This window comes from Camelus dromedarius, chromosome 5, assembly GCF_036321535.1.
Source record: "Camelus dromedarius isolate mCamDro1 chromosome 5, mCamDro1.pat, whole genome shotgun sequence".
Classification (NCBI taxonomy): domain Eukaryota; kingdom Metazoa; phylum Chordata; class Mammalia; order Artiodactyla; family Camelidae; genus Camelus; species Camelus dromedarius.
The window spans coordinates 21940377-22228734 of NC_087440.1; the positions used below are offsets into that span (position 1 = coordinate 21940377).

Genomic DNA, 288358 nt, shown 5'->3' on the forward strand with positions numbered 1-288358 from the left:
AGGTGCTCTTAACCACTGTCACCAATTTGCTTCCTCTCCCTGGTCCTGTAGACAAGCAACTACAGCCTGTTTACCCAAAGCAATCAGGGACCAGCACACTGGAAATAATTTTAGTGTGAAACAAGTGGAGGGGAAGATTGTAAACGTGGTCAAGACAGGACAGGAAGGTAGAAGATCAGCAGCCAGAGCAGGGCTAGGGAGGGGAGTTTTCTAATGCGTCTCCAGCACTGCGGGAGAGAGGGACCTTGAGCAGCTAGCATGCCGTGTCCGTCACCCTGGTTGTACTCTCCTGGGAGCCCAAAAGGGGTGACACTCCAGACTTCTGCAGTTTGGAGAAAATATCACTCAACAGCCTCCAAATCTGTCTGCTCTGAAGCCCCTGTTCTCTAAGCAGCTCCCTAATGTAAAAAAGACTTTTTTCTCCTGGGAAGAGGGTACGTTGCCTGGCTGACAAACATACTTTACATTGTAAATTGTTGGTCAATCTTATAAATCATTCTCTCCGTCTTTGGTTAATAGAGACTGGTTCACCAGAGCCTGAGCACTTTTCAGTAATGAACTGAGCAGCCAGACTTCAAGGATAGAGGGGAGATGGTAGCTTGGGACTCTAAGCTCAATGTACCTCTCAGCCTAACACCATGCTTTTCCTGCGTGGCCCTTCCTCTTTCTCCCTCTTTCTCCCACTTCTTTACCTTGGGCTGGATGACTCTCTCTTTCAGCTAAGTCATGACCTAATGCCCCACTATATAAATGCAATCATACGTTCCTTCTTACTCTCATGTACTTCTGTGTTTCCTAGTATTACTACTAGAAGGTGGTGTGGTAAAACTTCTTTGCTGCATTCTGCTATTTCTCTTTTTATGAAGAGGGAGAAGGAGAAGAAGAAGAAGAGGGGGAAAAAAGGAGGAAGAGATGAGATCAAAAGGAAAGAAAAAAAGGCCAACTCCTGCTGTGTTGAGGGCAGAGCTTAAAACCAAGGTATCTTTCAGTGTCTCCTCTAGGCTCTTTATTCATTCAACAGATGTTTTTGTGACACCAACAAGTGCCACACGTTTCTAGATTCTTCCTTTGAATAAAGTGTAATTTAGCGAGTTGGGGAGGGAAATATGGGGCATGTTTCCGTCACTCTTTCCCAGTTGTTTTGCATTTATTTTTTGAATGCAAAGTTAATATATGCCCGTTATAAATAAGAAATCCAACAACCTAAGCATATATAGTAAAAAGGTAACCCTTATCCTCCTTCCCCTTCTCTCCTTATCTCATTCCCTAAGAATAACTCTTATGACCAGTTTGGTGTGTTTTTTTTCCAGACCTTTTGGGGAAAACATGCAAACACACCCCAAAACAGGATCATGAAACATGTATTATCTTGTAATGTAACCTCTGCCAGCGGTGTTAGACTGGCTTGACTGCCAGGCCAAGGGGGCACGAGGGACTCTGAGCAAACTACGTATAACTACAAAGAAATGTCTGCTACCATACACCTGCGCTCCACGGCTCAGTTGTACATGCTGTGCATGTTGAAGTCTTACTCAGTGGGAAACCTGGGCTTCCTTGTGTTCCTTCCTGGTGAGTGAGAACTGATCTGAAGATGTTGTAAGGTCAGCCCTCTCTTTGGCCTCGCTCATTATAGCTCCATGGTTTATAACTTTTTGTTCCTACCTCAGCACAGATAACTGATGCTGTCTATATCTGATATACACATACCCTGAAATGTCCTCTGTACTCAAAAATAGAAGGAAAAAAAAAAGACTCAAAAAAAGCATGTCAGAATGCTAGGGAGTGAAAGGGATGTTGCCATAGGGATACCATTATATCTTTAAAATTGTTTTTATAAATTGATGATTTGCCAACTTTGTTTTTTAGTATGATTAATTACTCTTTACCTGAGACCTATTATCACAACTGATGTAACACACTTGGAACCACTAAGTATAAGTAAATCCCATAACTTAAATTATTTATCAGCAGCCAAACTTGCAGCTTACTTAGCAGTACAGGATTCCCTGATTTACACATTCATGTGTCAGACATTTAACTGAGCACCTGCTCTGTTGCAGGCACTGAACTAGGTGCTGAGGAAACACAGGTGAAAAAGACAAAATCACTGTTTCCAGTCTAGTACAGTGGTTCTTGAACTTACTGAGAAGCACCTAGGAGCTTGCTCATTAAAATGCAGAGTCTGATTCAGTAGGTGAGGCCAAGGGATTTGCATTTTCAACAGATACCCATGGTGATTTCCTCTAGGGTGTGAGATGGTCTCGTTTTGAAAAACACTGGTCTGGACACTGAGAAGCCCCAAAATCACATTAGGGATTCAGGATCAGGGACTCTTTCCGATCCTTGATGTTTTCTGAAGTAAGTAGCACATGCATATTATCACATGTTGAAGTTAGAGTGACCAGGTTCAAAATCCAGAAGAATTCAGACTTCTGTAAAGAAGTTGTTTGTCAATATGTAAAAGTTTTCAGAAGATTCCAAATCATTAACCTACTCACTTGACAAATAGTAATTGAGTACCTACTTTGTTTCAGGTACTGGTGGGTGCTCCCTTCTGTCTAAAGCTCCTCCTGTGTCCTATTTTCTGCTACTCCTATTTCTCAGAAGCATTATTCTGTTGATTATTGCTTTTTACTGTGTCTTCACTCTCTTTTCCTGCTAGATCCTTCTTTTTAAGACATCTCTTTGTCTGAAAAGTAAAAATTCTTTGACCTTGTGTCTCCTCTTGCTATAATTGTGTTCTTTTTTCTTCCTCACAACCCTATCAGTTAGGATGCTTTTGGCTGCAAGTGACAGAAAACTCAGTACACATTGGCTTAAACAAAAGCATCTATTGGCTCATGTGACTGAAAAGTCCAGAAGCATGACCTTTAGACAAGGCTTGGTGCAGCAGCTCCAATGATGTCAGAAGGAGCCTCTGTGTTCTTGGCTCTGCTTTAATCCTTGGTGTCCTACCCAACTCTTCCCTGGCAGCTTTATGTTCCTTCCTCATGCTTGCAAAATGGCCATATTACCCAGGGAGAAATAGAGGATCTCACTCAGGAACTTCCAAAGAAGAGAGAGAAAGTTGTTTCTTTCTAGAAGGCCCCAGTGCTCCTTGGTACTGACTGGGTTAGTTGTCAATCTCTGAACTGATCCCTGGGCCAAGGAATGGGCTGTGCTGATTGGATTAAGCCAGTTAGAGCAACCCTTGGAACCGGATTTGGAGTTGATCCTACCCAAATCATGTGGCTGAGAATGGGGGAGGAATGGTTTTCCAAACAATTCTGGGGGATCAGCACTGGAAGGAGAGGAAAGGCTGCTTAGCAGTGAATAACAGAGACTCACTGTAAGAGCCATGCTTCTGAAAGCCATGGTCGTGGTTGAACTCCCTCATCTTCCATTTATTCTTTGGCCCTAATCCTGGGACAAAAATTGCTCCCAATCCCTTCATCAGTAATTACTACCAAATCCATTGTTCCTTCTCAGTTCTTACCTTGTTTGACTTCTCTGGAGCATTGGACACTATTGACTACTCCTCTCTCTTGACTTCCTTAGCTTATGATCTGATGCCCCAGGATTGACTCTATGTGTGAATTTAGTCAGTGGAAATGGTCCTCTTTCTGCCGAGCAGAACTCTTGTCTCCAGATACATGATCTCTTTTCAAAAAAATTTTTTAATTAAAATTTTTTTTATCAAAGTACTGTCAATTACAATGTATCAGTCTCTGGTGTACAGCACAATGTCCCAGTCATGCATATACATACATATATTTGTTTTCATATTTTTTCCATTAAAATTATTCTTATTACAATATATTGAACATAGTTCCCTGTGCTATACAAAAGAAACTTTAAAAAAAATCTATTTTTATATATAGTGGCTAATATTTGTAAATCTCAAACTCCCAAATTTATCCTTCCCACCCCCTTTCCCCAGTAACTGTGAGATTGTTTACTAAGTCTGCGAGTCTGTTTCTGTTTTGTAGATGAGTTCACAGTGTCTTTGTTTTTTTTTAGATTCCACATATTAGTGATATCATATGATATTTTTCTTTCTCTTTTTGGCTTACTTCACTTAGAATGATATTTCCAGTTCCATTCACGTTGCTGCAAATGGCATTATTTTATTCTTTTTCATTTCTGAGTAGTATTCCATTGCATATGTACCACAACTTCTTTATCCAGTCATCTATTTATGGACATTTAGGTTGCTTCCATGTTTTGGCTATTGTATATAGTGCTGCTATGAACATTGGGGTTCATGTGTCTTTTTGCATTAGAGTTCCCTCTGGATATATGCCCAGGAGTGGAATTGCTGGATCATATCTTAAGTCTGTTTTTTATGTGATCTCTTTTATAACTCCATTCATTGGGGCATTCATGCTGCCTCGCCTGGTTTGCCTTTTCCCTTCTCATCTGTCTGTTAAATGCTTTATCTTTCAGTACTCAGCTTGTGTCCTTCCTCTTGGAACTACTCCCTGTCTCAGATGAGCAGATATGAAATGGCAGTGGATAATGAGCATGTGTCCTGGAGATAGCTGATAGACATAGTTTAAATCCCAGCTCTACCACTTCACCAGCTGTGACAAACCTGTGACTAGCAAGTTACTTCACACCTCTAAGATTCAGGTTCCTCACCTGTGAGATAAGCATAATATTAGTACCTACTTCATAGGATGTTGTGAGGGTTAAAAGAGGAAATGCGTCAAATGTGTTAAGTTCAATGCCGAGCCCCTAAGTGCTCATCACACCCTTCCTTGGGCCACCCGGTACCTAGTACCTCCCTCTACTATAGCTCTTCTCACACTGTGCTGCCATTGTTATTTTGATGCCATGCTCTGCAGTAGACTGTGTGCTTATTGGGCACTTTCCCTGAGTTCAACAGTGAAAGCTAGCTTTTCTTGAACACTTGGAAAAAATTCTGAGAATTATGCTTATGCTTTACATATATTATCCCATTTAATATTAATTGAAAACTACATCAAAGTTATGCTACCTACTAAGTTTGGCCAGGGCTGGACAACACCTCTGCCTCTTTTCTCTCTGCATCACAGGGGACTGCAAGGCTCTTCTCTTGCATGTACGATGCAGTGTCTTCAGTGTCCTCTGGGCCCAGGCTTCCAAATGATGCTTTCAGTATTCATTTCATTTTGAGCAAGGGGGCCTCTCTTTGCAGTGGCCTGCTCTTGATCTGCCTCTTTTTGTTCTTTTTATCATATTATAATTTCAGGACGTTTGACTGCCCAATGTCTACAAGTAGGTAGACTGTCTCCATTTCTAATTTGGGTAGGTTTCAGTTTTGTTATGAACATAGATACAATTAAGTTCTGGTGAAGCCCACTACCTGGGATCTCCTGGGGGGGGGGGCATGGGAAAAGATAACATAGAACTGGCTGTTTTACCTAAAAAATCATTTTCCCCAATGCTTCGTCTTTATTTCCCCCTCATAATGCTTCTGCCCACTCTTCTGCCTCCCGTTTTCATGTCTTTCCTTCTTGTTTGAACAATTTCCCTCCCTTCAGCTTCCCGTTCCCAATGCTAATAAATACACATGAGGTTTCCTATACTTAAAAAAATCAAACAACTGATAAATAGGAAAATGCAAATCAAAACCACAATGAGATACCACTTGACATACATTAGGATGGATATTCTAAAAAAAAAAAAGCAGAAAATAGTAAATGTTGATAGGAATATGGAGAAATTAAAACCCTTGTACATTGCTAGTGGGAATGTAAAATGGTGTAGCCACTATAGAAGATGGCATGGTGATTCATCAAAGTATTAAAATTAGAATTACCATATGACCTAGCCAGTCCACTTTTGGGTGTATACCCAAAATAAGTAAAAGCAGAGACTTGAGCAGGGATTTGTACACACATGTTCGTAGTAGCATCTATTCACATTACCCAAAAGGTGAGAACAACCCAACTATCCATAAATAATGAATGGATGAACAAAATCTGGTGTATATATTCAACAGACTATTATTCAGCCTTAAAAAGGGAGGAAATTCTAACATGTGCTACAATGTGGATGAACTTTGAAGATACTACGCTAAGTAAAATAAGTCAGAAACAAAAGAACAAATATTGTATGGTTCCACTTAAGTACCTAGAGTGGTTAAATTCATAGAGACAGAAAGCAGAATGCTGGTTGCCAGGGGGCTAGGTAGAGCAGGGAATGGGAAGTTAGTGTTTATTGGGTACAGAGTTTCACTTTGGACAGATGAAAAATTTCTGGAAATGGATGGTGGTGATGGGTACAGAACAAGGTGAATGTACTTAGTGCCACTGAACCAACTGTATGCTTAAAAAGGGTTAAAATGATCAGCTTTATGTTATATATGTTTTATCACAATAAAAAAGCAAGCCAACAAACATTGGTATAACCTGATCACTAATCTCCTTTTGAATAGTATAATTTTATGATTTTCTGACTTCTCACTTCTCCCCTTCCAGTTTCAGTCAGTTCTATTTCTGGAGCTTTTCTGGGCCTCAGTTTCCTCATCTATACTGCCTCATGGGCTTGTTTTGGACATTAAATGTGTTAACACATGTGCAACACTGAGAAAAGTGTCTGGTACGTAGTACTGCTCAATACATGTTAACTGATATTATCATCTCTCTCTGAATAAAAATTCAATTTTCTGTCTAGATTTGCATTTCTTTTAATTCCCCTATTTGCTTCTACTTCTCTAAAAGATTCTGTGCAAGCTGCTTAAATTGTTCTCATGTAAAGACTATGGCCAACATCAATGTATGACCACATTTAGCCTTTTTAACGTTATGATCCTTGGAAATCATTGTGCTGTATTTTCTCTTGTTTTTCCTTATTCATTCATTAGGTGCATGAGGGGATATCTAATAAGGATGTCGTTGGGTATTGGCACTGTGGGAAATACTAGATTCTCCTGGAGGCCTTTGTCTGTGCAGGGTCTTTTTGTCTTTTTTTTTTTTTTTCTTGCCTGGGGAACTAGAGTTCTACCCCAGAGCCCTCCTCTGTCACTCAGGGCTCTGCTCTGTGGGGTGGAATACGTTCTCATGTTCTAATAGTACCCCTATTCTGATGAGGGAAATTTGCATTCTCACTCCAAGTCCTGTGGTCTGGGTGACCTTCGTCATAAAGTGATCCTCAGTGTACTTGCGCTACTTGGGAATGATCCCCTCCAGGCACTTCTACACAGGCACTTGCACCCAGAAAGTCACCTCTTAAGACATCTCTTTGAACCAAATAATGGGACACTAGAAAGGATACTGGTTGTAGAGTTAAGAGATTTGATTTTAGAAATTTGGTTCCACATTTTGCTAATGTGACCTTCAGCAGATTGTTTAACATCCAAGAGTGTCCTCTATAATATGGGGTAATTGCTACATGTAATGATGTGTATATGAAATTTCCAAACTGTATAGGATATATATAAAAATTACTATTATTGCTTTAACATATACTGTTATTAATTGCTGAATTGTGCAGTAACAACAGCAAAGAAATATGAAGATAAGTATAAATCCAGTAATAGTAATTAATATCTAACCTTTATTGAATTCCTGCTCTTTGCTAAGCATTATATGAAGGGTTTTACATGCGTTATCTCATTTGGTGGTGTTATACTCTCCATTTTACTGATGAAGAAAATAAAGTTTTGAGAAGCCACATTAAAAAAAAAAGTCACCTCTTACATACATTAGGAGACAGGTGTGGCTAAAACAGGTGGCTTTATTTCAAAATGAAGTAGTAATCCTGCGTGTGAACACAAAGCAGACTGAATGCTTAATGAGGTTACAGTGAAGTAGTAGAGGTGGATAAAACCTCAAAGGGGGAGAAGAGCTTAAGTACTAAATCTTAAGGAAACCCACATTTAGGGCATGAAGGAGAGAAAATACAGAATAATGCCCTACTGTCTAAAACTACCCAAGCCAATATTACTTGACTCTTCTGAAAGTTCAATCTGTGGCAAAATTTATACTTACCGTATTTCCCATATCATGTTAATTAATCTCTGGCTTTCACATGCTGACTGATTTGGGAGTAATTCAGATTCTCACTCCATTATTTAGGATGACACTGTCCAATTTGGTAGCCACTAGTCACACATGGTTTTTGAAACTTAAATTAATTTAAATAAATAAAACAAAAAATTCAATTCCTCATTTCAAATGCTTAATAGCCACATGTGGCTAATGACTACTGTATTGGACACATTGATAGAGCTGATTTCCATAATCACAAAAGCTCAATGGATTTAGGAGATCTCTGTTTGTCTTTCCCATTGGGTCTATCTGGATGTGCTATTTTTACTAAAAGAGAAACTTACTCAAAGTGGGTCAAGCTGTACACTTACAGAGAGTGGTACAAAGTGGGATATATTATTTAGAATTAGAGTCACCTGTAGGTGATAAACCCTAATTAGCAGTGTTAAATAGGAAAACAATTTTATTTTTTGGGGTGAGGGTATAGCTCAAGTGGTAGAGTGCTTAGCATGCACAAGGTCCTAGGTTATTCAATCCCCAGTATCTCCTCTAAAAATAAATAAATAAACCTAATCCCCCCAAATAATAAAATAAATAAATTAAAAAATATCAACTATACTTCAATTTAAAAATTTATTTTTCACATTAACATCCGGATATAGGCAATCCAGGGCTATTTTGGCTGCTCTGATTCATAAAGTCCTCAAGGTCCCAAGCTCCTTCTGGCTTTCTGCTACTTCTGCAGGGGGTTGCCCTCATCCTCATGGTCCAAGATGGAGTTCTAATTGTCATTTCCAAGTTCTAAGCAGTAATGTGAAAGAAAAGGGGAAGTAGGGAGAAGAAATGTATCAACTGTTTTTTAAGGAAAGCTCCCAGCAGCTATCACATAACATTTCTATTTCTATTGGTAGCTGCAAAGGAGGCTGGGGAATGTAAAAATTTTATTTATGTGCCCAGCTAACTATTCTATTGTAATGAATCAAAGGAAGAACACATATTAAGAAACAATGAGTAGTTTCCCCCTCAGGGCTCAACTCCTGAAAACAAGGACCAGTTAGGAAATGCCAGTCAGAAATTGAAGCTATTAAGTCTGTCCAAGTCTTGCACCCTGGCAAGTGAAAAATAAACTTTCCCCCTAACTTTAGCCAAAAGCAGTTCAGGCTGAGGAGATTTGTAATGGTGTGGCAGACACGGCAGGTCCTTCCCAGATCCAAGTCAGGAAGGGGCTGTAATAGAGCCACATGGATTGCAATTATAATTGTAAAGGAGGATAAAATCACCTCAGTCTGAAGGGATTGTCACTGCTCATATATTGGTGGGTGTTGGATTTGGGTTTACCTACCTGGAGTCAACTAAGACAAGAACCACAGAAAAAGAATATGTCTGTTTCAGATATTTATTAAAGTGGCCTCTGCACTGCAGATAGAAATATCCTCAAAAGAAGAACAGACAATATATGTTGTTTAATGAAAAATCTGCTTGAGAACTGCCAGCTCTTCAATTATGTGACCCTTCTCATCAGTTATCAGGGATTAATTAAGCCCTGTAATGAACAGGATTGGATAGTCATGTGAGTGAAGCAGAGCCTGGTCCAACAGGGGATATACAGAGAGCAAGAGAACAGCCATCTTGAATGGCTTGACCATACAGATGAGAAATTGAGGATATGTATGAGTAGTAAGATGGAGTAGGAGATTATGGAGGGCTTGGAATTGATGCAGTGGCATGTCTGGAGGCCAAAGGAATTTTTCTGCTTATTTCTGGGTGCCGTATTTTAAAATGGAAATAGACAAACTATTTTGTCCCGAGTAGGGCAGTCAGCAGATTGAATGTAAGTTGCACAGAGCAATAACTATTGGGGTTTCACTGAATTTGGGGTGAAAAATCAAAGACAACAACAAAACAAACAGGACTTAGGGTCGGTGAGAAGAGGTTTTAAGGAGAGAAGCCAAGGATTTTCAGCTTAGAAAGATGTGGGCATTTATAAAAACAAGGAAGATAAGAAGAGGAATTAATATGGGTAAATGTGATACATTTAGACAAAACAAATTTGAGATGCTAGTGGAAATTGTAAATGAATGGCCTATAATGAAAAAGACTATGCAAGGTAATATATATATGCTGTACACCAGAAATTAACACAACATTGTAAATCGACTGTACGTCAGTAAAAACAAAAGATACTGGAAATGCATGCTGGTCTTTAGGGAAAAAGATTATCAGATTGTCTACAGATAACTCATATCTGAAACTAGAAAAGGGGAAGATAAGGCTGACCATTGGAGACAACCTGCATTTGAAGTTGTGGAAGTAGAAAGTTAATAAAGGAGGCAGTTAGAAAAAGTTCAAGGAGGCAGGAGATCCAGGGAAGTGTAGAGTCTAGAAAAGTCAAAGCAGAATTTCAAGAAGGAAGAGGTGGTGGCGTGGAAAACAGTGATGGAGGAAACTTGGAAAGGCAATTGCGTTTGGGGAGATCTTGGAACCCTGGAGAACGGTGTTAAAAGCCAGCGGTTACAATTCATTCAAATTCATGCTGAGCACTTAATTCCTGCTCGCTATGCTAGGTGCCGGGGACCGGAAGAAGAGCACATTCTGGGCCCAAGAAGTTCACAGCCTGAACAGAGGTGCGCACAAGATAAAATCAAAACCCTGTGGAGTGGGCGACCCCACGGGGCCAGACTGGGGAAGAGCGGGTAAGACGGTTTGCTGTCCAAGTTTATGGTAGGTCTCCAAAGATTTCGCGGGGGCAATTCTAGCAGAACCAGTCCTTTGAGGCCGAGGACAGCTCTTGGGCGGCTGCGGAGGAATAGGGCACGAGTGGACCCTTGCTCCTTGGAGGTGAAGGGTGTTAGGAATATCTGAATCCTATTTGAAAGATGCGGGATGGAGTTTGCAACCTGAAGGCGGGATGCAGGAAGGAGAGGCGGAAAGCTCTTAATTCTCCCCACTTTCTCACATAGGGCAAAAAAGATAGGGTCGAGGGGAGCGGGCCTTTTTGGAAGCTAATCGACTCCAAATCTCAGTTAGCGGAGCTTCGGGATTGTTATTACTCTACTCCGGTCTCCTCACTTGGCCGGAACTCCAGTGTCATGAGGCCTAGTTTCCCACGGGACTGGAAAAGCAGATGGACCTGCTAGGGGAAAGTGGAGTACCCGGTCGAGAAAAGCCGGGGACCGGGGCGGAAGTCGCTCTGGGGTGGTGTCAGGGGAGGCAAATGAGTACCAGCCGGTGGTTGGAGCGTCTGGGGTTTGTGAGGGCGTCATAGCCCTAGCAGGTGAGGGGTTAGAGGGTGCCTCGCTGCGGCAGGGTTCGGGCCGCTCTCTGACTCGGATCCGGAGCTAAACACTGGGGCTCTAGGGTTAGTTTTGCCACTTACTAGTTGTATGACCTTGGGTAATTTAATCTTGGAACCTCCGTTTTCTCCACTGTGATAAGAATAATAATAGTACTTCTTTCACGGTTGTTATGAGAAGTTAGTGAAAATATACCTAGAAATATACCTAGAACAGTTTCTAGCACATGGTAAACTCTGAATATACAGCCTTTACTAAGGCTGCTCGCTTTTGGCTGCGTGGGTTACTTTGCCATGAAAACTCACCAACTTCTGTTCAGGATCATCCAGTTAATGAGTCTGATTCTATGTTTACTGATAAAAATGTGAAACAAAACATTTATAATTGAAGTTATATTATTAGAGTTGTAATAACACTACTGAAAGTTTGGGAAATAGGGTGAATAATCTTACTCATAATCCCATCATCCCACACACGACTCTAAGCCTTTTTCTTTCTTTTTTTAGCCTCCAAATCTTTTTTGTACATTTTTATGCTTATAATGTTAATGTAAATGCAATTTTGACTCCTCCTTATTTACCACTCAGTAGTGTAGCCTGTGTGCAGTGTCAAAAGAATCATTTTTATGATTGTACAAGTTCCATTTTATGGGCTTATCATTTATTACCCAAATTCCTGTATACATAGCAGTAAAGTCATTTAAACAGATCAGTGGGGGAAATTTAAATATTACCTGTGATTCCAGGAGCTGAGTTCCAACTTATTTTTACTGATTCCTTTCTGTTTTTAGTATGAAAACATACTGTTTACATGATTTTCATTTATTTCAGCAAACACTGAGCATCAGTTATGTTCAAGCCATAGTCCCTAAGATTAAGGAGGTCAGGCTAGTTAGAAGGACAGATAAAAGTAAGATTCTGATATTATGTAAGGGCTGTGAGAGGAATGCACATGTTCTCATGACAATATAGAGGAAGAGCAGCGTCAGTGCCCTCCAGTCAGAGGCCACTAGGAACATGCCTTTAGTTGAGAAAGTTGGGTTTATTACTCTTGTAGTGAGAGAGAACATACACCATGGGAGACATGGAGCATCTCGACAAGAGGGTGTTAGAAGGGATTTATTGTTGGATTATTGTGTTCATAGTAGGCCCTGCATAAATGTTTATAGAATTAGAAAGTAAGCTCATGAATTTCACATGACCCATGTTGATTTTGAAATTATGATGTATTCATTGCTACACTGGTAATTCTTCAATTTTTTGTTTGTTTGTTTGTTTGTTTTTTAGGTTGAATTGGGCTGTTTGCTGAAGGTTCTTTCTCTGGCAGCCTAAAAAGAAATTTATATTTTGACTTTTTATTACCATGGCTTTGGTTCACAAATTGCTGAATAGCACTTGTATTCTCAGGAAATGCCCGAGGCCAAGTGTTACCTCGTGTCCATTTTTGGGTACTCGCTTTGCAGCCTATTGTTCCAGTAGTCTTCAGAAACCAGTGGCTGCTTCTGGCAAAGCCTCTTCCCAGAGGAAGCCTGAAGGGAATCTGCAAGGACATCACCAGAAAGAAGATGCTTTGGATATAACTTCTCCTGAGGACAAGCCTGAAGTTAATTTTGATAAAGCAATTAAAGAGGAAATAAATGACCATTTTAGGTATTTGAAGGGTGAGATTGTGAATTATTGGTTAGGGCCTGAAGGCCGCCCCCTGCATGAAGTCTTGCTGGAACAAGCCAAGGTTGTGTGGCAGTTCCGTGGCAAAGAAGATTTAGATAAGTGGACGGTGACTTCTGATAAGACGATTGGTGGCAGAAGTGAAGTGTTCCTGAAAATGGGCAAGAATAACCAAAGTGCACTGCTGTATGGCACTCTGAGCTCTGAAGCACCTCAGGATGGGGAGAGTGGCCGAAGTGGGTACTGTGCAATGATATCCAAGATTCCAAGGGTATGTGAGACTCAGGAGCGACAGTTTTCTAGTAATCTGCTAAACTTCATTGTAGCATGAACTATAGCAGAAAGCTTTTGTTTTTGTAAATGAAAACACTTGGCATCTCATCGTGTGTATGGTGTTAACTAACTACTGGGCACATATGTAAAGCAGAAGCACGAGGGGGAAGTGGTTCCTGAAGAAGGGCTGCTTGTTTCTGGGCATCACTTTGGGCCTGGCTAGGACATTCTTATGTTGGAGGAGCCCTGAGAGGTTAGACATTCAAATGACGTTTAGGGGAGATCTGCATTTCCTCTGACATAGACCGCAGACCCTTTCATGGCCGGGGGTTCCTTAGAATGGAAGTAGGGTCAGCCTGTGGATTCTTTTTTTTTTTTTAAGTAAGCTTTAAGTTTTAGAATATTTTTGGTTTTTCAGAAAAACTGCAAAAAATAGTATAGAGAGTTCCTGTAATGCCCTTCACCCAGCTTCTCCAGTTGTTACCATCTTACATCACTGTAGTACATTTGTCACAATTGAGAAACCAACACTGGTACATTACTATTAACTAATTCCAGACTCTATTTGGATTTCACTAATTTTTCCATAACACTTTTTTTTTTATCCTGTTTCAGGACCCCATCCAGGACACCACATTACATCTAGTTGTCACATCTCCTTAGTCTGTGACAGTTTCTTAGTCTCCTAATTTTTCATGAGGATTTGAGGAATACTGGTCAAGTATTTTGTAGAATGGTCCTCAATTTGGGATTTTCTGATGTTTTTTTCTACTGGTTAGACTGGGGTTCTGGGTTTTTAGGAAGAATGTCACAGAGTTGAAGTACCTTTATCATCATATCATATCAGGGGTACATGCTGAAGGCACGACTCATTGCTGCTGTGTTAACCTTGATCACCTGGTCAAGGTAGTGTTTGCCAGGTTCCTCTTTCCATACTTTGTTCTTTGGAAATAAGTCACTAAATGCACCCTACATTCAAGGCCTGCAGTAGGGTGTGGGATTAAGTTCTGTCTCCTGGAGTGGGTAGTATTTACATAAATTGTTTGGGATTCTTCAGAAAGGAAGATTTCTTTCTCCCACATTTACTTATTCAGTCATTTAGTATGGACTCACACTTTGGGATATAATCCAGTGCTGTGTTCTTTACTTTGTTGCTCATATTGGTCTAGCTTTGGCCTCTGGGAGCTCTTTTGGGTTGTCTCTTGTGCCTTTGACATGCCCCCATCCTTTTGTTTTGGGGTTTTTTTGAAAGCTGTTTTGAGGGTAGTGAAGTAATTAGGTCTGTTTGTTTATCTGTTTATTTATTTAGGTGGAGATACTGGGGATTGAACCCAGGACCTCATGCATGCTAAGTATGCAATCTACCACTGAGCTATAGCCACCCTACCCCCTTTTGTTTTTTGAGCGCTTTTTGGCACTATAAGATGCTGTCAGCTCGTCTTGTATTTCGCCTGTCCCAAACCTAGAATTAGCCATTTCTCAAAGGAGTCCTGGTTTTTTGTTTTGTTTTTTTTGAGAATGTTGTTAGAAACCAAGATCTGGGTGCTGAGTATGCTTATTGCTACTGGATTGACACTATTCCTATGACCCCACAGTGGACACAGCTAGGAAATATATGTATACATACCAACTCATGGAAACACATGTCTGTAATTCTTTCTTTTTTTTTTTTTTAATTTTTTTTCTCTTGCTGGGAGAGGTAATTAGGTTTATTTATTTATTTTTTAATGGAGGCACTGGGGATTGAACCCACAACCTTGAGTATGCTAAGCATGCATCCTACCACTAAACTATACCCTCCCCTTGCTGTAATTCCTTCTATGTCCATATAAAGCTAAATGTGAGTTCATACTGATGCCTTGACTCTAATTCAGTACCACATGGTTTATTCTAGCCTTTGCCCTCTTGCTTATTGCTAACTTTCTTCTGTAGCAGAAACCTCCCACCATTTATCATCCATTTACTTAATAATTCAACCCCAGAGTACATGTAAAGCAGTTTCAGAATTTCTGATCCATAACCCTGTGAGAAACAACTTTACCAACTAGACTACATTGTTTATGTATAGTTTCTTTTGTCTTTAGCCTTGTGGATTTCAGTCAGAACACTTTTCCAAAGCTACATAAGTCAGCTTCTTTGTTTTGCCCCCAGTCTGTTGCTTTTTGTAAATTTGCTGGTCAGTGTTATTTCAGGGCTGCTCTGGACAGACTCCCATGCCTGACCATGAGCCTAGCCCCTGGCTGTTTGCTTGTTTATGCTGCTTTAAGGAGAAAAGCAAATGGTAGGAATAGTATTAGGCTGCCTCTCTCCAGATAATGATGAAAAAGAAAAGTATGTGTTCTTTCAGAGGCAACAAACTATGCATACAAGATTTTTTTCAGGCCCTGAAAATCCACAGAGTGGATTCGGTAAGTCCACAGTAGGAAATAATTCTATATCTAGATATGTAGCATGGAGTAATGAAAATAGTTGATAATATTTATTAAGTGTACCCTGCCAGTCCCTGTGCTAATTGCTTTGTACACTTTTTTTTTTTTACATTATTCCTTTTGTTCCCCACAACAATCCTATAAGGTATAACCATCCCAGTTTTACAGATGAGGAAATTGAGGCTTGTGGAGATTTAGTAACTTGTCCAAAATTATGTGGCTAGTAAATAATGGTTCATACCTGAGCACTGGTATTGTTGAAATCAAATTATCTCTAAGGTTGCTGAAAACAAACACCTTTGGAAATTAACAGTACAGTCTACTTTGAAAGAGAGAGACAGTTTAGATAGTTGTAAGAACACAGATTTGAGTTAAGCAGCACTGGACCTACCACTCATTAGTAGAGTGCTCAGTTTCTTTATAAAATGGAGGACAATGATTGTACCTATCTCGTAGGGCTGCTGTGAGGATTAAATTATGCATGCAAAGTGCTTGATGTATGTTTTCAATGGATGGTAGCTGGTTTTATGAAATATCAGTTTTGAAGCTTGAGTTTGAGCTCCTCCATATGTTCTGATTTATGGGAATGGCCCACTTAAAAGCTGTAGCTCCACAGGCCCAGGGAAAGGAAGCATATATAGCATTTTATTTCCGTTCAGGAACACAAGTGAGTGCCTAATCCGTGTAAACACTGTCCTGGGCCAATCATGTCTTGAACATTACCTTAGAAACATGTATCTATGTCAGTATTTGATACTAAAATAAGAATCACCAGATTTGTCTGTCTCGTTAGTGTTAGAAAGCAGAGAAAGGCAGAACATGGCTTGTAGCGGGGGAGGGTATAGCCCAGTGGTAGAGCACATGGTTAGCATGCGTGAGGTCCAATCCCCAGCACCTCCATTCAAAAGAAAAAAAAAAAAGAAAAACTAAATTGCATTACAGAATCTTTTGCCCCCAAAGTCTAATAAAATAAAAACAAAAACTTTAAAAAAAATGGCTTGTAGATCCATTGCCAAAAGGTGACAACTCACATTTTGCTAATAATGGAAAAATGAGGTGAAATTAACTTTCCTTTCTGTACCTTAGGGCCCTTTTGAGAGAAAGAAGTCTTATGATTGGTCCCAGTTCAACACTCTGTACCTCCGTGTCCGTGGAGATGGACGGCCTTGGATGGTGAATATCAGGGAGGACACCGATATAATCCAGAGGAAGAGTCAGATGTACAGTTACTTCATGTTCACCCGTGGGGGGCCCTACTGGCAGGAGGTCAAGGTAGCTGCACAAGTCTTTGCTGTGTATGAAAATGAGGTCTTTTGAGATTGTGGTTACATTGTAGTTTCTTTTTCTTATTCATTCCTCTTGGAAGGTGTAGGAAAGGAAAGAAGAGGACCTAAGGGCAAGAGTTACATAATCAACTTTTTCTTTCATTAATATAAATGTTAGCTTACTACCCAGTAAGTATTTTTTATAAGGATACGGCCAAGCTGTGCTGAGTCATGAGTACACCTCTGCCCTGTGCCCAAGTACTGTAGATGTTTCCTTTTTAGTTCCTGCCGTATCACCTCTTCCAGGCAACTGCACTAAGTTCATGTCCCTAGCTTAGCAGAAAGGCTCCATTAAGAGGAATAAACACTTGACATTTGACAATTATCAAAATTTTTATTTATTTCTTGGTGACATAGTCCTACTTTTCAGGGAGAAGAAACTTTTAGAAGGTAAAAAATGTTAACCAGGAAGAAAATAAGTGGAAATTCAGGGAGTGAGGGCAAAACCAAGTGCCCATTTCTTTCTTTTGCCTATTGAAGATTTTTAATCCATAAATTCAAAAGAAAGTCCCCATTTTGCTAATACTTAAACCTCAGGGTCATCCTGGATTCCTTTCTCCCTCACCCCACATCCAGTGTATTAGCGAATGCTCTCACCTCTCCTTTCAAAACATGTAGAATCTGACCATTTCTGCCATCTCTTCCGCTCTCACCCTAGTCCAGGCCTTTGGATTACTGCAGCAGCCTCTTTATTGATTTCCCTCATTGTCCTCTTGCCCCCAAGGTCCACTCTGCACACAGCAGATTATTCTAAAGCGTAGTTCAGATTACATCACTCACATGCTCAAAACCCTCCAGTGGTCTCCCCTTGTCGTTAGAACTCAGTCCAAACTCCTTAATGTGGCCTCCCAGGCCTACAGTATCAGACCCTCCCTCCGTCCCTCCTCTATTCTAGCCCCTTTTCTGTGTGTCAGACTCAACCAACTCACTTCCGTCTCGGAGCCTTTGTATTTCGTGCTGTATCTGCTGGAGTGCTCTTCTCCCACATCTTCACCTGCTTCCTCTTTCCTGTCATTCACCTTTCAGTTCAAAAGTCGCCTCGGAGAGGCCTTTCCTGATTCCTCTAGCTAGAGTTGCACCTTCCAGCCCAGCACTTTCAATAACATCCTGTTTAATTTTTGCATTGAACTTGTCACAAAGTAAAATTATTTTGTTCATTCAGTTGTCTCTTTGTTTATTGTCACTCTCTCCCTGGAACAGAAGTTCTGTAAATTCTGAGAGCAGGGACTTTGTCCATTTTATTCATAGCTGTTTCCCCTGTTCCTGGAACAGTGCCTGGCTTATAATAGGCGCTAGATACATACTTATACACTAATATAGATATATAACCAAAAATTATTGCATGTGTAACACTTGTATATCAGTAATACATACAACTATTAAACAAAACAAGTATTTTATTATAGAAAATTAAGAAAATGCAGAGAAGGAAAAAAATCTTGTGCTACCACTACCCCGAGGTAAAATATTATTTTTATTTTAGTGTGTACCTTCAGACTTTGCTGTTTACATTTTTTTACAAAAATAGTACTTATGCCAGTGGTATTTTATAACATATATTGTTCACTGGAATTTTATATACAACTTTCTGTTGAAATATATTTCTACATCATTTTTAATATCTGCATATTTTATTATATAAGTAGAGCACAGTTTATGTAATCCATCCTCCACTGTTGTACATTTAGATTGTTTTCACTTTTTCACTCTTGTACCAAACTCTGAAGTAAACATCCTTAATTATTTTCTTAGGATATAACCTAGAAACAAAATTCCTACAATAAATGATACATACATTTTTAAGGCCTTTGATGCTCCTTGCCAAATTATTCTTCAGTATCATTACCATCTAATCATTAGCAATTACTTTCTTTCCTGAAAATACATGTAGTCCTAATCTTTGGCTGGAAATAATAGTTGTTTTCCACACCTCTCTTTAAAGTATTAAGGGGAGTATTGGGGAAGAGATTCTAAAAAATTAAGTGTTATTGCTGTTCACTTCTTTATGAATAATTCTCATTTGGTAGATAGAAGTGAGATGCTCAAATGTTTACTCTGATTATAGAAAGAAAACAGAAGAAAATGATGGAAAAATGATGTATATTCGTTTTCTGCCACTTGTAGAGAAAACAACTGTTTATCCTTTTCTTTTTATGCAAGCTGTACAGATTTAATGCTCCCTTTTAGCTTCATTTGCTTCCAGGCTAAAAAATTCCCTTGGTGCGGACTGTGATCTTAGCGAAATACATGCTAAAAAGACAAAAGACCAGTGAGGTGGGTGACATGTGCTCCTTGAATGGCAAGCAGGTAGCATTGATTCCATTTCCAAAATATGCTTTCAAATAATAAGGTAGATGAAGTCCCAAACCAGGATGCAGAATGAGAAACTGGCCCAGAGTCGGGGGTAGGGGTGGGAGTCCCTTCCAGGTTTGTTTAATAGAAATGAGTCCTTTCCCAGTGAAATGAGGATGACTGCTTTTGGTTTTGCTTGTGCAGTGGTGATTTATTAAGTGAGCTTTGAATTGAATTTGTTTTTATGTCGACAAGTGTTTTTGGTGATAATCAAAACAGTACATTTAATTTTTAAAATTCATTTTTATTTTTTGGTTCAAAACCCAAAATAACGTAAAAAGATTACAAAGATTCACTCCCACTGATCTCTATCCACCTTTTTCCTGCCCAATGCCTGTACGTAACCACTTTTATTAGTTTCTTGTGTAGCTTTACAGTTTTCTTATGCAAATGTAAACAAATATGTATATATGTATATACTTATTTTCTCCCCTTTTTTACTCAAAAATAAAAATAGCATACTTTATATATCTTCCATGCCAGTTTATATTTTTAAAATTTAGATCCTGGAGAGCTTCCATATCACTATATGTAATTATTTTTCATTCTTTGTTATTTTGTTTGGTATTTCTGTGATATGGATATCCCATAGTTGATTGAACTAGTCCTTTATTGATAGACACTTGGATTGTTCCCAGTTGCTATAGTGAATTTTTTTTACAGTTTATTTGGAGGCATTTAAAAATTTGTTTTCAAAAATATAAATGACATTTATGTTGTAGATTCTGTCTTTATCTTCCTTTTTCACTAATAATATATTGTGCAGGTCTTCCCACAGCATGATGTGTAGATCTACTTCATTTTAAAAAATAGTTATATAGCATTCAGTTGTATGGATGCACCATAATTTATTTAACTATTCTCCTACTTTTCCTTTTTTTTCAAAGTAACGTTAGAATTTTAACTATATCCACAGCATTATGCTGTATCTGAGCATCAAATAACACATAACTTGTGTTCTGTTTCTCTTAGATGTACTGTCAAAATGATCTTAAAGTGCTAGTTCTTTTATATTAGACTATCTGGTATGTGTTTAGAGCTTCTTCTTTTTTTTTTTTTTTTCCTAAAAGCTATGTCAGAGTTTATCTGTAATATAAATTCCTAGAAGTGAAGTTGGCAGGTCAAAGTTACAGCATTTCAAATTTTGCTAGGTATTGCTTTTGTTTCCTGTTGCCACATAAAAAATCATCACAAACTTCGCAGCTTCAAACAACACGTTTATTAGCTCACAGTTCAGTAGGTCATAGGTTGGGGAACAGTATGGCCAGGTACAGTGCTCAGGGCCTTCTAAGCCTGAGATCAAGGTGTCAGCTGGGCTGTATTTCTTTCTGGAGGCTCTGGAGAGGAATCCACTTCAAACTCATTCTGCTTATTGACCAAATTCAGTTCCTGTGGCTGTAATGACATCCTTGTTTCTATACTGGTTGTCAGCTCGGAGCCACTCTCAGGGCCTAGAAACTGCCCACGTTCCTTGCCATTTGCTCCCACCATCTTCAAAGCCAGCAGTGGAGAATCTCCCTGAGCTCCCCCTTTGAATCCCTCTCACTCTTCTGACCCCTTTCACCAGCAGTCCCCTTTATGGGCTCAAGTGATTAAGTCAGGCCCGCAGAGGATAATCTGCCCTTCACAGCAGCACCGAGATTAGTGTTTGAACACCTAGAAGAAGGTGTGTGTGCACCAGAAGGTGGAAATCGTGGGTGTCATCTTAGAATCCTGCCTACCACAATTGCCAGCTGCTCTCTCTTAAAAGAGTTGGACTAATTTGTACTCCTACTCTCAATATACAAGTGTGCCTATTTCTCCCCATCCCCATTTTTCTGTTGGGTTGTTTAATCTTTTTCTTAGTTATTTGTAAAAGTTTTGTCTTTAGGATACTAGTTTTTGCCATTAGAAAGTTATAATTGTACTCTGTTATTTTTCCCTTTGGGACTTCTGGCTTAGAAAAGTTTTCAGCTGTTTTCTTCTAGTACTTAAGTTATTTCATTAAAAAAGTTTATATCCGTGATCCAAATGACTAGCCACTTGTTATAACCTCGTATATTTAGATAGTTTTAGAATTAAATTAAAACTGTTACTCTTTTATCATTGCGATTCCATACAGATGTCTCAGTTGCTTACATTTCAGCTATGAAGTAAATGGTTTCTTCTTTCAGATTCCTTTCTCCAAATTTTTCTTCTCTAATCAAGGAAGAATTCGGGATGCCCAGTACCAGCTTCTTCTTGACAAGGTAACATTTTCCAGTACTTTCACTAAGAACTATATTTTCTTTAGTGAAACAGAACTCCTGAGAGGATGAATTCAGTCCATTTTTGAAGGTTGGCAAATGAAAGATGAAAATTCTATTTAAGTGTACCCTTATAATACCCAGACAGATGCTGACTCAGACCTATCCTGTGAGCCAAACCCCCATCCTGAAGGAATATCACTATGGCCATCTTCTCAGTGTGACTACATTTTATTTTAGCTTTAAAATAAAAACAGTTTCAGAGTTCAGGAGAGCTTCAAGGAACCTCCATTAGACATCCATGTTGTACTTAGTAGTCTTAACTAGTACTAGTTTAAAGAGAGAGGAGGTAGAATGTGGAAAGAAAAGCAGCCGTACTTCCTCTTATCATTTGCTACAGCATATGAGAACTATGGTATACTTGTTAAAGGCTAATAGTGTACTTAGTATTAAAAATTTTTTTTTAAATGGATGTACTGGGAATTGAACCCATGACCTTGTGCATGCTAAACACACACTATACCACTGAGCTATATACCCAACCCCTAAGGCTGAAAGTATAAAGACCCAGCTATAGTAATTACCTCATGGGATTTTAAAACTCCAGGAACAACATCAGTGTATGAGATTTTGATCAATTTCTGTTTTAAATGTAGATCTCTTCTATTGGATTCACCTTGGCTGACAAAGTGGATGGTCCATTCTTCCTAGAAATAGATTTTATTGGAGTGTTTACTGATCCAACCCACACAGAAGAATTTGCCTATGAAAATTCTCCAGAGCTGAATCCAAGACTTTTTAAATAGAGATCATGTGGAATTTCTGTATTACTAAATTAAGGGAAGTAAAATCCATGACAACACAAAAATAAAGTATTTCTTTAATGGCATCCAACCAGTGGCTGGTATGTATTCCCTAAGATATAGCTAAATGCTGTTGCTAAGAGGGACCAGGATGTAAGCTGTACCTGAAAGAATGCAAGTACCTATGCACAGGTCCTATGTGAATAACCGTTTTGGTTAGAATGATTCCTATTAGGCACAATTCCTACTTTAGTTTCTGAAGCAGGGAGTCTGGGATGACTGTTGATGGCCTTCTACCATTCTGTTCCTGATAGTTTTCTTCTGTTTTCTAATCTATGAGGAGAGGAGAATGATGAAGAATATTAAGATAAAGGTGCTATAGAAGTCACTGGGAAAAAGATACCTGCTGTCTTAGTCTGCTTAGTCTGCTTAACAAATTACTAGGCTGGGTGGGTGGCTTAAACAAAACATGTATTTGTTTCTCACAGTTCTGGGGGATGGGAAGTCCAAGATCAAGGTACCTGGATATCTTGTCTGGTGAGTATCTGCTTCTTGGCTTATAGATCACTGCCTTCTTACTGTGTCCTCACAGGTAGAGAACACATTCTAGTCTCTTTCTCTTCTTATAGTAGCACTAATCCCATCATCAGAGCTCCACCCTCATGACCTGATTACCTCCCAAAGACCCACACCTCCAAGTACCAAGTCACACTGGGAATTAGGATTTCATCATTTGAGTTTTGGGGGGACACAAGCTTGCAGTCCATGACGCCTACTTAGAGAGGTGGTCCTCCAAAGATGCGTGATCTTACCAATTTTTACTTTAGAGACTAATGTCCCCAAGGCTTCCTCAGTCATTTTAAGTATTAGAGATTGCATATTCCAAAAATTAGACCCTGATTAACAGTTTAAATTGATCAGTTTAACCAGAGTATCCTACAAGAGCCAATTTTAAAGTAAGTAAGAGAATATACAAAGGCGGATAGCTTTTCCATCATCTTGGCTTAAAATATCTATTTTGTATATTTTCATGTGATTATCTTTATCAGCTTTATTGAGGTATAATTTACATAACATGAAGTTCATCTGTTTTAGGTATACAATTCAGTGATTTTTCGTTTATTTACAGAATTGTGCAATCTCTACACAAGCTAATTTTAGAAAATTTCCGTCAGCCTAAAAAGACACCTCAGTGCCCCTTTGCAGTCACCCTTCTTCCCCACTCTCAGCCTCATAATTACTAATCTACTCTCCCTATAGGTTTATCTTCTCTGGATGTCTCATGTAAATAGAATCATATATGATCTTTTGTGTCTGGCTTTTCACTTAGCATAATGTCCTTGAGGTTCATCCACGTTGTAGCATGTTGTATGTCATTCCCTTTTAGTGAATAATATTCTTTGTTAATCCATTCATCCATTGATGGACAGCTGGATTTTCTTCCACTTTTTGGCTACTACGAGTAATACTGCTGTAATGCTGCTTTAATATTTGCATGCGTTAGGGTGGACGTGTTTTCATTTCTTAGGAGAACTGCTGGGTCATATGGTAGATGTACATTTATCTTTTTAAAGAAACTACCAAACTGTTTTTTAAAATGGTTATATCATTTTACCTTCCTAGTAGCAGTGTATTTGATGGTTACTCAGGTTTCTTGATTGATCTGATTTCTGCCTCTTGATAGTAAAATCTGAGTTAAGTACCCAGGAGTATGCTATGTTCTGTGGGCTCATATGTGTATAACAACAGTAAGTAGAATCTGACAGGTGCTGTGAAAATACAGGATACAGTCATTTCTTCTTGGAGTGGGAGGTCAAGAAAGGATGCACAGAGTACATCTTGTCTGGTCAACTAAATTGCGGAAGCCAACTGTATTTACAAAGAATGAATCTACCACCATGAGAAAAATTTTTATTTATGAAAATCTTAAGCAGTACAAAACGCATAAGGCTCCACTCAGGTGCAACAAACATGGATATGATGCTAAGTAACTCTAGTCTTCTCCATAACTTGAGTAAGATATAAGTTTGACAGAGCACAACAATCCTTAAAGCAGAAATCCTCAGATTTGAATATGGCCCTGTATATTTTTAAACAAGCAAGGCTAGAATGAGCTATAGAGTTTTTCTTAAGAATATACTGAGTGACAGGTGACAGGTACATGAAGTGATCTGAACAAAGGTAAATAGAAGCTGAAACAAAACATTTAACATAGGTAAAATATTGATGTCATACCAACCCATGCAGCCCATCGTTCCACTGGAACTATCAGATTAGAGAATAAAGAGGTGGCCTTTCCCTATTCATAACCTTATTGTTCAATTTCTCCTGAAGCTTGAGGTATAATTAGCTACCATCAGTTAAATGCTTTTGCCTAGAAGACTGAAGTTCTGCTAGTATTAGAGCTAGCAGAGGGAATTTGACATTAAAAATCTAAGTCAAGAATCTATAGGGTGAGTCTCTTTAGAAAACTGAGTTAGTTGTACAGGGGCTTAGGTAAAAACTATTTCAAAGAGAGTTTGTGAGTTTTAAAGATAATAATGTCTTTTCAGGGATATAGCATGTGAAGAAGCCACTGACACTACATGTATATGAACAAAGTTAAGAGCAGAAAATGGTCTTTTGACTAAAGTGAGAGGACAGTACAAAAATATTTACAAAAAAAGGGTCAGAGTAAAGGAATATTTACAAGATGTTAAATTATGAATGTTCAGCCATAATGAGGCCTCTTCGAACTCCCAAAACCTTGGCTTTCTTCTCCTTTCGTTCTTGCTCATGCTTCTTCCGTTGCTCCTCCCTAAGAGGGACAGGCGTACATTAGGCTCCAGTGAAGCGCCACAACAGACCACTTTAAAGCACCTGTTGTTAAACTACTGTCCTAACTTAAAATGACATCCAGCACACTGGTGTAAAACACTTACAGGACACTGCGCTCTGTCCAGTGGTGTGAGATGGAAGCCATGCCCATAAGTCTTTGTTGTGTTAAAAGGCTAGAAGTTGGTATTTTCTTTTTTGTGTTAAGGCAGCATTATAAAATCAAGCACAGAATTGGAAATAGAAGGCACTCTGGAAATTGAATCTAACCCCAGTAGTTTTTTAGTTTGTATAAGAATAAGAAATCTCTACATGTGGAAGTCAAAGGTCAAGCTCAAAATCACACTGTCTAATGAAAATGCTGGAACTAGAACCAGGGTCTACTGACTTAAAGCACTATGTTTTGGGGAGAAGGATTTAGGAGGAGAAAAAAAGCTCAGAATCATGTTAATGACCTTAGTAACAAATAGTGAGGACTTGATGGTAGCCGGCAGGTCAAATGATAGGTAACCAACTCTGTATCAGGAGGGCTTCCTGCAGAGAACTGACCAAACCAGGACCAGCTGTAGCCTAGGACAAGCTCTGGCATTGGTTTTTGTGCAGAGAGAAGCCTCGAAGGGTCATCCTGGGGTTTTCCCTGTGTGGAACCTTGAGGTTTAGTAAGCCTGGTTTCCCTGGGAGTGGGCAATTTACATCTCTCTGCATAGCCAGGTGCCCTGCGCCCTTGGATTGGTGTCTGGAGGGATATCCAGGTACGTTGTTTGGGTACCTAGGTCATGTAAGAGCAGTGCTCTGAGTCCGGCTCCTCTTCTAAATCACCTCTAGAGCTTTGGAAACAATGCAGATGCTTGGGCCCATCTCAAACTTATTGAATTAGAATCCATGGTGTATTGCCTAGGCACTTGTGCTTTTAGAAAGTTCTGTGTATGATTTTACCTCTACCTGCTTCTTAAACACCACTATTACTGCAACTCTCTATCCCTCAGAGACTCTGCTTATATTGTATGTGTGTGTGTATGTATGTGTGTGTGTGTGTGTGTGTGAACTTTGAAAATTTAAAGAATTATAAACTGGACAATTATGTACTTACCTGATCTGGAGACGAGGAGGTTGTTTATAAGTTTTCTTGTGGAAGCTAACTCTGTTTACACGCTCATTCAGACAACTGTTTTCTTTAGATTGTCCCCATGGTTTCAGTTTTCCTAGTTTAGGACAAAGATAGATTTAAGAAGATTCTATTTATACCTGCTTGCTATCAACATTATACTTTGTTTTTAAAGGTACTTGCCAGTATGATGCTATTAATTTCAGTTTAATATTCCACAGACAGAAATTACATTTTTTTCCCTAAAAATAAGTGTTTTCTACTTTTTAATCCTTGGAAAGTCACAGAAAAAGCCTTAATACAAAAAAAACCCCAAAACCTTAATGCTGAATCCAATTATATAGCATTAAACGAGGACATAACAACCAAGTAGTTTATCCCAAGGTTGCATAGATATTATATTTAATATTAAAGTAGTATTTCATCTGTGCAGTTTATTACTGTTACCTATTAAAATATATTGGGAACAGAACAAGTGGGAATATTTTGTTGGCTTTATTTAGAACTGGGAGCAAATTTCCAGATGTTTCTGTATTACTTTATTTGTATAGTTTGACCTGCTTCTGAGTACCAGTGATAATCATTTGCAGTGTTTCCCATTTTTAAAAAGGACTTTCACAACCATCACATCATTTGATCCTTTCAATAACCACTGAAGCAGTACTTATTTTTATTTTCCTTTCCATAAAGGGAAAAATGTGACTTGTCTAGGACATAAAATTACAAACAGATTAAGCTCTAAACCGGGGCGGGGGGTGTTTCCTTACCATCATTACAAGTTAGCGGTGGTCAGAGTCATTCCCATAACAAATACTTTTTGAGAACTTAGTATCTGCCAAGGACTATTCTGGGTGCTAGGGACATAGCAGTGAACCAAGCAGTCAAAAATTCTTGTTCTTTTGGGTGTACGTTCCAGTGGTAAAGGTAGATAACAGTCAAGTAAGGTAACATCAGTGGTGCTGTGTGCTCTGAAGAAATGTGAAAAGGTAAGGAGTGAAGAGTGTGGAGGCGCAGGGGTGGGGGTAGGGGGGAATGGCCTTTCTACGTTGGTGACGGTTGAGTGGACGCCCCATTAAAACAAGGGAGCAAGCTGTGCAGAGGTCAGTGGGAATAGTATTCCAGGTGGAGCAGAGGGATAAACAAGTTCAAAGACCTGGAGGAGGAAATGAGCTCAGTGTGTCTGAAGAGATGAAATACCAGTGTGGCTGGCTTAGCATCAAGGAAGGAAGTGATGAAATGAGGAAGGGAGAGAGATAGGAAACCTTAGGAGGTTCTGAGCAAGGCCATGATGTGCTCTGATTTGTTTTTAAGGTGGCAGTGGGGCAGAGAAGCTATTCTAGAAGCCCAGGTAAGAGATGACGATGACTTAGACCAAAGGGAGTTGCAGTGGAGGAGTGAAAAGTGGTCAAATTAAAGATCTGTTTCAGAGGGGGAGTTGAAAGGACTAGCTGCTGGATGGGATATGGGGTCTGAGGGAGAGTGAGGAGCTAAGATGAGCCTAGGCTTCTGCCCTGACACTCAGTAGAGAGGTGTGTTGCCACAGATGGGAAAACTTGGGGAGAAAAAATGCGGTAAGAGAAGTAGAATTTTTTTTAACCAGTTTAGTTGACTCTTACTTCTAATTAAGACTTACTTTTTTCATTACATGAGTTTTATTAAAATCAGTAATTTAAAGATAAACAGTGTTACATAGATGTGATTCTTTTTCTCCCCCAAACAAAACCACTCCGATGGCCTTCTCTCCCTCTTACTATCCCAAAGGAAGAGGACTATCATAAATGTGATTCTTATGGGAAGTTTGTTTTAAAGTAATTGCAGAAGCACTGACAGATCACATTAAGTCTTGATGTTTTAAATGGATGTAAAGATACCTTAACACATGCTCAAGTGTGGCATCTGGCTAATAAACGTCCCAGGTTGTTGGACCGGTGGTTCCCAACCTGGGATCCTTTGAAAACTGTAAAGAAAACACTCATTTACCCACAGGCTAACTTGATTTTCTTGATTTTACCTGAAGTTTTAGTAACATTGACTAGAGGTTGTATTTGGTTAACAAAAATGTAAGATAATTATTTAGTATTTGTTTAATGGATAGTTTTTAAAATCATGTGTCATGTGGATACAGGGTAGAGGCAGGAATTCTAGGTCAGGTATGGCTTCCACTGAGTCACTAGAATTTTTCACATCAGATGCATAATTGTTCAATCTTAAGTCTTATACTTGAAGACATTTCCACATACCTTTGTGTGGCTCATAGTTGAGGGGACGAGACAAACTTGCTTTGAGATCAAACACTGGTTTTCTATGGGAGATCGGAGTCTGCGCTGCCTCCGCTGTCAACTTGAATGGGGTAATAACTTAAAACACCAAAAACAAAACCCAAGGGCTTAATTAGAAAAAAAGACATATTAATAGTTTTTTAAATTAATGTATCACTTCTCAGTCTTAAAAATAGAATCTATGTGAACTGTCTGAAACAGATGGAGGGTTAAGAAGGAGGAGAAAAGAATAACTAAGAAAACTTAACCCTGAGATTTATTCCTGTTAGAGTCTGAAAGAGCTCCTGAAAGAGTCTAAACAGTTCTTAAGACCAGCTGGCAGTTTAGAACCCTGTTCTAAGGAGATTAACTGGGTAATTTTTCAGGCTATTTCCCTGGTACTGTTATTAATAGTAACATTTTCATTAACACAACCACATATAAAGCCTGCAAAGAACCTAATCAGGTAGAGATGAAAAGATTCATGGCTTTGGTTGTTACTAATGGAGGCTGTTACTGAAGAATGTGAATTTTTGTAATATAGTTAAAAATATACCAGTATGGTATAATTTGGTAAGCCACATTTTTTGCTATAGTTGGGCAGCATGCATCTGGCACATTTTATAATCCTTTCCCCTTACAGGTTGCAGTCAGGCCATTGTCAAATGTTAGCACTCGCCCGTATATGTGCATGGGCAGCCAGGACAGAGGACCACCTAGTGAAACAACACAGAAAAGCACAAAACTTCTGTGCTGAAGCCATCCCGCTGTGTTGCTATCAAGTGCTGGCAGGGAGGGAACAATGGGGCTCTCACACACTGCTGAGGAGAGTGTAAATTGGTACAATCCAACCAGTAACATAAGTGTCTGTGCGCCCCACTATCCAGCAGCCCCACTCCTAGTCTAGAGAAACTCTTGCACATGTACCGGAGATGTTCTAAGATGGTCATAGCTACACTGTATATAATAACAAAAGTTGGAAACACCCACAGGCCCATGAGCAGTAAAATGGATAAATTGAAATATATTCATGCAATTGAAAAACACAGTGAAAATGAACGAACTTTAGCTCATTTATCAATACGGATGATTCCTGAAACATTATGCCAAGTGAATAAAGTAAATTACAAGAAAAAAAATCAGTTTGATTTCATTTACATCAAATTCATATTTGGTAACTGGGGAAGAAAGCTAGCCTATTCCACTGGGCACACCCCTGAGTTAGAGGAGAAAGCTCAGCCTGTGGCAGACATTGAATTTCTGCCTCATGTCCTTGTCTGTGGGCCTTTGTGAGTCCTTTCTCATGACTGGGTAGGCGGCTGCTGCTCAGTGAGCTCTGCTCCACATAAAATGACACAGTCACATCTTAGGCAAGTCACTCTTCTTTAGCCCTGCTCTCTGCCCAACCCTCCTTTTCCCCTTATTACAGGATGATTTAGTATGTTAATGTGGAATGCTTGCTGGTATAAATAAGATTAGGGCTTAGTGGGAATGAGAGGTCATTCAGAGGATGAATTATTTAAATTTACTAATCTCACCTCTTTACTCTCTTGAAATTTAGCTGCCATTCTCACTGTTCAATCTTTAATTTGGGTGTTACAGGCATGAAAAAGTCCTCAGCGTCTCCACACTGGTATTACCAACAATGATACTCTCAAGGCTGAACTCCTGCTGGATGCCTCTAGTCTCAGAGAATCTGGCAGTCCTTCCTGTGTAATCAAAGCCTTGACTGACATCCAGTAGGACTCTCAAGAGAATTTTGATATACTCAGTTCTAATACAGGCCTCAGCCTGGTGGTGATATTGTTTTGAACCTTCACACTGCTCTTGTAGTATTCTTTTGAAGACCTCCTAGTTTGTGTAGGTGATGATTAAGTAGACAGTGTGTGGAAGAGTATCTATACGGCTTATTCTGGCTCACACAATTCTTAGTCAGTGTGTGGCATTTATTCTAGGAACTTTGAGATCAGAGTCTTGTTAGACTAGTTAGTAAGTTTCAGAGTCTTGCAGAACCGTTCAGAGGCTGATGAATACTGTGATCCTCCTAATGCCTGAGTCTGAGAAGGGGCTGAATGTTCATCAGGGAGGGCCACAGTCTTAGGACTCCTCTTGGACAGGATGGTGTCGGTTTTTTGTTTGGGTCTCTGGCTTCGGTCCCTTGCTAGTATAAAATAAAAATTTGCCATGGAGAAATTTTTGCTTTTGATTCTATAGTATGGAGAGGCTTTAAGGAAACAGATAGACTTAATCATTTCAGAAAGTGGTATGGCTTAAAGATAAACCACAAGTTTTTAAAAAATTTTACCAGCAGCAGAATCACCCCTTGTGGTCTTTAACTTGTGTGTCCCAAGCCCAGTCTGGCCTTTTGGGGTACTCCCAGATGTGATCCCATGTGGAGACTTTCTGGCTGGAGTCTTGGTCAGTGAACGCTTATGCTCATTATCTTTGGTAGCGGTTGAAAACCTGTAAGGACAGGGGAGTATAAGACATGAGTACTTGTATCAGGAGTTACTTATGTCAAGCTTCTAAAACAAAGCCACCTACCCATCACCAAGCAGTGAGAGGGCCTCAATAAATACTTGTCACACAAATGAATCTCTTAAAGAATAGACATGTTCTTAAAATAATGCTAGAGCAAATCATTTTCAATTTCTGTTACTTGTAAAATATGGTTTTGTATTCTCTGCTCTCTCTTCTTTGGCTAATGATAGTACAAGGCAGAGCTCGAAGAAGATGTCTGTGGGCTTCAAGTTAGAGTTTAGGAAGTATTTGAAGAAGATCCCCTCTTTCTCCTCCTCCTGGTGAGGGCAAGTCAGGGACCGAGAGACTGCTAGGCCAAAAGGGTGATGGGAACATTTCCAGAAGAATGTCATTCATTTGAGTGGTACATAAGCCCATTCTCTACTCAGAGCAGATTGCCATAAATGCTTCTCATTGATTCTCTGATGCACAGTTTTTCTACATTTTAACATCTCTGAAACTGAGATGTGTTTTACAGTTGCTAACACATCATAGTTAGTTGGCAGTGATTTTTCTTACTGGTTCATAAAATAATTCTGAGTCTTTGGCTGATGGTGTCTGAGATTCAGTGAAAATCCAGTAATGACAGATATAAATATACATAGGGTTGTTGGTGGTGGGTTAACAGAAGGCAATTTCTGCACTTACAACTAAAGTTTTGATGGTGATCCTGAATCAACACCGATAATTACTGCCAAAGACTCTACAACAGAGTTAAGAAAATTAGATGTATTAGGAGAGGTGCTACAAAGCCCAGGCTGCTCTGTACACCACAGTGAAGCAAGGGCTAGTCCCTGACCATGATGTTCTTAAATAGTAAAAAATACAGTCAGAACTGCTAAGTACAGGTACCTCCTTTTCCAAGCTAACTCAATAAACAGAATTCCAAACTCAAGGGCATTTTTCAGCTTTAAAAACTATGTTAGATAAACTGTATCTGCTGAGGAGGTGTTACCATGCACTAGTTCTGTTAGATCCTGCAAATGCCCTTACAAAGTGGAGAATCAAATTTTTGTGTTAAAAGAAAGGAGCCTGCAGATCTTCATCTGTGGAGACAGTCATAGTTGAGGTCTACCCTGATGTCAGGAAGGGCACAAGCAAAGAAAACAGGGATCAACAGGGCATGAGGGGTTACAATGTAGTGCCCAGTGGGTTACAGCGTTCACACTTCAGGATGAGTCAGTTCTTTAGTTCACTGCACTGACAGATTTTTTTTTTTGGTAGGAATTTAGCTTCAACTTTAAGTTAGTGGAAAAATTTCTCTTTACACATCTTTGCAGACATACACTAAACTAATAAAATACCCATATATATCTTATTTTCTGTCTTTACTTATGAATCAAATGTGAAGCTTGGGGAAGCTGGATAAAACAAGAAAACCAAACACAAATTTAAAATAAAAAAAGATTAAAACTTATAAAAACCGTTTGCTGATCTTTCTCTCTGCTCCAATCCCCTTTCTCCTTCTTTTTCAACATTAAACCATATTTGATGTAGTCCACCTGAAATGTATTAGAAACAGTAAAGCTTTGAGAGCTCATCCCCAACTCCATTTTGGAGCTCTGTTACCTGACATTCATTTTAGTTGCTGAGAGAGCGGAGCGCTTGGCCGAGCCCTTCCCACACAGGGTGCTCCGACCCGCGTGAGGCCGGCCTTGAGAGTGCCGCTGGCTGGCGGGGGTACAGGCCACAGAGGGCTTTCCTGGGAGAGGAAGTGGAGTTGCCACCACTTCCTTAGTGACGGGCTGCTTCTGAAGAAAGGGAAACGCACCACATTAAAGCTTGGCCTCTTAGACAGTACAGTCTCCTAGGCAGAGTGCAGAAGAGCACACATCTGTCCCCTTGTTTCATCCCCACTTTTAACCCTGCCATCCTTTCTTCTCCACTACCTCACCCCATCCTACGTGCCTGGCAGGTGGGGCAGTTCCCTGCACCTGTGTTACTATGGTGACTCTGATTTAAGAGTAACCTCTGGTTGTGCTGACTAATGTGTTAGAGAAAGCCTTTCCCAGCTGCCATGGGCCCAGGTATTTTCTAACTAGAGAAAGCAGGTGGCTAAACTGTCCCCTGTGGCCAGGGAGGGAGGATAAATTGGTTCTCTTGGAAATATGCTTCCTTTGAGAGCATGATATGCAAGAGGGATTGAATGTTTTACTATCATTATTTTAAGCTCTGTTGCAAGCAGAAGAAATCTGTCTTCATTAACTGACAGAGGTAGGACTATTGAAATTGACAACATAAAGCCAAAAGACAAAAATTCTGATTATAGCCTATGAAATAATATAAGAAACTAGAGAATTATGTTAACTTCTCATTTCAGCACACAAGCCAAAGAGATTCTCATGATGTGAGACAAATTTAAAACCAAGATATTGAGTAAATACTTATCTTTACCGTAGCTGAGAACTCAGGTTGGATGTATTAAGTATATTGTTGTATTTAGTCACACCTTTTATGCTTTTTTCTATCTTTTCCCTAAAATTCCCACTTTCCACACTGTCTCTTTGCAGTCACTTGGTGCCACGACCATCAACTCTACATCTTTGTTTGAGCAATTTGTAATGTTTAAATGATTTTACTTGTCCCAAGTATCAAGAATTCTGACTTTTCATGTACAATATTATGCCTCTGACTCAAGTAGCACCAATTAATTTTGTTAGCAATGCATCAATTCCTCCATTTCTTTTAGCAAAAGAAATCCTGCTCTAATAAAGCAAAGAGCTCAGTCATACCATACATAAAAATAAAAACTTGGGGTAAGAATTAAACACAGAAAAAAATAAAAGCAGTAAAAATAAATATTAGCATATTTTTATGATCTTGGGACAGGCAGGGCAAGACAAAACTCAGTTTTAAAAGGAAAAGTTGGATAGCTGGATAAAACATACAAGGTAAAAGACATCATGAATATAGTTAAAAGATGAACTGGGAAAGTACTTGGAACATATATTACATCATTAATATAGATAAATAGTCATAAACTGGTAAAAATCAAGAAAAAGCAAATTCACAGAAAAACCACCAATTATATAAAGATTTATAGCAAACATGTAACATGTAATGATCAAAGAAATGCCAATTCAATTGGGATTTTTTTCCATGTATTAACAAAGATAAAAAAATTTGATCATTCCCACTGTTAGCAAAATAAACAGGCATCTCAGGGCACAAGCTGTCTGATCATTATAGAGGGCCGTTTGGCAAAGAACTCAAACAGGTTTCCCATCACTAATCATGAAAGGAGAGATTGGTCATGGCCAGGGTGATTCTCTCTAGGACTTCTGATCATTTCTTATTGCCCATCATTATCCAAATGACCAATCCCCAAATAGGTCAACTGTCAAGAAAGACTTCGTATCAGCTACAGTGAAGTCACTGCAATTGTTTTTTACTCTCCAGTTTTCAAATAGATCATATCAAATAACCTCTCTGATTGGCTAATTCCTTAAACAGTAGGGGCCGGGTGGGGTTTCAGAACTAAACTTCAGATGGGATGATCAACTAAAAAACAAGATAAGCCCATGATTTATTCCACATATTCAAGGCTACACTCAAGTTTATGATCAAGGCAGTTGTTCTGCTCTTAACTTTTACCTGGAAAATTAACTCACCCATATTATATAGTATAGAAAGCTTGACTTTCTGTATAGTACCTAAGCGGACTCAGTTTCATGATAAGGAAGATGAGTGACCCTCCTGTGTCTACTTTCTGTAAAGCATCAGCGCAGCCCATCCCCTTTCCCCCGACCCTGCCCTGCGGCATGTGCCTCTTGTCCCAGTATTCAACTATGAATGTTGCGCTACCTAGCCCTTGCTAATATTTAAAAGCCTTCTTATGGATGCACTGACTATCTCTTCTCTGGATTGTCCAACCCAAGTTGTTAGATCAGTATGAAGGAATGTCGAGATGTTTAATGCCATGACTTAGGTATGTATGTCACTGTTTGCTAGAACGTTGATAAGCAGTGTCTTCAGCTGTGGTAATAGTGGTTTTATCAATACTGTTCAAATGAACATCTATTATCCAAGATTAAGCTTCTCACTAAGAACTATATTTTTTAAAAATTATTTAAAAAAAAGAAAAAAAATTATTTAGAGCTTATCACCCAGTGCATTTCCCCGTTGGCAATGGTATCAGAAAACTCAAAACTCAACTGAGTAACTGATATAATAGATATTGTACTTGCTAACAGTGCTCATTTTCTCCCACTTTTAAATGAACTTTATATGGTTTTGTGTTGCATGTAATTCCACAAACTGCCTCAAATTCTTTTTAGAAACAGGCAGGTTGTTACGTATTATTTGATTCAGAAATGTTTCCCAGCCACCTGTGTGTACCCCTTTGACACCAGATACCACGTAAGATAGTAACATCAACTTCCTAAGATGTTATCAGCCCACAGCTCTGCTAACTCAACTCCGGGGTTGACGTCACCTTTTCTTACTCAAAAGGGCCTTGAGTCCAGAAGGAACTGGACTGAAGAACCCACAGGGAACTCGGTTATGACAGGAAGCCTTCAAGTGAGCTACTGCTAGTCACACCTTTTTCATTTAGGTCAGAGACAGGGAAAGAAGATGGCTTCAGCCATAAATCAGCCCTTTCCCAACAAAAGTGATAGGTATAATGTCTGAATGTGGAAACCGGAATAACTTATTGCCAATTTAGAATTCTTTCTTTTTTTAGCTGTTGACTTTTTCTTTAATTTAATTTTTTTTTTTTAATTTTTAATGGGGGGAGGGTATAGCTCAAGTGGTAGAATGTGTGCTTAGCATGCATGAGGTCCTGGGTTCAATCCCCAGTACCTCCTCTAAAAATCAATAAACCTAGTTACCTACCCCCCAAAATAAAAAATAAGTAATACAATAATAAATAAAATATTAAAAAAGTTTTTAATGTTTTACTTTATTTTTAAATTTTTATTTTTTTTGAATTTTTTTTCTAGTGAGGAGTCACTACTTTATTTGGAGCGTTTTGAAAATTCTCAAAAACAAATTTAAAATAAAGATACATTAAACTCAAACAAATCCATTCCCCTGGTAGAGAAATACAAAGATGGTTGTATTAACCTGGTGTATGCACAGTAGCACCATTAAAATCAAATAGTTTGGTGCCATTAAGAACATAATTTTATCAGCGTACCTTCAGTTCATTAAATGAATTGTGTTCTTCAAAATGTTTCTTTTTTCTCTCAATATATTGATCGATGGACTCCATTTCCTTAAAACGAGCCTCATGAAGCTTCCTAAAGTCTAAAATAGTCCCCAAATATGAAAATTAATAACAAGACAAAATCCATTTATTCACCCTCCTATGGTTTTTAGTTAACACTCATTCTCATCTCAGCATCCCTGACATTCATCAGCATCATTTTTGCTAAAATTTTAATTTCAAAACATTTAGCTTTTGAAAACTCAGGGGCAAAGCATATTCATCTTATAAACTACCCAACATTTGCCATCTCTCCACTGTCCATTTCACTGCTAAATGATATCTTGATTTAGTCCAGAGAATAAGAAAAGATTAATAGGTTTGTCCTCTCACCTCACCAATTAATTAATGGTCTTTACTTAATCATAAATTTGACATTTTGTAATGCTGAGAATGCTCTATGCCAAGGATTGGCAAAGGGGCAGACAGTAAATATTTTAGGCTTGGTGGCCACATATGATACGGTCTCTGTCTTACATTTTTCTTTCTTTTATACAACCGTTTAAAACTGCAGAAACCATTCTTAGCTCAAGAGCTATAAGACAGGCCAAGGTGAGTAGTAGTTTGCTGACCCCTCTGTGCTATTCTAATTAATTATATTCTTAGTAAGTATAATTAAGTAATAGAATTTCTGATATATTCCAAGCAGCACTTTAAGTACTATAAATATACAGTACCCAGTCAACATTCTGTGTGCCAAGCAATAGAGAACAAGAATTACATGTCCAGAATTGGAGCCCCTTAGACTTAGTACTAAAAAAAAAAAAAAAAAATTTATTACAAAGTGGACATGGTGCCAAGTACTTTATACACATTGATTCCCAGGTATTTATTGAATACTTGATATATACTGGTTGCTCTGTTAGGTAATCAGAACTGGAAAACAGTCTCAATCCATCTATTAGCCTGACGAAAAAGATAGTTTAATTATTCCTACTTTAAACTGAGGGAGTGGGGTTACTAAGGGTAAGCAAGCTGCCCAAGGTCTCACAGGCAGGACGTGAGGGAACGAGGACACAGCCCCAGTTCCAGTGTCTGAGCTTTTGGCTGTTGCATGCACTGCCTCCCCAGCGTCAGCCTGAGGCTGGCCAACCATTATTTTATATTTCCTGGTGTGCAAAACTTACTTGGAGTAGTGCTGGTAGTTCTTTTATTTTTTCCAGATTTGGAAAACCCATCTGTATAAAGAGACTTCTTTCTTTCTGAAGGTACTTTTGAATCTTCATGACCTGAATCCAAAGATACAGAACTAATGAAAGATTTCAAAAAAAATTATTCCATTAAGAAATGTAAGTTAACATGGAGCATCTTCATGTGACAGGCCTCTGCCAAGGGAGTGGGAGAAATGGCACATAGGAAACACACAGAATTCATTATAGCATCACCACAGCTTTAGCTCATATGCTTCAAGTAGAAAATTTTATGCTTCCTGTATAGAAATTTTACAGATATACCAGAAACGTAAAAACACTTTCCCAGAACTTTTGCTATGAACACATCTAGTTGTTTTAACTACAGTGATAAAAATCACACAATTCCACCAGCCTAAGAAGCACCATTAATGTTTTGGCACATTTTCACAGGCCCTCTGCTTCAATACTTGTTTTGTCTTTATCCTTTAAATCCAGTCGAAACCATGATGTATATAAGGTTTGCTATTCTCCGCCACCTATTTTCCACATACTGCTATCTTTTTCAGTTGGAGGCAACCTACTAAGAAAATAACGCAAGTGGGTTTTCAGGAAATGCTACTTATACAGTCACTCATCCTTAAGGTTTCCCAATGCATCCATAAAACAAAGCAAAAGAATTATTTGATAGAGCAGAAGGGGCTGCTTTTGCTTGGCCCTTGGCCCTGAAAGTTCATGGGAAACAGGACATTTACAGAGTCAGAGCCACTTCCCATGAGATACTTATTACAAATGGAAATATAGTAACTGTATTACAAAGGAACAATCTAGCAGACATCACGATAACCAGGTGATGGAAGTTAACATGACCTGTCATAGAACAAACCAACATCTGAGCCCTCCCTCTGGGGTGTTGACTGAGGACACAGCCCCACTTTGCGGGATTCCTGCCAATATTGCATAATCTGAATCTAACCGTCAGCAACATGAGACAAACCAAGTCAGAGGACCTGAAAAACTGGTGAGTATAAAAAAAAAAAGATCAATGTCCTAGAAGACAAGAGAAGGCTGAGGAACTGTTCCAGATTTAAGTAGCTTAAAGAGATGTGACAATGAAATGCAAAGGATGAGCCAAGACTTACCTTTGCTTTAAGGGACATTTCTAGGATGACTGATGAAATCCAAATAAGGTCTGTCTACAGGTTAGTTAGTGGGTCTCAAAATTTCTAGTCTCAGGATCCCTTTAATACTTTCAAAAATTATTGAGGACTCCAAAGAATTTTTGTTCATGTGTATCAGATATTAAAATTAAGACATTTAAAAATATTTGATTCACTGAATATAATATACCCATTACACATTAATATAAATAATTTACTAAAAAAGGCTAAATTTCTAAATCAAAACTAGTGAGTAGAGTGGGGTTTTTTGTTTTTGTTTTTACAATTTCTTTAACATCTGACAGTAAAATGTAGCTGGATTCTCCTATCTGCTTCTGCATACAGTATGTTGTGATAAGTTGTTCTGGTTGAAGTATACATGAAAACAAACTTTGCCACCTAGAGCTATGAGGGTAAAGGGAAGAAGATTTTAATAGCCTTTTCAGGTAACTGTGGATATTCTTCGTCGGTACTATACTGACACTTGACAAGTGGTTGTTTCTTAGAGGTTAGTTATAATGCGGATACGAAGCCCTAGCAATGAAATTTTTGTATTCTGTACATTTGTGAGAGAAAGTCCTTGTATTTTAAGAAACACACAGAGAAATATTTAGAGGTAAAGGGGTACGTATCTGCAACTTACTCTCAAACAATTAAGGAAAAAGCTGTATACAACACATATATGTGTGTATAGATGTATATACGCATGTATATGCATATATAAGTATAAATAGGAGGATAAAGCAAATGTAGTAAAATATTAACATTCGGGAAATATAGGTGAAAGATACATAGGAACTCTTGGTACTACTCTTACAACTTCAAGTCTGACATTATGTCAAACAGTTTAAAAAATTCCTCTGCACAATACTGTAAATCAATTATACTTCAATTAAAAAAAAAAATCCCTCTGACCAGAAACTGCATGATCAGGTTTTTGTCATCCAAAAAGCCCGTGCTTCACTGGATGAACGTGACTTCATGGATCCACCCAACTTTCCCCCATGCCATCAAAACTGGGTATGTCTTCTTGACAAAATGATTGTGGAGCCGTAGACATTTGTAATTCCACCCCTACTTCCAAATCTCTCACTTTCCTTTACATCCCCCTCACCCCATGATTTTAAAATGGGCTTATGAGGCATATGCATCAAAATTAGCTGGGGTGCTTATTAAAAACTACAGAACTTGGAGACTCTACTTCCTCTAACTTTCTAGGTTTCGTAAGACATTCAAAATTCTGGGGACAACGGGAAGGCTCACATTAAAAATTCTGCATTTAAGTGCTTGGTGGACCTGCAGTGGGTCATCTTCCATCCTCAGTCCCCTCAGGCAAGACTCAGGTGCCCAGACAGATTTGCTGGGGTGAAACTAACACTGAAACACTGCTGCAACTTGCAGGCTTCCTGGACTGAAATCAGAAAGCAGCAAGTCCTGTTAGGTATAGGGGAACTAAAGTTTTCTGGCTTTATTGAAACAAACTTTTAGTTGACAAAGTTTAGGGAAGAGGTTTTTAGGAGGTTAGAGACTAAGTAAAATATACATTTATCATAATAAAAATGGCCACACCACTGGGAAGGTAGACTTTGCAGATCCCTTTTAACTGTCCTACTTGAATAGGTTAACATGTCTTTAAACCTGTCTCTGGCATAGGCCAGGAGGAACTAACTAGTAAAATGTGGGCTCTCCTCACCATCAGGTCGAGGTCAACTTCCTTAAATTTTTTAGCTACCTCTCTTATATGGGTTTCTACACAGTTATTAAAGATGACCTGATGGCCTACTGTATTTGGTTCTAACTTCCACTTTAATAGCAGAACCCTCAGAAGTTCTACATAATGAAGAGATATGCTGAAGTCTCAACCGCTAGTTAACCGTGATCTGACCTTCTTTGGAAAGCGTCTTTGTAGATGTAATGCAACTTAAGATGACGTCATTAGGGTGGACCTAATCCAATGTAATGGGCGTCCTTTTAAGAAGACATGTAAAGAAAGAGACACAGGGAAGATGACGTGTGACGAAGAGGCAGAGATTTAGGGTGATGCGGTTGCAAGCCAAGGGTCCAGAGCCACCACCAAAGGTAGAAAGAGGCCAGGAAGGATTCTGCCCAGAGTCTTAGAAAAGGATGGCCCTACTGACACCCTAATTTCAGACTCCATTTTCCAGAACTGAGAGAGAATAAACTGTTGTTTTAAGCTGCCCAGGCCATGGCACTTGGTTACAGCAGTCTTAGGAAACTTATGTGTGTGGATGCCCTAGTCATCTTGGATTTTTTTTTTTTTAAAGTTACTTGGCATACCATTTATTTCACTTTTTCCTGAGGACACTGCATTTTCATCTCTTTGACTTTCATCTGTTGGAGAAGGAACTTCTACAGCAGTGCTGAGAGCCTGGTTTTCCTGCTTTTCTTGATTCTGGAATTCAGTCAGGTCACATATTTTCATCTCTGAATGATCCTGCAACAAATTTTAAAAGGAAATAAATGATTTAAATGATAAATATTAAGTAATCATTTTTGAAAATTGCAAAGAGCATACCTTAAAAGTTCTCATCACAACAAAAAAATGTAACTATGTGAGGTGATGGATGTTAACTAGACTAGTATGGTAATCATTTTATAACATATACGAATACCCAATCATTACATTGTACGCCTGAAACTAATATGATCTTGTGTGTCAATGATACCTCAATATAAAAAATATATCATTAAAAAATTGCTTATAGTCAGACATTAAAAAAAGAAAGAAAAAGGAAGTATTCACTGCCTTCCAAAGATAGGTACCAAAGGGGGAAAAGGAGTTAAAAGAAGAAAAGCAGATTAAGATTTTTTTTGAAGGTGGCGGGGGTAGGTAATTAGGCTTATTTATTTATTATTTTTTTAATGGAGGCACTGGGGATTGAATCCAGGACCTTGTGCATACTAAGCATGTGCTTACCACTGAGCTATAACCCCCCCCACCCAGGAGACTAAGATTTCTGAGTGGCAGATTTGGTTTTCTGCCTCAACAAATGTCATGAGAACATGCATTTGGGAAGAGGAGCTACTAGGGACCACTGGAAGGCATAAATGGCAAGATCAGCTCTCCTAAGGGAAAGAAACTAACACTGAGAGACCCAGACAGGCTAATGACTAAGGGACTGTACAAAGCTAGAAAACAAAACTTAGGACCACCTTGAAAAAGTTACAGTTGAGATAAAAGGATAATAAAATCAGAATCCTCTCAAAGCAAGTAAGGGAAGCTCCTGGAATCACAAGACCACACTGTGGAAAGACTAAGCAAAGCATGATCACCAGGCCTGGGACAAGTTAGGAAAGAGGAAAAAAAAAAAAATCATATTTGGGAGGGGAGTGGGCAGGGATAAACTGGGAGTTAGATTTGCAGATACTAACTGATAAGCATTGAATAGATAAACAAGTTCATGCTGTATAGCTCAGGGAACTATATTTGATATTTATAGTAACTTATGGTGAAACAGAATATGAAAATGAATATATGTATGACTGAAGTATTGTGCTGTACACCAGAAATTGATACACTGTAAACTGACTAAACTTCAATAAAAATATATATTAAAAAAAAGTCGTATTTGATGTTGCTGTCTCTTTCCTTCTGATTTACTATGCCTCACTTAAGTCAACACTTAATAAACATTCATATTTATTCAACAAGAACTTAATTTGTGCTTAATACTTAATAAGTGCTTCCTGAGCACCAGCACCTGGGTGTTATGATGAGGCCAGACCTGGGTCTGTGCTTTCATGGAGCTTATAGCAGTGTTCACAGCCAGCCGCCTGATAGCATAAGGGAATTAAGAGAAAGTTCCCTAGTTATACTCCAATTTTGGCACGGGTGGTGGCTTATTTTCAGTTTGCACACTCCCATTCACCTGGGAGCCAGGGTTCCTGAGGGCCGTCCTGCGCCTTCTCCTCATTTTGGTGACGTGGCCTGTCACCTCCCTCTCAGCTTGTTCCTGGCTGCCGATCTGTATCTCAGTCTTGTCACAAGAGGATGCAGAAAGTGGAATTTCATCCTGAGAAAGAGAGACATTCATCTGCCGTGTCCTGTGTATAGAGCTAAAATGCTCAGAAAGAATCAGAATTTAAACTGAATAAAAAAGGTATATTACATGTGCAAAAGATAATTTTAAAACTCCCTAGCATTAATTTATAGACAAAGAGAAGAATTACAGAGTATTCAAAAAAATCACATTTAACAATCCAAGCTAAGAAACTAGACTAGGAAAGCATTCAAAGGTATCTTTGTGTGAGTAAATAAGCAAATTAGTAAAGTGCATTAATTTATTGAATATCCACTATGTGGTAGGAAGTATGCTATTCTTAATAACAGTTACAGCTAATATTACATCAATATCAACACTGAGCTAAGTATTCATATGGATTATCTCATTTACTCCTCAAAGCCTGTGAGACAGGTACCAATCTCACCTGCAATTCAGTCAGGGAAATTTGAGGCTTAGAAAGCCCAAAGTGATTTGTTCAAGGTTAACATAAGGGAGTAAGGTACGAATAGCACTTGGACTATCATAAACTGAAAGTACAGAGCTCCATTATCAAAACAGTGTAGCACAGGTTCCAGAACATCTTCAACTCAGCTGCTTACGGAGAAATCATCGTATGATAATGGCACTTCCATTAAAAAATAATAATGAATAAATAAGTAAACCTAATTACCCTCTAAAAAAGCAAAAACAAAACAAAAAAAAGGAAAAAAAAAAAAAGAAATTCTCATTACAAAAAAAAAAAAAAAAAAATCACAGGAATAAATGAAGAGGGGAGCAAGAGCAGTAAGGGACATCCAGGTGGACTTTGCAGTCACCCAAAGTAAGGTCAGGATATGAGATGATGAAGAAGACAACAAGACAGTGAACACGGGAAAGCAGCCGGGACGTCAAGAGTTGAGAGACGAGAACTGGTCAGCATGGGTTCAAAGGAGCAGGGATATTTACATGACAGCAGAAAGATGTGATCTGGATCCCAGTTCCCAACTGTCTGGATAGACATCAAGAAGAAAGGAAAAAGAAAAAGGACAAACTGTCTTCACTATAGAAGTGGTACCCTCAGGTTACACATCCTGCTGGAATACAGAGACACTTTTAAAGTACTTATTCCCCTCTCACACCCATTAACACAGTACAGAACAAATCCTGTAACTGGTTTAGAAGCCTGTTAGTGTGACTCCTAGAGACGTCTTGTTTTAACCCCACACATCTGAACCACGGTATGTCAGTCTGGGAGGCCAACAATGACAAGGGAGGATGTGTTCACTCCTGAACACACCATGATGTACCTGTAACAGACTTGTATAAACCCAAGGCTGAAGAGGCACACCTGGTTCCAACAGGAGTCCTCAGCACACAGCCAGACTAACCTACATACAGAGCTGCTCCAACTCACGTAGTTAAGGCTGATCTATAGCAGGAGAATAAGGCACCCAGAAGGTCCAGCGTCACACCCACTTAGATGGGATCCACACCTGTGCACTCCCCAGGCGATGACAGGAGGTCCAGAAGCTTCCCCATCTGCCTGTTCTTGGTAACATTAGTGATCTCTTCGCCATGTATTTGGACTGTGCTGACTCCTTTCTGTAGCTTTAGATAAATAAACTTTGTCTATGTCAAGTCTTTAAGCTCACTACTGATAGATTTACCACTTAGGAATTCTATATCTGGCAGAATTTTGACTACAATTCTGCTCTTGTGAAATTTTTTCAAAATGGAATGGCCTTGGGGATGTTGAATTTGAAACATGACAGACCAGTTTTAATTTAGTCAATCAATTACCACCCAAAGTAAAATCTTGATTTCAGATGGCACCACAAGCATATATCCTTAACCATTTAAAAAACTTTTTTGGAATCAAAAGAATTTTGAATATTGAACATTTTTAAGAGTTAATAACCTGGAAGACAGAGAGCTACAGAGACTACAAAGACAAAGAGAAGAATTTAGATTTTCAGTACATGTTTATATTTACCTTTGTTCCCAGTTATGCTCTCCAAGGCCCAGTTCATTAAGGCCTTTGAACATTTTCCTGTATTCAAGGCAAGAGTCTGGCCCTAGTGAAGCACTCATCGATCCATTTAGGTGTCATGCCTTGTCAAACATCTCTGATGCGGGTCTGAAGCAGCCATCAGCAGTGGTTTACAGTTTACCACAAGTCACCTTCACAGTCCCTACTTCGTTTGATTCCCACTCAATTCAGGAGAGCAGACGTTATTTCCATTTTAAAGAGCAGAAAACTAAGAACCAAGGAGTTTGAGTTTTCCGAGGTCACATACACAGACAAGATGGAGCTGCTCCTTAACTGTGTTTTTCTGACTTCAGATCCAGTTCTTTCCCTACTTTTGCCATCTGGCATACATTTGACAACTAGTAATTAACCTTTGCATTTGTATGAGAACACCTTATTCAACAGAGTACTTGCCACAAGGCAGTTTTGTCCTTTATAATAATTATTATAAAAGGATTTACGATTAGCAATAACAATCTCTTTGGTAATAAACATGTCTTACATCATCACTAAGTATGTTTATCATTCATTAACTAAATGATTGTTTTGCTATTTAATAGGTGATGAAAATGTTACTTACCTGATTCTCATTTTCTTTTCTTGCTTCATTTTTAAGGTGGGCTTTTAAGGCTCTTAACAACTTGTCTGCCTGCAGAGAAGTTAAAGACTATCAGTAGAACCAAAATCAAATAAGCAAGAAACGTACATTGAACATTTTCTCCTGTTCTCACATTCATCAGATGTCCTCTGGGCAGTCTCGGGGACTAGGATGACCAAGATAGAATTGGTCCCTGTCGGCACAGATTTCACAGACAGGAAAGTGGCAATTACAACACAGTAGGGTCTGTGCCAAAGTGAGGATGCTCAGGTGTTATGCGAGGACACAGGAAGGCTGGGCCACCAGAGCCTGGACCGCTCAAGTAGACTTCAGCAGGTACCTGGACACACAGATCTAAGATAAAGACGTGAGGTCTCTAGCTGCTGAGGGCTGAAGGACAAAAAGGACAGAGTGGATATAGGGAAAAGGGTAAAGAAACAGCACAAGGAGGCAAGAATGAGTGGAGTTTGGAGAACTAAAGTTCCGTGTGGGCTGAAGCAGGGAGCTGTTGGAGGTGATGGTGAGAGAGAATGCTGAGAAGTGGGCCTGAAGCTGCCAGGCCTGGTAAGACTTCAGAGTATGAACGTTACCCTCAGGGCAAAGGCATTCTGAAGAGTTTGCAGGAGGGCAGTAGGTGACCAATTGTGTATTACTCAGAATGACAATGTGCACGATGGTCTGATGAGAGTAGGTGGAAGATAGGGAAATGAGTAGGACGCTATTGTAGGAAACCAAAGATGACTGTGGCTTGAGCTAGAACAGGGCTGAGGCCATACGGATGGCTTCCAAACTTTCCTAGGAAGCAAAATCAATGTGAACATAGGGGTTCAGGAGAAAATTAAATGTCAAAGAAGTCCAGGAAAGAAAGTGGTTTGAGCAGAAGGGAGTGTTCAATTATGCCAAATGCTACTGATGGGCAGGTGAAGAGAGATGGACCATGAGCTTTGTAAGATGCAGGCCGCATAAGATCAATTTCAGTAGAAAAGAACAGAGAAATTGGGTAGGAGATGAAGGACATAGGGTCAGGAGAGGGGTTTTGTTTTTCTTTTTAAAGATAGGTATCATCAAGACTCAATTGTGATAAAAAATGTTAAAAAAGAAAAAAAGAAAAGAAAGAAAAAAAATTGACACAACATTGTAAAATGATTATAAATCAATTAAAAAATGTTAAAAAAGGGGGGTGGAGGGTGGGAAGGGATAGACTGGGATTTCAAAATTGTAGAATAGATAAACAAGATTACACTGTATAGCACAGGGAAATATACACAAAATGTTACGATAACTCACAGAGAAAAAAATGTGACAATGAATGTGTATATGTCCATGAATGACTGAAAAATTGTGCTGAACACTGGAATTTGACACAACATTGTAAAATGATTATAAATCAATAAAAAATGTTAAAAAAACACATCTAGGAAAACATAGTTTAAATACTGTATATAAGATAATGAAAGTTAGTAATGCTCATTATTTAATAAAGTTTGTAAAGTACAAAGTAAAAAAAAAATGTTAAAAAAAAAAAAGAAAAGAAAAAAAGAAAAGAAAAGAAAAGGAAAAAAAAGACTCAATTGTGAGCGTTGTGGAAGTGAGCCAGCAGAGCAGGAGAGACTGATGCGGCAGGAAGGAATAATGACAGGATTGCAGCCCCAGAGCGGCAAAGGGGATCTTAGGCACAAATGGCAAGGCTGCCCTCAGGCATAGCCTTTTCTCGTAACATATAACAGGTGGAAGGCAGAGTATACAGGGACAGGTGCAGGCTGGCTGGAGGGTTTGGTGATGAAAAGATGAGGTAATTCTCAGATGATTCCATCTATTTTCCATGACCTTTGAGGAAAAGACATCAAGTGATAGAAGGGAGCCAATCTGCGGTGAGAAGATATGAAATAATTGTCCTCAATAATGGGAAAATTAACGACTATAAGGATGTGTCGGACAATCAAATAAATCATAAATTTATGGTCCCAAATGTAAACTAAGGAAGTTAGGTGATTTTCTCCAGCCAGGGTCAGCTGGTTAGGTACAGGCAAGGATTAAGCACACGGCTGGGTTTAATCAGATGTGGAGTTTTGCCAGATGAGGGAGGACAGCCGCAAGAAAGTGGAAGTAGCACCAGTCTTTATAGCCTAAGGCTGCAAGAATGAGAAGAGAAAAGGACCAGTGGCCATGTAATAAATCTTAGTAACTGATGCCTTCATTTTGCCTTACCATTAAGAGTAGTGTCTCAAAAGAAAGAATATCTTCTCTTCTAAATTTATTTTGAATGTTATCATACTGGTGAAATTTATTTAAATCTCATTCTGTTAAGTTTAGAAAATAATCAAATCTTGATAAGAGGTATGTACTTGGAATTTTAAAAAAGCAATTGATTTAATAAGCTCCTAAGCTGTACCAACTGTAGATAATTTAAAACATTTTAATTTTGGAAGATTTTAAATGCATACAGAAATAGAGAATAGTGCAGTGAACCCCCATGTATCAACTAGTTTCAACAGGTTACCAACATCGTGCTGTTCTTACTTCATCTAGCCCTCCCCTTTTTTTTTCCTGGAGTATTTTATAGCAAATCCCAGGTATCATAACAGTTTACCTGAAACTATTTGGTATGTATTTTCTTTCTTTCTTCTTTTTTATTAAACATTTTTTTTCTAGGTATGTATTACTAAGAGGCAAGGACTTAAAAAAAAAACATAACCACAATCACACACAATAAAATGAATAATACTCTTGTATACATCTATCAAAATTCATCAAATTGTACATCTGAAATGTGTAGTTTATTGTACAGGAATTATACCACAATAAAGGTATTAAAAATAAAATAATACCTTAATATAATTTAATACCTAGTCCAGGTTTAATTTCCTCCAATCACCTCAAAAGTGTCTTTTTATAGTTGGTTATAATAAAGCCTTGTATAGTTAAATTTGTCTAGGAAATAGTACCTCTCAACAAATATTTATTGACACCTACTATGAGCCAGATATCGTATGCTAGGCAGGCAATGGGGTCTGCAGTGACAAGAAATATTGTACTACTCCATTTCTATAAAAACACGTGATTAAATGGCTACCCCAGATCAGGTCCCTCAAGAGACCATGATAGGTGGGATTTTCAGAAAAAGATCTAACTTGCAGTAGTGCTTCAGAGATCCAAATGGCTGAGCCTTAAGGTTGGCCAGAACTCTGAACTCATGTAGGAAACCTCCACCATTAACTCTTGACAAAGGAACGACCCTCTGGTACATTATTCTAGCACTGCCAGCAAGCGCTTGTAAATAGTTGTTCTGAATAAATTATTCAGGACGTTCCCAAATAAAATGTATTGCACTTAAGGCTGTAAGGCGTTCCAAGGTGGATGAATGAGATCCCTGTTCAAGGAATTTAACTTTTAGTAGAGAAGAGAACATACCTACACAAATAACCAGAGGGCAAGGGGGAAGCCTGCAAATGCTCAGAGATTACTTGAAATTATACCTCCTTAAAGGCGCAGAGTATTCCTGGGATTACTGGGGTGGCAGACTTCTGGTCAAGGAAATGAAGAGGAGGGGACGAAGTGCCAAGGCAGAGATGACCTTTCAGTTGGATTACTAAGAGTTATAATATATAATATATTATGTATTATATAATATTTGATTCCAATATATAATAATTGGAACTTATTCATGCAGACAAAGAAGAGGGAGAGAAAAGGGATGTGAGGCCAAAGGATCAAAATTAGCAAAGGCAGAAAGATGGGCAAAGAGGCCAAGTGTTCAGGGACCGGTACAGTTTGGATGCTGCCTTGGATAAAAGATTCCAGCCAGCCTGCAAAAAACTTAGGGGATTTAAGCTAAAGAATTAAGGCTTTGTTAATGAAATATTGAAGAGCCATTAAATACTATAGCTCAGAAATATCTCCAAAGATAGTCCTTTATCATTCAGCCCCAACTGGTGACTGGGCACTGATTGTTTTGTATAAACCAATTAAAAACATTCGTGAGGACTGATTTAGGCATTCATTCAGTAAATACTACAGCCTGCAGAACACATCTCCAGAGTGTACATTAGTATTACTGGGAAAACTCCACTAGAACATATAGAGCTCCTTCCCCTCCAAAATCCCCACATTTTCCTCCAAACGTTTTGCAGTCTCGGAGTAAAAGACTTTACCAGTTTCGAAAAGAACACTACCACTACAGCGATCAATAGAGGAACAATCATACTAGATCAGGGCTGAGTTATAAAAGTTTATCCACGGGGGGAGGGGCCCCCTAAAAGTCATCCTTTCTTCCAGGACCCCCAATAAAGCAGCAAAATATTTTGGTCTCTATTACAATTTATAGAAATGTTGGCCGTTTGGAGTTTCCAGAAGCCAAGGCAATTATTTCCGCGACTGCCTAACAATTAATCGTCATTAGACACAACATCCTTTTAGCTTTGTGCGCCTGTGTTTCCTAATTGACACCCTGGTAAGTTTTATATAGAGAACCTCCAATAAAACAAAATCAAACAAACCCTTTTGGAGCCGGGGCCTTTGCGAGCCCCCAGAAAAGTCAGCCTTAATATAAGGTGAAAACTATAGCTCCCTTTCAGTTCTGCAGAGTTAGTGGCGCTCTTGAGTGAGCCCAATCTACCGTCCCAAGGCCGGGACAGCCGCCTCAGGCCTCCGGGGTTCCCGCTCGGTCCCCTCCCACCGCGTCTCGTAGAGGCCGCTCGCTCATCCTACCCGACCCGCCACCGGCCTGCGCCACCGGCCCCGTACCCTCAGGTTAGCTCGGAGGCCCAGACTCTTGGCCAAGTTCTGCAGGTCACTGTACTTGAAGGAGTCCAACTCCTCCAAGGAGGGGACGGTCATGGCGAGCTGCAGTCCAGGTGACCGCGCAGAGGAAGCGCCGTCCAATCCCAGAAGCGCCGTCCAATCCCAAAAGCGCCGTTCAAAACTCTGGCGCCACTCTAAGCGTTGACCAAACCGGTTTTTATAGAGAGTTTAAATTAAGAATGCTGCACTTCCATTGGTTAAAAATGCTTCAAGGGCGGGGCCTCCTGGTGTTGACCAATAGAAAGGCTGATTTCCCCTCCATCAGACGCACATTCTTCCCCACGCCTCACCAACAGCGAGGCGCCAAAGGGCGTATCCAGGCAACGAGTGCGCAGCAGAGCACCCCCGCTCACGTTGTCCAATGAGGGCGCAGGAACCGAGCTTGGGGCGGGGCCTGGTGCGTCTTTGAAACGGAGGCGCGGGCTGCAAAAAGATGGCGGCTCGGCCGCGGAGGCACCGTTCCCGCTATGCGCAGCTACCGCGGGGTGACTTTTGTGATGGCGCTAAGAAGACGGTTGACGAACCTTCTTTTACGACTTCCATGGAGTGGGACACACAGGTGGTGAAGGGGTCTTCGCCGCTCGGCCCCGCAGGGCTGGGGCCGGAGGAGCCGCCATCTGGCCCGCGGCTGCCGTCGTGGCTGCAGCCCGAGAGGTGCGCCATGTTCCAGTGCGCGCAGTGCCACGCCGTGCTCGCTGACACTGTGCACCTCGCCTGGGACCTGTCGCAGTCCCTCGGGGCCGTGGTCTTCTCCAGTGAGTGGGCGCGGCGTCTGGGGAATGCGTAGCGGGCGGAGGAGGTGTTGCCAACTTTCTCACGTGGTGACCGGCTGGGGATGAAAACGGGATGAAAATTGGAAGGAAATAAACTCCTTTGCCAGGAGTGGAGGCGACTTTTCATGATTTTTGTGGCCCTGATGAGTCTCTCTGGAGGGGAGAGGTTTTCTCTTTCAGTGCCTCACAGGTAGCCATTCTGACCCGTGTTTGTCTTCCTAGGAGTCACAAATAACGTAGTTTTGGAAGCTCCCTTCCTAGTTGGCATTGAAGGTTCTCTCAAAGGCAGGTACGTACTGAGAATTCCCGATCAGGTCTTTATAGTCATTTTCTGACTTAGATTGAGGGGCGTGGAACCGAATTGCATGAGGAGAAAATTTCTTCCAATCTTGCACTAGAAGAAAAGTTTATTCCGTCTATAAAGTGTATTTGAAGGATGCTCCTTTTATCTGATTGAGTCTTGTACAAACTTGATGTACTAATGAAATGGAGAAGTTGTATTTGCTTGTAGGTTTTAAGGTCTTTGTGAGAGCCACATCTCCCTAGTGGCTAGTGCAGGTGAAGTGAGTCTAAGAAAGATGTATCTAGCAGGAGAAAAAGGAGAAAATTACCTTTAGGTGTATAATGAGAATCACTTAATATAAACTACAATCTTTTGACATAACTAGGACTTTTAATTTTGCATTTAACCTGGAATTTGTAATAAGTTACGGCAGGACTCATTCTACTATAGCCCTGGGAACCTGGGGATAAACAAATGTTGAATGTTATGTACTTGAATACTGCCTGGTAAACGTTCTATCTTGCCTGTAATATAATTTACAAGTGACAACAAAGTGCTCAGTGAATTCAGTAGTACAAAGCTCTTTGATATTCAGTGTTGGTTTTAACAGCAGGACAAATCATTCTGACTATGGTTTGGTTCAGTTTTAGGGTTAGAGTACATATAGGAATTCTTAGTTGCTTTACTCAGTAACCAGGAAGAGTTCTGCAGTTCCTCTTTCCCACCTGAAATATACCCCCTACCCTTGCAGGAATGTCCTCTTCCCACCCGAAGGAAACAGAGAGGGAAGGGAGTGGTGGCCTGCCTGGTATTGGTTTATCTGGGGCCAGAGGCAGAAGCTCTCCGAATATCTTCTTAGGAAGGAGGATAATGTATCCTGAGCCCAGCTGTCCCATACTGCAACCACTAGCCACATGGTAGCTATTGAGCACTTAGAATATAGCCATTCTGTTTGTTTTGTTTTGTTTCATTTTTTGGAGGGGTGGTTATTAGGTTTATTCATTTTAACGGAGGTACTGGGAATTGAACCCAGGACCTCGTGCATGCTAAGCCGGCACTCTACTGCTGAGCTATACCCTCCCCTGTAGCCATTCTGAATTGAAATATTCTGAGTGCAAAATATACACCAGATTTTGAAAACTTGGTCCAAAAAACTAAATGTTAAAAATGTTGATTACATGTTGAAATGATATTTTTGCATATTGGGTAGCATAAAATATATAAAAACTAATTTCACCAGTTTCTTTTAACTTTTTTTAGCAAGACTAATAGAAATTGTAAAATTATGTGGCTCACATTCTTAATAGACAGTACAGATCTATGTGGTTTAAGAAACACTGGAGGGAAAGTCCCATGTGTTTGTATATTTTTGGAATAAGGAAAGCCGTGGAACTCAGCAGGAAGAGATTTATTATCAGGAATTGGCTCACTTGATTATGGGGGGTGAGAAGCATCTATACCTGGCAGGCTGGAGACACAGGAGAGCCAAGGGTTTAGCTCTAGTCCAAGTCCACAGACCCATGAGAGCCAAAGGTGTAAATTCCAGTCCAAAAGCCAGTAGGCTTGAGACCCAAGAAGAGCTGACCTTTCAAGTCCAAAGGCAAGAAAAACAGACCAATGTCTCAGCTCAAGGCAGTCAGGCAAGAGGAGTTGCCCTTTATTCATGAGAGGTCAGCCTTTTTGTTCTATTCAAGTCTTCAACTGAGTAGTTGAGGGCTACCCACAATAAGGAGGGCAGTCTGCTTTACTCAGTCTATGGATTCAGCTGTTAATCTCATTCAAAAACACCCTCATAAACACATTCAGAATAATGTTTGACCAAATAACTGGAAACTCTTTGGCTCAGTCAGCTGATGCATAAATTTAATCATCACTTGTTAACTTAGCATCCACATGCATCTCATAAAACTATCCTTAGTCTACAAATAAAGACAGTAACAGGGTCATAATCCTTGCTAACATGGACAACTGTCCTGCTTACAACTGAAAATGCACTAATCCCTCCTCCAGAAAAGAAGGTAAAGTCCTTAAGTGATACTTTTCTCCTTGATATCTCATAACTTAAATACTATGATATACAGTTACCAATACTTCAATATGATGATAAAAAGTCATTACATATTATGTTATACGATAAAGGAAAAGAGAGGGAATAAAACTGATGAACACACACATATATGAACATATTCATAACAAATAAAAGATATTCATAAGTTACATTCCTTGTTTCTGTAACTGCTCACATGGTCATAGCTGGTATTTAAAACTCTTCTTCCACTGTCCATTCTGTGTTCCTTTTGTCTTCAGCAAGCACTCAGCTGGTCATATTTCTTTACCTGGTGTGATGATGCAAAACTTCATTCCTGGGTCATTAGCAGACTAATATTCATGAAAATATTTGTTTTGTATTACATGCTAAGTATAATTTTGGGATTTCTGTACATTTTGCTCTGTGCCATATATTAGTTTCTGTGAGACATTTGTCTGTAGGTACTGTGCTTTGTCTGATATAATTTAATTCCTGCATAGGAATTAATTCAGATTAATGCAACTTTATTTCATTGCTTGATTTTTGGTTACTATATTCACAGAAAAACAATATGCATGTGTGGTGTGGGACTTTATTTACCAATAAATTGAGTATATTTTGTTGCTTGGTTTTCTTTAGTATCCATTGATACAAATCTGGGGTTTTGTTCTTTTTTTTTTTTTTTTTTTAATTGAAGTATAGTTGATTTACAGTGTTGTGTTAGTTTCTGGTGTATAGCATAGTGATTCAGTTATACGTATATTCTTTTTTGTATTCTTTTGCATTATAGGTTATTATAAGCTATTGAATATAGTTCCCTGTGCTATACAGTAGGACCTTGTTTATCTGTTTTATGTATAGTGGTCTGTATCTGCTATTCCCAAACTCCTAATTTATCCCTCCTCCCCAGCCCCTTTCCCCTTTGGTAATCATAAGTTTGTTTTCTATGTCTGTGAGTCTGTTTCTGTTTTGTAAGTAAGTTCATTTGCATCATTTTTTTAGACTCCACACATAAGTGATATCATGGTGTTTGTCTTTCTCTATTTAACGTACTTCACTTAGTATGATAATCTCTAACTCCATCCATGTTGTTGCAAATTGCATTATTTTACTTTTTTATGGGTGAGTAGTATTCCATTGTGTGTATCACATCTTCTTTATCCAGTCATCTGTCCATGGACATTTAGTTTGCTTCCATGTCTTGGCTATTGTAAATAGTGCTGCTAGGAACATTGGGGTGAATGTATCTTTTTGAATTGGAGTTTTCTCCAGATATATGCCCAGGAGTGGGATTGCTGGATCATATATGGTAACTCTACTTTTAGTTTTTTAAGGAATCTCCATATTGTTTTCCATAGTCGCTGCACCAAATTACATTCTCACCAACAGTGTAGGAGGGTTCCCTTTTCTCCATACTCTTTCCAGCATTTATCATTCATGCTTTTTAATGATAGCCATTCTGATGGTGTATGGTGATAACCTCATTGTAATTTTGATCTGCATTTCTCTGATAATTAATACTGAGCATCTTTTCATATGTCTGTTGTCCATCTTTATGTCTTTATTGGATAAATGTCTGTTTAGGTCTTCTGCCTGAATCTGTTTATTTTTAGCCATGCAATTATTATACTTCATTAGTACTTTTTTGCTGCACAGTATATTATGTTTATACAAATAATTCTTCCCTTTACCAACCTACTTTAAATTGCTTTCAATTGCATGCATGATGAAACAGTTAATTTTTTTCTTAAAACATTTCTTTGTAATATTTGGATTTGTCTTATATCCCAGCATATAAGGTTAAGTGACTTACCCAATTGGTACAGTCAGAACTAAAATCAACATTTCCTGATTCTTCATCCAGAAATCCTTCAGACGATAAAGGAAAAGTAAATAGGTGGTTTGCTAGGATAATACAGTTTCTTTTCTTTCTTTTGCATTTTTAGGTAATTTTTGCATTGTAGGTAATTTTTTAAGTTAATTTTTTGTTATATCTGCAAGAGAAAAATCTTGAGTTCCATTAATAAATTGCTTAGTAAGCCCTAATCAATTTGATTATTTTACTTCAACTGGAAATTGGTTTAATGGTAGCTAATTTATATGGTCATGTGTAGTTTTATATGTTTAATGTTAATCTGATTAGTTAGCCCTTTTTCTGCTTTTCTCATATAAATTGCTGTAGTGAAGTGACAGTTGTACATCCATGACTGCTTTTATGGCCAGAATCCACAGGGTATCTGTAATCTAGGGTGTAATTATATTAAAATCTGAGTTAACCTTTTTTTAATGTGACATTTCTTCAGTCTCATTCCTATATAGCCTAGTTTTTAGGAATGATTCCAGAGACTGGTTATTTTGTATTTGTTCTCTGCTTTTCTTTCTTACCCATATTCTGTTTTCTTCCTCCAGCACTTACAACCTTTTATTCTGTGGTTCGTGTGAGATTCCCATTGGTTTCCATCTGTATTCTACCCATGCTGCCCTGGCTGCCTTGAGAGGTCACTTCTGCCTTTCCAGTGACAAAATGGTGTGGTGAGTAGACTTAGATAGTCTTAGATTTCAAATAAATTTTAAAAGATCTTCCAGAAAAGGCAGAATGTTTGTACAAAAGAAGATGCTAAAGCCAGGCACTGTCTCTTACAAAAAAGATGGCAGTGGGATGAAAATATAGTCTCATAACATTATAATCATTTTAGATGTTCTATAATCATACCATGTGTTAATGATCATACCATGGAATAATTGAGAGGTTATTCCTTCACTACAGGAACTTTTGGAAGGTACGTTTTTGTAAAATAACATTGTAGTAGACACTTTTTAGGTTTGTGCCCAGCCCATCTTCCTTCCATAGTGTGGGACCTTATGGCCATATGTGTGACCTGTGTGACATCACTCCCAGGTGATGGATGGGATCAAGAATGGGGACCTGAGCCAATCACGCTTTCTACCCTAAGACTTTGAAATAAGGACCCAGAGATATTGGTCATTTGTAAATGGTACTGGTGCTGAAGCTGGGAAGTGAAAGTTCCAGGTTTAGAGTGGATATTTTCTAAGTTATACACGTAGATGCAGAGAAATTTTGTCTGCAGAAAAAGAATGAAGCAGATACACAATGAAAAGTAAAATATTGACCATGTGGCCTCATGAAGTAAGAAAAAGTTCCTTATTGGCTGTTCTTTCTTGTGGATTACTTTGATTCTTATATCCCTAAATATAAATTCTACCATTTACTTAAGCTTTTTTTTATTATAACAAACTGAAATATCCTTCAAAGTCTTTTCTTGATCATTAAAAACAAAAAAACAAAAACAGCCATTGATGATATAATTTGTGCCAGTTTGTACCACCATGCTTACCTCACTGAGTTCTTAATATAAGAAAGTGGGGGCTTGGAGACATGGAGGAGCTGAGATTTGAATCCATGTCTTAATTCCAAAGCTCATTTTCCATTCATAAAACAGAAAGCTTCCTTTTTCTCATTTAATGTGCTTAGATAGGTGTTTCTAGCTGAGTTACAAATGACTGAGCAATAAAACTTATAAATAAAGCCCACCCTTTACCGTGGGGTTGTTCAGTGTGCATCAGGTATACCATTTGTTCTTCAACTTAGATTTCAACAGGAAATATGTACTTGAGGTGGATTGATATTTTTCTTCCAATTTCTAGTTTCTTCTTAAATAATTTCTATTTAGAATTAGGTTTAGAGAGATTGGGAAAAGTATTTCTGAATGTGTGCTATTTAGTAACCTCAAATCTTTTTAAAAACAGTTTAAGTAAGTATTTAACCAAACTGTAATTGAGTTTTTGCTTAGGGAAGTAAGGTTTTAGTAACAAAAAATTTTAATATAAAGTTGAAAGGCATTATTGGATTTTAAGTCATTTCTTAATCTTTAAAATGAGGAGTTGGACTCAGGTTGGTATATTCCTTTTGGTTAAGTAGATATGAGGAAAGTATAGCTAGCATGAGGCTGGGAATATGATAAATCTATGTCTGTGAGTAGCAGTTAGGATGAATTTGGTAGCTAGTAACAGAAAACTGAAGTGTGGCTTTACCAAGTACAGGGTGGGGCAGTTGGCCACTCCAGGAATGTTCCAGTGGCTCAACCACGACAAGGTTCTGGGTCAGCATCTCCAGTTCTCTTGTCCCTTTCCTGTTGGATCAATGGCTGCTGTAGGTATAAGCATTACATCCACAGATAGTAGCATCCAAAACTGGAAGGAAGAGGATACATGAGAAGTCTGGGAACACAGGGATTGGTCTCCTTTTATCAGCAAAAATTCCCTTATCATTGGCAGAACTGTCACATGATTGCCTCAAGCTGGGAAAGCAAATATGTGACTTGCCACCGTTGGCCTAGATCAGTTACTATTAATCTTTTAGGACTGGGCACTCTGTTGCCCTCAACAAAGTCTGGGTTCTGTTAGCAGGAAAGATCTGAGGAATGGCTATGGGGTAGGACCAACAGTATTTGTCACAATGTGATTATTTTTCTTCTGTGCTACATGATCTACTGGTGGAGTGTGACACTTATACTCATCACAATTATTCATATGATCCTGGTTTTTTTGTCTTTAGTTTGTCCCAGCATAATTTTGGCTCATGTATGCCTGGCTGACAGGGGGTGAGATGAGGTACAGAGTCTCTTTGATGACTTGCTAATTGAGAATGCTTTTCCTACAAAATACATTATGAATCTTGAAATGGAAATCAGTAAGAAGGCAGTCTTAGTTTGACAGATAACTGCACGTTTGGCTCCTTGATAATCTTAACTGTTGTATTGTACTAATATTTTCTCTATTTTTTATCTAGCTACCTCTTAAAAACAAAAGCCATAGTAAATGCATCTGAGATGGATATTCACAACGTACCTCTACCAGAAAAGGTTGCAGAGGTAAAATTTTATGCTGGTTTTGTGTTTCCTTTAATATAGACAACTCCTGATAATCTGTACCTGTAAACTTGGGGGCACTGAAATGGTGGGTACTCCAACAATCCTTTATGCTTGCTTTGACATTCTGTATTGAATGTGACACAAAGCAAAATATTAAAGCCTTATTGTCAGGTCTGGTTCAGGAGGAGGTGGAGAGCTGCTGAGCTGTGCATTCCTATACCCTCCTCTCTGTGCTGGGAATAGACACCAACATCCTTCATAGGTCTGTCCTATTTGCAAGCACCTTATGCTTAGATGTCTCAGAGAAGAGTGGTGAAACCATCATTACGAATTCTTATTTAAATGAATTTTACTAGGGTGTGATGGTTTTGAGGTGAAGAAAGCAACCTTGTTTTGGTAGCTTGCTGACTCATTTTGAGTGGAAATTTGGCTATAACTTTACTACCCTCAGAAGAACAACCTTAGAATTTACTGTTGGTTTTGTTATTAGCACTGTTCATAGTTTATTCTTTGCTAATTACCCATTTAGTAATCAGGGCATTTATTTGCATCATTAACTAAGCTCATGAAACCATGTTTTAAGCCAGGAATTGGCAAATGTTCTGTAAAGGACTGGATGACAGATATATAAAGCTTGACCATTCAGTCTCTACTACTCAACTCTGGCACCATAGAGCAAAAGCAGCCATAGCCAATATATAAACAAATGGATATAGCTTTGTTGCAATGAAACTTTATTAAAACAAATGGGCAGCAGGCTATCATAGTTTGCCAACCCTTGCTCGAAGCAACTAAGTTGATGAGGAGGGTAAATAAATACTGTGATTAGAAATAATTTGTATGGGAGATGAGTTCCAGAATGGTGGCCTGATGAGCTCCATGGACCCATCCCCAACAAATCAGCTATACCTGAAGAAAATTATAGAGAAAACAGCATCTTAAGTCTGTGGAAACTTTCCCCAAGGAATAAAGCAAACAAAGAGACATTTATTCAAGAAAATCTACTAAACTTGGTAAGAGCAGTGAGTCTGTGGCATTTGAGCCACAAACTGCCTCCTCCCTCCCTTCCCTGCCCCTCCAGCTTAGAGGGAGGCAGGCTCCATCTGGGCAGATGTGGCCAAGAACACAGAGATCCTTATTCCCTAGCTCCCAGCTGAGGGCTGTGGTATCTTCCCAGGAGGGGAAGGTTACCAGCGTTTCTCATCAGAGGGTTTATATTCCAGGCAAGAACAGCAATGTGTAGTGTGCAAGTTCTGCCACAGACACAGTAGGCTGAGTTCTGGAAACCCATTCATCCTTGCCCCACCTTGCTTGTAGGCTAGACATTTCATGCTGGCAGAGGCAAGCTGAGAAGGCCAGAAGCTACTGCCTCTGCCCAGCACCCTGCTTGTCAAGCAGCGGTGTTATTTTGAGAGACATTACCCCCACCCCAGTTTGGAAGCCTAGATTTAGACAGATTGTTTTAAAAAAAAATTAACTAAAAAAGCTCTGAAGCTCTCCCAAGGGAACTAACTTTATTTAAAACAGAGTGTGGGGATGTTCACGTCTAGGGGTGCTGCCCAAAACAGTGGAGATTTTGGTGGTGAGCAATTAAGAGGAAGCTGGTAGTCCGTGTGAGCAACAAGCTAAACCACAGACAAGTTAGAAGTTTATGAGAGAGAATCAGAGAAACTGCTAAGAAAAGCCCTCCTGGGGTTAGAACAACAACAAAAAAAAGAACGGCCTTAAAGACTACCCTTACAAAAAAAAAAACCAAACTTCTCTTAAAATGGTCCTGATTTTAATTGGATTAGACTATGGAGCAATTTATGTCCCAGGGCACCGTTAAAATAGAGCAGTGAAGGCTGATAGCTGGGTGTGATATCAACAAAGGCAGCCAGTTTATACAGAGATCAGGGAAAGAAACAGTCAAAGAAGGCTCTGCTAAAACCACTGTTACCCCAGAGTGACTGCACAGGCCCAAAGCTGTGTCCTCTGAGGAGTGCCATCAGAGGCTGCACACTGTGAGGGAAATAGGTATCAATAAAATAGTCTAGCCAACTACCAAACAGATAAGCAAAAAACAACCACTACAAGCCAGGAGGTGAATGGGGGGTGTTTAGTATCTGGAGTTGCTACAATATATTACTTAAAATACCTGGTTTTCAATAAAAAATTAGGAGACACACAAAGAAAGTCTGACCCATACACAGGATAAAATGTAGGCATCAGAAACTGCATTTGAAAAGGCCCAGATGTTGGGACTTTGCAGACAAAGCCTTCAAAGCAGCAATTAATAATATGTACAGAAAACTAAAGGAAACCATGCTTAAAGAAGTAAAGGAAGGTATGATGACAATGTCTTATTATAGAGGATATCCCTTAGGAAATAGAAATTATTTATTTTTTTAATGGAAATCTCGGAGTTGGAAAGTACAGTAACTGAAATGAAAAATTCCCTAGAGGGGCTCAACAACAGACTTGAATTGGCCAAAAAATCAGCAAACTTGGAGATAGACTGATGAGATTTGCAGTCTGAAGAGATTTGCAATCTGAAGAAGAGAAAAAAAGAAGAAAAATAAACAGCCTAAGAGAACTACTGGACCATCAAGTATACCTCTGTTTTTGTAATGGGAGTACAAAAGGGAGAGGAGAAAGTAGAAAAAATGTTCAAGGAAATAATGGTTGAACACTTCCTGAATTTGATGAAAAACAATCTGTAAGTTAAAACCTAAGCAAGCCCAGGTAGGATAAATGCAGAGAGATCTATACCCCAACATGTAGTAAAAACGCTGAAACATAAAGACTGAAAAAATCTTGAAAGCAACAAAAATGATTCATCATGTCCAAGGGCACCCAAATAAAATGAATGGGCTCTAGAGTGACCTGTTTAAGCAAAATTTCCTGGTGAATTCTGGGTATTCACAATTGTACCTTGGATCATAAAAAGTAGACTTAGTGTGCTATGCAGATTATGTCAGAAGTAAGATTTGTTTTACTTCAACAGAAGACTTACCCATGACTGAGTTGAGTACATGTTGTCTGCTGAGTAACACCACTAAGTTTGGTTCTGGGTATAGGTATTCTAAGCTGAAAGAACTATTGAAAATTAGTTACAACAAACATCTGTTCTAAACCCAACAACCAGAGCTACTTCGGAAGACCATTAGCACAATAGTAAAGAAACACATTTTTTACTGTGAACAGAGGGAAAAAAGTTAGATTCTCATCACTGGAATAAAAGGGAAAGACTGGTTAATGCTTCTATCTCTGCAGGCTTTCTTATCCCATTCTTCCCTTCTCCAAGTTCTGGAGTTTAAATTTGTTGTTAAGGGCTAGGAAAGAGGGAGACCAAGAAGCAGTGATGCTCAGCAGTGGCTGGTCTTTTTCCACATGAAACTTTATCTGTCACCTTATTGTGCTCTAGGTTTGTTGAGTAAAGTTCTTTCAGAAATAGAAGAAATGTACTAATGAAATGTGTTGCAATATTGCCAGCTCGCAACCACTAGCTTAAATGTGAAGTGGCTTCTAGAAACTGCAGATTGAGGGTTAATATTAAGATGCCCTGGTATCTATTTATTTCTCTTCCCAGCTGAAAGAGAAGATAATGTTAATGCACACTCGCTTAAATTCACTGATGGAGATTCTGAAGGAAGTGACTCCTGACCAGTCCAAGCTAGCAAACTGATCCAGAGTCAAAGCTTGAATATCCATGTCAGGCCTTATGGCTGTCTTCAACAACAGGTGCTGTTTGTTCACTTCTCAAGAAAGATCAACTTAAGGAATGGATGGGAAATATATTTTATTATGTTCACCTCTAAGCTGATTTTCCATGACTTGTGAAGCTATTTCTAGAGGATGAGAAACTAAGGAGACTTCTGTCTAGGTTTCATAGCTATTTGTCTTAAGAACTTATTTTAGCTTATCAGCTTCATAATACTTACTTCTGAAAACATCTTTGACTACAAATTTAGTTAAGAGGCAATGTCCCATGAATGCTCTGATCTAAAGATGCATAGTTGGCCTGGAAATAGAGTTGTATTTATGTTGACTACTCTTCCTACACAGAGCAATTGTTAAATAAATACTGAGAAAATCATTTTTTTCTTATGTAAAATACAGGTACATACATATTCTGTTGGTAATGTTAACTGGATAATATATACTTGTCTTTCTCGTTTCAGTTATAAACTGAGCTTAACAGGGTAATAATGAAAGGAATGATAAAAACATCATTCACTGAAATGTTTTTTCTCATATTTTGCTTTATATAGCATTGTGGCTCAATAGCTTATATTATTCATTTAATAAATATTTATAAAGTATTATGCTAACCACTGGGAATAAAAAATAGCAAAACCAGCCACTCTCTATCCTGCATTTATAATCTAGTCAGAGATGGATATTCAGATAACCACATGAAGATATATGTAAAATCACAACTGTAGGAAGGGCTTTGAAGAAAAGGGACATACAGATAAAAACACACATAGCAGGTAACTGACCTGGTCTGGGGGGTCAGGGAAGGCCTCTCTGAGGAAGTGATGATGTTTCAGCAGTGGTCTGAAAGATGCGTAGGAATTAACAAGGTAATGGAGGGACCAGCCTGTACAAAGGCCCTGTGAGGCCCTTACAAGAAGGCCTATAGAGTTGCAAGTGTCCAGAAACCAGAAGGTACAAGCCTCACTGGCCTCCTGAAGGATGTTTTTTTTTTTTTCCCCAAAATAATGGGACGCCCTTAAAGAATTTTAAAGGCCTTTGTCAGGATCCGTTTTTTTAGAACCTTATCATGGTTGTCCTGTGGAGAATGGGTAGGAGGGCGTGCCAAGCATACCACTAAGGAGGGGCTGCTACTAGCATAATCACGAGATGATATAGTTAAGGTGGTTCAGATGTAGCTAATTTTTTAAAATAGCAGATTCTTTCCATTTTAGACTGCATAAAGGATTATTTTCCTTTAAAAATATTTTAAACTGGAGAAAATGCTGACTTGCTTTATGCTTGTGAGTTGCAAAACTTGGTTTAAGGGTGAAGCCTCTGGCAACAACCAGTACTAGAAAAGCTCTTGTTTTCTACTCCTAAGGAATGAAAGCTACTAATACTATATTGAATACTATGTTGAATATATTGGGGTTTTTATTGTGTGTAGGTATGTCTGCCTCAACATATTTCATTTATCTAAATTAAAAAGCTATTTTCCTTAACTTCTGGATTTGCTGTTCTGGTAGACTTTCAATAGAAAATTAAATGCTTGAACTTGGCATCAAATTAAGCTGGCTGGTTTAAATAGATTTTTCCCCCCAAGTACATTTTACATGTTTACTCTAGAAAAAAATTCAGATATAGATGTGTGACAAAATAACAAGTAAAAGTACACTCCCCCTTACATTTCTGAGAGGCACAATATAGCATGCTGGGAAGTGAGCAGCCTTTGGGGCCAGATGATTTGGATTCAGATTGTGACTTCGGTACTTATTAGCCATGAACTTGAACAGTTTACTTAATGTCTACTTGTAAATATGGATTAAAAACCAACTAGGGCTATAGTGAGGATTAAATGAATTAATACACCTAAAGCTTAGCACAGAGTAAGTCCTCGATAAATGTTGTTATAACCTTCATGCATGCGGACATATATAGACATAAAACAAAGGCAATTATGTTTTTCACATTATTCTGCAACCTGCTTCTCGCACAATGTATGTCACGGACAGCTTTCTATACCAGGCCACACAAATTATTTAACATTTACACATGAGTCAATCATGTATCAGAATTTAACCATTCTTGTATTGGATCCTTGTACGTATCTTTACATATTTGTCCTGGTATTTCTAGGGGGGTGATCCCAAAAGTGGGACACAGTCAAAGGGCATGTACATTTACTGTTTTGATATTATGCCTTCTATAAATGTTATACTAATTGATACTCTCACAGATGGTTGACTTTTTTTTTTCAACAAGCTTTAGTGGTATAAGAGCTCCTCTGGAAGTCTAACATCAATAGTAAGGACTTTGATATTAACAGATTCCAAAGCTACTCTACTGTAGTTTGATACCATTTAGCACTGTATATATGTTGAATAAAAGTGTTCTCAAAATTCCATGTACTTATAAGAACAAAAAAATTACGTATTGAAAGTCCCTGAGTTGTACACTTTTGAGCTCCTTAATGGCAGAGAACATCTCAATTTTTGTAATGCCAACATCTAGCACAGTACCTGGGACTGGCGTATGTCTGTAAGTGTATGTTAAATTAATAGTCTCCTAAATCAAAGGAGTGATTACATTAGTTGTCACACCACAAAAACCACATAACTTTTGTTCCTCTCCATTTGACATTGGCCAATCCCAAGGAAGTTTGTAACATCTTTCTCATTTTAAACCTGAAAAAATTCCTTTCCCCTCACTCAAAAAGGATCTCTTCTTAATGTTAAAAACCTCTTTAGTTAACTTACCCAATATTTAAATACTAAATATAAAGCCTTCTTTTACATTTACTTTATAAATTTCAGATAGGAAGGATTCTCTGCAAGTTGTATCATTATCAAACTTAGCTCTATTTCCTTAGCAGAAACTAAACATTTGCTCATAGACCTAGCATAAGGTTGGTCCTAAAGGTAAAATAGGAATGGTGTAAGGGTATAAGTTTAAATGGGGTTCCTCTTTGTTCCCTTGGACTATACCAGAAACTGCCACATCTTGGTATCAAGAAACCCAAGCCCTTTTGTCTTTTCTTCTTTTCATTTGAAGCCTACTTCAGCACATGTCTGCGGAGAGGCTCCTTCCTCCATCTCCGTAACTTACTGCATTAATAGAATTACCCATTCCAAGTAACACCACAGTGAAATTTCAGTGCATTCTCAGCCCATGCTGCTTTATTGCCAAAATATATTTACACAGGTGCAGAGTTCCCAACTCTTACAGCAGTTCCTTTTTACAGCAAAGAATAAAATTTCTTCTAAAATCCCAAAGATGCATAGATTAGGAAGCAAGCTGCCTTTTGTAAAAAAACTTCAAACATTCAATGAAATTGTCTTAACATCTCATACCAGTGATGCAATGCAGAAGATGCTGAACAGCCAGTAAAAATAGCAACAATTACTTTAATGAAACTATGTGAAGGTTACTCTAATATGAATATTTTCAATTACAAATGATGGGTGGTTTTAAGGTAAGCGCCAAGACTATTACTGCTATTTAAGCACTGATGATAATGTATTGCCAGAATACTTTTCTTATCCCTGGGAGAAAGACATTTTATAGCATGGCATACCATGAACAACACAGACAAACCTTTTGAAATTTGTCAGTAACCTTAACTTATCTACTCTGACTTTAAAGAAAATTTAGGAGTATGCATTCCTAGAGAAATCTGTGATGTCTGGGTTTCTAATATTAACTATTTTAATATGCCTTACCAGAAAAATAGGAACAGAGTTTAGAGAAACTATCCTTTAATCTTTACTGGTTTCACTGGTCAGCAGACATGTTATCAGTACGTACCAAAGAGAAACTTTAAATATGGGATATGACATCTCACTTCCTATACTGAGTGAAATGATTAACTCAATTCTGAACTACTGCAAAGTTACCATTCCACTTAAACATTCCTAAAGGTATTTGAGTGAAATTCCACAGCAAAGATTAAAATGAGGTTTGAAATCATTTTGGAAAAATTATCTTTCAATCATAGAACATGAAACCTGGAAGGCGCCTAGTGAAAATCATCTAATCTGAATCTCTGCTATTTAGGCTCCTTTTTCAGATATAACGAATTCCATTTGTGTATTATTTGTCATGTCACTTGTACTTATAAAGGATTATCTCAAAGTCAGGAATAACTTCAAAAAATTTTAAGCTACCACCATAAACTGATCTATTTTATCAAACAAGAAAATAAATGGCAAGGTTTTTCTTTTCTTTCTTTCTGTTTTTAATAAGAAAACTTGCCCCTGTTTACCTGGCATCAAAAGCTTAAGCAACAAATTATGCAGTCCAACCAAAACATCAAGGATAAAACTCTGGCTATAAACAATTAAAAAATTTTTTAAAATATAATCCAGTAACATGAGAGAAACCAAAACACAGGTATGTCGATATTTTCAGGACTATTTCCACAAAATGGAATGGTCTCCTTTGCTGGAAGGGCCCTTTATGGCTGGTTAATACCAGTACCATCAAAAAAGTTGCCTAGTTATCTGAATATCCTGGAACATGTGAAGTAAGTGCATATTGCCTCTATTCACTTCCAAGATTCTAGTCTTAAGAGATCCAAACTTAAGCCACATAAACATCAGACAAACACCATCTCTAGTTATTTTACATACTCCACACTGGTATTCCCTATCCTTTCTGAAACTCTGCACCTTTCTGATTATTATAGCCATAGCATCTTTCTATTCAACATGCTTAGTCTGTGCCTTTTATTTTTAAACATGCTTGGGAACTAATGGAACCAGGCAAGAGGTTAGAGGGTGAGCACAGTTATGCTCTATTCCTGACAGTTTGAATGTCTTGTGGTTGCCCCTGTTTATCTTCTAGCTCCCATTTCAATGGAAGTAAGATAATCTTTAATTAGAAAATGAAAACTAAGAATCCAAACAATTCAAGCTATTGGTTTAAGTCTCTATTGCTTCATTATTAATAAATGCATATATATAATTACTGCTAACCACATAACACTGGACATTTTCAATCATGCATTAGAATATTAGTACTCTAAAATAAGAACTATGGGCCTGCCACTATAGCTTATACTTTCATCCAGACCCAGTTTTAATAAACATGCAGAGTAAATAAACCCTTTGACTCAGAGGAATTAGGGGGAATAACAAGAACACATGCAAAGTTTCAACCAAAAATGTGGGTTAATAAAATGATTGCTTAGAAATGCAGGCAGGTGCTCCACATCTCTCACAACGCTGCTTCGCAATAAGGATACAAAAGTCACACACAAAAAGGTTAAAATTAGGACCACTATTCAGTTATAAAAGGCTTAATTGCAAATTCTGGTCCTTGTGGGTAGAGAATGATGTAAAAACTTGGGAGAAGAAAAACAACTGAGAGATGTACAGTCTTCTGGATCAGTAAGTTTTCTTGGCCATTTGAAAGCGACAGCATAGAAGAGCATAGGTGGTATAGAGATAGTGAAGATGCTCTTAGGCAGAATTGTTTCTTTTCTGATTCACATTAACGAGCATTACCTGCACAGCTCCCTGGGGAAAAGGAGTTTATGAACAGCAGAGCTAATACAATGTAAACTCAAAATCAATGCCCTGAAGTTTAGCATAGCCCTCTGCTTTTGAAAACTGTTGGCCAAGGAACCCTTCCAAATATTATATAATTAACAGCCAAGCAATGTTCTAAATAAACTAGAAGCAATTTGCTTGCACCAGCAGCACCATGAGAATGTAAACTCCTGGAGGCCCAGGGTCTCTTCATATTTTGCATATCACAGGTACACAAAGAGTAAACATGAGACCACAACAATATTGAAAAATAATCAACCACATACTCTGAGACTACAAAAACTTGTAGCACATTTGAGCATTTACAACTATTAACGTGGCTGTTAAGTGTAATCTAATTGTTCTAAGTAACTAAACTGTTGACATCACTGTAATATGCAGCGGTGTCCTCATGATCGTGCAGATGTCTGAATATTGCTTGGTTATTCCAGTGTCTCTAACACCAACTAATGGCATAGGACATTTAAAGAGGAGCTATAATCAATTTAATATAGCCTTCTCCCTATCCTTTGGAGTTGCCATCTAAGAATTAAATATTCAAGAGGCACTATTTTCCTAAATCCACTCATTTTCCAGTTTTTTTCCACTGGGAAAACACGGGACAACAGACCCAATCTTTTGAAGGATCTTCCAAGGTACTAAATGGCCAAGATGAACGTGAGGTAAAAGCGAGAAGTCACCCTCGTTCTATTACTATATCCTGATGTGAGAGCTGTGTGATTACCCAGATCAAGGTACTAGCTTACTGGGTTCTTAATAAAATAAGCAGTCACAGGCCATAGGCCTTGACACACCTACATTAGACAAGGTTTAAAATGCCAACATACTCTCTTTGGCTGTTCCCGTCAATCCTTTTAATTTATACCCTTAACTCCTAACTCCTCTACAGTAACAGGCATGAGGAAAAGCCAACTATCCAAATTCTTGTTGTTTTTTTTTTTTAACCCTAAATATACACACACAACAAACTTTTCCTTTTAAAAAAAAATGCACCCAGGAAACAAGCTGAGAAAGGTAAGGTGACAAAGCAAAAAGTATGCCATTTTATCAATGCCTGATGCTAAAAGAAACATCATAAGCAAAATCCCCACACAATGGGCTTCAGTGGGGCTACATCAGTAGTACATTTGTTTCCAGACAAGCGCTAGAAGTTTCATTCAATGGCTCTAATCCTCCACTCTAGGAAACAAACAGGGTCTTTAACCTTTAACTTACACAAAAGTTGCTATTTCTCACACAATGATATATTCATATACATTCATAGTTTTAAAAGAAAGAAAGTACCTTTTATATACTCTTTACCTAGAACATCGTTTTCCTTTTGTGCAACTCTGTTGATCACAGAGCCTCACAAACTCAAGTAGTATTCTACTGTACAACCTTACTAAAGCAACTTACTATACATGCAAAACTGTTATTGCTACTAAAATTCTACCTCTTGAAAATTAATAATTCATCTTATGGCTTTTTTTTTTTTTTTTTTGCAACAGGAAATATCCTTTCCTATAGACTGTGCTATTTTGCATTCATTACCTTTTCAGAGGTTTTTTTTTTTTTTTTTTTTTAATGTTTAAATGCTTTTCAGAAATGGATTCTCCCAGGCACTAACCTACTTGAACCAAGAGTACAACTACTTTAATTAAGTACACTATAAGACTCTAAACCTGGGTTCCTGGAGTTCTGCTGCCCAAGAGTCAATGTGCTGTAAGTTGCTTCTGTACATGAGACACATCATATTAAAAAAAGATACTAACTGTAAAATCTGTGTCAGTAAATTCTGGACTCTCCTAATACTGTGATTTAGAAATCACCCCAGAAAACTGCCATTTCCAAGTTCTCAAGGCAGCTTTTCGAGGTAGGAATTTCTTTTCTACAGAAAGCTATGCTTTCAAAACAAAACTTTTATTTCTACAAGTAAAGTAGAAAAAAGTGAACGCTGTCTGAGGCAACTTACTTTAACTAAGCAGAATTAGTTAATACATGGCAACCTAGGTAGGTTCCATTTAGCTACATTTCCAATTCTCATGTAAAGGTCTGAAATCCCATCAATACACATTTCAGCAGATTTAGAAACAGGAAAAGCCCATGACAAATTAATGTCGAGTACCCAACTACTGACCAGTGTTCTGTTAATACATAGCATACTGCAGACAGGGAACATAAATGGTCTGCAGATTAAAAAAGCACTCACTTGAGCAATTAACATAGCATCTCAGTAAGACATGCAAAATATAAAATAATTTGATGCAAAGGGAGAGGGAAAACAAACTTAGAAGACATACAATGTGAAAACAGTGTGAAATCTTACCTCAAACTATAAGAGCAAAAGCACAATCATGTAATGGGGCCTCATTTTGACTTAAGATTTCATAAGACTCAAAGGCAGCTGCCTTCCAGCTTCCCACATGGAAAGCTTGAATATCCTCAAAGATAGTATTTCACATTGTGACCCCACATTTCTATTCATAAATGAGTCTCTTGGCCTTAATCTCTTTTCCCCAGGGAGAATATCATGGATTCAGATATTAGGAAAAAAGAAAAGGTCTAGAATTTCCATTCTTTTTACACTATTAGTTATTATCAATAACTCATCCTGAAGTTTAAATTATTACTAGGCTCATGCACTAACCCCTAACATGGCACTACAATACGCTACCAAGCACTAATGCTTACAAAACTATACACATCTCAAAATGGAAGACATTGGTGATTTTGTTGTTCTTAAACAACTTGTAACATTTGTCCACAAGTATTAAAATATACATATATATATATGTATTTCTATTGCACATATCCCATTTTTGTTCAGTTTTTTAAAGGAAAAACTGCCAGCTAACATGGATAAGCAAAGGAAAGGAAGCAGGCATAGCAAAGTCATAGTCCTGACTAAAATTACAGCTTTTGCCATCAAGAAGGGGACCAAAATAGACCAGGAAAAACAATGTAGATAGTATTAAGTAAACACTGGGTAAATACAAATGGAATATATCCATTTTGTTAAAAACCATCAGGTGAAAGCCATGAAAGATGCAGAAACAACTTGAAAGAGAGCATTAAATAGTGATTCTCTTAGCTATGAAATGAAAATATATAAAGCAACCAGAGAAGCTGGGTCTGATACATATACATAATTCAAACAAGCAGGCCAGAGATGGTTTCACTGGTGCTGATAGCACAAAGTCCCTATCCCCTGCCAAATGATTCTACTCAGAAAGTTGCCAAAAAGACATGGGGAAGATGGATAACAGACAACTGAAGATACAAATTCTCCATGAATTTGAGAGAATGATAGTCTCAACATACCAATGACACTCACATATAAAGGTTCCATTCTGTCTTTAAAAATTCCAAAATACTATAAGAAAACAGGAAGTGGCTGGGAAGTTACGTAGAGAAAAATTTAAGTTACCTTTATCCAAAGTTACTTATACTATGATTTACCAGTCTATAATTGCCCTCAATTAAAGGAAAGTATATTTTATCTACATTATATAATTATTTTATTAAAAAGCTTTCTTATGCCATTTCAAATTGGTTGACCAGTGTAATTAATTATTAAAAGTGCTCAACATTTCCCATTTTTGGCTATTTCTATCACTCTCAAATTCTGGTAAAATCTGCCCTAAGATTTAAGCAATACAGCACGTATGGCCCTAGGCAAACATTCCCTGTATCACAGAGATGATCTAAGATGATTTGTTCTTAATTTCATCTAAGCAGCTTTAAATCCTTTCTCTATTTACAAACTGTTATAAATAAAGGTTTCATTCTTCTTATGTAAAAACGTGACAATTCATACAATGGTCCTCTGTTGATTTGGAAACAAGGACATCTTTACACTGTAGTCTGTTCACAGACAGCATTAAGACATAACAGAAACAAAGGAAGATCCATTACTTCTTTTCGGAACTATCTTTCTTGACTTTTTTTTTTCCTTCTTTTTTTCAGATCCTGAATTTCTTCTAAATCTACACTAATCTAAATACGTTTGGGAACATTTCTTCTGAGGCCCATTCTCTGATGAGAAAGTTTAGTTTCAATTGAACAAAGTTACCTGAGACCCAGTCTTTTCAGCCTAATATTACACCCATTGCCTAAAAAATAAATCAAACATCCAAGAACCAATCTCGGGTCAAAGGAAAAAAGTTATTTATGCTTTTACAAAAAACAGAGCTACAGAATGTAAAACACCATGAAGTCAGATGGAGCTGCATAATGCATTTTCACTTCTTTTTCCTAGGAGAAAGGAGTTAAATGGAAACTTTCCTCATTTTTTTCTTCACTACTCTTGTCCAAAGCTGAAGTCAAGTCATACTGTAGGGTCCACCACATCTTCTGAACCGAAAAACCACTTATGCCACTTTTCTTCCAGCCTTAGCAGCATGTAAAACCAAGTCTCAAGTGCTATATAAGACTCCACAAAAAAGAATGAAGTAATTTGTAATATAGAAGTCTCTTGTCTAGGGAGGTGAAGAGGGTTCCATTACTGGACTCAAAACTGTTTTGCTTCCTTTTATCAACTTTTCACTAAACCCAAGTATGCATTCACAGGGTTAGCATCTGTACAAAGTGGTCCCTCCTTAGAAGAATGAAAAACCATTAAAAAATACCAAATGTCCAAAGATTTCTGAGAAAGTCAACCACAGCTTCCTTCTCTAGGAGAAAAATTCCTCTTATCATCCAAGAATGTGGACTTAACACATGTGAAAATGTGCATTTATAGAGACTGTGATGGTTTATTCACATATGAAATTAATCTTGTGATATTCTATCTTTATGCTTCTTTATCACATCAAAGGTTTTATTGCAAAACTGAACCTTTGTTCTTATCCAGTAAATCTATGTCAGAGGATGAGCCAGGATTTAGATACGTATGTAATTTTTTTTAAGCATCTCTTTCATTTCAAATTAGAACATATGTTTGGAATTTACTGCTGCAGTTTCAACTGTGCTTATCATGATTGTGGCCAAAACTGGAAGACATTAAAAAAAAAAAACCCTGATGTCATCCATACTGGCTATTTTTTCAGTCTTCTTGCTTTGAACAAAAGGTAAAGAATTCACAAATACCACCATCTAAGCACCTATTTCAAATCAGATCAGCCTTTAACTTGTAAGCTTTCTTTATGATTAAGCAAATAGCAGCTGCAGACACATGTCAGTAGCTTCTTTCTTCCTGGAGAAGTTGGTAGGATGACTGCATTCCCGCAGCTTCTCTGTGTTGAATCTGAGAGGTGGAACAAAAAGAAAAGCAGTCTTCCTCAATGCAAATCACAAAGGTAAAGTGTAGAGAAGAGATATCCACAGTTGAAGAATAGGGAAATTGGCCCGACAGGAGAAGCAGAACTACCTCAGTCCAAGAGACAACACAGAAATATCTGGAAATACAAAATAAATTAAAAAGAGGAAGATTAAGATAGGTACTTCTACATGAGCTTACTTTTAAATATTTAAAAACACTTAGAAAAAAATATTTTGGATTGCGTATTGTTTAAAATAAAATGTCCAACCACGCCTCCAAATTCAGTATTATCATCAGAAAAGCAGAAGCAGTAGCCAGAAAAAATACATTAATATGATACAAAAAGCCAGATTTATATAAAAACTTGTATTATGTAAAATGATATATACACATCAATTTCCTCTTAATGCAAATGGAGCCAAGTTTTTAGAGATATAAAATTATTCTATATAAAACATTCATGTTTAAAAGCAGTACTGTACTCCAAAGTTGATGTCTAAATACTTAACACTCAAAACCATATGCATCATCTTACTCTGAATTATCTTCAACTACACAAGACCAATAGTGAACAATAAAAATTTGATAAACTATAACCATAAGTAAAACAATATGTACTATATACCATGATGACCAAAGGCAAGCATGTAAAAAACATTAGCAGTTCACTGCTGTTAAACATAACTTATTATATTGCAAATATCTGTAAAAGTAAATCAAACAAAGGATGAATACTGTATAATTCCACTTACATGTGGTATCTAGACTAGACAAATTCATAGACAGAAAGCAGAATAGAGGTTACTAGGAACTGGGAGTTGGGGTGGGGGCAGGGAGTGGGGAGTTACTAATTAATACTGAGTTTCTGTTTGGGATGATGAATAAGTTTTGGAATAGATAGTGGTAATGGTTGCAGAACAATGTGAATACACTTAATGCCAATGAATCGTACATTTAAATATAGTTAAAATGATAAATTTTATGTTATGTATATTTCACAAATTAAAGAAAATAAATAAATCACAGATGCATATCAAAAGCTGAAATAAATTACTTAAGCTTATAAAAATGGCCAACAGTGACTGGCTAATTAGTCTTCCTAGTCCTCCCCTTTTTAGTATATCACATAGATAAAAAAATACCTCAATTCCAAATTGAACTTGAATAACCTCTTCTGGTTGAAGACAAGGCAGTTCTGATTCAAAAACCTACAAAAGGCAAATGTAAATTAATTCAGAATCAAATCAGAAGAAAGACTATGGAATTTGCATTTATTGCAAAGCAGCAGAGGAAGTGAGAGGAAAAATTGAGAAGATCCACAGATGGGCCTTTAGATCCCTATAGGGAGCAGAGCTGTTTCATTATATTAGCTTACTCAGGCTAATTCAAAGTTTGCATCAGCCACTAGACTATTCTGCAGTTCAATTCTAATGACCAGATAACTGGCAGTAATGTTGAGGGGGAAAGAGGATGCAAACTAGTTCTTTCCACAAATAAAGTATGCTGAATGAATTCTATATAAATCAAGTAAGCACCAAAGAAGCCTTTTTAAAAAACACTTTTCTTCTTTTAAAAACAAATTCCTCCAGCAATACCAACAAGTAAAAATGATATTCATCATATATATAAACCTCACCCCCCAAATCTGTATCTTAATATTAAGCAATAATGCTAGAATTATCATAAACTTGTATTCTCTTCATAATATCTAATTTCACATCTCAGATATGACTTCAATTTTATATAGTCTATCACAAACTGTAGGACTCATGTGAAAACTGAATGAATAGGAGCTTAGTAAAAAGCCAGAGTTTTGACCATTATCCATAATTCCCCATAAACTCTCCACCGTATCTCTTCCGACCCCAACTCCATCTCCTTCTCCATCATGGGCTCCAGCCATACTGACTCCTTGCTCTTTCTGCGATGTCAGACATGCTCCTACCTTACACCCCATGTACTAGCTGTTCTCTTTGTGAGAAGACTCTTCCCCCAGATACTTGCAAAGCTCATCCTCTCACCTTAAAGTCTTTATTCAGACTTTATTTTCTCAGAGGGTGCCTACTTTGAGCCCCAATTTAAGATTATATTGTCCCATCCTCTCCAGACATACCCCCACCGTTCCCCTTTACCTTGCTCTACTTTTCTTTTTATTCATTCATGAAACACTACATAAGGTACTTATTATGTTTCTCATGTACTGTCTTGTCTAAAATGTAAGCTCCACCAGGAAGGAACCCGTTTTGTTCACTGAAAATAGTGTGTGACCCGTGGTAAGCACTTAAGAAAACTTTGTTGAATAAATCAAAGAACAGCAGGATTCTTAAATACACTCAACCAACATGAGCTAAAATTTAAATAGACATGGGTTCTAGAGTTACGTGAAGAAACTACGACTATACACTCTGATCTACAAAACTTACAAATATATCCCCTGTAAAGCTGGTGCCTTATCAGGCATTTCTGGGTCTCTAAAGTCACTTCTGGGTCTCTAAAGTCACTTGTTTAGTGCTGTTGATTATGCAAAGTAATTCATATTAGAAAATCTGACTTATTGGGAGGATGAAAAGGGGAAACAGGAATTTTCAATGTAGCACTTGGGCTAGCCTGTTCTGACTCATCTGAGTATTCAAATTCTAAGATGGTCCCCTGTTATTGCTGCATCCTGGTATTCACACCCTTTAATAGTTCCTTCTGACAATGAATCAGGGTTGATCTGTGTGACTACTTTATAATAAAAAAGTTGACTGGCCTTTGTCCCTAGAGGGAAACTATAAATCCTTGGAATTTATAGTAAATGAACCAATGAAAATTAAAAAACACATTCTTAAACAACCAATGGCTCAAGAAGAAATCACAAGGGAAATTAGAAACCATCTTGAGACAAATGAAAACAAAAACAAAACATATCAAAACTTATGGGATGCAGCAAAAGCAGTGCTAAGAGGGAAATTTACAGCTGTAAATGCTTAAATAAAAAAAGAAAAAAAGATCTCAAATCAACAACCTAACTTTATACCTTAAGAAACTAAAAAAAGAATAAACTATACCTAAAGCTAGCAAGAAGGAAGGAAAAAGACTAATATTAGAGCACAAATAGAGAAATAGAAATACAACAGAGAAAATCAATGACACCAAACGTTGGTCCCATCAGGGTCATCATGGGAACCCCTGAATTTGCAGCCAGTTAGTCGGAAGTGCAGGTGGCCTAGGGATACTCCAAAGTGTGCTGGCATCTAAAGTGAGGGCAGTCTTGTTAGTGATCATGCTCTTTGACTTGTGGGGTCTGCATTAATTCTAGATGGTTAGTGTCAGAACTGTACTGCAGTATACTAGTTGGTGTCAAAACAGTGACCAAGAGAAGAGGAGGAAGTGACAGTGTGTGACTTCTGAGTCAAGATCATATACGGGACTGTGGTTTTGCCTTGTTCTCCTGGATTGCTTTTTCTGGGAGAAGATAGCTGCTGGATCATGAGGACACTCAAGCAGCCCTAGAAGAGGCTGACAATGGAAGGAAATGAGACTTTCTACCACCAGTATGAATTTGCTAGCCATGTGAATGAGCCACCATGGAATAAGATCAGATGACTGCCACTCCAGCTTGACTGCAACCTTATAAGAGATCCTAAGCCAGAAACCTCCATCCAAGTTGCTCCCTAACTCCTGATCCACATGAACTGTGAGAGATAATAAATGTTTACTGTTGTTTTAATCCACTAAGATTTGGGTCATTTGTTGTGCATCGATAAACAGCTCATACACTTTGCTTCCTCTAAGGACGGGAAGAATAATATATCATGGGAGTTAAATACTTTCTTACTTTGTAGTAAATTCTGAATACATTTCATGAAACACAATGGATTATCACTGTTATTCAAATTAAGTTTTTAAGTATCTTATTAAAAACAAGTGCTGGGTTTATTGGACAGTTTCTGCCCCCAGATATGGACAGACTAAACTAATATAAAATCACTGCCTGAGCAAAAATTTAACTTTCAGTCATTTATCAAATATTTATTGAGTGCTTCCTTTCTTTGAAATTTTTTAATTATTTACTTGAATAGGTAACAAATGCACATGATAGGAAAAGGTAAAACAGGATATACAATGTTTCTATATCCTTTTAGAGATAGTCTATGGCTACACAGCAACTGTTTAAGTAGATCTATTTCCTCCCACAAGTAAAAGCACACTATACATCTTGTTCTCCACCTTGCTTTTCCCTTTAATGCATATTAGAGTTCGTTCTATTTTTAATTTTTTTTTTAATGGAGGTACTGGGGATTGAATCCAGGACCTCGTGTTTGCTAAGCATGCACTCTCACTGAGTGATTTCCCTCCTCTCTATCAGATGTCATTCTGTATCAGAATTTAAAGCTACTTTGTAAGTATAGAAGCATTTATTTACATCAGTTCCCTATGGATGGATATTTAGATTGCTATCAATATTGTGCTACACCAATGTCAAATTTCTATTACTGTTGTTAAAAAGAGACAACAGGCCCAAAACAAAATCACTTGTGCTAAACCCACATCACCAATCCAAGACTTAATACATAAACTAAAGGCAGTTTCAACCTCTTCCAGGAATGTTAACCTTTAACCAGTCAATCTGGTTAGCAGAACCCTTCTGTTCCCCTTAGGAGGATGACCTTCCCTGAAACAATGCAATCTTTGCTAATAATTTCTTTTTTCTGCCACCTTCCCATGTTTAAAACTTTCCCTTTTCTACATCTCAGTGGAGCTCCTTTCTGTTTGCTAGATAGGATGCTGTCCAACTCATGAATCATTTAATGAAGCCAATCTGATCTTTAAATTTACTCAGCTGAATTTCTGTTATTTAATACAGTCTACCTGGACTTAATTAAGGTTCTAAATCCAAGTAACAAAGTTTTCACTCTAAAGGCTTATGATAAAAACTCTTATCACCCAAAGGGCATTTATTTCTTTCCCTTCCTTTTTACTCCTTAATATGAAGTATAAATATAGTTGGAGGTTTTCATTTACCTTTTTCCATTTTTTTTTAAATTGTAAAATACATGTAACATACAATTTATCATCTTAACCCTTTTAAAGTGTTCAGTTCAGTGCAACCATTTACCACTATCCATCTCCAGGACTCTTTTCATGTTACAAAACTGAAACTCTGTGCCAATTAAGTAGTAAGTCCCCATTTCCTCTCCCTGCAGCCCTTCGTAACTACCATTCTACTGTCTAGCTCTACAATTTTGACTACTCTAAGTACCTTATACAAGGGATATACAAGATTTTAATCCTTAAAACAGTTGTACATTGAATGTTTTTCATGTAACATAATCAAGGTGTATCACACTAGATATTACCAGTTGAACTGTGTCCTCTCCAAATTCGTATGTTGTTGTACAAGTACCTCAAAAAGTGACTTTATTTGAAAAGAGAGTCACGGCAGATGTAATTCATTAAGATGAGGTCATACTGGAGCCAAGTGGGCCGCTAATCTGATTGGTGTCCTTAAAAAAGGGAGAACTTAGGACACAGACACACCTAGGGAGAATGCCTTGCAAAGACTGGAGTTATGCTGACGAGCCAACTACCAAAAGCTAGAAGAAAGGCCTGGAAAAAGTCCTTCCCTAGTACCTTCAGGGAGAGCATGGCCCTGCTGACACCATGATTTTGGATGTCTGATCTTCAAGTCACCCACTCTGTAGTACTTTGCTGCAGCAGGCCCCCGGAGATTAATACAGTAGGTATGAATCCTAATTTGCCCATATGGTTATCATCAATTATGAAGGCACTATCTCCTCTTTCTCTTTGAGCAACAGAATGCACTTTACTTTTGTGGTAAATTCAGAAGAAGACTCATATTTAGCAGTATTAAAAGTGTACTGAAAAGATTTTAGAAATTAAAGATTAAAATATCAATATTTGCCTCTAAGTAAAACTTAAGTGAATGTATTCTAAAATTTGCCAAGTAACAATTATATTTTATCAGTTGATCTCCTTCAATCTAATTAAATCTGTATCTTTTTTCTCTATCCAATAAAAATTACAGGTTTGGGCAAATGATCAAGTTTTTCTTTTCTCTTTTTATACTTAATACCTTGCTTTCATTGAGAATAAAAGATTTAGCTTAAATGTCAATAATTTTTGTCACTTTTGAAGTTCATCTATTGAAGCTAATGATTTATTGTTCCACTTCTCACTAGCTATTCTCCATCTGCTTAAACAGTATTTGGAAGCATTAGCCACTATTACTTGCCAAATCCTGAATTCAGAATGTTTTCTTTTCGAGATGAATATAAAAAGCACCTGAAAGTCAAGAAAAATGTTCTTCCTGTGGTAACGAAAAATAAAAATAACATTACACTCTTGGAATGTCAAAAACAAAAACAAAAACACCATTACAGTAAGGATACAGCCCTCACTTGTGCCATACGCATTCATGTGAAGATTTATTCAAAAGAACCACACTATTCTAAAAAAATCACTATTAAAAACTACTCAGAAGGAACAATCAGAAAAGAGGTTACACTCTACCTGCACTGGCATTAATTTTATGAAGGTGTCAGAACTCTTGGAGCAATGGTTCTCAAGGTTTTACACAACACTGCCACCTTTGAGAATCTGATGGTGCTATGGTCCCTTTTCTCCCACAAAAGACCTTTGCTTTAGTGTAGGTGACCATTCCCCTGTTTGTAAGGTAGGAAGAATACTCTGGTCCTTTCCTCTGGCCCGTCTTATTTCCTCTCCTAGATAAAATGAAGAAAGATACTCCTGACAAAAACAACAGAAAGGTCTTAAAGGTATACCAGAAACATTCATTTGTATTATAATGTCATTCAAACGGGACCCAACAAACGTGTCAGTTTTAACAAGGCTTCACCAACTCAGAAACCTAACAACAGGAATCTTTCCTAGAATTTAACTAAAGGAATGAGGTTTGTAACAACTAGAATTACAAAAAGAGCTATCCCATAAAGTTAAACAAGAACCAAATACACATACTTGATGGTATTATACTCTGCAACCTCATCACATTACACAAGTTACTTTCTAGTAATTTCCCAAAATTTCTCATTCACTCTGTAAAAAATAAATTAAAATTGTACACTAACTCCTTTAGTTCTGGAAAACAATGGTGAATTCTACCTAGAGTCAGCCGAGATTAATACGCCATTAGGCAACTATCAGGTCACACAAGGACAAAGCTGTTTACTCAGATCTTAAAAGTTTTAAAGGTGGGAGTGGGAACGAATGGATACAGTAAAGATAAGCAAGATAACAAGCACGATACACAGACTCAAATTAAAATCCCGGGGGGGAACTGGTTACACCAAATCTCAAGGTCAACGGGCCAGGGACACAAAATACTCAGGTCTGCAAAAGGCCTTGACTGATAACCGGAGTCTCAAGCAAAACAGTAGGCACGAAGCCGTGAGGAGAGGAGAATAAATAAATCAGTAAAACAAAGATATTCTTCAAAAGATAAACTGATGGCCGACGCAGCGAAAGCCAGATATACACCTACCTTGGGTGAAGTCACCTGGAACAAGCTGAAAGCACAAAGGCAGCCAAAGGCAAGGCACTGAACAGGTCACTGCGGGTCGAGGACGCAGTGGTGGTGCAACACACCCCCGAAGGCGCGGGCGGCCGCTCTGGGGCAGCTCGGAAGGAAACCCGCGACCGGCCGAGGCCTGCGCTGGATGAGGGCAGGGCCCGTGCGCTCCGTCCCTCAGACGGGACAGGTTCGGCCGCGCCACCTCCTGTTCGTACCCTCGTCGCTGGCCTCAGCTTACCTCACACGGGACAGCAGAAGAGCGGGAGCGCTCGGGGGCTCCCGCGCCCCCGGCCCACGGGCCAGCTAGCCGCGACTCGCCTCACTCCGCCATCTTTGCTCCTTCTCAAGTCCTCCAACCCTGCGGCCGCCGTTTCCACAAGCCCCGCCTCTGCTTCTGCCGCTGAGCACGAATTGGATAAGTACTTGCGCAGGCGCACTCTTCTCCCGTTGTACGTTGGTTGGAATGTACGTCAATCAATAGCGCTAGCCCCAGCCTTTCGTTTCCTTTTTTCGCGTGATTGGGTCTCAGGGTTGATGTAATAAGGAAGACTGCTTTCATAATTGTTTTGTTAGGAATGTAGGATTATTTCCGCGTAGAACCTGTGGTGAGGTCGTCTGGCTAGGCAGCGTGACTATTTTAAGCCACCGTGGTTAAACTATGCTACTGGTAAGTCCATTCTCAGGCCCAGAAGTTTTTAATACTGGGCATAGCACGACACCTAGGCAAACAATTTAATAGAGCCAATTTGTCTCTTTGACCCATCTGGACTCTTAAAGAGCCCAAACGTCAGACTGCTATTTACGGCTCTGGTCATTACACGAGAGCAGCTTCGTCACTTTTTTTTGAGGGCCTTTCTGCCGAATGTCAGACTGTTACAACTGACAATTTTGTTGCTTTCTACACTGTAGCACTCTTGAGATACTTTCTTCAGTGATTCTTCCAGGAGAGGCAGGGAGTCTTAAGTGAGAGCTCCTCTCGCGGCGTGCGACAAGCGTCCCCGGGTGGGAGGTATAATCCTCAAACACCACCAAGGCTATCATCTGGCCCGCTTCCTAAAATACGGATTCCTACGGCTGCAGCTCCCCGAGATTCAGTTTAGTAAGTAAAATTTTGAAATTAGCAAGTGTGATTCCTGTTTTGTCCCTCTTTTTCAAGGCCGTTGACACTGATCTTTTAGATTCTTGGTGTATGATTATTAAACTACCGTCTTCAAATACATCAACTATAATCCAACCCAATTTTCTCCATTTTAACCATATGAATACTATGGGATACCCAGCCACGCACTTTGCTGCAAACGACACTCTGCCTTTCTCATTGATCTGACATACAAATTTAATAAGGCTTTGAAATAAATGAGAGAAATAAGTTGGCATACTTATATCTTTGCCAAAAACATCAGCATCCTGGTTATCATTAAATTCTTTTCTATGCGTTCACAACCATGTAATGAATTATTCTAAAATTCTGCTGGAGAATAATGTTAAACAAATGAGTGAATCATTTCTGAAATCTGCTCTTTTCTTTTTTTTGCAAACTTTGCTAGTTTCTGCCTCTTTCCATTCTCTAACCATCTCCCAATACCTATGATATTTCTGTGATTACAAAGCTACCAGAATTGCCTCTGATTTCATGGCTACAAATGAGGAGCTCATAGAATGCATCTTTTACACACACATTGTGTGCTACCCCAGGTTTGTGATTCCAGCTCCACATCTGCCAGGAAGAGGTAGGAGGCAGCATAAAATCTTTTAAAATACAGCACATGCATACTGCTAAAGTTGAAAGGTTTTATTCAGAGATTGAGGCAGTTCTGAGAAAATGTTTCATAAAATAATGAACGTCTCCATGGCAGCCTTCTCCCCGCAGACATCTTGCAGAGGATATTTTAATAACAGCTAGAAATTTGCTGTTCCCAGGTTGGCAGAGAAAAAAATTAACTCTTACCTCCAAGAAATACAGCATTATGGAGAATAATGCTTTTTTACTACACAGTCCATAAGGTTGTTTGCAGATATGTCTCTAAGCCATGCCACCATTTGATGTCACCATCAAACATTTCTTTTTCCAAAATGATAAGGAAAAAGATGTGGAAAAGGAAAAACCAGGCAGGAATCACTGAGCTCAACCAGGACAAATAGTATCAAGTTACACAGGTCTAGGTGCATCCTGAATTATATGCAATAATATTTAATTTTTTTTTTTTTTTAGTATTATCAGGGATGTTTCACCTAAGTAGATTTCCATTCTACTGAAACTTAAACCTATAAACACCAGCACAATTTAGATCTTTTCTTGATGACTTGAGGTATTTTGTATAAACTCATGTTGTTGAAATGCCATCAGGTTTAATGAACTGCTTAGGATTATCTGGTCTACACAGTAATATCTACTGAGTTATTTGGTTTTTCATATGGTTTCCTCCTTTGTCAGCTGCTCTTCTTGATTGTCAGCGTACCAATTTCTAGTAGTGCCTGTTAATTTAACTACTTCCAATTTATTATGGGCTGGATGACTGAATCACCAAGTTTATTAGAATTTACCAGAATTGTTTCTAAAGAAATAATGTCTATGTTTGTGTGTGTTTGCTTTAGGGAATAAGAGATTTTCTTGTAAAAAAAAAAAACACACACTGAAATTCTGGTTATGGTGCTGGATATTTATTGTAGTAGCCCAGTGACCTTTGAACAATTTCTTATATCTCCAGCTACATTCAGGTACTAGGTATAACAATTCACTCACCTACTCCAGTTCTTTTTTTTTTAAAGACATTTATTCAGTGTCATGATCAGACCCTATTACATTTAGCAATCAACAGGATGAGTGCAAAAAAAAAAATCTACATTAAAACCCTTGGTTGGAATGCTTTACACTTTCCACAGAACAGAAACTAAAATAACCTGTTATACAATTAGTCACAAATACAGTGCCCAAGTTTTTTTGCCCATACACATAAATATTGTCTAAAGTTGTCATCTTTGTAGCAGCTAGGCCCTGCCACCACTATGCTTGGCTGAGTTCACAAATCTCTTGTAAACTGCAGCTTCCCTGTCACTTCTCTGGCTCTCCTCTCCTGCTAAGCATTGTTTCCTGGCAGTAATTAAAACCTTCTGTCACTGCCATAGCTGCTGCTGCTGCTGCTGGAACCACCATAGTCCCCTTGGTTTTTTGGTTTGGCAAAGTATTGGCCACGACCACCACAGGGGCCAGAACTTCTGCCTCCAAAGTTTCCTCCTTTCATAAGTCCCAAATTTGAAGATTGATTGTTGTAACTGCCAAAATCATTGTGGCTTCCACCACCTCCAAAATTGCTACCACTATCACCACCAGAGCCACCACTGCCTCATCTGTTATAGCTGTCATAGCTGCCACTCCCACCATAGCCACTGCCCTGGTTTCTGTAATCCTGTCCACCACTTCCATAGCCTCTGCTTCCTCCATAACCACCATCATTACTAAATCCATTGTGGCCATCCCCACTGCCACCATATCCACCACCACCACGACTGCCACCAAAGCCACCTCGGCCACTAAAGTTTCCTCCACGAACAAAATTGTCATTCCCACTAAAACCACCTCTGCGACCACCACCAAAGTTTCCAGAACCACTCTGACCTCTCTGGCTGGATGAAGCACTAGCCTTCTCTTGCTTAGACAGGGCTTCCCTTACTTCACAGTTGTGGCCATTCACAGTATGGTACTTCTGAGTGACAGTCTTTTCTACGGAGTCATGGTTGTCAAAGGTTACAAAAGCAAAGCCTCTCTTCTTGCGACTGCCCTGGTCAGTCATGATTTCAGTCACTTCAGTTTTCCCATACTGTTCAAAATAATCTCTTGGATGATGTTCCTCAGTGTCTTCTTTAATGCCACCAAGGAAAGTCGTTTTCAGAGTTAAGTGGGCACCAGGTCTTTGAGAATCTTCTCTTTGGTCCTACAACTCTTCCATCCACCTTGTGTGGCCTTGCATTCATGGCTACATCCCCCTCCTCCACAGTGGCATATGTGACAAACCCGAAGCCTCTGGAGCCTCATTACCACACAGTCTGAGCATCCTCCATTGCTCAAAGTGGCTCCTCTGACTCATTGGTTGTTTCGAAGCTCAAACCTCTGATGAAGAGCTTCTGCAGCTGTTTGGGCTCTTTGGGAGACTCTGACTTAGACCTGACAGCGGGGATGGGAGGTTTTAATGATGCTTACTCAGCGGCATCCACGGGCAGAAAGGATACTTCAGGTCTTGAATAGACTGCACAGGGTAGTGGGCGGTGTCAGGACCACCTCCAAATAAACAGCCTTACTAGTTTTGATGAGAGATCAGAAGAATCTAGTGCTTAGAAGACTGACGAATTTAGAGAAGAAAACTGAGTCTTGGCATCTCAAGGCTAAGTACTTGATCAGCTCATCCCTCAGATAAAGATGTAAGGCCAGTTACTTACTCCATCTTAAAAGACATGAGACACTTCATTGCTGTCTGCCCCCTACTGGAGCTGTGAGGAAACAGCCTGCAGTACCACACAAACTTACTGGGTAAATCTCCCATCACTGCTTGATGTAGAGGAAAAGAAAAAGAAAACCTCTAAATTGCAGTTTCTATTAAACTAGATGTTAAACAGATCTGTACTGGCAAATACCAGCCATCTTCAGTCTGAATCACTTGTTGATTCAAGGCTTAGCCAAAGTAGCATAAATTTAGGGAATTTTAGTCCAGTAATGATGACTTCCTTCCAAGCAATTCTGACTTAAGTGTTTGGGTAACAGGATAAATACCTGGTTTTTAGCATAAGAAACCTAGTTTGTAAAGACTGTCCTTCCTGAGTCATCTCTACAGTACTTGCTCTAAATCCCAATCAAGGTGATCTATTCTAATAATATTTTAAATACAAAACTTGGCAACATGATTCTGTAATGAATTTGAAAAACTAGGTAACCACAAATAGTCTAAAAAGAACACTGAAAGTAAGGGAGATTAATTCGATTGCTTGCGGCATTGTGGCATTCATTTCTCTTGAAATCCATCTAGTAATCCCACTCCTGTAAAATTTTTTCAAAGAAAAAAAGTTATATGCAGAAAGGCATTCACTGTTTCATTATTTTGTAACATATAATTGGAAACAATAAGCAAATGGTTAAATAAATATTACATCGAGTTGGTAAAATATTATGTAACCATTAATATAACCTAGGAGGAACAGTTAACATGGGGAACTATTACAATCTGTTAATTTCTAAAAGGTGATGTAATCTCATGTTATGTTCCGTATATGTTAAAAATATGTAATGCAATGGACAGACCAGGAGGGAGCAAAGGAATTAAAATTGGTTAAAGAGACTTTCTTTAAACTATATTTAATATTGTAATGCTTATAGTTTTCTTTTTTTTTTACAGTTACCAATTTTGTTTTCAGTCACAGATGGTATAGCTGTGGCCATGGTCAGTAACATTAAGATTCCTCCAAAACTGACTGCATGGTCACTCCATCTATTTCTCACTTTCTCCAAATCCTATATTTACACTCAAAGCAAAGCAAAGCTGAAACAGTGCAAGTCATTTTGAATGGATTGAAGGTACTTTTAAGGCAGAGGGATGAGAATAGAAGAGAGCACTGTTTTAGACTTTTTAGGACTGACTCCAGCTATTACTGCTTTGAGTCATATGGCATTACCCTAAACCTTAAAATAAGAGATACTTGAACCCTACACAGATGTAGCAGACTGAAGCTTTAAGATGTGAAAAGCCATGTAATAACAGCTTGGTACAATACGTCATTGAGATTGTACACACGAGGGAGTGGATACCTTAATAACAAGCAATAGACAGATACCCCATTTTTAGGTCTTTCCTACATTTAAGGAGCCAGGGAGTCAAGAACAGAAACAGAATCCTACCTGGAGCAAGTGGAAAGTGGCCGAGGCTGACAAAGCCATGTCCAGAGGCACACAGTGCCAGCCCCCAGGGGAACGACCCCATTTCATTATGTCCAGGCAGCAGCAGATATAAAAGCTGATATAATCTCATGTCATATTCCATTTACGTTCAAATAAATGCCATTTGACAGCACAGACATAAACCTGAGTGAGGGAGACTGTGATTTCAAACTTGAAGGGGACTGAGTTATGCAAAATTCCTGGAAAATACAGGGACAAAATCGACCAAGTTATTTTGTTTTAACCACAAGTATTTATTGATGGGTCGAAGAATACAATTTTAATGGAACAATAAGGCACAACTGTGGATTAAAACAGTTTGCTATACAGCCAAAAGGAGGAGAAAGCCATAATCTTAGGAACTTTAAATATGCAGGTCAAAGAGCCTCTGAAGTACCTCTCTAACAGACCAGTGTCAGACAGTTCTTCCCTTTTGTACAATTCCTATAATACATTGCTTGATCATGAAGTCAGACTGAAACTTCACCAAGAATTCCTCAGTCGTTTATACTTGATTCATCCAACCTGGTCACTCTTTCTTCCCCACTCTTCCTAATCCCTTTACAGTTTTTTTTTTTTTTTAAAGCAATTCCCTTCCTAAAGTATTGTGTATGCATCTTGGGTAGCCTTCCAAAGCAAGGAAACAAGCAAGCAAGCAATGAGTCAAGAAAATCAGCCAAGGACAGATACACAAATGAAGAGACTCACAAAGACAGATGTTAGGATGCCAACAGCCTGATTCAATGTCTGTGCTAAGCTGACTTAGGCAGAGAAGTTGCTCTGGTTCATGCAAAGGCCTATAAAGCCACCTCAGGTTGTGCCACTGGTGCCAGACCCCTTGTTTCTAAGGGATCAGCAGTGGTCTAAGAGAGGAGCTAGGAAGTCAGTGTAACCCGGCAGCTAATGATGTAATACATTCAATGCTTTGGACCTGTATTAGGAGCTGACTATGGCTTCCAGCATGAACATTTGTCAGGTGTAAAATTCAGAGAATTCTGTGCAAAACTTCAAGACACTGAGGACAATCTTTAAAACTCGTGGACTGGGATGAGTTAGGCACTTCTGTAACACTAATCTTTCTATTTGGAAATGTGAAGTGAAAAGCATTCCAGGGCACGTAACACTGAGGCATAAACCACGCTGCAGCGGTGGGAACACACCAGACTTTTAGGGTGCCCAGCCTCATTGTTCAAAAAGCCTTTGAGGAAGTCCCCAAGCGTATTGTCAGAGCAGCCCTTCTGGTGGTGACAGCATCCCCAAACTAAGCAAGCCTGCAGGCATATGGCTAATTTCTGGAAAGCCAACACTGTACCGACAGGAGCAGCCACATAGGGATGAATGTTGAGAATCAGAGGCCAGAGGTAGAGAGACCTGGGCAAGCCACCTACAAGACTTGGCTCTACACCTCTCACTGAGGCCACCACCTTTCCAGAACATCTCCAAACAGCACTCTGATGACACAGCAGAGTGCAGGGGACCAAGAGATGGTCACATTTTTCAGAGAGAAGTGTTAGTTACTGAAAAGCTCCTGGAGAGGCAACATCCCAGAGACCCATTTAAGAGTAAAGGTAGATTTAAAACTGCGAGACCACTGAACTATACTGCCAAGTCAGAAATACATTTAACAGGCATAGCTTGGAGTGCCAAGTAGAACAGAGAGGACTGAAGCTTAATAAAAAGCAGGGAGACTGAGAGACTAAGTGAATGGTATGTTGGGTGAAAGAGAAGCAGGAAGCAAAGGACGTATAAAAAATGATGAAGGAGCATGCCAAGCCTAGTTGGAGGAAAGGCAGCATGGCTACAGTCCATATCCAGTGAACGAGCTTTGCTGGCTGGTTCTTGGCATGATTCCCTCTCACTTTGTCAGACTGCATGCATGTGTGGCATTCAGCAGAACAGAGGGAGATGATATTTAGAAATGGAGATAACTGGCGAATGATACTGAGCAAAAATAGGTTGGGTGTACCATTCTGTAATGCCCTTTTTATACACCAAAGGCAGGTTTGTGTTGACGGGACATTTTGGGGGTAGTCATGCAACAGCAGTAGTACTTTGGGAGAAGGGGATTGATGGGGTGGAGGTGGGGCTGGTGGATAGGACTTTCAAGTTCCAGTTCTTAAATACTAGAAAGCAAGGAACAGTTTGGTCTCAGTCCTTTAGTGAAGAAATCGAATGCTCATTTTCTGTTCTACGTCCACCTTCTCCAAAACCTGGAAAAAAAAAAACCAATTATAGTTACGAAGGTCACAACAGGAGAAACTGCCCCAAGCTCTTATCTGAATGTTTCTTCCCTCCCTTCTGTACAGTAGGTTTTAACTCTTTCAAACCAAGAGGTTAAGTGACTGACCTTAACAAATTCTGTGAAAGATATGGCACTGTCCCCATCCTGATCGGCTTCCTGGATGGTCCTGTCTGCAATGCTGCCCAGCTGCTCATCTGAAATATTCACTCCGACCATCATGCGTAGCACCTGCAGGACCAAAAGCCAGGAATTATAGGCGACTTGCGTCAGGGGAAATCTTTTACTAAGATTAAAGTTATGCCCACCCTCTTTTCGTTTGATGTGATCAAATATAACAGCCAGACAGCTGAAACCCTTATCTTTCATCTAGGCCATTCTAGACAAGGACATGAACAGAATTCTCTAGCAAGGTCATTGACTAGGAAGGCAAAGCCTCACTTTGGGAGAGTCCTTTACATTTTGCTCCTCCCTATTCTTCCTGCCTGGAATGTAGATATGATGCCTAGTGGTACAGCAGCCATTCTGCGACCATAAGGTCACAGTCAAATGTGCTATGGATGCCAAAGCAAGAAGAAGACTGGTTCCTGGACATCATTTAGGTACTGTACCAACCTGGACAACCTATCCCCAGGCTTCTTGTTGCATGAGGCAAACTAATCCCTTATTGCTTTATGTCAGTTTGGTAGGGCTTTCAGGAATCCCACCCAAATGCAGTCCTCTTTGAGGCAGTGCATTAGCCCAGTTATCCCTAAAGTATGGCCAAGAAACATAAAGATCCTTGAAAGGTTAAAAACTAAATCCCGCTTTTTAGAAAAATAACAAGCACATTTAAAGGGCCATAAGCACTGTGGTAAAGAAAATTAAACACTGTTTCACCAAATATGTTCTCAAACTTGGTAACAAAGAAACCCCCTTGTCTCCTTATTACTCTGCTAACATCTTTATATGTGAATATGTATTGAAAATTGCTACCTTAAGCAAAACAAGCAACTCTAATGGCATGACTTGTAGACAATATGAAATGGAGGACAGGGTGCATTTATGATGCCTCACATGGCTGTAGTCAGCTACCTCTGTCTTCAACAGGTAAGAGCTTAGCTTTCCCACCAGAAAGAAAGGACTTCTAGCCCTGCTGTTCACAGGCCTCCCTTTCCCCTACTCCTCTACATCCTTCCCCAATCTCATGAAACAGATTTTTAAAAAATAAATGACAGGATATTCTGAAGAGAAAAAAACAGCTGAAATATTAGTTTGTATCAACACTGTTTCCCTCCCCACCTACAAATCAATTCTTGAACACTGGAAGTTGTACATTTGTATAGAAATGTACACAAATTGAAGGATTAATAAAAAGAGGCAATACGAGCAAAAATAGTAAATGGCCAACTCATTTGCCATCTTCCCTGTATGTGGCCAAATAGACAAATCCATCCTCTAGCAGCAGCTTTGTCAGGTCTCAGTCCAGTTATTCTCTGAAGTGTTTCATTTTTAGAATTACAGAAATGAATTGTGCATGTGGGCTGTGTGTGTACAGAGGGGTGGCCACAAGAGTGATGGTGTCTTAAAAATCACTCATCCAGTCTGCCAGTAAGGACACAAAGGTCCAGAAGTGGCTGGATACAGGTCCCAGCAGCCAGTGGCCGAGCTGCCCACCCAGGCCTCCACGCCCAGCTCGTGCTCTTTCTACCTTTTGGTTCCAGTCAGAAGTTTATTAGCAAATGGAACCTCTATTACTATTTTTAAACACGTGGTGAGGTTTTTTTGTATATATCCTTTATCAGTTTAAGAAAGCTCCCTTCTCTCTCTGTTTCTCTAAGACTTTTTAAAAAAATCATGAATGGATGATTAATTTTATCAAAATTCAATGGAAAAGACCATTTGATTTTTCTTCAGTCTGTTAAGGTGGAGAAATATTATTGATTGGTTTTCTAATTTTAAACCAACTTTGAATTCCTGGTATAAACCCATCTTGGCTGTAATACAGTATTTTTTTTTAATATATTGCTAAATTGGATGTGTTAATATTTTGTTTAGGATTTTTACATCTATGGGAATGAAAGAGATTGCACTGTAATTTTCTTAGACAGTCTTTACAAAGTTTTCTTGTCCAAGTTACACCAGCCTCATAAAATGAGTACAGCAAATATCTTTACTGAAGTTATATTTGATATACAATAAACTGTACACATTTAAAATCTATAATCTGCTAAGTGTTAACATATGTACACACTTTTAAAACTGTCGTCCCAATCAAGATAATAAAGATATCCATCACCCCCAGAAGTTCAACCAGAACTTTTTACAAAAATCATACTAGGAATATATGACCACTCAACCTTTCCTTTAAGAGGGATAAACTTAGCACAAACTTCTTAATAACCACTGGATCGCTAAGAACTGCATATTACCAAATATTTTAGAAATGGCAGTGTCTAGAAAGGTAAACTTTGTACTTTTCTCATTTTGATAAATGTTCAAATGTTCTTCTTGCTGGGATAAAATCAGTTCTCTGACACCTCAACCATCAATGAACACATTTCATTTTGGGCCTGAGGAACACTCTAGTCACAGACAGGCACTCTGGCCATATGATCTCCTCCTCACTCTCTCTGTAGGCTTTTTTATCCTAATAACAGAAAATAAATTAACCTTCCACTCAAAACAAAACAAACAAAAAAAAAAACCAAACAACTTTCTGGCAGCTAGATCTGGGCCAGAGGATAAACATGCAACTCCAACTATAGAGTGACTGCCTCTATTTTTTCTTTTCAGAGGTCAGAAACCTACATGTAGCAATTTTAAAGTGAATAATTCTTACTGAAGAAAGATGTCACCAACTGAACGGCAAAGGATACTAACATTGACCTGCAGAAGGTTTTGGTTTTTATTCAGACACAGAAATGTAGAAACACCCTGGGTTGGTCCTTATTCTCAACTCAGAAGACTTTTGAAGACAATGAGTCACACTTACTTCAGGGTGAGTGGAAACCACTTTACTTTTTAGGTTTATCTTGAAATAAGGAAATCTCCCCATGGAAATTCCTGAATGTGTTAGCCTCCTAGGGTCCTCCAGCTTCATAAATAATAAAAAAACAAAAAAGGAGAATTTTCTCCTCCTAAACTTGTATGTAGGGAAGAGGGGGAGGGAGGGAAGAGAAAGGCAATGCTAATAGGATGGAACGCCGGTAACTACTATTAGGACAGGGAGTTGTCTACAGGGAGCAACAAAAGACAGTGAGCATTGGCTCAGTGTACACCGTCCCAGCAGTTCCTGGACTCTTGCATCAAGCCCACGGACAGATGAAACAGCAGCATTTATGTAAGTGTCATCAGAATTACCAATAAGCCAATTTGACAATAACTGAACTATCTGATCTAAACCATCTCCCATATTTGAGCTCTGCCAGTCAGCACCTAAAAGATATTTAGTTAGCTTTCAAATAGTGGAGACATCTGTGGGAACTCAATGAGCCATTTCAAATTTTCCCCAGGTCAACTGCTCTGCTTTATATCTAGGACAGGACTCTGCAATACAGCAGGTGTGAAATAAATGCTTACTGAAGGAAAGAGCAAGAAGAAGCCAGCAGGGCCCAAAAACAAGTCATCCACGTGTATGGGAGCTCCCCACATACCTGTAACAGCTCGTCACGGGAGATCTTGTCATCTTTATCCAAGTCGTACAGTCGAAAAGCAACTGGTAGGAAAAAACAAGAAGTCAGTAGAAATTCAGTAGTGTTTTGCCCCTTCTCAAGGAACTAAATATATAAAGGACACCAGACAGAAAACTGACAATGAATGAATAGTTTTTCCAAGAGCGACTGCCATTAGTTGTAGAGCTTTTGAAAACACTGTAACATTTAAGAAACTGAGATGCATCTTAGCTTCGATGAAATATGGCCCTTCATCAGACAAATCAGAAAACTTAATAAAAAGTCCAATGTCCTCTTTAACTTAGAATGTTAAAAAACAAAACAAAACAAAAAACCCATTAAATGGTTCTGTCCACTAGGCCATCTCACACAGCCCATCCAGTCTACTGTGCACCACACTTGAGGGAAGCTGACGGTGGGAGCCATACAGGTTCTACACAAAGTATGGACTGAACAGTTGATACACAAAGTATCGCTTTGGAAAATGACTACTTCAGCAAATTCAGGTCAAGTTTCAGATAACCCTCTAGCATTTGGGAGTCCTGAAGGTAAAGAACTTCAGTTTCAAATAAAAATGCCAAGAATGTGATGGTGTCCTGGCCTTATCATGTTTCTCTCTCTCTAACAACAAAGAAGTCTTTTAGAAACTAGGATATCTAAGATAGAAAATCACTCAGTGCCATGTTGCTGAAGGGCTACCAACTGAATAGTGTGATAACATGTTATAAACACTGTGAGAAATCATACTGAGGAAGTGACTGCCCTGTAATTACAGCTCAATTTGGTGTAGTTTTGAAGCTCTGAATGACTTCAAGTACACCACTAAGATTTTTGGTTTCAGTAAGGTGCTGCCAGTACTGAAAGGCCCAAATCCACTGCTCCAGAGTTATTAAGAGACACAGATTTAGATCTGGTCCTGGGACCTTGGAACTCACAATCTAGTAGAGAGCAACACACAGTACACATTTTAATTCATTCTAAGTGCTATCATACTTATGAAATGCTGGGGAACAAAGTGTATGGCTGATGTGCCTTTCTGGTTCAAGTACTATCTGAACAAGGTCTTGAAAGACAAACAGAAATCTGATGAAAAGTGGCATTCCAGGCTATATGGTCAGGACACTTAAGATGGCTGTCCTCTTGCTCTCAGTACATCCCCTGCTCAACCAGTGCCTGCCTCACCTAACCTACTCACATGACTGACCTTCCTATACACTTGCCCCAAACTCCAGCTAGTGGCTGTTCTTATCAAAGGAAGAGGCGTTTGAGGGGTGTGCCCCCCTGCTGGTTTCCCTGGTAACCAATGAGCCAATCTGACATCAATTCCCCCTATAACTGCTAACCTCCCCTTCCCCTGGGAGCAAAGACTGCGCTGTGTCTCGCCCACCATCCACTGCATATGGCTGAGAGTCGTTCCAGGACCTGGCTTTAGACATGTAAGCTCCCCCATACATTAAACCACTGATGTCTCAATGCTGGAGAGGCTGTGGAGAAAAGGGATCCCTTCTACACTGCTGGTGGGAATGCAGTTTGGTGCAGCCACTGTGGAAAACAGGATGGAGATTCCTCAAAAGACTAGGAATAGACTTACCATATGACCCAGGAATCCCGCTCCTGGGCATATATCCAGAAGGAACCCGACTTCAAAAAGACACCTGCACCCCAATGTTCAGAGCAGCCCTATTTACAATAGCCAAGACATGGAAACAGCCTAAATGTTCATCAACAGATGACTGGATAAAGAAGATGTGGTATATTTATACAATGGAATACTATTCAGCCATAAAACCTGACAACATAACACCATTTGCAGCAACATGGATGTTCATGGAGAATGTCATTCTAAGTGAAGTAAGCCAGAAAGAGAAAGAAAAATAGCTCATATGTGGAATCAAAAAGAAAAAAAAAAAAGAACATAAATACAAAACAGAAGCAGACTCAAAGACATAGAATACAGACTTGTGGTTGCCAAGGGGGCGGGGGTGGGAAGGGACAGACTGTGATTTCAAAATGTAGACTAGATAAACAAGATTATACTGTATAGCAGAGGGAAATATATACAAGAACTTGTGGTAGCTCACAGCGAAAAAAAAATGTGACAATGAATATTATGTATGTTCATGTATAACTGAAAAATTGTGCTCTACACTGGAATTTGACACAACATTGTAAAATGACTATAACTCAGTAAAAAAAAAGTTTAAAAAACCCCCCAAAACCCAGCACTGATGGTTCTAACTTCAAGACCAACTCTAAATCCACTCCTTTATTTGGGACCCCACTTGTCCTGAATGGCAGTGAGATAATTTTCCAAGCTTGTTGGAAACATACTGTCAATAAAAATGTCACTAGCAGGAGGGAAAAAAAAAAGAAAAGAAAAAAAAAAAACCCACTGATGTCTTTGTCACTGACCCCAGGCTCTTCAGTCTTGGAGCTGGGCGAGTATAGTCCTCACAGGCCTGCAGGGTGCAGCCCAACACAGGCAGAGCTAATTCTGGGTACAAAGGCATGAGAACATGGGTGAATATCTAAAAGTGTAAACATTACCCCTTGTATCCACCAAAAGATAAAAGAAGGCAGGGGGCCAGAATCCACTAAAAGTCCAAGTGAAAATTTTAGAAAATCTAATTTACTCTTTGTAAGATACATATTAACATTCTGGAAGGGGGAGTAACTAGGAGAGACTTTCTCTGATATTTGTTTTCTTTAATTTGGTTAGTTGAGTAACTATCTTTACCAAATTTGAGGTTTTATATGCTTAGGAGGTTTGGATTCCAAGGGAAAGGAGACAAGTATCATAACTGTTCCAAAAGAAATATGTGTTTGATATTCTCCAAACCACACACACACACACACACACACACACACACACACACACACACACACACACACACACACACACACTTCTGCAAATGCTGTCATCTTTCTAAAGTATCATAAAATGTGTTATCCACTAAGGAATCTTTAGGATGATTTCAGGATGGAAATCTGTTTGCTATATAACCCATAATTATCTGTCTCCGAATTTCTTAATTGGGTAACTGGAATAAACACATCCCTTTCTGCCAAAGTATTTACAAAAGCCTGAAATGCTAATTTCTGAAACCCAGCTGCCATGGACTGAAATTTTGTGTCTCCCTCCAAGTTCCTATGTTGGAACCATAAACCCCAATGTGATGCTATTAGGAGGTGTTATCTACCTGCCCTCACCTCCCTGCCCTCCTCTCCTCCCACTCACTTCTTTCTTGATAATGCTTCTTTGTTCTCTAAACACACCAAGTACTCGTTTCTATCCAAGGACCTTTACACCAGTTGTCCCCTCTGCCAAGACCTCTCTTCTCCTAGTTTTGGCATAGTTGGCTCATTCTTAGCTAGAGTTTCAACTCCTCAGAGAGGTTTCACCGACCACTCATTCTAAACATCTCATCTTATTTATCTCCTTCACAAAACTCACCAGGATCACAAATCCTGTTTAATCTTTTGTCTTTTTCCACATAGTCTGTCTCCTTTATTTGATCATAAGCTCTATGAGAGCAAAGACCTTTATCTGAGTTATGCATCATTGTATCTGGGTCCTAAAATAGTGCCTGGCATACAGGAGTTGCTCAAACATTTGCTTAATGAAAGACCAAATGAATGATCTCAGTCAAACCTTTATCTTTTAATCACTGTTACTTCTTCTTAAAAAAAAAACCGTGGTAGAATAAACATAAAATCGACCTTTTTTGACACTTTTTAATTAGTGTGCAGGTGAATACTTTCACATTGTTCTATAACCATCACTACCATCCATCTCCAGAACTTTTTCATCTTCCCCAACTGAAATTTTGACTCATTAAACAATAACTCTGCATTTCCCTCTGCCCCTAGTCCCTGGCAACTTCCTATGAATTTGACTACTCTAGGAACCTCATATAAAAGGAATCAAACAATATTTATCCTTTTGTGTCTGGCTTATTTTTATTTAGGATAAGTAGATTTATCCATGTTGTAGTATGTGACAGAATTTCCTTTTCTAAGGTTAAATAATATTTCACTGTAAAATATATACCACATTTTGTATATCCATTCATCTGCTGAAGGACACCTGGGATGCTTCCACCTTTTGGCTACTGTGATAATGCTGCTCAGTTTCTACAATGATCAGTATATAGAAGTCAAATTTTAAAAATGCACAGTATACTGTATATATGTATTTACATGCAATATAATGTGTATGTGCAGTCGAACTGTAATAATTCTACCAAATAAAACTGAAAAAGGAACAAAAAATAATGCCACTCAGTTTCTTCTTGGCTACTCTCCCAAACTCCACTTCACCAATACTCCTCATCATCCACATAAAATATCTTCATGTAGACTCATTTCCCACATGACTCATTATGTGTTATAGAAAACTTAAACCATTTAAGAGGACAATTAGGACATCAAATGGGAAATTTATAAACCTCTCCCTTACTTACCATGCCCTGGAGCATTCTAAGATGGGTTGTACCTTTCACATAAGACATTATAACACACACAAGACATTATAACCTCTCTGATTGGAAGAGGAGAATAAGGAACCATTCCTGGAAGCCAATCAGAGCAGTGGTACTATGTGTGCTTGGGCCTGTGCCTACATAGGTACAGTTCAGCCTTGCTGATTGACCTTGACATTCTTTCACTGCAGCATAAAAAATAAATAGGACAAATCATGCTCTCTGAGTTCCTAAGAGACTATTCTATGAAGATGAGCTATAAACAAATTTGCCTGAGCGGCAAATGTGTTGCTAGGTGTACGATGTTCAATTGTTCTCCGTCTACAACAAGAGGCGCCTCCTTGCTGCTTCCAAAGCTCTGTGGGAAATTCAGAGAAAAACAATACATAGACAGACCAGCAGACATCCAGGGTTCCTCCTGTAGCTTTGGTTTCACTGCTCTACTTACATGAATGTGATCCTAATAAATAGAATGCAACAGAATTCTAATTCATTTTCAGCTTCCTGTATAAGTTGATTTGAAAGCCAAGACTAAAGTAATGGTAAACACCATGCATAGCATGCACAGCACTTTGCTATTATTCTATTTCACCCTAGGCTTCCTGTTTCTGTGGCATTCAGGCTTTTTTCCTTCCTAACAGAAGCTTATCCACAACTTCAGGAGGGAATTCTGTCTTTCTCTCTCTCCACTGTCAGACACGATGAGGGGAAAACACAGACCAACTGCCACTGAAAACTATCATGTGACCATGAGGAGCCATGCCTTTGGATGAAGCAGATCCTAAGGAGGCAGAGCAGAGCAGTAGGAAACACCGGGTCCTTGACAACATGATCAACCCTGATGCTTGCCCCACTTGACTTGTAAAGTGAGACAATATATTTCCTTACCGTTGAAGTCACCGAAGTCAGCTGAAGGCATCCTAACTGATAAACTAATTACCAAATCCACTAATGCTATGTGGAATATTTTCTTTAGGGTCAGTGTGAATCAATGAATTTGCTTATCCATTCATTCATTGATGGACACGAGTTGCTTTCTTGTTTCAACAATTGTGGCTAATGCCACCGTGAATGGGGGTGTACAAATATCTCCTTGAGATCTTGCATATATGCTTTACCCCAGACCCCCTGATGGTAATATCTTGCATACCTAAAATATACCATCAAAAGCAGGAAACTGACAGTGCTACAATCCACAAAGTTTAATCATATTTCACCATGTGTGTATGCACCTGTGTGTGCAGTTCTATGCAATTTTATCACCTATGTAGTTTCGTGTAACCACCAACACATTCAAGATACAGAGTTGTTCCATAGCCACAGGGCCCTAATGTTACATCCTATTATTTGATGTATAATAAAGAAGCACCTCTATTACTGTATCACAAAGTTGCTTTTAACACTTTGTTAATTATATTTCAATATAATTGGTTTCCTTCATAGTCCTATGTACTTTATTTCATGCATTCAAAAACCTCTGAGATGAGGTCAGTAGGATTTCACCAGACTCCTTAGGGAATTCATGACCTGAAAAAAGTAAAGCCCACACTGTAGAGGGAATTCAGATAACAGGTCTGTGTTACCCCTTTAAAGCCTCCTCTAATCCCAAATTAGGAAAGCAAGCATAGTTTTGTAAAGCACAGAATGTCTCTTAACTGCCTTCTCTTTAACTAAATTACTGGATTCATGGATGCCCTCCCTCCCCTAGGCAAATCATTCCAGCTGATGTGGCAGCACACTGTATACCTGTAGCTAATAGGCAACTCTTGAGTGTCTACTCCACCTTGTGAGTTGGATGCTTACCAAGAATCAGTGTGTCAATAGTCCTAAAACCGTGATATTTGTAATTTTCATAAAACCAAATAATTTAATACAAAATGAGATGTATGTGAAAAGAGTTTTTATTTCAATGAAAATCAGATTGACTGCCTTTGAAAGACTCAAAATTAAGTCACTAATAAAAACAAAAAAACAAATTGTTGCTAAAGTGTGTCAGGACAACTGTAAAAGATTGAAGAAAAAATGTAAACACCGGGATTCTATTCTCAGAATGCTTTGCAAGTACCTGTAAGTTCTCTTTCCACTAAAAAGAAATTGCAGCCAGAAACCTTAGCCAGTACATTACAGATGTGTTCTATGCAAAAAGGTCACACAATTCCCATCAGCAGACCTTTACTAAAACAAACAAACCAAAAAAACAACTCTTGGTCCAACATCCAAAGACTGGCCAGTGAATCTGTTTTTAAATATTTCAAGGAAAATTATAATGTTAAACCATGTATCCTCTATGATTCTATGCTATAGCTGAGTTTTTCAATTGTTGATCAACTCCTGGTGTGACATTGAATAAGAAAATTTCTACTGTACTAAAGCCAGCATTAGGCAAATATGTACTAAATATATGCTAAAATTCATAAAACATTAAGACATGACGCTTTGTCTCAGACAGTATCTAGTCTTGAAAGAAGGAAGGGGAATCTGCTAATAAAAGAGCCAATATATTTGCGAACAATTCATTAGAATTCTATTTTCTTCTATATTCTGTTTTGTTTGTACTTAAGTTTTCTGTTCTTCATTAAGGTATACGATCTTGTGGTAAAGAAGAACAGTATTTTATTATTTTGGTTCAAAAATCTATGTATATGCATGGCTGGGATATTGTGCTGTACACCAGAGATAGACATATTGCAACTGACTGTACTTCAATTAAAAAAAAATACAGACAAAAATCTTCCCTGTCTTATATAACAACACTTATTTCAGAGCTTCTTAAAACTCTTCACCTGAAATATCAACAGAGGAGTGAACTCATACTCCTATAGACAAGGAGACCTGGGGCTATGACCCAAGGGCCACAAACTAAAAGTTTAGGTCTCATGTACCATCTTACAAATATATCCAAATTTGGCTTTATATTCTACAATTTATCTATATTTGTTCCAACATTAAAAAGACTTTTAATTTTTTAAAAAATCACCTAGTAAAAACTTGACGGGCCCAAATCACTGTGGTTTCACAGACTTCACTGTATACCACTCTGCACCCTAGTAAGAGAAGCTTGGGCTCAACCAATTCAATACAATTTCAATTTCAACTTGTGTTGAACAAAAAGAAATTTAATTTTTATTTCTTGGAGAAGTATTGTAAAGGATAAGGCAATATACACGAATCAACAAGGGCAGAGGGAAATCTTACAAGTATCCAAGGAAAGGAGGCATAAGGACAAAAATTTAATCTTGCACTAACCCAGCTGTTCATCCCTACTAAAGTCACCAGTATCTATCAAACTCTAAGGTGGGCAGGGTCTTTTTCATTGTTGTCACTCTGGCTCTTACCACAGTGTGTAGCACACAGTCGACATTCTATAAATTTTAAGGATTTTTTTGGGGGGTTAGGTAATTAGGTTTATTATTATTTTTTTAATGGAGGTACTGGGGATTGAACCCAGGACCTTGTACATGCTAAGCACACGCTCTACCACTGAGCTATACCCTCCCCTAATTATAAGGATATTATTAGCAGCAACTCTTATTGCCAGACACTATTTGAAGTACTTGATATATATTAACTCATCAAATCCTCATAAGCTTCCCATGTAACATCCTTTAATACCCCATTTTACAGAAGAGGAAACTGAGGTCCAGAGACTTTAAGTAACTTGCCCAAAGTCACATGACAAAAAGGAACAGAGCTGGGATTCAAACCCAGCCAGTTTAGCTCCAGGGTCTGAGCTCTTAACTACTATGTTTGAGTAAATGCTTGTTCAGTGAATGAATGAATGCTTGTTCAAGTAAATGATTTGTAAGAAATGAAAAGCAAATATCATAAGCCAGAAGATTTTATCTCCTTACAGTGCAGTTTGTTGCTTCGGCTGTTGAGTGGTTCTGGTCCATTCACATCTTTGCTCTTTTCATTATCCTCAATGGGTCGGAAATGAGCCAAAGTTCTCATGAATCCACGGAAGTTTACCTGGTCCTCTCTGATTGGGAAATATAACAAACAGAACATCATGTCAATCAAGGTGATTATTTCTTATGAATTCAATGCACTGGCAACTGGTTTAGCTAAAGTGGCCTGAAAGTCCATTTAATGAGGTCTCTTTCCCTATGCATGGTACTTTAGGGCTCATAAAATATCTTTATTTAAGTCTTGCCCCAACCTTGTGTAGTAGGTATTACTATTCCCACTTTACAAATGATTTATCCAGACTTAAGAGAGGTAACAGGACTTACTAGGGACAATCACCTATTGAATTTACTTATATCTCTTTTCCCAAAGAGGATTTTGAGTAGGCACCAAGGCTGTGCTATCAGGCAAGCTGGAACTTGAACTCACTGCTTCAGACTCTGTAGTGAACAGCAAGTTAGTCACTTTAACCCAATGACTCCCCAGCCAGCTCTCATGTCTCCCCTACAGCCACGTATAACTAGCGATATTTTAAGGTTAAGGCATATTATGGAAAAGCTGCTTTGGAAATAAAGTTTATTTAGTTATAGAATAAATACATTTGTGGAAGTTTGGTAAAAAGAAAAGTAGAAAGAAAAATACCACTCCTAGTTCTCCCAATCAATTACAATCGTTAATATATTTTCTCCCAATAATTTTTCTATGCTTTTTAGATAATTGTGAACATACTGCATATATAATTTTGTATCCTGCTATTTCTAAACTTTTAAACATGTATCCAATCAATATAAATACTTTGAAACATTTTAAACATCTGCATAGTAATTGTGTGGCTGTATCATGATTTTATTATTCTCTCATAATTGGATAGATATTTTCCCCATAATGTTTTGAAAGACTTCTTTGTGTATAAAGCTTTTTGGGTACTGAAGATGAGAGAAAATTACCACACTACAAGCTAATCGGTAACCCTATAAGAAATAATTCTAAAACTTGAATGAATAAAGAATGCTTTTTAATATTAAAAAATAATGTCCTATGTGACACAGTTATTTACCTAAGGCAGTCATGGAAAGAACAGGTTGTCTGGTTCCTGTGGCTACCTAAAAATAAATCCTTGTCTTTGTGTGCCCCATTGAATAGATGTGGTATGTAGAGTCTCATAAGTGCCAGGCAGACGGACAGATCAGAGACCTTCTAAAGGTAGATAAGAGTTCAAAGGCGAACTTGTGAGCCCCTTGTACTCAAAAGAATGACCCTTCATTCTTTAAGGTAGCTATACTGCTAATGGAGCAGTACCTCTCAAAAAAGTGAGTAAGAGCTGAGGAATGAAGTAATGTATAGTAAGATTTGAGTCACATGCCGGAATAAACAGGTAAATGAGTACATAGATAACTGGCATAATGTCTCTGAGTAAATGGGAATGAAATATCAATGTCCTACTTTCAAATCTCATTCTTTCAAAACAAACTGAACCTGCGTAAGACTTAAGAAACAAAAAGCCCAGAAGCCAAATATTTATATCTGATTAGAGTAAGAAGCAGAGTGCAGCTTGCTAAGTGCCCAGCCGTACAGCCAAAGTGGTCCTCCGCTTCCTCACATGCACAAGTACAACAGCACACACTGTGTCCTTAACAAAAGATCAGTGGATAGGATGACAGGCAACACTGGAGTCACAACAAAGATGAAGGTAGTCTGGCCTTTATAAAACAGCTTTCCACAAGCTGCTTCTTCAAATAATCGATGGTGACTCTAGGGAACACTGAAAAAAAAAGTTGGCAAAATGACTCTATAGGGTTTACTTTTCATTGTAAAAGGTTTGGATACCAAGCATAGTAGTGAAAGTTACCTCTGGACAGGGTTCAATTCTCTCCATAGGCTAAAAATAAGGAAGTGAAAAAAGGGAAGGGCACGGCACTAAAACCACACCTGAAACAAACAGGGCCCTTCAGGGAGAGAAACAGTGTAAAATGAGGAAGTGTATGTGATTACTCCTGGTCAGCATGAACCTGGAAAGGGCAGGTCTCAGTCTGATGAGTCCTGTCTTCCTGTGAACTGGCTGCTAGTCTTCTCCTCTGACGGTCACTCAAATTCACTGAGCGACCAACTTCTCAACTTGCAAATTCCTTAGCTCTCAGTTCAGAGTTCTAAAATTTCCTCTCCAGGTATTTTACCAACCATGTTCTTACTGACAGTCTCATTATTAAGAACTGGCAACCATAAAAACTTTAAAGTCCTCTGGGTCACATAAACAAATCACAAGGAACCAGGAAGCGATTGCTAAAGAGACTACTTACAACAAGATTATACTTTATTCAGGAAAAGGTTCCTAATCAAATCAGTAAATATTGACTCAGTACTTTGAGATCAGTGTATTAGGCAGTGAAGCATAGCAAAAGCCTAGTGTTACATTACACAAACCTAAATCTGCTTGAGAAAGTGTGTGTGTGGTGGGGGAAGTATATCCTTAGTCAATGTCATACAAGAAAAGACGGCTGTGGTAAGTTCCAGATCAAAGGAGGCCAAAAAGATACGATATCTGAGCCAGACTGGATCCTACAATGGAGGGAAGAACATGCTAAAAAGGCAATTACTGGATAAAGTGATAAAATTGGAATATCAATAACATATTAGGATAAAATAGATAACGGGGGAAATGGATGAAAGTGGTCAAAGGGTACAAACTTCCAGTTATAAGACGAATATGAGAGGGGAGGGTATAGTGGTAGAGTGCACGCCTAACATGCACAAAATCCTGGGTTCAATCCCCAGTACTGCCATTAAAAAAATAATAAATAAATAAATAAACCTAATTGCCTCCTCCCACATCCAAAAAAAAAAAAAACAAAACCACCACAAGGATAAAAAAGATGAAAATGTTCTGGGGATGAAATGTACAGCATTGAGACCACAGCTAACAACATTGAATTGTATCTTTGAAAATTGCTGAGACAAATCTTCAAAGTTTTCATCACAAGAAAAAAGTAACTATGTGTGAGGTGATGAAAGTGGTATTAATCTTACTGCGGTTATCATTTTTCAATATATAAATATGTAAAATCACTATGCTATACACCTTAAATTTATATAATGTGTGTCAGTCACATCCCAATAAAGCTGGGAAAAAAAGAAAATACATAATATTTTACATTGAATATTATTATAGCACTTGATAGGCATAGTGAGTGTAAATTATGCACTAAATTCAGACTTAATATGAAAATATAATAATTTTAAAATATTGATTACATATTGAATGATAATATTTTGGATATATTGAGTTAAATAAAATATACCTTGCCAAAGTTAATTTAATTTGTCTTTTTAAAATTTTTTAAATGAGGCTATGAGAAAATTTGTAGTAATTATGTATGTGGCTTGAATGATGTTTTTATCAGCTACGACTGAGAGAGACAGAGAGCACACACAAATGAGGCGAAATGTTAAGTGACAATAGATGCATCTGGGTAAATGATATACAAGTGTTCTTCTGTACTATTTGCAAATTTTGCAATTTTTCTGTAAATTTGAAATTATTCCAGATTAGCCTCGGAAAGGAAGCCCAACAACTGCAGGGACTCACCCCTCTGGAAAGAAGGCATTGATGATTCGGTCCCCCAATGGGTTGATGGCAAGCTCTGGAATCCGCTGGAAGTCTTCCCGGCTGCCAAGAGAATCACCATGAGTTAGAGACCATTGGCCCTTAGCATGAATTCCTTCAGTCATGCAAGAATACAACCTCTCAAGAATATTACCTCCTGGAATTTACTTCCGTGGCAAATTATACCAAATAACTGCAAAGAATAGCACTTTAATAGCTGCCAAGTGTTTCTTGCACCAACTCAGGAGTAGAAGCCAGCTTTGACTATGCCACATTCCAGTGAATTCAGCACACAAGGTCCATCAATAAACCAACTGACAAGCAAGTACTAAGCTGTCCCTGTAAATGATTCCTTGAACACTACCATTTTCTACTTAGGTATTAAGTTTGGAGAATGAACAGCAACAGCAAAGTACCAAATACTGTAGAGCGTGAATATGGGAGGAAAAATTCAGAATGGCCTCCGTATCCTTGGTAAGAAGACACATAGCACCTTTATACCCAAGGAGAGAAAAAAAATGTGACGACTGATTCCATACTTCCTTACTCCAACTGTCTTTTCCTCCCTCACCTTCCATAGACCAGAGCTAGAGAAGTATTTATCCCTGGAACATGGCAAGAGCAGCCATCCTCTCGCAACTTGGAAGTCTGCGGAAGTGAATATTGTTAGTTACCTTTCACTGTATACGCATCATGTGCCCCACTAACTCCACCTATATACTTTATCTCATTTCTTCATGTCAACATTTCATCTATAATATCCTTTTAGAGCTGAGGAAATTGAGAGTCAGTGAGATAAAGTAACTTGTCCAGTGCTACAAAATGGCAGAACTGCGATTTATTTATTTGTCTGTTTTTGTTTTTTAAATTGAGGTATAGTCAGTTTACAATGTTGTGTTAACTTCTGGTGTACAGCATAGTGATTCAGTTATACATACATACATTCCTTTTCATATTATTTTTCATTATAGGCTATTACAAGGTACTGAATATAGTTCCCTGTGCTGTACAGTAGGACTTTGTTGTTTAAAACTGCAATTTAAATTGAAATCTGTAAGTCAAAGCGCATGTTCTTTTATCTAAAAAAAAAAACAAAACACATATTAAAAAAACTTTTTGAAAGAAAGGTGCTCTCCCAAAAAATGTTTAATAAGTATATTTTTAAAAAATATACTTTGGTTGATATTCTGTGCCAAGAACATAAAGCTGTCTATAATATAGACAATATATCTACAAAATATCAGTGTCATAAGAAGAGAGAAAGGCAGAGAATTGTAGAATTGTTCTAGATTAAAGGGGACTAAAGAGACACAACTGAACTCAATCATAATCCTAAACTAGTAAAAGAAACAGCTATGAAGGACAGTACTGAGCCAATAGGTAAAAATGGACTATGGACCATATAGAATATGAAATACTACATAATAGTACTATGCCAAAATGCTAATTTCTTTTTTTTTTAACTTTTTTTTTAGTGAGTTAGTCATTTTACAATGTCGTGTCAAATTCCAGTGTAGAGTACAATTTTTCAGTTATATATGAACATACATATATTCAGTGTCACTTTTTTTTATGCTATGAGCTACCACAAGATCTTGTATATATTTCCCTGTGCTACACAGTATAATCTTGTTCATCTATTCCACATACGCCTGTCAGTACAAATTTTGAAATCCCAGTCTATCCCTTCCCACCCCCCACCCCTTGGCAACCACAAGTTTGTATTCTATGTCTATGAGTCTGTTTCTGTTTTGTATTTATGTTCTTCTTTTTTGAGATTCCACATATGAGCGATCTTATATGGTATTTTTCTTTCTCTTTCTGGCTTACTTCACTTAGAATGACATTCTCCAGGAACATCCATGTTGCTGCAAATGGGGTTATGTTGTCGGGTTTTATGGCTGAGTAGTATTTCATTGTATAAATATACCACATCTTCTTTATCCAGTCATCTGTTGATGGACATTTAGGCTGTTTCTATGTCTTGGCTATTGTAAATAGTGCTGCTATGAACACCAAAACGCTAAATTTCTTGATTTTGATATCAGAATGTCCTCGTTATAGGAAATGCAACATATTAAAGAACGTGGCAAAACGTGAGCAATTAGTAAGTCTGGGTGTCAGGTATATGAAAGGCCTTTGTATTATTTTTTTAACTTTTCTGTAAGTTTGAAATTATTTCCAGATAAAAAGGGGGAAAAAAGGAATATAAACTCAAAATCTGATTTCTGCCTTCAAGATGTTTACTAACAGAAGAGATAAAACTTATTCCTCTAACCTCTTTGTACTAAATGCTAATGAAATGTTCCTGTTCTACCAGGGAGCCTTCAACTCTCTGGCTTTCCTGTGGTTTAACATTTACAGGGTGCTTCATTAATTCAACAAGCTCGTCTCCACCACATCTGGGGGTGACACAGGTAGAAACTGACTTAGGGGACTGAGCATAAAGCTCTGGTACAGTAACTCTGGATTCTAATCTTTCCTTGATCACTTAGGGGAATTGTTTTTATATTAATTCATGAACCAGAAGAAGCCATCTGTAAGATAAATGGGTTGCTTAAAATGATACAAGATAAACAAAATTACTGAGGTCCTGATTATTTAATTCAACAAACATGTACTAAGCTCTTATTACATAATGTGTTCTAGAATACAAAGTCCACATTATCACCTAAATATAGCTCCTCTTGTTTGACAGAGGTTAAGAAACAATAACTACACCTTTTAAATTAAGATTAAGGCTGATTTGAATTGCAAGGTCACATACCTGAGTTTAATGTCTAACAAGCTTAAGTGATTTTAGCTGTGAAAAGTTTAAATACCAGGTCTTGTATCAGGTAGTGGTTCCAAGACCTAGTCTGAACTCTTTCAGTCTCAATGAGTCTTGGACTTCCAATGTCAGTTAAGAACCTTAACCCTGTCTTTTGACACTTTTTAACTCTACTCTTATATTTTAGATTGTATATACAATGGGGTCTATAAAACCGAGGGGAATACTGTTGAAAGTATCAACATAAAAATGAAAGAATATTAAAAAAAAATTAGTTTGTAAGCTGTTAAACAATACAGTTTATTATTGTTGATTATTCTATAGTGGAATGGAGATCATCTGGACAGTTTCTCTATAACTTAGCTTCTCAAATTTGTCCACTGACACAAATCTAATGAGGAAAAATAAATACTTCAAGCGGCCTACACACAAGTGTTATAATTCATTCAAAATGCAGATTTGTGTGTGCTTTTAAAAAATATACCAATATTATATTCAACCTCATAGTATAACTAGGGAAATCCTCCTTGAATATTATTTAAGAAAGACATTATTACTGATAGTAGGCAAATCTAAGAGCAGAACCATGTATAACGGCATTCTTTATGGTAAAAAAAAATGAAGAATGGTTTTTCAGACATTCACAGGCACAGGGATGCTCTGAGAAATCAGAGTTTGAGAGATCTTTAGTAATCAGAAGTGCCATTCTCCTACACTGATCTTCACTGGGCAAGTTCCTTCTCTTAGGTGGAGGTGCAGCCTAACAGTTAACTGCTTATATTTCAAGGACCCAGGGTCCATGCTTAGATGACTTATACATAATGAGGACATTAAAATATGTTAATTGGACATATCTGTGAGAGGTTGTCGCCCAGGAACACAGTTCAATTAAGAAAATAGTTTTCCATATTTAAATAGTATATTAGAGATAAATCATTTATTATTTATATGTATTATATAATTATTTATGTTTCTTAACATTGAAATGATAATAATTTCCATTATCTAAAACATGTAATTAATATTTTAAATTAAATTGATAAAATAATCTTGTTGGTTTTGTTTTGATAATAGAATCTTTTTCATATAAAGTGCCAGTAACTGCTGAATCCAGTCTTTGCTACTTATTTTAGTATTCTGGGGCCAGTCACTTATTTGCAAGGCTGCATCTGACTTTTGGTTGAGGATAGTGGCTGCATACACATTTACCTCCTCTCTTTCTCTAACTGAAGGACATGTCAGTACACTTGGGAATATACCCATGACATAAACAACCAGGGTGGGAGGTGTGTACTAGCAGACAAGGGATTCTGACAAATTCTGGAAGTCAGATGCAAATGTAGCAACCAGTAAGTCAGAGTAGCAGGTCATGAAACTCTGCAGCAGAGTTGAGAGCCATTCTGTCCTGCAGTCTTAGCGAGGTACCACGCTCAGAGTTGCCAGGTAAGGGAAGCAGCATTCAGGGAAATTAGTAAGAGGAACTTTTAAAGAATGGGCCAGCTGCCCACTGCTGCCAGTGCCCATCACGAGAATATAAAACCATCTGTCCTCAGGATAAAAGTGGAGAACTGCAATTGAAAGAAACTGAAATATCTACCTGGGCAGGGTTTCAGCCAAATGTGGGAGGTTGTCCCCCAGGAACACAGTCCTTTTATTTGGGGAAGAGAGTTGCAAATCTGTCCTCTTGCTCCCTGACCAAATACCCTAAAGTGGTTGGCCAAATTATTGGCCATGCTCAGAGTACAAGGGGCTTAGACTCAGCCCTTTCATCCAGGGAAAGACCTGCAGAGAAACCAGCCGCAAACAAGCCCATGTCAGTTTTCTACAGTAATCCACCCAAGCTTTTTCATAAACATGATTACACTACCACCAGTGCTCACCAGATACTTTTGGAAAATTGATAGCATAAAAGAGTAGGATCGAGATCAATTGAAAAAATGATATTTCAGGGGACAAAGAGAGTTCTGAAAGATTCTAATAAGTAACCCAATAGTCATTTGATAAGTTTTGCACCTGTAAAACAAAAATAAACTACCACGATAGAGCAGAGGTCAGAGAACAAGAAAGTTTCTCGGAAATTAAAAGTACGATTGTGTGAACAAGTTCATCAAAAGGTCTACAAAATAAATTCAAGGATATCTTCCAGGAAATAAAGCAGAAAAAATCAAACAGTCAAAACATATGAGAGAAAACTGAGTCACAGTGGCCATGCAATAGAAATGCCATAAAAATTAATAAAGAAAGAAGAAGGGGAGGAAATAAAGAAATAACAGAAGAAAACTTTTCAGCTAAAGGACATATTTTTAGAGAAAGTTCACCTGATACTGAGAAACGAACAATGAAAAATAACCCTCAAAAAGGTACAACTTTGTGAAACTTCAGAACATCAAGAGGGGATATTTGAAGCATTTGGAGAGGAAAAAAAGATTATCTACTAAAAGAATGAGAATTAGATTGGCATCTAATTGGTTCTCAACTGTGAAACTCCATTCTGGAATGATTGACACCACCATGTACAAAGTAAGTGTTTATCCAGGATACTGAAATCATCTGTCCTCTAGATAAAATCAAACAAGAAAATGAATCTCAAAAGCACTTAGGATTTAAGCAGATAAATGGCTATCATTCAGGACATAACCTCTTAAAATTTACAGGTAATCTTTATTTAAGTGATATATAACAACACAGCCAACTAGTAATTTCAGTAATAACTTCCTTTCCTTTTACTGGTCTGCCCCCTGTAGTCAATTTAACCTGCATGATTTAATATCAAGGAATATTTTTCATCATAGTATTATTTGAGAAAAATTACCTGACAAAGATCCAATATTAAAATTGCTCAATGTACAGGATATTTTTTAAGTAAACTTTTAATGAAATATAACATACATATAGGAAAGAGCACAGATCACAAGCATTCAGCATGGTGAATTTTCACCAAGATTAAGCCAGCACCCAAATCATGAAATTGATTATCTTCAATATCCAGACACCTCCTTCATGCTTCCTTTGTCTCTATCTGCTCCTCTTCCCAAAGGACAGTCATTATCCTGATATCTAACACCACAGATTAGATCAGCATGGTAGATATTTAAGCCAAAGAAACCTTCTTTGTGTTCAGATAATGACCAGGCTCTCATCCTGACTTGACCTAAAAAGGACCATTTCAGGGTATCTTACAGGACCCAGCTGCCTTTTCAAAGACCAACATCAATGGCAGTAGCAGAAATATTTCATCCAAAATAATGCCACCTATACTGATGAGGGATGTTGCGGGTAGGCGAGTATATATGTGTGGGTGGGGAAGGCTATGTGCAAACTCTCTGTATTTTCTGCTCAATTCTGCTGTGAATCTGAAGCTGCTCTAAAAAAATAAAGTCTATTAATAAAAAATTTTTTTAAAAGGTAGAAGTTTTAAAAATGGGACCTGAAGAGACTAAGATTTGTGAGGCAATACTATATATTTATATTCTATGAAATACCAATCTGAAGATTATTACTTGTTTTAACTCAACACCTACTGGTGTGCCAAGGAACTAAGTTCTACAAAACATACTTTGGGTCAAATATCTGAAAACACTTTGTAGGAGCTCCATTTCTAACCAAAGCCTTTCAGAGTTTCTGCTTTATGTTCCCCGAGACTGACATTTTAAAAAAAGGAATACAGAATGCCTTGAATGGTACATTATAGTCTCTCACTCTGCAGAATTTGGCTTCAGGCCCCAGACATAGAGCATCTTGAGAAGAGGAAAGTGAAGAAAATGTAAAGAAAAATATTTCTCCTAATAATCTTCTTAGGAAAGTGGATTCTGTTACAGGTAACAAGAGACGGGAGGTAACCTGTATGTTTGGCTGAGCACCTTGATGGGTTCTAGAGAGATCAAGATAAGCCTTGAGCTGAGTTTGGTAGTACACGCTGGAGAGAGCTAAATCACTCTGTAATATAGAAGAATTTTGAGTTTAGCAGGTTATCCCAAAGGCTGGAGGGAGCAGAAGAGATGATGGGGTTGGTGGGGAGAGGAACACAATTTAACAAGACAGACGAGAGTCTGAGATGGTCCTTGTCCGAAGGCACAGCCAGTGTGAAATCCCTGATAGTGAGTGGATCCAACAAAATGACTTATACATGCAGCTGATCCTTGAACAATAAGGGTTTGAACTGTGCAGGTCCATTTATGTGCAGATTTTTCTCAATAGTAAATATTATAGTACTACAGGATCCACCACTGGTTGAATCTGCAGATGCAGGTATGAGGGAGCTGGGTATACCAAGTGCAGGCTGTAAGCTATCCTGGGATTTGAGGGTGCAGTGGGCCACCACCCCTAACCTCTGTGTTATTCAAGGGTCAACTGTAATATTCTAGTTGTTTACTATGTAGTACAATGGAGTAATTTCTTCTTGTACTCAAGGTGGCTTGGGGCTTTTCTCATATTATAATTTACGCTAAGATGGAGATCAAAGAACAGATTTAAGGCCAAGTGCTTTGTAAAGCTGAATATAAAAAAATCAGCTAGATCCAGGTAACCATGAAATCAAAAGTTACCCCATCACTTGCTACCACCTCCTTTGCACAAAAAATTTGTATAAATCAGAACTGAAAACAGCGCCTAGTGTGTCATAGGTATTCAATAAATACCTATCAAATGAGTGAAGTTAGTTCACTGGCTTTCCGTAGTGTGAAATAATGTTTTAGAGCCCAAGCAAATTTTATCTAGATTTTAAGGAGCAGATAACATTACCTGACACCAAGAAAGTTTTCACCTTTTCTGAGGATAAACAGCTCCTTTTACAAAAGCTTTTCCATTGTTTTCCAGCAAATAGTGAAAGTGATTAAAACACACATTTACAAATCACCCACTTACTATGAAGAATAAAAGAACTCAGAACTAATGTGAATTCGTTATCTTCACTTAGTGGTTAAAATCTGAATTTATGAGGAAGATGTAATCCCAAACTCAAGTAAATTATTTAAGTATTTGGACTGAAGGGAAAAACAGAGATTTCTAATCTGTTTTTTTTCAAGTACAAATTTATATAGTCTCTTCAACAAATGGTGCTGGGACAGCTAGATATCCACATGCAAAAAAAAAAAAGTTCGACTCTTACATATCTATCTGTCGCTACACACAAATTTTGTATATACAAACCACAAAATTTTGTGTGTGTATATACTTATACACACAAAAAATAACTTCAAATGAATCAACCTAAATATAAGAGCTAAAACTATAAAACTTTTAGAAGAAAATATAGGGATAAATCTTCATGACCTTGAATTTGGCAACAGTTTCTTAGATGATACCAAAAATACATGCACCAAAAGAAAAATTAGATAAACTGGACTTCATTAAAATTTAAAACTTTTGTGTCTCAAAGAATACCACAAAGAGTGAAAAGACAATCCACAGAGTAAGAGAAAATATTTGCAAATCATATATCTGATAAGGGTCTAGTATCTAGACCATAAAAAAAAACTCAACAACAAAAAGAAAGATTTACAAATGGTCAACCAGTACGAAAAAAATACGCTTAACATCATTAGCCATGAGAGAAATGCAAATCAAAACAATGATCTACCACTTACATCCAGTAGGATAGCTAGAATCAAGAGATAAGTAAGTGTTGGCGAGGATGTGGAGAAATATGTACCTCATCACATTGCTGGGGGGAATGTAAAACAGCACAGTGCTGTGGAAAACAGTTTGGTGGGTCTTCAATAAATTAAACATAAAATTACCATATGACCTACAATTCTAATCCTAGGTATATGCCCAAGAGAACTAAAATATAAGTCCACATAAAAATGTTCATAATAGACAAAAGGTGTAAACAACCCAAATGTCCACCAACTAATGAAGGGATAAACAAAATGTGGTATATGCACACAATGGAATATTATTCAGCTATAAAAAGGAATGAAGTATTGATACATGCTACAACATGGAAGAACCTCGAAAGTATCACGTTAAATGAAAGAGCTAGTCACAAAAGTATGATACCATTTGTACGAAATGTCCAGAGAGGAATGGGAAGTGACTGCTCAATGGGTATGGGGTTTCCAACCAAGATGATGAAAATGTCCAGGAACTACACTGCGGTAATATGTAGATGTAGTTATACAATGTAGTTACACAATGTTGTAAATGTACTTAATGCCACTAAATTGTACACTCTGAAATGGTAAATTTTATGTTATATGTATTTTGCCTCAATTAAAAAAAAAAAAGACTAAGAAAAAAGGACCTACTGTGGTCTTTGTACATGATAGGTGTTCCATAGTCGTTGACTCTAGTGACTGTGCAGCATGGTTTTGGTCAATTTCTGCTTCCAGTGATGCCTGATTTTTCCCTAAACAAACATGGCCCTGTGGATTTACCAGTATTCTCTAGCTCTTCTGATTAGGATTATGCACAAAGGCTTAGCAATTATATTCCTTCCCTCTTTATGCTACAGACCACACCTATGCTAGACGACTTCCAAAGAAGTCCTAAACTGTTTCTTGCCAGCCACCAGAAAGGAAAACAGCTTCATTCTATACCAATCAAAGCTGAGGAAAAATAGTAACAAAATGCTGCTACTGAGGGTTAGGCTGGGAGGTAGTGATATTTCATTTGACTATGAGAAGACAATTACAAACATAGAATGATACAGCATTATATTACTCTGAAATCATATAGTGGGGAAAGGGTATAGCTCAGTGGTAGAGCACATGCTGAGCATGCATGACGTCCTAGGTTCAATCCCTAGAACCTCCATTAAAAAAAAACTTGAAATTTTTACTTACTCTAGACCAGTTTCTCAACTCTAGCACTACTGACACTTGTGGGAGTTGTCCAGTGCATTGTAGGATGGTTAGCAGCATTCCTTGACATCAGTAGCATTCCCCAGTTATCAAAAATGTCTCCAGATATCTGGCCATTGGGGCAAGGGAAATAGCCCTCATTTGAGATCCACTGCTCTAGACTAAAATACTAAACTTCTTATCTATCATTAATACATATAAATTGATGCACCCAAGGGTTACAGGTTGGTCTGGGAAATGAGAGGAGAGAGGACAAAACAACCATACCATCTTGGATTGCTATGGCTGAGCCTCCTAAAAGTTACTGTGTTTGGGAAAGGGCTGTAGGAAAACTCAAGCAGAGAGAGCTGAAATTCTCAAAGGTATGTTCATAGGACCAGAACAACAGCCACCCAAATTAAGGGGAGTTGCAATAATGCAGCAAACATCTGGTGACAAACATAAATCCATTGTTCTGTTTATTTACGTCCCTTGTGGATCAGTGATGCTAAAGATGAGTGAAGAAATGGTCCCTGCCCTCTGAATGCCAAAAGCCTATTGTGTCTGCTCTTGGATAAAGGCAGCTATTCAGACATTGCCAGAAAATAAAGAAAGGAACTGCCTACCTGAGAGTCCCATTCTCTCCTTTGTCCAGGCTGGTGAACCGGCTGTAGAGACGGGTGATCTGACTGTGGGAAACTAAAGAACACAAAATTAGTCCCAGATGGAGAAGTCACCCTCCACTCAAACTGAACCTGAGTATGGCTCTTCAGAAGCCAGTTGTCTTTCTAGTCCCAGCCCACCGTGAAATGCATTAAAGTCAGTAAAGTAGGGTGATGTCTCCACTCTACCTCTAGGGTGTCAAAGCACAAAATTTTAAAGCTAAAGAATGAAAGGAGTTAGAAAATTAACTAAATCACAAGTAAAAGTTGATTCTCAGTAATGAAGTCTAGGCTTAATTAAGACTCCTGTGTTAAATGTCAGATGGTTAAGATTTAACAAAACAAAGCCAAATTTACTTTAAAAGGAAATTATGAAACTTTCAGCTTTCAGTGCCCTGACTTAGAGGCCATGAAAATGCATGCCTTGATTAAAAACACATTCCTATTAATCAGTTTGATGTTTCAGGCTGGCACAGCTGAATAGGTAACACGAACTGAATAAAAGATGGGGATATGTCAAACAGATTGTATTTTAAAAATCTGGTTTACTCCTGCACCAAGCATTAATAGCTTTATCTTTTCACTCAGGACAGATCTTTGGGTAAAACATCACCACAGCCCTGGGTCAGCTTCTTCTCTGTGATTGCAAGGGCTCCATTGAGTTCCCAGTATAAGAATGGACTCTAAGAAAGCAAATCAGGCAATTTGTAAAACAGTCGTGTTATCATCAGATGACATCTACAAGGAAGCTATTTTGCTCCTCATTTTGTATTAACTCAGGCACAAGCTGACAACTGATAGGAGATGATAACTACATGTACAATAAAATTTTGAAGATGCAAGAAGGAATTTCTGGTAAATGGTTTAGTCTTCTGGCAGATTGGAGGTAGGAGGGAAAAAAAAGTTATCAAAGGAGAAAAGACAACAGCCAAAAAGGGTGTGGCAAGTGTGGACTTTGTCCCAGGCGTACCTTCAGGGATAAAGGGGTGGCTGAGGTTGTTCTAACAGTTGTCCTCCTCCCTCAGCTCATGAAACAAAAATCCACTTGCAGTTTTAGGAACAATGGGAGCAAACAGATGGGCACGCACAAAGAAACAGGAAGTGAGTGGCCCAGAGCTAGGATGAGAGGACACACTGGGCGCAGCTGAGAATTCTTCAGCATCAGGTTTCACCCAGCTGGGCTCTGTTCTGGACTAGCTCTCAAAGCAGCACAAAGAGCAGAGAAGGAGGCAGAACCATCCCCAGACAGGGCAGAGCCAGCAGGGGTCCAGGCACTGAGGAAGCAGTTGTGGCCCTTCCTGCCAGCCAGGGGGGTGTGAGTAACTCAATATGATCTCATGAGGGCCAAGCTGACAGACTGATTCTAATAACTGCACCATTGCTTACCAGTGACAGCTGAGAAAATGCGGTTGTGGGGTGAACTAGCTAAGCTGATGAGAGAAAAGTGCTTGGCAAAGTGTCTGGCACTTGGTAAGCACTCAGGTTAGCAATTATCATTATTATCCTTACATCGTGAGCCTGCAGGTACAATTTTACTGCTGCACTAATTATCTCCACCTTTCTCCTGACTCTGCCAGCCACAACCATTTTCTTCAGGAATCTGACCAGTTTACCCTGGCTTTGGCCTCGGACCTCAAAGACTGCTCTAGAACTAAAGTTCCCTTTAGTCTTAATAAAATAAGTAAGTTACAGAATGAGTAACTTTCCCAAAAGATTTTTTGAAAAGACAAAATTTTTTCACAATCTCAACACCACTGTTTTCATTTCTTCATATACCATCTAGTATCAGTCACTTGTGTACTCTATATAGTTGTAATAGCTTATTTTTCATTTATTAATTCATAACCTTTCTATATTGCTTTGGAGTCCTTTTTAATAACTGTGTAATATTTAGTCCAGTGCATCAGTTTTTAGTACTTAGAATACTATATACTTACGAGTACTTTTCTTTAACAAGGAAAACATTCAAATTGTATTTCTTTGTAGTTTTTTTAATTCGCAAAAATAATCTATGCACATGGTAAAAATGCAAATAGTACAAAAGCGTACATAATGAAAAGCCTCCCTAACAACAAAGTTCTCCAGTCTCCTTCGCCAGAGGGAAACACTATTACCAGTTTATGTGAATCCTTCTAGAAATTCCTTATGCATATATAAGTATGTATAGTAATTTATAAAATTTTAAAACTGGAAGAAATGTCATCTAGCCCAACTCCTTCAACTAACAAGAGCCAACAGATACCTTTCTTACCTAGAACATCATCTGAAATAACTGGGCACTGAAATAGTATGATTTTTAAAATTTCCTCAAGTGAGTCCTCGTATGGCATTACACCCCATTTCAGAAAAAGAGATCAGTTTATGGTTGCTTGAGTTCACAATTCACCAATATGTTAAAAATAAATATCTAAATAAGTAGCCAAACCACCATAAAACTACTATCCTCCTGGACAAACTGGGCTGTATGGATATCAGCAGAGAAATGTACAACCAGATGCCAACTTTTAACACAACTCAATATGGTTATAACTCAATCTAGCTCCTAAATTTGTTTGTTTGTTTTTTGGGGGGAGGAGGTAATTAGGTTTTTATTTATTTACTTATTTTTAATGGAGGTACTGGGGATTCAACCCAGGACCTCATGCATACTAGGCACACACTCTACCACTGAGCTATACCCTCCCCTTCTAGCTCCTAAATTTCAGAACTAATGTTATAATGACATTGTTACAACAAGCTTTGTTAACAAACAAACAAGAAGAACTAGTATGAGAGGAGGAAAAAGCAAGCAGGCTTTAATTTAGGTGCTAAATCCACTGCGATAAAGAATGTAAAACAATCTCCAAGGTGTAGAGTTGAATAACTTCAAGTAGCAGAGAGGTATTGGAACTGCCACGAATGAAGGCAAGGCAAGTTTCCAGTAAGCCATCTTCCCCAGAAAGCACTAGGCTAGCAGCACAGGTGCCCCAAACTATTCTTGGTAACCCAAAGGAAGCCTCGCGAGTTGACACTTACTCTCAGAAAACGCTGTGCACATGGGCATATCTTGAATGAAGCTATATTTTTCTCCACTGATGGGCAAATAATTAGTTCCTGTTGTTCAAAGATTACTTAAAAGACCCCACTAATCTTCCTGACTACAAACCTTTCTATCATCACTGCCTCGTGCTCAAAGACGGCATTTCAGAGAAATGCCAAGCACTAAGGAGGAAAACCAGAGTGAAAAATAAAAATTAAAGGGAGTAAGAAAGTTATTTTGACCTTGCTTTTATCTTAAATCTTAATGCAGAAGAACAGATTGGTAATCTAGGTAAAGTGTATATGTGTAACCAAAGGTAACTCTAGATAAAAGATTGAGAAGTTGAAGCCTGCACCCCTAACTATTCTTCCTAAACACTCCACACCCCAACATTTCATGTTTCCCCTGGTAAGAGGACTTCAAGAGCTGGCCTATTTTCTCAGGAAATCTATAGGTTAAGAGAGACTTAAAAGACTTAAACCCCTCTCTCAAAAAACCCAAAACCCCAACTACCTTCTTCTAACTGGGGAAATTTGTATATGGACTGAAAGAGAGACAATATTTATAGAATTACTGTCAAATTTCCTAGGTGTGATAATAGTATTGTGGTTACGGAGGAAAAATCTCTATTCTCAGGAGATACATAAGGATTTAGGGGTGAAGAGTTCTGACAACTGCAACTTTCAAATGGCTCATCAAATATATACATATATCATTTATATTTATATATATATTTATATATACAAATAGACAAAGCAAATATAGCAAAATGTTAACAACTGTTGAATTAAGGTGGGTGGTATATAGTTATTCATTATACTACTTTAACTCTTCTATATATTTGAAATTTTTCATCATAAGAAGTTGGGAGGGAAAGCACAGAGCCTTACAAATCACCTCATCCAAAACTAGCTAAAGATGTTAGTTGCAGGGTCTTCCGTAATGACAGAACCTTCAGGCACCATGGTAATGCAGGTGAAGGCCATGCAGGCAGGTCCTGTATTCTGAGCCAGGAGCAGCCTGAAGTTGAACTTCCACTTACATTTTAGCCCAGGAAACCATTCTCAAGCAATTGCCTTTGCCAGGATTGTGCTCTTGGTTGCAACTTCAGAGAAACCCACACTAGTTCTATATCACTACACCCTTTCAAACAAACAAAACCTCACCAGCCTGTAATACTTACTTCCCAAACCTGTTCAACACCTTCGCCGTACCACATGACACACACCAGAAGCTAGAGACTAAAAATAAATGAATTGGACTCTATTACTAACCAGTTGGCATGAATTGTTTCTCACAGACTATGTGGTTATTTTTTTTTAAGGTTTTAAGTAATTCACAGTCAAGTTATTGCCACACAGTTAAGTGAACTAAAGGTAGAGATTACAGAAACTCCCAAGCCACTTGTGACCTTCCTCCTAATAATGACTTTTATTCAAATAACTTTAATTTATGGAAATCCTGAAGTGTGAAAGAAGGTCATAGAACAAAATCAATATAGCAAATGTTTTATGCCAACACAAAGTGTTTTTAGACAGTGTTTTTTAAACTGTTAAAAATGTCAAGATTTTTACTTCTTTAAAAGTACTATTTCCTTAGAATTGAGAAAACATCTGTACTCGATTCCTAATTCAATATCCCCTGAAAATAGGAAAAGTGTAAAATGTGTCACTGCTCCAATTATATAGCCCCAGAAACAGGTTTTATAACTGGCATATGCAAATGGTATTTTCCCAATGAGATGATTGTTATCCCTGGTTCAAAATGATAATAGCTAATAATTCCCTGGTGCTCACTACACATCAGGCACTATTCTAAGAAGTTTATATAATTTATCTCATTTAATCCTCATTAAGAATCCTATAAAGTAGGTACTATTATTATTCCCATTTACAGATGATGAAACTGAGTCTTATGAGAAATTCTTACCTAGAATTATTTTTCCAGGCACTTAGAGATTAAATTTCAAATACTGGATAAACTCATCATATATGAATTCTAATCAATTTAGACTTAAGAATGCAAAGCTTTCATACTGAATCTAAAGTCAGTTTTCCTCAATTATGCTACATTTTCTTACTGGCAAAGGACGTAGTGAAATGTCTTATGCTTGGTCTTAACTTGAAGCGTTTCTGATCGATAGTTCCCCAAACTTTTAATGAAACAAGAAGCAGAAGAAAATAGGACTATTTCACCACTCTACCCACTTGACCATTTTTAGTCCTCTAAACCTTTTGAATCATGCTGAGATGACTGCTTTAAAAATCAACTCTGCTGACGGGCACTAACTGGATGAACTGATGGTTCAATTCCCAGGGCAGAGGAATAACTGTATAGCAGGCCAGGAAAGAACACGCCTGGAAGCCACCCAAAATGCCCTGGGTTAATTTGTCCAAATCTAATCAATTCATGCATGTATTAAGGCCCAATTTCTGCCCTCCTCAAAGCCGGCTCACAAGGACTCTTCCCGAGTACTGAAGATGGGTGCCACATAATTTCAGGTAATTTTATGTCGTCATGCTAACCCTAACTTGTGGGCTTATCTCCAAGACCAGGTTGTGGGCATCTTCTGTCACCTTATGGTTTGAGTACCCAGTACAGTATTGAATATAGACACTGCAAAAATTCAGTAAGTACTTGTTTCATTAATGTTTCTGGCTCAATACATACATTTGCACTGGTTGTGGCCGAGAATCTCCCTCCAGCTTGATTAACTTTTTTTAGCAACTAGGAAAACAGTTCTGCAGGAATAATTCAGTTCCCACAAGTTACACAGTAAAATAACCCAGAGTCCTACAGCAATCCAGGCTCCTTTCATTTGGTCAAATGTAATAAAACCAGAATAGGATTACTGCTCCCTTCATCTTGAGGCAAAAATAGTTTTTTCTCATCCTCACTCTGGTTTACACTCCCTCATTATGTGACTTTTTATTTTAAGCACGAATGCTTTAACTGTCACCTTAGACCTGAAGTAGTCCTTATATTTACCAGTGTGGCCAGAGGTCATAGCCTCAAAATGTAATAAAATGCTTGCTGAATCCAAACTGCCTATATTTCTACTCTTGGCGTCATAAGTCTAAGTCATAAAATGACCATAAGATAAGTGGCCAAACAACTACTGCACATTATAAAGAGCTAGCTACTTTCTGTCATTCATTCAAAATCATAAAGAGGACTGCATTGGTAGGCGGTGAGCTCACCATCGTTAAAGTCTTAATCGAGAGGCTTAATGGCCATAAGTTAGGAGATGCTGAAAGCCAATCTGTAAACCAGTCTGACAAGGGATGAGGCTAGATAACATCTTTCCAACTTGAAGATTCTAGAAAGTTGAACTTGTCAGAAAGCACAGGAGAGCATTTATCTCAGGCCACCACTGTCTCGAAATTCTGAGGTTCCCTCAGCACTCTTCAATATTATCTGCAAATGAACCACTGAGTTATTTACTGGCCATCTCATTATCAAAGACAGGCATCATGTAGAGTCAGAGCTCAGATGCTTACATAACTCATGTAAAACACAAAAGAGTCATAATGGATTACTGAGAAGAGAAAATACTGCATGCATTATCAAGGGCTACACAAATGTATCATGGTGTTTTAAAGGGCTTTTGAATTCCCAAAGCCCTGTTGCCCCTTTCAGGTTAATGAGGAAGAGACTGTTTATAATAAAAAATGTTCCTAGTACAAATTCACACTGAGATTTTTTGGAGCACACCCAATTACCATAGCGACTGCATTAAGTACACCAGCACAGGAGAAATCAATATATCTGAAATTAGGACAGAAAGCATCCTCAGTGTAAATAAAAAACTGGTAGTCACAGTATCTGTGCTTTCTTTCCACAAGTTCAGAATGAAAAAAGTCTCGTACTCTCAAACCCTTGATTCTTTAAACGTCTCCCGGCACCAAGTCACGTCTTCCAAAGCCTTACTATACCATCTTACTTTCTGGATTTATTTTCCCAGTTGTGGCAAGCATTTGTTCGATTTCCCACAGTTGTCAGAGGCTTTTAGTCATTGCCCAGAAATGTCACAGGAACGAATTATGATTTCTATAGGATCCATCCAGAGTTCCTGAATTTGAGGTTGGTGCGACGAAAAATAAAGCAAAAGAGTTCTGGGACTTTCAACAGCAAGGGAAGGAGAAAAAAGCGGGATCACTGACCTACGAGTGATCATGACTCCCGCCTTCGAGGAGAACAACCTCACAAGAGTCAGAGCCCCTCTCTGGGTAGCTGTTGCTGTAAGAACAGGTCCTCCAGTTCTTATCCCCGAAGCTCCAGCGCTGGAGGCTGCCCAGGACCCCGGCAACGTCAGGGCGCCCCAGCTCCAGACCTCAGCGACAGCCGTCCTCCTCGGTCCTGAGGCCAGCCAGAGGCGCCCGGCCGCGTTCCCACCCCCTACCCGAACTCACAGCCAGTCTCCTTCTTGATCTCCTCGAGCTCTTCGTCCCGCAGTAACGTGGAGGCCCGAGACCCCATTACCGAGCCAGGAGCTCCTGCGGGAGCAGGGGCGCGTGAAGCGACAGCAGCAGCGGAGAGGGAGGGAAGAAGGGGAGGAAGCGCCAGGGGTCGAGAAGGGAGAGGGCAGCGTTTCTACTGCGGACGAGGATGGGAAGCCAGGGGTGGCGCGCGGTAGAGGGCGGCCCGGACGCCCAACCAATTGGGAGCGAGGCTGCGCCCGGCGCAGAAGTCGACGTCGACGCTCCTAGCTCCAGCCCCCGAATGAATCAGCCCAGCCTCCGGCCGAGTATCGCTAAAGACGGACCACGCCCCGGAACCATGATGCCACCGGCCTTAAATGGGCAATGCCACTCTGGCCCCAGCGACCACAATTAAAAGGGAAACGCCATTGACCCACCGTTTTACAACACACTGACCTGCAGCAGGGGCCAACCCGTTTCTCACAGAACTCTAACTTTAGAAATCCCACCCTACGGTTGGCACGGATTAAGGCGAGAAACAATAAAAAGAGATAGACAAAACGTCGCTTGGGGAAACTAGGATGCGTTTCCTGAGAACTGCATTCTGGGAGTTGCACCTCCTCATTTTTCCTGGTGGCTTTCTCTCCTCCTGACAACAGGAGGCGCTCGGGAGCCAGACTCGGGGCCGCGCGCTCATTGGCTCCTTGGGAAACAGCCAGATCCTCTCTTTCAACCCAACCGGCGTCCTCTCTGTAGTGTGGTTGCCCAGCTATGCGTACTTTTCGCTACTTTGCTTTCGGTACTGTCTTTTGATAACCGCCACGGCGGGCTTCGAACTCCCCGAGAGTTCTTCCTTAACAGCAGTCCCTCTTTTTTGAGTTCAAGACTGAAGCTTAAGGAACTCACCATTTGGCGGAAATAGAGACAACATTTCCCAAACTTCCTTTGGGAGAGAAAAAAGTCCCTAAGGGCGGAGGAGGGTGACTTTATAGCGTATGGCCCGCCGTTTATTTGAAATTTCTTATTTTGCCTTAAAAATGAGGAATTTTGCATCTTGTTCTTATGGTGTGTGTGTGTGTGTGTGTGTGTGTCTGTGTCTGTGTGTGTGTGTGTGTTTTGAAAACATTTAAAGCCACCCGTTAAATTAGTACACTCTCTCAGGTGAACCAGTTCTTCTACTGTGACTTCAATTGCCTTTACCTCCCGCCCCCAAACGTGTCGAGTGTTACTTTGTACAGAACCAGTTTGATACACGGAAGAACCAAATTCTGACCGCTATCACTTGGTGCCTAAGCATTAGAAGACTGTCTCAGCAAGTGGCACAAATCAACTTAGGTTACTATTTTAAGCTTTACCTAAAGCTTTGACTGCTTAGCATGAGATGGAGGTTCCAGACTCACTGAATTGTCTTCGTGAATTGATTTGCTCTTGTCTGACCTAATGATATCTGCCTTCATAAGCAAAGTGTGACATTTTGTACATGCCTGCCTAGGCCACAGGAGCTTCTTTTTAATCCTGAGGGTATGAAAATGGTAGAAAAACCTTCGATGTCAGCGATATGAATCTCCATTATCTACCTGCCTTGAAACCCCTCTCTAGATCCTGACCTTGTTCATTCCTAATCTTGAATCTTATCTTTTGCAGCTGTCCTCACTCAAGATTTTTTTTGCTTTGTGTTAATGTTTTTCTGATTTACTTTAACATTTCTTAAATTTCCTTATTGTCCAAGCATTTCACAAAATTACGTATCTTTAAAAAATACAAATTTTTACCCCTATTATGGGCAGATTTTTCCAGTTTTCTGTTCTTTTTTCTGTAAAATTTTCTCTTTTGCCTGTTGGATTGACTTGAACGAAGAATGATTTTCTCAGGCACTCTGTTTTATGTTCTCTCTGGATACAACACTTGGTTTTGCACTAGACTGCACACATCCTCCATTAGGGGCCTGGTCTAGTTAAGGTTTCATTACCTTCTAGCTGTGTGACTTTGGGCAGGTGTCTTAAATCTTTAAGCCTCAGTTTCTATATTTGTAAATTAGGTAATTGTTGTAGGCAACAAATAATATTTGTGAGAGCACTTGCTAGCCCTTAAAGTATAAGTTTTTTATCTGAGTTAAAAATGCTGTGTAACTTCTTACCTTCTTTCTAGTTTAGTTGGTCCTTAGTGATTTGGTCAGTGTTGTATAGTTAGAGTAAATTACAAAATTCACTGGTTGATTATTCCTAGTGTGGCAAAGGCAAGCCACTTTTAAATTTAAACCTCCTTAGAAGAACATTTATCCGAGGTTCTAAATGCAAAGACATCCAAATAACAGGATTGTTCTAAAAGATAGATTTTAAAAAAGAATTCGTATTTTGAATTACAGTATTACACTAAAGAATATAAGGGCATTCTTTATAAGAGCAATATAAAGAACGTAGCTATGAATGATAGTTATTTCTGCAAGGTAAAGTTTTTTCTTTGTACATTTATGCATTGTTATTTTTACGAGCATGCATCATTTTTACAAAAACAGTTGAATTTTACAAAACCAGCATGTGGCATGTGGCAGTTTAATCTGTCAGACTGCGCATGACTGGTTGGTGACACTACAGCAGCCCAGTCCCTGAGCTGTGGCCAGGGTGGAGTGGAATGGTCCCTGCAGTGACTTGGCAGCTGGATTGGTAATGTGTAAATTATGATCATTCTAAATCACTTATTCTTTGGTTGGTAACAATGCAAACTCTGGAAATGTGACAAATATAGGAGAGGTTAAGTCCCAGACATTTCTGGGTAAACAGTTCATTGCAACATGTGTTGGCAAGTGTTTTCAGTATCAATTTTTTACATTTGCTCTTTTAGTTTTGCTGGTTGGTGTTAAAAAGATTTATGTACATGCAATTAAAAAGCCTCTAAATGTTCTGCCAGTTCCATTCAGCTAAGGAAGGAAAGGTGGTATTAGCCCATTGTATAGACAAAGAAGTCAAGCCCACCTTGCCCGAAGATTTATAGTTTTCACTTTCCCACGTATAAGAGTAGGTGCTTGCAATGATCCTTTACTTATTATCATTCTAAAAAGATAAGCAAAATTGAATTATTCTCATATTTTTATTTTTCTTGTCCCAGGTGTAGGGAAAGGAAAAAAACCCATTCCACCCAAAATATTTTTAAAATAATAGATCTCTTTTATTTTCAAGTGCTTGGATACTTAAAGATTATCTGAAGACTGCTCTTGGAGTCAGACAGCATGGATCCCAGCAGTGACTACCATTTCCTCAACCAGATTTTGTGGAGAAGAGTGAAACTCACATTGGTTTGTGGCATCTTTGAGGGAGTGCTTCAGCATGTGGACCCTAACAAGATTGTTGTCCTGAAGAAAGGTTGCATTTTATTTCTCACAATCTTCTGCCTTTTACAAGATTAATAACTGAGTTTGGGTGATGGATCTGGGCTCCCTTAGCAACTGGGAGAGCAGCAGCATTCCTATTTTAGGGGAAGGGTGGGAGGAAGATTAGAATGCAGTTTTCCCTAACAGAGCAACATGGCTGCATATGCTGGCTTGTCCCACTTTTGTACTTTTATTAACATGATAGTGGACATTTTCAATATATAGCATTTTTTTAAATTGCCTACTTCTTTTAATTTCTCTCAATATGCACTTTAAAATTAAAAATAACCACTCTATAGATAGAATTGCTTTTGGCTTCAACAGACAAATTCACAAAGCCAGTAAGGGGTTAATTTTTCTCATGCAAAAAGAGGTCCAGAGGTAGGCTGCTGAGGGATAGTGCAGTGGCTCAAAGATGCCAGGAGTGATCAGGTGTCTTGTGCTCCTGCTCTGCCATCTCAGTGATCATCTATCATCCTCGTGGTCACAAGGCAACCTCTACACCTCCCAGCTTCATTTCCAGTTCATTTATAAAGGATACGTTTCGGAAACTGCCAAATGGAAGAGATTTATAGGCCAGGTATGTGGAAAGGGGCTCAGAGTTTCTACTTTCTCTGGAAGAAAGGTGGACTACCCTTTCAGCTCCTCCATGTGTTAAAGCTCCAATATAATCTTTATTCAGCTAGAATATTGACCTGCTAGAGTAGTTGTTTTCCTGGCATGGTAAGTTTCAAGTTCACAATTGAAACGTGTAGATGGCATTTGAGAGATTAGTGTTATTATTAAGCCATATTATGTGTTAAAATAGACTTTTGTGGGCTAGGATGGGACTATGCCAGGTTTTTTGCAATATTAATACACTGGATAATCATTAATTGAGTTTTATATCCCAGGCACCGTGCTGGGTACCAGGGATGTGGATAAGAATAACATGATCTCTGTCCTCAAAAAACTTAGTCTAGTAAGTAGACACATAAACAAATAGAAAGATATAATGCAGATATAGAGGGATGCATAAGGTACTATGGAAACACAAAATTTCAGCTTATTTACATCTGAGAGTGGTAGGGTTAGGACAGTGGGGAAGGCTTCCCAAAGAAGGAATTGATGGTGGAACTGTATAAAGTGTTAGGTTTAACTTCATAGGATTTAACTGGATGTGGAATGAGAGGCAGGTTGTTATATGCCAGTGGTTCTCAGACTTTATCTGTGCATCAGAATCACCTGGAAGACTTGTTAGAACACAGATTGCTGACCACACCCCCTCACAAGAGTTTCTTGATTCTTAAGGTCTGGGGTGGGGCTCAAGAATTTGCAATCTAACAAGTTTTCAGGTGATGCTGATGCTGTGCTTGGGAACCACGCTTTGAGAAAACCATTGTTTTAGGGAGAAGTAGCAGCATGTGCAAAAATATAGAGACATGCAAACTTGCATTCAGAAAACCTAAGTAAATTTCAGTGTGAGGATGTGGTGAGAGACAAGGCTGGAAAAGGGAAGTAGGCACAGGACAGATCAGAAGGACCTTACATATCATAACATTTGGATACTTCTGAAAGCAAAGAGGAACAATCTGAAATATTTTAAAGTAGCGGTCATAGTTTTTCAGATTAGTTGCCTGAAATTTTTAACGTTGTGTTAATTAGGAACCATACTCATTAGATGCTAGAAACAGATTTACTTCTGGTGGCTTAAACAAATTAGGAGTTTATTATCTCATATAAAAGAAGGCAGATATCCCAGAGCTACTGTGACTGTCTCCAGAGTTGTCAGGAACCCAGGATTCTTTATCCTTCTGCAGTACCATCTTTACCACATGGTGTCAAACCTCAAGCTCATATGATAGCTGGTAGAATTATAGACAGGAGGAAGAAGAAGGATGGGGGGCTTTGGGAGTGGGGGAGGATATTCCTCCCAGCAGAGTCAGTCCTTTTAAAGACATGTCCTGGAAATCCAATAGACCACATCTCTGCAGGGAGACTAAGCACATGGTTAGCCTGAATCAGTGGCATTGAGTAAACAACAATCAGTAAATGCCACATGCTTGTTCAACAGAGTATTCAGTTCAGATGAGATATATTGGTGTATTTCTCTCTAGTCTTTAATTACACAGATTTAATACAGTTGACATAAGTTGAGTATCTCATACATACTCTTTTTTCAGTTAACGTTATAGCAAACATTTTCTCATGTTATTTAAAACTTCAATTTAATGGCTAAACATTTTAAAGCAAAAAGCTTAAAAAATTTAAAAATATTTATTATATTTTATAATTATAAATCACAGTAAATTATAATTATAAAATAATTTTATACTTGTGTATTTCATAATTTATAAAGTATGACAAATTATAATTATAAAATACAATTTAATATTTGCTATATTTTATAATTATTTTCTTACGAACAGTTCATAGAAGTGAAATTACTGGATGAAAGTTTTAGATATTTTACATATTTTTGATACATATTTCAAAATAGTTTTCAAAAAGGGTTGTGCCTTTTTACTTTGCTCCTAATAATGTGTGAGTGAATTACAGTAAATAATCTAGCCTTGGATTTTTTTAAAAATGCAGATATGTAGCTTTCCTCAGTTTTTGCTAGCATTATAGGCAAAAGTGATATTTCTTTTGGTGTGTTTTAAAAAATATTCCTAGAGGTTGAACATATTTCTTTATCCTTGTTTAATAATTTTATGTACTATTTGGACAAAGCAGGGGTTGACATCACTATGACAGCAGTGTGAGGGAAGGTTTGAAGTAGGTAGAACCTAGAGACAAGAAGAGACAGGGAACTATTAAGATAATCAAGGGACCCAATAAAGAGAAAAGGATGGAAGTCAGAGCTAAAGCTTGACAAGGAACGGAGAAGAGAAGACAGATTCTAGAAATGCTTAGGGAGAGGGGTAGTAACCTAGTAATCAATTAGGTAGTCAAAGAGCAATGGAAAATGACTCCTACACTGATGACTCAGATTAGGTATATAGTACTGTTATTGTTAGAAAGGGGAAGAGGAACTGGTTTGTTGGTTACTGGGAGAAGATAATGATTTCAGTTTGAAAATCTTGCAGTAGGTCTGCTATTAGTTGAAAATGAGAGTGGAGCTCAGAGAAATAATCCATACTGGAGAAATAATGGATATGAGGACAGCTAGGAAGTGGATGTGATCATACATACATATAAGGAAAATGGATGAAGAACATAATTCTAGGGACTACGGATGTGAAAGAGGCAAGAGTGGTGGTAGAGGCAACTAAGGAGACCAGAAGGAGCAAACCAGGGACAGTGGAACACTGGTTACAAGATGCATATTAAAATCACTGAGACCCCTCCATTAAAAAAAAAAAGTGAGGAGGTGGGTAGAGCTCAGTGGCAGGTCATGTGCTTAGCATGCACAGGGTCCTGGGTTCAATCCCCAGTACCTCCATTAAAAAAATAAATTAAAAATAAAAGTAAAATCACTGAGACGTAGGTTTGAATCCTGACTGTCTTTTACTAGCAATATGACCTTGAGCAAGTTATTCAAACTTTCTGAGCCTCAGATTCTTCCATAATGGAAATAATGATATGCCTATCTCATTATGTTACTGGAGAATTAAACGTAGGCAGATGATTAGCATGGTGCCTGGGACAGAGTGAGTGCTCAGTATGATGTCTCTAAGTAATTAGCAGGAAGAGAAATAAACACTCAGAGTGTCCTGTAATCCAAAGAAGAAAGGAGAGAACAGTATTGTCAAAAGATGCAAGGGAGCCAAGTATGGTAAGACTGTAAACTTTTTCTGGGATTTGACAAATAGGCAGGTGGTGATCTTTGACCTCAGTAAGAACATACTCAGTGGATTAGTGTGGGTGAAACTCAATTATTTTGGATTGCTGAGAGGTATGGAAATATACAGCTGCTGTAAGCACATCCATCTAGAAAAAAATGACACTATATTGTAGCCATGACATATAAGCTTCTAACTCCCTTATCTACTCACAGAAGAACCTGTAATTGGGCCAGGAGTTGGATTGTTGTCCCTGACGATTAATATTTTGAGCATGCAGCATGCTATAAAGCAGGGTGTGGACTCTAGAGGTAGTCAGCTGCCTTAAATTTTTTTTCTGGATTTAGGTGGACTAAAAACCAGTAGAAATATAATACATAGATAGTCCTTAGTCCCAAAGGCCTTAGAATATTCTTGGAAGAAGTTTAAATACTTCTACCCTTTTAGTTTCTTTTGGACCATCCTGGAGTTCCCTCTGTTCTTTATACTACTTGTTTCAAGGATCTACTTTATAATTCACTGTTGACTCTCTATTCCTTGGGGAAAATAATTTGGGGATTTTTTATAAAACTCAGATTTGGGAATTTTTGAGAGGCATTTTTCTTATAGTTTTAGGGAATGTTACTCTTTATTAACCAAATGAATTGTTTCCTGTAACAGTGAAGAATGTGGAGACCGGTCGAAGTGTCCCAGGAGTGAAGATGTTTTTTGGACATGAGATTGTGAATGGTGAGAGCTGTATGTCCCCTGAATACTGGTATTGGGATTTGCAATAGCAGTAAACTCACTGCTCTGCCTCATTCCAATATGTGGGGGAAACCCCCACAAAATGAGATGTTATCTTGCATTTATGAACTCTTAAAGTTGGTATTGGAGAACTGACCCTTATCTTACTGTTTTGCTAGGTACTATGAGCAGAACAGTCTTAGAGAATTTTAATCATCTTGATTTTACAATGTGAGGGCTGCTGGTGCTCATTTCTAGAAACTCAGCTAGCAGGCAGAATTGGGAATCTGAACAGAAAGGAAATGTCTTGCTCAGCAAGTGAGTTTGTCACCACAGGTTTGGGGATTTTGGGAATTGCAGGAAGCAGCCCTGTTCTTTATCTCTGCCAGCAAAAACCATTTAGCAAGACTATGTCCAAAGGTTTCCCTAAAGGACTAGATATTGAAGTTCATCTTATCAGTGTGCTTCAGACAAGCCAAGTGGGATAAGAGAAAGGGTTGGGAGCAGATGTGTTGTTGCTTTCAGGAACTCAAAAAGGAAACCCTCCTACACTATAGTGGGAATGTAATTTGATGCAGCCACTATGGAAAACAGTATGGAGATTCCTTAAAAAACTAAAAATAGGCTTGCCATATGATCCAGCAATCCCACTCATGGGCATATATCCAGAGAAAATTCTAATTTGAAAAGATACATGCACCCCAATCTGTATTGCAGCAGTATTTACAATAGCCAGGACATAGAGGCAACCTAAATGTCCATCGACAGACAAAGAAGTTGTGTTATATATACAGTGGGCTACTACTCAGCCATAAAAAAGAATGAAATAGTGCCATTTGCAGCAACATGGATGGACCTAGAGATTGTCACTAAGTGAAATAAGTGAGACAGAGAAAGACAAATATCACATGATATCATTTATATGTAGAATCTAAAGAAATGGTAGAAATGAACCTATTTACAAAACTGAAACAGACTCACAGACGTAGGAAACAAACTTATGGCTACCAGCGGGGAAAGGAAGGGAAGGGATAAATTGGGAATTTGGGATTACAGATGGAAACTACTATATATAAAATAGATAAAACAATAAGGTCCTACTGTATAGCACAGGAACTATATTCACTATCTTGTAATAACCTATAATAAAAAAGAATATGAAAAAGAAAAAAATATATATATATAACTGAATCGCTATGCTGTGCACCAGAAACTTAACACAACATTATAAATCAACTATACTTCAATTAAAGAAAAAAAGAGCTCAAAAGCAAAAAGCTCTCCAAGAAGGAGCAAAGATATCTGAGTGTGGGGTGGAGGGGGTGGGGAATGGGAGAACTGGGACCTGGCAGAGCTTTGCATTTCTTACCATTGGGGCAGCTATGAGGAAAGGAAAGGACTCCTGGAAATGAGAGATTACTGTTGCTTGAAAGATAACTTTGTTTTGTGAGAGAAGTAGACTTGAGCGAGAGATGAAAATCTCACCAAAGTAATGACTGCCAATCCAGACCCACTTCAAGGCAAACAAATCCATCCTTTCTCACTGACTATGCACTGTCAACGCTCTTGGTCCCTTGAACACCTTTTTTAAATGATGGTAGTAGAGGGATTCTTAATTGTGTTTCAACTGTTAGGCTTTGCAGTAGAGCAGAGCTCTGAACTGGGAAGAAAGCTAGACTATGGATGAGTTTGTAAAGAGAAATGAAGGAATCAGTGCCACTATTTCCTAATTCAGGAGAAGGCTGACCGCTGACCAGCTTTGTGTACACATGCACTCATTTCCTCCTAAATTCATTCTCAGACTTAGCCTTTGTTCATAATTTTCAGGCTTCTCCTCCTTTCTTTGCTCTGTGGCTCAATCAGCCTTGGAGGGGGGTCTCACTGAAAAGCACTTTGAATGAGAATTATCGAGATGAAGGATAATAATTGACTAATCAGTATTTTTAGTAAATTTTACTGTCTTAGCTGCAGACTCAACACTTCTAGACAGTGCAGGAGAAAGAGTCGTTTGAAACATAATGGCCCTTGAGAGGCTTTTTCCCTGAAAAGTACCTAAGTGTACTTAATTGAATCTAAGATGCCATTAATTATAAAGCACATTATTTCTTTTCCCAACCTAAGAAAGAAAAAAGAAGCTGCCAATTAAACTGTCTTATGCATTTACTGTAAATCATATCCAATTTCAAAGCTGTTTAAAATATGCATCTCAGAATCAATGATAAACAATATTTCCCTGTATTCCCTGCACTATTAGGTTAAGAAGAAATGATTTCAGAATCTCTGTGGAATGTTCCTCTCATACTTCTTTTGTGACTTCCAATCTAGCTTTTATTACCTTTCATGTCACTGAATTGTCAATGCACCAGCCTGTGAGAGTGGGAGGGACAGATTTGTGAAAGATTTAAGGGAAAAGCCCCAAACAGTACATAATGTGAGGGAAGATACACTAGGATGGGAATAAATAGGAAAGTAAAGATATCTTTAACACCAATCTGCATGGCCACAGAGGTGCTCTGGAACAAAAAGGGTAGAGGGGAACATGTAGAGGTTCCTAATCCTGCTAAATGACCAAGAAAGCTATGCAGGGCTGTAAATGGGGTCTTCAGACTCTTGGGCATATATCCAGAGAAAACTCTAACCTGAAAAGATACATGCACCCCAATGTTCATAGCAGCATTATTTACAATAGGCAAAATATGGAAGCAACTTAAATGTCCATGGAGAGATGACTGGATAAAGAAGTTGTGGCATGTGTATACAGTGGACTGCTACTCAGCCATAAAAAGTAATGAAATAATGTAATTTGCTGCAACATGGTTGGACCTAGAGGTTATAAAACTAAGTGAAGTTAGTCAGAGAAAGACAAATATCTTATGCTATCACTTACATGTAGAATCTAAAAAAGGACATGAACTTATTTACAAAAGAGAAAGAGACTCATAGACATAGAAAACAAACTTATGATTATGAGGGAGGGGAGGAAGGAGGGATAAACTGGGAGTTTGGGATTGGCTGATACAAACTACTATGTACAGAATAGGTAAACAACAAGGTCCTACTGTACAGCACATGGAACTATATTCAGTGGCTTGTAGTAACCTGTAATGAAAAAGAATATGTATATATATGTGTAACTGAATCACTATGCTATATGCCAGAAACTAATACAACATTGTAAATCAAAAAATGAAAATAAAAATTTTAAAAATGAAATTAAAAAAAGAAAATGATATTTAAAAAAGATTAGGTTAGGTTGGGATTTCAAAATGTAGACTAGATAAACAAGGTTATACTGTATAGCACAGGGAAATATATACAAGATCTTGTGGTAGCTCACTGCACAAAAAAATGTGACAATGAATATATGTATGTTCATGTATAACTGAAAAATTGTGCTCTACACTGAAATTTGACACAACATTGTAAAATGACTATTACTCAATAAAAAAAATGTTTAAAAAAAGGAAAAAAAAGATTAGGGATCTTCAGTACTTTGGATAGTTTTTTCTGCTCTATTTATTGCTGGTGGATGAATGTGCCTATGGACTAACATTTCATTCCCAATTACTGTCTGTGGTACATAGTCAAACTAGGGGTGGTGGGGTAACAGTGGGGTAGTTAATTGCTTCAGTTTGGAAACCCTATTGGAAGCCATTTGGTTATTTTACAGTGGAACTACTGGATGAAGTGGAACAAGGTGCAGTGAGAGAAAAGACGTCTTCTGTTAGGTATGATGGAATAATTTCCTTAATTGTGATGTTACCCAAATGTACACATTAGGGTAGAAAGCCTTAACTCTAAATCACTAGCAGTGTAATTCCTAAAATGACAATTATAGGCAGGTGATTCCTTCCACCTTTAGATGATATCTTCAAATCAGTGTAAACAGTGGATGAATGTGTTCTCTATGAAAGGTCCAGAGTCCTTACTACTGATGTGTGACAAGATATATGTATGGCATTAGCAACAAAGTACAAGTTCACCTAAGTTGTTTTTTTTTGTAAGCATAGTCTAAATACGGAGAGAACCACGATGGATAAAATGAAAGATGAAGACCTCAATGTATTTGAGCCTGCTTCTCCTGCCGCTGAGGCACCAACCACCTCTCTGCTGAATGACCTCAAGTACGGCCCGTCAGGTGAGTACCAGGGCTCTGAATTTTTAGGCTCTTATGGTTCAGAACTCTTCAGAGTTGGTGTAGCCCCAAATCAAAGTTCTATATGGAATTCTCAGCTAGGCCATTGTTTCTCAGGTCTGTATCATGATTCAATTGTTTATTTAATATTTGAGTGAACAGTATATGCCACACACTGGGGATACCGAAGATTGGTACCTCTACGCTCTTTTAGTTATGGTGCAGGAAACAGACACTGAATTAGATGAATTAGTGTAAAATATGGTATTCTAGTGCCAGGTGTTAAGGGGAAAAAAAACAGACAAGTAATGTGTGGAGAGGATGGTTTTAAAATTTTAGAGTGTCTAGGACAGGTCTCACTGAAATGGTGACATTTGAGTAAAGGCCTGAAGGAAGTGAGGTCTCAAGATATATGTATACCCAGGTAAATGAGGATTTAGGGGGGATGTTTTTCAGCCATAAAAAAACAAAAAACCAAATGCAAAGGTTTGAGATAGGAACATGCCATGATCTTGAAGGAACAGCAAGGGGATCAATGTAGCTGGAGCAAGGAGAGTAGTGGGAGATGAAGTGGGGTGGGTGGGTCATGGAAGATTTCATAGATCATTGAAGGCACTTGGCTTTTCCTCTGCAGTGAAAGAAAGCCATTGGAGGTTGTTTGTTTCTTTCATTGCCCTAATGACTAAGGATGTTGAGGATTTTTTCATGTGCTTATTTGCCATCTGAATATCTTTGTGAATGTCTATTCATTATCTTTTGTTCATTTTCTTATTGAATTTTTTCCTTATTATTCAATGTTGAGAGTTCTTTATATATTCTGGATACAAGTCTTTTCTCAAATATATGCTTTTCAAATATTTTCTCCAAGTCTATGGTTTGTCTTTTCATTTTTTTAAAGCATCTCTTGAAACACAGACAATTTAAATTTTGATGATGTCCAGTTTATCCGTTTTGTTTCTTTTGTGGGTTATGCTTCTGTTGTAGCTAAGAAATTTTTTCCTAACTCATTCATTTATGCTAGTGGATGAACTGTGTCCTGTGCCACTCCAAGTTTTTAGAGTTTGGGAGATGAAGAACTGTATATTATGCTGTACTGCTAATCTTTTAAATTACATAATTAGAAAAATAATTAACTTTCAGGATCCAGAAAATTCCAAAAGTGTACCATTGACCCATCTCCAGGACAAATTTATTTTAAACTGAATTTATTTTTTATAATGAACATGCTTTTAAAAAGTGCATGTCTTGAAGTATTCAAGACACAAACCTATGATAAGAGAAACATTACTGGATTATCACAGGAAATGTAAATAGTTCATTTTATAAGATTATCATCAGTGGGGCTTTTGTTTATTCTCAGTTGACAAATAGGATGCTAAGTGTTCACTGTGTGATGGGCTAACTCAGTTGATAATGAAGTAGTTCTCAGTGTGCTAGACATAGTATCAGTAGTTCTAGACATTTGAGTTGCAATAGAGTAGCCATTGAGGAGTATTGCTGAAATTAGTGGGAGGGCTATTCCATTGCCAAGGAAGACACATATGTCTAATTCCATCATTCTCCTGTAGAGGAAGAGGAGGTGACATACACAGTCATTGATCAGTTCCAGCAGAAATTTGGTGCTGCGGTAAGTACTGCCCTCAGTCATTCCTGGTTTTGTCTGCATATGGGTATCATGTCTGTCTCATAATTTCTCTCTTATTATAAGATCATTAATGTTTTCCCTAATAATTTAACAAAATATTTGAGTGCCTGCTACATGCTAGGCATAGTTCTGAGATCTGGCGTAAAACAATAATCAAGACAAAATTCCAGCCCTTAAGGAGCTTATTTTAATGCAAGAATATAAACAAATAATTGTATATCAGCTGGTGATAAGTGCTATGAAGAAAAGTAAAGTGTGGCATGGTGAACACAGTGACAGGGAGTTCCTAGTTTATTTAGGGTAGACAGAGAAAACTTCTATGGAGAGGTGACATTGAATCAAAGACCTGAAAGAGGTAAGGGAGCTAACCATATAGATATCTAGGTAAAGAACTTAAAGAAGGCATAACTAGCAAGTGCAAAGGCCCTGAGGCTGAAGCACACTTGACTTGTGTAGAGAAACAGCAAGAGGGTCATTGTGGCAGGGCCACAGTGAAGACAAGTGGTAGGAAATAGAAAGGGGCAGGAGACAGATCAGATATAGGGCTTTTTAGACATAAGGATTTTGAGTTTGACTTAAGTAAGATGGAAAGCCATTGGCAGTTTTAGGGGACAGTCAATTTTTTAACTTACATTTTTAAAAGACCACTCTAAATATTTAGTCAGTTTCTCAATAATCATTTATTTGAGATGTGACACTAACTATTCAGCCTAGGATATGGTTCACAGATAGAGTCTGTGAACTCTGTCTGTGGGAGGGAGTCATTAAGCTTTCTGTTTAGATGCGCTTATGTTCATGGATGCATAGGTGTATTTTTAAGGGAGAGTTAACTTTCAACAGATTAAAAAAAACAGCTTTATTGAAATATAATTCATATGCCATAAAGTTTACCAATTTAAAATGTACATTTCATTGGCTTTTAGCATACTCACAGAATTGTACATCATTCACCATAGTGAATTTTAGAGCATTTTTAATACCCCAAAAGGAAATCCCATACTCCTTAGCTATTACCTCCAATCCCTCCCCAGTCTCCCAGCCCCTGACAACCACTAATCTATTTTCTGCCTCTATGAATTTGCCTGTTTAGGACATTTCATATAAGTGGGATCATACAGTGTATGGTCGTTTGTGATTGGCTTCTTTTGCCTAGCGTAATATCTTCAAGGTTCATCTGTATTATGGCATGTATCAGTATTTCACTTATTTTTATTGCCAAATAATATTCCTTTGTATGAATATACCACATTTCATTTATCCTTTCATTATTTGATGAGCATTTGGGTTGTTTCTACTTTTTGGCTGTTATGAATGATGCTGCCATGAACATTCATTTACAAGTGTTTGTATGGACATGTTTCCATTTCTTTTGGATAGATACCTAGGAGTGGATTGCTGGGTCATGTAGTAATTCTGTGTTTAACTTTTTGAAGATTGGCCATACTGTTTTCCAAAGCTGGTACACCATTTTACTCTTCTACCAGCAAGCTATGAGGATTCCAATTTTTCCACATTCTTACTGACACTTCTTGTTATCTGTCATTTTAATTATAGCCATCCCGATGTGTGAAGTAGTATCTCATTGTGGTTTTGATTTGCATTTCCCTGAAGGCTAATGATGTTGAGTATCTTGTCACGTGCTCATTAGATATTTGTATGTCTTCTTTAGAGAAATATCTATTCCTTTGCCATTTTAAATTAAGTTATAAGAATTTTTTATATATCAACAATTTCTTTAAAAAGTCCATGACAACAGCAACAAAAAAGTGGGATAAGAACTTTTGCTCTGGAAACTTAAAGTAGTAGTTGGAAATTCCTGTCAATAGAGAAATACAGCTTTTGTTTCTAGTTTTGCAGACTTCTTGTTGATTGAGGATGGAACAGAAATTCCGTTTCCTTTTTTCATCATTGATGAAAGATACTCAGAATGTAGAACACTTTATGCCCTGTAAAGGAAGATAGTGTAAGTCACTGTGCCCTTCTATTCTTGAGTAATTTATCTACCTGTAAAATGGGGAGAATCTTGTGCCATGTAGATATTTTCATGGATTATGGATTAAGGATTTTGAATTATCTAATGTTTTGAAATAGGATAAGATTATAGATCATCAAACCAGTATGTGTTTCCAGGATACCATTGTATCAGTTTTGAGCAATGAAATGAATCCAAGATTTTAAGGAACCTGTTGAGTCTGTTTCTCTCATTCTGAACAGTAGATACTTTGAGACTCAGCCCCCATGTGAGTTCCCTTTAGGTATGGTAAATTGCCCTGTGTTAGATCACTGTGCTTTACATGAGGAATCTTGCCATAAAGACTAGAAATCTTTCACTGTAACATCAGTGGTAACAGGAGATATTTGACTTTTCATTCTTATTAGCGTTTGTAATATGAATGATTTATTTTCCAGTTGTGGAATAATTTTGTGAACACTAAAAAGAGGATCAGAAGCTTTCGTTATGATGTCTGTGTGTTTGTGTGTGTGTGTGAAGCAGACGTGTTTTGGAGTAGACAAATTTTGTAAGTTTGAAAAATATGATCCACTTTGTTTATTTCTAGCAATTTTACTTATGCCATTCATGATATCATAATTGCAACATTTATTCCCTGGAGATTTTTGTTTTCTTCTTTTTCTTATCAGATGCTCCACATCAAGAAGCAAAGTGTCCTGAGTGTGGCAGCGGAAGGAGCTAATGTGTGTCGTCATGGGAAATTATGTTGGCTTCAGGTAGATTTCTTTAAACTTTTTAATTTTGAAATAATTGTAGATTCACTGGTAAATTTATTTTAGTTATCTTTTTTATGTTACCCCACTGTTACTGACCTATAACTAGATTGGAATGTCTTTCAGTCTTCTAGTACTCAGTTTATTCTTTTCGAAAGAGCTTCTGTCTCTGTAGAGATTTACTTTTATAATCATCACTGCTGTCTCACAGGCTCTCCTTGAGCTCTTCTTTCCCAGCTCTGTTCTCTCACTTTAGATACACAGAGGATTTCTTACCTTTCCTTCTGGGCACATTTTCTCCAGCCAGGTCCTTGGACTTGTGTGTTTGATTTTTTTAATCGCAGTATCACATACCCTATGTATTAAAAGCGAAGCAATAATAATAATAATGGTAGAAGGCTTATGAGGAAAGAAAAATCCCCACTCCATTGATCTCTTCAGAGGTGCTGCATTTTTTTAAAGAATCCAGTAACAAAGTTGTTAGCACTTTTTTGTACAGCACTTTTGTATAGCACTTCTACGTTTTTCATTTCATGCTTCTTCTGGGAGCCCTGTGATATGACTATTAGTCCATTTGATGTCCCATAAGACCCTTAAGCTATCTTCATTTTTTTCATTAGTTTTTCTTTTTGCTGCTCTGAATGGGTGAGTTCTACTGCTTTGCCTTCAAGCTGACTGATACTTTCTTCTGCTTTATCTGGTTTGATGTTGAACCCCTTTAGTGTATTTTTCAGTTCAGTTATTGTATTCTTCAGGTCTGCGACTTCTATTTGGTACTTATATTTTCCATCTCTTTGTTGAAGTGCTCACTGTGTTCATCCATTCTTCTCCCCAGTTTGGTGAGCATCTTTATGACCATTACTTTTAATTCTTTATCCGGTAAATTACTTATCTTCATTTCATTAAGTTTTTTTTCCTGAAGTTTTATCTTGTTCTGTCATTTGGAATATATTCCTTTGTTTCTTCATTTTGCTTGATTCTCTGTGTTGGTTTCTATACAATAAATGGAACACCTGCCCCTCCCAGTCTTGAAGGAGTGGCCTCATGTAGGAGATGAACCTTGATATTCAACCCTGACTTGGTTGTCTCTCAAATCTCTGTGCTTGTCCAAGCAGCCTATTATATTTTTAATAGCTCCCAGGAATTGAGAACATGCCAAGACTTGTCAGTGTCCCGAAGGGGAGGATCTCAACACCTAGATTCAGGGTGACTGGAAGCCAGACCCTCAGGCATCAGCTTTTTAAAGTATGCAAATATATACACAGTCTTGTGGGACCACAAGCATAAACCTTGCTGGCCACCAGAGCCAAGTAATATGGAAATGTCCCCTGAGTGGCAGTTGCAGAATCAGGGCTCCAGACAAGTGTATAAGCTCTTTTCTAGGTGATGCAGTGAGCTGGAGCAAGGGAGTGTGCCATGATGGAGTCCACAGCCTAGGTTCCTTATGTCCCCTGAGAGCAGCTCCACAGCCACTAACATGTGCCTGCCCTGAAACCTGCCCCTCAGGCTGAAGCTCCAGGACCCTAACACAATCATGCATATATAGAACTTAGAAATGACATTTTGTGTCATTAAGAATGAAATACTGTTCATTCTGCTTAAACCTCTAATCCCTAGGTATCAGAATGTCATGAGTGAGACAAAACATTTTAAAAAAAAAAGTAAAAAGGCTAATCACCAGCTTGTCCTTTCCTTTTGAAAATCACAGTGATAGTTTTTAATATTTTGCTTTTTTTTAAACTTAAGATAAATTTAAACCTGATTTCCCTAAGAATCATTAAAACACTTATTGTTTACTTTAAAGATGAGGATGTTAAATATTTTTTCACATGTCTTTCTTAATCCTCAGGTCTCCTTCCCTAGTTTTTTCTTAAAATATGTATGTCTGGATGGTCTATTGTAGGTGGCCACAAATAGCCGAGTTTACTTATTTGACATTTTCCTTCTGGGAAGTCGTGCTTTCAACAACGGACTTCAGATGGTATTAGAAGACAAGAGAATTTTGAAGGTGAGTCTGTAAGCTGATTCTTCTGCCAGTGAGAATAGCAGCCAGGTTCTAATAATACTTTTTCTGTCTTCTGATTCCTTAGGTTATCCATGATTGTCGTTGGCTTTCTGATTGCCTATCTCATCAGTATGGAATTTTGCTGAATAATGTCTTTGACACACAGGTATATGCAGGGAAACACTGAATTTAATCCAGGGTACATAAATCCTGTAGAAAATAGGCCTTGTCTGATGAAAGATTGAAAGTCTTTTTGTGTATGCCTCATTCCTGCCCACTTCTCATGTAAGATGTTTGTACAATATGTGAGAACATTTGGTGAACTGCAGAAGCACTGCAGAGAAGTTATTTTGGATTTTTCCTCCATTTTGCTCCAGAATTTGTCAAATAAGAAGCAAGCTCCATACTCTGTAGCATTCAGAAACTCGAACAATTTGAAGTTCATTCAGAAATCTAACATGAGACTCTTAGTGTAAACTGAACAGTCACGTCTGTGCCTTCACTAGTTAAGGCTAGTGGCTAATTAGCATCTAGCTCCAGGATGCACGTTGTCCCAGATATGCCCCCAAATAGCCTGAAGATATGTGATTTTTCTTTCATCTAAAGGATCCCAGAGGAATGAGAAATTCCTAGACTATATTAGATCTTAGAGCTGATCTGGATTTCTGGTTTGGCTGTGAGTTTTCATTACGTTTTCTTTAGGTTCTTCTAGTCTTCTGTTTATGCCAAGAAAGGGAGCTCTTGAATATATAAGCCTAGAGCCTTTGGAGAGGAGTTCAAATAATGAGTTAGCCAATTCTTTTTGAACAAAAATTCCTGAAAGTTCAATTTTGTATTATTGTATGTGGTTTAAGTTTGCTCTGTATATCTGCTTAAAATGAACTTGGTGCCACTTCTCTTGCTTACATGTTCCTTTGGGTCTTCTTTCAATATCATTAACTACATAGAGATTGCTTTTGTGCTGCTGCAAGATGTGAGAGGATTGCTCATTGTTCCCTTGAGGCCATCAGGCTTCTTGTTGTGACCCCATATGTATTGTCTAACGAACATATTGGCATGTCTTTCTGTATTTTTCTTCTCAGATTTTCATAGTGCAAGAAGCAGGAATTCAGAATTTTTTCAGTTTCTTTCTCTTTAACACAATGTATTAGTTTCCTATTTGCTGTTGTAACAAATCATCACAAATTTAATGCCTTGCAACATAAGTTTACTTTCTTACAGTTCTAGAAGTCAGACATCCGAAATCATTTTCACTGGGCAAAAAGTCAAGGTGTCAGCAGGGCTGGTTTCTTCTGGAGGCTCTGAGGGGACAGTCTTGTTTCCTTGCCTTTTCAGCTTTCACCTGTGTTCTCTGGCTTCTGGCTCCTTCCATCTTCAAAGTGCACCACTCCAGTCTCTGCTTCCATCATCACCTTCTCCTCTGACTGTAGTAAAATCTCCCTCTGCCTCCCTCTTATAAGAATGCTGTGATTACATTTAGGGCTCACCCAGATAATCTCCCTATCTCAAGATCCTTAACTAATTACAGCTGCAAAGTCTATTTTGCCATATAAGATAACATTCACAGGTCCAGGGATTAGGAGGTGGATATTTTTGGAGGCCATTATTTAGCCTACCACACACAGATAAATAATGGTTCCAGTTCTTAATTTTGTTAGCTTTCCTTATCAAAACTTTACCAGAGTTGCTAATAAGTAATAAAAATAATTCTCGAATTTTATCTTCCTTTTCCCATTCCCCAAAGGCACCAAAGAGTAGTAAATAACCATCAAGCAGCAAATAAAAGAAGTGGAAAAGAAAATAGACAGGGACACATAAAAGTTGGGTGATCTTTTTTCTTTTTTCTAATTTTTCAGAATAAGTTGACTCAATAACTTTAAATTTTCTGATGGCGTTGTCTATCATGTGGGTCCTTGGTGAAAATGGTATTTAAAGACATTTCTCTAAATATATTTCTGTTATTTCTGTCATGAGATAGCTCTCTGTATATAATGGTCTGTTTGTCTTTTTTTAATGACACAGGTAGCAGATGTCCTTCAGTTTTCCGTGGAAACAGGCGGCTTTCTTCCAAACTGCATCAGTACTTTACAGGAGAGTTTAATCAGACACCTTAAAATAGCCCCTAAATATCTCTCCTTTTTGGAAGAGAGACAAAAAAGGATTCAGGTGAGTATTAAAGGATGTCCCACATGACATTAATTTTTTTCAAGTGTTTTTAAGCGGGCTTGTTAGCATACTATATAGAGAAATGACAGCTGCCAAGTAAGCATATGAGCACTGCCAAAATCTTAGTTGTTCCCAATGGGAACAGTTTCTTTGTGGTCTCAAGTAGATAAAAGCCAGCATCCAGATTTGTTGGTTATCAATTAAAAAGTATTCTGAAATAAATTTTTAAGTTGGGCAAGTGGGGATTTTATTGGGAATTTGGATGAAGGCAGTGGGACCAAAGTAAGGTAGAGTTTCTTCGGCTTCTAATAGCTTTGCATGCAAACTTAGTTCATGACCATATTGGCTGCAATTTTGGCCAAATAATCAATCCTGCTGCCTCCAGTTTTGAATGAGAAGTCCTGAGATCTCTCTCTCTCTCCCCTCCTCCCTCTCTCTCTCCCTCCCTCTCTCTTTCTCTCCTCTCCCCCTTCCTCCTCTTCCTTCCCCCTACACCTCCCCTACATATACACATTCACTGTATACACACATAAAGTGTGTGTGTGTGTGTATGTGTGTGTATATTCTCAGAAGGCTAGCCATAGTGTGAAAGTAGAAGATAATAATTGAAGAAAATTATAGTAATGGTGTTTTAATTTAAGCAGCGCTTAGGTAAACCATTATTTTCTTTAAAGTTTTGGTTACTATTCAGAGAAAATTGTTTTGATGTCTCTAGGAAAACCCAGAACTGTGGTTCAAACGACCTCTTTCACCCTCTTTGCTGAAAATTTTGGCCCTGGAAGCTACGTACCTACTCCCCCTTCGCTTGGTACTCCTGGATGAAATGATGTCTGACCTAACCACCCTGGTGGACGGATATCTAAACACTTACCGAGAAGGGTCTGCAGACAGGCTGGGAGGCACGGAGGTAGGTGCCACTCTTTGTGGCTTCCAGGATTTCTGCTTCTGCCTCATTCCTCATGATGCTCACCCTTAACAGCTGCAGCTGATTTCTTTTGGTGACTTGCTGATGAATATTCTTGAAGGGGCTATAGCTGGGGCTTAATTCATCCCCTTGAGCACTTTTTCACAATATTAAATTATGTTTCCAGTAAATATTTCTTTTCAAGAAAGGGTAAATTTAATATTTCATTAGTTATTTTTATGAAGCCAGCATAAAATAAGAAAACTTATATTGTTGGCAAACCATTGCCCTAAGGCCAAGTCTGGCCTATGACCTATTTTTGTACAACTCACAAGCTAAGAATGATTTTTTACAGTTTTAAAGGATTGTTAAAAAAAAAGTTTGCAAAAGAGACCGTTTGTAGCTCACAAAGCCTAAAATATTTCCTATTTGGCCCCTTATGTAAAAGTTTGCAGGCTGCTGCTATAAACCATTCTCACTTAGGAATACTGAAACAAAATCCTAAATAAAATAATAGCATGTTTGGTAAAAACCCCACTTAGATGTATTATACTTTCCTATTAATGTGTCTCTGGATTCTAGTTGCAAGTATGGTTCAATATTAGGAAAATCTTTATTTTTACTGGAGCCAGGAAAGTCTTAATCATTATCTCATAAATGCTGAAAAAAATTATTTTGTAGCTTTTTTGTATTTTGGTCTCACTGTTTAACAAGAAAAATGACATAAAAGTCCTTGCATACCTTGTTCAGTTGGAGAATTTTAATTTTTTTCATTTATCATTATAAAGCCAAGGATAATTTTATAACTTTTTTTGTATTTTGCTATGTTTATTGCAGAAAAAAGTTTGATAATATTCTCTATATATTATTGATTAAAGCTGGAATAGCTACTTTAACATGATAAAACATATATCTCAATCAAGAAGACTATAGAATGTTTCATTGGAAACATTAATATCGACAAAAATACAAAAATGGTGACTATCACCACTGCTTTAGCAGTTTTTGAAGCTATTAACCAATGAGATTAGAAACAAAAAATGAACTATTAAAATTGAACAGGAGAAATAGGAAGTATGACTTGCCTATGATACACCTGAATACTGATGAGAATCAACTGAAAAAGAAAAGGCAATTTAGTAAAATGGATACAAATATAACATAAAAATTAATAATTTTTAATATCTATATCCATATAATAATTAATAATATCCATATACACAGCTAGAAAATATAATGGGAGAAAAATCCATTTATAATTGTAATAAAAATTATTATCTAGAAATAAATCTAACCAAAAATGTGGACTATAGAGATGAAGAAAATGTTAAAATATTACTGGACGGTATAAAAGAAGACTTAAATGAATGGGGACACTGATTATTTTTGGCTATCAATTATTCCTAAATTAACATTTAAATTTAATTTTATTCCAAGAAAAATATTAAAACCAGAATTATTTTGGCAAACTGCGATTAGAGTGTTTATAGAGATAAATTAGCATAAATACGAATAGTCCTGTCAGATATTAAAACATATTATAAGCCTACACTAAATGCGACTGGTACATGTGTAGGCAGATTGATGAAACAGAGTAGAGAACCCAGAAAAAGATCATATATATATGCCACTAATAGTTGGGATAAAGAAAGAATTTCCAATCAATAGAAAAAGATAATTATTTAGCAAATGGCCTTAGGCAATTGACTAACCATTGTGGGAGGGGAGAATCAGAGTTGGATTCCTGTCTCTTTCTTTATACCAAAATAAATCCCATGCATTGAGTATTTATATAAAAAAAATGGAATTACATAATTATTGGGAAAAAATAGTATTAAAAGAAAATTATCTTACAGTAGGGAATGCATCTCTCCAACTTTATTAAGGAATAGTTGACAAAATTAATTGTGTATATTTAAAGTGTTCACTGTGATTTTTTTTCCTTTTTCAGTTTTATTAGGTAGAATTATTACAGTTTGACTGCACATATACATTATATTGCATGTAAATACATATATACAGTGTACTGCACATTTTTTTTTAGTTTACATATATGTACTGGTCATTGTTTCTAAGAACAGTTTAGAGCTTTAGCTTGATAAACTTACAGTTATCATGATGATTTTATATACATTTATATTGTGGAATGATTACGAAGATCAAGATTAATTAACACATCCATCACCTCATAGTTAAGTTTTTTGTGTGTGTGGTCAGAATGCTTGAGATATACTCTTAGTAACTTTCAAGTGTATACTACTGAACTATTAACTATCATAACCATGCTGTATATTAGATTCCCTAGAATATATTCTTATAACTGAAATTTTATACCTTTTGACCTACATCTCCCTATTTTCCTCTTCCACAACCCCATGACAACAACCATTCTATTCTCTGTTTCTATGAAATAATTTTTTTAAGATCATATCATTTATACCATATCTCTTATCCGTATCACTTACACCGTACAGTATTTGTCTTTCTGTGTCTGGCTTATTTTACTTAGCCTAATATCCTCCAGGTTCAGCCATGTTGTCATAAATGGCAGGATTTCCTTCTTTTTATGGCTGAATAATATTCTACTGCATGTATATATACACCACATCTTTATCCGCTTACCTGTTAATAGACGCAGGTTGTTCACATATTTTGGCTACTGTGAATAATGCTGTGGTGAACAAGGTAATGTAGGTATCTCTTTGTGATCCTGTTTTCATTTCCTTTGGATATGTTCCCAGATGTGGGATTGCTGAACCATATGGTAGTTCTGTTTTTAAGTTTTTGAGGAACCTCCATACTGTTTTCCATAGTAGCTGCACCAATTTACATTCCAATCAACATTGTAAGAATTCTCTTTTCTCCACGTTTGCCAACACTTGTTATCTGTCTTTTTCATAATAGCCATCTTAACAAGTGTGAGTTGATACCTCATTGTGGTTTTGGTTTGCATTTCCCTGATCTCTAGTGATGACCAGCACCTTTTCATGTACCTATTGGCCATTCTTTGGAAAATTCTTCGCTCATTTTCAAATTAGATTATTTGCGTTTTTGCTGTTGAGTTGTATGAGGGAATGCTTTTCTATGCAATACAGAAATACTCAGAACTCATAGAAGATTAATAAACTTGACTTAAAATTTTGTGTGGTGAAAATACTATAAAGTCAAAGGGCAAGCAAAGGGAAGAATTAATTGCCTCATGTAACAAAGAAGATATTTTCATAATATATTCTTTTGTTTGTTTGTTTGTTTGCTTTATGAGGGGGAGGAAATTAGGTTTATTGATTTATTTCTATTTGGAGGAGGTAATGGGGATTGAACCCAGGACCTCAAGCATGCTAAGCATGTGCTATACCACTTGAGATATACCCTCCCCCCAATATATTATTTATTGTAGCATTTATATAATGACAAAATACTGGAAACAATCCAAATATCAATCCAAAAAGGTTTGGTTAAATAAATTATGGTACATTCATACAGCCCTTAAAAATTCCAATATGGAAAAATCTCCAAGACTATTTTTTAGTGAGAAAAAAATCAAAATGAAGAATATACAGAATAGTATGTTACCATTTGTATAGAATAGTTTTATAAAGAGTTATAAAAATAAAAAGGGGAAAATAAAAACTGAAAAATGTAATGATAAATATTTAGTAAGGAATCATATATGCATGGACTATCTCTGAGAGTCTACACAAGAAGCTGATTTTTAGATGATGCACCTGCTAAGGCAACTGGGGTGAGGTTGGAGTGGACACTCACTTTCATCATATAACCTTTATACACGCACGCACGCACGCACGCACAAACAACACACACAAAACTGGATTCAAAACAGTTACATTACTTGAAAAGTAGTACTACTTTAGTTGAAGCCACTAGAGGGTGGTATAAGAACACATTTGAATATACCCTTGCTTGCCAAACATTTAAGTATAGTAGTAGAAATGATTTTATGGACCATTTTCAGAAGGTCAGTTATAATAGACTTGTGTTCATTTTCTTTTCTTAGCCTACATGTATGGAACTTCCGGAGGAACTGCTTCAACTCAAGGACTTCCAGAAGCAGCGCAGGGAGAGAGCTGCAAAAGAATACAGGGTGAATGCTCAGGGACTTCTAATAAGGACAGTACTACATCCAAAGAAATCAGTGACAGAGACAGGAGGGAAAGAGGGGAAAGTAAGAGGTTTCTTACTTTGTAAAAATTCTAGGCTCGATAAAGCTGCAAGTTTTACAGCTCATAAGGATGTAAATTTGCTGAAAGAAGAATCTGAGAGTAAACAATCCACAACAGAACCTCAACATCTACCTCACATAAAGGAAGAAGCCAGTGAGGATTCCAGTAACAAAGTCACTTGCCCTGAGTCAGAGGGGTTGGAGGACCAGAGAATAACTCAAAAAGAACACCGTAAGATTCCTAAACAAGAGTTTCAGACAAGTTTATCTTTGAGAGAGGAGATAGAACAGTTACTGATTGTGGAAAACAAGGAAGATCGAAAATGTGCACAAAATGTTTCAGTGTCTCCTTCCCTTCCTCAGGAAATCAGAGTGTCTCCAGGTGACAGCTTTCATCCTTTTAGAAAAGCTGTGCTTCCCACACTTCCTCCCTGTCCAGCTTTGGAGAAGACTGATTCCTGGATAAATCCTTCTCCCATTCTGCCTTAGAGATCTGCAGTTTGTTCTTGAGGCCATAAAGGTGGCTTATTTGCTCTACCATCAGGGCCTTCTTCAGTGCCTAAGTTCCTCATGTTATAAATTTGGTTTTGCCTCAGTCACAGGCCTTGGGGAAAATTATATCCTCTTGCTTACTTCTGTATTCCTGGAATTTGATTAGAATGGGAATGAATAAGTTAAATAATGGAAGAAGTACGTTTTCTGATTATGTCACTGTGTGGAAATGTTCCCTGTGGCCAGAGTGAATTATTTTTCATAATTTGGGTTTCGAGGATTTGAAGAAAGGAAAAATCTTAGACTTAGTGCCTGGAAGAATATTTTTGTGTTTTGTGGTTTGAAGAGGGTTGGTAAAACTCCTAGCCATAAGTTTAAAGAAATTGGTACCTGAAACTTTACCAGTACTTTTGTCCTTTTTAAAATATTAACTTTTAATTTGTCAATTATACCTCCGTAAAGCTGAAAAATATTAACTTTTCGAATTTTGAATGTTTTGTCTGTCTTAGGTCATAGACAAATAATAGTCGATGTTATGACAGGAATCAATATCCCAGTTTTAATTTCTTTTCATTCCTAGACAAATAATAGTTGATGTTATTACAGGAATCAGTATCCCAGTTTTAATTTCTTTTCATTCCATTTACTTTTAGAGAGTTTTGTCCATTTTCCTAATAAAGCAGGTCTTCTTTAAAGTATGCCTGTTACATACACTTGTGGTTTGATTCCACTCTGTTTGCCTGGAGTTGGTATGCTTTCTTAGGGTGAAAGGAAGGCAACTTGTATTGAGATGAGCCCTTTTTATATTGAATACTAGCAGGTTGCTCACATTGTGCGATAACCAATAAACCTGTTTTGGCATTAGGTTATTTCTCACTTGTCTTCATTGGGTCAGGGTAGGAATAAATTGGAATATGTCTGGGTTTCTAGGTCTAGAGTCCAGTACAGGAATCTGTAATTTGACTGTTATACAGGCCTCTATTCCTTATTGATCTGAGGGGAATCTTCGGGGCATTCTGCAGTTAGGAACATCCTTGTCTGCATTCGTTTACTCTGTCATGAGTACCACTGAAAGAAGAGCTGTGCCTTCCAAACTCCAGAGTCCAGGTCTGGTCTAAGCTTAAGATGAAGGCAGGCCTAAGAGCAGTCAACTCAGCCCTGCAATTTCTGTGTCCCGCTTTGTCCGTAGTTTAAAAGGTCATTTGGGGCCAGGGTGGTATCTGGTTCATCTTGGGTGAATGCATATTCAGGCTGAGCCCAGGATGTGGTTAATCTAGGTTTACTCTGAAAAGGACATGAATTTCTGTAAAATTCCTAGAATTGATTTAGCTTCTGATAGAACCATTAAGTTGTCACACACAACATATATACATAGATACATGTATATATACAGGCTACAAAAAAAAATGTAATATTCTTCATATTTTAAAAAAGAATTTTTCTTTCGTAATATATGTTTTGTGACTAAAAAAGAACAGCAGGAGTGTGTTGAACGTTTGCTGTGTTGCTCAATATGGTAGCCACTAACCATTAAGTAGCTATTTAAATTTAAAATTAATTAAAATGAAATACATTAAAAAATTCAGTTCCCCAGTTGCACTTGCCATATGTCCTGTACTCAGTAGAACCAATGTGCCCAGTGGCTACCATATCCATACTGAACACTGCAGATACAGAACCTTTCCATCATTTCAGAAAGTTCTGTTGGATAGTGCTATGTGAGAAGTACTTTGACTCCCAAAACTAAATGAGCCTTTTGGGTTTCATCACAGTATTTTCTCAGTGAAATGCTCATATAACTGGAACTGCATTTTTCCCTACATTCTCATTCTAGCCTGGATTGCCTACCTAAATTCCAAGTGGTTGGATCCTACTATGAAGTTCTGTCCTTTGCTGGATAGAGTAAGAAATCCCTGGGTTATTCAAGCCCTGTTGCTAGTGCTCTTTGCCATTACTCAGGTTTCTTATCTAAATTTTGCTCAGAATTTCAGGAAATATTTGATCCTTGTCCCAACCAATTGTTGAGTTCTTTACTTACTCTATATTTTTCTAGTTCAGAGTTCATAAACCATACTGCCTGCTTTCCCAAACTTCAGTCTACACTAATTTCTCATACCTGTCCTACTCAGGTTTGATCTTTCTGATCTGACCTTTCTGTACATGATCTGTAGTTAGACATTCTAACAAGCAATCTGATCCTTTTAGTTTGGGAATTGAAAAGGAGTTAAATGACTTACCTGAAGAAAAATGCTAAATTGAGAATAGAACAAATGTTTCTTGCTTTTTGGTCCATTCAGCTATAGTATGAAAAATCACTGCAGCAGCTTTGCCTCCAGTCTGGCTGTGGGCTTGATAAATCCCAACATGACACAATAGAATTTTAATGTGCTATAGGCCTTTTACTGTTTTGAAACAAGGCAAGTCCCAGCAGCAAGCTGAGATGAGGCCTGGTGCAAGCTTGCAGACCTGAGGGTGACTAGTCAGGTATACTTAACAAAAAGGCATATATTATAAAAGTAACATCAAATACATTACAGAAAATTTGGAAAATAAAGAGAAAAAATACTCACCTATCAGCCCACATTATACAACCCTTCCTAGCATTTTTATTTGCCATTTTTATTTCAATTTTTTTTCCCTCATTCTCTTTTCCGTCTCTCTTTCCATACACACACACACACACATACACACACACACACACACACACACGAAACAGAGTCATGATAAATACACTTACTGTGTTTTGGGGTTTTTTGGAGGGGGTTGGTAATTAGGTTTGTTTGTTTATATAATGGAGGTACTGGGGATGGAATCCAGGACCTCGTGCATGCTAAGCACACACTCTACCACTGAACTATAGCCCTCCCTCTTGTGTTTTTTATATCGTGTATTTTTCCATTTTATAATCAGCCAACATTTTAAACAGATGTTTCATTTTTAAATTAATATGGTATTAAATAGCATTTGCAAAATAAAGAAAACTAGGAAAAATTCATTCATTTCTTTAACTCAGCAGAAAAAGCAGGTAACGTATTTGTTAATTTCAGTGTTTATGCATAGATATTTTCCCCCTACATAGTTATAATCGTATATATATATATGAATATCCTATTCTATGAATGTTTTCCTGTGTTGTTACCTTTGTCAAGATTTTCAATGGCTGCATAATATTTCTAAGAGGATGCAATATGGTTTAATTTAGCTGTATTTGGTATATTCAGGTTGTTTCTCATTCCTTATTTCCTATTTTTCCCATATTTTGAATCACTTTGTCTGGATGAAATTCCAAAAATAGAATTAGCAGGTCAAAGTGGGTTTTTTTTTTTTTTTTTGGTTTTGTCTTTACAAATTTTTATAGCTCTTGCTAAGTTACTTTCCAAAGGTGAATGAAATTCCAGAAATAGCAGGTCAAAGCAGTATTCTTGTTTTTGTTTTTATAAATTTTTACAGCTCTTGCTAAGTTACTTTTCAAAAGTGTTAACCAATTATATTGCCACCTCCAATTTTTATTGTAATGATGTACCATTGAGAGCATTAGATTTTTTCTTGAGAGACATGGCATAATTTAGACTTTCAAAATTCTAACTTCTCTATCCACAAATCTGGAAGGTTTCCTGTTATTTTTGTAACTTACCTCCATGGATACCATGAAGAGTAATGGAAACATAAATATTGGTAACATTTGAATCCTGATAAATATCCTTGATCTCTAAGTAAGGACCATATTATTGCTAAGCTATTTAAATCATAGAGACTCTAAAATAAAACCAAATTCTATATACTCACAATTAAATGCATCTTTGAAATGTCTTAGAGCTCTCATCAAAGATACCATAGAAAATGTTTATTGTTACATGAAACAACAATCTTGGCTAAATTGCTAGGTTTACCCTAAGACAAAGTTTAATATATTCTTCCACATACTCATAGGAGCTTATTACTCTACAATGTAACAGACTTCCTCAAACAGGAAAACCTGTCAAATTGTAATCAGGGCATAATCACATATCCAATCTTAATATAAATCATTTGCAAAAACAAAAGTCTTCAATTTAGTCATGAATAGCATTTATTAAACAATGGAGTAGAATAGAGAATATCAGAATGTGTTATACATAGTAAGGGAATGTATCATTTTGTGAAACTTTTCTCAATTGTATGCCAGGGTATATGTGCTTTTACTATTGGTTGTAATAAAAAAAACAGCTAAAAATAAACATAGAAGGGAATTTATCTTTAAATACTTACACAATAAAACAAGAAGGATCTAAAACCAGTGATCTCAGCTTCCATCTTAAGCTAGAAAAATAATAAATTAAACTTGGGCTAAGGAGGATGAAACAATAAGAATAGAAATCAATAAAATTAAAACTGGTCAGAGAAAATCAATAAACATGAAACATATTGGCACAACACGGTAAACTGACTATACTTCAATAAAAAATATATATACAAAAAAAGCAAAACCTAGCTCTTTGAAAAGATCAGTAAAATTGCAAAACCTTTAATAACTATACTGACCAAGATTTTCTTTTAAAAGGCACGATTACGAATCTCAAAAATGAAAGAGAGTATTATTACAGATCCTATATATATTAAAAGGATAATGAGAGACTACCATGAACAGCTTTATGCCCACAAATTGAAACACTGAATTGAAATGGACAAATTCATTGAAAAACAAATTAGCAAAACTGATTCAAGAAGGAATAGAAAATGTAAATAGCTCTAAATCAACTAAATGCATTGAATTTATAATATAAAACTTTCCCTACTATTATAGAGACAGAGTAGAAGGAATTCTGGGCATAAGGGAGGATATTTGGCTTTAGAATGAAGGTAAATTTTAGTTAGTTTTTTTTTTTCTAAACACCAGGGGACAGACTCAGCATTTTCTCTCACCTGTTGCCTTTTTGGTTCAGGACTAGTCTTTTTAAACCTGAATGCTAAATAAATGTTTGTTTAATAAATGAATATCTTTTTAAAAAATAAATAAAACCTTCCCTAAAGCAAACTTTGTACCCAGATAGTTTTTCTGGTGAATTTCTATCTAAAGAAGCAATGATACTAATCCTTCCCTAAATCAAAGGGAAGGGTCACTTCCCAACTCATTTTATGAGGCCAATATTACCATGATACCAAAACAAGACAATGACATTACAAGAAAAAAAAAAAAACTGTAGCCAGATATCTCTCATGAACATAGATGCAAAGTCCTTAACAAAATGTTGGCAAATAGGATCCAAAAATATATAGGAAGAATAACATCATGACCAAGTGGAGTTTATCCCAGGAATACAAGCGTGATTTAACATGAAAATGTAATGCATCATATTAACAGAATAAAGGGAAAAGACCATATGATTATCTCAGTAGCTACTGAAAAAAAATTTTTTGACAAAATTACATATTCATTCATTATTAAAAAAAAACCTCTCAGCAAACTAGGATTAGCAGGGGATTTATACTACCTAATAAAATTCTTTTTTAAAAAACTTATTACTGACACCAAAGGCATAGGCAACAAGAGAAAAAGTAGACAAACTGAACTTTGTGAAAGTTAAAAAAAATGTGCTTGAAAAGACACTATTAAAGAGTAAAAAGGCAGCCCACAGAATGGGAGAATGTTTGCAAATCATATATCTGATAAAGGATTAGAAGCCAGAATATATAGAGAACTCCTAAAATTCAACAGCAAAAACCAAACAACCTGTTCAAAAATGGACATGGGCTTAAATATGCATTTCTTCAAACAAGATACACAAATGCCAAAAAGCACATGAAAAGTTCAACGTCACTAATCATTAGAGAAATGCAAATCAAAACTACAATAAGATACTACCTCACACCCATAGGGATGGCTACTATCAAAAAACAAATAACAAGTGTTTATAAAGTTGTGGACAAATTGAAACTGTTGTACACTGTTGGTAGAAATGTAAAGTTGTGTACCTGCTGTGGAAAACAGCCTGGTGGTTCCTAAAAAAATTAAAAACAGGATTACCATATCATCCAGCAATTCCCCTTCAGGATATATACCCAAATGAATTAAAAACAGTCTTGAAGAGACATTTGTGCCCCATGTTCATAGCAGCATTATTTACAATAGCCAAAATGTGGAAGCAACCCAAGTGGCTGTCAACGGATGAGTGGATAAGCAAAATGTGGTATATACATACAACATAATACTATTCAACCTTAAAAAGGAAGGAAATTCTGCAACATATTACAACATGGATGAAACTTGAGCACATTATAGTAAACGAAATTAGCCAATCACAAAAAATAAATATGAGATATCTAGAATAATCAAAAGTATAGAGACAGAACATTGAGAGTCAACTATATATTCAACAAAAAATAAAAAAGAAAGAAAGTAGAATGGTGGTTGCCAGGGCCTGAGGCAAGGAAGGAATGAGGAGTTATTGTTTATTGGCTGTACAGTTTCAATTTTTCAAGTTGAAAAGAATTCCGGAGATTGATGGTTTTGATGGTTGCACAACAATATGAATATACTTAATACCAGTGAATAGTACATGTAGAAATGAATGAGATAGTCTACTTTATGTTATATGTGTTTTACCAGATTTTTAAAAATTGGGGGAAAAAACCTGTAACTAACATCACACTTGTAACAGTGACGGTCTGAACGTTTTTCCCTATGTAAGCGAGAACAAGAAAGGGGTGCTCTTACTGCTTTAATTCAGCACTGTTCTGTAGGTACTAACTAGCCGAGTAAGGCAAGAAAACTGAACAAAAAATGTACAGATTAGAAATTTTAAAAGTAAAATTGTATTTTGACATGACATGATTATGTGCCTATAAAATCTTAAGGAATCTCCAAAAACTACTAGAACCTGTAAGTGAATTTAGCAACATTATAGGGTATACTGCCAATATTAAAAAATGTGAATATACAAAAAATACTAGCAATGATCAATCAATAACTGAAATTTTTTAAAATTTCATTTACAATATGTCCCAAAACAGGATACATTTAATAAAATATGTGCAAGACTTGTGTATTGAAAACTACAAAATATTTCTGAGAGAAATTAAAGATGTAAATAAATGGAAAACACACCATGGAAAGCTCAGCATTGTTAAGATGTCAGTTATTCCCAAATTGACCTATAGGTTTATTATAATCATAATCAAAATCCAAGCAGGATTTGCTGTAGAAACTGACAAGGTGACTCCAAAATATGTATGGAAACGCAAAGGAGTTAGATTAGAACAATTTAGAAAAGGAAGAATAAAATTGGGGAATTTTTACTACCTGATTTAAAGACTTTAAAGCAACAGTAATCAAAACATTGTGGTATTGGTAAGGTAGTCATGAGATTAATGGAACAGAATATTGAGCCCAGAAATACAGCCACACATATAAGGTGACTTTTAATTTTTGACAAAGTTGCAAAGGTAAATTCAATGAAGGAAAGAACTGTCATTTTTAACAAATGGTTGCAGGACAACTAGGTATCCATATGGGTGGAAAAAAATGAAGCCAATCCTTACTTTACACCACATAGAAAATTAACTCAAAATTTGAATCATAGGCCTAAAACTATTAAAAAAATTTTGAAGACGTAGGAGAAAATCTTCATGACACATCTCAGTCAAAAACTTCTTACTTCATTATACATCTCAGACAAAAACTTCTTAGTTAAGATGCAAAAAGCATATACCATAAAGAAAAAGAACTATGAATTGGTTATCATCAAAATTTAAAAGTTCGGCTCCTTGAAAGACATTTCAAAGAAGATAAAAAAGCAAGTCACAGACTGGGAGAAAATATTTGCCATACCTATATTCTGACAATGGATTTGTATCCAGTACATATAAAGAAATCTTATAACTTGATAATTCAATTTAAAAATCGGCAAAAGATTTGAATAGAAATATCACAAAAGAAGATATAAGAATGGCCAGTAAACACATGAAGTGATGTTCAGTATTTTTTATTATTGGAGAATGTGAATTAAAACCACAAGGAGTTACCACACACTCACTACAGTGGGTAAAATTTAAAAGACCCACACCACCAAATAAAGGTGAGGATGTGGAGCAGTCAACTCTCATACATAGCTAGTGAAAATGTGAAATGGCACAACCTCTTTGGGAAAAGTTCTGGCTATTTCCTAAAAGTTTAATAGTCACATATCATCCAGAAATTCAACTCCTAGTTATTTATGCATCAATAAGGTTGAAAGGCTGATTATACTGAGTGTTGCAGGATGTGGAACAACTAGAACTATAAAATGCACAACCACTTCAGGAAACAGTTTGTTAATTTCACCCACCCACAATCCACTCCTAGGGATTTATTCCAAGAATAATGAAAGCCTATATCTACACAAAGACTTGGACACAAATGCTCATGATGACTTTATTCTTATAGCCCTAAACTGGAATCCTAATTTCCAGCAACAAGTAAATAGATAAACAAATAGTGGTATATCCATATAGTGGGCTAGTACTTAGCAATAGAAAGGGACTACCTCTGATTCACACAGCATGGACAACTCTGAAAAAATTTTGCTGAGCAAAAGAAGCCAGATGCAAAAGACCATATATTAGGTGACTCTGATTTGAAAAGAAACAGTAATACATGCACATGCTTATAAAATAAATATGTGGTAGAGAAGGGCTTGTAATGAAAATAAGTATCCCATGCCCCATCCTCTCCCAACCTCAGTGCTTTTTCCCAGAGGCATCCACTTTTAATATTTTCATTTACTCCCCTCTTTTTCATCGGTGAACTAGAGTGTAAGCTGGTAGATAAGGAACAGTTGATGAAAGGCATTAATTGTAACAAACCAGAAGAGCCAATAACTTAAGCCCAATGCTGCTGATCTTTCCACATTGCAACAGTAGCCTCCCTGATTTGTTTGAGATACTTCCACATTCTGGAGTTTTCCATTTTCCCAAAGTGCTTTGTTGTTTATTCTTGAAAGCCACCTGATGGCTAAATCCTGAATATTTTAAGTAAAAGCTTTGTAATGGAAACACATTCTAATGAAAACATTCCTTAGGAAGAGCCAAAATGAGGAGTTCCAGGAATGAGAGAGAAAAGGGAAAGAAATTCTCTTCATTATTGTGTAACTTGTTAAGATGCCATCCATAGTTTTCTTTTTAAGAGGCCATTAAAATAGCAAAATCTTGATAGAAGAAATGAAACTCTTCCTCAATCCTTCTTTCTGAGAAGGAGAACTTAAAAGAAATAAAATGTAAATGAAAATATTACATGTATGAGTAGCACGTACTCATACTTGCCTTTAAAAAAGAGAACACTGAACCGGGGCTGTAAAGCTGCCTTACTGCAGTGCCTCACGTAGTAGACTTCATCTGTGCATTTGCTAGCAAACGTTGTGGAGTGCTTTTTTGGAGCCAAGCACGGGGCTGGGTAGGGGAATCAGAGATTAAAAAGACACAGTCCCTGTTCTCAAAGAACTTAGAGTCCAGTAACAGAATGTACAAAGTCTTATAATTGAAATAAGTTATGTTTAAGGTGTACCAATGGATTGGTGGTGGGGGTTGGGGTGGAGGAGGCAGAGCAGCCTTGGAGAGGAGATACCACTTGCCCTTTGAACTGAGTTGTGTGTCAAAGGGCTTTTTAAGAGGTAGGGAAAGGGTACATTTTAGCCAAGAAAACTACAAGGAGCTCACTGTCACAAGAGAGGAAAACATATAGGGTGTTCTGGTGAGAGGTAAGGCTGGGAAATAGGGTCCATGCTTGTGTCATGGTTTTTCGGTCATAAGCAAAAGAGCTGATTTGGCTAATGTCAACAAAAAATTTATTGGAAAGAAGAGTGGCTCACAGAACTGACGGGAAAGCTGGAGAACTAGGCTTGGAAGTAGGATTAAGGGCAGCTGTAGAACTCTAGGCAGCAGGAACTACTCAACTGCCTGTCAGAGTGAGTAAGTGCCAATACATTTTTTTCCATCCCCATGCAATTTGACTCAGGGTTCAAAATCTTGAGTGGGTGTGATTGACTATATCATAAACCCACCCATCTAGAGCACCTTGATTTATCGTCCTACCAGCACTGCCCACAGTAAGGAAAAGGCTATTCCCAAAAAGAATCTAAGTGCACTGAGAACATGTCTTGTTGAGTTTATGTTTTATCCTATAGACTATAGGAAACCACTGAAGAATGATGAACAAGAAACCAGAATAATCAGAAGTGTAGATTTTAGACCATCCTGGTTTAAACTGGAGGATTGAAAAGGCAAGAGTAATATGAGGAAGATGTGTACAAAAACTGCGTTGATTCAGATGGGAGATGGTGAATGCTTGCATTTGATAAGGATATGGAAGCTGGTAAGCTGAAGAGGAATACACATTTGAAAAATATTTAATAAGTAGAATGAACCAAAAGACCAACTGAATATGCGTGGCAAAGAAGAGAGTCTTGGTTAATCCCCAGGATTCTGTTGTGGACATCTGTTTGAAAGTTGGTGCCATTTACAAATGGAATGCATTGAGAGGGCAGTTTGAGAAATAGTAATTCAATAGTGAGTTGAATTTTATATGTTTCCCATTTAGGATACATTTGGAATTTTGAAATGGATATATCTACTAGGCAGCTGGATATATGGGGATATAGAGCGAGAAAAAGATCTGAGCTAGAGAGATTTGGAAGGTATTACTATGTAAATGATCATTGAAGTCATGAACATGTACCATATTTTCCAGGCTTTGAGTAGGAAATGTAAGAGAAAAGGAGTGAGAACCACATTTTTAAAGGAAGGTAAAGAGAAAGAGATACGCATAGATTCCAAGAAGGAGTAGACAAATAGGAAGAACATTCATGTAAACCAGAAGATAATTCGCTTGTAGTTTGATGAATACTATTTTTAAACAGCTTTACTAAGATATAATTGACATACCATACAACTCACTCATTTAAAGTATACAGTTCAGTTTTTTAGTATATTCTCAGGGTTGTGCAACTATTACCACAGTCTAATTTTAGAATATCTTGTCTCCCCTAAGAGAAATGCTATCACACCCATTAGCTATTACTCCTCACCTCCCTTGCACCTCTCCCCAGACCTAAACAACCACCAGTCTGAGTATTTCATATAAATGGAATTATACACCATGTGCTATTTTGTGGCTGGCTCCTTTCTCTTAGCATAAATTTTCAAGGGTCATATATGTTGTAGCATATATCAATACCCATTCCTTTTTATTGCTGAATAACACTGTATTATGTAGACATTTTATTTGTTCATTCATCAGTTGATAGACATTTGGGTTATTTCCACTTTTTGGTGATTATGAATAAGCTATGAAGCTGCTATGAACATTTGTGTACAAGTTTTTGTATGGACATGTGCTCATTACCTAGGAGTGGAATTGCTGGGTCATATGGTGACCATACATTTGACTTTTTGAGGAACTGCCAAACTGTTTTTCAGAGTGACTGCACCATTAACCATGAATTATTTTAAACATTTCTTTAGCCAATACTTTAAGCCAATACTTTGGGTGTATAATTATTTTTAGGAAATAAATATTTTTATAGCTTAACTAAAATAGGAATTGGAATAAATAAGGTGGACACTCTTGTTGCAACCACTGAGGTCATGCAATAGAACTTTGCCAGCCATCTCAGAAGATCCTTCATATGCCCCAACTTCATCACAGTCCCCAGCTTCTCTCCAAAAGTAAGCACCATCCTGATAATCATATCACATCTGTACCTCTTCCACATAAAGAATTCTGGTTCTTAAGGACACAGGGGATGTTAGAATATTCTATAATTACTCATTTGCTTTATCCATTTTATACATGCAGAAGTTTCATAATAGTGATACTAGAACTACTGCCACCACCAAATTATTATTACTGAAAAGAAAGAATTTTTTCTGCATATGTTGTCCCCATTTTCCCCACAATTTTTAATAATTGTTTTATATCCACACTGTCAGATCATGTAGCTATTACATAATACAATCTATCTCTTTTACCTTCATTTAGTCTTAGTTCTACAAGGAATTATATAAATAATGTTTACCACCAGTTCTTATGTCACAATCATTTTGATTGTCTGAAGCTATTCTGGTAGTAGAATCATCATCTATTGGAATCAGGAGCTCATGAGAGCAATGTTCCCTGAGTTCTTTTATGATGTAAAAAATTTATCTTTACTCTTTATATTTAAAGATCAATTTTCTGGATACAAACGCCTTGATTCATATTTTCTTTCCTTGAATGTCTTAAATATGTTACTCTAGATTCTTCTAGTGCAAAATGTTGCTATTGAAGTCAATTATACTAACGTAATATTATTTCTAAATTTATGTCATGTGATCTTCTTGTCTAGATGCCCAAAGTATTTTTTTTTTCTTTTTCTTTAAAGCCAAATAATTTTACTAGATTATATCTTGCTGTTGGTCACTCTGGATCACCATTTTCAGATTACATAGCACACTTTGTCAATATGTAGTTTTAAGGTTTTTTTTTTTTTTTTAATTTTAGGAATGCTTTCTTGAATTACATTGTTAGTATGTATTCTTTTCACTTGCTTTGCTTTTATTCTTTGAAGACTTCTTTTATCCGTGTGTTGGATTTTCTTTGCCTGTCTTCAATATGTCACTTTCTCTCAAATCCTTTTACTTTCTTCCTTTCTTTATTTAAAGGGTAGTCCTCCTTTTCATCCTCTTTTTCTTATTTGCTCTTGTGTTGCTTCCAGTTTAGTCTTTATTTTTTAAATAGTTTTAAAAAGTTGTATTTCTTACTCTTTTTTGAGGTTTCTGTCACCTCATTTCTGAATATTTCTAATTTTTATGTTCTTTCATATTTTTATAAAATATTTGAAATGCCTTTTAGCTTTTTATGCAATAGTTCATTAGAGTTTTGATCTATTTGTTTTTTGTGGGGTGGAGGAGGTAATTAGGTTTCTTTATTTATGTATTTGTTCTTAGGGGAGATACTAGGAATTGAACCCAGGACCTCATGCATGCTAAGCATACACTCTACCACTTGAGCTATACCCTCCCTCCATGATCTGTTTTTTGATTATGTCTTTCTGGAATGATTTCATTAGGATGTTATCTGCTCCTTATTCTCTTTTTCCTATAGTCAATTTGTATGAGATTTGAGTGGCACACTTCTGTGTTGCCCATATTTATGTGAAGGAGGCTTGGTTCAATTGGCTTTTTACCTTCACAGAGTTCTCTGTGAGCTGGTGGTTTGCTTTATGAGATTTCCTGACTCTATTTTTCTACCTCACTTTTATCTGGAGCTTCTCTTTCCTTCTTTTTTCTTATATTTGCCCTGCTCCATTTTGACTCCATTTCCAGCAGCTTCCCTCCAGTGTGGGACCACGTCCTAGAACGGAGCTGGGGTTGGTTATTTTCTAGAGTGTAGAGTCTAGACTGCTGCAGCCTATACAGAGCTTCACGTTGTGGGATCCTTGCACTCATTTGCTATTAGAGTTTGCAAAACTGCTCTTGGTTTCAGACATTGTTCTCAAATTGGCCCTTAACACTTTCTGGTGAATACCTAGTGGCTATTTTAGGGGTTTCTTCTTAGGTCTGTCAGATGCCTCTTTGTTTACCTCTTCTTTTCTCATATGGATGCCAGTGGCTCTTGGTGGTTTGTCCTCACCTGTTTGTAATTTCACATTTATGGGATACTTTGTCATCAGTTTTGTTGTAAATATTGTTCAAGGGTTTTGGGTTTTGTTGTTAAATTATTCTGCTTTTGTGAGGGAATTTTGGAAGATATACAAACTTACACCACCATAATCACTGTTGCCATCTTCCCAGACCTGAGGTATATACTTTTATTTTCACTGAAAAGTCTAATACTGTAGCTTCCTTCTTGGCTATACTCTCTCTCAGATCACTTGCTCTGAGGGAAGTCAGCTGCCATGTCAGGAGAACATTCAGGAGGTCCTATGAAGAACTCAACCTGGCAAAAATTAAGAACTCCAGCCAACAGCCTGTGAGGGACTGTGTCTGGCCAACAACCACATGAGTTGTTGAGTTTGGAAGTGCATCCCCCCCAGTCAAGCCTTCAGGTGACTGTAGCCCCAGGCAACAAATTGACTGCAACCTCATGAGAAACTCTGAACCATAACTACTCACCTAAACTGATTCTGGATTCCTGATCCTCAGAAATTATGATATAATAAATGTTTGCTGCTTTAAGCTGCTAAGTTTGAGGGGAATTTTTTACCCAGTGGCTGATAACAAATACATTTATGAACAGATGGTCCCCCTTTGTGGGCCCAGATGTCTTACTGAGTTCAGTGATGTTTCTCTAACATTTTATTATAGAAAATTTCAAACATACAGCAAAGTCAAAAAATTTTACAATGAACAATCGTACACCCACTACCTAGATTTTATCAACATTTTCCTGTGGCTTTTAATGACATCATATGGACCTTGTAGGCACAGGAACTATATTCAATAGCTCATAATAACCTATAATAAAAAATATTATGGTAAAGAATATATATATGTATATAATATAACTGAATCACTATGCTGTATCCCAGAAACTAACACAACATTGTAAATCAACTATACTTCAATAAAAACAAACAAAAAACTAAAATGGCAAAAAAAGAAAAAGAAAAAAAAAAGAACTTATAGGAAAACATTCCATTTGTAATACTTCCAAATATTTACAGAATTATGGACTCTAAGATCACCACTTTTCAAGCAAACTATTCCCCCTTTTAGATAGTTCTATTTACTTAAATATTCTTGTTTTGAGTTGAAATTCATTTTACTGAATTTTCCATCCGTTGATCCTCCATGGTAACATGGAGAATAAACCCATTCCCTCTCCCAAGTGGTAGCCCTTTGGCAATTTGGAGACAAGTGGCATGACTTCTCTGAATCCCCCTTTACCCAAGTCCTGCCACTTCTTGCCCTTCTCCTGTTGTCCTGCTTCTGCTGTTTCTCGGCTGGTTCTGGCTAGTAGGAAGCGTGGTGGAAGATCAGAGGGAGGGAGAAGCCCTGGGAGTTATCTCCAACACTGACTGCTTCTACTCCATGGCTCCTTTACCAGCCTGACAGGCCTGCCATGGTTCCAGCTTCTACAGGGTGGCCCTGGCCCCAGTAATACCACATCTTTTTGTTCCTCCAGTCTAGGTATAGTAGAGCCTTCCTACTGTTAGTAATCTTTGGACTGCCTCACCATCCACTCTTTGCTTATCTCCTCCATCAGCTGTGTAATGTATTTCCTTTATTAAATTCCCTCTGTTTCAAAAACTTAAGAGTGTTTTCTGCTTTCCTGGTTAGATACTGACTGATATAGGGGTATACCACCTAGTTTTTGAGATGTGTCTTAAGAGGGTACCTGTAGTGCTGACCACAATCGTTTGTGATTTCTCCCAGAGATAGGAAATTATACTGTATGGATTTATGTGGTCTTATCTATGTCCTGCCACCCATATAATGCCTGGAGGTATTAGAGAAATCTGTTTTCAGAGATGCGCTTGGAATTAAATGAGGAAAACTTACAAGGATATTTTGGAAAATGGTATATTAATGATTTGTAATTGTAGGAAAGGAAGTGGTATCCTATAAATAAGATTAAATGAAACTTGATAACCAAGAAAGAATTAAGAAATTAAAGTCAGGCAGATGACTGAAAAGCTGAAAGCACCTTGAAAATCTCCCTTCAGTAAGGGAATAAAAAGGCCCAGTAATGATGAATTGCAAACAGCAGTATTATCATTTGACTCATTGTTAATATTTAAAAAACAACAGGGAAATCAAAGCATTGTCCATTAGTAGCGCTTCTCATTGTATGACAGGGGTTAAATATTCTATTTATTGTAATTTTTCCAAAATCTCAACAATACATCATTTTATTTTCATTCATCTCCATCTGTACTGCAGGTGCTGAATAAGTAATAGGAATTAGAGAAGAATGAGGAAGAAATACATGAATTTCAAAAAAATGTTCCTGGAAATCACCATCATGAAACTATGGTCTCAACCTTCAATAAAATAGTGGAATAAATATTTAAAAAGAAAAAATGTGTAAGCCTCCAAAGGATGAAGGAATTCTGACTAATCAACAGCAGTGATGAATTATAAATAACGGACCTTGCCAGACTGGCGTGAGTGGTTTTCTGGGGGGTTTTTGGATTATGAATTCCAGGAACAAGAGAAGAGAAGTGTTAAATATTTTAGACTGGGCTATCAGTAAAGCATTTTGAGCTAACATCTTGTGAAATCTCAATTACGAAATTAATTTATAGTGATTTCCAGGTGAGAGTGGTAACTGGAAACTTTCAAAGAAGAGTTAGAGGAACAAATGAGCAATGACAGGGAATTTTTAAAAACTTTTTTATTGTGAAATATACATAGAAGTTTATGTAATGATAATGCACTGTTTAAAGAAAAATAAAAAATGAACACCCTGTTCAAGAACTAGAGCATTGCCAGTACCATAGAACCTTACCTTGTATATCTGTTTTCCATTACAGCTCCCTTTCACTTCCCCACCCCCAGAGATAACCATTTTTCTGACTTTTGTGGCAATCATGTCCTTGCTTTTCTTCACAGTGTCACCATCTACCTATGAATTCCCCAGCAGGCAATTAGCTTTGCCTGTTTTTGAATTTTTACACACCCACCAACAGTGAATGAAAGTTCCAAATGTGCCATATCCTCACTGACTATAGGTACAGTCTTTTTAAATTTTACGTAACATAATCTAGCAAGTAAATGGTTATAGCTCGTTATGGTTTTAATTTGCATTTTCCTAAATACTAATGAGATTGAACACTGTTTTGTATACTAGTTGGCTAGGAATGTTTTAAAGTGCTTCTTCAGATCTGTTGCCCATTTTTCTGCTACTCTGTTGCTTCATTTTTCACTTGTCATGGTATCCTTTGATGAATAGAAATTTTTAACTTTGATGATGTCCAGTATATCATTGTTTTCTTTCATAGTGCTTTTCTTTCATAGTTAGTTCTTATTTAAGAACATTTTTTTTACTGAAGACATTTTCTTTGTTATGTTATGTATTGTTTTGTTTCGCCACTCACATTTAGGTCAATAATACACCAGGCATTGACTTTTAAATATAGTATGAGGTATGGATCCAATGTTACTGGTTTCCCTATACAGATTCCTGATTGGTGCCATTTATTGAAAAACTGCAGTAGTCCTACTATCAGATATCCAGCATTGATACACTCTGTGGATCCAAAGTCAATGTCTGCTGCTGAGTTCTCGCTTCCTGTTTATTGGGTGTTTGTCTATCTTATGCCAATAGCATACTGTCTTAATTACTATAGCTTTATAATAGATCTTGGTATTCTAAAACAACTCATTCTTGTTCTTATCCAAAAGAATCTTGGCTCTTTTTGGTCTTCTGTATATCCATAAAAATGTTAAGATTCTAAGCTGGAAGACTTTTAAAGTGTTGATTGGGATCGTATTGTATCTACTGGGATTGTATTGTCTCTACAAATTACTTTAGGGAGAACTGACATTTTTACCAAATAATGAATTCTATACCATGAATTTGGCATACCTGTCCATTTATTTAGGTTTCCTTTAGCACATCTCTAAAAACTTTTACACTTTTCCCCATAGAAGTCTTACACATCTTTTGTATCTAGAAGATTGTGTGGCATATAAGAGGTGCTCCATAAATGTTTGTTGAATAAAGCAATAGGTTGATCTATAGAGAAAAATGTAGATTAATGGTTGCCAGGGGCTTGGGGGGAGAAAAATGAAGAGTGACTGCTAATGGACACAGGATTTCTTTTGGGCGTGATGGAAATGTTCAGGATTTAGATAGTGGTGATGATTGCACAATCTTGTGACTATACTGAAAACCACTGAATTATACATTGTAAAGGGGTGAATTTTACATATAAATTGTATCTTAATTTTTAAAAAAGGGGCCACAAAAAAGAGTAAGAGGAAACAGCCTCAGTGAAAACTGGTATGACCATTTGAGAGGTCAACTTAACAATAATGTAAGAGGTACAGAACCCTTTGATTCTGTAATTCCACTTTTGAAAATCAGTTCTCAGAAATTGAGTAGATGGAAATGTAGACACAGATGTTAACTATAGCGTTATATTTAATTGTGAAAAAATTCATAAATAGCCTAGGTATTATGGGAATAGTAAATAAATTATGATAAATCTACATGATGCGTCCATTAAAATGCTCTTGAAGAATTTTTAATAATGTGGGAAAATATTCACAGTACATATTGTTTTAAGGTTTTTTTTAAGTTTTTTTGGGGGGGGGCAAGTAATTAGGTTTATTTATTTTTAAAGCAGGTACTGGGGATTGAACCCAGGACCCTGTGCATACTAAGCATGCGCTCTACCACTGAGCTATACCTTCTTCCCTACATATTGTTTTAGAAAGCAATAATCAGAATTATAAATCAATTTTGTTTTTAAAAACCTGTATTAAAACAAGATGAGAAGAGAGTGTACCCAAACAGTATCAGTAGTCATCTCTGAGTTATGTGATTATGGCTGATTTTTTAAAAAACTCTTAATCCAGTTTTCTGTAATGAACACATGGTAATACTTTTTGAAAGTGAAAAAGCAACGTGTACTGAAAAAATTCATGTCTCTTGTAGGTAAATAGTGTTAAAACCTGGAATGAAGGCTAGAATGTCAAGTATGTATTCTTAGTTTCCCATCTCATTACATCCCAAGAAATTCTTAAGTCATTGTGGAGTATGTTCTGGACAGAACTCAGGGTTGGGATTGCAGCTGTTGTTACCTTCTTCACTTAGGACGTTTATCTATGATGGCTGATTTGCTAGTTTTTCAGGCTGGTAAGCCTCATTTATCTGGGTTGATAGAACTGGAGTAGTCCTTGAGTGAAAGTGATAAGAGTCCTACGGGTTTTCTGAAGTGATTCGTCTGAGGAAGAGAGAACTGACAACTCCCACTCACCCTTCAGTTCCCACTCAGGTATCCTGTCCTTCAGGAAACTCTGATGCCTCCCAACCCCCAACCCCAGACTGAGTTAGGTATATCACTTAGCTCCCCACACTTATCACTATCTTTGCACTCACTATATTGAGTCATAATGATTGGTTTGCTCAACTCTGCAACCCAGCCGTCTGGTACATGGTCAATATTTGATGTTTGATGAGTAAATGGGGAGCAAATAAATGAATGATGAGCAGGTTGTGGTGAGAGCGGAACTGGATTTGATGGGATATCAGAGAGGGGATTTGCAGGTGGTCACTTTGGGGAATTAAGGGAATGTGTGTCAGACTTTAGAGGTCAGATTCTCAGATGAACCAAATGGCACCCAGCGAAAGTGTTCCCTGTGATGATGCCAGCCAGGAGGGAATGACAGGAATTTCTACTAGTGAAAAGATTATTTCTCAAGTCATTGTTTTTCAGAGTCTGTCCCAGGGCTGCCAGCATTACAGCCACTGGGTGCTGATTTATAACATAGATTTCTGGGCCTCCTCTCAAGACCTTCCAGTTTCTGGAGCTGGGCTCAAGGAATCTTCTGCCTTTGAAAGGCTCCACAGGTGGTACCCTAAAGTGAGACAGCCTCTGGAGCAGGTGATTTAGTACTAGAATCAGAGCCCCCAGTGATGATTTGCTCTACAAAACTGGCTGTTTGTGAAACTCCCACCCACACAACAAACACTGTGACTTTATGCTCAGAGATTGTTCTTCAGTAACTTTAGGGTAAATTCTGAGAATACATGTAGTTAAAACGTAGATGCAAGCCCAGGGTATATTTGGTCATACCTAGTTGTCCAGTTTGAGAATGAGAAATTTTTTCCCAGCAATTTATGAAACTATTCTCAGAACCCTCTAATTTGTTTTGTATTTTGGCCAGTCTGTTATTTATTTACTCTATGCAAACAATGTGCTAAGTATTACGAGAAATTAGACATAGTTTTTGTGTTTAAGGCTCTTATAATTAGAAAAGTAAGATGTGTGGAAATAACTGTTGTAATGACATGGCTCTCAGATTCACGTGCTGGGACCTTCTAATAAGAACCCTAGAATGGGAGAGATCAGGATGAAGCAGGGAGTGCTGGGATGAAGCCCCAGAATTTTGAGGTTGGTCTCTGAAGGTCTCTAAGTGAAGGGTCAGAACATGTTTGCAGGATTTTTCATCAGTGCAGGTAGTAGATAACAATTAGAAGAGAGAGAATCATATGAGTCAGTATAAGCAATACTGCAAGAAAGATGGTTTGAAACTGTGTAAGGGGTCAGAGCTTCCACTGAGAAATAGGCTCCAGGGGCAGGCCGCAACCCTGGAAGGAAACTGGAGTGAGAACCAGGGACCCAGGCCAGAAGTCTTTGTCTAGACTGCACATTAGAGAAGTAAACAGGAAGACTCAATGCGGCCTTCCTACAGCCATCCAAGACTGTTCACCAGGCGGAGGGCAGAAGACACATCCCCATTAAAGGAAAAGGGACAGAAATTGTGCCAGGTGGGTCCTCGTTAGTTTGGGGCTGGTGGGACAAAGTCTGCAAATAGCAGGCTCTTGGTACTTACAGTCTGGCACAGGGACTGAAACAAACAGGAAGCAGTTCATGTAATAATTTGTGGTTTTTTTAGCGGGGTGGGGATGGGGAGATAATTAGGTTTATTTATTTCTTTTTTAGCGGCGGTACTAGGGATTCAACTCAGGACCTCGTGCGTGCTAAGCTCTACCACTGAGCTATACCCTCCCCACTAGAATGTGATTTTTGTATAAGAAAGGTATATAGTATAGACTGGAGTTAACAAGAAAGAAAGGGTAATCAAGAAAAATTTCACAAAGGACAGAGAATTTAAAAAGAGCTTGAGAAATCAATGCTAAGCACAGAAAATTAAACTTCCTGCTCTGAGATAACAAGGTCACTTCTGGAATCCTTCTCAGGTTTAAATAATATATAGCAATTCATCAAAAGCTTTGCCTGGTGACAGAATTAAATTATTTTCATTATTTGTATACAGTTGAATCCTAGAATTTTTCAAAAATCCTGAATATATGCCATTTGATTCTAGTGACTTTTTCCCCCTGATATCTTACTATAAAAATATCAAACATACAGAAAAGTTATTTTACAGTGCATATTATATCCGTCACCTAGACCCTAAAATTGCCATCTTATTTTTCGATACTTTTCAGAGTTAGTTAGAGAAAGCAGAACTTTGCCCCAAACACCTGAACATATATTATATTAGGTATTGTTCAGAATTTGGTTATTTATTTATTTTTAGGTAAAGTTTACATACTATGAAATGTACAATCATAAATGTACCATTTGATGAGTTATGGCAAATATACACAACTGTGCAACCAAAAACTTCTATCAAGGTTCAAAACATCCTGAGCATTAGTCCAGAAATTTCCCTCATGCTCCTTCTTAGAAACATTGCTCTCCAGAAGCAACCTCTGTTCTGATTTTTTCCATCAGAGATTAGTTTTGATTATCCTAGAACTTCATGTAAACGTATGATAAAACATGTACTCTTTTGTGTAAGGCTTCTTTCATTCAGCATAATATTTTTGAGATTTATCCGAGTTGTCCCATGTAATTTGTTCCTTTTTGTTGAAGAGTAGCATTTCTATGTTTATATCATATTTTATGTTTTTTGTTTTGAATGTTTTACATTTAGACATAATTTCAGATTATAGAAAAGTTGCAAGAATAGTACAAAGAATTCTATACAGCCTTCATCCAGGTTCTCCAAATGTTAACACTTACCTACGTTTGCTTTAACCTTGTCTTTCGCTCTATTTTTTTTTCTGAATTATGTCAAGTTGGAGACATGACATCCCTTTACTCCTTAATACTTTAGTGTATATTGCCTGAAAACAAACAAAATATTATGTCATATAACCAGAGTACATTTAACAAAATCAGGAGATGAGAGAGATACAGTACTATTTTATAAGCTACAGACTTTGTTCAAATTTTGCCGGTTGTCTCACTAATATCCTTAATAGCAAAAGAAAATCCAAGAATATGTGTTTCATTCAGTTGTCATGTGTTTTCAGTCTTCTTTATTCTGAGTCTTTCCTCATATTTCATGACATTGACATTTTTTGAAGAACATAGGCAAGTTATTTTTTCAAAAAGCTTTTATCTTGAGATAACTGTAGAGCTGGGTGAAGTTGTCAGGCATAATACAGAGAGATCCCACATATCCTTTACTCATTTGCCCCAATGGTAACATCTTACAAAACTATAGCGCAATTTCAAATCCAGGATATTGACATCGGTACAATCAAGACATAGAACATTTCCAGCAGCTGAGGGCTCCCTCATGTTGCTCTTTTATAATCATCCCCATTTCCCTCCCTACCCCTCCTTAACCCTGGTAAGCAGAAATCTGTTCTGTTTCTATACATTTCATCATTTCGACAAGGCCATGTAAATAGAACCATACAGTATGTAACCTTTCAAGTTGGTTTCTTTTTTCTTCACTCAGCATAGTTCTCTGGAGATTCATCTAGGCTGTTGCATTAATAGTTTCCTCTTGCTGAGTAGTGTTCCATGGTTTGGCTCTAAGGTGGTTTGTTCAACCATTTACCTATTGACAGATAACTGGGTTGATTCCAGTTTTTTTTTTTTTTTACTATTATGAATAAAGCTGCTATAAACATTTGTGTTCAGGTTTTTATGTGAACGTAAGTTTTATTTCTCTGGGATAAATGCCCAGGAGGGCAACTGCTGGGTTGCATGGCAATTACATACTTAGTTTTTTAAGAAACTGCCAGATTGTTTTCCAAAGTGGCCATACCATTTTGCATACCCAGCAGCAACATATGAGTAATCCAGTTTCTACAAATCCTCAGTAACACTTGGTACATACTGTCTGTATTTTAATTTTAGCAGTGTGAGTAGGGTGAGGTGGTACCTCATCATAATTTTATTTTGCACTTCCCTAATGGCTAATGATGTTGAACATCGTTTCATGTGTTCATTTGCCATCTGTAGATCTTCTTGGCTGAACTGTCTCTTTATGTCTTTTGTCCATGGATTGTTTGCTTTTGGATTGTTTGCTATTTGGATTATTTCCTTTTTACGTAGAGTTTGTTATTGTTGTAAGAAGAGCTAGCATTATTTCTTTTGACTGGTAGATGTCTTGGATGATCCATTCAAAGAAGATCACTTAGTCCAACTTAATGAACCCCATATCCTTTGTGTACTGATGCAAACACTAGCAGCACTTACTGAGTGCTATATTTCCGGATCAAACCGTTTTTGTTTAAGGAGCACAGCAACAAGAGTGAGAACCTTGGCTAAATTTTCATAAGTGGCTCCAGCAGAACTGCTGTGACTAAGTTTGTTTTCATGGATGTGGCAAAGCAAAAGGCTACTGTTGACTTTTGAGAATTTAAAAATATGGTCTAGATATTTATATTTGTCAGATATGTGGCTTGTAAATGTTTTCTTCTAGTCTGTAGCTTTTCTTTTCATTCTCTTAACAGGGTCTTTCATAAAGCAAAATTTTGCATTTTGATGAAGTAAAATTTATCAGTTTATTTTTATGGATAATGATTTTGGTTTAAAAATCTAAAACCTCTTTGCTTTATCCTATGGCCCAAAGATTTTCTGCTGTTTTTTCCTAAAAGTTGTATAATTTTACGATTTATATTTGAGTCCATGATATACTTTGTGTTAATTCTTTTTTTTTTAATTGAAGTATAGTCAGTTTACAATGTTGTGTTAATTTCTGGTGTACAGCATAGTGATTCAGTTTTATATGTATGTCTAGATATATTTATATGGACATATACCTTTTTATATTCTTTTTTATTATAGGCTATTATAGGATATTGAATATAGTTTTCTGTGAGATACAGTAGGACTTTGTTGTTCATTTATTTTTAGTTGTTCATATCTGCAAATCCCTAACTCCCAATGTATCCCGCTACTCCCCCTTCCCCTTTGGTAACCATAAGTTTGTTTTCTATGTCTGTGAGTCTATTTCAGTTTTGTGAATAGGTTCATTTGTGTCACTTTTTTAGATTTCACATATTAGTACTATCATATGCTATTTTTCTTTCTCTTTCTAGGTTACTTCACTTAGTATGATCTCCAGGTCCATCCATGTTGGTACAACTGGCATTATTTTATTCTTTTTTATGGCTAAGTAGTATTCCATTGTATATATATACCACAGCTTCTTTATCCAATCATCTATTGATGGACATTTAGGTTGTTTCCATGTCTTAGCTATTGTATATAGTGCTGCTATGAACATTGGGGTGCATGTATACTTTTGAATTAGAGTTTCCTCAGGCTATATGTTCACTGGGTATAGGATTCTGAGTTGTCAATTCTTTCATCACTGGAAAAATATTGTACCACTTTCTACTGGCCTCCATGGTTTCTGATAAGAAATCTATTGTCATTCAAATTATTTTTCCTGATAGGTAATGTGTCATCTCTGTCGTCTTAGTGTTGGCTTCTACTGATTGTCTTTTTTCATTCAGTTTGAGATCTACTTGGTTCTTGGTGATTCTCCATTGAAACCTCGACATTTTCATATTATGTCTTAAAATATGTTTCTGGGCCTTTTACCTATTTTAGCTGGCTTTCTTTGACACCACTGCATCAGGGGAAGGTAGAGGGGTGCCATCTTGTTACTGTCAGGTGGAGATAGAAATCCAGGTTCCTCACTTGGTTTCCACTGAGGTTGAATGCAGGGGTTCTCGTTATTGCTGGTTGGGGGCTGGAGTTCCAGATCTTCAGATGGTCTCCACTGATGCCATGGAGTTGGGGTCCTTGTAATTCCCAGATGAGGATGAAAGAGCTGGCTCCCTATTTGGCTTTCTCTGATGCCACCTTGCAAGGGTGTTGAGGTACTTTGTTACAGGGTAGTAGAAGTAACTTTGTTGAAGGGTAGAAGTCTAGACTTCCCACTCAGCCTTTGCTGGCATGGACATGGGCTGGGCCACAGTTTTTTCTGTAGTGTTTGGCTGGAGTCAAATTGTTAATGTAAAAATTTTCTGTCTTTCTAGGTGGCCCCTTTCCTGGTCTTTTGGCCGAAGAAGCAGGGTTTTGTTGGGGCTTTCTTGTCTGTATCCATTGGTTTCAGGGTTGCCAACTTCTTCAGATCCAAGTCTGATACATGAGACAAAAAGAAAACCCAGGGAACTTGCAGCCATGTCATTCCTTGGGTCCTGAGGTTCCTTGTTTGTTAGTCTTCTTCTCTCCAGCCTTTTAGAGTTTGTTTTTGATATAGTGTTAAGGGGTTTTAGTTGTAATTAGTACAAGGAATAGGGAAATTTATCTATTATGCCTTTCTGGAAACCCAGTTATTTTGTGAGTTAATGTTTCTCAATTTGATTTTCCCTGACATTCCCTCATGAATACAGTTGGGTTGCACTACTTTAGCCATATCCTATCAGAAGACACATGCTGTCAATTAATATCATTACCAGTGATGTTAACTTTGTTAGCTTTGTTCAGTTGGTTAAGGTGATCTTTGCCAGACTTCTCCACTATGAAGTTACTTTTTTACTTTTTACAGTTAATAAGTATATTGTGGGGAGATACTTTGAGACTGTGTGAATATTCTCTTACTCTTCAAACTTTCACCAGCCAGTTTTAATATCATACATTGATGACACTTGCCTAAATCAGTTGTTATGAGTTTCAAATGATGATTTTCCAATTCTATCATTCCTTCCTCAATTATTAATTAACATTTAACTAAAAAAAAGAGCTTTCCCTTCTCCATCATTCATTCACTCATTCATTCATTTGTGTATATATTTATTTATATCAGTGTATGGATTCTTATATTATAAATAATAATCCCTTACTATTATTTATTTTGATGCTCTAATTATCCCAGATTTAGCCAGTGGGCTCTCCTTTTAGTTACTCCTATCTCCCTGTGACATATCTTTATTCAAAGACCACATGATTATCTATGTAGAAAACCCCAAAATTAAAAAGCTACTAGAACTATAGGTGAGTATTATAATATTGTAAGACACAAGATTAATATATAAAAACCAATCATATTTCTATGTAATAGCAACAAGCAACTGGAAATTAAATGTTAAAAATATCATTTACAGCAAAAAAAACAAACAAACCCATAAAATACTTGGGGATAAAATTAACAAAATGTGTGTGAGATTTGTATTTTGAAACCACAATTGAGAGAAATTAAAGAAGACTTAAATAAATGGAGAGACTTACTTTGTTTATGTAGTGGAAGAGTCAATATTGTTAAGCTGTTAATTCTTCCCAAATTTATTTATGGATTCAATACAGATCCTATCAAGATCCCAGGAGGCTTTTGGGGTAGAAATTGGTAAGCTTATTCTAAAATTTATATTTTAGAGTAACCAACAAGGAAAAAACAAAGGATCTAGACTATTGTGGAAACAGTTGGATGTATGTAAAAAATACATATGTAAAAAAATGAACCATGACCCTTGCCTTGAAACAAATTTTTAAAAAGTAACTCAAAATGAATCATAGACCTAAATTCCTGAAACCTAGAGTATAAGTTTTAAACAAAAATGCAGGAGAAAATCTTTGTGAGTTAGGAAAAGATAAAAAGAGAACACAAAAAATACAACTCTGTAGCAAAACGAAGAAATAATCTGATTTTTAAAATGGGCAGAGGAGTTGAATACACATTTTTCCAAAGAAGAAACACAAATGATCAATTGGTTCATGAAAAGGTGCTTAACTTCACTAATGAAAATGAAAATCAAAACCACAGTAAGATTGATATATAACCTTACACATGTTAGAGTGACTATATAACACGTTATATATAACCTTACACATGTTAGAGTGACTGTTATCAAAAAGACAAGAGATAACAAGTGCTGGCGAGGATGTGGAGCAAAGGGAACCCTTATCACTGTTGGTAGGATCATAAATTGGTGGGATCCACTATGGAGGATCTTCAAAAAAAATTTAAAATAGAGCCAGTATATGATCAATAATCTCACTTATGGGTATATAACCAATGGAAATGAAAAGCGGATTTTGAAGAGATACCTGCATTCCCTTGTTCATTGTGGCATTATTCACAATAGGCAGGATATGGAAACAACCTAATTGTCCGTCAGACTTTTCTTCTCAGTTAGCTTAGGATTCAGTTTATGAGTACATAGAGAAAATCTTTAAATGCTTGAACCTATAATCTAGACTTTTCCAAAGGGCTCTGTGCGTGTTTCAGGGCAGACCTTCAATGCTCCAGATTGCTCTTCTGGCTCAAATACTGTCACTGTGGCAGAGTCCATTAACAATTCCCAGGAAATAAAAATAGAATCGGGGTGATAAAATAAGTCTAACCTTTGATTTTTTTCCCTTTTGTGCTTAGTCTAGTTTCATTTCCTCATAGGGTACCGCGTACAAAGGCCTTGTACCCAGCACTTCAGACCAGAATTCCTAGCTCTTCTAGTCAGCACTAGTTTCTCTGAAGTGGGCTGGGGAGCCCTGTGAGTTGTTTGCAAGACCAGAAACCCCAGTGATGGGAAGCCCTGTGAGCTGTGACTACCAACCAGGGTCAGGACTCCAACCTACCAGGACTCCCTTTGAGGCAGGTCCCGGATGGAGAAGGAGGGCTCATCCAGGTATAGGTCCCATTTACCGCTTCTAATCTGTATAACTGCTAAGTCATAGTAAAGGGTTGAGGGAAGATTCAGAGGGGTTCCTGAATCTGATTAGGGTAATCGTTCAGACCCATGACCCCACCTGAGCTAAAATCCAGAGACTCCTCAATATACTCCTAATAGAGGAAAATAAGGCCATGGTCTTTTCCAAAGTCCAAGAGGGAGACCGGGGAATCTAGCAGTCTCAGATAAGGAACCCAACTGGGACCTCCAGCCAATGGAGAAGGAGTGGAAGACAGAGGCTGACCCATAATGAAAATATGATCCTAAAGGGAATTCAGGCAGCAGGAAAGAAACCTGTCAATTGGAATAAGATAAAGGAAATCAATTAGGAGCCAACAGAAAACCTTTTAACTTTCCTAGAGCACCTCAGGGAATGCCTCTGAAGCTATGTTACCACTGACCCTGAGTCATTGGAAGGGAATGCAATCTTAAGGTCGCGTTTAATTTCCCAAAGTGCCCCTGACATTAGGCATAAACTTCAGAAACTGGAAATAGAATCAGATACCCTTACCTCTCGCCTGGTCGAGGTTGCCTGCCAGGTATTTAATAACCAAGATATAGAGGAGGAAAAGTCAGAGGAAAGTAAGGCCTGGAGGCAAGCCCACTTACTGGTTGTTGCCCTCCAATGTCAGCTGGTTGGCATGGGAATCTGGACTAACTGCCCGTGGAGACTCAACTCCAGTGAATGACCCCTGGCTCCCACCGAGGGATAGCAAGTCAAGGAAACTAGGACCCAACCAGTGCACCATATGTAAACAAGAGGGACACTGGAAGAGAGAATGTCCTCAGCACCCCTGAAGTAGGACAGAAATGGCAGATCCTAGCCCCTACCCTCAAAGGTAGATGGTCCAAATAGATGAAGAATGATGGGGCCTGAGGTGTCCTAAATTGACACTCCAATTAACCCCCAAGGAAACCTGGCTGACATTGGACATAGAGGGAAAGCCTGCCAAATTCTTAGCTAACACCAGTGCCACTTACTCGGTTCTAAACACCTGATCAGGCAAACTTGGTCACCAGAGTTGTAAAATTATGGGGGTATCAGGGAAGGCCCAAGAATGGGCATTTGTAGAGCCATTAGAATGTAAATTGGATGAATACACACTCACCCATTCCTTTCTGTATGTCCCTGAATGCCCTATACCCCTGCTTGGAAGAAATATCCTGCATACATTGGGGGCTCCTATCCACTTAATTGGAGACAAACTTGAAATTGGCTTTCCCCTAGACGGGGGCATAAGACGATAATGTTAATGGCTGAGGACAAACATCCGTGGACAGAGCAAGCTGACCTCCCTGGAGTAAATCCAGAGGTCTAGGCCCAGGGATGGGTGGGATGAGCTGTAGGAGCTAGTCCTGTGATAGTCCATCTAAAACGAAGACATGGGAGGACAGAGGGTATAGCTCAAATGGTAGAGCAAATGCTTAGCATACACAAGGTCCTGGGTTTAAGCCCCAGTAGCTCCTCTAAAAATAAATTACATCCTAATTACCTCCCCCCAACAATTAAAAAAAGTTTTTTTAATTTAAAAATTAAAAAAATAATAAAATCCAGACATACATTGCCCTCCCAGGTTTAGCCCAAATATCACAAACTAGGGTGACCTACCTAAACTTCATTCTCACAGAAGATCAGAGAAGCCTACCCCAGAAAAGGAAAGAAGCCTCACCTTTCCTAAAACTGGAAGACAGCTTAGGGGTTTCCTGAGGATGGACCGGTTTTGCTGTATCTGGATCCCTAACTATGGTCTAATAGCTAGGCCTCTATATGAAAAGTTGAAAGGAAAGAATGGTCCTTTTGAATAGAATTAAGAATGTGAAGGAGCCTTTCCAGAAGCGAAAAAGCAGTTACTTCAGGTCCCTGCCCTGGCACTCCCAGATTTAGCTAAATGCTTTGATCTTTGCATTCATGAGAGAAGGGGAATCGCACTAGGGGTATTAACTCAAAAACTGGGACCCCTTCCTCGGGTGGTTGCTTATTTCTCTAAAGAATCCAATCACTATATGGAAGTGCATTTGAACTCAAGTATGGTAGATGCATTCCCCAAGCCCGAGAGAAGGGACACCCTAACCCCCTCGAAATCGAACAATTCAAGTATGCTCTCCAGACATGAGAAACCACGAAAGCTCTCATGGAATCTGGTGCTGCCCATACCCACCGACTTGGTCCTCCCTCCACCCCTTCCAGCTGAAAGACTAGGTGTATCTAAAAACCTAGAAAACCGGCAGCCTGCAAAATCAGCTCACTCCTAAGTGGAACGAACTCCCCTTAGTGATCCTAACCACCCATCCTGTCCTGAAGTTTCAGGGATCACTCCATGGGGATATCACATTTGAGTGAAGAGGACCCCGAGCTCCAACCTCCAGAGAGACAAGCTGGGGCAACAGACCCCCTTGGCTACTTGTGTGACCTTCTCTCTGACCAGAACCTTGTCTTCTGAAAAACAACAGAAGTGTGACCATTCAGGCCACAGCAATGAGCCTCAACCTCAGGGCACACATTTGCCTACAGGCAAAAGACCTCGAGACCTTCATTTTTAGGAAAATTTAACATGTGATCGTTTGTCTCTTGTTAATATTTGGGCTATGCATCTTAAATTGTCTGGTGTCCTTTGTCTCCAAAAGGTTACACAAACAACCCAGGGATACAAACTGTAAGGGCAGAGGCCTGGTGACAATCAAACAGGTCTAAAGGCAGCTGGGGAGAAGTTCTGCTCCTCTGCCTGGGGTTATGACAATGCCCAAAGTCAGCAGGAAGCAGTTACAGAGGACAGACCCTGGCCTCCCAGCGCCCTTCAAGAAGGAGCAGGGACAAAAGACAGAGGAAGGATTTGTCACTGGCAAAGTCCATTAACAATTCCCGGGAAATAAAAATAGAATCTGGGTAATAAAATGAAGTCTAAACTTTTTTTCCTTTCCTTTGTGCTTAGTCTAGTTTCACTTGCTCAGAGGGCCAAGGGCAGAGGCCGCACACCCGGCACTTCAGACAAGAGTTCCTGGCGCGAGGCGGCTGTGAACGGCTCTGCTCTGCGGGCCTGGCCGTGTGCAGAGGCGCTGTGCGCCTCACCTCAGTTCAAGATGGCGGTAGCCGGCCAGGTGGAGAGACTGCTGCAATCCGGCGCCAACAGAAGCAGCACAGCTGTGCTCTGTCTGTGAGAACTCCACCCCTTCCCTGCAGACACGACCCCTGTAAAGCTGCCTGACCCACAGCCTTTCAGGGAGAGTATGTATTCTAAGCCTGAGTTCGCAGCTCTCCATTCTTTGATCAAACTGTGAGAGCAGGCAGTTAACCAGGTAAGAATAAAGAGTGAGGGGCATGGGCCATGTGGCAGGAAACCAACATCTTGTGGCAACAGGGGTCCTAGAGACAAAGAAAGATGGGAAAAACCGGGCATCTCTGGTGTCTGAAAGTAACCTTTTGTTTATCATGCCCTTATTACAATAAAATTAGCCTTGCAAACAAGAAGTACCATCATGCAATGATGCCATGACACTTCTGATCAAGACCAAATAAGGACAAAAATCCTCCCTTCCCTGGGGAAGGTGGAGCTGGAGGGAAAACCAGGAAATACAACCTCAAACCCCTCCCTGCTTAATGAATATTCCGCCCAATCATTTTCACGCCCCCTATAACCAGCTTGCCAAAGGAATTTGGTACAGCTTCTCTCACCTGAGCTGGCCTGCTCTCCCTGCTGAGGGTGGACTGTCACTTAATAAATCCTCGCTTTGCTTTTTGGCCTTTGTGCCTTGTCTCTGAATTCTTTCTGTGATGAAACAAGAACCTACTCTTCAGCAACAAAACAATAAAGCTGCTGAACTAAACTTGGTCTTATTCTATTAGCTTGAGTGACACTGAACAGGCGGATTCTCTTTGGGGCCTGCTTGAAAGGGCCGGTAACAATACCAAGTACAGAACAGCTGATTGATGGTATTAACAAAATGGATCACACTGAGCCGCCCCATAGCCATAAAAGAAAATATGAAATTGTTGAAGCTGATACCTATATGTAGTAAAGAATTTGGCTAAAATCCAGACCCAGTAGCATTTCAGGTTAGACTGGGGACAAGCTGCCAGAGTCAAACTCTAACATGCCCGGATCAAGGCATAGAAAGTCACCAGTAAGAACTCTCCACTGAAACAACATGGTTTGAAGCCTTGCATTGCCTCCACAGCTAATTAGTCAAGTTGACAATCCTAATGTCTTTTCCTCCAGGGGAAGGTTGGATCGGTCTCATCATTGTGGGCTGAGTGAAGACTAAGGTTTTTAAGATCAGTCAGTATTACGACTCAAGTATGCTGAAATATACTAGACTGAATTTTTTTCCCTGAAAAAAAAAAAAAACCCTTTTCTTATGGAAAATTTCAAAGTACAGAAAATAGTATAATAAACCCTTAGGTACCCATAACCATCTTTGCAGAATTATCAACATTCTATCATTCTTGTTTCATCTCTTCTTTTTATCTTTTTCTGAAGTACTTTAAAACAAATTCTAGATATCATATAATTTCCGCTGTAAATATGTCACTATACATCTCTAACAAGGCCTTAAAAAAATAATCACACCAACTAGTTCATAGGATAAAGAAGACACTTCCAAATCATTCTGAGAAACCAACGCTACCCTGTTACAAAAATTTGAAAAGGACATTACAAGAAAAGAAAAATACAGACTGATATTATAAGCTCACCAGTTTGCCCATTCCTTGAAATTCTTAGTATTCACCATGATCAGCAGCGATAATCAGAACAACAGCGTCAACCAGAAATGTCCCTGTAATCGTGTTTCCTGTGAGGAGCCAGTGATCCCTCAAATTTCATAAGGGAGATATTGATGATGATGTCATGTTCAAGTTCAGCTTTCAGTTTCTAGACTCGTGTCTCCCATGTCAGCAGCTTCCTCCGACTCTCAGTGGTTCCCTTCATAATTTCAGCACATTGTAGTTCAAGTATGGTGGCCATATTTAAATCTGCCTCTCTACTGACTTTGATGTTGATGTGGTTCTTTCCATTTCCCATTTGTTTATTGGGTGGAAAACCCATGGCAAGAAAGTCTCCTCTTCTCTCATGAGCTGGCTTAAATATCATCTCTGAAAAGTCTTCTCTGAAGTCTGTTGACAGTTACTGATGCCTCTTCTTGGCTTCCTAAGTACTTTGTGTATTCTTCTTTTGTTGTGCTGGTTATGCTGTGATTATTTAGTCTGTCTCCCTCATCAGACTAAATAGCCAGTGATTAATACATTGCTTGGCATAAAGCAGTTAGCTCAGTCAATGTCTGCTGACTGAAAGGGTGAATAATAAAATAAATACCAAGCTACAGTTAGTGTTGATTACTTAAGCCAAAAAGAGTGAGCCTCTGTAGATAAACCAAATGTCTTCCTCTGACTTCAGCACAGGTAAAAATCAGAAACCTTCAAAGGCCCTTAAGAAAGGAAAGGTATATTTTATGATTTCATTTTTAATATAATCCTTTTAAATTATAAAGAATAATAATAGACACTTGTTTAAAAAAAAAAAAGGCTCAAAACTAATCAGATGTGTTAAAGTAAGAGGTAAAAGTGCTCTAATAGGATGCTGCCAATTTTAACTTCTTCATTCATGGATGGTGGTGTCTGCATCCCCTGGACCTTGCTTGTAGTAAGCTTAATCTTTGCCAATTTGGTAAGTGTTTCAACTTAAAAACACACATACGTATATACACACACACACATATATTTGATTATAAGTGAAGTTGATAGTATTTTCATATATTTATTAACCTTTGGCATTTACTTAATTTTTGTTGCTTTTCCACAAAGCCACATCTCCAGTGCCTAGAACCATGCTATGCATACACTAAGCATTCAGTAAATACTTACTGAACAAGTGAATTAATTATGTTTTCTCTTTTTTGCCTCTTTTCCTTTGGGGCTGTTAATTTTTAAACTTTGGTATGTAAGTGCTCTCTATATATTAAAAAAAATTCTCATGTGACTTATGGTGATTTTTAGGTTGGGTTATATTAATTGTTTCTGTTATATTTATCAGCCTTTTCCTGTATGAATTCTGGATTTTATGGCAGGCTTAAAAGGGATCCTTCACTCCAAGGTCAAAAAAGTTAATCTATGCTTTCTTCTAGTACCTTTATGGCTTTATTTTTCCATTTGACACAATTTTAAAGTTTTGGCTACCCAGAGGAGCACCCCAACATTTTTGGAAATCTCTTTCCTGCTCTACAAGCCCATGCTCTGGTAGTGGCTATCAGAACCCACTGTTTCGGTCCAGCCCCTTAGGGAACCAGAAGATCCTTGTTCATACCCAGGAAATGTACCCCAGCATAATTATAGATACCCAGTAGTTTCCAGTCAGCTTCTGGGTTTCTCACTGAATGCATTAATGTATAACTGAACTATATTCTAATGGTATAGCTTTGTTCTGTCTGTGTTAGAAGTCTTGAATAATGATAGTCAAGGTCTAAACCAAGGTTGCACTAACCTCTCAGTCTGTTGGACAACCTGTTGCCAGCATGAATGCAGCATCTCCCTGGGCCTCACACTCCATACTTGGTTCTCTCTGACTGACTCCTCCTTCTTACTAACTTCCCCTCAAATTTACAAGTTGAGTCAGAAGGGGAAAAAAAAAAAAAACAAAAAACAAAAAACCACAGACCCTTAGGGAAAAGATGGAACACAGAGACACTCCCTTCTGGTTAATGTCCCTTCCTCTGGGAACTCTGCTCCAATTTCTTTTTACAATCCCAGAGATGGAGTTTGTTAGGGCAAAGGGTACTGTGGAAAGTGTGTTGTTGACTGAAATGGGACAAAATGCCTCATTGAGGAGTGGCAGGACCTGGCACTGCCATCTCTCTGGGTGAGGGAAGAGCCTGAAAAGCAGAGGGGACTTCCAAGACTTGACTGTGGCAGAGAGGAGGCTGGAAAACTGCCTGAAAGTTTCATCCTTTTCATGGAATGAATGGATCTGTTAAGAGCTAGCTGGATTTGGTCCTCTTAGAGTAGGGGGTCTGTTTTCCCTGGGAATTGCCTTGAGCACCTGTCAAGGGGAAACAAGCACATGGAAATTCTTCTAGATCCTGCCCAGTACTCTGCTGACTTAGGGAAAGAAAACAGGCTGGTTGTAGAAACAACCTAGAACCTGTGATTGGGTTTGTCTTTTGCATTAAAGCTAGAGGAGTACCTCTCTTCTATTTCAGAGTCAATTGTGCATGCATGGTTCAGCTCCAGCCTTCTTTGTCATGTAACTTCTAGTGCTGGCATGAAGTCAAACTGGTTTCTCCTCCTTTGTTAGATCTGACACACAACATTCCCCAGGCATACATTGCCTGCAGTGGCAAAGAAAAGAGAATATGAGTCATTATTCACCCTGTCCCGGACACTGGTCCAGTTATGGTCCAGATTTACGGGGTATGAGTTCAGATTAGGATAGGCCTGGGACATGTACAGGTACTCAGGGTTGCTACGGACCAGCTGAGGAACACTCTCCCAGTCTGATAGCACCTTTTGATTTGGGCTAGAACCAGACTGGCCTCTGGGCTATCCTATTATCACTTTTTATTTAATTTCAGTGATAACCATGTCCAGATTATTATGAACAGCTAAAATGTGGACATATCCACTGTTAGATTAATTTAAGAACACCTCTAGTTTTTTTTCATTTTGTTTTAGTTTTAGCATTGTCTAGGAAAGAGAAGGGGGTGCTGAGGGATATTACTGGGGAGATCTAGTCTCTAAGTGATAAAATGTGGTAAAATTCATTTCATCCTTTCAACTGTGATAATTCCTTCACTGAATATTTTTTAAATGTTTACTATTAACTTACATTTGTGTGTGGGTTTTTGGTTGTTATTATTCACAGAGAAGTTTCAGTTGAAGATGCATGTATCCTATGATGCTAGAGAGACTCCCATAGGTGCATAAGAAACATACACAACATAAAAGAGAAGACAACTCTTAAAATTTGTTTATTAATACCTGAGGTAAAATAATATCTGGGAATATCAAGTAATTAGGAGTAAATCTAACAGAGGTAGTCTAAGACCTCTACAGGAAAAACTATAAAATGTTATTAGGAGGCAATAAAAAGGATCTAAATAAAACCAATAAATGTAGAGCTACCATGTTCAAAGATAGGCAGATTTAACAGCGTGAAATGTCAACTCTCTCCAAATTGATCTACGGATTCAATGAGATACAATAAAAATACCAACCATATTTTTCATAAAAATTGATAAGATGATACTAAAATTTAAATGGAAGAATAAAGGACCAAAAAATAGGTAAACATTTCTGAAGAAGAAGGGAGAGGGACTTGCCTATCAGGTATCAGAACTTACTTGGAAATTGTAGTAATTAAGACAGTGTGATATTGACACGGGGAGAGACTGGTTGACCAATGGAATAGAGTAAGCCTGGAAACAGACCATCACAATGTAGAACTTTAGTACAAAACATAGATAGCACATGAGAGCAGTAGGAAAGGAGGGACCAACTGTTTAATAGATGAATTTGGAAAAAATGGATTCCTATATGAAAAAAGATGTAATTGGATATTTTTCAATACATAAAAAAATTCCAGTTGGATTAAAGATCTAAATGTTAAAAAAAACTCATAGTAGAAAATATTGGTGGATTATTTTTAGACCATGGAATAGGGAAAGATATCTTAAGCAAAATGTTAAAAACATTTGATATAGAAGAAAATACCAATAAATTTGACTATTAGAATTGACAACTTTTAAAAGGACACTGAAGAAAGTGAAAAGACAAGTAATAAACTGGAGGAAGATATTAACAAAAGACAGTACTAGCAAAGGATTTATATCAAGAATAAATTAAGAGCTCTTACAAATCAATAAGGAAAGTGCACATGCACACTCACACACACACAAACCCAACAGAAACACAGGCAAAAGATATGAACAGGGATTTCACAGAAGAAGAACACAAATGGCCAATAAGCATTTGAAGAACTATTCAACTTTATAAACGATTGATTGATAAAAAATTTTGGACAGATGGTAATCCATGGCCTCCCTTATTGCTGGTGAGAGTGTAAATTTGCACAACTACTTTGGAATATAGTTTCCTAGTAGTTTTAATTATTTTCTTTACTTGAACACTTGCATATCCATGATCCTGTAAGTCTACTATTATGTGTGTACTTAAGAAAAACTCTGACACGTGTAAGGGAAGACAAATACAAGACTGTTCAATACTATTCACAACAGTAAAAACCTGGAAAACAATACAAATACCCATCAGTGGGAGAGTGGATAAATAAACTGGTATAAACAAGGTAATAGTACACAATATTAAGAATTAATGAAATGTCTATAGAGACAAAAAGTTTAGTGGTTACTTGGGGTGGAGGTGGAGGTTGGGAATTGAGAGCAAAGCTCATAGGTTCAAGCATTTCTTTTGGGGATGAGGAAAATGTTCTAAAATTAATGATGATGGTTGCACAACACTGTGATGATACTAAAAAATACTGAATTATACACTTTAAAGTGTGTGAATTTTTTGGTAGGTGAATTATACCCCAATAAAGTTGTTTTTAAAACTACAAGCTCCAGTGACACCTAACAGTTGTGATTAATTTTATCAGTATTAAGTGGAAAAGGTAGGTCCCCAAAGATTCCATATAATAGGATACCCTTTTAACTTTTATTTTGACATAATTTCAGACTTAGAGAAAGGCTGCAAGAAAAGCACAGAGTTGTCACATACCTTTCACCTGGATTTCCCAAATATTAACATTTTATCATCTGCCTTATTCTCTCTATATATATACATATATGTAACAGTTTTTTTTCTAAATTGGTCAAGTTTCAGTGGTGAACATAATGGCCCTTTAACCCTAAATACATTAGTGCATATGTAAACAAGAAATTATATAACACAACTATAAAAACCAGGAAATTAACATTGATAGGCTACCATTATCTAATCTACAGATCTTACTCAAATGTTGCCAATTATCTCAATAATATACTTTATTTTTATTGAAATATAGTTGGTTTACAATATGTCAATTTCTGGCATACAGCATAATGTTTCAGTCATACACACATATATATATAATATATTCATTTTCATATTCTTTTTCATTATAGGTTACTATAAGATATGGTTCCCTGTATACAGAAGAAACTTGTTGTTTATCTATTTTATATATACTAGTTAGTATTTGCAGATATCTAATTCCCAATTCAATTTATCCCTTCCCACCCCTTTCCCCACCATAATCATAAGTTTGTTTACTATATCTGTGAATCTGTTTCTGTAATGTAGATAAGTTCTGTTTCATAAGTGTCTTCTTTTTCTCCTTCTCTTCCTTCTTCTTCGCTTTTAGATTCCACATATAAGTGATATCATATGGTATTTTTCTTTCTTTTTCTGGCTTACTTCACTTACAATGACGATCTCCAGGTCCATTCATCTTGCTGCAAATGGCATTATTTTATTCTTTTTTATGGCTGAGTAGTATTTCATTGCATAAATATACCACAGATTCTTTATCTAGTCATCTGTTGATGGACATTTAGGTTGTTTCCATGTCTCAGCTATTGTAAATAGTGCTGTTATGAACACTGGGGTGCATGTATCATTTCGAATTTAGAGTTCCCTCTAGATATATGTCCAGGCGTGGGATTGCTGGAACATATGGTAAGTCTAGTTTTAGTTTTTGAGTAATCTCCACACTGTTTTCCATAATGGCTGCACCTCAGTAATATACTTTATATAATGCCACTCCCCCACATAATCTTGGCTCACACATTGCATTCAGTTATCCTATCTCTTTAGTCTTTAGTCTTTAATCTGGAACAGTTCCTGAATCTTACTAGAGACAATAGCTTTGATCACTTGGTTAAGATGGTATAACCATCTATAAAATTACTATTTATAGTAACTATAAACTTACTATTCTACCTTTTGTAATAAGTATCTGTATAGAGATATTTTGAGACTATGATATTACTATTTACATATATATGTTTAAAACATCTAGAATTAACAAGTATACTTTTAATAAATGTACATAGATCCAATAAAAAGTAAGAGAATAATGAAAATGGAATTCAGTATGATGGTTATGTCAGAGGCACAGGGTGGAATTGGGGATGTGATATGGTTAGACACAACTTATTGTCAAGGACCTAGACAGTAAGTTTCCAAGTGCTTATTATAATATTAAAAATAAACTAATAAAAAGGAGCCACTGACAGACCTCTGATATGTTGTGAGCCAAAGATTATGATTAATCTGATTTTGTGAAACTGAAGCCCCCTAAATTTAAAAATAATAATAAAAAAATAAAGCTCTATATATTAACATGCATAAACCTCAAAAACATAATGTTGACTGAAAAGAGCAAGTGAAGCTATATATGTATATAAATTTATAGGATAATTTTTATGGAGAGATATATTATATATATATATATAAAATATGGATGGCTATTGTTAATAACAAATTCAGGATAATAGTTACCCTGGGAGTGGGAAAGAGGGGAAATGGAATCAAAAAAGGCTAGATGGATGGCATCAATTTTATTTGTAATGTTTTATTAATAAAAACAAATATAAAAAAATTAAGGATTGATAAATCTGGTGGTGGGGACCAAATGTCATATTTTTTCTATATTTTTCTTTGTGTGTGGTATGTATTTCATAATTTTATTTATTTATTTATTTATTTATTTATTTATTTATTTATTTATTTATTTTATTGGCTTGCTTATTTATTTATTTTTAGAGGAGGTACTGGGGATTGAACTCAGGACCCTGAGCATGCTAAGCAAGCAGCTCTACTACTTCAGCCACAGCCTCCCCTCTATTTCATAATTTTAAAATAAAGAAGGGGGAGGGTATAGCTCAGGGGTGTGGTGTGTGCCTATCATGCACGAGGTTGGGGTTCAATCCCCAATACCTCCAATAAAATAAGTGAAGAAATAAATCTAATTACCTAATTCCCAAAAAATAAAATTAAAAAAATAAAATAAAGAGGTGATAACATCAAAGGTTACAGACAGCCAACCAAGTCAGTAAAGCAAATGTAAGTGATAAAAGCAAACATTTGGTATAGTGTAAGAATACAGCACTTGGCATCTGAACACCTGGGTTTTGAGTCTCTGCTCATCACTTACTATCTGTGTGAGCTTGAACAAATTAATTATTACGGAATCACGTTAAGCTTCAGTTCCCTCTTCATAAAATGGAAATAAAGGGCTTTTATGAAGGCTAAATATGTATCGCTCCTAGAGCAATGTCCAGCACATTCAAGGAGCTGACAAAATGGTAACTATTATGATGTTTATGTGCTTTCAAAACGGCATTTACTAACCCATACTGATTAGAACAAAACCATCTCAGCGAGAGTGACAAACTCAAATACAAATCTTTTATTGTAGGCACTGCAAACTCAAATATCTGCAAAAGTAGGGCAGCTGTGGAAACAGTGTCAGTGGAATGGGTTTAATAGTTATGAGCACTCTGGTGAAGAGGAGAGCATATACTGTGCCTAGAGGGAGAAGCTACAGTTCACTTTCATCCAGCTATTGGATCAGTGTTCCTAGATATTCTAGTTTTCAGGATAAAAACTTGAACAAAACAAAACACACACCTGGAGGCCAGTTATGGCCAAAGACTACCAGTTTCTGGCCCTTGCTTTAATACTTAAAGTGTGTATGCTGCAGACCCCAGGCAGAATGCACTTGCTTGTCACCTCTCTGTTTTCCCTGGAATCTCAGAGAGCAGTTAGGATGGTGGCAACTATTCCTTCTCTGGATGGAGTTGGTGGTTGGTGGGGGCAGTTTCATGGTTATTATTGCTCAGATTGCTGCCATCTTTGTTTTTATCTGAGAAAAGCTTGAGTTATACTTCCAGCTTCTCACAAGTGAAGTCCCCCTATGTCTCCTGTGATTTCAAGTTAGGTAAGGGCTTTGAGAAGATTGTGTCTTAAAATAGTTTTGTACTCTCAGGTAAGTTCCGGCATATCCCTAATTTTGTCAAGACCAGAATCTATGAATCAGTGGACTATTTGCTATGGTTGTGAAAAATAGTGTCCGAAGTGAAGAAGAAAACTAGGGGACAATTGTGATTATAAAGTCAGCAGATGACAGTGTTTCAAGAATGTAGATTAATACAGTTGAAAAGTTAAGTGGAATGAAAAAATTTTTTACCTTTCATTTTGAACTAAGTATAGACCTACAGAGAAGGTGCAAAATTTTTTTCTGTATTTTCTTCACCCAGCTTCCCCAATGTCAACATCTCACACAATCTTAGTACAATTACTAAAACAAGGGAATTAATGTTGGTACAATATTATGAGCTAAATTAAAGACCTCATACAAATGTCACCAGTTTTCTTTTCCAGGATCCTTTCCAGGACTCCACATTACATTTACTTGTTATTTCTCTCTAGTCTCTAGCAGTCTGTAAGAGTCCCCGGGTCTTTCCTTGTCTTTAACAACCTTGACAGTTTTGAAGAATATTGATCAATTGTTTTTTGGAAAGTCCCCCAATTTCAGATTGTCTAATTTTTTTTCATGATTGGAATGACGTTATACATTTTTGACAATACCACAGAATACCACAGAAATGATAGTGTCTTTTTTTTTTAACTTTATTTTTGTTTTGGAGAGGGGAGACAATTAGGTTTATTTATTTATGGAGGTACTACAGACTGAACCCATGACCTTGTGCAAGCTAGGCATGCACTCTACCACTGAGCTATACCCTTCCCCTGCCATAGTGTCCTTCTCAATGCAAAATATCAAGGAGTTCATGATGTAAATAAATCTTGATTTGTTGAGTTTCACCATTATTAAGTTACTATCTTCCCCTTTGTGCTAAAATGTATCTTGGGTGAGACACTTTGAATCTATGTAAATTCTGTTTCTCTTCAAATTTTCACCCACTAGTTTAGCATCCACCAGTGGATCTTGTCTACAAAAGTTATTACCGTGATGTTTGCCTAATGGTGATTTTTGTTATCCTTCTTTCCTTCTCTATTTATTAACTGGAATTCTACTCTAAGAAAGAGTTGTCCCTTCTGTCCCATCCATTTAAATAACCAATTATTTATAGCAGTATGGATGCATGAATATTAAAAATAACTATCTATGGGTCTATGGATCATAATGCAATATTGTCATTTATTTTGTTGGTTTGACCATTAGAAGCTCTTTCAGGTTGGCTCCTGTGTTGTTGTGACATCCTTTTTTGAGCACTGTTTCCTGGCACCACAATATATTTCAAGCTTATCTTGTATTTTCCCTGCTTCAGCCCAGGAAACGATTATTTCTCCAAGGCTCTCCTTGTTCTTTTTATTTGGAAATGGTGTTTAGAAATCAAGATCTGGGTACTAGGTATCCTTGTTGCTTTTAGATACTCTCAGCAGATATAAGTAGGAAATATATATATATGTATAATTCACATAAACACACCAATCTATATTTCTGTAGCTATTGTACATATATTAAAAGCCATGAGTTTATACTGATATCTCAGATTCCAATCCAACACCACAGGCTTCATTTTAGCTTTCGCCTCTTCCTTACTCAATAACTTTTTTCTCTAACAAAAAGAAACCCAGCTCACAATCTACAATATATCTGAAACACTCACTTTGTGGATCACAGAATTTATGTACAGTTCAGTTGGTCTTATAGTTAGGTATCCAGTCAGGATACTGTTTCCCTCAGTTACTTGGTGAGTTCTTCTCCACCCTCTGCAGAGTCACTATGTTACTCATTTATAATACAGTTAAGTTCATTCTTTAGTGTTTATATTCAGTCTTGGGTCTCTTTCCAACCGCTTCCCCTGACCCCCTGCAGGTTTTGTTTTCATTTATTGCTTTTATTATTGGAAATAAAATATACATCCTAAATTGACTGCACAAGTTTCCTCCACTCCAAAATGATCATTAAATAATACTGTTTTCTTTGTATTTTAAACAATACCCTAATAAAATTAAATATTGCATTTTGAATGAATGTGAACAGTTTTTAAAGAAAGCCAAAGAGACTCCTCTATTTGGATAGAAAGCAGAAAATATTACAATATTACAACTGTAAAATAAAATTGAGATATGTCTGGAAAACATTTAATCTTAACTTAAATCCAAATTACAAAGAAATTGTGGATTAAATTTTACATGGTATATTAAATCTCTGAGGCAAAGAATGTATAAAGACTTTTAATCAAGAATGCAAGACTGTATTAGAGATTGGAAAAAACTGGAGTTTAAAGTGAGAGTTATGGGTGAAAGATGTAAAGAGTTGTACATCAAAAGTTCTAGGACAGATCTGAGGGGCAGAATAATACCCTCCCCACAGGGATGATTACAGAACCTGTGAATATATTATGTTACAGACAAAAGGAAATTTAGGTTTTAGGTGGGCTAAAGGTTGCTAATCAGTTGCTTTTGAAATAGGGAGATTATCCTAGATAACCTGAGCGGATTCTTTAAAGGGTAAGAGTTGGTCAGATGACTTGAGCAGTACCTAGCCAGCCCAACCAGCCATTGCCCGCCTTGAGATGGAGGAAGGGAGCCAGGAGCCAAGGAATGCAAGTAACCTCTGGAAGCTGAAAAAGGAAACAAATTCTTCCCTACAGCCTCCAGAAATAAGGCAGCCCTGTCAACACCTTGATTTTAGCCCAGTTTGAGACCCATGTCAGACTTCTGACCTACAGAACTGTAAGATAATAAGTTTGTGTTGCTTTAAGCCTCTACATTTGTGGCATTTTGTTAGCACAGCAGTAGAAAATGAATACAACAGACAACCTACATCTGAACTCTAAAGGACTCTACAACTTGGTCCCTCCCTAGCTTATTGATTTTTTCCCCTTTATTCCTTTTGATCTATGTTCCAAACAGTCAGCTCGTTGTTACTCAGATATTACCCTAGTTGGTTTTAGGTGTTTGTTTTTGGGTATGTGAAACACATGGATCGAAGAGTCAGTCCTACACAAAAATATTTGCCACTCCCTTGTCAATCCTGCTGCCTTGTTCCCATTCTCCCCTTCTTCCCACAATTCTCACCTAGGACACCATTTACTTTAATTTCTGGCTTATCCTCCCCGTCCCCCCAAATGAGCAGGTATTTGTTTTATGTCTCCTTTCCTTCCTTCCTTCCTCCATAAAGGTTAAATACTGTACTTTTGCATTTAAGCAAAATTAACTTATACCTAGGGAATATGGCACAAGAAGGCTTACTTAGTGACCTTAAAAAATGCTAATGCCAGATTTAAATGAATTAAAACATGAGACGTGACGGAACTGAAATAGAATAGTTAACTTTCGTTAAATTCTTCTAATCCTTATTCGCAGTTAGGCTGTACGCCGGCTAAGACTCATCACAGGTCTTCGTAATTGAGTTGCATTAACGTTAGTAAACGTGTTTAGAGGGCTCAAACAATGGAGTTGGCATAGACAAATCAATTCTGTTTTCAGAGACTCACTCGATCAGTGTGAGAACAGGCAGACATTTCTGATGACGGGTCTATGTGTTCCCAAGTGCTTGAATCTTAAAGCCTTCACTCAGGCACCTTGCCTAACTATGCCTTAGCCTAAAGGGGAGCCCCAGACTACTGGGTAAGGGCGGTTCTACAGAGAAGGCACTTTTCCGACGATGCACGACCCAGCCCAAAGGGGCCGAAAACTGGATAAAATATCATATCCAAGGCAACCCTTCCCCTCAAGTGTTTAGTAGCACCTATCAAGAGAATCACAAGCACCCTCCCACCGCCTGCCTGCGGGAACATATATTCCCAGGATTCCAGGCCGTTTCGATTGACGTTACTTCCGGGAAAAGTAACCTTTCTTCGGCGGTTGCAGACCTACCGAAGTCTCGCGACATTTGCTCCCGCGAGATCTGCTTGCTCACTCTAGCGATGACATCCTCCTCCTCCTCCCCGCCGCCTTTCGGCAATCTTCGCCAGTCCCAGCCCCGACCAATCTGCACTCAGATGGCATAGATCTGGGTCTCCCCCTGAACCCCGGTCCGCGCGGGGCGTCAGGCGGCAGCGGCGGGGGTGAGAGCTGCACGAGGCCGACCGCAGCGGCACTGTGGACGGCCACGGGCTGGCGACGAGCAGTGAGCGTGGGCGGGGCGGGGGTAAGCCCGCTGAGTAGCGGCTCGATTGTTCTGGCCTGGCTATGGCGCCTCTCCTCCCCCCCGCCATGGCTCCCCGTGTCCCTGCTCCGCTCCTCTCAGTGAGTGAAAGTGGCCGCCGCCGCCGCCGGCCCAGCGCCCGCAGCCGCCTCAGCGCCGCCGCCATCTTGGGGTCCCAGGAGCCGCCGAGGGAGCGAGCTAGGAGCGTCCACGCCCAACGCAGTCACCGTCCCACGGCCTCAGAGAGCGAACCGCGGCTCCACCGTCGGCGGGGCGACCCCCCCCTCCGGACCCCGCCCGCACCCCGCCCCCCCCTCCGCCGCCACCGCGGCGGCGGGGCCCGGCGGCCCGAGGTGAGGCGACTAGACGTGGGCGGGCGAACGGAGGGGGTGTAGTGTAGGCCCCGTTGCGCCCCTCTCTGCGGGCGAGGACTGGGCCGTGTCTTAAAGGGGCCGTCGCCCCCGGCCCTTGATTTGTTGGGGTTAGTAGGGAGGATGGGTGTGGACACTCCCCGTAGGGTTGGGACCTCAGGGACCTGGGCCTCGTCCTTTCCCTCTCCTACCTCTGGAGACACGGGGTCACGCGGTGACCTCAGCCAGCCGAGGAAGCCCGTGGGGCGCCCACACGTGGGGAGTGTGTTAGACCAGGTGCACGTGGGACCCGGTTGGGCGGTGTAGGGCTAACACGTGTGTGGGTTTGAGGGTGGGGTGGGGCAGGGCGAGGGCTGGTTGGGCTTTAGTGGGAACCTGGAGAGGGCCGTATCTGTCCTTTTAAACAAATGAGTTCTAAGGGCTTGAGCGTGTGTCAGTTTGTGGGGAGCAAGTTGGGATCTGGGTGAATGGTACATGCTGCTTGTTGGTGTTGGGTGGGGGCAGCCCAACACGTGTACAGACTTAGGAGTGTGTAGGTGTCACCTCTGATAGCCTTTTAGGCTTTGTAGGGCGTCTAGGCAAGTGTCATCCTATTTTGACATTCCTTCTTGCGAGTGCTGATGGAAACTACTACTTCCGTAATCAGCGAGGGTGGAAGCCCCCTACAGTTTTAGGAGTGAGAGATTCTAAGAAGGCGCTCACTATTTTAGTTAACAGCCAACTGTGCCCGAATTCTTTGATTCATACACTGTCTAGTTGTATGTTCGTGTACTTGTTGGTAGGAATGGGAGAAGAAGTGAGGAGGTTGACCTTGCTAATATCACAGGTAACCAGCTTATTTTTCAATCAGTGACTTTCATGGTTTCCTTTACCAAGGAAATTTTCATTGTGGTTTGTTAGTGGCAGCTTTTTGTTATTTATTTTTGAAATAACACACTTATGGAGATACAATTCAGATATCAAAAATGTCAGCCTTTTAAAGAGTGCAGTCCCATAATTTTTGGTATGCTAATCGAGTTGTATAGCTATCACCACTATCTAATTGATCATCCCTAAAAGAAGCCCCCTTAGGAGTTATTCCCCATTCCCCTTCCCCCAACCCTAGGAATCACTAACCTCTTTTCTGTCTTTGTAGATTTGCCTACTCTGGATATTTTGTATATTATAAACAATCATGCAACATGTGTCCTTTTGTGGCTGTCTTTCAGTGAACAAGGTTCATCCATGTTGTAGCATATATTGGGACTTCGTTCCTTTTTATTGCTAAGTAATGTTCCAGTTCCAGTTGTGTTTTATGCTTGAAATTCTCAAGCTCTTCCTATGAAACATCAACTTGAGGTTATAATATATGATAAAAGTTGATTACCTAGTAGGTTCTAAAAGGAATTTGTGTTTTTAAGGATTAAATTTCATTATTTAGTTTACTGTGTTCTTTTCCTCTACATTTTGTTTTAGAAGAATCTGAATCATTTTTTAAAATCAGTTTTTAAAACTCTGTGTTTTTAATAGGAAGTAACTAACTGTAAAGAGCACAGATATGATTAGAGAGTTTCATGACTAATAAAAACATGAATACATCAAGGTGGAAATGTGATTCAGTCTCAGGAACAGACTATAAACTATGGTGTTATAATATCACTTAATCAAAATTATCATAGTACTACCAAGGGAAAGTATCTTAACGGCTTTTGACTGCTGTTACTTGTGTAGACATAGGGCTAGGGAAGGAATAATAGACATCTTTTCTGCCCACAAGATTAAAACTGGCATTGAGATATAACATGTCAACATATAAGTTCACACAAAATACAAATGCTGGGATGCAGTGAATTTCGAATGGACAGAATGGGATAGAGTTAAATAGGAAACTGAGTTTATGTAGGAAAATAAGTGAAGTAATGACAAGTTTTAAAGTGACATCCTAAGAATAAGGATTTTGATACGCTAGGCTGTAATATGCAGAAGATGAGAAGAGCACAGTCCCTAATACTTACTAAAACCTTTCATGGGCAGTGATCCTAATCATGAGGGCTCTGGTTGAACCTAATACCATCACCTTGGAGGTTAGGAATTCAACATACAAGCTGGGGGAGTGGACACAAACATTTAGACCATGGCTGTACATTAAGTCAGAAATTCAGTTATAGAAGCAATGGATTCAGTAGATACAATAATACAGTAGATTTGCTTAGGGTTGAAAAGTTGGTCACAAAGAAGTTTAATGCCTGGGTTTAATAAGTACGTAAGAGAGATTTCCATGTATTAGGTCAGAAGTAGGAGATCAGTACTAGCAAATGTAGTTGGCAAATTAGATAGGAAAAAAAAAATCACTGGGACTAAATGGTGTCCATATTTTTAACAGACTAGAGGGCAGTGAGTAAACTCTGATACATCTTCGTAAACCTTCACTACCAAGGATTGATAGATAGTCTTTGTGATGGTCTCTAGAGCAGTGTTCTTACTTTTTTTTATGTGCCCTGAACCTCTTTGTAGCCTAAAGAAACCTGTGAACCTCTTCTCAGAATGACTTTTTAAATGTATAAAATATAGTTCACATTAAAAAAAAATGTATGATGTAAGAAATTTGCTTTTTATTATTAAATAACAACTAGTGATACTCCTGCTAATACTGCTGTGATGTGATACCTACATTCAGAATTGAAGGAAATGGTAATTTCATTTATAGATTAGTTAAAACAAGGATGTAAAATTTTTTTTTCATCCAGGTTTTTGGACCCTAGTTTAAATGCCTTTGCCCTACAGAGTCCTGGACATGTTATTTTGTATGCAGCACACCACTAGTTTCCATAGAAAGAAGTAGGATTATTGACTCAAGTTCACATGAATTATTGAATTCATGTTCATATGAACATGTACATGACTTACTACTAGAAGAGCAAATGATAATTTAACTAAAGGTAGTGTAATGGAAAGACATTGGTTTTGGATTTGAAAAGTCTTGTGTTTGAGTCCAACTTACCACTGGGTAAGTTACTGAACTTTTTTGATTTTCAGTTCTCCTTATCTTTAAAATGGATATAATTAATTTTCACTTCTGGGATTAAATGACATATTAACTATAAGACAGCATATTTATAAATGTTAGTTTATTTTCATCTTTGAAGAACATACCAAAGGCTATGACATTTAGTTTTGATTTGGAAGAGGGGAAACTTTCCTTTGTTATACAATTTGAAGGAAAAACGTGAATGGCATATAGGGTTTTCTCAGGGTATTCATGTATAGAGTTCACCTTTTCATAATGGTACTAAAATTATTCATATTTCTTGTAAAAGAACAAATAAGCCGCCTCTGGGCTTGCGTGTGACCACTAGCTTTTCTGGGCAAGAAGTTAGTAGCTAAATAGGATAAACTGTGGGTAAATCTTTCGTATCCTGTGCATGAACAGAAAAATGGTAGTGAACATCAGTATGGTAAAAAATGCTAGGCCAAGTGCTCATTTTATCCCTATGATTGTTGCCTGAAAGTTACCAGGAAGGCCGTCAAAATGCTAGTCATTCCTGAGAGAGGTATGAAAAATAAAATTCAGGAATGGACTGTATTATCTTGGTAGGAAACCACAATATATCCACTCTTGGGCTATTGAATTATTGCACCTCAAGGAAGAACAAATTAAGTAACAGAAGTTTCCAGGAAATGACTGTATAAATGATGAAGGCAATGGTAAGGCTTTCATATGAAGATAAAGAAATTTGACTCCACAATGGAGTGATGAAGTCTGAGATGGACCGTGATTGAATTGTATTAAATTAGGAAAAATTTGAAGAATGATCTGGAAATTTAGAACAATCTTGAAAGATAACTGTTATTTGACAGATGTGTAATGAGTGGTTTGTTTGTAAAACTTACTAACACAGAAAGTGGTTGAAGCTCAAGAACAGACCAGACTCAATTTAAAGGTTGCAAAGCCAGAAACTTTTGTGATTCAGCCCCATTTCATTTCAGGTCAACAAACCATTTAATGATACTGGAACCTAATGGTTTATGAAACTCCTTATTCTGTTCATTTATTCATTCAATAAATATTTATTGAACACCTAGTGAATGCTCTTTGATCCTTCCAGTGATGATTTGTTAAGCATCTGCCACACTCAAGGGACCATGGTAGACTCTAGGGTGTACAAGTGAATTAATCCAGTTGTGTGTGTGTGTGTGTGTGTGTGTGTGTGTGTGTATGGAGAGTACAGCAGGGCTCTGCTCTGCAAAGAGAAACACAGTAATGCAAACTCTAAGTGCCCTAAAGGAGTATGACCTGTTTCTTTTGAGGTGCTGATATGAATTACTAGTACTTAGTTTTTGTTTTTTAAATTATATTGAGACATTCTTTTCATTTGTTTAAAGACCCTGATTTGCCTTGTTAACAGAAGCATTATAATGCAGTGGCCTTGTAGTATAGCCAAACCTCTTCTAGATCCTAGAGCCAGATGACCTGGGTTTGAAATTTAGCTCGCTCTCTCATTAACTGTGTGGCCTCTGGAAAACTTTTTTATTTTTTTTGGTGGGGGGAGGTAATTAGGTTTATTTACTTTTTTATTTATTTTTTAGTGGAAGTACTAGGGATTGAACCCAGGACCTTATGCATGCTAGGCATGCACTATACCACTGAGCCATACCCTCACCACCTTGGAAAACTTTAAGCCTCAGTTTCTTCATCTGTTAAATTAGGATAATAGTAGTACCTGCTTCATAGAGGATAATTGTGAGAAATAAATGAATGCCTAGAAATGCTTAGAATGGTACCTGGCACATAGTGCTCTCAACAAGTGTTAGCTGTAATTACAAGTACCCTTTTGTTTTGACAATTTAATCTGGAGTTTTAGTTTGTAAAGTAGTGAAACCAGAACCTTTTTATTATGAGTAGAAAATATCTCAAATCTTTTTTAGATAAGGCAGGTAAAAATACATGAGTAAAGAAAATCATTATAATGCGTTAACCTTTGTGTTTATGTTGAGAATACCAGGAGATAGAAATATCTTTCTGTTTAAGATTATAACTCAAAAGGGGTGATGTTCTACAGCATTAAACTTTTTTAGTTCAAGCCTTAAAATATTTCTGTCCAGGATGTCATTCTAATGTTAGTAATAGTTTGCCTTTTTTAGAATCATTCTTAGAAGATAGGAGTAGGTCAGACTCTAGAGCAGGGCTTGAGAAAGTTTTTCTATAAAGGATCAAATAATAAATCTTAGGCTTTGCTGGTCATGCCTTCTCTGTTGCAGCTACTCAACTCTGCCATTGTAGTGTGAAAGCAGCCATAGTCAATATGTAAATGAATGTGTGGGGCTGTGTTCTAATAAAACTTGGTTTATGGGAACTTAAATTTTAATTTCATATAATTTTCATGTGTGTAAATATGATTCTTTTTCCAAATTATTTCAAAATGCAAAAACCATTCTTAGCTGTCAGGATTTACAAAAATGGGCATTGAGCTGAATTTGACATGCAGGCCATTACTGTGCCAACTCCTGCTCTAGAGTCTTGGCTCTACAAGTCCCTGGCTTGGTGATCTTGTGCTAGTTAATACTATTAATTCTTTAATTACATCTTTTAAATAGGGATAATATGTAATACTTTATAGAGAGAATTGTTAGAAATAAATGAGATAACCCACGTGTAGTGCTTAGCACCATCCCCAACACATAGTAAGCGTTTAATACATGCTATATATTATCTAGTAAAACCCCCTCATTTTATAATGAGGCTGTTGGGACACAGAGGATAACTGTTAGTCCTAAAGTGTGTCAAGACTTGTCAAGAGCTCTTGACTTCAGCTTCTTTGTACCCAACTGTGCTGCTTCCATAGAGGATTGTAATACCATTTAATTCAGTTGATAAAACTGTTCTGTAGAATAGATAAAGTAATGGTGGATGCATGACATTATGCATTTGCCGAACTTATAGGGCCTTAAAGGACAAAGAGTAAACTTTCATGTGTGCAAATTAAATGAAAATCATTTAGGAGGTTGAGGGATCCCAGGAAGGAATGCCGATTGTGATAGGAGAATCTAATTATATTACAAATGTATGAGACAACCTTACTAAAATGGGGAGGTGGGGAGTGCTAAGTAACCTTGGAAATAAGTGGAGTCTAGGACAAAGAACTGCACATAAGCACTGTAGTCTAACTGATAAAATTGTGTTCTATGGGATTACCAGTTAATTCTGATACTGAGATAGACAGACAGACAGACAGACACACATACATACATACATACATACATACTGCAACTGAATAACAAAATAAGTGTATAGCAGGAGACAGGCTTCTCACTGTTAGAGTGGAAGTTTACAGATAAGCAAGGGGAGGAGGCTTGAATGATCCTTGTGATGGATTAGAGTTGGAGACTCAGTGCAAACCCATGTTTAGCTTAATACAGCTACAGATGGTTGCATATTGAAATATTTATAGAGGTACAAACATGGGTTTATAGACACACAGGTGTATTTCTATGCTCTCTCATCTGAAAAGGTTAAAGGAAACCCAGGAGCACACCTAGTACCCAGATCTTGGTTTCTAACACCATTATCCTATAAAAGGAACTAGAGTTCTTTGGAGTAATGGCTGATTCTAGGACTGGGGCAGGAAATACGCAATATGAGCCTGTAGAATCTTGTAGTGTCAGAAAGTAAAGTAGTGATCCAACAACCACCACCATCAAAGGAGCACAGGGGCCAACTGAAAAAGCTTCCAGTGGCCAAAACTGGAACAATTTGAGCAGCAAAATAAAGTAACATTGGATTATAACCCATAATATAAAATCAATATTTATGAATCTGTATTGGTCTAAATAAATGATTGAATAAATGAATATACTGCTTCAAATACTCCAGTAGTATCACTTTATGCCCTAGGAGCCTCTGGCTTGCTGGAGGTCTTTTGGATAATACTGGAGTAGTTAATTACGTGGGAATTTGGAGTCAGACCTCTTGGATTCCGGTCCTGGCTCTGACACTTCTGGCTGGGTGACCTTGGTGGGGAACCTTAAGCTCACTTTCTTTGTCTGTAAAATAGAGGTAATAGTATTTATGTCATAAAAGGATTAGATAAGTGAAATATATATAAAGTTCATATGTAAATTAAATGTTTGGCACATAGCTCTCAATAGAATATGTGTTTATAGCCTCCTTATTACAGTAGCATTTTATACAACAAAATTAAAAATTTGGATTCCCACTTGGAATTCTTTGTGATGGAGGTCCCCCCTCCCACCATCCCCAGCCTTCTCGAATAGAGGGGAAAGTGTTTATTGATACCTAGTTGTATGTAAACATACCTGCCTTGTTCAAATTAACTGTATAGGTTATGATGAAGAGAATGAGAGTAATTATATTTGGTGTTAATAAAATCACACAGCTAAGTGACTAAAATATCTAACAATTGAAAAGCAAGATCCATTTCGCATACAATTCAACTCATACTTATTTACAGATCATTTGTCCTTAGGATGAATTCTTTGAACTTTGATTTCTCAGGTTTCCTTTGGAGAACACAGTTCTACACAACTGCTCTGTTACCACCCACACTGCTTAGTGTGTTCACTCCCAATATGAAAACTGACTTTTAGTGTAGGAAAACTAAATAGAAAAGTGGTTTTTGTAATATTGATTGTTTATGGTTGTCTCTTACATTTTAGTCTCAGTAATAATCTCTCACCATCATTTTTGTAATAATAAACAGTTAACTATAAGGAACTGATAACTAAAATTCCCCAGCTCTTTGTGTGAAACCCTGTTTTTCACAAATAACTATCAAGTAAGCTAATGTTAACTTCCCTTTGCTGTGGAATGAATTGAGTTGCTCAAGATTTTTGGTCTGTGAATTCAGTCCTTTAATTTCTCTTTTACATGAGCATTTTTTTCCTCAGCTATCTCATTTCCTGAAAAAGGTGTTTTCATGGATTTAGCTGTGAAAATTGCTGAAGTTACTGATTCTTCTTTAAGAGGGATTTTCAAATTTTTAATTTGATAAATTGTTATTAATTCAGATAGGGTGCTTTTCACTAGAAGACTTACGAAATATGCTAGACACTTCTAATATAGCCTAACTTAAAAACAAATTTAAAAAAAAAAATGAAAGGTGAAAGTGTCTACCTCAGAAAACATTTATTCCCTTTTGGACTTTTTGATTTCTTATTAATGAGGGTTATACTTGTTTGCCCAAATGCTGTGTCCCCCGATAATACAGAACTCCCTGGAGGCAGTTGTGCTTGTAACCTATTGCTTTTATTATTTTGATAAGATGATTTCCCTGCCTTGATGAAGATACTCTTCTAGGAAGTTGAAATGGTTCTTTCCTAGAAGAAAGCAAATTTGTTGTAATTGATTTTTTTGTTGTTGTTGTTGTCTTGGAAACATTTCATTTGGGTATGATATTTCAATTTCATTAAAAAAGAAAAGTAGGGAAGGGAAAATGTGGGTAAGTGCTTTTTTCTTTCTCACAATATACCTATGAGGTGGCCAAAGTATCTTCTCTTTGCCGTTTTAGAAATTTCTGAAAGGGTCGTCATTTTTTAGCTAGGAGTTCTTCATTCCACTTAAAATGCAGGTGTTATTTTCATCTATGAAACTTTGTGCTTTGGGAAAACTCTGGTCTTATTAAATTGTTCCTGTGTTCTTATGGTAATCCCTTTGTTTGAGCAGGTGGTTTCTCAATGGCTTCCATGTAGAGGGGCTCTGTCAGCCTCTGCTTTTGAGGGCAAAGTCTTTTCCTCCTCCTATTTAATTTTAGTTCATTGCTTGGTACCGTAGTAACTTCTTAGTGAACTGAATGGAAAGTTTAGGTTCAGCTAGAATACTTAAAGAGTGCTTAATGATTTATTTACTTATTAGCCACGAGTAGGGTGACCAAATTTTTTTTTTTTCAGTTTTTGAAAATGGAGGAGATTTTGAAAGTGAGGAGAGAGAGACTTAGTAATTTTGTTTCTGACAACAGGCATAAACTTGAACTGTCTTGGGCAAACCAAGTAGGAGGTAGGGTCACCCTAGTCTTTTTGTTGACATATCATAATAGAGTCTGATGGTGAAGAATTACGACTTTTGAGTCACTGATAATGCATATGAGTTCTAATTCTAACTTGGGCAGGTTATTTGACTTAACTAAAATGAGAATACAGTTTAAATTACTGTGAGGATTAAATGACCTAGTATTATTAAAGCACCGAGGACAGAAAAGCCCCTCATACTAGTGTGCTCTTACCAGTGTTGGGTCCCTTGTCCTCTCCTCTCCTTTCCTCACACCATAACTAGAGGTTTTACTTTGAACTGAGGCTGCCTTTGAAAGCTTTTTTTATGGTTAAGATTATGTGAAACATTTCAGTGAATGCAGAAATGTTTTTCTACTGAGCCAATGAGCGTTTTTTGTTGTTGTTAAAATTATATAATTATGGTAGACAGGAAATGAATGCCTATAGATCTAATTATTCTTAACTCTTTCTTTAAACAATCATGAAAAACTTTTTTCCCTCGTGATTTTTTGCATAATTGCTAAAAGATATTTTAATAGTTTAGATTTAGCAATGAAAGAAGTCACTGGTAACCTCTATTTCAGCTAAATGGAATGATACAAGTAAGTTTTATTGGTTAGAAAAGTATTGATTTAAATGAGAATTTCATTAAGTTTCTTGTCAATATTTATACTGTACAGAATTAGGTATTTTCTTTTGGAACTTGAATTATTTCCCCCTCTGTTGTTTTGACATTTTGCTAATTTAATCCATTTTAATTACTTGTGATTTTTTTTACAAGGAAACTAAAGGAAAGCAGTTTTTGTTGTACTTTGTGCATTAGTACAAGGATCCACGTTGTGAACCAAAGGGAAGTATTCTCGTACTGAGTCTTCGAACTACTTCTGGTATTGCATATGATTCCTTACTTATTGCAAAACAGACAATAAGGTAATGCAGAAAGACCTAGGGCAAAGAACAATCACAATGATAGGTCCAAATAAGAGAACTAAGAGAAAAGGGGATTATTTAGTTTGCCCATTTAAGTATGTTGTTATTACCTGTGAAGTATTGGAGAGCTAGAGAAGATACTCTTGCTTATTTTGTCACTAACGGATGCTGGTTAAGCACAGCATATGTTATGGGAGCTTTTAGTATTTATGTTACCTGGTACTGGAGGAACACAAAAAGTACTTTAAGGGCCATGGCTAGAGATTGAATCCTGATTTGAGGTGCAGAAGGGAAAGTGGAGTAATTCTGGGTGCCGTTGGAAGCCATCAGACTTCCATGAGAATCCTGGTAAGGTTATAGCATGTGTGTTAGAGGGAATTTGCACCTTTATTTGGTGTGGAGATGCAAAGGGGGCCACTAACCCTAATTGCATGTAATTTGCAATAATGTTTTCTACAGACTGATTTTTTAATACCTTTGCAAACTGATAAAGAGTGAAACCAAGCAAAAAAATGATTAACAGTTTTTTAATGTAGACTTTAATTTTGATGAAGTCAGTTTATCAGTATTTTCTTTTATGGTAGTGTTTCCTGTATCCTGTTTAATAAATGTTTACCTATTCGAAGATCACAAGGATATGTTCCTAGGTGCTTCTTTTAGAAGCTTTATCATTTTAGCTTTTCATATAAGTCTGTGACTCCCCTCTCACTTCATTTCTGTGTATGTTATGAGGTGTAGGGGTTTGAAGGTCAATCCCTCCCTTTCCCCCTCCCTTGTATGGATCTCAAGTTGTTCCAGCACCATTTGTTGGAAAAACTTTCCTTTCCCTCTTGGATTGTTTTAATGCCTTTGTCAAAAACAGTGTGACCATGTTAAGTGTGAGTCTCTTTCTGGACTCAGTTTTGTACTGTTGGTTTGTCCATCATGCCAGTGCAGTATCATTTTGATTACTGTAACTTTTAGTAAGTCTTGAAATCAGATAGTGTAAACACCAGCTTTGGTTGTCTTTTCCAAACTTGTTTGGCCTATTCTGGGTTCTTTGTATTTCCATGTAAGTTTTAGACTGAGCTTGTCATTTTCTTAAAAAACACTTCTGAGGTTTGGTTAAGAAATCTGTAGATAAATAAGGGGGAAATATACATGAAGGATGTAATAGTAATGCATATATTTGACAAAAGAATTGTATCTGTAATATATCAAGAATTTCTATAACTCCATAGTACAAAGATGAGTATTTTTCAGATGTGGTAAAAAAAACTTTAACACATCTTTCACAAAGGAATTTATACAAATGACCATTAAGCATATGAAAAGGTGCTCAACTTCATCAGTCTTCATCATGCTTATGTTATCAGTAAAGGATGTTTATTTTATCAGGGATGTACAAATTAAAACCACAGTGAGATAGCATTATAACACCAAGTGTTGACAAAGATGGGAAACAACTAGAACTCTTATTCATTGTTGGTGGGAGTGTAAAATGGTAGAATCATTTTGAAAAATTGTTTGATGATTTCTTATAAAGGTAAACATACACCTACCTATAACCTAGCAGTTCTATTCCCAGGAACTTACCCAAAGAGAAATGAAAATGTAAATAAACACCAATAGGTGAATAGATAAACAAATTATGGTTGTATTTATTCTTGAAATGGAATCTGATTCAGCAACAAAAGGAGAGAACTATAGGCACCAATGTGGATGAATCTCAGACATACTGAAAAAAAAAAACAGACACAAAAGTATACATGTAGTATGATTCTTCTTATACGAGTATCTAGTCTTATAATGGTTGAAGGTGAGGACTCAGAAGTCAGATTATCTGGATTCAAATCCACATTCCTTATTAAGTGGTATGACCTTCGGCAAGTTACTTAACATGTATAGGCCTTTGGTTCCTTATCTGTTAAGTGGGATAATAATAGTAACAGTCTCTTTAAACAGAAAATTATTGGGTGGGTTCTGTGTACTAGAAGTATTATACTACTGTTAGAAATTTTTAAGAATCTGCTGTATGAGATTTAAATGTGTAAAGTGTTGCAAATATTTTTCACAATTTATCCTTTACTTTTTAACTGTATTTGTTTTTTTCTGTGTAGAAATGATACATTTTAACATGTTTTATTGAGATATAAATTCCCAATGTATAAAGTTCTCCATTTTAAAGTATATATAATTTTAGTATATTCGTTGGTTTTAAATATATTCACAGAGTTGCAATAATCACCTCAATGTCAGTTTAGAACATTTTTGTTAGCCCAGAAAAAAATCCCTGCTTAATAGCAGTCACTCTGCCCCCTGTGCCCCATCTACCCCTGTTGCAGCCCACTGTCCCACACAACCACTGATCTATTTTTTGTTTCTATGGAGTTGCCTTTTCTGGATATCTCATATAATCGTAATCATACAATATGAGGCCTTTGTTGACTAGCTTGTATACTTGGCATAATGTTTCCAAGGTTCATCTATGTTATACCACCTGTTAGTATCCTACCCCTTTCTGTTGCAAATAATATTTCATTGTATGGATATACCACGTTTTATTTAACCACTCATTGGTTCATGGACATTTGCATTGTTTCTACCTTTTGGCTATTGTGAATATTTTGCTATGAAGATTCATGTCTAATTTGTTTTCTGGACATATATTTTCACTTCTCTTGGGTATATCTAGAAGTGGAATTACTGAGTCATATGGTAACTCTATGTTTAACCTTTTGAGAAACTACCAGACTTCCAGAATGGCTGCACTGTTTTACATTTCCCACCAGCAGTGTATGAGGGTTCCATTTTTTGTACATTCTAGTCAACACTTGTTATTATCTGTCTTTTTTATTATTATAATCTTAGTGGGTTTTCTTGTGGTTTTGATTTGTATTCCCCTTAAGGCTAATGATAAAGTGTGTTTTCATGTGCTTCTTAGCCGTTGATATTTCCCCTTGAGAGAATTACCTATTTACATCTTTTGCCCATTTTTAAATTGTTACTTGTCTTTTTGTTATTGTATTTCAAGAGCTTTTATCAGTTCCTTATCAGATATGTGATTTGCAATTTCTTGATAGTATCATTTACAGCACTAAAGATAATTTTGATTAAGTCCAGTTTATCTATTTTTCCTTTTGTTGCTTTTGCTGTTGGTATATTGTATAAGAAATCGTTACCTCATCCAAGGTCATGAAGATTTACCCTTACGTTTTCTTCTAAGAGTTTTAAGGTTTTAACTCTTAAATTTAGGTCTGTGATCTCTTTTAATTTTTGTGTATAGTGTAAGGAAGAGTTCCAGCTTCACTCTTTTGCATGTGACTGTCTAGTTGTCACAGCACTATTTGTTGAAAAGGCTGTTTTTTCCCCATTGAATTATCTTGATACCCTTGTTGGAAATTAATTGACTCTAAATGTGAGGCTTTATTTCTGGCCTCTCAATTGTTCCATTGATCTGTATGTCTAGTCTTATGTCAGTACCGCATATTTTAATAACTTATGCAGCTATCTAGTAAGTTTTGAAATTGGAAGTATGAGTTCTCCAACTTTGTTCTTCAGTTTCAGGATTGCTTTGGCTCGTCTAGGTCCCTTGCATTTCCATATGAATTTTAGAATCAGCTTGTCTATTTCTGCAAAAAAAAAAGAAAGGCAGCTTAGATTTTGATAGAAATTACATTTAATCTGTAATGCCATGTTAATAATGTTAAATCATTTGACCCATTAACCATGGGATGTCTTTTTATTTAGTTATTTAATTTTTTTCAACAATGCCTTGTTTTTAGTATATAATTCTTTCAGTTCTTTAGTTAAGTATTTTGTTCTTTTTGATGCTATTGTAAATGGAATTATTTTATTTTTATTTTTGTTTTTACTTTTGAGATGGGGAGGTAATTAGGTTTATTTATTCATTTTATTTTTAATGGAGGCTCTAGGGATCGAACCTAGGACCCAGTGCATGCCATGTACATACTCTACTACTGAGTTATACCCTCTCCCTGGAATTATTTTCTTAATTTCATTTTTTAGATTTTTCCTTGCTAGTGTGTAGAAATATAATAGATTTTTGTTTATTAGTCTTGTATCCTGCAAGGTTACTGAGCTTGTTTATTAGTTCTAGTCATTTTTAATGCATTCGTTAGGACTATCTATCTGTATACAAGATCATGTCATCTACAAATAGAGATAGTTTTACTTCTTTCTCTCCAATCTGGATGCCTTCCCTCCGTCCCTCCCTTCCTTCCTTTTTTTAATTGCCCTGGCTAGAACTTTCAGTACAATTTTGAGTAGAGATCGTGAAAACAGACAACCACGTCTTGTTCCTGATCTTAAGGGGAATAGCATCCTGTCTTTTGCTATTAGGTAATAATGTTAGCTGTGAGCTTTTTTAGGTGTCATCAGGTTGAGGGAGTTCCCTTATATTCCTAGTTCGTCGAGTGTTTTTATTTTGAAGTGGTATTGGATTTTGTTGAATTATTTTTCTGTTTCTGTTGAGATAATCAAGTAGATTTTATGCTTTGTTCTGTTGATGTGGCATAGTACATTCATTGATTTGCTGATAATACACCAACCTTGCATTCCTAGGATAAATTACATACTTAGTAATGGCGTATAATTCTTTTCATGTGTTGCTGGATTCAGTTGTTAATACAATTGACCCTTGAACTGCATGGGTCCACTTATGCGTGGTTTGTTTTTTCAATAAATACTGCACCAGCTATTGTTGATTCAATTCAGGAATACAGAACTGTGCATACGGAGGGCTGACTGTAAAGTTGTATATGGATTTTCTACTGCAAGGAAGGTCAGTGCCCCAAGCCCCCATGTTGTTCAAGGGTCAGCTGTATTTTGTCTAGGATTTTTTGTGTCTGCATTGAAAGGGATATTAGTCTATATAGTTATCCCTCAGTATCCTTGGGGGATTGGTTCTAGGACCCCTTGCAGATACCAAAATTTGTGGAAGCTCAAGTCCCTTATATAAAACTATGTAGTTAGCCCTCCATATCTGTGGGATCTGCATCTGTGAATACAAAGGACTGATTGTAGTTTTCTTATGATGTCTTTGCCTGGTTTTGAAATCATGCTAATGTTGATCTCATAGAATGAGGTGGTAAGTGTTCTTTCCCCTTCTATTATTTGGAAGGATTTTTGAAGGATTGATATTAATTCTACTTTAAATGTTTGGTAAAATTCACCAGTAGAGCTGTTTGGCCTGGGATTTCTTTGTGGGGAATTGGAAGCACTAAAATTTAGATGATCATATGCATCAGACTTTTCATTTTCTGTTCACTTGATCATACATGCATAAAAAAGGATCCAAATCCTAACCTGCTATTTTCTCATTCAGAGATACAGATACTTGTAACTAATTCCTCATGTAACCTTTTAACATGGTCTAACACTCATAAGTAATAATTTTTTCCTAATCTCCCATGGCACTTTATCTATACATCTCTTAAGTGACTTTCCATGTGTGCTTTTTAGTGGTTATTTATGTTTGAGCCTTATATTCTCTATTAAACTAAATTCTGTGAAGGAAATACTTTTTTGTACATTACACTTAGAGTTCAGCAATTGAGTGGTTGAGTGAATGAAATGTTATGCTAATATTCATGTGTAGATAGCATCTCACTTCTTTTTTGTTCTTATTTCCATCTTTTAAAATATTATGGAGTTTGTTTATTTGGCCTGATTCTGTTATTTGTGCCATAGCCCTGCAAATTATAAATAACCTGTGGCTCTGATTCTGTAGATCACATTCAGTCATAATAGGTTTGGGCTACAGATTGTCTGATTGTATAAGGGAGCAGAGGTGGAAATCTAGTTATTTTATTCCCTCAATGTTTTTGTCTTTTATGAGACTACAGCCCATAATGTGCTGCAGGCTGTCTTTATTCATTTAAATACTTTAAAGCTATAGGTGTTCTCAAAAGACCCGTACCTTTATTCAGCCTTTTCTGAACTAGTATTGGCAAATTTAGTATTTACTGCTTAAAGGCAGATGCAATTAAAAGATGTCTGACTAAATCAGTGATTCTCAATCTGGTCTTCTCTGAGGTATTTCGATGGGTATTTTGTCAAAGAATGGTCAAATAAGTTTGGAATTCCTCTTGGAGACAGACTCAGAGCATATTAGCATATTGAAGACCAAAGTATCTTAAGTCTGACTTAAATGCTTAAGTATTTTTACTATTAATGGACACTTGCTAACATCGTGAGCTAGGCCTCAGAGAAGCAAACTTTGTGAAGTGGTTTCCTAAATGATTGGTATGAAACCATTTTGGGGCAGCATTTATAAAGAGAAATCAGAAGTAAAAATAGAGTTAAGTATGGGAAGGCTAATTATGTAGGTCTTAGGACAAATACTTAATGGTCATAATTGTAATTATAGTATTTTATGAGGTGATCATTATATAAAATGTTCTTACTGTTGCTTTTAGGAAAAATGATTAAAACTCACTCCCTTCCCTTAAAAAACTTTTTTAGGAACCAAATCAAACTAAAAACTGTTACACTAGGCTGCTATTTGAACAGTGCCTCTTAGCTCATCTCCATCCAGAGATAAGGTGTCTTTCCCTCCTAGTAGATACCTTTTTCAGGCTTTTCATTTGGGGGAAGATGGAAATCCTATCCTCAGCTAAGAATTGGCAATTGATGGAAGTGTCCTTCAGATTCTTGTCTAGAAGTAACACTTTGATCTGTCACTTCTACAAATTTATCTAAGCTTGCTTGAGAGACAAATTTTATTTATGGAGGATTCCCTGAAAGATATTCAGTTATGCATTCTCCTGTCCTTGTTCAGCAAGGATGGATAATGAATGATTGAACTCATTCTGCTTAAGTTTGTTACCCGATTTTGTTCTTTTGATTTGTCTTATTTATACTTTTGTCTCCAAATCATGTGTCCAGGATAGGAATAGAGGCCTATGGTCATTGATTGCAGATTGTCTTTGTATAGAAAGTAATGTTAGAAATTGAGTTTCGTGGCCTTAACACTTAGGACTATGCTTTAAAAAGCAGATTAATAAGGTCATTTGTAAATATCAGAACTGAATAGATTCATAAAGTAGGGACTCTTTGCCCAAATAGTTTATAGTTTAGTAAGGAAGCTAAGGTGTGCATGTATACGTAAGTAGACCATAAGATTGTATAAGTGCTGTGCTTTCTGTAAATAACCATTTAGAGGTTCAGAGAAGAGAATAGTCTTAGCTAATAATAATCTAAACCTGTTTCCTTGAACAGGGTATTTCATTTTGTCTTTGAAGGATTTAATATCCACTTGGTAAGACTTTTCTTATAGAGATATTATTCATGGGGTAAGGGCAAGACTGCATCCATAAGGCATAGCAGTAATTAGAGAGTACAAAGCAGTCAGTCCAGGATCACATACTGACACAGATAGGGAAGTCTAATATATGTGAGCATGATTTGAAAGCAAACACTTTACCACTGATAACAGACGCTAATCAGGGGAACTGAAGGATGATCACAGTCCAGTTGCGGGATAACCAGGATTAAGGAGCCAGAGTTCAGGATATGGACCAGGCCAATCAGTGGTGAATTGCTTTGACAGCATATATTAATAGTTCTTCCATTCTTTGAAATGGCAGTGAGCCTGTAGTTAGATGGATTTTAAGGAGCTCTTCACTTGAAGATTGGGATGGATCTGACAGGAAATTAAGAGACATTTTTAAGGATATTCTTAATTTGTATATAGTATAGAGAAATAGTAAAAGATTAAATTGGAAAAGTAACTTGAAGCCAGATGATAAAGGTCTTTGAATTTCAAGTTGAGGAATTTAGACTTCATTGAATTTTGGAAAGCTTTTGAGGGATAGCAACATAATTAGAGTGATGTTTTGGGAATACTGATCTGGCAGTAGCTGTGAAGATGGATTAGAGTGAGAACCTGGAGATGGGAAGCCAGATTAAGAAGCAGTAGTCTGGGTATGTAAGTACATGTGAATGTACTTACTGAACTGTACACTTAAAAATGATTAAAATGGTAAATTTTATGTTATATATATTTTACTACAATAAAAATCTAACGAAACACTTCAAATATATTCCTTGACTCTTCAGCTCTCATCATAGGACTTCTTCTCATGGAGATATGTCAAGAACTTTATGCTTGTAGCACTTCCTTCTTTTAGCCTTGTGGAAGTAAGAGAGTGGTATTTCATGGTTGCTGTTTCAGCTGCCAGTGGTGATGCGCTACAGAGGTAATTCTGGGAAAATCAGACTAGAGGATTGATGTGTTATTGGTGTCACAAGGGGGCACATATTGAGCATTGTTAAGACCACAGAAGTAACTGTGTTCTTTCCTGGACAGATTGGTTTTGACATCATGTTATTGTATAGCCCAGTTACTTGAGAAATTATTTTTGAAAATAGTTCTTTTTAATCACCTAGTATTTCACTGGAGGCACACCTTCATACCCCCTTAATTAGGACCATTTTCATTGTCAGCCAAAATAAATAGAGCATGAGATCAGTTATTTTGTAATAAAACCTTATGAGGGAGCCAAGCAGCATATTATATACTTGAATTTATATGTATGTATATCGAGATGAATTATGTGTATTCTCTAAGAATACATTTAATTTTGCTTTATTTTTAAAACCAAGTTTCTTTGAAATCTTCTGGAATGGGTACATGTTGGGTCTCATTTTGAAAAGTAGAACTTACTGAAGTCTTCTATAAAAAGCCTTTTATTAAAAAGTATTTTATAAATACTTTTATAAAAAGTATTTAAAGTATTTTTAATGTTCTTTTTTATCTGTGTTACCAAGACTGATATTTTATATACGGTGGAATTCACCTCATTTAAATGTACAATTCAGTAATTTTTAGCAAATTTATAGAATTGTGCAACCATCACTACAGTGTGGGTTTAGAACATTTCCAACTCCCCTAAAAAAGATCTCTAGTATCCATTTATAGTCACTCCTCCTTTGCACCCACAGCAAACCACTAATCTGCTTTGTGTCTCTATAGATTTCCTTTTCTGCATATTTTAGATAAATGGGATTTTACAATATGTGGTCTTTCATATCTGGCTTCTGTTAAGTAACATTCCATTTTGAGGTTCCTTCATGTTATTGCATGTATCAATTTTTTATTCCTTTTTTTGCTGAATAGTAGTCCATTGTGTAGACATACCACATTTTGTTTATCCATTCACCAGTTGGTAGACATTTAGATTGTTTCACTTGTTGACAATTATGAATAATGCTGCTGTGAACATTCACATAAGAGACTTCGGGTGGTGGACATGTTTTTATTTCTCTTGAGTAGGTGAGTAGGAGTGGAAGTGATAGGTCATATGGTAACTTTATATTCAAATTTTTAAGAAATTGCCAAACTGTTTTCTGTAGTGAAAATATTTTACATTTTCACCAGCAGTGTATGATGGTTTGTTTCTCCACATTATCCCCAACGATTATTACTATCTTTTTTATTGTAGCCATTCTAGTGGGTGTAAAGTGGTATCTTGCTCTAATTTTAATTTGCATTTTTTGATGTTGAGCATCTCCATGTGTTTATTGGCCATTTGTATATCTTTTGTAAAATGTCTGTTCAAAGTCTTTTGTCTATTTTTTGGTTATCTTCTGAATGCAGACATTTTAAATTTTGATGGTCTGATTTATCAGATTTTAAAAAATGGATTATGCTTTTGATGTCATATGTAAAGACTTTTTGCTTTACTGAAAGTCAAGAAGATTTTCTTGTTTTCTTGTAGAAGTTTTATAGAGTTTGGGGTTTTACACCTGGGTCTCTGATCCATTTTGAGTTAATTTTTGTGCATGGTAGGAGGTAAGGGTTTAAATTCATCTTTTTGTATGTGGATATCCAATTGTCCAGCACAATTTTTTTGAAAAGACTATGCTTTCCCCATTGAAATTGCCTTGGCACCTTCACTGAAAATTAATTGACTATGTAAGAGTTTATTTCTGGATTTTTCAGGTCTGTTCCATTGGTCTGTATAGTTATCCTTATGCCAGTACCACACCGTCTTGATTACTGTAGCTTTATAATATGTTTTATAATATATTTTAAAATGAGGAAGTGTAAGTCACTCAGCCCTGTCTTTTTCAAAATTATTTTGGCCAGTCTACTTCCTTTGTGTTTCCTTTTAAATTTAAGAATCACCTTGTCAATTTCTAGGAGAAAAAGAGAAAAGAAGAAGCCTGCTGGGGTTTTGATAGGGATTATGTTGAATCTATAGCTCTATTGGAGAATTTTTAACATTCCCTTTAGGAGAAAGATTATATTGAGAAACTTCAAAAAATATATAGTAAAAAGAGAGGACAACTTACGATAAATATGTTATGGTTTCCTTTAAAGCTTATACCTTAATTTATTAGATTATGAACTTTTACAAGATAATCTATTTATTGAGTACTCATTGTATGTCAGATGGTGGGCTCATTGCTCTGTGTCGTCCCATTATTTCATCCTGGCTTAACCCCTTAATTCTTTAAAGATATCAAGTTGTAAGGTGGAAAGATGTTGAAAGACAGTTGAGGGGAAGGTTGTTATATTGTTTCCTAGTGAAAAAGACATTCTGACTCTAACATTGTCCTTAACAACATAAGATAGTAAAGAGAATGCTCAGGTTTCTCTCCCTCACTTTTATTTTCTTTGCTCCAGTTTTCTAAATTTTTATACTTCATGGCATGTTTATAAGGAATTGTAAAAATACTCTGCAGTATATCTATTCCAATGTAAATGGACTACCTCACCTATATGTATGAATGTAAATACAAAATGAAAAAGGGAAGCAGCTGTTTTGAAGGTGATACTGAGAACAAGTGCTCCTCTGTGAGATGTACAGCCGTGAACTTGTGGCATAGATTTGGATAGTTGTGAAAGAGAATTGGGTATAAATTTTAAAGTACTATTTCAGAAAAGTGTCATGAATTTTGTTTGCAACATATTCTCTTCTTGTGTTCTAGAAGGTCTGATTTCTCTTCTTATTGATAGCAGGCAGGCAAGATAAGGGGAGAATGAATACCATTTTATCTTTCACTACTTACCTCCATTCTTCAGCCGTGTAGTCGGAGACCCTTGTGCATGAAGATAGATTTGTTCTATGGCCTCGGAGTTGGGTGCCGGGGACGATGGCGGCTGCACCGAGCTGGCAAAGCCCCTCTATCTTCAGTACCTGGAGAGGGCCCTCCGGTTGGACCATTTCCTGCGACAAACATCAGCCATCTTCAACAGGAATATTTCTAGGTATGCTGTTCCATCTTCCCAATGTTTGGCCACATTTCTGATTCTATCACCCCTGTAAATTTTCGGGTTACAGTATTTTATGGGTTTTGGGATGTTTGGGTTTTTTTTTTTCCTTTCCTCTTTCTTTCAAATAAGACAGTCAATTTATTCAGAGAATCAGTTTCTTCTGTGAAGTGTTCAGTCTACTAACCATAAATTACAATATTTTGCTGGGTTAGCTGTTATTGTGGATTCACCATTCTTCAATTTATAGTGATGAAAGTGAAGATGGACTGGATGACAATAATCCTTTATTGCCCCAGTCTGGGGATCCCTTGATACAAGTTAAAGAAGAACCTCCAAATTCATTGCTTGGTGAAACTTCTGGAGCAAGCAGTTCTGGAATGTTAAACACATACTCGGTGAATGGAGTTCTACAGTCAGGTCAGTTTGATATAAGATCCCTCTTTGGACTGTCAGTTCTCTTGGGGCAGTTGTCCTTTTATTTTTTATTTTTTGTGTTTCTTTACACAGAGTCGAAGTCTGACAAAGGGAATTTATATAACTTCTCTAAATTGAAGAAAAGCAGAAAGTGGCTAAAGGTAAGAGACAAAGCAAAATGTTTATAATTCACATAACCTACTAAAATTACAAATAGAAGAGAAAGTTATTGACTTATGGCTCATTAGCAGAGATTTTCCTAGATGTGAGTCTTTTATTCTGGGTGTAGTTTTTTGAAGAGATTACAAAGAAAAATCTAGAGGACTCAATGAAGTTCATTTTGGCAAACAGTTCTGATAATGAAGCACTGTGCTGAGTATATATATCAGATAAGATCCTTTCCCTCACTGGCTTATAATCAGGGTCATTAATCTATTTTTTACTAGTCACTGAGTAGTACATTCATTCAATTATTGATTGAGTGCATCTTGCCTTGGGAGATAGTATCATAGATACACAGGATTCCTGCCTTGAAGATTTTACATTCTAATGGAGGGAGGCAGGGAATAAGCCTGTAAATAAATAAATAAGTAAATACATACATTCATACACCCAGTTTCTTTAAAGAGGTAACATTTCAGCTGATTGCTGAATGATCAGAGAAAGAACTCTGTGAAGATTTAACATAAGAGCATTTCAGTCAGAATGAACAATTGCAAAAGTCCTGAGAAAGGAAGAACTCAGTATGCAGGAGAAAGAGGTTAGTATAGCTAGAGCACAGTAAATGAGAGGATGGTAGAAGCTGAGGTTAGAGAGCCTGATTGTGTCAGGCCTGATACATCATGTTAAGGAATTTGTATTTTATTCTAGTTACAGTGGTAGGCAGTTGGAGTATTTATAAAGAAGGGAGTGATATAATCTCATTTACACTCTTACAAGATTACTATCATTAGCTGGACTTAAGGATAGCATTTCTTCTGTTGAAACTAATTATTTCTCTATTTCATATTTTTCTTGTGAAGAGCTCAAAGTAATTTAAAAATACTCTTTAATTTTTATCACTAGGCCCTTCAAAAGACTCATTTGGAAAGGCCTGATTTGCTTTATGTTAGTGAGGTGTTAAGCTGTTTGGTATGCAGTAACCTTTATGCGTAGCCATCACATTTAAGAAAATTGAGGTGTAATTCAGATGTCATAGAATCTACCCTTGTAAAATATGTAATGTAGTAATTTTTAGTACATTCATAAAGTTTGTGCAGCCATCACCAATATCTAATTCCAGAACATTTTCATCACTCTGGAAAGAAACTCCACTCATTAACAGCCACCCATTCTCTACCCTCCCCAACCCCTGGCAACCTGTAATCTGTTTTCTTTTTCTATGGATTTGCCTATTCTGGACAGTTCGTATAAATGGAAACATAAAATGTGGTCTTTTATGTCTGGCTTCTTATAATGTTTTCAAGGTTCTTTATGTTGTGGCACATATTGGTACTATTTCCTTTTCATGGCTGAATAATATTTTGTTATCAGGATAATACCTCATTTTGTTTATCCATTTATCAGTTAATGGATTTTTGGGTTGTTTGTCCTTTTTCAGCTATTACAACTTGCTTTCTGTATTCCTTTAAACCCTGTAGTAGTTTTTTAAGCTTTGTTTAGTTTTTTTGCCTGGATATTTGACATTTAGTCAAACTATCTTGTGTAGTATATATACTAAGTAAAATCTAGCCTTGTTGCTGTTTACAGCATTTCCCTTGTTTTAGTGCTCTTTGATTTGTACCACTAGGTTTAATTGGTATTTGTTTTCCAGTTGAAGTAATAGTATAAGGGAAACTGAAATGACTGTTCTCTAACTGTTTCTGTCATTGTTTTTGGATCTGAAAGAAATTCTTGGAGTATAAAAGGAATTGCTTTATAGCAGAGGTTCCATTTCTATTTCCTCTTTTTTCAGAGCATTCTGCTAAGTGATGAGTCCAGTGAGGCAGATTCTCAGAGTGAAGACGATGATGACGATGACGATGAAGATGAAGAACTCAATCTCAGCAGAGAAGAACTGCATAATATGTTGCGGCTGCACAAATATAAGAAACTTCACCAGAATAAGTATAGTAAAGACAAGGAGGTAAGAGGTTTCAGGAGAAATCTCAGATCTTCATGCTGAGTATTTATTCTCTGGTTTATATTCATTGAAAATATATCATTTTAATTTTATATTTAGATGGTGGTGGTTCTAATAGGTTTATTGAAATATATTTCACGTAACAAAAATATTCAGCCTTTTAAAGTGCACAATTCAGTTGTTTTTAGTATATTCATAGAGTTTGTAAATATTATCACTATCAAATTCCAGAACATTTTCTCACCCCCAAAAGAAACCCCACTCCTCTTAGCTCTTGCCTCATCCTCTTCATTCCCTTCAGCCCCAGGCAGCCATCAGACACACAAATGGAACAACATGGACCTTTGTGTCCTCTTCTCTCACTTAGTATGTTTTCCGGTTCATACATGTTTTAGCATGTATTAGTGACCATTCCTTTTTATTACCAAATAATACTCCATTGTGTGGGCATACTGCATTTTATTTATCCATGCATCAGTTAATGAACTAATTGGATTGCTTCTACTTTTGGGGTTTTATGAATTATAGCTACAAATAGTGAATTGTTTTACTTTTTGGCCCTTATGAATAATACTGCTATGATTTGTGTACAAGTTTTTGGTGTGGACTTCTGTTTTTATTTCTCTTGGATATATACCCAGGAGAAGAATCACTGGGTCATATGGTAACACTATGCTTACCCTTTGAGGGAACTGCCAGGCTATTTTCCAAAGCAGCTGCACTATTTTAAATTCTAGTGGTTGCTTTTTAATGCAGTTGGTCTTTGGAAGTGTTCTTATCTTGGAAAAACTCCCTTTCTTCCCATACTAACTCTAGATTGATGATAGTTGAAGTGGCAACTATTTGAATGCTGTTACCAAAGTCTTCTGATTTTTGTCAGTAGTGTGGCACTTTGTACACAATGAGCAATAGAATATTTGAAGACCTAAAAACTTTCCAGCAAATAGTTAAGGTCCAAAGTTAGTTCAAAAGGTTTTGAATATGTTTAAGGTTATAAACCTATACAAGTGATAAACACACCTTTTTGACTTTTTTGATTTAGACAAAAATTTCCTTCTTAAAATATGATGCTAAGGCATTTGGTGCTCAAAATATTTGGTCTTTTTTTAATTGAAGGAAAACACACATGGGAAAGTCCACAGATTTTAAGTACACAGCTTGATGAATGCTTTTAACAGAAGACCTTGTAATAGTTCTCCATGTCACTCTACTATCCTAGTTTTGGTTCTTGGACAAATCATTTGGCTGTAATCCAGGAAAGAGATTTAATACTGAACTACCTAATTTTATTTATGTTCATATTTACCCGTTTGTAATATGTGAGACAAAATTTGAGCTTTGGAGGTCAATTTAAATGATATGTTTGAAAAGATTAACTAATTCCTGGACAGACAAAAATAGATTGTTCGTATGTTAGAATTCTGGCAACAAAGACTAGGTCATATGGTAACACTATGCTTACCCTTTGGGGGAACTACCAGGCTATTTTCCAGGCTATTTAGTGGCAGGTGAAGAGAGAAGACCTGAGAGGTTGGAAATTTGGGATGGATGGGGACTGTTGAAACCAAAAATATAAGACTAAGAGCCAAGAAAGCAGGCATCAGAAACCTTAGTAAATCTGAGGACCTATTGGTTTTAGAATTATGGTTTATTTCTTATTGATGAGTTCCAGAGGAGACCTTCTGCTGTGACGTATATACAATGACAAAGTAAATATCCTGATAGAGATTTAGAATCATGAAGGGATATTTTTGTTTGTTTTTAAATTTCCAACAACCTTGCCATGTGCATAGCTGATGAACCCATTTTGTTTTGAAGTTAAGGAAATAATTCAGTTTGATATACTAAATCTTTATTGATCTCTTTGTGGGAATACTGTATTTAGGACCTATGGTTTTTCTCTGGCTCAGCTTTCTTTAGTAAAGATGATTTGAAGACTGTGCTATAGAACAAAGACAGGCCCTTGTAAGCATCATTATCTTTGCCTGCTTCAGTTGCAGCAATACCAATACTACAGTGCAGGCCTGCTCTCCACTTATGACCCTTTCTATGAACAACAACGGCACCTTCTTGGACCCAAAAAAAAGAAATTCAAGGAGGAAAAGAAACTTAAAGGTGAGCATATTGACCTGTCTTCTACCTTTACTTGTTCTTAGTTTCAGGGTTGTGTGTGGTACATTTAGACTTTGAATATAATTCATGTGGTAGAAATTTTCTTTATCTGAAAACTAGTCTGCCTTATCTGATTACTAGACCTAAGTGTTATTAACCTTAATTTGTATTTGGTTTATGATCTTTTCTAAAATTATAAAGACTTAAGAACTATAGATTCCCAGTCAGAGGTTTAAGCCAATTCGTTTGTTCCTTTTTTCTTATATATACTCTCCAAATACTGAAAATGTTCTGGGACAGGAAGAAGTTGGTTATGCACAGGGAAATATGAAGAGTAACCTAAAGTATTTGAAATAGGTTATAATTGTTGCAGTATGTAGTGATTTAAAATAGATCACTTCCTCATTATCTTCTGTAGTGTTTGTTTGCATGTTTGCCAGGAAATATCTTTTCCTCTTTTACTGAGCTCCAAGAAGCTTCTCTTAAAAGGCTTGAACTCTACTCAGAAACACTCTTTTCAGCCTTCTTCCCTTCTTAATTCCACATCCTCCTTGTTTATCTCTAGTTTCTCGTCTTTCCACCATCCTCCTCAGACTAGGTTTTTGTTTCATGTATGATTTTCTCTTCAGAGGTCTTAGTGTTGTATCAGTTAATGCATTTCTTTCTTTCTCTCTTATTTCTCTTTAGTCACTTTACAGTGCCACCAAGGAGAAACATTTCCTTCCTTTATTGAGTTCCTGGTTTCCTTCCTTTTGATATTTACTTGAGCTCATGATACCTCATAAGCTTCTTTTCCTATTGTTAAGAGTCAAAAATTCAGTTCTTAGGTTCTCTTCTATTTCTCTTTCATGTAAACAGAGGGAGTATCCAGTGTTCTTCTCCAAAGTAGTGTGATCTTCCTTTTGGAATATTCATGGAGCAGAAATGAGAAAGGGATAAACGTTCCCACTCTCAGGTGGAATGAGGAAAGAACCTTGAATTTTCTTACAAGTGATGAGATTGTTTTGTGGCTATCTCCTGTGGTAGGGAAGAAATGCAGCCTCCTAAGAGTCTGTTTCCTTTGCAGCTAAGTTGAAAAAAGTGAAGAAAAAAAGGCGAAGAGACGAAGAACTTTCCTCTGAAGAATCCCCTCGTCGCCACCACCACCAGACCAAAGTCTTTGCCAAATTCTCTCATGATGCACCTCCTCCTGGCACCAAGAAGAAGCACTTATCCATTGAGCAGCTTAATGCTCGTCGAAGGAAAGTATGGCTCAGCATTGTGAAAAAGGAACTACCAAAGGTAAGTGAGTACCTCCGGATAGGAGGTGAAAGAATGATTTCTCTGCCTGCCCTCCAAAGACAAGCTGTGAGAGCTAGATACTTTCACAGCATTCAGAATGAAAACTAATCTGTTGGAATTAAGAGAATCCTGAATAGTACCCTCTCCAGTTAACTTCTTTTCTAGAATTTGATCCAAATTCACAAGATAATTAATTGTTGGCCAAGAAAAAAAACCCAGAAACTTCTTTGAGGAAGGAATATTGTTTTCTTACATACAGCAATAGAGACTTGACAGCAAACTGATAGGTGATAACAGAGAAAATTAAAATACGATGGTGGAGATGTGTTTCTTAAAGAATTCATAGAATGTGATTGAATGATCACAGGCATTAGAAGAAAATATGAATGATTTAAGAAAAACGTGTATAAGCATTCTTTTTGGTCTTCTAATTTGTTTGGTTTTGATAACATTTTATTTTGATATACTAATTTCAAACTTAAAAGTTGCAGGAATAATACAAAGAATGTCCATATATCCTTCCGTAGATTCACCAGTAGTTTGTGTTTTATCAGATTAATTGCCTCATTATAAATTGAGTATCATCTCAATAGAAATATGAACAGGAAGATATTTTATAAATTTAGAAAAGATGATTCTAAACTCAATATGAAAAAAGTCAATATGCAAGAATTGCTAGGGAAACAGTAAAAAAGTCTTCCAAACATTAAAATATACTATAAAATTTCTACAATTAAAACAGTTTGGTACTGACACATGAATAGGCAAAGAGACCAGCAGAAAAGACTAGAGCACTTTTTAATGAGTGGTGCTGGAACAACTAGATAGCCATTCTGAAAAAGATAAAATTAGATCTGTATCTCATATTCTCCAAATGGTTTGGGGATCTCATTGTAGAAAAATGTAACCATACAAATATTAGAGTAAAATGATTGCATTTCTGTTTAACCTTTGTGTAGTAAAAGCGTTTGTAACTGTAACTCAACATTCCAGATGCAATAAAAGAAAATACTGGTAAGTTTGACCACATAAAAATACATTTTTTGCATGACAAAAGACAACTGGGAGAAATTATTTACATTGAATACTATGATCAAAGGGCTGTTGTCTCTAATATAGAAAGAACTCTTAAAAATTGAGGGATAAATTATCACAAATTCAGTAGGCAAATGGGAAAATGTCATGAATATACAGTTAGCAAAGAAAGATATAAAAGTGGCTCTCAAATATATTAAGAAGGTTCAAAGTACCTGGTAATTGAAGTAATACAAATTAAAATAACACTTAGACACCATTTGTCATCTATCACACTGGCAAAAATTAAACATAAATGACAACACGTTCTGTTAAGGAGGCTCTGGGGAAACAGGTGCTTTCATACATTACTGCTTAGGAATACAAATTAGAACTGTGCTGGGGGGAAAGTTGGTAAGACCTAGCAAACTAAAAATGCACTTACCTTTCAAATCGGCACTTCCACTTCTAGGAATCTACCATAAAGCTAAACCAACAATACAAAAATACATGGAACCAAAGTTATTCATTACAGCATTATTTGCAATTGCAAAGTAATAGAAACAACTTAAATGTCCATGTATGGGGCTTGAATTAAATGATGGTGGGATGTATCAAGTGGATCAGGATGTTGCTGTTAAAAAATGGGGCAGACCTCTCTGAACTGACACGGAGTAATTTCTAGGGCATACTGTTAAGTGAAAGAGGCAAAAAACACAAAAAAAGTAAACATACCCTTTATGTAAGCACAAAGGAAATACAGGAAAATGCAGAAATATCTGCTCATGGGGGAAGGTATAGCTCGGTGGTAGAGTGCATGCCTAGCATGCAGAAGGTCCTGGGTTCAATCCCTAGTACCTCCACCAGAAGTAGTAAACAGGTAAACCTAATTACCTCCCCCTACAAAACGAAGCAAAACAAATATCTGCTCATTCATACAAAAGAAATTCCAGAAGGCTAAACCAGAAATTGAAGTGATTGATTTCTTATAGAGGGCAGGTAGGAGATAGGTAGAAAGAAAGAAATGGGAATGGGGTAGCAATGATGAGGAGGAGGAAGGAGTCTTTGAATACGTTTTGCATAGGGCTGACTTTTAGAACCATAGTAATATTTCACATATTTCTGACATACCACCAAAATGAAAATATTAAACCAACTGGGATATTGGTGGAGAGGGAGGCTGAGGGGATGTGTGGGCAAAAGGGAATAGAAAACAGAAACAAATGAACTTAATTAGAAATGAGTAACATAGTCAAGTTGCAGGGAGTGGGGAAGGAAGAACTTACTGAAGCAACTGAGGAAAACCAGTATTTTGACTGGATATATAAGGCTAAAGACCAAAAGAACTAAACATAAATACCATGATTGACACAGTAAAAGTGTTTCTCATGGGGGTATGTGTTAACAATTTTGAAACTACTTTATGTGTATTCTAAGACTGAACAAATAAATGTATTGTAGATGAGAACCAGTTTCTCACTGCTGAAGAAAAAGTCTAAGTAAGGGGAAAGGGGAAAGCTAAAATGAAGACTCAAAATTTGATTGTAATCAGAGGTATCAGGACAAAGTTAGAATAATTTGAGCAACAAAATAAATAATAATAATACTGGATTTTAATTCATAGAATAAAAAGTATTTATGTGAGTCCATACTGTTATAATAGTTGAATAAACAAATAAATGAGGTGTAGAAGGAACAACTCTTTCTTACAGTATGAACTTCAAGTGTAGAAGGAAAGACAGAAATAGAGAATATCCTTATGCAAAACAAACCCAGTAGTAATAGTAGTTGCAGACTAGATCCATTTATGAACGCTAAAATTAGAGGGCAAAAGTTAGAGGAGAGACAGAATCTGCATAGACTCAAAACTGTCAGAGAGTGCACCTTAACCAAATGATCAAGGTAAACATCACTAGTATAAATTTTGACACCATGAACTCCTTAATGTGACTCCCTGAGAAGATCACATCATTAACACATCATTTCTATGATATTCTTGCCAAAATCATAATGTCATTCCAATCATCAGAAAACCACATTTTACAGAATAACTCTTCAAAAGTGTCAAGGATGTGAAAAAGAAAGATTGAAGAAATGTTACATACAGGAAGAGATTAAGGAGAAGAGCAACTAAATGAATGTGTTGTGAGATCTTGTATAAGATCCTGAAATAATAAAAGGACATTAGTGGAAAAGTTGACATTCAGATGAGGCCTATAATTTAGTTAATACTTTATTGGTGTTAATTTCTGTTCTTTAAGAGTTGTACTGTGGTTATTTAAGTTGCTAAAATTAGAGAAAGCAGGGGTGGAGAGTTGTAAGGGAACTCTGTTATTTTTTGCACCTTTTCTATAGCTCTAAAATTAGTTCAGTTTCCTCACACCATATACAAAAATAAACTCAAAATGGATTAAAGACCTACATGTAAGATCTAAAACCATGAAACTCCTGGAAGAAAACACAGGTAGAACACTCTGACATAAATTGTAGCAATATTTCTTTGGATCTGTCTCCTAAAGCCGAAGGAATCAAAAAAACAACTGGAACTTAATTAAACTCAAAAGCTTTTGTACAACAAAAGAAAACCATCAACAAAATGAAAAGACAACCTACAGGATGGGAGAAGATATTTGCAAATGATATGACCAGCAAGGGGTTAATATCCAGAATTTGTAAGAACAGCTCATACAACTCAATATCAAAAAGGCAAAACAACCAACCCAATCAAAAAATGGGCAGAAGACCTGAATAGACTTCTTTCCAAAGAAGACATTTATGTGGCAAATCACATGAAAGTTACTCAAATCGCTGATTATATTAGCTCAGTGGCTGCCCCAGTTCACATTCCCTCCAATCGTGTACCAGGGTGCCTTTTTTTCCATAATCCTCTCCAACATTTGTTATTTGTGATCCTTTTGATAACAGCCATTCTGACAGGTCTGAGGTGATCATCTCTTTTGGTTTTGATTTGCATTTTTCTGGTGATGGAAAAAGGGGAAACTTGCTTAATATCTGGCAAAGAGGCTTCAGATAATGCCCTTCTGATGATACGGAATTCAATAGGAATATTTGAGATTCTTTAAAGTGGCAGTAGCTGCTTAAGAATTAGAGAAAGTCTTAGATAAGAGGCCTAGAAATTCCTTTAAGCAGACAGCCTCGGGTGGGAATATTATAGAAATGGCTTTCAGGCCCTTTGTATGACTTTGAACTCACTGTTACTTTAGAGTTAGGAGGAGAGCTCTTTAATAGAAAGTGACTCAGCTCTGCCTCTTCTGTGTCTTCCCCCACATAAATGGACCATCCTGGAAAATCAGGTTTCTTTATTGAGGCTTTTTTTTTTTTAAACTGAAGTGGAAGACATAATAAGCAGCTCAAGACTGGGTTGTGGACTGCTAAATCATCTTCTGTTAGGTCTGCCTTGGAATTTTTGTTGAAGAAGATGAGGTCAGGTGGTGACAGAAATTAAGTAATAGTAGATGGCAGGTTTGCCCTGGCTGGAGATAGGGCTGGGACTCCAATATTTACAAACTGAGAGGCTAGTTTACCTTTCTACTAACAGTTTTTGCTTCTGAGTGCCCTGCCATCTGTTTCTTTACTGATTGTTGGCACTAGAGAGCAGAATGTTTTAATCCCAGTGGTGCTAGGGTTAGGATATGTTGTAACATTTTACTAGTCTGCTTCAAGTGTTAAATACAACTTAAATTCTTTCCAGAAGTAAACAGAAAACTATTTAAGGCAGTCCCAGCCCCAGCTTAGGCTTTTTAATGCTGTTTTAGGAGCTCTATATGTGGTCTGGTCAGTATATTTGAATGACTTTTAGAAGTAACGTATTTCGCATATGCTTGACTTGACATTTTATTTTTTAATTTTTGAGTTGAATAAAAGACAGCATCAGTCTCTTCAATCTTATTTCAGAAAGGAATCCTAGGGGGTAAGACATACCTTAGTGGTAGACTGTGTGTCTAGCATGACGATGTCCCAGGTTCAATCCCTGTTACCTTCACCAAAAGTAATAATTAAATAGATAAACCTAATTACCTACCCCCCCCAAAAAATAAAATGAAAAAGAAAAAGAAAAAAAAAGGAATCCTAAATGAAATACTGTTTTTAAATATTTTAGGCTAACAAGCAGAAAGCCTCAGCTCGTAACCTGTTTCTTACCAATAGCCGAAAGGTAAGGTTGTAGTTTTGTATTTCCTGTTTTATGTTTTGCTGGAATATGTTCTTATTATTTAGATCCATGCTTGCTGCTCTTTTCTCTTGTGACCTGTTGATAGTGGATCTAATAGTACTTAAGAGAGTTCCTAAATATTCTCAATCCATTTTATAAATAAAATGCTTTTCCTCACATTTCTGGTTTTCAGACATTTTTGGGTAAGACTATAGCCCACTCTAATTCCTTGGGCAGATCATAGAATCATCCTGTATTCATTTTCTTTATCTAAGAAATAATGGTATTAATACCTTCCATTAGAGGGAATTAACTCAACTTTCTTTGAGAGTTGTGAGGATTAAATGAGGTAATGTTACTAGTTGTGTTTCCCTGGGCTGGTTAGGTTACTTATCCTCATTTCTTCATCTGTATATAAGATGAGGATGATGGTAATAACCAGCTTCATAGGGTTTTTGTGAAGAATGAAGCAGTTTAGTATTTGAAGCTTAGAATGGTGCCTACCATATAATAAGCATTTACAGCTATTATTATTAGTGTATGTGATACCACTTTGTAACTCCCCAGAATGTCTTACTTTTTTTTTCACCTTCTGAGGCAGTATGTCTATAGATTTCTCATCCCTTGCATTACTTCATTGTCTGGAACTGGCTCCCATTGCTATACAGGAACACTAATCAGATTGGGAGGGAAAGAGATGTGGTCATAGGAGGACTGTGTGCACTGAACAGAAATGCTGTGATTTAGAGCCCGGGGAAAACTGGCTCTGGTGTTGGGTCCTCCTGCATTGTAATAACATTGTCATTGTCTGCAGCTTGCCCACCAATGCATGAAGGAGGTTCGTCGAGCTGCCTTGCAGGCCCAGAAGAACTGTAAGGAGACCTTACCTCGTGCCCGCCGCCTCACCAAGGAAATGCTTCTATACTGGAAGAAGTATGAGAAGGTGGAGAAGGAACACCGCAAACGTGCAGAGAAGGAAGCCTTGGAGCAGCGGAAGTTGGATGAGGAAATGCGGGAGGTAGGGCAGTAGCGTGAAATTTTGAAAATTGTAATTGCTGTGGCCATATCAGGAGATTGGTTTGCATTTCATAAATAATAAATCTAACCAATGAAATCACTGAAAAAGTATTTTAAGACATAACTCTAAGGATAGTGATTTTACTTCAGTAAATCAATTCTGGTTTTATTCTTTTAGTAAGGCTCTCTGCCTGGCCTTTACCGCTCTTCTGTGCTAATTTCCTTTATTCTTTGTAGCTTTATTTTCTTGTGTATTTCTGGAGGACAAAAAAAGGAGGGGGGTGAGAAATGAATGAAAGAAAAACCTCTTACAACTTAGATAGGCTCCAGGTGCTGGCTGTAATTTTGGTTTGGAAGATCAAGGCTGATTGCCAAAATTTAGGGCCAGATAGGGACAATGGACACCTAGCACGGTTTTCTGAGACCCACCCCCCAACTTTGCTGTTTTAACTTGCTGGTCAATTCTCTTTCTAAGCTTGATATTAGCTGGTGTAGGCTGAGTATACTGTTCAGGGAAGAAGAGGGATTAAGAGGACAAAGTTATTGTGTTGCCATTGGTAAATCCTTTGGGATGAGTGGAAGGGACGTTGAGGTCTGAGAAGGAAAGGAATCAAAGGATTGGATGTTGTCTTTCAAGTATAGGTAGTACTTCTTTTGTCACAGCAGAGCTGTGGAACCTCTTTTAAGCTCTTGGTCTTCCTTCTTGTCTCATGCCTTTAAGAGGGAACATGGATTTTGCCCAGTTCTCTTAAGTCCCTGGATAACTTGTATCTTTGTATGCAAGATAAATAAACATATTATTGAATTGGTAAACCTTTGATGCTGTTGGAAATACTTGCTCACTGAGTTTAGAGACATTTGAGAGTTAGTCACAAATTTTGAAGTTTTGCAAGTGGCTTGCCTTATGATCTAGGTTTGTGAGACATTCTCTCAATTATGTTGATAGCTAACTAATGAGAGTTTCATCTGTGGTTGTTGATGTGTCTTTTTCTCTGAATTTTTGAGATAAAACATGTTTGATGGATCTTTGTTCCCTTAATTTGCCTTCTTTATTTAAACATGTAATAGTTGACTTCTTTACAGTAAAGGGAAATGTTACTCTTTTGTTTTAATTTAGAAAGATTTTCTTGATATTACTTTAGCTTTGAAACATGAACATCTATATCCATTATGAACTCAGTTTTCTCCCATACTTTCATATTTTCTTCTAATCTGAATCTGGCTGAAGTGTTATAAAACCTTAAGGAGAAAGTATAGTTTTATGTAGCATACTTCAGGACTTAACGTCCTTTCTTGGCCATGTTCCTTATTTTATTGTTGTTTTTCTTTTGTGGAGGTGGATCAAAGATAAATCAGGTATACTTCATGTGAATTTTATTATAAAATAGTTTATGCAAAATAATGACTCTTCGATTTGGTATTTATTGTGTGTGCTGTATTTCATATATTTCAGTCTTTTGGATCATTTATTTACTCGTTTTATTGTTTATCTCGAAGAATGATTTTTATTGACACAACGATTATTTTCCTTACCAGGTTATTTCAGAGGTACTTTGAATTTAGTTTTCTCATATATTTTATTTAAAGTATATGTCTTTGTGTGTATGTGTTTGGTCTATATTCGTGTTTTGTAGCTATCATCATCACAGGTGAACTATAGGTTGGGAACATTTCCTTCCTTCAGTGGGCTTCTTATTGTTAGATGCCTCTCACATTGACTTTCAGAGTAATTCACAGCTCTTCGCTTATTTCGTGTTTTGGTGATAAAGAAGGGTTTTTAACACATTTATGTTTTTCAGAATAATAAAGCTGTACACATGTATTTACCAGTAACCAAGTTATGAAATAAAATATGTTGTTTGAATTTAGTTGGTATCTCAGCACCACTGTAGAAAAGTAATATAATAAAGAAATAAGCATTCTAGACAGAAGCCTGTGGAGAAAAGATTTCACGTTGTAAAGGAGAGCCAAACATAGATTATTACTAGACTATAAATGTGGGTTATTCCTTGCTTGTAATACCACTGACTTCATTATAATAAAATTGTTCATTTGCAGTCTTTACCTTTCTGGAGGTAAAAGAATTGTATGCAAACTAGGGATAGGTTTAATGAATTCTGTTCACTGCCACTTGTGTATGATTGATGATTTGACTCTCTTTTCACTTTCAACTTTTTTCCCTATTAGGCCAAGAGGCAGCAGCGAAAACTTAATTTCCTAATCACCCAGACTGAGCTGTATGCCCATTTCATGAGTCGAAAACGGGACATGGGTCATGATGGGATCCAGGAAGAAATCCTAAGGAAACTGGAAGATAGTTCTACCCAGAGACAAATTGACATTGGTGGAGGGGTGGTAGTTAACATCACACAGGAGGATTATGGTGAGTTCCGAATTGGGAGTTAGAGGAAGGAAATACCCAACATTTTTTCATATCTTAGGTTATACTCATTATTAATTCTTACAGGTTTCATCTTGATCAGTAGGTAATGTAGATCAGTAAAGGGGGATTTATTTTATTGGAGTAAGGAAAGTGTGAATGTTTCTATAAAACAACATATAGAATTTGAAAAGTAAAAGGTGTGATTATACAATCTTGCAAATTTGAGAATATTTTTTGTTTTGATATGTTAGTAGAAATAAAAGGTACTGAATCAGAAGGATTCAGTGAACATATCTCAGCAGAGGAAATAACACATAACAAGATTTTTGATGATGTGAGTCAAGCATGAGAAGAGACTATTTAGTGTTGATGTTTTTGTAACCACGGAGGGGAGGAGGAATTGAGGAAACTTTGAGAGGAATATCACAGAGAATAGTGGTTAAGATCATGTTGAGTAAGAATTAGAGAAAATGAGTCTTTCAGAGTATCTTGGAATTTACACATTCTCTATTTCTTCTTTTGGAATAGTGTCACCCAGCATAAGTGTATTACAATTTTGAATCCTCACTGTCTTTGCTTTTCCTGGCTTTGACATTGATTCATGCAAGAAACTCAGGATTGGGATACTGGTGCAGTCTCCTGGTGGTTTTTGTGAGCTGGCTTTGGCTATTGGAGACCGTGGCAGCCTTCTACCTCCATTGCCACTTCCAAGTCCTTAACCTTTGTCAAGTAATTTGAGCTTTTTATCCTCCTTCACTCTCTGTGAACCTAGAGCTGAGTAGAATGTGGGAGTCAGGGATCTACGTATGTTAGTGTGAATTGCATCTTGGAGGGAGATCAGTTAATGAGGTGTGATAATCTCTGTTTTCCTTTTCAGATAGTAACCACTTCAAAGCTCAGGCCCTGAAGAATGCTGAAAATGCTTACCATATTCATCAAGCTCGGGTGAGTCTTAGTGAACTGTAACAGGCCCTGGAAATACCCCATAACCTTTTACTTAGGTGGTCTTCCTTTAATTTTAATCATGTTTTCAATTAAAAACTTGGCAAATGTGTATGTGTCTGCTTTTTTTTTGGGTGGAAGCTATTTTAGTAGGAATACTTGAAGAAAGATAGAAAACAAGCATTCACTTGTCTAAGCTTTAGGAATGTGTTGATTGAAGCTAAGACAGTATGTCTCCTTTTTTTCTTTCTTTTATCCTCCTTGATTATCATGGGTAATACAATGTGAGATGCATCATGGTTGTTTAGTGGAAAATATCACAAACATTCTTGCTTATTAAGAAAGCTATATACATTAAAACTGCTAAGTTAGTACCTTCTTTCACTTCAGTAAAAAAAACTTGCTTATTCATAGTATAGTGATGTTTAATGAAATCAGAAAGAAACTGCAGTTAGATCAAATAAAGTAAAGAAAACACAATTTATTATACTGCATAGAAGCCCGTAGGTAACTTTGACAGGATCCAAGTCACGGGTAGAGATAAACTCAACCTATTTCCCATCATCTCCAACCAATCAAACAAATTTTATATCAAATCTTTAATAAATTCTTTGATGAAGCAAGTAATTGTGTGGTATGGTTTAGTGTCTATCTATCAAAAGCATATTCTATAATTATTAAATTAATTTTTAAAAATATTAATAGTATCCTTTAATGTACAGTTAACCCTTGAATAATTCCAGGAGTTAGGGGTGCCAACCCACCCTGCAGTCAGAAATTTGCATATAAGTTTACAGTCAACCCTCTGTATCTGTGGTTCCACATCCATAGATTCAACCAAGTGCAGGATCATGCAGTACTATAGTATGTTATTTAGTGAAGTAAGTTCCATATCAGTCGACTATGCAGTTCAAACCTGTGTTGTTCAAGGGTCAACTGTATTATGCTTTATATATAATATGATATATCATATTTTATTATCAGAAAGTTGGTTTCAACTAGCCCCAGATAGGTATGTTATCATTATGAATTTTATTTGAATTTAATTATTTTCCTCTTATATTTTTCTTCTAATATACATTTGTTTTCCAGACAAGGTCATTCGATGAAGATGCAAAAGAAAGTCGAGCAGCTTCCCTACGGGCAGCAAACAAATCTGGCACTGGGTTTGGGGAGAGTTACAGCCTGGCAAACCCATCTATCCGGGCTGGTGAAGATATTCCACAGCCTACAATTTTTAATGGCAAATTAAAAGGTTATCAGCTGAAAGGCATGAATTGGTTGGCAAACCTCTACGAACAGGTGAGTTTTAGAACTATGTCATACCCATTCTCTTTTGTTTCTGTTTACCTAAAACCATTGGTTCAGTGTATTGTGAAATGAGCACAAGATAATGTTTCAGATTTCACTTAGATTTGAAAAGCTTGGCCTTTGGTAAGAATCAAAAAGATGTCTCTATGTTTCTGAGATTTTATTGGAGAATATATCGTATAGTTTGTCTTAAGTGGTCTTAATAAACCTGATTGCCTTTGTGCTGGTTACATTAGCTGAAAAACTGGCTTTGGCCCATTTGTCTAATGTATCATGATTCAGAGTTGTAGTTGTGAAATTGGCAAAAGGAATCACTACAGCAGTGAGTAATAGTGCTGAAGCTCTATATCTCTAGTCACTTTTATTTGAACCAGTCTGATACTTTGATTAGTTCTTTTTGACAGTAGATAGAACCCTGTGTAATGCAACGTGAGAGGTGTTAACTATGTGTATTTTGTTTTTCCAGGGTATCAATGGCATTCTTGCAGATGAAATGGGCCTTGGTAAAACAGTACAGAGTATTGCCCTTCTGGCCCACCTGGCTGAGGTGGGTGATGCATGCAGTCTTTTTATCTGCCTCTCTGTCTGTCCTAGGGTCATGTTCTGTTAAGAATCAGCTATTATCTAGCATTGTGCTAGACTCTAGCATACCAAGAAAGTAGGACTTGCTCCTTGCCTTCAAGGCCTTCACAAGGTGACACAGTGTGCTGAAATGTTTTGGTTTTCAAGAAGACTAGGACAAATTTTGAGCCTGTGTGGTTTCACTCCTTGTTCTGTTGAGAACCACTAGTATAGTGGCAAAAAACACTGTAGTTCATTAGATTAGAAGACCTGGGTTCACATCTCAACTCTGCTTACCAGCTGTGTAAACTTGGGACAATTCACTTAAACGCTCTTTTGACTTCACTTCACTTTAACTCTCTGAGGTTTAGTTTCCTCTTCTGCAAAGTTAGGATAATTATTAATTTTACAGGAATTTTGTGAGAATTAAATGAGAAAATATGTTACAGCATTTTGAAAAAAGCAAAGAGCTTCATACCAATTAAATAATAGTAAAATTGTTGTGATCATGTAGTGTAAGGGAAAATAACACATGCAAGTCACTATGTCATAAGTGCTTTGTGAATGATATAAATTAGAATCTGTAAGAGGTATGGGAGTGGCAGTGATTGCTTGGTATTTTTTTCTTAAGGTGTGTGAGAGCAACTTCCTTGCCTTTGTTATTAACATAGGATATTAATATTGAGTGTGCAGATAGGAACCATTTCTTTTGTTATAATGCATTTCCTAATGTTAAATTGCTCTTGTTGTTAATTATAATTTTGAATTAAATTTCTTCAGTTTTCCTGCAGTTAACTAACCCAGTTTTTCTGTTGCAGAGAGAAAACATTTGGGGACCTTTCTTAATAATTTCACCTGCTTCTACACTGAACAATTGGCACCAGGAGTTTACTAGATTTGTTCCTAAATTTAAGGTAAAAATCAATCCCAACAAAAAATTCTCTCCCTCTTTAAAATAAACTTTCTGACTCTTCTTTTGCTACCTTCCTTATTAAATTGCTCGTAGTAGTTTTTAATTTCTTGCATTTTTCCCACAATAACCTTGCATACATTTCCTATCAAAGTTCCTTATTGGAGCGATTAGAGAGTGTATCACATCCTTATGTTTTGTAAGTGAGAAAGCCAAAGTCCAGTTTGAGTGATTTGCTGCATTTGGCCACATGAATTGAAGCTCCTGGTTGTACTGCCATAATAGGAAGTACCTACCTTGCTAGTATAATGTAGAGTTTGGCAAATCATATCAGTTTGGCAAGTCATACTGTAATTTATGGCATTGTTGTTCACAGTCCTCCCCAAGTATATTAATAAATGATCCATATTCCTGATATTCCAAAGACAGATCTTCAGTCTTGGTCCAGATTATAATGTCTAAAATACATAATATTAAATAATTCAGAGGAGTAGAATTGAGGTTGAGATAAGAAGTGATCAGCAGGGAAGTATGTTACATCATTCATGGACAAGATTTAAATGGGGGTTTAATTATGGAAAGTTGTCGGGATGGAAGAAAGAATGAGTAGAATTTATTATATTATTTGCAAGTAAAAAGGGAGAAATGAATTAAGTATGTGTTCTGTCCCTGAAGAGATATAATAATGAAGTTGCATGGTGAGGAGGGTTTTATAGAGGTTATGTATGAACTGATATTGACATGATCTCTCTGATCTCCATAAATAATCATAGATTCCATGCAGTCTAAAAGGACGTGGAATATGGTAGAGAAGGGAGGCAGGTATTTTTCTGGGTTACACTGTCTAAGAAATAGGACATGTCTGGGATATTCTACTTTGGGGCATCTTTGTGTCTGTGGCCCCACCTTTGTAACTGGATTGTAGACTAAGAGAAACTGTTTACAAGGCACAGTAAGTTGTATGGCTTTTAGCTTGGCTGACTCATTCTTAACTTTCTAAGAAGGTGAGATCATTTTAAGGCAATTTGTTGAATATTTTCTCTAGAGTTGTTTCCATATGGAATATAGAGCTCCTCATCTTTTTTCTGCTCTTCATTGTTGTTGTTTAGTACATAGTGAACAAATAGGAAATTGAAAAGTCTTAAAATTTTCCTCCAAACCACTGAAGTTTTCAATATTTCCTTCACTGGCCGATAGATGGCAATGTAGTGCTGCTTATATCGTTGATACCTCTGCAACTGAGCTGTCACTTGCATATCGAGCTTCCTCTTGAAGCTCTAGTTTAGGGGTCAGTAAAATATGGCCTATGGGCCAATTGCAGTTGCCACTTGTTTGTCCCGTTTTTTTTTTTTATTGTGATGAAATACATGTAATATAAAATATACCAGTTTAAAGTGTACAGTTTGGTAGCATTAAGTGCCTTTACAATGTGGTGCAATGATTACTGCTGTCTGGTTGCAGAATTTTATCATCATCTCAAACAGAAATCCCCTCCCCGTTAAGCTGTCACTCCCCTTTCCCCTTTTATTCTAGCCCCTGGCTACCACAAATATGCTTTATGTCTGTGGATTTGCTTATTCTGAGTATTATAACTGGAATCCTACAATATGTGGCCTTTTGTGTCTGGCTGCTTCTTTTCACTTAGAAATTTTCTCAAGGCCCATCGTATTGTCCTCTGTATCAGCAGTTCATTCCTTTTTATGACTGAATAATATATCATTATCTGGGTATCCTTTGTTTTGTTTATCCATTCATCTGTTGATGGATGTTTCAGTTGCTGCTACCTTTTGGCTATTGTTAATAGTACTGCTATGAACATTCATGTGCGGGTTTTTGTTTAAAGACCTATCATGTTTTCAGTTCTTTTGGGTATATAACTAGGAATTGCTAACTCATTCTATATTTAACTTATTTAGGAATCCACCACCTGTTCTTTTGTATCGCTTGTGAGCTAAGAATAGTTTTTACATTTTAAAATTGTTGATTAAAAAAGAACAATATTTCATAGCAAATGATACATGAAGTTTAAATACATACATATTGAAATACAGTCGTACCTTTGATTATGTGCTATTTATCTCACTACAGCAGCAGAGTCGAGTAGTTGTGGCAAACTATATGGCCTGGAAAGCTAAAACTACTTAATATCTGGCCATTTAAAGGAAAAGTTTGATGACCTCTACTCCATTGATTCACTGTTTCTATTACATTACTGCTTTAGATTGTCAAATGTCTTTACTTCTATACAGAACATAATTAGAAATAACTGCTCAGGTTTATAGTTTGATTGCTTTCAAAAGATACTTATCTATGATGATAACCACTGAAAGTTTATTTTATTTGGCACGTATCTGAGTAACACTTATTTTATGGTTCTAGTATGATCAGTGCCTCCGACCTCCTCCTTTTTCCCATGAAATAAGGTTTACATTTTTTCTGTAGTTAATGTAACACTTTTCATTCCTGAAATTGGCTATTCTGTATGTTTTCTACTTCATTTATTTCTGCTTTATCGTTTATTACTCTTATCTCCTTTTTTGTTAACTTTTTTCTTTTTCTAACATCTTGAGATGGAGCTTAGATTGTTGATTTTCAGCTTTTTCAAATGTGTATTTAAGGGTATTAATTGCTTTCTAAGCATGACTATAGCCATCCAAAGGTTCAGTGTGTCATATTTCATTATCTTAAAATTCAAAATACACTGTATTTTCTACTACAAGTTCTTATTTGATTTCATGGTTATTTAAAAGTGTAGTTCTTAGTTTCTAAACAAAGGATGATTTTCTAGGGATCTAAGGTATTATTCATAGCTTAAGTCCAATGTGATAAGAAAATATGCTTGGTATGATTTTAGTCCTTTGAAATTTGTTGAGCATTGCTTTTCTGGCCCAGCATATGATCAGTTTTTGTAAGTGTCCTCTTTGTGTTTGAAAACAATAGGTATTCTGCAGTTGTTGAGTACAGTGTTGCATATGTGTTGATTAGATCAAATTTGTTAACTCGCTGGCTTTTCTGTATCTTTACTGATTTTTTTGTCTGCCGTCCTATTACTGACTGAAAGAGGTGTGTTAATATTTACAATTGTGGATTTATCCATTTCTGGTTTCTTCTGTCTGTTTTTGCTTTTGAGTCTGTGAGATGTGTACAAATTCATAATTTTATCTTCCTGGTTAATTAAACCTTTTATTATGAAATTCCTCTCTAAGACTTTTTACCTTTAAAAATCTATTTACCTTTATATTACATTGATAAATTAGCTTTCTTTTGGTTAGTTTTTGCATTGTATCTTTCTTTTCCTTTTCCTTTTAACCATTCTCTATCCTTATATTTAAGGTGTATTTCTTGCCTTTTATTTGGAATATTTATGCTTACTTTTAATGTAATTATTGATATATTGTGTTTAAATCTGTTGCTCTTTTCTTTATACTTCTTTAACATGATCAACTTTCCGTTTTTCTCCTTTTGGGTCCTTTTGGATTGATTAGATTTTTCTTCCTTCCCCTCTTATTAATTATATACTCATTCTGTTATTCACTAGATACCCAGGAGAATACAACATGCACTCTTAACCTTTTCAAAAATAGTAGAAATTAATACTGCTAATACTTTCCCAACAGCACAAAGACTTTAACTACATCCACTTCACTAGACTTACATGCTATTGTTTTTGTATATATTTTAACCCCACAAGACATTTTTTATTATTTATACATTTTTAATTTATTTAGACTTACTCATATTACTTGCATATTCACTGTGCTCATTTATCTTCGTTCCTTCCTGCATATTTGTGCTTCCATCTAGCTGAGGTTTTCCAAAGAAAAAAAGACATCAAGCTATGGATTCAAAGCACTTTGAGCCCTATAATGATAAAAAGAAAGTCATACCTAGAAACATCACAGAAAAAGTGCTGAATTTTACACTCTTTTGTTTCTCCATGCTTTATCTGGATATTTCCTTCTAGCCTCTCATCTGGTTCACTAATTTTCTCTTCAGCTGAATCTGTCTGCTGCTGAACTCATCATTGAATTCTTAATTTTAATTATTGTATTTTTTATAGTCCTAAAAATTCCCCTTGATTATTTTATACTTTCTAGTGTACCATTAAAATTCTCAATCTTTTAATTTTATGAACAAATTAGCATTTTTAAAAAGTCTGTTTCTGGTGTTTTCATTGGTTTCAGAACCCCCATGTTCTGTGGGTTTCTTTTATCTATTTTTCATGTTGGTTTTTAGTCATGATCTAGTGTTTCCATATGTCTGGCCAGACATTATATAGGAAAAATTCTAGAGATAATTCTAGAGATAATTGCTCTGAATACTGTTTCCTTCTTCCTGAGAGAGGATTATTATGTGTTTGGGTTTTATTTCAGTTATTTTGCCCTGGTAATTTTTTTTTTCTGGGACACTAATAATCCAAAATTCTCTTAACCTAGTCAGGAATGTAGATGATTTGAAGCTGAGATTCAGTACCTGTTAAAGCAAGTGTATATATGGTTTACATTTACTACCAGTGTGTATGTATCTTTTGATTCCCAGCTTAAGGTCTAGAAAGTGGTGGTTATCAGAATCCATCCTCCTTGAACTACGTTTTTGTTTTGAGAGCCCTGTGTCTCTTTTTTGGAAGTATAGTTGATTTATAATGTTGTGTTAGTTTTGAGTGGATAGCAAAGTGATTCAGTTATATATACTTTTAAAAATTATTTTTCATTTTGGTTATTACAAGATACTGAATATAGTTCCCTGTCCTATACAGTAGGTCCTTGTTGTTTATCTGCTTTATGTATAGTAATGTGTATCTGTTAATACCAAGCTCCTAATTTATCCCTCTTCCCCCCTTTCCCCTTTGGTAACCATATTTTGTTTTCTATGTCTGTGAGTCTCTTCCTGGTTTGTAAATAAGTTTGTTTGTATCATTTTTTTAAGGGTTCTCCTATAAGTAATACATATGATATTTGTCTTTCTCTGACTTACTTCACTTAACATGAGAGTCTCCAGATCCAACCATGTTGCTACAGATGGCATTATTTCATTCCTTTTTATGGCTTAGTAATATTCTATTGTATATATGCAAGATCTTTATCCATTCATCTGTCGATGGACATTTAAGTTGCTTCCATGTCTTGGCTGTTGTCAGTAGTGCTGCTGTGAACATTGGGATGTATGTGTCTTTTTGGATGGAGTTTTCTCCAGATGTATGCCCAGGAGTGGGATTGTTGGAGGATATGGTAACTCTATTTTTAGTTTTTTAAGGAACCTCCATACTGTTCTCCATGGTGGCTGCATCAATTTACATTCCCACCAACAATGTAAGAGTCCCTTTTCTCCACACCCTCTCCAGTATTTATTATTTGTAAACATTTTAATGATGGCCATTCTGACTGGTGTGAGGTGATACCTCATTGTAGTTTTGATTTGCATTTCTCTAATAAATAGCAGTATTGAGCATCTTTTCATGTGCCTGTTGGCCATCTGTATTTCTTCTTTGGAGAAATGTCTATTTGGGTCTTCTGCCCATTTTTTTTTATTGATTTGTTTGTTTTTTTGATACTAAGCTGTATGAGCTGTTTGTATATTTTGAAAATTAGTCCCTTGTTGGTCATGTCATTTGCAGATGTTTTCTCCCATTCTGTAGGTTGTCTTTTTGTTTTGTTTAGGTTTCCTTTGCTGTGAAAAGCTTTTAAGTTTAAGTAGGTCCCCTTTGTTTATTTTTTTTTGCTTTTGTTTCCATTACTCTAGGAGATGGAGCCAAAAAAAATACTGCTGCATTTATGTCAGAATGTTCTGCCAATGTTTTCCTCTCGGAGGTTTATAGTATTCAGTCTTACTTTAGGTCCTTAATCCATTTTGAGTTTATTTTTGTATATAGTGTAAAAGAGTGTTCTCATTTCATTCTTTTACACGTAGCTGTCCAGTTTTCCCAGCACCACTTACTGAAGAAACTGTCTTCTTTCCATTGTATATTCCCTGAAGTCAGGGAGCCAGATTCCTCCAGCTCTGTTCTTATTTCTCAAGATTGTTTTGCTGTTCGGGGTCTTTTGTGTTTCCATGCAAATTTTAACATTTTTTGTTCTAGCTCTGTGAAAAATGTCATTGGTAATTTGATAGGGATTGCATTGAATCTGTATATTGTCTTGAGTAGTATGGCCATTTTAACAGTATTGATTTTTCCAGTCCAAGAACATGGTATATCTTTTCGTCTGTTTGTGTTGTCTTCAATTTCTTTCATCAGTGTCTTATAGTTTTCAGAGTACAGGTCCTTTGCCTCCTTAGGTAGGTTTATTCCTAGGTATTTTTCTTTTTGATGTGATGGTAAATGGGATTATTTCCTTAATTTCTTTTTCTGCTATTTCATTGTTAGTGTGTAGAAATGCAACTGATTTCTGTATATTAATTTTGTATCCTGTAACTTTACCAGATTCTTTTGTGAGCTCTAGTAGTTTTCTGGTAACATCTTTAGGATTTTCTATGTATAGTATCGTGTCATCTGCAAACAGGGACAGTTTTACTTCTTCCTTTACAATTTGAATTCCTTATTATATTTTCTTCTCTGATTACTGTGGCCAGGACTTCCAAAATTATGCTGAATAAAAGTGGCAAGAGAGGGCATCCTTGTCTTGTTTCTGATCTTAGAGGAAATGCTTTATAGCTTTTCACCATTGAGTATGTTGTTAGCTCTGGGTTTGTTATAGATGGCCTTTATTGTGTTGAGTTATGTTCTCTCTGTGACCACTTTCTGAAGATTTTTTTATTATAAATGGTTGAATTTTACCAAAATTCAAAGCTTTTCTGTATCTATTTAGATGATCATATGGTTTTTATTCTTCAGTTTGTTAATGTGTATCACACTGATTTTGCAGATATGGAAAAATCCTTGCATCCTTGGGATAAATCCCACTTGTATCTATGTTCATCAGTCATATGGGCCTGTAATTTTCTTTTTTTGTGATCTCGTCTGATTTTGGTATCAGGGTGATGGTGGCCTCATAGAATGAGTTTGTTAGTGTTCCTTCCTCTACAGTTTTTTGGAATAGCTTCAGAAGGATAGGTGTTAACTCTTCTCTAAATGTTTGGTAGAATTCACCTGTGAAGCCATCTGGTCCTGAACTTTTGTTTGTTGGGAGAACCATGGGGCAGCAGTTCCCAGGGTAGGATCCGGCCTGGTTTGCAGACTTGTTCCACAAGGTTGCAAGATAGACGTTTTCTTGCTTCTGGTGTCTGCCCCCTGGTGGATGAGGCTGATCTGGAGGCTTGAGCAGCCTTCTTCATTGGAGGGGCTGGTGCATGCCCACTGGTGGGTAGAGCTGGGTCTTGGCCCTCTGGTGGGCAGGACCATGTCTAGGGGCAAGTCTAGAGGTGGCTGTGGGCTCAGGAAGTCTTTAGGCAGCCTGTCCGCTGAGAGGTGGGGATGTATTCCCACCCAAGTAGTTAGTTGTTTGGTCCTAGACGTCCCAGCACTGGAATCCTAAAGGGTGTTGGATGGGACCAGGTCTTGCAGCTGGTGACCCAAGCAAGATTTCAGCCTTCAGGAGAATTCATGCATATGAATACTCCCCAACATGTCCACCACCATGTCTGTGTCCCGGGGGTGAGCCTCAGCCACCCCTGCCTCTCCAGGAGACCCTTCAAGACCAGCAGGTAGGTCTGGCCCAGGTGCCTATGAAATTACTGCTTTTGCCTTTGGTCACAGTGTGTGTGTGATTTTGTGTTTCCTTTAAGCGTGAAGTCTATTTCCCCTAATCCTGTGGAGAGCCTGCAGTTAAGCCCTAGTGGCCTTCAAAGCCAACCACTTTGGAGGCTTCTCTTCCTGGTGCTGGACCCCCAGGCTAAGGAGCCTGATGTGGGGCTCAGAACTCTCACTCCTGTGAGAGACCCTCTAAGTATAGTTATTGACCAACTTGCCTACCCAAAGTGGGGTATAAGATCTAATTATATCACGAGTCTACCCTTCCTACCCATCTTGTTGTGGTTCCTTCTTTATGTCTTTAGTTATAGAAGGTCTTTTCTGGTAGATTCCTGTCTTTTTTAATCAGTGGTTGTTCTGCAGTTAGTTGTGATTTTCATGTGTGCGTGAGAGGAGGTGAGCTCTGGTTCCTTCTACTCCTCCATCTTGACTGCCAGCTCCCTGTGTCTCTTTAAAAAATTCTTTGTTTCATAGCCTTCCAACTGGAACTTTTGGGAAGGATCAGCACCTTCAGGGGGAGTGTATATGAAATGCCAGGCTTTGCTCTCCTTTGTAGATCTTGGCTCTATAATTGTCTACGGCCTTAGGTCTCTGATGCCTTCAAACAAGTATTTTATATTTGTGTTTTAGTTTGGTCAACAGGAGGAGTACTAGTCCAGCACCTAGTGCTGCAATGACAGAAGAGGAACTATATTCATTCTTTTAGGTTTTTTAGAAATCATACTGAGTAACATACTTGTGATGATAATTTTAAGTTATCAGTAGGAAATAATCAGTATTTTGGTTCTTTTTTCTAGGTGCTGCCATATTGGGGAAATCCTCACGATAGAAAAGTCATTAGGAGGTTCTGGAGTCAGGTAATTTCCGCTTACTATGTGCATGTGATATTCACACACGTATGCAGTCATTATTTCTCCAGTGGATTTGAGTAATTTTTCTTATATAAAATTTCCTTATATATTTCTAGACACTAGGCAAGGACAGTTTTTTCTTTTATAATGCTTTTCCTGTTATTGACAATCAGCTGGACTTGAAGTCCAGGATTAAGTAAGAACTTAATAATTAATAAGCTGAAGACAGGTTTTTAACATGGTTTGTGCTTTAGGTGACTACTTTAAAAAGTTATGCTTTAATACACCACATCTACATGGGAGTAGCATCTCTTTAGGGCTGTCTTAAACTTCTTGGCCTTAGAAAATAGTTTTCCCCTCATTATCTTATGAATTTTTAGTATCTTTTTGTTTTGTTTTTAAAATTTAATTTGTTTATTTAATTTAATTTTAATTTATATTTGTTTTTATTTGAGGTATAGTCAGTTTAGAACGTCAGTCTCTATTGTACAGCGTAATGTTTCAATCATACATATACATACATTTATTCCTTTTCATCTTTTTCATTAGAGATCACTATGATGAGATATTGAATATAATTCCCTGTGCTATACAGTAGAAACTTATTGTATATCTGTTTTATATATAGTAATTAGTATCTGTAATCTCAAACTCCCAATTTAGACCTTCCTGCCCCCTTACCCTCTGTCCCCCTGGTAACCATAAGTTTGTTTTCTGTGTCTAAGTCTGTTTCTGTTTTGTAAATGAGTTCATTTGTGTAATTTTTAAGATTCCACATATAAATGATATCATATGGTGTTTTTCTCTCTTTTTCTGGCTTACTTCACTTAGAATGTTGACCTCCAGGTCCATCTGTGTTGGCTGCAAATGGCATTATTTTATTCTTTTTTATGGCTGAGTAGTATTCCATCATATAAACACACCACAACTTCTTTATCCAGTCTTCTGTCAATGGACATTTAGGTTGTTTCCATGCCTTGGCTATTGTAAATAATGCTGCTGTGAACATTGGGGTATATGTATCTTTTTGAATTAGAACCTCCTCCAGATATATGCCCAGGAATGGGATTGCTATATCATATCAGGAGTGTGATTTGCTGGATCATAATGATATCTTTTTTCACCCTTGCTTCTTATATTTACAGAAGACTCTCTACACTCAGGATGCCCCCTTCCATGTGGTTATCACTAGTTACCAACTGGTGGTGCAGGATGTGAAGTATTTCCAGCGAGTCAAGTGGCAGTATATGGTACTGGACGAGGCTCAGGCTCTCAAGAGTAGTTCCAGGTAATATGGGTAGTAGAAACAAAGTCTGTGGGACTAAGAATATATAGATACATAGATATGGGTGTATGATATACATACACATGTGAATAAAGATCAGAGAGATTTCAAAACATGGCATGATATGGTCACTGCATAAGACGTGTATCTGACCAGAAGGCAACAATTCTCTCTTCCATGGAATACAAATATTAATGTTTAGAGTACAAGGGTTTTTCTCAACTTCTATATCCCTACTCAATAATTATGACATTTTAACAGATGTCTTTGTTAAGGAAAATTTCTGTAGAAGGTGTCTGCCCTTTGCTTGAGGGATTATTTTAGACAGGAGGTCTTAGTAGGAGGTAGAATGTTATATTTTGTGGATTGTAGGTTCCTCTGTTTTATGCAGGTTATCCTAGTCCCTGGTTGGTTACTAGACCCCCAAGAATCCTTTTATAGGAAGTTATATGTTTAAAGTGTTCTAATACCTTTAAGGTCCTAAAGTGAATAGTAAATGAGTCCTTGGCTATAAAGTGTTACTCAGTGGTTTTTAAAATTTCCTTTAAAATCACCTTAGGTTTGAAGCATTTTTATTAACTCTTGGTGAGCCTGTAGGATTTTTCTTAGAGGTCCAAGTTAACTGGCAGGATGATATTTCCTATGGAATTTTCCATCCTCTGAAGAGCATTACTTCATATTGCATTCTTTTAAGTACGGCATGCTTGTGTCCAGGAGCAATAGACTCACTTTGCATTTTCGTCTACCCTTCCCCTTTCTCCATTGCTTTCCTCCAGACTCACACTGGAGCACATAGAGTAATGATTTTAAACTTTCTACTATAGATAAGTATCTTATAATTAAATAGTTTGTATCAACAAAATTGACCAAAGATGGTAGAGGCCCTTGTCAAGCCAGAAAGGATCCTACTATGCCTATTTGAGAACTTTTTTTTTTTTTAATACCCTAATACCATGTTTTCAGTATAGAGGAATCAGTTCCTTTGAATTTCCTATCCTCAGCTTTGTTGAGTAATATTTTCAGTTTTGTACTTCGTAGAGTACTTGATTCTGAATGTTTGTTATTTTTTTGAAAAGCATTTTCAGAAATATGGGGTCTCAGTAGGGTAAAGAAAGATTTACTGCTAACTTGGAATTTGTAATTCATCTTATTGGACAGTGTTCGTTGGAAGATACTCTTGCAGTTCCAGTGTCGGAATCGGCTGTTGCTAACTGGTACCCCTATTCAGAACACCATGGCAGAGGTAGGCACTAGTAGAGGCCTCAGTTTTATGTGTGCGTTAAACAGTGGTTCCAGCGCAGAATAGAGTTCTTTTCCCATGCCCACCTGGGGTGTTACGGCTCTCTACAAATTATAATCTCCATATCAAAGGAGGAATTTGACCATGGCTTGCCCTAAGTAGGCTTTTGGTTTTGGTGTTCTTTGTTGTTTGTTTGTTTTACATCATTCCTAATTTCTTATTCTCTGGCACAAGACAAATAAATTACTATATTCATTGATATTTATGTAATAAATAATGGTCACATTAAGAATGCTTCTCATCTAATGCAGAGATACTTTATATGGGAAGGTAATGTTCTTTAACACTAAGAGGAGCTAAAATTCTTTCTTTAGAAAGAAAGATAATTTGATCATCTAGAAAAGGGGTCAGAAAACTTTCTGTAAAGAGCCAGATAATAAATATTTAGACGTCATAGGCCATAGAGTCACTCCTCAGCTACTCAGCCTTGCCATTTTAATGGGAAAACACCCATAAATGATAACATGAATGAATAGGTGTGGCTATGTTCCAGTAAAACTTGATTTATGAAAATAAATGGCAGACCAGACTTGGCACCACGGGTGATAATTTACTGACCCCTTATCTAGAGTTATTAGCAAGTTATGCTACCTCAGACTATGTTCAGTTTTGGAATGGATCTTTATGTAAGATCTTTCAAACTTTCCCAGTACAAAATCTGAGTGGGCCTTGCACTTTCAGCCTTTCAGCGTGAAATTAATTGAAAAAATTACATTTTGCTAAAGCACCTTACGGAATTAGAGTTGATTGATGAGATGATGTGCTTACACTCTCTCACTCACACATGCACATGCGCTTAGACACATATACACGCACAACTCTACAACTTTCACTCTCTCTCCAAACCCTCTTTATATCTTCACAGACTGTCATTTTGTTGCCCTATAGCTATTTCACTTTTCCTTTGTTTCTAGCTCTGGGCTCTGCTGCATTTCATTATGCCAACACTGTTTGATTCACATGAGGAATTTAATGAATGGTTTTCCAAGGACATTGAGAGCCACGCCGAAAACAAATCCGCCATTGATGAGAGTGAGTACTTCTGTGAACTTTCCTTCTTTTTGTCAATGTAGGCAACCACATAATTGTTTATTTTCTTCAATGTGAAGAATTTTTCTTCAAATATACATAGAAGGAACGGGGAGAAAAATTTTTTATCTTATAAAATAATTATGTGCTTTGTGTATATTTAAGAGAGTCAAAAGTGGTCTAATTCAGGTGATACTGCTACTATGTAGTGTTGACTGTTTAATCAAGGCAGAATAGTCAAAGTTCATAAAGTATCACATTTTGGCTTATGAAACCCTCATTTTCCATATAGATGCTGAAAAATTCATATGATTCTATGTGGAAGGGGGTAAGACTTTTTTCTTTTGATAAAAACAAAATATTAGAAGGGTAATTTTTATTATTTTCTATCTATGTTAGGATTTGTTTCCACTGTAAACATTTTTAACATCGTTTTTTTTACCTTGTTGAATAATGTCTTTTAAGAGAATTTTGAGGTATTTATTACATAGACATGAAGTGATATCTACTAACTCTTAGAAAATTCCTTAAGTAACTTTTTATACTATATGTTGGTAATTTGCTGACATACTTTGAAGAAACGATTTGAGGGGAACACTGGGAGTCCCACATAGCTTGCATTAGACCTGTATAAGAACCCTGTTATTAATAAAATGTTCCTAAAACACTCTAAAGGTAAATTCTAATAAAAATGAAGTAGTTATTGTTGGTCTGAATAAATGAGAGCAAAACACATTTGTCCAGTTGAATATAGGAAGATGATACGGGAAGTTCAGATCTTTTGGTTTCCTTCTTGGGAAAAGATTAAGTCATTTTCAGAGAATCATCAAGTGAAAAGGTGTTGTAACAGTTTAGTGAGAGATGATCATGATGTTTCTTTTGTGTTAAATTGATACGATGTATTATTTGTTGGGGGGCTCTTGGCATTTCAGATCAACTCTCTCGCTTACACATGATCTTGAAGCCATTTATGCTGAGGAGAATCAAGAAAGATGTGGAAAATGAATTGTCTGACAAGGTAAGGAAAGAAAACCTCATGAGTTTGGGCCTTAAGAGGCACCAACTTAGGGTTCCAGCATGAAAAAAAATTTCTTGGTAAATTTTAGTTGAAGGGTAATTAGTTTGATTGAGAGAACACCTTTAAACTTCAGAGTCAAGGAAGACTTAAAATGAGTCAATTAATCAAGGCAGGTAATAGGTTTTTGTTCCTTTTGTTTTATGCTTTTTAGTATGGCGATCTTGAAACATTTTACAAAAGCAGAAAGAACAGTATAATGAACCTTCTCGTAACCACTATACAGCTTTTGTGGTCAGCTGATGGCCATGCCCCACCCCTCTGGATTATTCTGAAACAGATCCTTGATGTCTTTTATTTCATTTTGGAATATTTTCATATGTACCTCTCAAAGATTCGGTGTTCTTTAAAAATACATAATCATATATCATTATCGCCCCTACTAAAAAACGGCGCTTACTCCGTTGTAGTATCACCTATCCAGTCAGTGCTCAGATATCCCTAGTTGTTTCTGTGTGTGTGTGTTTTTCTTTCTCACTTCAAGTATTCAGTTTTCGAAATCAGAATCCAAGCAAGGTTCACATACAGTATTTGGGTGATATGTCTCTTTAGTATCTTTTAATCCCTCCCTTCTTTTTTCCCTTGAAATTCCTTGTTGAAGAGACTGAATTGTTTGTCGTATTAAGTTTTCCTCACACTAAATTTTGCTTATTGCATCGTTGTAGTGTTGTCTAACATATTCCTCTGTCTCCTGTTACTTACGGTAACTGAGAGTTAGCTTCAGAAGTTTAATGTGGTTTGAGTTGTAATACTTTTTCTCATACAAAGCCAATAATTCTGGCTTATAAATGTCTTTTTTTGGATCCCTACTAGACTTCTGTAATTTTCTATTATCTCTTGTGAATCCTTCCCATATTCTCCTCTTTTTTCCAGTTCCCAGTCCTTTGTAATATTTTCCCATCTTCCATAGATTGCACCTGTTTCTCACAGTTCTTCTCTTTGTGTAAAAGGCATCTTTCCAGATTCTTCATAATATCCAGTGGTTCTCCTTTATCACTGTCAGAAAGCTGGTTCATTTTGAAATAATCTCTCTTATAAGATTGTGGTGGGATTGTACACCTTCAAAGAGAAGAGTAGAAATGTATCTTTGTTTTAATCCTTTTTTTTAAATATGAATGACTATTTCGTGAAACTGGCTGATTTAAACCAAATAGCACTGTCACACAGATGTACTTGAAAGAAGGAGAATACTTTATTGAAAAATGGATCTTTTGTATCAGAAAGGCCTTAAAAACCATAGCAGTATCATAATGTCTGTTATTTAGTGTTAGATGTGATCAGAAGATGTATGGTTCTTAACCACTGTGCATAGTATTAATTTCTTAAACATTAGTAATGTTTCTACTCTATTATTAAAAATATATATGTATTGTTGAACTCTTACTATCTGCAGCAGCTGATAAATAAAGATGCAGCTTCCAGGTTCTGTTCAGATTTCCAAGGGAGATGAATACATAAATAGCTAATAACTGTATCATAAGATATACCATGATTATCTATGTGAAGTATAATGGGAACATAGTCAGGGAGTAGTTCTTTTACAGAAAGTTAGAGAAGGTATCAAAGCAGAGATGACATCTGAGCTAGATCTAGAATAATGAGTTGGCATTTACTAGGAAAATACGATAGGAAGGGGATGCTAGGCAACAAGCGCAATGTGAACAAAGGTAGAGCAACACTCATATGCAGCATGTTTGGCAAACATTATTCAGATTATTGTTGCTAAGGTATATAGGAGGATGTGGTGATGAAGAGACTGGGACAATACAGTGGGTTAGATTATGGGAGGCCTCTGTCTACAAGTTAATTTTTAATATTTTACTGTAAGCAGTAACTTACAATGAAGGTTTTTAGCAGTTGAGGATCTTATAAGATTTATATGGAAAGCTTCTTAGAACCAGGAGAGACTAGAGGCAGGGAGGCCCCACAGTGATAGCATTCTAGATTAAATATGAGATTCTGCAATAAGGCAATGAGAATGGTCAGAAAGATTGTTGAGAGGTAAATTTCCAGGTTGAGTTGAGGGACTTAGGAAACGATACAACATAGGATATGAGAGAGAAAAAAATCAGAGCTGCTATTGGGGTAACTGAGTGAATGGTAATGCTATTAATCAATTATGTAAATTTTGGAGGACAGAATTTTTTTTGTTTTTCTGACCTGTAACAAATGCAATTGCTGCAGGCTCTCTGAGTAGTACTATTATAGTAAGTAGTAGGAAATGTCAGGCTGGAATGTCTGGAAATATATTTTTGCAAATCATTGCAGTGGAGAGTAGTTGGTGCTATTGGAAATGGAAGAAAATTGCCGAGGAATAGCAAGTAGAGAGACAAGGGAAGAGGGTCAAGGAAAGAACATTTTTCTGGATAACTAGCCACAGTATAGCTATATAGAGATACTGAGTTTCTAGAGCTGTATGTATTGTTTTTTCCAATCACAATCTACCTTGCATGAGTTTCCAACTTTATGCTGATAGTGAGTTTTCTTACAGACTATTTTTCAAAATACAAATATCCTTTTTGGTTTTTTAGATTGAGATTCTAATGTATTGCCAACTGACCAGCCGACAGAAGCTGCTATATCAGGCACTAAAGAACAAAATTTCCATTGAGGATTTATTACAGTCTTCTATGGGCTCTACCCAGCAAGCACAGACGACCACCAGCAGCCTGATGAATCTGGTCATGCAATTTAGAAAGGTAAGCGCTTAGGTCAGTTGCCTTGGAGTTGTCTTTATTAACTCACTTAAAGAAAAAGCCTCTTTCTAGCCTTGATGCCAAATAAACACGGTCTGGTTAAAAAAAAAAAATACATATATATATATATATGGTGAAAGAAGGAAAGTATATATTCACAAAGGTAAACATGCAGGGTTTGGGATCTCCCATCATTTCATAGAGTGATGTCTGCACATGACAATATTGTCATATCATTTCCTTTCCACTTAGGTGTGTAATCACCCAGAGCTGTTTGAACGCCAAGAAACTTGGTCACCATTTCATATTTCCCTAAAGCCATACCAGATTTCAAAGTTTATCTACCGTCATGGACAGATCAGGGTCTTCAACCATTCACGAGACAGGTGAGCAAATATTAATATCTATTTGCTCTAAGAGTGTTTTTGTACTTTGAGGTTTTGTGGCTTAGCAGATAAATCTAATAGAGAGTGTTTGAGTTTCACAACAATGAGGTGTTTAAGCAGTGGGTGGACAACTATTTGTTGAGGGATCTTGTGATAGGATCTGTTCCCTGTCAAGGGTTTACCTGAATGACCTCAAAGGCCCTAGCTACTTCCCTTTGCCTTTCTGAATGAGAAATGTGCACCTGGGTGCAAATATGTACTTGCACCGAGAGAGATCAGCAAATGTCTCTGCTCTGTACTGACATTGCTTTGTGGTGCCTTGTTTCACACTTGGAATAGCACTTGTGGAAAAACTGATTGCATTTCAGACTAATCAGATTTACCTTCTTTCCAGAATCAGGAGTTACAGATTTGGTAAAGTGAAGTGATTGTTAATGATAATATGCTGGAAACTACTTTCATTTAGAAAATAGTTGTGAGGCCTATTTTGTACCTCTGAGTGAGAGTGGTCCTGGCTTCTAGATTTTTTAACAAACTTCCAAAGGATTCTTAGGCACACCTGCATTTGAGAACCTTAGATTTACAAAGCTCCTTCTGTAGAGAAACAGTGTGAACAGTATCATCAAAATAATTTTTAACAACATTTAGCCTAATGAAACTGAAATAGAGATATTTTTTGTGTTTAATTTAAAGAATCCTTTGTGAGAACTCCAGGCTAATATTTAAATAAATGGACAAGGGGAAAGAGACCAGAGTTGTAGTGCTTTTTTTTTTCTTAATATGATACGTGATAATTTGCAGAATTTTGCTAGAATTGTGATTCTCTGAGATAAAAACGAGACTACTTTGAACTTGTAATATTATCTAATACCTTTATTAAGTACTTAGTACTTTCTGACATGTATGTTATGATTTTTGCCTGGAAGTATGGCAGCAAATTTCTCAAAAGTAGAAACAGCTTCAAACCTAAAAGATTCTTTTAGTTTGGAGCCTCCAGTTTAGTTAACTTCCCAATAGTTATATTTGGGTTTGGATTTATTTTATTTACTTACTTTACAGGTGGTTAAGGGTTCTTCTTTCTCCATTTGCACCAGACTATATCCAACAGTCTCTCTTTCACAGAAAAGGTAGGCGTTTTGATCTTTGAGAAAGAAAGTATGCCAAGGATTTACCAGGATGCTCTTTGTTTTGTTGATTTGGAACTAGTAGATGCTGTGCCTGAATGCTAGGCCTTTATAAAGTCTTCATAAGATTTAAGTAAATTAGTAGCCCTCATCTATAGATGCTATGCTTTATGGCTATAGGAGATAGCAATAAGAATTTTTTTGGATTAATTGTTTTTCATTTTGATTGACCGTCTATCTCTAGTTTGTAGCTGCCTTTTAAGAATATCTTTTATCTTTTTTTTTTCCTTAAATTTTTGAATAGAGGTGTGAGACACACAATGCAGGACTCTTATTAATGTGATTTAGGTCCCTCTTCCTTAGTCTAGGGAAAAGAAGCTGCTCAACTTTGAGCATTGTCCAAAGTATTAGCGCAAAGGTTCAGAATCTTTCACTTCTGTTCTTTGCTTTCCTTTTCTTCTCCTGGCATGATAAAAAGGGAAAGGTGGTTAGCCAAGGATCCAAAAACCCCAATGGGAACTGATGAGCCAACTCCACTCTGACCCATAGATAGCATATCTCATAGGTCTGCCCCTTCTACTTGTGATTGTAGTACAAAAATATGACAGTCTGTCTTCTATCAAAGTGGCTGTATCAGAACTTTTAGAAAAGCCTTTGTCTCTTAAGTCAAAATTCAGCAGTTCAGCAGGTTTTAGCTGAATATTATCTCTTGGTTTTCTCTTAAGTTAAACTTTGTCCTTTGATATTCCAGGTGTTAATGAAGAAAGCTGTTTCTCTTTCCTTCGCTTTATTGATGTATCTCCAGCCGAAATGGCAAACCTCATGCTTCAGGGACTTTTGGCCAGGTAAGAAGTTGGTTCATTGTTTGATGAGAGAACAGTTGGAAATAAATAGGGACAAAGGTTGAATACTGTGAGATTAAATATTTAATATTATATCATCTTAGAAAGTCTCTCATTCTTTTTGTCTTGTTAAGAATAAAAGTTTTATAAGAAAATCATAATTTTCTTCTGATCATTTAATAATTGCATGATGCTTCTTGGTATACCTTAAATAAAAACTATTTAGGCTCTTCTTCCAAATGCTACCAGAAGGTCTTCGTCTTCTTAATTTCAAGGTAGACTACTATGTTTTTATTTGCTTCTATAAGGCAAATGATGGCTGATTCCTTTGATTAGTAGTGATTGCAGCATAGCCTGCCTTAACTATTATGGGAAACTTAGTTCTGTGTTCTAGTTCTTTGGAATAGTGGCTTTTTCTTAAATTATTGCTTTGTATTTATGTAATAAGTAGTGACCTCGTTAGGAGATGCTGTCTCCATAACATGAGGATGTTTTTATGAGAGTTTTTGTGATTAGAGTTGACTGTTCCTTAATACTGAGAGGAGCTTTACGGAGGATTTTCGTTTTCATAGTAGCAAACCAAGTCATGCCAAAGATAGAATTTATAGAACAAAAGTATGAAATGACTTTATCTGAAAGTAGGAAAGAACTATGCTAAAATGCTCGAGATTTACAAAAGAGACATGTTAATGAGAGACAAGGTTCCCTGCTGCTATGAACTACCCTCAAACCTCCATGGAGCACTGAATAAGCATGTCTGCTGTGGTTTGTTTCAGATGGTTAGCTCTTTTCCTGTCTCTGAAAGCCTCCTACAGGCTCCATCAGCTGCGCTCCTGGGGAGAGCCAGAAGGGGGAATCCAGCAGAAATATCTGAGAAACAAGGATTTCCTTCTTGGGGTTAATTTTCCACTCTCCTTTCCCAACCTTTGCAACTGCCCTTTGTTAAAGGTAAGCAGTTATTTCAGCATCAATTATCTGTGTAGTACTCCCTTCCCTTTTCTTTGAATCAATAAAAGTAATAAAGTAAATGATGGCCTGACAGATCCAGAAAGTTCCCAGAGTAGTAGAAGCAGCGTATTGTTATAACTTATTATATATAATATATAACTTTATAGACATTTTATATGTGTGTGTGTGTATGTGTAATACATATTTTGTATATAACTTCACTATGAAGTACACAGGTCCTAAATGTATAGTACTTCTAATTTATATACGTGTATACACTTGTGTAACAACTGCCTAGGTTAAGGTATAGAACATTTCTAGCACCCAGAAGTCTCCCTCATACTTCTCACTTAATACCTCTAGTTCATGACAAACCAACAAATAAAGGTAGTCACTATTCTACTGCTATCATCCCAGATTATTTTGGCTGGTTTTTGAACTTTATGTAGATGGAATTTTATTCAGTATTTACTGTTTTGTGTCAATTATTATGTCTGTGAGATTCCCTCAGTTATTATGTCTATCAGATTCATTCATGTCGCACTATAGCATTCTTTTTTAATGCTGTGAAGTGTTTCATTGTCTGAATAAACCACAATTTATTACTCTTTTCTACTGTTATTGGGTATTTAGGTTGCTTCCAGTTTGGAGCTATAGTGAATAAAAGTGCTATACACATTCTTGTACATGTCTTTGATGAATGTTACCACTGATTTGGGGGGTTTATATCCAGGAGTAGAATTGCTATATCATTACATACGTGTATGTTTAGATTTAGTACCCACCGCCAAATATTTTTCCAAAATGGTTTTATAAAGCTACACTCTCACCTGCAATGTGAGATTTTACAGTTGTTCATCATCCTTTCCTACCTCTGGTATTGTCAGTCAGTTTTTCTGAATTTGTGATTTTAAATTTCATTTCCATGGAAGGTAATGATGTTGAGCACTTTTTCGTGTAATTGCTGGTCATTGTGTAGCAAGTAAGGGGAACAGTGATAGGAAATAAGGTTTTGGATGCAGGTGCAGATCATGTGGGGCCTCATAAGTTATTGCTAAGGATTTGGATTTCATTCTGAATGAAATGGGTAACACTGAAGGGTTTTGAGAAGAGATTTGTATGTTTATATGTTATAGTTCTTCAACTAGAATAAAAATTTAGAAGGTAGAACATTTTCTTTGTATGCTTCAGAAAATTTAATGAGTCATATTAGTTTAATAATTAACTGCTATTGAATGTAGGATGTTCTTTGTGTGGATCTGATATTTACCCCTATACACTGAAGACCCATACAATTTCCTTCTCTTCTATTTTCCCATTTGGTTTCTTAAGCATTGCTCCATGTACTTTTTTGGACTCAAGATATGATTGTTAATGCAAAAGGAGACTAGGATTGGGTTCCAACCTATTTGGAATAATATAGTCAATGGTGGCAAGGTGACTTCCTATTAGTCAATACTGGTAATGTCTGAGGAAGAGTTGCTTAACCTCCTGCATACCAGTTTCCTTACATTTGGTATTGTATATTACTACATTTACAATTTTTTACTAGTTTTATTTTGGGTACAGAAAGCACCATTCTTCCAGGGGTTTATTATGCCCTATCATGTAGACACTTGTATCTTAACACTGAAAGATATGCACCACTTATTTATATTCTACTTTCTGAAAATACAGTAGTGTGTGTTCAGAGCACCTGTTCAGTGAGATCCTTGTACTGATTAATTTCCTGAGAGATTCAAATGTGGGCATTATGATTCAGGATATTGGTCTCATTCATCCTTATGTCCAAGATACATACATTGAAATACCAGCCAGGTAGTGTATCTTGCCAGTTTGTCGATCTGTGTATTCTAAGAAATATTTGCTTTCAATTAAGCAGAATGATTTTTACATGGTATCTAGCCTTAAGGATTAGAATAGGTTCTAAATGAAGAATTATTTTGCTGAAGCTCCATTAGTAACAATTAATAAAATATAATAAAACCCATTATATCTCTGGCTTTTGAACTGTGGCCATGACACACAAGAATATTTTATACAACATGGTAGTTATATAGATACACCAGATATTACATACACATATGTAAAGTTTTGAGACAAAATATTCGTGAAACACTCCTTACCCTCATATACAGTGCTCCTTGATTTTTTCCTTTTACTCATTGCTCTTAATGTTAGTTGGAACTTACTAAAAAATGATTTCATGACCTTACTACTCAAGTTTGAAAAATACATCATTCAGTGACTGCACAATACTAGACTTCCCAGAGGACTAGGTAAAGAGAATCACCATGTAGAAGATTCTGGATCTTGAAAAGAAAAGATTCTGGATCATTCTTTTTAATTGTAAGAAAGGAAAGAAACTGACATTTTGGGACTTAAGGAAGAGTCTCGGTTTCTGAGTATGAAAGAGACGACCAGAAGTCACTCAGAAGGCAGAATGTACATTTAATCGCAGTTACCCTGACATGTAGTTAAGTGTTTGGGGTCCGTCTCTGTCTTAGTGTATTTTTGGTATATACCTGTTATATCCCTGGTATTCAAAGACAGTATAAATAAAGATAAGTAATTTTTAAAGAACTGACCAATTAAAACTTGAGCAAAGTAGTTCATTATGGGAACTGTCCCCCCAGAATGGCTTTGTTAGAATATGCCTGTTACCACTATTGTGCTGTTTCTCAGACTGGTTTCTCCGAACTGAGTTTTCCTTATTCAGGAAACATTTCTCTAGAGAATATAACATTGTTTTGCAGAGAGGAGTAGAGAAGAAAATTAATCCTTTAGAACAGATTTCGAAAACTCATTCATTAAGAATATAAATTAAAAGTCAAAACTTAAGATGCATGATATTTTAGTGTGTATATATATATATATATATATATATATATATATATATATATATATATATACACACACACACACACATCAAAAACACATTTCCAGATTTCATAGTCTACTCTGATCTGCCAGTTTACAGTCTTTTACAAAAGCATGATTGACAAAATGAGTCTTTTTTGAAAGATAACTCTTCAAATTTGGACAACAATGCAGAGACTAAATGTAATAATTACTGTCATGCTGTTGTTTGGATTTGTCAGTTGGTTTTAAATACAAGGTCTTGGGTTCCTTCTGTTTGTTGCTTCGTGTAGGATAATTTTATCATGTATGTGCTTTGTGCCTTTCACTGATATGACTTGTTTATTATTGAGACCTATAAAAATACTTCTGGCATTGCTAATGCAATTTACAAATCCTCTGGAAGACCCCTTTAAATAGGTTGCTACTACTATGAAATCAGAGAGAAAATTTTTTTATCTTTTCACAAAAAAACAAACTTACAATGTGCTTCCTGTTTTCAGTAAATGTCCTAAAAATATGACTTGAGAGGTATTTGCTATCTTTCATATGGTGAGTTAGAAACTCAGGAAGGACAAGAAAAGTCTTGAAAGAGTAAAAAAGGACTGACATTTATATGTGGGCTCTGCTCTATCTTTAAAGCTTGAGAGGATAGGAAGAAAATTTGTAAATGATAACCATTACCCTAGTAAGTTATTAGGGAGTTAAAAATTTTTTTCTAATGAAATTAATAACCATTTGAATTTGTGAATCATAAGAAGCAGCTAACTTGATTTTCTGTAAAGTTGACCATTGGCTTTACTTTAGTAGGTAACAGGCCAAGTAGATTAGAGAGACAAGGAGAAGTAATAGGTATATTAAAAATGTTAAACCTTTTCTCTTGTTGCCTTGGCTGTCCTTCTAGAGATATTAACATGCATATGGGAAAGGACACAAATCTAAGTGTACATACTGCCTGATAAAGTCACAAAACCCTGTCAGAACTCTGCTACAGAAGCTCCTTAGTATCCACTTCCATTTGCTGTTCCTCCCCAATGTCCTCCCCACATGAATTACTATAGGCACATATTTGGGTGGTTTCTAGTTTTCGTTATTGCATACAGTGCTCCTATGAATAACACGCCTGTTAATGAAAATTCATATGTATTTTGTGAGGTATATATATCTTGTAGTCAAATTGCTGTGTCACAGGATATGCATTTATGGTCATCTTTAATAGACATGCCAAAACAGGTTTTTTTAAGCAGCTGCACCAGTTTTCATTCCCATTAACAGTGTATAAGAGGTTCTAGTTGCTCCATGTCCTTGTCAGAATGTGATATTGTTTGTTCCTTTTAGCCTTTCTATGTGGTGGTATCTCATTGTAGCTTTAAATTACATTTCCCTTATGAATGGTGATATCAAATACCTTTCCTAAAGCTCATTGGCCATTTGGATAACCTCCTTTATGAAATGCTTATTCAGACCCTTGCTTATTTTTCTATTAGGTTGTCTGTATTTTTCATAGTGATTTGTAGTTCTTTATGTATTGCAGATATCTTCTACTCTGTAGCTTACTTTTTCATTCTCAGTGGTGCCTTCTGTTAAATAGTTAGCATTTTTGCTATCCTGTTGAAGAAATCTTTGCCTATACCAAGGCCATGAAGATAATCCACTGTTTTTCTCCACAGGTTTTTTTTGATTTACCTTTCACATTCAAATCTGCAAGAAACTGGGTTTTTTGTCTGTGTTATGGGTTGTCATTTTTTTACATATAGAGATCCATGTCCATTTCACTCAACTTAATTTACTGAAAAGACCATCCTTATTGCTTTATTGCACTGCTGCATTACTTTTGTCTAACAGGTGGCTGTATATATATATGTGGGTCTGTTTCTGGATTCTTCCGTTAGTCCATTTGTCTGTCTACTCTACCTTAATAACTAATGGGTCCATAATAAGGCTTGATAGCTGGTAGCGCACAGGTCCTCTAGCTTTGTTTTTCTGCAGTTGCCTTCACTGTTCTTGGCACTTTGCATTTTCATGTAAATTTTGGATCAGCTTATCTATCTTAATTTAAAGTCTTTTCAGCAATGTAGACAGTGCATGCCAGTAGCCCCAAATGTTTTTTGATTGTGTCCCCCTTGTTATTAAAACATTCTTTATCCATTTTGCCAATACCTATGTATTATTTCACTTAAAATGATAATACAAATAATAACATATTAATATAATTCACATTGTGAAGCTTGCAGGTTCCGTTTTTGGAGACCAGTGATCTGGACAGTAAAAGAATCCTAATTGAGTAAGGAATGTAATAGAGGGGAAGACACACTATTTATTGGAGAAAGTACTCCTGTTTTTCCTCACACACTCTTCATTCTTTCTCTAGTGCTATTTTCAGTTGCTTGATCCCAAGGCACAGTGGTATTGAGTGAGCGGGTGCATTGATTTATATGTCAGAAGAGCTTATTAAGTGAATGAATCTCCAGTGATAGAATATGATCTTGGGTTAAGAGCTGGGACTTTTCTAATGCTCCTTTTTTATCCTTGTCCAGGCTACCTTCAGAAAAGCCTCTTCCCAGTGTGAGTCTGCTCCCACAGAGGGAAAGCACATGTAATTAATGTTGCTTACAAACCTGTCATGCATCAGTGTTTACTGTGGGCATGGTGTGTTAACAGTCATGGTCCCTATTTTCTGCTTTGAAAAATGATTCATGTATATAGTAAAAATACCTGCACAAAATTAAAAATACTTTAAAAATAAAAATGATTCAAGGTCAGAGTTGAAAGATGACATAATTAGCTGCCAGGCTAATGGTAGATGATTACTAGTAAAGTTCAGGATGAAAGGTCACTTTAGGTTGAAATGGACAAAAAACTCTTTTATAGAAATGGCATTGTTTTAGTTGGATCTTGAGTGGTAGGGATCTGGTTAGGAAGAGTGATATTCTAAGTTAAAAGACGAGCCAAAATAAAGGGCAATAGTGAGAAAAAGGGCCAGAAAGGTAAATCACCTTTTCTCCCAAGAGGTCTTTGAATGCTAATCTATTGGAGTTTAGATATTAAACCAGGAGTTTCAGCCCTTTTTTGGCTCACTTTTTTCAACAGATGCTACAGTTGTAATCCTGGGGAAATAAAGTTTTGATGGCTACCCTCAAGCCATGGGGAGGAATAATCTGGTAGTTGGCTTCAGGAAGGCTATTAAATCACTCAGCTCATTACAGCACACCAGTGGGGATCTCTGCCATTGGCACTTGATGACTAATCTCGAGAGTGTGATATGAGGAAAGATTGGACACGGGTCCATGTTAAGGAGGGTATTAAACTAAAGTTCCAAGTATTAGGTACAAAGGACCCAATAGAAATGGTTGTAACCAAAAGATGACAAAGAAAAAGGTAAAGGGACTCTTGATTGATTTGGATATGGATGAGAACTGGCAGTGAAGGAGTAACTTCCAAAACCCAGAGTTCAAGAGAGGATTCAGAAGGAGTGATAAATTCTATATCAAGTTTAAAGTGAAAATTTAGGAATGAGATTAGGAGCTCTTTGATATTATGAGTACAGATATAACAGAGAAGGCCCCGAGGCAGGGGTTTACTGAGGGAAAGATTCTGGCAAGAAAGTGTAAAAAGTGGGTAATGAAGTGTGACAGTTAAAAAGAATAGGAGGGTAATTCAGGAGGGACAGTTGCATTTAACTAAAAGCAGGGTTTATAAGAGAGAGGAGACTCAGATTTGAAGATGAAAAGTAAAGAAGGCGGTTAAGAGGAAAATCGAACATGCAAGAAAGATGATTAATAGGGATGCAAAAGTAGTTAATCACTCTTTTCATATGGTAGAAAACTAGTTAATACTGATAGGAGCTCTATAATTAACAGAAAGATACTTCTTGAACCCAAAGAATGTTTCACACTGTCTAGAAAGAATGAAATCAAGCTTAACATGAAAAAAAAAACAAGTGCTATTAAACAGTTCTGTCGTTTTTTCCATTTCTTTTTTTTTTTTCTTCATTCCTTTTTCCTCCCAAGTGACAACAGAATTTCGGTGTTTGGACATTTTATATGGTCCCTCTTGTCTTTGTGTTTGGGTTATTTTAGGCATCTTGAACTTACAAGTTTAAGTAAACGTTTACTGAATGACTTAGTGAGTGTTGGTGCATTGTGTTAGTGTTGATTTTCTCTTTGGAACTTGCTGTGTATTCTTATCTGAGGGAATGTCCTTCAGCCTGAAATTAGAAACACTGTCTTACTCTATATTTAAAATAGAATTTTGTGAAGAATTCTAACTTTTCTTTGGGGGTTGGGAAATGTGGGTAGGATTGGTGTCTTGTTTGATCCTTCATTGATTTATTGCACATTAGTTATTTTTACTCTGCATTTAAGTGAGAACTAGAGGAATTTCTTGGGAGTGAAATAGCAGAAAGAAGCTAATGTGTGGACATCTCAAGAGTAACTGCAAAAAGAATATTAACTGTGGATGTTAGCTCCTGTAATAATTACCTATACCTATATAAACAAATTACCCCAAAACCTAGCAGCTTTAAACAATGAACATTTACTATCTCAGAGTTTCTGTTGGTCAGGAACTTAGGAGCAGCCTAGGTAGGTGGTTCTGGCTCAGAAAATCTTACGAAGTTGCAGTCAGGAGATATGCTTAGGATTGCAGTTATCTGAAAGATTGATTGGAGCCATGGTATCTGCTTCCAGGTTAGCTCACTTATATGCCTGGTGAGTTGGTGCTGGCTGTTGGCTGGAAGACTCAATTCCTTACTTGTGGACTTTTCCATGGGGCTGTGTCAGTGTCCTCATGGCATGGCAGCTGGCTCCCCCCAGAGTGAGTGATTCAAGAGAAAGAGCAAGGAGGAGCCACAGTGCTTTTTATATTAGTTACTTCATTATCAAGTTTGTTTTGGTATTCCTTGTTCTGAGATTTTGACTTAGGCTATAGATGGATTCTATGACACCATGAAAATTCTTAAATTGGAAAGGATATTGATATCTCTTCATGCTCTCCATGTCACCTGTCTGTTTACAGTTTTACTAGTCACAGCAGATGTCAGTTGGGGAAGATATTACTACACTATAATACATGTCTTTCATTGCTCATAAGCCCTAACTCCTTGTGAGCAATTTTTTTTTCATTGCAATCTCTGTTCTGTTCTGTATCTTGCATTTTCATTTGATTTGCCAACCTAGTTCTGATTATGTAACTTTGACTATTGTAAATATAATGCTGAAGAGGTGCTGTTTCTCCAGCTCTTGGTTTTGCTTTCATTTATGATACTAGAAAGTGGAGTAGCCTTGTTTTAATATGCAAAGTAAACACAAATTATGTTTCAGCGTTTTGGTGGGAGAACATGAATTCAGATTCCACGTTCACAGTCAGTCTTAAAAGTAAAGTTCGGGATTATTTTCAGGCAGACAAACCTGAGAGAAGAGACAAGGGGAAATGCTAAAATAGAAAGCAAGTACCAGGATTCTTTCTCTTGTACTATTCAAATAATTTTTTAATGTATATAAATACAGTGTATATGTAGAATATATTTCGTATTATTTTTTGTTACATGGAAGGATTTCTTAAAAATTCTTTTGAGTGGCCCATAGTTCTTCTGAGTATTTATTGGGGTAGTGGTAGCTGGAAGTACTTTAATTTACAAGCCATAGCTGCTCAGGAAGGAGGTGTGGGTGGACTAGGCAGCCAGTCAGTTACTCATGTGATTTGAATGGTGCTGGGTCTGGGAAGAAAGATTAGTCATTCTGCTGGTACTTCTGACAGACCTTCTTTGAAGGTCCTACAAAACCATGGGCACAAGTCTCATGGCTTCCAAATAACCTGTGGTGAGATGAGGGTGGGAATCAGGTGGATGGGAAATAAGAATGGAGGTACATAGGTATTAAACAGTATCTGTATACCATCTCTTAGCTCTGCATTTATCTATTCAAGATGTAATGCCATAACTCACAGATTTCTCCAATTTAAACTCCTCCCTTGAACTCCAAATTTGAATATCTGTCTTGCCGTATCTTTATGGACTCCCAGTTGTTTTCTCAATCTTAACATGCACAGATGGACCTGTTTGATCAGAGTGAGTCTAGATTTGGGGGGCCTGCTAATCTTGGGGTCTCCTGGGAAAGCATGGGGCAGCTGTGGCTCACCCTGGGGACACAGACATGGTGGCAGACATTTGGGGGTATTCATCTGACTCAAGTAATAATTTTGATTAAAAATCTTTGGAGCTACTAAATTAACTTTGAACTAATTTTTCCATATTCACCTTTATCCTCTTATTGAAGAAAACCCTTCATTCTGTTCTCTTCTGTACCTTCATTTGTTTTATGAAGAGTAGTAGGTATTGTTCCAGCAGCATTTCTCCTAAATATGGCTTCCTATCATCAGACCAAGGTGAAGGCTTTGTTCTTATTCCTCTGAGGAGACAGTCAGTGAATGTTGACTTAGCTTTATGTTGTAGTCTTGTTCTTGGTAAGCTGTCTCATATCATGTACTACCTGACGTTATATTCGGCAGTCTAACTCAATCCTCCCATCTTTCTTCCCACCCATAGAATCTGGATAGTGAGAAGCTCTTTTCTTCCCTACTTAAGTGTGTCTGTAAAACTCTTGTTTTCACTCTGCAGTGAATATTGAATTTGAATTCTGTGTTACAGAGTTCAAGAAAGTATCATTCTCATAATACTGGCTTTGGAATGATACGTTGACATCAAGGAACTAAGAACTAGGCTAAGGACACAGATAAGATGACATCTTATCGTCATTCTGAAAAAGTTTAGGGCCTTTTAAAATCTCTTACTTGACATGAATGCTTTTCTGGTATTTCCCTCTCTTGTGATGCTTGTGGAGCAAAAGCCAGCATAATAAGTTCAAGGAGGAATAGTATTTAGTTCAAAACTTCCATGAACTCATTCTTACACACTTCCTTCCCCATTATGGGCTCTGGCCAGCTCTTTCTTGTACAGTTTTGCAAGGTTAGAGTGCAAGTATCACATTAAAAATGATGATTGGCAGAAACAGGAGTACCAGCATTGATTCCATTTCCTGTCCCAGTCTCAGTAATGCTATTGTGGTAATGGTCTGTTTAGGCATTATATATGTTGAAAGCTTTATATACTCTGCAACTCTAGTGAGCCAACTAGCTCATAGAAATTGGGGGCATTTGGGGAGTGTATAGCTCAGTGGTAGAGCACGTGTTAGGATGCATGAGGTCCTGGTTTCCATCCCCAATACCACCATCAAATAAATAAATATATAAACCTAATTACCTCCCCCCATCAAAAAAAGAAATTGGGGGCATTTCAGATTTTGCAATTTAAAATAGACAAAAGAATCTAAACATAAAGAATTGTTTTGAAAAGAGTTGTGTGTGTTTAAGTTTTAGACATTATTCTCTATTAATTGCTTAGAGAGGTTTGAATGGCTATTGATGAAGAATCCTCTAAACAGAAAGTTTCCAAAAACTTCCACTAGATGTTAATTTGCAACTATAGTGTGTATCTGTCATCATTTCCTGAGATCATGAGGGCTGCCAACACTCCTTGTGGAAAGCTCTGCGAAGCCATTGTATTCAGGGTTTTTCTGTATTTTATTTCCCCCCCTTTTTTGGTCACTTAAAATATCTGTGAAAATAGAATCCATATAGTCTGAGCAATTGATTTATAAACACTGGAATAAGTATTCTTTTTAATTTTAAATAAGACAGTAAAATATAGTCCCTTGTTAAGTGGGTAAGTCTATATCTGAGAGACAAACATCTGTGTGTTTTCTATGCTACACAGTGGCAAGAAGTGTACAGCTCTGGGGCCTATTATACTGTCTGACTTATTTTCACTTGAGACTCTTTCATGGTGCCAAAAGACTCTTTACAAAAGCCTGACTTCGCTGCTGTGTGCATATTGTGGTGCTGGCAGCAAGACACACAGTTGTCAGTGCCTGCAGGGTACCAAAACATTCAAGCACATGTAGAAGGGACGATAGAAGAGCAAAACCTGTGACCGCGTTATTACTGAGTCACATCTCCCACAGTGTGACATTGTTTCTTTCTTTTTAAAAAAATTTTGTTTTAGGCCAAAATAGACTAAAGAAGTAAAGAACCTTCATTTCTATTCCTACTTCCTGCAACCCCCACCCCTCGCTAGGCATCCTACATAATGGTGTCTAAGGTGTCCTTTGTGTTCTTATGTATTAAGCATTAAAATATTCTGTATCTAGCAGTGCCTAGCAGTTCATATTATGTGAAGGGAATACGGGTAATATGGTACCAAGGACCACCTGTACTAAGTAAGATTTGGTGAAACTAATGTTAAGAGAAAAGAATAGATTGAGTGAAATATGCTGGGGGTATTCAGGGCTTCTCTAAAGCCAAGGCTGTGTATGTTGAACATTTTGAGCTAGCTAGTTACTTTTTAAATCTGGAATCAAAAAGCTACAAATCACCTTGACTTAGAGACTTCCAGGGAGAATACCAACTTAACCTAGCTCCTATAAGGCAAGTGAACATGTTCTGATTTAGGAATGACCACCCCTGGAAATAGAATCATCATTAGACTTTTCCCAGAAAGGTATCACAAATAACATACTGTGTAAAATAAATAAATAAATAAATAAATAAATAAATAAATAAATAAATAAATAAATAAATAAATAAATAAATAAATAAATAAATAAAATACTACCTGTAGTGATTGTTATATTGCTTTCTTGTTAATACCTACAATATTGAAGAGAAAATAATTGAAGGAAATGGTTGTTCTTTCATCTCTTACCTTTATACTGTAGAAATGAAGTAAGAAACAGGCTTCTGTTGGGTTTTGCCATTTAAGAATTCTGGAAATGGGGTTAGCTTTAAGAGATCCCTGACAGAGACCCTGTTAGCTACTGCTCTTTAGAAGTTAGTAAGAGTTCAAGTCTTCAGGCCAGCCACTGCTGCTACCTCAGCCACCTGGGTGGCAGTGGACACCCCAGTTAGCAGCCTTGAACTACTACTTATTTGAGTAGCGGTTGCTAGGCTTGTATCTTCTCTCCACCCCCAGGAGGGGCAGGAGGAGCTATCACTGATAATTGGAAGTGGACTTAAGGAAAACAAGAAAATTGGCTACATTTTTTTATCTTCAGTGTTCTAGCTCTTCATTATTCAGTATTGGAAGAACAGGGTGACACTTGGTCTGTTAATCTTCATAATGATCCTCACACTTGGCATTCGGATGATAATGGGCATAAACATGTAGAGAGGTGGATGAACTTCAGTGCAGATGCTAGCCAACATAAATATGAGAACACAGATAGTGTTAGAAAATTATATCAGAAGATTAAAATTCTTTTCTGGCTAATGGCAAGGACCTTAGCATCTAAAGAAAAATACCAAATGTGTCAAAGCTACAGAGGTCCAGCATTGTAATAAAGTGTTGTAAAGCCTTCCATATGGTGTGGTTAGAAACCACTGAAGATGTCCCAACTCTGCTGGAAACAGTTAAATCCTTTCAGTTCATGACCGTTATTTAGAAGATGCTGATTGCTTCGTGGAAGCAGATAATGATACATAGGTCCCACTAGACAACTTGAGATGGCTTCTTTCAAACTGTGATCCTGAAGAACCGATTTACTTCAGGAGAAGATACACACTAAACAAAGAAGCTTTGAAGAGATTTGGTACTGAACACTCTTGGTGCTGGGTTTATAAGTATTAGTCTTCTGCAGAGGATCCTGATTACTGTTCATCTTGCATTTTTTTGTGTTATTTTTATTCATAGAGTTACTTAGATTATCAGCTGCCTTGAGAAATCAGTAAGACAAGTAAGTGAAGTAATGAAGAATTAAGATCCAAAGATAAAAATATCTAACATTGAACTGAAGAACTGCTTCTGCGATATACAGCATTGTAATCCCACTGACAGATTCTTTGTATGTGAACATTCCAATTTAAAAATTTTTCATATGAATGGCTACAGACTAAAGCTTTAACCTGAACTTAAGTCTGTTAAAATGAATTGATATGGTAAATAAATGAAGAATTTAAATTTTTGAATAGTAGTGAGGCAGAGCAACTAAAGGATATCATTTCCTGTTCCTGACAGCTTGTATTGATGTCTCTGAATAAATAAAACATCGAACCTTCCTAGAACGGCACTGCATTGTTAGTACACGCATATGATACTAAGCTGATCTTCTTTAAAGAAAAATTTAGAAGGAAACATTGTTGGTCATTATCGTTTTTAACTCAAGACAAGAGTTTGTATCCACAGTTTAACAAATGAACCAAACTTTCCCCTCACATACACAAAATATTGTTTTGTCTAATAGACGTTTTGCAGTGACTATTTATAATAAACAGTATCTTTTCCAGAAAAAAACAGACTTAGAAATGATATTTACTTAAGGTACATTAATAAAAGCACATTTTGAACTTAGCATGAACCTTGACTACATGTCGTTTTTCTTACGTTGAACATAATTGTCAATGGTACTAATTTAATTTGCATTTTTGTTTTGTAGTCTCTGGTTTTCAGCAGCCACTGTAAAGCAGTGAGTGGCTACTCAGACCAGGTCATCCATCAGCGGAGATCAGCTACCTCCTCGCTTCGTTGCTGCCTGCTCACTGAGCTGCCATCTTTTTTGTGTGTGGCCAGTCCACGAGTAAGTGCCACAGGAGGAAAGAGATAAAATAGGTGGTATTTGAAGAAATAAACCGGTTTTCAAGAGATCCATTTCTTAAACAGAACTGTTTTAAGCTATTTGGACTTGGAGAAACATATAAATGCTCAGTACTTCGGAAGAGCATCCATGCTCCTGGCTTTCCCAGGACTGCACTCCTCACTTTGAATTGTGTTGGTTTGAGAATAGTTGTATGGTAGTTAGCAGTGGCTTCTTTCCCTCCTATGTAGTTCCTCTCATTTAGTCTGGGGCGCTAAACTACCATGGGAGCAAGCCATCTGTCAGGTAGATTATCACCCAAAAGCAGGGACAGGGACAGTGGGATATTTGAAAAGGTGAGGGAGCCATTTGTCACCTGCATTGAGGTTTTCGAGGGTTTTTCAGAGGAGGGGGCCAGTTTGGGAGGGAGATTTGATCTGGCCTTATCGCCTCAGTACAGTCTCCAGATAACAAAAGGAAACATAACACTCCAGCATCAAGAAATTTCTTAGCTGGTGTTCTCGCTTTTCTCAGCAGCCCTACCTGGACTGTCGTTCATAAGTATGTTCCCTCTGAAAGATGTCTTTTGCGCCTTATCTGCCATTCAGCAGTTGTAGCCTTACTTGCAGATTGGAAATAGTTTCTGTTGTGTTTTTCAACTTTGAACAGCTGTTAGATCCTTCCTAATACCCTGTTTATCATAACAGGGCACTCTGGTTGGTGATTGCTGACAGCATCACTGCAAAGGCTCCCCCAGCACCCCACAGCTTTTTACTTCATACATCTTCCGCTCTTTACTGTCTTTGCTGATCAGAGCCAGACAGTAGCTCTCTTACAACCATGAAGAAGTACATGAAAGGAGAGAGGCAGAGTAAAGATGTGGCCAGACTGTGGTTAGAGCAAACGTGAGTTTCTGTCTTCTCAGCTTGTTTTCTTTTGCTCTAAGGGACAACTTTCAGTTGGCCCGAAGACTAAGAGGCTGACTTTCCTTACCCTCTGTGTTTTTATCTTGTTTCCTCCGCTCATCCTAGCAAGTCTGTTGTTTTCAAAGTTCCAGTCAAAGAAGATGGAAATTTAAAAATCTTCCTTAGTGATATTTCTCTACCATTATTTATGTCAGCCTGCATCTTTATTAAGTTGGTAGAGGGTCCAAAGAAAGATGACAGATGGAAATGAGGTGATAGTACTGAGTCCCACTGATTACCTACCTGCATAAATTTTCCTGGTCCTGTGCTACACAAACTTGATTCCCTTGCCACTGTTAGCTTTGTTTCATTTTTATTGATTATCCAGAAAGTATTTGGGTTTTGTGTATGTCCGGTTCTTCCAAAGCATTCTTGGTCTTTGAAATTTAAGTTGATGCAGGGAAAAGCAGTTTTTCTAGGAATTATCTAAAACCAAGTGCTTCCATAGAAAGCAGGCTTTCTTCAGGCTTCATAATTGTGTGGTTTGTTTCCTCCTTTCTCTCCTAATCTGTTGTGTATAATGAGAGGCCTATAAGAGGAAGTTTAGATTTCTGAGAAAGGGATGTCAAGACATTTTTTACTTCTCATATTCTTGGTGTTTTATAGAGCCAATAAAAAGTGAGCTGCCCTAGGCTGTAATTGCATTTAAGGACATAAAAAATCTTCACTTGTACCATTCAGAGCTCTGTAGCCAACCGCTCTGAAGAATAACCCCTCTCCTGACATTCTTACACATGCAGACCCCCACTGTACTACTTAAGTATTGTTTTCTGAGGAGCCTGAAGTCTAAACCGTCATGCCTTGTACTGATGTTTCCCTCAAAGACAATAGTAGCTTAAAGAAGGCTATAGTAGCATAAAGGTGTGGTGGCAGGCAGGAAGCAGGAGAAAGCTTTTCTCATCTGGCTCAGGGGCCAGTACCCTTTCCTGCTCGGCCCCTCTCCCCAGGTTTATTTGTAGAGCTTCTTCATGTAGCATACGCTAAACCTGAAATGGGAGTAATTACACCACAGTTGTGAGGACGGGAGGAAGAGGTTTAAACATGTCTGAATATTTTATACACACATACACAAGCTCTTAACCTTTCAGATCTGGCCTGGGTTGTGAATAAGGTAACATTTCATGAGATGCTGCAGTTATCTTATATTGATTTCCAGCGCATCTCTGATGGGGGAGAAACTGATTTCCTTTGAAGCCTCAGCCCCAGCCTTGAGTTAAGACTAATTTCCGTGGCATATGCTATGAAAACTTTAGGGTCATTTCAGAAAGAACTGTGCCACTAAGGAAGGAATTATCACTAGCTGAGGAAATCATTCTGTAGGGTTAATAAACTAAAACCCTGGGAATTCATCATACCAGAAAACTGAAGCGCTTGGAGCGGTCACGCTTCCTAGAGCTAGAGCAGGAATGTACGTGCCCTCAGGAAGGACGCGCTGAATGCTTGAGGAGGCAGCCCCTGAAGATGCTATAGTTTAGGAAGTTAATGAAGCAAGAAACGGGGTTAGCTCATGGGACTACAGGGAGTATACATTTCCATTTGTGGAGATGTGGGGTGGGGAGAATGGTATGTCATGCTTCACCTACCCCTGCTTCTGAGCAATCAGGAAGGCTACTTGGAATTACCAGAATGGGTGGAGGCTGTTTAGGATAGAGCTGACTTGGAAAGCATGATTTAAGTAGAAATGGACTTGTTTGCCTCTTTTTAGACCTCATGAGTTCACTGCTTACGTACTTAAAAGAGGACAGTGACATTCTATGATTCCACATATATCTTGATCCAGGGCTCCTACCAAAGAAGCTTATCAAAACATTAAAAAATACTTCACTAAGGACTGCCTTGCAAACCTCCTAGTTTTTAATCCTGAGCTTGGAAGGCTGTCAGCAAAATGAAATTGGAAAATAGGTGAAAGTTTGTAACTGGAAAAAGTTTTGTTTTTAAAATGTAAGAGTGCCTAGAAATGAGTCCCAGACAGGAAAAACATTCTTTCCTATGTCACTGTTCTCCCCCTATTCCTTCATGATTTTCTATCTTTTGCTTTTTCATCTTCAGAATATGGGCCCAAAGTTCTTATATATAATTCCATTATAGGTTCTGCTTTTCTACAAAATAAAGAAAAACATTAAAGCAATTATCTTTGAGTATAAAATTGGTCAGTATGAATCTCTCATTAGAAAAGACTAAGTGTGCTTACTCATCCAAGAGTGTACGTGCTGTTGAGCTATATAGAACTGGTCATACTTCTGTAGCCCAGGTCACTGCTTCTCAAACCATTTTTATGGAAGTATAGCCACTATTGATTGTCAGGCTCTGGAATTCATACCCTAGATGGTGGATGTCGTCTCTGGTCCAGTATCTGCTGGGCTACTGCCAGGGCAAGTCATGGCAGAAACCTAGTTTTTAATCACCTTTGTGTTTCAGTCTTCACTTGCCTATGCTCAACTTTCAGTGGGAAAAATGGGTAACTTCGAAGCAAGAGAACAGACTCCTTTTGGAGTGGGTAAAGGTGATAAAGAGATTACCAAAACCTATTTCTAGTACTATCTGAGTAAACTGATTTACATGTGAGCCTACCTGGGTTTTAGAGGTCCAGGGGCCCAGGTTGCTATGACGCACTCTAGTTTCCCATCTGGACCATAGGTGGCACTGCTCCCTAGCAAACGCAATTTAAACTCAGCCTGCAAGCCAGAGTAGTGTATTCTGTGGTTATTGGTAAATGATGCTTTCTCTGGTTTCAGTATCCTTGTTTGCAGCAGAGGCACTTGCAGCCCATAATCAGCTTGCTGACTGTTCATGTACCCAAGGGCAGTATTCCTCAAGGCTTGGCTTGAGATGCTGGGGTGCTTGTTAAAAACCTAGAACTGTTGACTCCTCCCTTAGATGTGGATCAAAATCTACACATTAGATAAGCTCCCAAGGAGGTTATTATGCCTACAAACACTTGACAGACATTGCCCTAAAGACTGATGGGCATGGAAATAGAAAAGTTAATAGCAAGATAGATTTTCCTAAATGTCTGACTTCTAAGAAATGATAGAAACAATAGAACTACCTAAGTACAGCCAATACGTTAATGTTCTGATCTTTCCCATACCTCTGCCCTAGCTCCTTATACCCACTTTCTCCCTGTTTCTTGGTCTGGCTCCAAGTTTCTTCTGAGCAATTTACCGCTTATAATGGGACTTTACAATTTTAATCCACTTTGACTTACAGGTAATCACAGCCTCCAAATTTTAACAAAAGGTAACGTCAGGCTCCTTATCAGATGATTTCACCGCCATTTGAATACATAACTGCTTATTTGAATGGGAATAAACCCAGGTTGTTAAAGAAGGATAAAAGCCTATGTTTCTAAATTGCCAGGAGCCTTCTGTTCCATTGAAGAGCAGCATTTGAGTGTTGTTGCACCTTGTGATGAGATAAGAATTTGTGCAAAGCCTCTGCCCTAGCCAAGAAGTGAATCCACTACTGTCTGGCAATTGCTTGCTCCACTCCCTACGCATACTGCTCCCCACAGCTTACGATCTGAAAGAAAGATTCTCTTATCTTCCATCAGTCAGCAACCTGGTCAGGGAAGAGGAAAAAGAAGTGTTGATAAACTTGGGAGCTTTGCCATCGAGCATTAAAGAAGAGCTTCAGATGCACCAGGTGGATACTGTTAGTTCTTTAATGATGGCTATCTCTAGCTCCCTTTTTGGCCTCACCATCCTTTGTTTGGCTAATAGAACTTTACCAAAAGCACTATCTGGCTATGAAGGGAGGTAGCAAAATGAACAGATATTTATACATTTGTGATAGAATTATTCCTGACCTGGTATTCCAGTTTATCTGCAAACTCCAGCACTCATTGGATCTTTAATTTGTTGCAGGTTCATGTTATGGAGGTTGGCCTTTTACTTGGGGAAGCTCATTAAGTCAGTTATTAAGGATGGCTTAGTTTGTCAGAGCAGAGAAGTTAAAAATCACTAGCCTAAGAATTATCCAGATTAGTCTGATTTCAGAGTTGAAGTTCCCAAAAGGCTTAGTGGATGTGGAAAAATGTGAAAGAGCCATCTGATGTGAATCTCCCTGCAGGTCACCGCGGTGCCATTGGATTCTTACTGCAATGACCGAAGTGCAGAATATGAGCGGCGAGTGCTGAAGGAAGGAGGGAGTCTGGCAGCCAAGCAGTGTTTGTTGAATGGGGCCCCTGAACTGGCGGCAGACTGGCTAAATCGAAGGTCCCAGTTCTTCCCAGAGCCAGCAGGAGGACTGTGGAGCATTAGGCCTCAGAATGGCTGGTCTTTCATCAGGATTCCAGGTGAGTCCTCCTTTCTCTTGGCATATGTTCCCAGCTTTGGCAAGAGAAGAACCAGGGAAATACTCTGGTGGTTTCAGATATTTGGAATTCAGAGTTCTTGGGATTTCTATTTCCTCTTTTGCCCTTAGCGACTTATAGGTAAGAATACTTAAGTAATTTGTGACTGGAGTGGAGATAAATTTTTTTAGATTTCTGCCTAAATACTCTCTTTCGACAAGCTTACAGCTAAAAAAAGGAATACCACTCTTTGGAGGGGAGGGGGGCCATAAAAATAAACTTGGTAGGAAAGTCTCCAGGTCGAGTGAGTACAGTTGTCTTGTGCCATTGCCAGTGGAATGAATGAGAATGTCGTCACTCACAGAAAGCCTAGTTTAAGTAGCGTAAACAGTGTCCTGCACGAAGCACTAGAGATCTGAATGATAATCAGAAGAAAAACAGTATTTAGTGCCAAAATGCTAGCGGATTCCCAGACCTTCTAGGGTCAAGGTCGAGGGTTGAAAGGAAACTAGGTTTTCTTCTTTGCTTTAGTGAGACTACTTTTAAGGAAACCAAATGCAGGATTCATAGGCTCATGTTCTTTGCTTACACCTGCTGACAAACTGGAGTGGCAGCTTAGAGCTACCGTGTTCGTTTCAGTTGTCCAAATTTCTCTGATACTTTGATTGTATTCATCTTATTGGCATGTAATGGAAGTAAACTAGAGTTAAGCATTCAAAAGAGAGGCTCTGCTATTTCTAAGAGATAAGTGGGTTTAGGGTTTAAGGCCTGGCTTTTCCATTTAATATTCACTTTGTCAAATGTTGAGAGACTTTGAGTCTACTTGTTAGTAGCTTTGGGAGTGCTCTGAACTGGAAAACACCATTTCGGGTGTATGAGAACTATATGTATATGGCCTTAGCTGACTTAGAGCACATGAAAGCAGCGGGCGAAGGTATATTGTTGGAAGATGAGAGGAAAGCCCAGGTGTAAAGCAGGCCTGAGTAGCAGTGGGAATAGAGGAGTAGAAGCCAGCAGGTATGGAGACCACAGAGTCCCAGGCAGATGAGCACAAGTTTCTTTATCCCTTCTGCATACTGACTCCTAAATTCCCAGTACAGGAGGAGAAGGCTTATTGCTGGCGCTGTGGGAATCTCTTGTGGCTTTTCCTGTTCTTTGAAAGAAAAATGGACCTTGTTTAAATAGCAGGAAGTGTCTGAGTTCTTTTCGCATCGATAAAAAGCACCAGCCTCACTGGCTGTTTACTGTGAGAACCAACCAGCTCCTCACTGACCCCATTGTGCTCGGTAGACTGGCTAGGCAGGGCAGTAGAGGGTGGAAGGGTCACTGGAACCTGTATTTTATCTCTCTTTCCTCTATACTTTTATGTTTTCTGTTTCCCTGGGAAGAGTTGGTTCTGTTACATTCCTTGAGAGACTGAGCAAAATCTCCTGAATTTCACACCTTGAATGTGTCTCTGTTTCACCAGGAGAAAGAAGTATGTAGAATCTCTTTAAAAGTCTCCTCTCCTTGGAAAAAGGAGATACTATTTAATCTGTTACCCTAATTTTACTGCCATGGGATGCATTCGTTTTGTCTGTGAGCAGGATCTTAAACTGTGGTCAGTAAGAACTTGTGTCTAAGTGAAAATACTGTAAGATTGTACTGTAGGATTGTAGGGAAGATTGCAAGAAAGTAGGATAGATCTGTTCTTTTCAGCATTTTTTAAGCTTCTGTTTTAAAGAAGCAGCTGGGCACAGGTTTGACTTAGCAGAATCAGCCTAATTCCTAGGGAATTGTGCTCTTCTTGGCTCTATGCCCTTCTTAGCAACAGGTGGTGCTCTTGTTCAGAGCAACTGTGGTAGCTTCTGAAAATTGGGTAATGGATGCCAGGCCCAGAACACATCAGTGTGTGCAGTGAAAGAAACCTATTTTTTCTCCTTAAGAGTTTTAAGGCTGTTACCGAAGTCTCTTCCTTCTTGGGCCTCTTCCTTCAGGGAAGTCCAAAGAAATCCAGTTCATTCACTTCCACCTTCCCTACCTACACTATAACAAGCTAACAACAGACATGATTCCTTGCTTCTTTTAGGCGAATTCAGAGCTGCGTTCTTCTAAGTGTGTATACATCTTCATTTCTGAGTTTTCCTAATCCTAGCATCAGTTTGTTCTGGTTAGCAAAATAAAGTAGATATGGGAAGCAGGATTGTGTGAAAACCATTAAATCATGATTTTGAGATGAATAGAAGCCTCTTAAAATTCAGACACAAGACAGATTTGTATATGCTTAAATATTTGTGTTGAGGGAGTATATGCGATTGGAGAGAGTAGATAGGCAAGCTGCAGAAATCTGATGAGCTTAGCTTGCCCACTCTCACTCAGTGACTGAGAAATATGTGGGTTTCTTTTTTTCACTTTCCTGTGCTTTTAATGAGGGGAAAAAAAAAGAACTTTATTGTCTAAAGCTGATTGGTAGCTCTGTGGGGAATGTTTAGGAGCTATCAAAATTGAGGGTCACCAGGGACCCCAATTAAAGTTGAAGGGTAATTGTAACAAGAAGAAACCCTTGAAGTTGTTATGAAAGCACTGCTGCCTATGAGACCGGGAACTTATACAGACCTCCTTGTCTGGTGCCAGCATGAGGGCTTAGCAATCGGTTCTGTCCCAGCTGCAGTCATTTGATTGTGTTGGTAAGGAGACCAACAAAAAGGAGAGCATTTCAATAATCTAAACAGGACCAAACAAAGAGACTGAACAAAGGTGTGTGCCACAGCATCAGGGAGGGGGTGGTGGAGGGAGAAATGTGACCTGGCAATGTTCCGAAGGTGGGAAAAGGCAGGCTGCAGTGCAGAGAAGTAAACATCCAGGACCTGTGGCTTTGTAGCAAAAACAGAGTGGCTGATGATTTGTTGTGGTGCTGTCAGCACATCCTTTCTTGTTTGGTGTGTACAATTAATTGTGTACTTGGCAGATAGTGGTGAGAACAGAGAAATGACCGTTGAAAACTCTTGGATTGCTCTCAACAGTCAGCCTCTGCAATTCAGAGGGGAAATAATGGGTTCAAACCCAGAAACTAAGGGTAGACAGTGTGTTTTTCTCAACAGTTTTCTCTTTTTCACTTTCAGTGGTTAGTTGTCTATGTGATATCACTAGCCTTTCTGTCTCCCTTTTTGTGTCCTACAGCGACTTCCAAATACACTCTTACATCTCTCAGGTCCTTAAGCTTCATCTCTTCCCCTTTTAATAGCAGCAATTGTTCAGGGCATGTTTATGGACTGGTCTGCAAACAGGAAACTCTCCTTCCTGAAATGTGATGGGAGTTGAATGATACTGAATGGATAAGATGAAAAATTGTGAGTTAAGTGTTCTTTAAAGATCTCTGCCTGAAATGCTTTTTTTTTTTTTTAAGTGGGAAGAGGAAGGAGAAAGCACAAGTTAGTGAGTGAAAGCAGCTTCCATTTCACAGAAACCCAAAGTCTTTCTGAAAAGCTGAATAAGCCCTAGTGTCTTTATTGAATTACAGCCTAGGATAATGACATTTACCAGCCAACATATTTGAAATCATCCAAGAGAAGGAGTTTTGATTTTGTTTTGTTTTTTTAAAAAGTGCATTTCTTGGTGGTTACGTGTCTTCAGGGGCAGACAAGAGCAGCCCTTGTTTCTCTGTGTTCGCATGCCTTCAAGAGGTAAACCATTTAGCCATAGAACTGGCAGAAACGTATCTAGAGATAGGATGAACAAAGAAAAAACAGGTTTCTCAGGTCACTTAAAGCAGGTATGACATGGGCATTACTCTTAGATGTCCACGTGTACCTGCTGTCTCTTGAATAAAGGATGTGGAGCTGGGAAGTTTTCAGATGCCTTAGCAGCAGATGTCTGATTGGGAACTGTCAGCTGGGAGGGGACCTACACTTCACTCTTTAAGGATATTTCTTCCCAGAGCACTACTGGATATGATTTAACAGTGCCTTGCATTCTTCTCTACTTGTCCGCTCTCACAATGACAAGCATCCTGGTTGTAGTAATATTGGCTGCATACAGCTTTGCAGTGAGTGATTTTGCTGCTTCAGTTAAATAGTTTCCCGCTTCCCCCCATTTCTTCTCCCTAGGCAAGGAGAGCCTCATCACTGACAGTGGAAAGCTGTATGCCCTTGATGTCCTGCTGACTCGGCTCAAGTCTCAAGGACATAGGGTCCTTATCTACTCTCAGATGACCAGGATGATAGACCTGCTGGAGGTAGGAGAAAGAACCTTGGGGACCTAGAACACTTTGATATTTAACTTGTGGAATCAGACATGCATGACTAATGTCCGTCCTGCCTGTTGGGAACTTAAAACTTATCTTTGTGATTTTACTGTCTAGAAAGGGAGGAGAAATAACTCCTGGCAGATGTGGGAGTGTGCAAAGGACTTCTGATTCTTACCTTATGTCAATGAAATAGAACCCCTCCTCCTCCCTTCCCTTACTAGGGAAGAAATTCCCTGCTTTTAAAGTAGATTGAAACCTAGGAATTTCTTAAACAATCCTCCTAAATCCTGTATAGAAAAGAAGATTTAGGATTAGTTCTCTATGTAAAAAAACAGCAGTGTTCAACCTGAACTAATGTAGTAGTTCTCCACCTGACTACATTTTGCAGTCTTCTGGGGGAGCTTTAACAAATAATAATGTCTGCTCCCATCCTCAAGAGATTCTTACATAATAAGTTTCGAATGAGACCCAGGCATCAGGATAGTCAAAAGCTCCCAACATGCAACCAAAGTTGACAACCATTAGGTTATGGTGAGCAATACAGCTGTGTCTTACTGTGCAAGTCAGGTTTTGTTTCTTTCGGTACTCCTGTGTTGACATTCTCTCAGCTTTCTTGTCGAAGTAATGGCTTATTTGAGGGAGAGAAAATCATGAACATAGAAACAGGAGTGAAAGTGAAGACAAATAATAACAAACCACTAGAGTAAGTCTTTAGTTTAAGAAAGTTGGAAAGCCACCTGTCAAGAGGTGAAAGCACCTGGATATCTGTAGTGTATAAATATTCTCATGTTTTTCTGAGGCTTTATATTCTAACCCTGCTACTCCAGGGACTGGTTGGTAATAAATAAGTAGAAATTGGATCATGATTATCTCTATCTAGGAATAAGGGAATCATTACAGAAGGAATGAAGGGTAGCAATAGGGAAGAATTTTAGGTTCTTCACAAGCCAAGGCTGGCTTGCTGAATTTTGCATTGAGTTTATCTGAATTCGGTGGCAGATTTTTTTAAATAAGCAACTTCTTATAACAAGAGACATAACAAATGATATTCGAGGTCAATTTAATCACTAAGTCTTATGTTTAATACAGTGTTTAGCCCCTGGAATGCTGTCAGCCGGTGAAACTTGCTGGTTTGTATTGCGAGTAGGTCACCTATTTCTAAATGATGGAAAAATGCTTATAAGTGACTATAAGTCACAGTAGAGGTAATTAAGCCATTGTGTTTGATGTAAATCTTGACTGTGTAAAAGTTCCTAACAGCAATAATCCAAAATAAAAGGACTGCCTGTATCTTTAATGTTCTGTTCAAACTAAATGATGCCACCAGCCAAAACATGAGTAACGTTCCTTCAGTGAGACTCTGGATAAAGTCACTTGCCTTCTCCTGAAGAGTCAGGGAAGTACAGATGAAGTAGTGATCTTTTGCTGCTAAGAATTGTAGATAAAGCAATATGCTAAGGATTTTGTAAGGGGGTTAATGATCTTTCTTTTCCAAGGCTATATCAGTATATTACAGGGTCCTAAAAGATGGTTCATATTAAAGGGAAGTTCCAAGGAAAAGTGAGTGAACCATCAAAAAAAAAAGCTAGCTCTGGTAGACGAAGATGAGTGTGGGTGGCGTAAGTTTGATACAGTCCTACATTTTAGTCCCTTTTTTTGTATATTGCACACTGCTAGGTACTCATAAATATGACTAAGATAAGTAATTCAGAGTATGATAATGAATTTTGTTCAGGATGCATACTGTAAACCCTACCTACCAGGGTCACTTCCTATCTCTCTGTAGTCCAATGGGGTTTTTGGAGGGGTGTGGACTTTGTGAGTAAGCTTTGCAAACTAGGCAACTTGAGAATCTTCTCTACATGTAGTTATATCTCTCTATGGGGAGTCCTAAATTAGGGAAAAGCAAATTCAAAGCCTGAATTTCGCAACTGCTAACATTTCTTAGCCATGTGTGTAATACGCATCCAGGATGCTGAAACCAGAAAATGTTGCAACTGTACTGAAAAACTAAAATGAAACTGTTGTCTAGTTTCCTTAATACTATACTATTCATTTCCTTTTAACATTGCTTTTCTTTAAAGTTCTTTTTTTCCCCCCTCTTGGTCTGTTTTAATATTATTTACTCAAAGGAACCATATTAAGTATTCTAAGAGGTTAGTCCTCAAAATTTATTTTGTGGGTATGAAATTACAGTACCCACAATGTTTAGTACATGTCTGATCATTTATAGGAATGTAAATGTATTATGGATCTTGGGACAGTGCAAGATTAGATCCACTTTTCATTATCTTTTCAAAGAGTATTATGAGTTTTTCAGTTATTTTCATGATGGAAGCTTTCATTGTAAACATCCATAAGAGTCATGTTTCCACATTAAAATAATGTAGGTACATGTACCCTAAGGATCACATTATAGAATGGCCCATCTATAAAGGTGCTTTCCTTTTAGTACACTTGACCTTTTCTTTTAAAAAAAAAAAAACCTTGACCTTGGCCTTGCTTCTTCATTCTCAAAGTGTTGTGGTTTTTGTTTGCTTGATTGTTTGGGTTTTTTTTTTTTTTTTTTTTCCCTTCAGGATTCTCTTTTTCCCTTGACGTCTTGTACCCTGTATATCACCTGTATATCAAAGAGGGAAGAAACACTTCCAACAGAGCAGGAGTTAGAACTCACTTGGGGCTGTTGATGCTCTTTTGTGTAGCTGTGGAGCATGTCAGCATCTCTTTGTCCAACAGTCTTTTTGGGTTTTTTGTTCTGTGTCTTAGTCTTGCTGTATGTTTGTTTCTGGGACTCAGAAGAACTAAAAGATAGTGAAAATTTTCACATTCTTTTATATGGCCAAGTTTCCATTTTGTGAAAAGTACTAGTTCTGGGCACTTTGTATTTGCTCAGTGTTTTCTAAAGTGATTGATAGCCTCTGTTGGGCAAAAATCTGACTTTAAATTTCTAATGAATATGTCAGATCTTCTTCCAAATAGAATTTTGTGTTCAGAAATGTTTTATGTTTTCTCATGATACCGAAATAGTATTTCTGGATAGAGGATTTAAAAAGGAAACTACTTAATATCCAGGGCCAGGAATTTTTAGTGTGCCATGGGTAGATGTCAGGGATATAAATGGGGGGGGGGTATGGCAGGTTACTAAATATTATGTTATCAGTTATATTTGCTGAGTCAGCTATAAGGTCTTGGCTGGTTGGAAGCACTATGGACACAAAGCCCTTATACAGTTGAGATGGTGACATCCAGCTGGATGTCAGACAAACTTTTCCACCACTACCATTTTTATCCTGGTTTGGAACACTCTCCCACCCCATAGTCTAGTAGTTGCAGAGAGCTTTTTAACTCACAACAGATGACGTACATTATCTCCGGGTTGTCTCTTTTGAGATTCATTCCTGTTGCATCAAGCAACTGAGTCTGTAATTTAAGGAAATGAGCCTCAGTATTTTCTATGCAGTACAAAAGTACTGGAAAGGGTCAGCCAACTGGTGCTGTATGTGGTGTGATTGTTAAGTACTGAAATCCAAACAAATGTTGAACTGTACCAATATATGAAAATAATGCAACATAGAATTAAATCCAGATAATCCATAGGTAATGATGACATTTGAGACGCTGGGTTATGTAACTTGCCTAGTCAGCAAGTACCTCACTGGGGAAGGATCCATCCCAAACAGGCGTTCTATCATTTATGGGCTGGCTTTTCTTAGAGCTTCAGGTAGCCTTTGGGAGCTGTGACTCTGAATATGCAGGGAAGCTGGGTATTTTAAAACTGCCCCTTGAAATGAAAAACAAATTGGAATTACTGTTAACTAGCATTTTCATTAGGTCTTAGGAATGGTAGAAGAATATGTCAGCTTACAAACTCACTTGTTTATTCAGTTCGTTTCTTTTTCATGCAAGTTGTGAGCAAGGCATTGTGCTAGGCAGAGGTAAATACCAGTTAAATGTGATCTTTGACTTCAAAGTATGTATCTAGTGGGGTATTTTTATTTATATATATACATAATATGTGTATTATATATTTATATATAATGTGTATATTATATATATATTTTTTTTAAATGGATCATACTGAGTCTTTCCCTCAGTTTGTTTTATGACAGTGAAGTTGGGTTAGAATGAACATCAGAGGCAACTTTGAAGTAGAAAAGAATTCTCGGAATGGAAGGTTTGTATTAAGAATATATAAGCATTTGCCTTTATTTTTTCAAGTGCCCAATTACCTTTTTTTATGATGATGATTGAGGGTTATGGACATAATGTATTCAGAACCTCTTAGGGCTTCTCCGTCCCCCTTTTTTCCACTAGTGGTGATGACTTTCTGTTCTGTCTGAGAAGCAGTAGGTAAAGGGGTTAAGCCAAAGGCTCTGGAACCAATCTACTTGGGTTCTCATCCTGGCTCTGTTACAACTACCTGTGTCACTTTAGAGACCTCACTTAACATCTGTAAAATGAAATTGACAATAATAACACCTACCTTAAAGGCTATAGCTATAGTGTAATTAGATAAGCAAAACCAAGTAAAATACACAGAATAATTGTCACTTAGTAAATGTTCAATAAATGCTAACCATCATCATTATCACTACTACTTCAGGATGAACCTAGTCCTTCTGTATTACACCATCTGGTGTGTGAATATTTGCTTTTATTTAGTATACTTTAAAGGATTGAGAGGCACTTGCAAAACTATTTTGAGTTATGCTAGTAATTCTGTGTGCATGCTACTGCATAAGAAGTGTTTATCTGTCTTATAGTAGATAGGTTTTGTGTAATATTTTGCTTGAAAAAAGTGTTCCAGAGCTTTAAAAATAGCATAGGGGTATGCTCTACAACAGTGTAAATGTACTTACAAGTCACATATGTTAAATGCAAATTCTGATTCATTAGGTCTGGCCCCTCAGTTCATCATTTCTAACAAACTTCAGGTGTTGCTCATCTGAGATAGCATGATTCTCAGGAACCCTGCCCAACCTTCCCTCTGTAGTGGTTCTCAGCTGCAGATAAAGGATATCTATTGCAATCATGTTTGGAGCTTGTTAAAAATAAGCCAGTCCAGCCCAAACTCAGACCTACAGTGACAGGATTCTTGGAGAGGGACCCAGGAATTCTAATCCCAGTTGAAAATCATTACTCAAATGCCAAGAGTACATCTTGTCCATAACCCCTTAATTTTTAAAAATAGTATCTACTGGAACTATGTAGGTTCAAGACTTAAGACTTCCTAAATGTTAAAAGCCATAATTTTTATTTCATTAGTTCAAGCAGTATTATAACTTACTTTGGTTAGACATGATCCACTTGAGAGTACTGGTATTCGTATTTGTTTAATTAAGTTTAATTAAATGAGAGTACTAAATTATGAGGCTTCTGGGAGAGAAAGAAGGTCTACATTTGGTTTCTCTTTTCACTTTGCTAACTTAAGTGTGGCAGAAGGAATTCTTGCTTTACAGGATTCCAGGAAATTTAATCATACTGATGGATCATTTTCAAAGCCTTTCCTAAGTACCCCAAATATACTTGGGTGAGAGAGACCCTTGGTTTCTTCAGAGTGCAAGTGTAAGGAAGAATAGGGTAATGGTTGGCCTTTCTGTCCCATAAGCCTTTCTTAATGCACAGGAGTGCTGAGTATGACACTGTTCTTACAAAACACAGTGAAGTTATGCAGCAAGCAGTAATCATCCAGCAGTAGTCCTCTAGCATAAGAGTGAATTACAGAGGGTTGGGGGATAAATAGGAATGCTGTGCCATCTTTAAAAGATATCTGACTGCAGAATCCAGCAAATAGTTACTCATTAACGAGCTCTCAGCTGCTGGCTTTGAAAAGAATATATTAAGCAAGGCTCTTAAGATGGATATTAGAAAACCTTTTGATACAGAGATTAAGTGGGGACAGATTTTTTAAAATGGATTTTTAACTGAATTTTCAGAAGTGCTACGACTGCTGTCAAATCATTTGTTAGAATTTGCATTTTTCTTTTAACAAAGTAGAATTGAATTTTATATTAAATCATTAGCTGTTTTTACGATCATAGGAAAACTAAACTAAAAATGGAAGTGGGCACAGTTCTTGAAAGGAACAATTGGAAAAAAATGAGGCTTTTCTTTCCAGATGAACATTTGATTAAGTATATTCCAAGTGGCCTAGTATTCTAGAGAGACGTCTAGAATAGCTTTGGTATAACCAGAATTTGTGAAAGAAAGAAATATTGAATTGCTTTTTTAGCTCATTCTTTGTCTTTCAGACATTTTTCTGTAGTTTGAGAATGTAACCATTCCTCTGTTTTGCTTTTATGCTTTTTCCATGTCCATTTACTTGTTGTTTTGAAGCTATTTACTGAAATAGGATCTAAACTCATCTAAGCCTTCTGAAAGCGCACTATTCCCCTGGGTGAGAGAACAAAGGCTTAAATCAGTAAATGGGAAAAATTCACTTCCGTTGCCTCAGTAACAGGCAGCCTGTAATCAGCATTGGTTTGATTATGGTCTAGGATTAATATCTCTGGTGGTGTTCTGACCTTGATATATAAATGATATGAACAACAAGATCTACAAGAAGATTCATTCATCAGTGCTTTCGCTGAGGTTAGAAGTTCTGGTTTAAAAAGCAAAAGAATGCCTATGCACAAAGCCCATCTTTTGGTTAAAGTTCATATCTGTGGGCTCTCTATAATCTAGGTATTTTGTTCTGGATGGCAACATCCCCTGATTGGATTAGCTGCCAAAGTATAGTAAGGCTTTAAAGACCATCATGCTGTCATTTTTCTTCTTTCCTGAATTCCTCCTTATCCAAAACACTCCCTATTCTTTTGCTGTTAACCCAGTCCCATTTTGGGACTATACCACTAAATGTGAACTTGAAGCTTGCTTTGACTGAATATTTGCTGCCTCTTTTTGATTATCAAAACCCTTAAAGAACCACCTGGAGACAGAAAGAAATATATATGTAGAGAGACAGAGATATAAACACAATGAAGATAATTTCTTGATGGGCTTGTCTACTTTTGTTAGCCAGCTTCACCTCACAGGTACCCTAACCAGAGACCTCTGCCAAGGCATTAAGGGGTTTCTGGTATTCAGCTTGCTCTAAGAGTAGTGCACCAGCCATACCAAACTTTAACAACCTTTTGTGCTGAAATACCCAGCCAGGTATAAGAGCCACATAATGAGAATATTGCAATAAAAGAACATTTGACCACCAAAAATTAATTAACAAAAACACCTCTTAAATGTAGAAATGATTAATCATTTTCAATAGGAAAAAGTTATCTAGAACTGAAAAAAAATGTTTCATGGTGTTTCTTATAAATGGGCAGCTGTTTTGAGCTTTTGATAATAGTCCTTCCACAAGTGGACTTTTTAAAGTGTAATCCATATAATCAGGAGTAAAGAAAGAGGAAACCAGTGCTCATTTGGACATTATCTGTAAGAGGAATTGGAATTTCCAAGAATGGAGATACATCTTTTCCATTGCATTTCTTGAAGTCTCTTCTCCATTCTTAAAAGTTGTAATTCTTCATACAGATAATGCCAAGAACATTCTCTGCCATGGAAAGTTACCTTGTCTTCTCTTCACTCTGATGTTTAACGTCCCCTCACCCCTGAAAACTGGATATTCCATAGCCGTGAGAGACATCTGGTTGGTGACTGAAAAGCCATTTTGGTTTGGAGATTGCATTTTGTTTGGTTGGTTGGTTGGTTTGGTTTGGTTTGGTTTTTTTCCACAAAATCTACAGACATCTGCAGGAATAAGATTAGCTTCCAAGTTGAAATTGTGGGTGTTTGTAATCTTCAGGTTACCCACTATTTTTACACACTGGCAGTAAACTCATTTATAAATTATATTCCTGTACTTTTGAGATTTCTCTCTCATCATTCTGGAGGTGAAGTAGGGAGATGCTTGTGGGAATTAGAATACAGTAATTTGCATCAGACTTATATCTTTTTATTCTGATTGACAGGAATATATGGTTTACAGGAAGCATACCTACATGAGACTTGATGGCTCATCCAAGATCTCGGAGAGGCGGGACATGGTTGCTGATTTTCAGAACAGGTAATGTTAGTAGGAATTAGAGAAATTCTCATTTGATTTTCCTCTAATGCTTGAGTTTGTGAGTTTAAAAGAAATACCAACACATCTCAGATTGTTAAACAATCATGATATGGTTCCTACCATTTTTAGAGGTAGCTAGATCTGTTTATAGATCTGTGTGTCTATGAGAGAGAGGGGAAATGGAGTTGGTAATTTTTGTGTTTGAAATGTTTCTTACCAAATCAGTGTCTATTTCTTTGGGCAGTAAAAGAAACAATTTCTGAGTATGAACTAGAATCTTCCTTATGTGATTAGTATGTATGTAGGAAAAGTCTACAAGCCTATATTCCTTAAATATTAAGTGGCTATCTCTGGGTGTTGTCGTATAGTTGATTTTCATTTTGTTTTTGCTTACCTGTTTCACTTTGTATAAGTTTAAAAAAAAAATACCTTCCTTTTTCCTGCTTTCCCTCTAGCATTGTAGTAATATAGTTCAGTATGACAAATTGCAATAGTGTGCAATCTGTTCAGCTGGTAGCTCTCAGTCACAGCACTTCTCCCACTTGATAATGAGCCTATGAAATTTCAAATACTGCCCGCTGGATGCTGATGGCTTACAGAGCCGTAATTATCTTAAGTGCAGGTTCTCATTATAATATGCCGAGTCTGGTTACTGCTCTCTCCAAGGAAAGAGCCAAGCTCTGCTAGTGATAGGTCTGCTGAAATCCACCCTTAATTTTCCTTAGACCTGGAAAACTAAGGAATAGAGTAGATTTCAATGTTCTGTAAATCAGAACAGTTCGGAATTTCAGGCCTATAATTGTGGAGTCTATTACTATTTAAGTTTTGGGTTCTTGGGAAAAAAATTAAACACATAGCCATTTGTATTTAGGTTACAATTTTTAATTTCTTTCATTTCAGTTTTAAAGCATGGTTTGCTTCAAATGTAAAACAATTTAGCATAAAACGACTCCATAGTTCAACATAGAATGCCATCTGATTGAGAATTTTAGCTATTGCATGATCCTTTATAATAGAGCAAGGGTAAAGAGTTACATCCTGATGTTTTGGTTTACAGTATATACTCAGACCAATAACTCCCAAGTTAAAACTGCTTATGAATTCAGGTGGCTATTTGACCAACAGTGAGGGGAAGAGCTGCTTTGAAACTATTTTAGTTAATCACCTTGGACCAACTGTTTGGCCTCTCACCTAGTAGAAGCTATCAGCTGATTCTTAAATTGACTACTTGAGACATGTATAAACATAGTAGTGCCTCATAGCCCCACGATTTTGCTGTGTGCTTCATCTCCCCCAGAAAAGAAGTTTACCAGCTGATCTTCATCTTTTCTTGACTTTGAAATCAAACGAAGCATATCTCAGTATGTCCTTACCTAGTCCAACCTTAAGATCTCCAGCTGACAAGACTCTTACATACAAGAACCATAGACTGTATGTTTTCTCCTGTATTTTCTCCAGGCATGTCAGCACCTTGGTGATTTGGGCACATTGGTATGAGGCAGCATGGGTTGTATATTAGAAGAAAAACCATTAAATAATAGAGGTCTTTTTACCCACTACTGTTCGTGGTTTTGATTTTTTTTTCCACTAATAAGTTTGATACTGTACATCTGAGAATCTCATTTACAGAAAAGCTTTTTTTTCCCCAGTAATAGTTGGGTCATTATATATTATGTAAAATGTCTATTGAGGAAAATTTGAGAATTATTTAATGAGGAAAGTAAAAATCATCCACAGTCTCATTACTGTTAACCTTTTGGTATATCCTTCTAGTCTTCAATGTGTGTCTGTGGTTATATTCACATCATATTGTAGATATGATTGTGTCATCATTTATTCCACTTAACAGTATATCATAAACATCTTCACATATCACTTAAGAAGTCTTTGTAATCATTATTTTAATGACCAAATATTCCATTACACTGAGTATACTATACCACTTTTCTGTTGTTAAAATGTTGACTGAATATCTTTGTTTATAAAGATCTGTCATCATTTTAGATTATTTTCTTAGTATGGATTCAAGCAAGAGAAATTACTGAAAGAGTATTAACATTTAAGACTGTGCATGTTGTCAGATTGCTTTTTCTGCTGATTAAGAACTACAGCTTTTCATCTAGCTAAACCAATTCCCAGAAAAATGGACTGTGAGATCCAGTGCTTAGTGTGTTTGAGTGGAAAAAATCAGTAGATGTACCTAATTTATTACTTCTAAAATCTCTTATGTAACTCGTGAAGCAGTTATTTGGGCAATCCCAGTAGCACACATTAGTTTTGAAAAGCCTAGCTCTTAAAGAAGGGTATTTTTACCATTAAACTGAACAAGATCTACTTAATAAATACCTTATTCTGCACAGCTTTCCTGGGATACCTTACCTGAGCTTCCAAACCCTACAACTGAGAATTACTTAGGGAGCAATGAGTTTTATTTAAAATCAGTATTTGAGTAACCATCACTTAAACACCTGCATCTAACATTAGGCAAAATGAAAAAATGGACTAAACTCTCCTTCCCTGCCTGCATTATGAGCTAAATGATTAGTTAGGATTATGGGTAGGAAAAATAATCTCCTCATGTATAGAATCTGAACTATGCCTATGCTGATCAGAATCTTGTCAGGCAGACCCCTCCAAGTGGGAAAAAATTCTTAACTTACAAATCTGAGTGGCTGCAGTAACCCAATATAGAGAAAAAGACAGGTGTTTTCTAAAATAAAAAAGCATGCCTTGCCAAATGTTTTCGTTATTATTAATGAAAAGACATCAAAAGAAAAAATTGTGGTTTCAACTGGAAAGCCTTGTGGCTCAAAGGTCAGCTAGAGTAAACAAGAACTCCTATAAAAAGCCATTTACATTCCCTTCATACAAGATTTATTTATGAGGGATCCTTCCAGGAAAGAGTCTGACTGAGACTAAAGACTGTTTGGCCAGGATGTCCTGACTGGACAACATTCAGAACATGTGATCAGTGCGTGATCCTAGAAGCCATTCACAAGGTCTTTGCTCTTCGGTGCCTTGGCCTTTGCTTCCCTTCCTCCTACCCCATGACATTTACCAAGTGGATCCCCCCGATTATCTGTCCATTCAGGGTGACCCTTTGAAAAACATGAGAAAAAGTAAATGTAGTGTGAATTTTTCTTTCCTGGTGGGAAGTATAAAGCTCCAATGTCTTCTTTCATTCTGGCTTTTTCAGTCATTCAGCAAGTCTTTCCTGCAGTTGGCTTTGTGCCCAGCACTGTTTGGGTATTTGGGTGCAGAGTGGCCTCAGAGGCTATTAACTAAAGAACAAGAGTGAGACCTAGGCATGTCCTTGTTACATGACTTCATAGGCTCCTTCCCAGACCACCCTGAAGCCTGTTCTCTAAGGCTTGTTCCAGCAGAAACCGTGAATTGAAATTCCTTTTCAGCCCCCTAGAGGGCACCCAAACCATCGTGTTGCCTTCTGGTATTCTGTTTCCTTTTAGCCCCCAAAACATTAATTCATGTTATATCCATACTAGATTTATTAAGTAGAAAGGAACTTCTCAGCAGTTTGATTTAGATGTTTTTGTTTGTAACTGAACAGTGTGTGATCCAGGATGGACACTAATTTCTTCGATTTTAACAACCCAAGGTTCCCATAATCCTTATTTTTTTCCATGACAGTATGATAAAATTATATTGAATGCAACCAAACATTGCTGCTTGTACCACCTACCTCATCATTAAAAAGCATCTTCTCAATACATAGTTAATATTTCAAAAAAATACATTTTCCACTATTGTATTTCTAAGTTTTGCTACTAATTTATTTTTACATAGATTCCTTTCTCTGGTATTTTTTTGTATATAGTACCTGTTTGTGAGTGATTACCATGTCTGGGGACTTATCTCTCTGGCTGTCCAGACTATGGACATAACCCATCTTTCTGCCTCTACTCTTTCTTTTATTGTAGATCCCATTTGCCTTCTGTCTCCCTCCCTGTCCCATCCCTGTTCCCCCATCTCCACCCCAAGAAAAAGTCCCAGCCATTGGATGACTCCATCAGCTCTTACGTAGAGATCAAAGAGAAGCCTCTGACCCCTGCCTCTCTACCTGCCAAAGTAGGAGAGAGAGATGCATGGATTGAGCAATCTTTTTAAGGCCAGAGTGGAAGAATTACTCTGTAGAAATTATTAAGGCCCTGGAAAGTTCCACCAATTTTTTTTTTTTAACCCTTATTACTAAATATTCTCCTTTGGGATATGAGGTATCAAAATTTCCATTTACATTATCCTGTATCTGTGGGAAAATGTGTTTGTCAACTGGCAGTTGCCTTTTAACTTTCTGGTTTGCCTTTTATGATTTAACCATAAAAGATGACATCGTGTATATAAAATTATGAAATATTAAACTTTATGATAAAATTCAGGGATAAACTAGTAGAACTTTCATGAGAGTACAGAACATTTGGAATTATGCCCTACAAGAGGCCTCCAAACATGATGTTACTTACCCATGCCTGCCTCTAGGAAGGCTGTGTTTAATTGAATGCAAATAATGGACAGATTTCTACTAGGACCTACCCAACTTAGTGATTAACTAGAATTCTTACTTCAAAATAGTTCCTTCACTGGTATTCATGTTTGCCATTGATATGTCATCAGTTAGTCACTTCAACTATATTCAGAGCATCCTCATTTTAAATTGCAGGAAACAGACCTTCAGCAGGTGACTTTACCAAGGAAGAACAGCATTAAGAGTTGAGAGCATCCTGATGTCAATGTGCTTCTTTTTTCTTCTTTTTTAAAATAGGACCCACACAATAAAATTCATTTTACTATGGGATTTAGTACATATATACTGTATCTGAAATCATAAAACAGTACTTATCCTTATGACCTTTGATGTGTTACTGTATTTTCTAATCAATTCCATTTCCTTGTTTAATTTATTTATTTAATGTGGTGTTGACTCACCAAACTCATTTCATGACCAATGATAGATGTGACGTGTAATTTGAGTAACACCGACGTAAATGAATTTCCATTTTTATTCTTCATTATAGTCATGAAGAAAAAGGATTAGCAGCTTGATTTAGAGGACTGTAAAGTTTGCTAACCAGTGTAATGCAATCCCTTTCCCTTAGAAATGTTCTGGAAAACAACCTCAGATGGCAGGAACATGAAAATGCAAGATAATCTTAAAATATGTTAATTTTATCCAGAAGAACTGGGTTCAAACTGAGCCCCTAATTGTATGTGTGTACAGAGATAGATCTTGTAGTCAAAGCCTGCTCTTTGTGATCTAGCATGGGCCTTGTACCTAGAAGATATTCAGTAAATATTTGCTGCCAAAATGAGTGACAATGGCACCTACTGGTTTATTTGTAATTCTAGATTTCTTTAAAAGCATGTAGGATGTAGAGGGAAACAGAAAATTGTATTTTATTGTTTCTGTTAAGGGCTATTTTGGCCTTCATCAAAAAGAACTTTAGTTCCATCCTATCTTCATGGATTGATCCTAAATTCAACTTAATACATGGAAGTCAGAGTCATAACCTGAGCCTTAATCCTGACCTCAGGTCATTTTTATGGGACTAACTTTCTTCATAAGAAATTGAGTGGTTTGGAATTATAATCATTGGTTCCCAAATTATTTGAAGTCATGATTCTTGGGGGAAACATCAGGAAATACTGACTGACTTGCCCTCTGTATGAACTAGGAATGATTTAACTTGCTAACAATATGACTGTTACATAGACAGAGGTCTCTGCTTCCATAGCGAATTTCTATGTGATATTTGCCAAATGTTTATATTGCATATCAGTCAGTATTAGTGGGCAGCAAAAATATATCTGCAAATTGGAAGATGATTACCATGGTTTGATTTTAGCAACAGAGCACCTTTGTACAGTGTGTCAAAGAAACATGGGTCAAGTCTGAGTAACCACCAAAACTTTTCTAGGCCTAGACACTGTTCTGTATTCAGAGATCCCTCTCTTTTGCCATATGCCATTTTTCTTTCTCAGTTTTTCCCTCTAAAATATCCCTCCTTCTTCTGCAGAAATGACATCTTTGTGTTCCTGCTAAGTACACGAGCTGGAGGACTGGGTATCAATCTGACTGCTGCAGACACAGTAAGTAACCAGAGCACAAAAACACACTGGGAGTGCAGTTTTTCTATTATAAATATATCGTTCA

At 37.4% G+C, this 288358-nt stretch overlaps 6 protein-coding genes, 2 long non-coding RNA genes and 1 pseudogene across 12 annotated transcripts in view; 5 read left to right on the plus strand and 4 right to left on the minus strand.

Annotated features, from left to right (window-relative positions):
* The first annotated feature begins 11120 nt into the window (after window positions 1-11120).
* NDUFAF1 (NADH:ubiquinone oxidoreductase complex assembly factor 1) lies at window positions 11121-22408 on the plus strand. 2 transcript variants are annotated; one of them, XM_010989292.3, is made up of 5 exons: window positions 11121-11313; window positions 12535-13186; window positions 16704-16889; window positions 21448-21522; window positions 22176-22408. In XM_010989292.3, exons 2-5 carry the CDS (start codon window positions 12611-12613, stop codon window positions 22323-22325), a joined length of 987 nt encoding a protein of 328 aa, XP_010987594.1. In that variant the 5' UTR covers window positions 11121-11313; window positions 12535-12610; the 3' UTR covers window positions 22326-22408. The 2 variants fall into 2 exon arrangements, with proteins under 2 accessions (XP_010987594.1, XP_010987595.1); XM_010989293.3 differs by having other exon boundaries at window positions 11121-11229.
* A 1810-nt stretch (window positions 22409-24218) lies between these two features.
* Window positions 24219-50337, minus strand: NUSAP1 (nucleolar and spindle associated protein 1). 2 transcript variants are annotated; one of them, XM_010989294.3, is made up of 11 exons: window positions 49893-50337; window positions 45132-45200; window positions 42409-42552; window positions 40817-40973; window positions 37356-37457; window positions 36160-36269; window positions 32589-32770; window positions 30805-30962; window positions 28482-28598; window positions 26227-26338; window positions 24219-25119 (listed from the first exon to the last, which is right to left on the minus strand). In XM_010989294.3, exons 1-11 carry the CDS (start codon window positions 49983-49985, stop codon window positions 25023-25025), a joined length of 1341 nt encoding a protein of 446 aa, XP_010987596.1. In that variant the 5' UTR covers window positions 49986-50337; the 3' UTR covers window positions 24219-25022. The 2 variants fall into 2 exon arrangements, with proteins under 2 accessions (XP_010987596.1, XP_031309145.1); XM_031453285.2 differs by lacking the exon at window positions 42409-42552.
* Window positions 50338-50382: 45 nt separating this feature from the next.
* On the plus strand, window positions 50383-62419 carry OIP5 (Opa interacting protein 5). Its single transcript, XM_010989295.3, has 5 exons — window positions 50383-50704; window positions 50945-51011; window positions 55444-55566; window positions 57845-57926; window positions 61498-62419. Exons 1-5 carry the CDS (start codon window positions 50383-50385, stop codon window positions 61591-61593), a joined length of 690 nt encoding a protein of 229 aa, XP_010987597.1. The 3' UTR covers window positions 61594-62419.
* On the minus strand, window positions 58634-80321 carry LOC105096860 (uncharacterized). The gene is made up of 4 exons (XR_837878.3): window positions 80174-80321; window positions 73541-73606; window positions 62411-72534; window positions 58634-61004 (listed from the first exon to the last, which is right to left on the minus strand). It is a non-coding gene; the product is annotated as an uncharacterized LOC105096860 (long non-coding RNA).
* A 197-nt stretch (window positions 80322-80518) lies between these two features.
* LOC135321283 (uncharacterized) lies at window positions 80519-94142 on the plus strand. 2 transcript variants are annotated; one of them, XR_010380878.1, is made up of 3 exons: window positions 80519-80602; window positions 90873-91077; window positions 91592-94142. It is a non-coding gene; the product is annotated as an uncharacterized LOC135321283 (long non-coding RNA). The 2 variants fall into 2 exon arrangements; XR_010380879.1 differs by having other exon boundaries at window positions 91617-94142.
* On the minus strand, window positions 82738-85961 carry LOC105096905 (heterogeneous nuclear ribonucleoprotein A1-like; annotated as a pseudogene).
* CHP1 (calcineurin like EF-hand protein 1) lies at window positions 86089-121703 on the minus strand. Its single transcript, XM_010989296.3, has 7 exons — window positions 121384-121703; window positions 113917-113989; window positions 103721-103801; window positions 100083-100210; window positions 91733-91794; window positions 88206-88328; window positions 86089-88068 (listed from the first exon to the last, which is right to left on the minus strand). Exons 1-7 carry the CDS (start codon window positions 121448-121450, stop codon window positions 88015-88017), a joined length of 588 nt encoding a protein of 195 aa, XP_010987598.1. The 5' UTR covers window positions 121451-121703; the 3' UTR covers window positions 86089-88014.
* Window positions 121704-124583: 2880 nt separating this feature from the next.
* EXD1 (exonuclease 3'-5' domain containing 1) lies at window positions 124584-147959 on the plus strand. Its single transcript, XM_010989344.3, has 11 exons — window positions 124584-124751; window positions 129184-129252; window positions 132920-132977; window positions 133260-133387; window positions 134953-135011; window positions 137670-137756; window positions 139657-139761; window positions 139844-139924; window positions 141781-141924; window positions 142640-142831; window positions 146844-147959. Exons 1-11 carry the CDS (start codon window positions 124619-124621, stop codon window positions 147495-147497), a joined length of 1710 nt encoding a protein of 569 aa, XP_010987646.2. The 5' UTR covers window positions 124584-124618; the 3' UTR covers window positions 147498-147959.
* Window positions 147960-191977: 44018 nt separating this feature from the next.
* Window positions 191978-288358, plus strand: part of INO80 (INO80 complex ATPase subunit) — a 112846-nt gene continuing 16465 nt past the window's right edge. For both annotated transcript variants that reach the window (XM_031453288.2, XM_064485723.1), the window contains exons 1-29: window positions 191978-192553; window positions 213516-213701; window positions 213955-214124; window positions 214215-214282; window positions 216076-216246; window positions 218238-218358; window positions 219422-219636; window positions 224771-224824; window positions 225636-225839; window positions 228026-228221; window positions 229099-229166; window positions 230256-230465; window positions 230941-231021; window positions 231854-231949; window positions 240427-240486; window positions 241626-241768; window positions 242924-243008; window positions 243980-244097; window positions 245027-245112; window positions 247701-247868; window positions 248118-248251; window positions 249311-249378; window positions 250127-250220; window positions 250994-251165; window positions 264509-264649; window positions 269683-269908; window positions 273991-274118; window positions 282098-282192; window positions 288222-288294. In XM_031453288.2, the coding sequence (XP_031309148.1) occupies window positions 213559-213701; window positions 213955-214124; window positions 214215-214282; window positions 216076-216246; window positions 218238-218358; window positions 219422-219636; window positions 224771-224824; window positions 225636-225839; window positions 228026-228221; window positions 229099-229166; window positions 230256-230465; window positions 230941-231021; window positions 231854-231949; window positions 240427-240486; window positions 241626-241768; window positions 242924-243008; window positions 243980-244097; window positions 245027-245112; window positions 247701-247868; window positions 248118-248251; window positions 249311-249378; window positions 250127-250220; window positions 250994-251165; window positions 264509-264649; window positions 269683-269908; window positions 273991-274118; window positions 282098-282192; window positions 288222-288294 (3588 nt within the window). In that variant the 5' untranslated portion in view covers window positions 191978-192553; window positions 213516-213558. The remainder of the gene's footprint in view (window positions 192554-213515; window positions 213702-213954; window positions 214125-214214; window positions 214283-216075; window positions 216247-218237; window positions 218359-219421; window positions 219637-224770; window positions 224825-225635; window positions 225840-228025; window positions 228222-229098; window positions 229167-230255; window positions 230466-230940; window positions 231022-231853; window positions 231950-240426; window positions 240487-241625; window positions 241769-242923; window positions 243009-243979; window positions 244098-245026; window positions 245113-247700; window positions 247869-248117; window positions 248252-249310; window positions 249379-250126; window positions 250221-250993; window positions 251166-264508; window positions 264650-269682; window positions 269909-273990; window positions 274119-282097; window positions 282193-288221; window positions 288295-288358) is intronic.

Coding starts and splice junctions, on each gene's coding strand:
- NDUFAF1 (XM_010989292.3), top strand. CDS start 12,611: ATGGCTTTGGTTCACAAATTGCTGAATAGCACTTGTATTCTCAGGAAA. Junction 13,187..16,703: donor TGATATCCAAGATTCCAAGG/GTATGTGAGACT, acceptor TCTGTACCTTAG/GGCCCTTTTGAGAGAAAGAA. Junction 16,890..21,447: donor CCTACTGGCAGGAGGTCAAG/GTAGCTGCACAA, acceptor TTCTTCTTTCAG/ATTCCTTTCTCCAAATTTTT.
- NUSAP1 (XM_010989294.3), bottom strand. CDS start 49,985: ATGACCGTCCCCTCCTTGGAGGAGTTGGACTCCTTCAAGTACAGTGAC. Junction 45,201..49,892: donor GCCTCCGAGCTAACCTGAGG/GTACGGGGCCGG, acceptor ACTTCTCTGCAG/GCAGACAAGTTGTTAAGAGC. Junction 36,270..37,355: donor AACTACCAGCACTACTCCAA/GTAAGTTTTGCA, acceptor GGACTATTTTAG/ACTTTAGGAAGCTTCATGAG.
- OIP5 (XM_010989295.3), top strand. CDS start 50,383: ATGGCGGCTCGGCCGCGGAGGCACCGTTCCCGCTATGCGCAGCTACCG. Junction 51,012..55,443: donor GAAGGTTCTCTCAAAGGCAG/GTACGTACTGAG, acceptor TTCTTCCTCCAG/CACTTACAACCTTTTATTCT. Junction 57,927..61,497: donor TACCAGAAAAGGTTGCAGAG/GTAAAATTTTAT, acceptor TTCTCTTCCCAG/CTGAAAGAGAAGATAATGTT.
- CHP1 (XM_010989296.3), bottom strand. CDS start 121,450: ATGGGGTCTCGGGCCTCCACGTTACTGCGGGACGAAGAGCTCGAGGAG. Junction 100,211..103,720: donor AATGCCTTCTTTCCAGAGGG/GTGAGTCCCTGC, acceptor TTTCCCAATCAG/AGAGGACCAGGTAAACTTCC. Junction 88,069..88,205: donor CTTTCACAGAATTTGTTAAG/GTCAGTCACTTA, acceptor TTTTTTTTCCAG/GTTTTGGAGAAGGTGGACGT.
- EXD1 (XM_010989344.3), top strand. CDS start 124,619: ATGGATCCCAGCAGTGACTACCATTTCCTCAACCAGATTTTGTGGAGA. Junction 129,253..132,919: donor TGGACATGAGATTGTGAATG/GTGAGAGCTGTA, acceptor GTTATTTTACAG/TGGAACTACTGGATGAAGTG. Junction 135,012..137,669: donor AGCAGAAATTTGGTGCTGCG/GTAAGTACTGCC, acceptor TTTTCTTATCAG/ATGCTCCACATCAAGAAGCA.